This window comes from Candoia aspera, chromosome 11 (assembly GCF_035149785.1).
Source record: "Candoia aspera isolate rCanAsp1 chromosome 11, rCanAsp1.hap2, whole genome shotgun sequence".
Taxonomy (NCBI): domain Eukaryota; kingdom Metazoa; phylum Chordata; class Lepidosauria; order Squamata; family Boidae; genus Candoia; species Candoia aspera.
The window spans coordinates 2825254-3113611 of record NC_086163.1 but is presented as its reverse complement, the minus strand read 5'-3'; the positions used below and the strand labels follow the sequence as shown (position 1 = coordinate 3113611).

Below are 288358 nucleotides of genomic sequence, written 5' to 3'. Positions count from 1 at the left end.
GGATATGTAGATCCAGTGGGCTTCTGGGGGGGGAGGTTTAAAACATCCACTTTATGGGCCCAGCTATGCTGATGTACTGGCTGGGGAATTCTGGGAGTTGAAGTCCACCCATCTTAAAGGCGCCAAGGTTGAGAAACTGCACTAGATAAATAAGCAAATGTCATCCAGGAATTTTTACTGGGATCACAGCAGGAGGATCCCTTGATGCACCTTTCAGTGGAAAATCCTCAGCTGGTGTACAGTACCAGTTTCCTCTTACTGTTCCCTCCTTCCACCATTCCTGGCCTGTTGGTAGCTCGAGGCTCCCCAAGGTGTGTCGGCATGCATTCTCCCTCTCTCCGGATCTCTGTCTTAGCAGCGTCCTCCCTCTCTCCGGGATCAGATGCAGCCCAAGCAAATGAGAAGACGTTGCCCCGTTCCTTGGCGAGTGCAAACATCCTCTTGGTTTTCAGGCCGGCGAAGGGGAAACCGAGTTACCAAAGGCGCTTAAACCATGACTCAGGGATGATGGCTTCTCTCCAATGGTTGCAAATCTGTGGCTGTGTGTGCATGGGAGTTTGGGAGAGAGACAAGAGGGAGGGAAGAAGGGAGGGAGGAAGGGTCAGAGAAGGAAAAGGAGTGAGTTTCACTGAGCTGCTGGTGGGAAATTGGAAGCCAAGTGAATGAGATTCAAAGTCGGTAATTATGTATGATTAATTTACTCAGTAATGATTGCACCTGGTACAGAGGCTTTACGAATTTTCATGCCAGAGCATGTGATTCAAAACAAACCGGGTCAATGTTTCTTAACAAGCTGTTGTTTATTTTGGAGTCCCTGGTGCCAAAGGAGGCACTTGCGTCCCCTGTATTTCATCGTTGTTTCTCCATTGGGATATATTCCTTATATTCCATCTACATAGACTCTTACTGAAATTTTAATGGTGAGCAAAACCGAGGCAGGCAGTGTCCTAAAGAAGGGGTCCAGTATCCAAAGTGCAGAGCTTCAGTTCCGAATACTTTGAGTGGGCTGGGGGCAACATTGCCTGAAATTTCAAAACCTGGAGGTTTTGTGCTCTGAGCCCAACTTCATGTTACACACTGTGATTAACAAAGCCAGACTAAATTTGCAGAATTATTTCTGCCCACAAACTCAGAGGAACAAACTGTATAGTCTATACAGGTGGCACAATTCCCTGTTCCTGACTCAGAATTTGGGGCCCAACACAGAAGTCAGCTCAACATATTTAGCTTTGCTGCTCCTTTATAGCGTACTGTGGAACTTGCATCCATGCTGAATTGGTTCATTTCAGTTGGAGGTGGTCTTCCTCTTTCCCCCAGCTGCCCTTCAGTTGTGGGGTTGTCCTCGCTGCAGAAACATGAAGCAATTTCCACTACACGTAGTCCTCACTTAATGACCAATTGTTTAGCGATGGTTCAGACTTACCACGGCGCTGAAAAAAACAACTTACAACCAGTGCTCACACTTATGACCGTTGCAGTGTCCCTGTGGTCATGTGATCACAATTTGGGTGCTTGGCAACCGGTTTGCATTTATGACTGTCACAGCATCTTGTGATCACGTGATCGCCATTTTCGACATTCCCTGCTGGCTTCTGGCAAGCAAAATCAATGGTTTTGCATAACAACCACATGGTTCATTTAATGACCATGGTGATTCGCTTAATGACCACCTCAAAGAAGGTTGTAGAATCAGGTTAGACTCACTTAATGACCGTTCTGCTTAGCAACTGAAATTCTGGTCTCAGTTGTGGTCATTAAGCAAGGACTACCTGTATGCCACACAAATCCCCTTTGCCGAATGGTGATCTCAGGTTCTACCTCTCTTCCCTGAATATCTTGATGGGCACTCCTAATTCCTGGCGTTATTTGGCTGAAATACATGTCACTCCTTTGGGAATCTGTCCATCTTGGATTCTCCTATTGGACTTGTGCTCATCGTGGCCAAGCATCTTCTCAAAACTGTTGCCCTGCTGATGTGCTGCCACTTGCAACCTATAGGATGCAAGGGATTAATGAATATATCCATGCCTTTCTAGAAACATTCATTTCTTTACCACAAAGCTGCGGTGCCGTCAGCTACAGACAGGTAGCCATTGTGTCGGATGTAACACAATCTTTTCATATTTTCCTTTCTTTCTGAGGCCTTCCGCAAGTTATATAACTGAAGGCAGCTCATCCGCTGTAGCTTGGTGCGAGCAGCACCAGAATTTTGCTCTATTGTTTGCAGGGCTAAAAGAGGCGAAGAATGACTCCTCCTTTCGACAGACTCTCTGTGACGTGGAAATAGATATATACGTATGTATGTATACCATTTGTAGTGTTTCTACTAGGCTGCTGTATCTGGACTATGAAAACCTAGATGAACGTTGGAGGAGAGCAAAGATAAGACCCTAACTCTGTTAACTCTTGGCGGCTGCTGCTAATGATCATCCAGGTTTTTGCAGCTCAGACACGGTAGCCCTATTTTTGCTATAAAATAAATGTGCACCTAATATTTAAAATGCAAGATAAACTGAGGCAAGAGGTGTTTCTGCTGAGTTTTTGATAAGAGTGATTTCTGCTCAACAGTTCTTCTCACTTATGATTTGTTGCATAATCCATAATAAGATGGACAGGTTCAACCATAAATCAACATTCATAAATCATGATGGCTGTTTCATGCAAAAACAAACAGACTTTCCTATAGCTAGCAGGGCCAGGCCTGGAGAGCTGGGAAAGTGCCAGAGGACTGGGGAAGGGCAAATAGAATCCTCCCCTTCACGAAAGGGAAGAAAGAGGATCCTGGTAATTACTGGTAAAGGTAAAGGTTTCCCTTGACATTAAGTCCAGTCGTGTCCGGCTCTAGGGGGCAGTGCTCATCTCCATTTCAAAGCCGAAGAGCCGGCGTTTGTCTGTAGACACTTCCATGGTCATGTGGCCGGCATGACTGCACGGAACGCCGTTACTGACGTAATTACTGACAAAGAGCCTAACATCAATTGTTGGAAAGATATTAGAGCAGATAATAACGCACTTTGTATGGATAAATATAATGAAATATGGGACTTATTTATACAAAATACAATAGTTTAGGGAAAGCATGATGGTTATTTCATTGTATTAGAAATAAATATAGATATATAATTGCATAATATTTGCATTAGAGGTGCAAAGGTGCAGATAATAGAACTGTAATTGTTCATTGTTGTAATTATATATTATATTATATTTCATATTTTATTTTTTCTATTATACTCTTCTTACTTTTTAAAGCACCTGTTACGTTTTTTTGATAGTGCACGTATCTTCGTGTGTTGTTTTTTCTTTTTCTTTTATTATCTAAAAAAAGCAATTAAAAATTAATTTAAAAAGAGCAGATAATAAAGCAGGCCATTCGTAATTAGAATTTTGCCAAGACAATTCACTCTGCATAACAAACACTCTCTTCCAACAACCTAAGAGACGGCTTTATACATGGACTTCACCAGATGGACAACACCGAAATCAGATTGATTACATCCTTTGCAGCCAAAGGTGGCGGACATCTGTACAGTCGGTAAAAACAAGGCCTGGAGCTGACTGTAGTTCAGATCACGAACTTCTTCTTGCACAATTTAGGATCAGACTAAAGAGATTAGGGAAGACCCACAGATCAGCTAGATATGAGCTCACTAATATTCCTAACGAATATGCAGTGGAGGTGAGGAATCGATTTAAGGGACTGGACTTAGTAGATAGGGTCCCGGAAGAACTCTGGACAGAAGTTGGCAGCATTGTTCAGGAGGCGGCAACAAAATACATCCCAAAGAAAGAGAAAACCAAGAAGGCAAAATGGCTGTCTGCTGAGACACTAGAAGTAGCCCAAGAAAGAAGGAAAGCAAAAGGCAACAGTGATAGGGGGAGATATGCCCAATTAAATGCAAAATTCCAGAGGTTAGCCAGAAGAGATAAGGAATTATTTTTAAACAAGCAATGCACGGAAGTGGAAGAAGACAATAGAATAGGAAGGACAAGAGACCTCTTCCAGAAAATTAGAAACATTGGAGGTAAATTCCAGGCAAAAATGGGTATGATCAAAAACAAAGATGGCAAGGACCTAACAGAAGAAGAAGAGATCAAGAAAAGGTGGCAAGAATATACAGAAAACCTGTATAGGAAGGATAAGAATATCGGGGATAGCTTTGACGGTGTGGTCGGTGAGCTAGAGCCAGACATCCTGAAGTGTGAGGTTGAGTGGGCCTTAAGAAGCATTGCTAATAACAAGGCAACAGGAGACGACGGCATCCCAGCTGAACTGTTCAAAATCTTGCAAGATGATGCTGTCAAGCTAATGCATGCTATATGCCAACAAATTTGGAAAACACAAGAATGGCCATCAGACTGGAAAAAATCAACTTATATCCCCATACCAAAAAAGGGAAACACTAAAGAATGTTCAAACTATCGAACAGTGGCACTCATTTCACATGCCAGTAAGGTAATGCTCAAGATCCTGCAAGGTAGACTTCAGCAGTTCATGGAGCGAGAATTGCCAGATGTACAAGCTGGGTTTAGAAAAGGCAGAGGAACTAGAGACCAAATTGCCAATATCCGCTGGATAATGGAAAAAGCCAGGGAGTTTCAGAAAAACATCTATTTCTGTTTTATTGACTATTCTAAAGCCTTTGACTGTGTGGACCATAACAAATTGTGGCAAGTTCTTAGTGGTATGGGGATACCAAGTCATCTTGTATGCCTCCTGAAGAATCGACCAAGTAGCAACAGTAAGAACAGACCACGGAACAACAGACTGGTTTAAGATTGGGAAAGGAGTACGGCAGGGCTGTATACTCTCACCCTACCTATTCAACTTGTATGCAGAACACATCATGCGACAAGCTGGCCTTGAGGAATCCAAGGCTGGAGTTAAAATCTCTGGAAGAAACATTAACAATCTCAGATATGCAGATGATACCACTTTGATGGCTGAAAGTGAAGAGGAACTGAGGAGCCTTATGATGAAGGTGAAAGAAGAAAGTGCAAAAGCTGGTTTGCAGCTAAACCTCAAAAAAACCAAGATTATGGCAACCAGCTTGATTGATAACTGGCAAATAGAGGGAGAAAATGTAGAAGCAGTGAAAGACTTTGTATTCCTAGGTGCAAAGATTACTGCAGATGCTGACTGCAGTCAGGAAATCAGAAGACGCTTAATGCTTGGGAGAAGAGCAATGACCAATCTCAATAAAATAGTTAAGAGCAGAGACATCACACTGACAACAAAGGCCCGCATAGTTAAAGCAATGGTGTTCCCTGTAGTAACATATGGCTGTGAGAGCTGGACCATAAGGAAGGCTGAGAGAAGGAAGATACATGCTTTTGAACTGTGGTGTTGGAGGAAAATTCTGAGGGTGCCTTGGACTGCAAGAAGATCCAACCAGTCCATCCTCCAGGAAATAAAGCCAGACTGCTCACTTGAGGGAATGATATTAAAGGCAAAACTGAAATACTTTGGCCACATCATGAGAAGACAGGACACCCTGGAGAAGATGCTGATGCTAGGGAGAGTGGAAGGCAAAAGGAAGAGGGGCCGACCAAGGGCAAGATGGATGGATGATATTCTAGAGGTGACGGACTCGTCCCTGGGGGAGCTGGGGGTGCTGACGACCGACAGGAAGCTCTGGCGTGGGCTGGTCCATGAAGTCACAAAGAGTCGGAAGCGACTGAACGAATAAACAACAAAATTCGTAATTAACTTGAAGACAATGCCATGATTGCTAAGAGTTACAAATAGGTCATGTGAGACAAATCTCATCTTCTTTGATAAGAGAGCTACTTTAGTGGACTAAGAATATATCTATATCTATATCTATATATCCCTTTGGATCTGCTGTGGATGTAATCTACCTCAATTTCAGCAAAGCTTTTGATGTCAGTAAGTAAGTAAGAAAGCAAGCAACTTCCTTTATTTCAGTCAATGACCAGCATTAGATCTCTGGATATGACATTCTCATTGACAAACTGGTTAAGCGTGATTTGGATGCCTCACCACAAAATGGGTCTCCAGATAGCTGGCCAACTGCTCTTAAAGAGTCAGCATTAATGGCTGTACACTCAATTTAAGAGGAATAACCAGTGGGGACCAGCAGGAACATGTCTTGTGTTCAGTATGAGTCAACATTTTTATCTATGACCTGGATTATGAGATTGATGGCCTATTTATCAATTTTGTGGATGAGATAAAATTGGGAACTGAAGCTAACACCCAAGATGACAGAATGAGATTGCAGTTTAATCTGGGCAGGTTGGAAAACTGGGCTGAAAGGAACAAGCTATTCTTCAACAGGGAGAAACGGAAGGTCCCACATTTGGGGAAGAAAAATGCGTGGCATACATACAAGATGGGGAATTCATGGCATGCAAACACTATGTTGGAGAAGGGCTTAGGTGTGGTCTTTGAACATGAGCCAGCAGTGTGAGACAAGTGCTAGAAGATGTCAGGGCTGCATTAGAAGCAGCACTGAATCAAAGATGTGTGAAGTCCTTATTCCCTTTTACTCTGCAGTGGGTGAGCCCATCACTCAGAACCACATGGTTCTGGGTACCACATTTTCAGAAAGATATTGATAGGTTAGAAGAAGAGGAGGGTGGAAAAGATGATGCAAAGACCTGAGGACATGCCTTATGAGAACAGGCTGAAGGAACTTGGGATGGTCAGTGTGGAAAAAAGAAGATGGAGGGGTATATAAAAGGGTGCCATAAGAAAGGTGGTCAGGAACTTCTTTCCATAGCCACAAAAGCAAGGATCAGAAACAATGAATATAAGCTACAGCTACCTAAATCTCATTTAATATGAGGAAAAACGTTTTGGTGATAAGATCAAGAGAAGAACAGTCTACCTACAGACGTTGTGGATCTTTGGAGGCTTCTAAGAGGCTGGACAGCCACCTCTTGAGGATTGTTTAATTGATTTTCCTATATATTGCAGAGTGACTAGATAATCCTCATGGTCCTGTCCAACTCTATAATTCTATGGGTTTTTTCCTCCAATCTTTGATCATGGCATGCCATGCTAGTTAGGAGGGCAGTGCATAGCTTCAAAGGAGGACTTTGTTTCAAAGAAGGTTTAACTGGGCCACCCCTTTGAAGTGTCCAACAAAGAGAAGCTGTTCCCACACCCTACTTCTAAGCCAGGGAATCAAAATGCCTGCTGCACGCATGCATTACATGCTCGTAAGCCACATGTCAAGCATGTGGCTTATGTCTGCCTTAGCCTTTACTGAGTGAAGCGCTGCATCAAGACAGAGTTGCCTCTGCAGCAAAAGTGCCTTGTTGAGGCCTGATCTGAACACCCTTCCAAGGTTCTGGGGCCAATGTGGTAAAACAGCACCTTCCTGCCTGCATGTTTGTATACACTGATGCAGTGAAGTAGAATTCTCTTGCTCGGCTGCAGTGGAACTTGATGTTGCAGGGAACAACAGGCTTCACCTGAACCCTGGCAAGGCGGAGTGGCTGTGGGTTGGGGGCCCCTCAATATCCAGGAAATTACCATCTTTGGTGCTGGATGGGGTTGCACTGCCCCAGACAGACCCGGTGTGGAACCTGGGGGTCCTCGTGGACTCATGGCTCCTGCTCAAAGAGCGGGTGGCAGCCGTGGCCAGAAGGGCCTTTGCACAACTTCGTGTTGTGCACCAGCTACGCCCCTTCCTGGATCGGGAGTCCCTCCAGTCTGTCACTCATGCCCTGGTCATCTCCCATATAGACTATTGCAATGCGCTCTACATGGGACTACCTTAGAAGAGCATCCGGAAGCTACAGCTGGTTCAGAATGCAGCCACACGAGCCATTTTAGGAGCCCCAAAGATGGCGCATATAACACCTTTGCTGCGCGAGCTGAATTGGGTGCTAATTTGCTTCCAGGTTCAATTCAAGGTGTTGGTTATCACCTTTAAAGCCCTACATGGCATGGGTCCAGGTTACCTGAGGGACCGCCTCATCCCCATCACATCGACCCATCCCACCCGGTCAGGCAGAGAGGGCATGTTACAGACCCTGTCCATGAGAGATTGTCAATTGGCAGGGTCCAGGAGGAGGGCCTTCTCGCCATAGCTCCCACCCTTTGGAATAAGCTACCCCCAGAGATGAGGCAAGCCCCCCGCTCTCCCAGCCTTCCAAAAGGGCCTCAAGATGTGGCTGTGGCACCTCGCTTGGGGTGGAAGGGGGGATAGTTTGTTGTGGGGGTGGCTGGCACCTTGACGCAGCCCTGGGAAATTTTAACAAGACTGTGATTTCACCAGGTTGGGTTTTATATTTTATATTTTACATTTTAGAGTTTTTATTATATTTGTATATTTATATTTTTATAATGTATCTTTTTAATTGATATTTAATTCCTACTGTTTTAATTTCTTTGTAAACTGACCAGAGTCATTTTTGAGATCGGCAGTGTAAAAATACGATAAATCAATAAATAATAAGTGTCCATCTCAGGAGCTACAGGTCACAGTCAGTGCACAGTGGCCATGTCCCCAGTATACCAGTAAGCCAGGGAGGAGTGAAGAGGTCCATTTTGGTTTCTCTCCATTTCTCCTTTCTGCACATTTGTTAATGTTGTCACTGAACTTGAGAAGGGTTTTTGTTTCTTTTGTTTGTTACTTTGACTTAAAAATGGTATGCATTTTGATGCCCATTTCTCCAAAGACTGACAACTCTGTGTAATATATGGCGTTTTGCCAACCTTTCCCCTGTTATAATGCTTTTTGTACTTTGTTTTTGTGATGATGCACATTTGCACAGCTTTTCCTGATATCTATCTATCAACAGTATCCATCCATCCATCCATCCATCCATCCATCCATCCATCCATCCATCCATTATTCTACCTACCTACCTTTCTTCTATCTAGAAGAGTCGGTCTGGACTCAGGCAACATCTACTGTAAATCAAATCCCTCCCTCCCTCCCTCCCTCTCTCTCTCTCTCTATCATCTATCATTTACCTTTCTTCTATCCTCTATCAGTCTAAATACATATGTATTTTTCACAGACAAACTGTACCGCAATGTTTGAAAGCCAAGACCTGCAAATGAGCCTTATGTTTTGCTTTGTGTCCCCTTGAAAGGTAAACTTAGGAAGTTCATATTCAAATGCAAACAAATGAATCCCCCCATCTCTACTTAGGCAATGCCTCTAATTTTTATTCCTGTCCCAACTGAACAGCCAACTCTGCTGTTGCTGGAGAGGGTGCAAGGGAACCTGCGTTCGCCTACCCTGAAAATCCTGCTCTCAGCCTCTTTGCATCAAGGCACAGCCCTTTTTCAAAACTTTTCTTCTGTCTCCAAGACTGCAGGGGTGTGAAAATGATGCATTGTTGTCTCCCAAGAAAGTAGGGTAGGAATCCTCCCCCCACCCCATTTTAAACGGTTTGGGGTTTGGTAAGTCCTTTTTATTGTTCCTGTGGATAGCTGAGTGGCTTAGCCCTGAATTATAGCCACCTGATTTTGAAGTGTCCAAGGGGGCTGTAAAAAGGGAGGCAGGCACAGGTCCAAGGATACCATTTTCATGGGATTGCTGGTCCCACAGAGAACTCTCATCATGATGAATGAAGATGAAAGAGGCCCTGTTGAAATCCAGCCCTGTGAGTGGGAAAAAGGCAATGCAACAGCAGACACTGCAGCAGGACCTTGCAGTGAAGACGGAAGACAAGTGAAATGAATCAGTTATGCTAGTTTGTGTGTGCAGGGCTGGCTTTAGGCTAAGGCCAGGTAGGCACTGGCGTGGGACGTCAAAGTTTAGGGGGCACAAATGCCACCCCTCCTTCTGAATAATTCTAAAAATGTGAATTCTCGGCAGGAGGTGGCGCCATCAGTCAATGTGGACTAGGGGTACCCGTGTACTTTGCCCTTCAGCTGCCACTGTGTGTGTGTGTGTGTGTGTGTGTGTGTGTGTGTGAGAGAGAGAGAGAGAGAGAGAGAGAGAGAGAGAGAGAGAGAGTCTATTAGAAACTGTCCTTTCAAATAGAAAAATACCTGACAATGGGTCTGACTCAATACCATAGGATAGCTCTTACTAGAGCAAGATTTGGGCAACTAGATTCAATGGTCAAATACGGACGATTCCACCAAGTGCCTTACCTTGAGAGGACATGTGTTTGCGGAGCACCCAAAGTAGAAGACATTGCACATGCCCTATTTAACTGCCAACTACATGCCCCAGCAAGGGCTCAGTTCCTTCAGACATAACTGACAGAACCACATACTGGGACCGTAACAAACGACTACGTTACTTCCTCCAGGGCACAAATACGTATGTGGTCAGTAGAACTGTTAAGTTTATAGTTAGGGCTGTCCAACTGAGAACGCAGTTCATAGAACACACTGGGGTGGCGTGTAAAGGTGACGAATTCATTTAAACTCACATTGTTTCTGTATTTTATTACTCATTTTATTATATCTTGCATTTTTATCTTACAGTTTTATCTCTATTTTACCCTACTGTATTTTACCTCACCATTATATATTTTAGCTAATTTTACTGTATTTTAGCTGTTTTATGGTGTCATATTTTATATTTTGTATCTTATAGTGGCTGATGCCCAACTTTCTGATATGGTCATTTGACTAATCGATAAAGTTATTCAAGTGTGTGTGTGTGTTTGTGAGAGCGAGCGAGATGAGAGAGAGACAATAGATAGATAAAAACCATATCACAGGATATCATCATCATCCCAAGTCTGTATGGAGAAGGAGATAATAACGTGCCTGTACGTTGTTTGTGAAGGAATAGCACTGCCAGCAGAAATAGGGGGGGGGGGGCGTTTGATCCATAGAAGGTACCCAGGCCCCAGAACGTCTGCAGGGGAAACAACCCGTTGCTTCAAGTGGGAGGGGAATTCCTGGCCCCACAGCGGTAGCTGTCTCCCAGTCCCCGCCCCAGCCCCGAATTCTATCAGGAGCAGCAGTTTACCACCGCCCACTGTCTGTGCCCCCCAGGAGGTGCCCAGGATGGCATGCAGCAAAGCAGGGCCAGGGCGAAAGGGGGATCCTCATCTTGTACTCAGGTGGTCACAACTGTTTTTAATCTCTACAACTGCGTATGTTTTGCAGAAACCCATTCATTTCTGTAAGCAATTCTCTGTAACAAATGCTTTGGGGTGTGCAAATGGTGTGCATTTGGGGGTTCCTGTTTCGACTGGTGAACTGCACTTGTAGAAGAGAGCAATGGAAGAACAATTCCATCCACTTACCAGGCCAGACATGATCCTGTCCTACTCTGCCAGATCTTGACCTGTCCAAGTATGGGGGACAAAGCTCTGGAGCAGGAAGCAAAATCTGAGTCATGTTTGACAGACATGAGACTTTTCAGCACGGCAGTATTTTCTTTTGATTCTGATCTGGCCTTCAGAGTTTTCTTGAATGGATAAGCGCTGCTGTTCTTTGGAGTATTAGAAGATTACTGTCATGGCTCCCCTTAGCCTTCTCTTCTTTGGGATAAAAAAATCCCATTAACGACTCCTCATAGGATCAAACCTCCAAGCCCATCACCATCTTTGTTCCTCTCCTCTGCACTCTTTCCAGTTCCACCACATCCTTCTTGTGGCACCAGAACTGGACACAGTATTATAGCTTGGCCAGCTCTTTCTAAAGACACAAGATACAAACCCAAGGGACACCTGGTTGTTCCCACACCCAGTTCACCATTTCAGGAGGCTGGAAGGGGATGGATGATATTTCTGACTAGACTTACTGCTGGGGGCCATTACAACTTTGCAAAATTATGGAATGTACCTGCATCTTCCAACCAGAGTACACCTGCTCAGATTTATGTTTACCAACCATGTCTCCCTCTAGAATACTCCATTCCATCCTTTCCCCATCTTTCATTGCTCTTTCTGAAATTTTACAATGTTCCTTTGATACTGAGCATATACAGTCCTTAGCAAGGTGTTTTTTTAGGGGCGGGCAGGGAGGAAAGGTTGAGGAGTTGCTTTGCAAGCTGTATTTCTGCAAACTTAGAATTTTTCCAGAGCCTCTGGCTCTTTCTCAGTGGCTCCAGTTTAACTCCACTACAGTACCCATTCTCAGTCTGAATTTGAAACTTGAGGAGTGATAATAAATCAGCTGGGTCTTGGGCTTTTACAAGATTTTTAAAAAAGAGATTGAACGTGGCTATAACCTTGTACCCCAAAGTCCCTTGCTCCTTCTTCCTCTGAAATCATCTGATTGCTTATTTCATGCCCCTAATTTTTCCAAGTTGACAGAAAAGAGATAAAGCCAGGGGTCTTGCTGACTGGGGATGGGGTGGGGTGGTCCTCAAGAACTTGGAGTTGTTGCCAAGGCCATTTCATAACACTTGTTGCTAATCACAACCTCCCTCCTGGCAGACTTTTCTTCTGCCACAGGTTACTTTCCTGCCTGCAGCCATGAAAATATTATATAAATATATTGGTGTTGAGAGTTCAAAGTGGGTAAAGGCAGCCAGAGGGATAATGGTTTGCTGTATAATTGCAGAAAAAAAAATCCACACTCCAAACTAGCAAAGGTGTAAAGTAAACTTAGCAGGCTGAGCCAACAAGAGATCCTGAGAAAACAATGAATTTGTTCTGCCATTAATCATCACAACGAGCCATTCCAGACAGAGTCTATCATGGGAGTCAACAGCCCGTAATAATCGCTTAATTGCCTATGGCTGGAGATGAGTCAGAAGCTTTGGGAACAACAACAGAAATCTTCAGAAAAGACCTTTCCAGCCTTTAGCTGGAGATATGAAATTGGACTTTCTAGACAGATTCCAAGACAGAGGACCCCCTCCTACTGATTATCTTCATGGTTTGTGGCAAGTACAAACCTCCATGGTCATGTAGAAGTAAAAAGTGCAGGGGTATGGGAACAAATATGCCCTCTTCCACTTAAGCAGGAATGGTCAGTTGTGGAACACCGGCCCACCCTTTTCACTTCCTTCACCGTGATGAATTTTAGTCTCCCAAATGTGGCTGAGGGACAAATGTGCCCAAGGCAGCCACTCATGCTTCTAATTCCTCCTTGCTGCTCCACAACAAGTTTAACAAGGCCCAAGTCAGCACCTGCTTATCTCTACACCAACCCATAAAATCCACAGTTAAAGTGAAGCTTCCCTTAACAAGCTTCCCTGTAGATCACATCTCATAGTGGTGGAGAGCTGGAAGAAAGCAAATAGTCATCTGATTCCATCCTTTGCAACATGGATCCTGAAAGCCAGCATACCCCAGTTGGTGGTCTTAGATTTTCAAAGGAAATAAAAATCAATTTAAAATATGTAAAATGATAAAAATCTCAGGACCTTGCCGAATCTTAAGAAATGTCATCATTCTTGCAGGAAAATTCCAGAGATTGAAACCTTGTGGCAGAGATCTCTGGAAAATTGTGAGATTTTGCAATCTCAAAAGATTTAGAGTACTTTCTTAAATTACTGAGGTAGGGGAGACACCTCCATGTTTGGGTGAAATCACACAGTGGCACTTGCTGCTGAAAAGATGGCCAACCTCTGCTTTACACAAGGAGAAGGAGGGCCCAAAGTCTTGAGAGGACTGATCATCTATGACCAAAGAAACTAAGTGTCTATCACCAGACACTGGTGGACTGTACTGTAAAATGTCTCCTGCAGTTGAGAATATTCTTGTGTAAGTAGCAACCTGCCCTTTTACAGGGCGATGGCACCCTCCGATTGCAATGTCTGGTGGAAATTCCTTCACTTCTCTTTTAGAAACCTCTTCCTCTTTGCAATCCCCTAGTCTCAGGAAGGCCATCATGACAATAAAGAGACCAGTTTAGAGCAGTCGTGTGGACCTGCCTTACACAGTCTCTGCCAGATAAGCTCTTGGCTTTTATTGCCAGTTACCCTCAAAAGCTGAGCCGATGAGAGGCATGTGTTGGTCCCTGTTATTGGACAGGGAGGATAATGGGTTGTGGGTTTCTGTGTGTGTGCGAGTCTGCATGCACTTCTGTGCTACTATAATCTATTTAGCCGCTTGCACAATCATTCTACCTGAAGGTTGACTATCTGTCTTGAACCATGAATGTGGTATGCATCTGATTCTTAAATGTTTGGGGCCACTATTTGATCAGTCAGCTGAGCACATTTTCCAGTGAGCAGGTGCTGATTGGAATGAGGACACTGGGCATATTGTCAGAGGGTTCCCCCCTTCCCCGAATCAGCGGTCTCACTTGACATTTTGCAGAAGGCCAGAAGATGTGGCCCAGTTTGCAAGAGAACTCTGAACCTGAAACATTCTATGGTGTGCGGTGAGTGTTGCTCGTTCTTAATTAAACGTTTGCTTATTTATTGTTTAATTAATTTATATAGTTGTCATTTAAGGTTCTTCATTGCTTTTTGTTGTAAACTATCTGGCTTCCTTGAGTTGTGTTAAGAAGTTATTGCTGTACAAAAAGGCAGTTGAGAAGCCAAAGATCTTCCTCTTCGCACATTCACCAAGTTCTTTGCCTGACATATTGTGAACTCGGTCCTTGCAAGCACCCGGACTTCTCCCTGGTCCCTTAGACATCATTACATGGTTCATCTTGAGTTACAGGGAATGTGCAATTCTCCCAAGGTATGTCATAGTTTAGAAAATCCCTGCAAATCCCATGAAATTATTCCACAGGGCATGCATATCTTTAGATAGGATTTTCAGGTGTTCTGACTTTCTTACCCAAAAACAAAGGAAAATAAAATGACAGTAGAGTATTGTATATCCTTGGTCTTCTATTAGGATCCTGATTTTTCTTCCTTGTTTTTCTCTTCTGCATAGTCAGATCAAACGTGGCCCCCGAGGTCAGATTTCCCCAGTCTGCACCTTCTAGGTCGTTGCATTACATGTCCTATCACCTCCTCATAGAATAGCCACTAGGTAGGAGGAGGATGAGAGCTATAGTCCAATGGTCTGGAAGACAGAGAAGGCTGCCCTATCATATTTTATACAATAATAACACAATAATCCATCCAACAGTGCTGTATAGTTGCAAAGACATTCAGAGTGGTCTATTGAGGAGTGGTGTGAGTGTATACATGTGTATCAACTTGCAGCAGGACTGGTCTCCCAACCCCGGCTGACCTGGTGTGTAATGCTTTTACTTTTGAACATGGCGATGGTGGGGGAAATTCACTTTTAGCACATCCCTTTAGAACGGGCTGGCATTTTCTGAACTTTCTGGAGAAGTCTTTGGGGAAACAGAGCCACATTCACATGCATATTGTTGCCTGAGACTTGGCTATACCACCTTCTAATCCTAAAGCTTGATTTACCAGCTGTGGAGAAGAGCTGCCTGGGAAATTGTCCACTCCCTTTCCCACAGTAAACAAAGCAAGAGCAACCACATCACACCTGGGCAAAGCATAACCTCAGTAATTGGGGTGATCCAAGAACCTACCAAGCAAAAGATTGGCCAGCTAGACAACTTGCTCATGAAGCACAATAGCAATCAACCAGAATTTCATTGCAAGAAAAGGAGTTGACATACAGTAAGTTCTGTGGGTGCTCCTCCAGCTGATTTGGGTATAGCACACACCTGGGAAGACAACACCCGTTGCTCCCTTATGCTGGCCAAAGGACAAAGGGACCCTACAAGACGCGTCGCTCCTCGGAAAGGATATCAAAACAAGGGGGAATTTTCTTGCTTTACCGTTCTCTCCCAGAAAGGGCACCTGTAACACTTTTGTGGCCTAGGAACACTTTTGCTTTAAATACAGGCTGTAAATAAATAAAACAGTCCCATCTTTTCTCCAAGATGCTCAAGATGGAGCACATGGTTCTCCCATCTCCCATGTTACCTTCAGGGCGATTTTGCAGGGTGGGTTGTGATTTCTTCAAGATCACCTAGAGGGTGAGGGAGGATTTGAAATGGGTCTCCCCAGTGCTAGTCTGATCCTTTTATGAAACTGAAACTGAAACAGCTGGGCAGCATGGGGCAGATTTATATTCTGAATCTGGTAATTCCTTCTTTCATTTAAGGTCAGTGATTACCCTTGGGACCTGTGTACTTTGCAGCTGTTCACCCTGAAGTTGTATCTTTGAATTGAATGCAACCCTCCCTATTGAAGCAAGAGATTCCCTGCATATGCTCAGTGAGCCAATGTGATCCTTAGAAGAGGAGAGGAAGCTAAGCCCTAGGTCAGTCCACTGCCTTGCTGGGTTAACAGAAAGAATCACTTGCATTGGCTGGGGATTCTTCGAATTGAAGTCTGCCACATCTGAAGAGCACTGGGCTGGGGTGAAGGTGGAAGGTCCCTGTGCAAGCACCGAGTCATGCCTGACCCTCTGGGGGGACACCGCTTTCATGACATTTTCTTGGCAGACTATAGAGCAGGGTGGTTTGCCATTGGCTTCCCCAGTCGTCACCTTCCCCAGCAAGCTGGGTGCTCCTTTTAACAACCTCGGAAGGATGGAAGGCTGAGTCGGCCTGAGCCGGCTACCCGAGAGAGAATCCAGCTTCCGTCAGGATCAAACTTGGGTCGTGGGGAGAGTTTCGGTTGCAATACTGCCGCCTGCCACTCTGTGCCACACGAGGCTCTCAAAAGGTGGAAGGTCCCCTGTGCAAGCACCGAGTCATGTCTGACCCTCTGGGGGGACGCCACTTTCGCGATGTTTTCTTGGCAGACTATAGAGAGGGGTGGTTTGCCACTGCCTTCCCCAGTCGTCACCTCCCCCAGCAAGCCGGGTGCTCATTTTACTGACCTCGGAAGGATGGAAGGGTTGGGGTAGGTTGCTATAAACTATGGATTGCAAGATACTTAGGACTGGGTACATACTTTGCACTAGGCCCAAACCAAGTCAACCATAAACTGGTGAAGCATACAGTAATGTGTGAATCAAGCCACCTTGTTCTATGTTGTCCAGATTCTGGCTTACTGGAAACTTGAACTAGGATGGCATGACTAGGTTTTCCTTGCAAAGGATAGTCTGAAGGCATCCTCTATCCCAGTATTTCTTAAATAATATTCTGTCGAACACCAGCTTTCCCCAGATGACTTGGAGGTGTTGGACAAGCTCGTTCGGAAATCCAAGCCAATTAGCTTGTCCTTCAGCATCTCTTTGTGAAAAGTGAGTTTTCAGCACTAGCTACAGCCAAGAACAAATTCTGCAATAAGATTTTCTTGAACAAACCTCACTCCAGATGTTGATGAAATATGTCAACATATGCAAACACCTCCATCCCATTAAGTTTTGGAATTAGTGTCTTCATTGTAAAGGAAAAGGAAGAGCTTTTACACCTTTTTGTTTCACTACTCTTGTTTTTTTTTTCTTCAAAGAAATGGTTATAGGTATAGGTGTTTGTGGGGCAGGGAAGAGAGCAAGAGAGAGAGAGATTTTGTTATGTTTTGTGGTCTTAAAACCTTTAAGAAACATTGCACAATCCAGTCAAAGCCCAGAACCCGAAGTAGAAGGGAGAAGGCTTTTGACATGCCCTTTTGGCAGCCAGCCCTAGCATCCAACAGGCCTTCAGCTCATCTGTGTGAGGCTTCCTTGCTATGGGGAAAAACACCAAATTTCTATTTCACTGATAGTTACTGTTTCTGAATTTGGAGGAATACAGTACATGGAAGTGAGCTGCTACATTTTTCGCGCAATTCTGTGTCCTCTTTTGTCCTCTGCTGCAGATGTGGAGGTTTTGCCTGCTAAGGCGTGACTAAGAGGCTGCTTAATCCCTTCCGCAAGACAGGCATGCCAGGAACCGTCCCCCCCCCGCCCCCCATATTTTACGACCATGAATCCACAGGCTAATTATGTGCTTTGTGAATGACAGGTCCTTCTGATGGAGCAGCTTCTCTCACCTCTAAGTGACAGGCACCACGCAACTCAAATGGTGACCTCACTGTGTGTTAAGAAGGATCTGTCCATAATCCAGGTTCCCACTGATAATCTCATCACCACGCTAAGGAGGAGGTGAGAAAAGGCCTTTTCTCCTCAATTCAGAAAGCAAAGGGGTGTGTTACAGTTACAATGATCATCTTGTCCAAATCAATCCACATTGACTCTCCCAGAAGGAGAGATTAAAAAGAAAAAATTCCCAGCTAAATTAAAACCCATTTCCTGCCTAGAGTCAAGATTTGTTTCTTGCAATTCACTTTTTAATAGTCCTCTCTCCTTTCCCTAAATGGGGCTCTGGGATGGGATATAATCCACACATTTATTTTTAAAAAGTACTATAGTAATCAGCAAAAGTATAGATCCAATACAACAGCATTAAAGGATCAATATCACCTCAACACGGCAAAGTCTAGCAATTTTAAAAAAAGAGGGGGGTGGGGAAAGGAAAAGGAAAAGGAAAAATTATGGGAAATTATATTATAAATGGAACAACTGCCAAATCTTTAAACCATATTGCTCCCAAGTCTTCTTCCTTGCCCCTTTGTTGAAAAAAGACCAATTCAAATGACAAACACATCTCAACAGTCCACTCTTGCAAATCAGCTGCAGATTTTGCCTTTCTGAGACAAAACAGACATAAACTGTAGTTTCTCCTCAAAGAAATGATTTATCAATATAGCCTTGAAACCACAACAAAATAAGTATTGAACTAAAATTTAATTGCATCGCAAGAACATAAGAGCAACCTGAGGCACAAGGTTCCTGGTCTCTGCTCCCCCGCTTTCTACCCATTGCCTCATAAGGGTGCCCATGGGGGTGGGCAAAAAGGTCAAGATGGCGCCCAAAGGTAAAAAGGGGCAGGGCTTTGATTGCACATTTGTGACCACCATTTTGGGTTTTTTTGAGCCCCCTCCCCTTCAGACATCCTGTCATCTTGTCCTCCATTGCTTTTGTCCACTAAAGTCAACAGCCAAGTCCACTCCAGGGTGTGGGCAAACCCTAGATGCTGCGATAATGCACAGCATTTTGTTGTGACTGTCTTGCAGCATCCAAAGTAGCTCTCTACCTGATATTTAAAATTGTAGACTGTATTTTGGAGGGACCTCCCCAACATCCAGGAGCATCTGTGGCGTGGGGGAAGGAAACTATGTGCATTATGATATTATGCAAATTACCTAGATTAGGTAATTAGGGTCATATTGCATTTTTCACCTGATCTGCACAATGACAACACTATTGTGTATCAGTGTGGTTTGTACCAGTTGCTTATGCCTCAAACCTTAATTCATGTTAAACAAAGGCTGGATTTGCATAGTAAACTAGAAAAGTCTTTTTTTTTAAAAATCCTTTTTTTTTAGATTAAAGATAAAAAAACCCCCAGTAAGCTGGAACAGGCTCAGAGCAGGGTTGTCCATGAGGACTGGCGTGAGGGAGGGGTGTCAAAAAAGTCCAGATACTGACTAACACCATGTGATCTCAGCCTTGCCTCACTAGGGTTTCAGTCAAAGGGCTGTGGCCATCTTGACTTTTTTGACCCCCCAAGGTATCCAGGGAGGTAGAAACTCTTGCCCATGTCCTCATATGGTGTCCTTTTTATGATGCCCCAAGACGTGCTTTGATCTCCCCAATCATTTCTAAATTTGAGGATCATCCAGATAGATTCTATGTTTATTTCTTTTTAAGGGATGCTGACTCCACACTCACACACTGGGTAGCCAAATACTTTTATCAAGTTATACCATTGTGCAAAACTTTTAATTCAATATGTTGTTTTACTGCTTTATGGTTTTCTTTCTTTCCTGATAATGAATTGTGGGACTAAACTATTTTTCTTCTTCTGTCGTAAAGTCTGGGCAAAGAATCCTCTAATAGAGAGGATTTGATTTGATTTGATTTGATTTGATTTGATCCCCCCGCTCCCCGAGGACACCCTGACTCAAAGGGGTGACTAGTTTGTGGTCCAGCATTTGTAGAAACCAGCAGATTGGGTGAACCGGGACATTGCCGTAAACCATAGTACCGTTTACATGGCACAACAGAATGCCTTGCTTCTGCGCAAGTGCCCCTGGAAATAGGCTGAGCCCTCTCTGCCCTTCCCAACGCCCAGCTTCCCATTTGTACAGACGTGTCTCCTTTCTTCTCCCTTCCTTTCGTCCAATCTGTCCTTCCACAAGCTTTCCCAGAAAACTCCACAGTTTCCAGCTTTCAAAAGGGGGGCAGCTAAATCGAGAAGGGTTCGGTTGCTCAGTCAGCAGAGAGAGGGACTCTGGATTGTCAGCTCTGCTTCCAAGTTTCCAATTCGGAAAAGACAGAGGAGTTTTCATTTTGTTTTGTTAGATGGGGTCAGGGGACGGCGATCCCACCTGAGTGGTGGAACAGGGAGTTATCCCAACAGGCCCAGAGGTGTTCACAAAATAAGGGGTGAGTCTTCAGCCATGTGGTTGTGACTGCCATACTGACTTTTTTCACCAGCCCCCTGCCCCAGCAGATGCCCCTGACCATGCCTTATTTTAAAATACTCTTTTTAAAGCAGTCTCCCCCCACCCCACCCCCCGCTGGTCTCCCTCAGATATATTGGACCACAGCTTCCAAAACCCCCAGCCAGGTGGGCATTAGGACTTAATTCAACATATATGGAGGACTACAGGTTGGAGATGGATTTTCCAAACAGTACTTTAAAAAAACAACAACCTTAGTTTGGATGTGTTGATTGGACCCAGGGCTGTGTTGGATTCCAGGGCTGTGTGTGCATAACATGCTCAGTTGGAGGACTGAATTAACCTATTTTACTCTAAGCTTGCCAAATGGACACAACAAACTAAAACAGTAAAGTGACAAAGAATCCCAAGTCAATACCAGCCAAGAGTCTTTGGTTGTGTAACTGCAGCTACTAAATCTTTATGTGGCTCTGCAAAATGGGTTGTGTGAACATTGCCTGTAGATGCCATGAGTGCTGCCTGTACAATTCTTCCCTTCCACTTTCATGCAGGGGTGTCCAAGGGGGGAGAGGGGGTGACATAATGTGTGTCTCCACCCCATCATGAAATGGCACCAATTACAGAATTCACACCATTTGAACAGAGACACTACCAGACTCCTCTTGATTTTTTGCCACCAGAGATGAATGCAGCTCTCCTCCTGCAGTGTCCACCATGGATCTGATGACAGGGACTGTGATCTACAAAGTCTTGTGTATTAATGAACACATTTGTCTTTAGGATGCTGGGCTCCTCTCACGGCCCTTGATCTAATGAGGCAGGAGGCTATAAAACAAGAGGCAGAGGGAGTCAAAATAGACGCAACAGTAAAAGCAGCTTTTATTGGCTCTCTGGGGCAGTCGTTAAAGTAGGCATAGATAAAGATATCCTCATCAAACTTTAAAAAAAACTTTAACTTGTTTTTTCAGGAAAAAGCTAAAAAACTGGCATCCTGAAAGCCAAAGCTTCTAACACAGGAGTATCCGTGGGCGAGGGGACAAAATAATCAAGATGGCGTCCATAACAGGGCACATAAAGAAGAGGCGGCAGCTTTGACTGGATGGCTGTGGCCACCATCTTGACTTTTATGACCCCCTCTGTCTGCAGATGCCCCCTACACTAGGAATACATTTGTTTTCAAGAATGCCTCTTGCTGTGGATGTGAAAAGCATCTGGGGAGGCTCATTCACTTCCTGGTGAAGAGTTTGCTTGTTTGTTTTTATCATGCCGGTCATTTGGTGAAGAGGGAAGTCTTTCGGGGCAGCCCTTTTGTTAGTGTGCCCACCACATGCCCTCTGGTTCTGAATGGTTGCCCGCCATCAGGTTAAAGCTTCATTTCCCAGAAAAGCCATCCCCAGGAAAACCAAGGCAGAAAAGACCCTTATTATTGATGTTAAAACCTCAGGGAAGGTCACTGTTTATTTGTTTTATAGGAGTGGAATTTCCTGCTGCTTTAGATAAATTGATTTGGCTGGAATACTTACTGCAATTGTTTCTGTAATTACGGCTCTATAATTTAGAAATATTAGTAAGCAGTTGCTTATTGTTAAGCACTTGCCTTCTTTTTATACGCCAAGCTGCTTCAGGTACATTTCAGAGGCAAGACCCATTAAAAATAAAAAAATAAGGAAAAGCATAGCTCTCTCTCCAAATTCAGAGGCTCCTTTGGCTTCTGACAATGAAAGCAAAGCTCCCCGATAGCTGCTAAGCCAACAGTATTGTTGGGGCAAGTTCCTGTCACAGAAGGAGCTTCTTGAAGACAACCGTCTGCTGCAACCAATTTACAATCAAGCATTATTCTTATCCTTACTGCCATTATTGCCAGGAACGGGTTGATATGTTAGGATATGCATTTGTCAGAATGTGCTTCATTTCGGAAGAACACAAGGAGCCACGAGTCGAGTCTCTGTAGCTAGCACAATTGTAACAATGAAGGTTTTCAGCATTCGAGGGCTCAAACAACGTTACGGGCTTTCTCCTAACCACAGGTCTCACAGTAAGCCAGGCTTTCCGCCTCTCTGTTGTAGAGAAAGGAGCAGGGTGTCCACAGGGTATGGTTGCAGAAGTCAAGGATGGTGGCCAGGATGGTGCAATCAAAGTGCTGCCCATTTTTATATGTGTGTCGCATGCTTCAATCACATTGTTGTGGCCACCAGCTTGACTTTTTTGACCACATCCTGTGGCCACCCCTGAAAAGGGGCAAAGGAGCAGTGTAAAACAGCACAAGATACATAGTGAACAGGGGTCATTGCTGGTTCTCAGAAGTCCTTCACTAAAACACAGGATATATGTTTGCACAGTTAAATAAAGACAAACGATGCCAAGTAATGCCACTGAAGGTCTGGTCCACTCTCTGGAGGCTATCGGGGTCTGATGAGGAAGAACAGGCTTCAGCTCTACCCTGGCAAGACAGAGTGGCTGTGGGTTTTGAGATCTCCTCCTTCACAAATCCAGACACTTCCCATCTTTATCTCTGAAAGGGTAGCACTTCTCCAGTCAGTGCTGGTGAACAATTTGGGCATCCTCCCGGGCTCTATTCCTGCTCAAAGAACCAGGTGGCAACCTTGGCACAGCTTTATCTTGTGTGCCAATTGTGTCCATTTCTGGACCAGGAGGTCTTAGTCAATCTCTTGCCTTAGTCACCTCCTGCTTGGATTACTGCAATGCTGTCTACATGGGGCTACCCTTGAAGAGCAATTGAAAGCTGTAACTGGTCCAGAAAGCAATGGTGCAAGGAGTTTTGGGTGCTCCACGATATGCCCACATTGCACCCTTGCTCCAGGAGCTGCACTGCTCCCAGTGGGGTTCCAGATGCAAGTCGAGGTGATGGTTGTCACCTATACAGCCCAATATTGCAAAGGACTGGGCTATTTGCAGGACTGCCGGTCTCCGGTTGCCTCTGCTCGCCCCACCAGACCAGCAGAGTTGGCAAGCTTCAGGCCCCTTCCATTAGGAAGTGTCCTCTGGTGGGGCCCAGGAGTTGTGCCTTCTTTGTCACCGTGCCTACTTTTGGGGATCTGGATGGCTCCAACTCTGTTGACCATCTGTAAGCCATTAAAGACCTGGGTGTTCCTTCAGGCATTTAGCTAGGAGGTTAAGCCTGTTGGTGGATCTGTCCATTTTTATCTTTATTTACTGAAAATAGGATGATTTTTAGACCCTGAGCATATATTATTGTCATCATCATCATCATCATCATCTATTTAGGATTATTATTTTGGATGTTTTATTCTGTATATTATGTCATCGGGTTCTTTGGTTTTAATCCTCTATGTACCACCCAAAATCATTGTTGTGAGACAGCAGCTATCAAAATTGCTTAAATAAATTAAATAAACGGATGTGTGCTCCTGACACTCCCAGGCCTGAGTTCCTTGTGATTCTGGAGTTGGCGAGATTGTAGGAGGAGAGCCGTGTTAGTCACGGCTGGTATGGTAGGCAAAAATCAGAAGGTGATTGGGAGTATCTTCCCACCTAACAAATCATATTGTATATCATATCATATCATCTTTTCAGCATATGCCATATAATAACATTTGTTAGTTGGGAAAGGTGGTCCTGGACTCTTGATTTTTGGAGAGGGAGAGATAATTAATCAATAACAATGACAAAACAAAAAACACAGAACTATACCAGAATAAGAAGGGAAATGTTTCTTGTGGATAGCAGGAGACAATGCTATGAGCAAGTTTTACAGGCTCAAAATAAAATGTTTAATTTGAAAATCTCCCACAAAGATTTCTGTGAATCCATTATCAAGAAGTCTACTTTTGGATGGTGGCGTCAATGATCGCTCATTTAACTTAGTGGCTGAGATTTCCAACATCATTAATAAACAAACACCTGCAAATAATTTTCTTTGACAGGTGCCTAACAATTCAGATTCTTGTAAAATTCTTGTGATTGTGGCAGAAGGAAGCAACTGAAATCCAAAGTGCATGTCACTTTAGACACATCTATGATGTCTCTTGACTGTGAATTCACAAGGGAAATAGACTTCCAGCAAAAAAAAAGGCCAGAAGAATGATGGTGTAGAGGTCTGTAAAAAATCAAAACTTCAATCAGATGATAGATACTTTTGTTAGGATCAACACAGAAGCTTGGTTTCTTTAGGCTAAATATTGCCAAACATACCAAAGCAACAATTTTAAAAAAATAGATGTTTTGAAGTATAATTGCAAAGCCCCTGTTTGAGTGTAGTTTGAGAAACCGATTGATTGATTATATGCCTTCAAGTCAGTGTTGACTCCTAGCAACCCCACAGATAGATTTTCTCCATGATGATTTGTCCCTAACCTGGTCTTTCAGGTCTTTCAATGCTGCCCCCATCACCTCTGCAACCAAGTCCATCCACCTGGAAGCTGGTCATCCTCTTCTCCTCTTTCCTCCCACCTTTCCCAGCATTAAAGCTTTTTCCAGAGAGGTAGGTCTTTGCATAAAGCATCCGAAGTAGGATAATTTGTGCCCCAAAGGAGACCTCTGGGTTGATTTGTTCCGTGATCCATTTGTTTGTTTTCTTGGCTGTCCACAGTATTCTCTGGAGTCTTCCCCAACACCAGAGTTCAAGAGCATCAATACTGTTCCAATCCTGCTTCTTCAAAGTCCAGCTTTTGCTTCCATAGAGTGAGTCGATAACCTGAGAAATATGGAGAAGATAACTGAAGAGTTAAAATAGATTTTCTTTCCTAATTCATGAGATCGTGATACATCCATGGAAAAGAGGCAGGTTAAAAACATGCACCACCTCCCCGCCTCCAGCGATGCTTCAGCCCTGCTTTAAGACCATAATAATAATCAGAGTGAAAAATTAAGAACACTGATAACAAGTCACTCAGCTCCTGACAAGGAGGAGTTGTACTGTCTTCACCTGATCCACCTTGTGGGAAGGGTGTAGCTGCATACCCAGGCTCGGTGAGTGCTCTCAGCCTCGGTTGTACCGAACAGCGGTTAGGTCCAGGTGAGCTGGCTGAGAATGCAGAATGCAGCCTTCGGAGTGGGGGAATGCCGTGAGAAAGGAGCGACCTCCGTGCAAACAGGGAGCTTCCGAGCGGCTGACGTGGGCCGCGCTCCCGGTCTGCAGAGAAAGGAGCCGCCCCTCTGCACGTTGGAAAGGGGCAGGGGAGTGGCAGTCCAGCGCTCTAGCTGGATCTGCGGTTGCCCTGACACAGAGATAACAGGAGGCAGGCGGGGCCTTGAATGTCCCAACAGGAGGGTAGTGTTGCCAGTCCAGACAAAGCAACACCCTGGCTTAACAGAGGACAGATCTCGCAGGGAAAACAAGGCTTGGAAAAGTTGGCAAGGAAAGAGGTTAGGTGAGGTAACTGCCAGAGGCAGTTCGAAATAGCAGGTTGCTCTTGATCCTGGCGCAGGGCTTGGCACGGGCTCAGAAGGAACCCGCATCTGCACGAAAGTCCAACAGCATAAACACCGCACGGTCGGTCGATGAGCGCCGGGGCTGCCAGGGTTAGGGTAATCCCCTGCAGTTGAGCGGATGGGGCACATTTCCCGCCAGGCTGCAAAACAGCTTCTGGGAAGTGAGTGGAAACGCCCCTTTTGCACGTGGCTTTTCCTCCCGCTGGGGCTTCTTGCAAAAGGCTTCAGGAGTGGAGGAGCAGGGAGGGGCAAGGAGGTTGCCGGCTTGCTCTTGGTTTGCAAACCACCTCGCCTCCTCCTCCCCAGAGGCATGCTTCTCCGGACCCCCAGGAGGTAGAGCATCTCTCAGGTGGATCTCCCCCTGCTCCAGCGGGAATGAGCCAGGGGTTACGAGGCGGTCTCCCGAGCGAACGCTCGAAAACGAGGTCAGCAGCCTTTCTGGGCGGGGGCAGGACTTGCCCTTCCAAGGGGCGCGCAGGGGCTGCGGGGTCGCCTTGCGAAGACTGACCTGCGGCCAGGGCAAGGAGCCGGGTGGGCCGGGAGTCGAATTAAGTGGGATATAATTTCATGTAGATTTAAATTCAGTTACAGTTAGACTCAGTGGATTGTGCGATTAATTTAAGCACAATTATAACGGCGGGTACACATTTTCTCCATTTATCACCCTCACAATTATACAGCCCCTCTAGTTTTGGAGGGGCTCGGTAGAGGGGGCACACCCAAGGATGTGGGGCTGGAGTGTCTGCTGGGTATGGTCAGGAAAGTCAGGATGGCAGCTGGGGTGGGCTGATTGAAGCTCTGCCTGTGTTTTATGTGGGTTTGATCCTACCATCGTGGCCACCATCTTGACTTTTCTGACCACACCCCGCAGACCTCCTCAGAGGTCACACATGACCTGCAGCGATGAGATTCTTGGCACTGTTGCATCACAATACCTTGTTAGGAAATCTTGTGAAGGAAACTGGGGCAGGGGTTTATAATACTCTGCTGTTGAATACACTGAATGTTAAGCCCTAATATTAATCTGAGCGTGTCCACTGACAATTCCTTTTCTTTTAAAGACAGAGTAAACAATGTTATGATAGCATAACTTTGAAAGTTGCTTCGTTAAAAGTGAGCAGGTGCCGTTGCCATGCCCAGACCAATGGGGGGGGGGTGTTTCTGAAAAACAAGGAGCAGGATTTTCCCATTCTGCTTCCTGTAGCCGGCCTCTGGGCATTTCCAAGGGAGACCCTCCCTGCTTTTCCTCTAGGACCCACAAGGCAGGCAGGCATGGAAGTGAGAGCTGAAGAGGTCAGAAGTAACGCATAGTTAGAGAGGGAGTCCTTTGCTTTGGGCATGTGTGCTGGACGGCGTTGAATGAATGAGGACAACATCCAGGCTAGGCAGAAGCTATTTCCCAGTCAGGCCTTTTCTGATGTGCTAGGAGTACAACTGCCAGCATTCAAATTCTTGCAAGTACAATTCCAGCCCACCCGATGGATTCATACTGAGAAGGCCACTGTCAGCTCCAAGGCTCCATGAAAAGCCAAGTTGAACCTGTCATGCGTGAGGTCTGGGCTGCCCTTGAAGGACATAGTCTCCATTCTTTTACTATCCAGACAGACGATTTCCAAGGTCCTGGATGTGACAGCCCTTAACAGCCTGGGAGATGAGTTTAGAAAGCCTTCGCAGGTCCAGAAGAATCTGCCTAGGTTCTTCCCAAAGTCTGTGGCAACTGCAGATGAGTTACCAGAAACAAGGCCTTTTCCATGATAACTCCAATCCCATGCAATGCCCTCCCTCAGAAGGCCCTCCTAGCTCCAGAGTTGAAGACAAGAGTGGAATTTGAAAATGCAACCCTGCAGAAATGTCAGTTTTCGTAACATCTGTAAAGGTGAAGCTTTCCTTGAGCCAAACTTGACTGATTTCACCGACATATAGTTTTCTTGTCAACAAGACCAAATTGTATGTCATTGCCTTTCGCTGGGATGTAGTGTACAGTTGTAGCTTACTAATAATGTGTTTTAGTGGCTTGAGCTGTGAGCTGTAGGTGATAACAAGTGGTGTTCAGTTGTTCCATTTTTGTGCTCTGTCTTTTAATAGACCCTGCCTGGGAACTGATCTGGCTCAGCTGATCTGTGTATTGATCCACTGGGTACGAAGTCAGTCACCTGAGTGTCTGGTTTAATTCTGGTCATTGAGCATCTCTGTCTAGTGGATCGGAACAAACATGAATATAATGTAAAGCCTGGCTATAGACAATAGATTTGATAGTATGTTCTGGATGGAAGCTGGAAGAATGTAGGTATGCATGATAGTCTGTGGGTTTCCTCTATAAGGTGGTGTTTTGCATATTGAGAGCTCTTGCACTGAAGTCAAATTCCTTGTATGTCTAATCATGCTTGGCCAATAAAGTATTCTATTCTATTTATGCGTCCAGTGTCTAGTTTTACCATGATATCAAAGAACTTGACTTATTCTGCAGAGAGGTTAAGGCTGAGTCTGGTGGTGGGATGGAAGTTGTTGAGGTAATGATGGAATTTGATGAGAGATTCTTTTTCATGAGTCCAAATGATGAAAATGAATCTCAAGAAAAGCGCAGGGTGTGTGTGTGTCAATGGGTAAGAGTTGATAAAACATTGTCTAGGTCAGCCATGATGATGTTGGCATATTGTGGAGCCATGCAACCTTATTCGTATTTCTTACTGATTGGTTTAGAAAAATGCAAGGACAGATTCCTTTCTTCCCTTCAGGTCTGTCCATTATTATTCCTCAAATATTATTTGTTGCTTTGTTTTGGTTATATCAAGACAAGATGCCCCTTATTTCATTCCCATAACAAGAACCCAATGAGGGAAATCAGGCTGCAGGAAAGTGAAGGGCCCAAAATCACCCTGTGAGTTGTGTGGTTGAGTGGTCAGTTGGCCTGAGCCTCCCTGGTCAGCCCTTAAAGATCTAAGTTTACTTGTTAACCATGGAAGGCAGGCCAAATTCAGAGATGATGTGAGTGTGAAACCTCACTGAGGACTCCCAACGTCAATGCATCTGACCACGTCCAGGCCGAACTTGGGGTCAGATGAAATGTGACAGTGTTGTTTGTTTAATTGTCTGCCTCTGCCTTCATAGATAAGCTTTTTGTGCATGACTGGGGAGGGGGTGATTTAATTTCCATTTCAAAAGGGAGTGCAGCTGAAAGAGACAAACCCTTCCCCATCCTGCTTCACCTCCTCCTCACCCAAGCCCTTCTTCCCCCCCCCCCCCCCCCCCGCATAGCTCATTTCCTCTGTGAGAACTAGAAGTGATGGAATGGGCTCCCTTTTAATGTTAAAATCAGACCCATTGACCTATAGATGAATGGGGCAGATCACATGTTTAAATAAAGAAGGGTGCCCTCATTGGATTGAGAGGCTTTCAGTTAGGAGCTGATTTTGACCAATGTAACCAGATAGTTTGGATTGAAAGAGAACGTGCAGCAGAAGAAGAAATACTCAAGGATCATTCACAATTAAACTACTAGCTATTAGGAAAAAATATGACTTGTGTCTTCTTCTAGGCAGTTTTCATACCAGGCTACCGGGTCCCCAAATAAATCAAAATAACTGTTTGAACTGCCGAAACATTTCAGCATGAGCTACTCTGGAGACTGGGGAAGAAACAGAACATTTAAAAAGTATGGTTGGGCCTTCTAGTCTGATAAAGATGGTGATGGGCATGCAGAATGCATAAAAAGGCATTATTATATTGAGATTCCTGTTACTGATTAACACAAGAGCCACCAGGCTTCTACCTTGACCTTTATTTTCATTTGAGCAAACAGACCTTTCCTGACATTTGTAAATAGTGCAAGTTACCTACCCTTCACTTCGTGGAGGTATTTTTTTTCTTTGCTTCACATTAAAGGTGGTTGTGATACAATTTGTATTTGTTAAAGAAAGGGTCTGCTTCTATCACCAATTGTTCTTTGTCCATCTTATTTCATCCAAGCCCAGACCTGACTTTGGTCCATTGATAAAATAAAAAATACCCTCAGAAACTTTCTTCCACAAAACCTCTTGGAACAATAGAAAATGGAATAAGAAAGGCACATTTTTCATTCATAGTGCCTGGATTAAAATCTCCTACTTCACAAAATTAGAATGAAATAAACTTCTTGAACTCTAGAGATACAGTCAAATGCAGCGTGAAAGAAAGGCAGATCCAGAATTCATAGGTAGAGCTGAAATAGAAATGGATCCTGTCCAGGGGAGCTCTGAAATTACAAACAAGTTGTTGTTGTTTGCTTTTGGAAATAAATGTGAATCTGATAATCAATTGCTATTTTTATTCTGGTTCATTATCAGGACAACTCAAAACTCTTGTATCTGAAGAAGCCCTGCACTTCTCTTAGGAGGTGCAAAGCTAAATCTCAAGGACTATCTCAGAAGAAGGACCTCTTTGATCATTTTCAGCTTCTTGGGGTAGACAGGAGATTATTTATTCATCTGTGAAACAAAGTCAAGGACCCTGAAGGTGAAACTTCCGGAAACAGAGCATCTGGATCCACAACAAATGTGTCCGTAGCCTCTTGCCAACAGTTTGTCATGGAGAAGGAGAAAAGCTGAGGGTTTAATCCACAGGGTCCAACCAGGAAACATTCCCCGTGGATTAAGCCCTCCTCTTTTCTCCTTCTCCATGACATTTGGCCTTTTCAGATTTATCAGTTAATTTAATTAATTAATTAAATTAAAGTTAGTTTCTGAGATGTGAGAAAGTAGCCCTTTGGATGAGATGAGCAAACCCATCCTGTTGAGATTTGACCTAATGAAATCCCAGCAAAGAACTGGAAGAACTTCCACGGAATTGGTATATGCCTACTACATGCAAATGGCACAAGGAGAGGTACCAGATGGAACCTGAGCTGGTCCCAGCATTCCCTGTCTTCCAGGTGGGTTAGTTAGCTAAGTTGGTTGAAGTTTATGGGATTAAAAAAAATTGACACATCTGGAGGTCACCAAGTTGGAAAGGCTGATCTAAACAATCCTTTTTAGACTTTTCTGAAGGCATGCAGAAGAGGAATCAACTATAAGATAAGAAGATAAGTAATGATACTCTGGAGTAAGACCTCCTAAAATGCACCTTTCATAGTTTCTAAAATTTCACAGGCAAAAATATGTACTCAAACTGGTAAGAACCAAAGGTGACTGTGCAGTTTCCTCCTGACTCTGATACGCTTCTGAAGGGCCTACATTATTCATCAGTTGTATGTCTATAGCTAAATCCTCAACAATTTGTTGTTAACTTCCTTCAGTCCCAAGGAGGCTATCAAAGTGAGATCTCCTTGGACAACTGTTCACTCCTTTCTTCCTTAAGAGATTTATTTTTGAAACAAATAAAGAGAAAGAATGAAGAAAGAAAATGCAAATGATGGTGGGAAAACTTAGGAGGCAGCAGTGTCTGGATCCCTCACCATTCTGTGAAAGAGGTAAAACAATTATATAATAAAATTTGGTGGGTAAGCACTCTAAGAGCATGTTTGTTCCTTGGGATAAACATATATTACGAAAAGAGAAGTGTTTGATGATACGCTTTCCCAGTTTTTTTCTAATTGTTCATTTTCAGTTTCTGAATTAATATATGGGATCTTCTTAACGCTCATAGTAAGTATACACTAATATGCTATTCCAAAAAAGCTCCTTTGTTAGGGTCCATAGTTTTTGCATTGTGGCCTTTAAAAAGTAGCCTATCTAGAACAAAAGGCTTTAATTGCTATTATGTATGAACTTCCATTCATAATTAAATTAAGGACAATTGGCTTTCTCCTCTGATGGAATTGAAATGAGGGGACATTGCTCATTGCATCTTATACTGTGTACCTAGTGAAGAACCACCAGTAAACAAGGGTTTTTTGAAGGGACAAAGCAAAGTTGAAACTGTAGAGTTATTGTCCTCCCACAGGCTGCAAAGCTTATGATCCCATTAGGGAAATCTACAGAGCATTTACTGAAGGCACACTGTAGCAGAAATATGCCTTGTCATCTGTTCTTCCTTGTGACATTGTCTTGGTCTCATTTGCAGCCCACCGCAGAGGCAACTTAGTGGTTTTTAGGATAGTGTTAGTGTTAGTGGTTTTTAGGATAGTGTTTTTGAAGGATCTATTATGCTTTGTTGATTATGTGACTGATGATGCAGTCAGGGACTAGGACCTTCCCAGCTTCTGCTGGATGCTTTTGGCTACTGTGGACATGCCTCTTCTCTGCTAGATGGTGTCCTCTCTGGCCATTTTGGCTTGGCTTGCAGAAGAGACTGGGCACCTGGCTTCCAGAGAGACACCTGTCTGTAATGTCTGACCAGCACTTTGCAAAGCACTTTTGAGTGCAACATGGGCTCCTTATGTACATGGGAGCATTGTTATCCTAGAAGAGTGTTAGACCTCTTTTAAATCATATGTTTAGCAGCCTTTGGAAATAGTGCTAGATCTGTCATTAAAAAGGGGACTAGCAGACTCTGGAAAAAGCACCAATCCTGGCCTGCACAGAAGGTCAATTTAAAGCAGGAAAGGGAGCTGGCTAATTTCATGAGCGCATTGCTGCTCCGTCCCAGATAAGTGCAGTAACTCCCCACCCCCAACTCCAGGCTACCCAGGATGCCCCAGATATCTTGAACATTCCTGTTTGTCTTTTGGCCTATTCACTGCTTTGCTCAGCATTCTTGTTCACTGATTTGCCTCCAAGCTAAATAGAAACTTTGGTCATGGAGTTTCATATTTCACCAGCCTCACGACTGAATTACTGTGATGTGTTATATGGAGGGTTAAGTTGCTTCTGAAGGTTCCTCATTGGCTGCATTCATGTCCAGGTTAGCTGAACCATGGTTTATTTATTACCTAGATTATGGGATGGGGTGGGGTGGGTTATGTAACATGCTGAACCATGAATGAACTGCATCAACTGAGCTTGCATAAGACACTAGACTAAAACGTGGTTAGTCAGCATGTGATCGAATGCATCATGCAAACTGAGCCCAAAGCATCACCTAGTGCAAAAGAGAGAGGCAGGAATTCTGCCTGCTAATACCTGATATGCTGGTTTATCTTTAAAGCAAACAACTGGAGATACGTATCTCATTTTTAACATGTGGGAAACTTACTCCATCCAGTGTGATGGCCGGCAGCTTAGATAGTTTTAAAGAGACACAGGACTGGCATGAAGGATCAAGAGTCTTGATGGCTGTTCATTGCCTGCTGGATCATAGACCGCATCCCTCAAAATGCCGACCATTAAAGAGCAGCAGTAGAAGAGGTGACTGTCTTCCTGTCTAGCCTGTGAGATTCCTGGCTGGCCACAAGCTGGACCAGACCGGTCATCGGCTTGGATCTTTTAAAGTTCTTACCTGAAGGAGCATGTCTCTCCTTCTCTACCTGCCTGTTTCTTGATGTCAAGCTCTACCACATCCATCTTGTTGGGATCACAAATGCACTGTGCTTCTGAAGCCATGGCAAGGAGATCGAATTAACTTTTCTTTGGGAGGTTTCTGAGCACTTGGATTATATAACTGTACATTACCAGATCTCAGAAGTTGGCACTGAAGAAGTCGCAGATGGGGGGGGGGTGCGACCTGAGTTGCGCACACAGCATTCGGTGTGTGGTCAGTCACCAAGCGTCTTCTCTGAGACAAATATATGAAAGACAGACGGAAGGAAGGAAGGAAGGAGCATTTCTATTTTCTTAAACATTTCGAGTTGTGCAATGATTTTACCTGCTTTAGCTTTTTAGCGGCTCCTTCATATTATGATTCATAATATTGTTTTACTGTGCAGTGTAATATTTCCAGGTTATATTTCCCCTTCACCACTGTGGAATCCAACAGACAAAATGAAGGACACAATTGTTTTAAATACATAGGTGGCCTTTGAAAGATAGTTCATTCTCAGCCTCACCTTCCTGACCTTCCCTGCAATATGAGACAAGAAGCTAACCTACCTTAGGGTGAAGTTAAAGCCCCCTTCAAGACAAGGGCACTTTCTGGTCATTTCACGGATGTAGCCATGAAGCATTTTTGGCAACAATATGGGGGCGGTTTGGCACTGACCTCTTCCAGGGAAGTTTTTCAACTTCCGCATCTAGGCTGTGGCCCTGGAACTTCATGGTATCTTCTCTGTCTAATCAAACCTGGCCCTCTTTTGCTTCTCAAGACCAGCTAAAGCCGCCAGCCACAATTTCCTCCCCTCTTTTTTTATTTTCCCAATCCACTTGCATAATGAGGAGTCCTTGAACCTTCAGTTGGCCTAATAAACATATTGCCTCTATGGATATTGGATTTCTTTTCATGACCAACATAGAACTGTTGCTTTCTATCTTACCAGATTGTTACAAATATTGTATACATCAAGCAATTGATGGGCTCCAAAATGCTTTATGAGTACTCAGTGGAAACCCTTTTCAAGAAAAACGTGAGCAATCTCTGCGTGAAGCTTTTGATTCTTAATGGCTAAATAATAAGGCTTTGAAATCCTGACACTTGAACAGATTTCTTCCCCAACAATTCCGGCTCCTTCGTCTAAGTCTTTCATTGATCTCTGCCCAGGCAACTTATGCTTTAAACCCATGCTTTGTTTTCATAATGCTGTAAACTGGGCACTAAGATGTTGGTAACACCTGAAAAGCAGCATTTAAATGTTTGAGATTGATACCCAAATAAGGGCCATTGCTACACAGGCACAGATTCTAGGCAGACAGGTGTCCTCCTCTTGGATTTGTCCAGCTGGATGTTATATTGCCTCTACCTGTACTCTTCAACACCTCACGGTCTGGCAGGTGCTTGCAGTGGTGTCACCAAGTTTACCTTGCTCATGGTGTCTGTAGCTTTATTCATTCTCTTGCAAACGAATTATCAGCTGAAACTGTCCGTCTGAATCATGAACACCTCAGGTGCGCCATCAGCAAGGTAAAAATGTTGGCCTTTGCCAGTCAATGCTATGATTCTTGATCGTGAGTGGCAATTATTTGTATTAATTACAAACTCCTTGAGGGTATATTATGACACTGCATAAATGGTCTGAGAGCATTTGGGAGAGAGACTCTGGTTTTTCTTGTTTCTTTCTTTCCTTTGTTGAAAAGCTTTAGCGTTTGCAGACACAGTAAGTGTTGAGCCAAACAAACCCAACTCTCTTATTTATCCAGTCATTGTTCCATACAATTCTCTTAAGTATGTTGAAACCAAATGCAGACGCTTACGTCTAATTTATGGTAAAGCATTGTTTAATGCTAGCTCTGGTGGAAATCTATTAAAAAGGACTTTTGAGAGTCTCTGCAAGAGAAGACAGGCAGGCAGACAGACAGACAGATATATGTCAAGAGAAGGGAGAGTGGGAAAGGAGGGAGAGTAGGCTGAGGTTAGGAGTAGTCATGTGCAAAACAAAGAGGTGTGCCTCCAGAATGTCGTCTTAGATGTTCCATTTTTCCCTTGGAATAGGCCAGTCTAAGAGTTCTAGAAATGGTTTGTGCATTTCAGGAAATGTACAGATAGTCCTCATTTGTCGATGAAGATTCTCAGGTGGAATTGTCCGTAGGTTGAGTCATGGCAACTGGATTTCCTTCTTTTTGGTAGAAAGGTTTCACTGCTTGTCCAAGCAGCTTCTTCAGTCTGGGCAAAGGTTGGTGAGGGGACCCCATATATGTCTTCCAGGGTGGCTGCATTGTCCCTGCACCTGAATGGCTGCTAATTGTGCCACGGAGGTGTGGATTGTCCTTGGGATGTCTTACTCCTAAATCCCTCGCTCATCCTCAACTTCCACTTAATGATCCACTTGGGGATGAGCGAGGTTCACCAGGAAGGCCACACTTAACGATCCACTTGGGGATGAGCGAGGGTTAGTCTTGTGTAGAAACAGTTAAAAACAAGCAACAGGAATCTGATGAATACTTGTTGGGGGTTTTTTTTGGAAGGAAGGTTAAGATTGCACCCAAGAATTCCAGCAAGGACCCTACTCTCAAATGAGACCCCTTTACATAGGCAATCCTCGGGGACAAATCTCTTGTTCATTTTCCCATTCTTTTTCGATGCACAGGGGAGAAGACTTGCCTCTTTTGTGAAGGAGGGAAAGTTGTGTCCTTTCACTGTTTTCATGGGTCTGTGTGTGTGTGAAGATCTGCAGGACAGTGGGCATGGCATTCTGCATTATTTACCTTTCAAGGTCTTTGACTTCAAAGAGAGGAGGATCCTCTGTAAAATAGGTCAAATGGCCAAGTCTGGTATAAGAAAGACTCTTCACTTTCCCATCATGTGGAAAGCTACATCTGAAGTTCAGGAAGGAGCTCCGGTCCCAACGGTGGGGGGAGGGGTGGGAGAGAAGAGGAGAAGAGAAGAGAGGGCAAATTGGACCATCTTGTCTGGTGGGAGAATACATGAGTTTCAATTAGCAGTAATTGTACCTTGGATAAACCTCATTGATTACGATGCTGCCGCTGCACAAAGTGTGCCATCTTCTAGGACAGTATTTCTCAACCTTGGCAACTTTAAGATGGGTGGGCTTCAACTCCCAGAATTCCCCAGCCAGCATCTTAAAGTTGCCATGGTTGAGAAATACTGTCCTAGAAGATTTGAAACCCTTTATCACTTGTGCAGTAGCCAAACTCTGGGTCGCAGCAATGAAAATAAGGCATAACTGGTCACAGAAGAAACCACTTCTGTTTTATTCATCACTTCAGGTTTAATACATGTTAGCTATCTTGTGTTAGGTGATATTTTTACTTCATAGACTGCAATATTTTAGATCTACACTTGCACAGGTAATTAACACGCCATTACAGTAGTGTATGTTACATTTTTATTTGTTATTTTACTTTGTTCTACTATCTCACCGATTTGATTTTACTTTGGTGTTGTATTGTTTCAGATGTTGCTGCTAATTGGCCAGATAAACAGTATTTCAGTTTTCATGCATGAGGCCTTGTCTTGTCACTAAAGTAGTGTCACTACCATGTTCCACCCATGTAGGACTTTGCCTTTGAAAGAATTTCTGTAAGAACTTCTCTTTCATGAAATGGGTCGGGAACTGGTTTGGGGGGAAATGCAGGAGTGTTTCTTGCTGCAGCACTAAAATATACCCATTTTGGTGTGTGTGTGTGTCGGTCTGTCTGTGCACACGCACAGAGCGAAGGATCTCCAGGCATCCACACACCTGTTTTTGCTTTAATGGGCTTCTTGGAGCTGTGCTCGCCATCCATACAATGTTTAAATGCACTAATACCAATACAGAGAACCCAACTGCTGGAGCTCTCAGTCCACCTGCAAAGCACCTTCTTCGTTAGCAGCAGAAACGCCATTCACGGGTGCTGAGAGAGCACTTATTTCTGGGAGTCCCTGAACCTCCGGGTGATCCCTTAGTCATCAGCCTGCAGGGCCTCGGTCATCCCTGCACTTCACAGTGGAACTGATCAGTCCCACCTACGGGATTGTTCATCCAAGCAGACGACATGCTGGGTGCCGTCGCAGCACAGAATCTGCATGCCGCAGTTAGCAGCAGGACAAGCCAGCAATGGGTCTGCAGCCCCCGGCCCACCATTCAGGCAATCCTTGCTTTAAGGCCCGGGGGGGGGGCACTTTTTAAACAGTACAGAAAACCAAGTGATTCCTTTTTAGACGCACAGACACCTCTGGCCAGTTCAGGCTGGGTCTAAATGTTTTACCTAACACGAATGTAAGGTGGTAGGTGGTTGCACAGGCACAAGAGGGGTAGTATTTCTGGGAAATGTAGTGCATGTTAATGAACTTTTTTTTCTAGCTGAGAGAGGGAACTATTCTGTGTGGTCTCTCTTCCTCCTGATATCTAGCAGGAACATATCTCACAACTTACTAAACAGTGACAAGCATCAGAGCCTTTTCAGTAGTGGTACTTTGTCTGCAAGCAGTCCTCTTGTAGTGAATGGGGAGAAATCCCAACCACTAGAGCAGGGCTTCTCAACCAGGGTTCCATGGTACCCAAGGGTTCCCTGGGAGGTCACTAGGGGTTCCCTGGGAGATCACAATTTATTAAAAAAATTATTTCAAATACAGGCAACTTCACATTAAAGTGGTAAGTTTCATCCTTTATTTTTAGTTTATGGATACGGTGAATGCATATATACAAGCCTACCCATGAAATGAATAGAATAATTTTGCAATTTCTGGCCTATATTTGAGCCTGAATGTGTAGGGGTTCCCTGAGGCCTGAGAAATATTTCAAGGGTTCCTTCAGGGTCAAAAGGTTGAGAAAGGCTGGACCAGAGATTCAGACACTGAAAATGTAGGGGAAAAAGTGGTCTGCCATTACAAGTGAACAGGCAGAGATGCTAAACACCCAACCAGGAATGGGGAGAACCCCTCTCAGATGACTTTTCCCACGAGATGTCATGGGTGCAATGAAACCTCTCTCTGTGTGTGGCTGTAGATCCCCAACCCATGAAAATCAGGTTGGAAATCAGTTACTTACTGTATACTGCAAGACGTTGTTGTTGTTAGTTGCCATCAAGTCGTTTACAACTCATGGCGACCCCATTTATAACAGAACGAAATGCTGTTCGGTCTTGCGCCAAATGCCTGGCTGTTCCAATGTTTGCATCCCTTGTTGCGGTAATTGTGTCAATCCATTGCATTGAAGGTCTTCCTCTTTTCCGCTGGCCCTCGACTTTACCAAACACGATGTCCTTTCCAAGCAATCAGTCTTTCCTGATGAAGTGCCCAAAGTATGAGAATCTAAGCCTAGTTATCTTCGCTTCTAGGGAACATTCTGGTTGTATTTTCTTTTAAAACTGATTTGTTTGTTCTTCTGGCAGTCCATGGCATTTTCAATATGGGGAGAGGAAACTAGATGTGGACTAGGATTTTTTCTTTGTTTTACAGACTGTGGTCTAAACTCAGCCTTTGTTTTCTGTGGGTTTGTGAGTCCGAGGGAGAAAGGAAGCAGCAAACTGAAATCAACAAATTCAGGAGCCTGTGCATGTCCATTCTCCCACCCACCCAACTGTTCTCTTTATTACTTCAGTTCTTTACCACTAATAAACACAATAAAGACTTGAATTCTTACTGAATCAGTGACACTCATTCTAAAAGGAATCTAGCCTTTAGCATAGTCTTTTCCCTGCTTGGTTAAACTATTGTGGCAAGAGTTACCACTTTCCTCCTCCTGAGTAGACCAGGTAGAGAGGGATCTCTCTAGAGCAGCGTTTCTTAAACGTTTTGCTCCCAGGAACCCTTCCCGCTTTTAAAAATTATGGAGGGTCCCAAAAGAGCTTTTGTTTCTATGGGTTATATTTATTGTATTGTATTACTGTATTGAAAATTAAAATTGATGCATTTGTAGAATATTTATTTATTGAATCATGTAAAAATAACAATATTAAGCCCATTAAAAATTAACATAAAATATTTTCATGACAAACCCTATATTTTTAAACAATAAATAAACAACAAAAAATATTTTTATTAACTTAATTTTTTGCAAAAAAATCTTCAATATCTGGCAAATAATTTTGATTTTGCAGACCCCTGAGAGGGTCTTGGGGGACCCCCGGGGGTCCTCAGACCACACTTTAAGAAACGCTGCTCAGGAGAAAAGCAGGTGGTGACAGTGCTACCAAACAGGCTGTCCCGGAGTCATAGGTGAGTACAGTGAGTCAGAACACCCCAGCCATCACATCCCATGCATGCATACGTGGCCATTACAGCTCTTCGTGGAGACTCTGATGGCATTTATGTTACAGTCTTTCAGGGCACAAGCCACAATTCCTTGCCAGGCTTTTTTGCATAATCTTGATTGTCATAATACATGTTACATCGCTTACTAGAATATAAAATTGGGTGGTATAAAAGGTCAACTACTTAACACAGGAAATATTGTCGATAGCAAGGTAGAAGCAGAGGAGGAAGGAAAGCTCTCTGGGTCTGAAGGCCAATCTCTCAGAGGTCCCCCCTCCATCTCAGTATCAGCCATCAGTTAAAGGACTAGTGTGTGAGCATCTGCGAGAGCATTTAATCAGTCCTAGGGACACCAGGTCTAGGCTGCAGACATCTGAACAGCCACTAGATGGGAGTGAAGAAAGTGTTCTGTGTCTCTTTGCTGCCTTCTAGCAGTGTCCTAATCCGCATGCGTGCTCATCGGGAATCCATTTCCACCTACAGCGTCACCCCCCGCCCTCCATGCCACCCTTAGCAAATGCTTGAGTTCCCCTGCAGTAGAATCAGACCACAGTCAGATTCGGGGTGTTCTTAAGGTTGAAGGTCTGGCCAGGACCACCTGTGGCTGTGGGTACCTCTGCCCTGTTTTTATGCCAGTAGGCAAATAAAGTTCTATCGTGCTTGCCCCAAATGAGCACAGTCCTGTTTGGTACTCCCAAACGGCTCAGACGACGATTGCTGATAAGACATTGTGCTTCAGTTCTGAGTTTTCCTCCACAGAGGAAAGTGGAACAAGCAGCGCGAAAACCTGAGTGGATTATAACTGGAAAATAACAGTGTCTGGATTCTTTATACCGTTCTGTGAAGAAGAGATGATTGTATAACATGAGCCTTCTCTGGAAGCCCCTGGAACAGGAAGACTTTTGCTCCACAGTTCTTGGACAGAAGATCAACCATAAAGAAGAAGAAAATGAGACCGTCTCAGGGAAAAAAGGGATACTTGTGGTTGCCCCCAAACTGTTCTGATTGGGTGACTTTCTACAAAATGAACAGGACGGGTGGGAAACAGGAGAGGCAGCAGAACATCCAGCAGATTTCTCTTCATAAGAAGCTGAAAATAAGTTGGGATGAGGCGGGGAGAGGGGACAGTTACAGCTGGGAAACAATAAGATCCATTTTTTCCATATAACTGAATCCTCTGTCTGAAGTTGGTTTTTGGATTCTGCTCATGTTAACATTGAATTTTGCATTTGCAATTTTTGCCCCACAGTGACAGTCATGGCTGCTTTTAATTTGTGTCATTGTGATGATTTTAATATTATTAATAGTAATGCTATGCCATCCTCATGTTTTAGAAAAGGCAACTGTCTGCCTTAGTACTTCCAGTTCAAATTTAGACTTTTGCACCTGAGAAATGATGGGATGAGGCAAAGGTGACAGAACATATTCAAAAGCAGTTATTCATGCTTTCCTTTAATATGTGATCTGAAAAGAGGAAGGAAGGAAGGAAGGAAGGAAGGAAGGAAAAAGTCAAGATGGTGGCCACGATGGTGCAGTTGAAGCTTCACCTGTTTTTATGTGCAAAGGTAGAGCTTCAATTGCACCGTCTTGGCTGTCATCCCAACTTTTTTGATCACACCCTGCAAACACCACTGGAAGGAAATAATAATTCAGAAGTAAGTTTCATCTTAAGGGACAGCAAAGCCATTTAACCTGAAAAGAGTCCCCAGTTCTTACTTACAATGAAGTTTGAAAAGCTTAAGCTTTCGTTATATATCCCTGCATCACAAAATAAGATATGGCCTTCTATATTTCATTATTTTCACAATTGGGGGGATTGCTCCTTAAATGTTACCTAAGCTAGACTTCAAGGTAAAAGTAAACAATGCCTTCAGGTCAAGAAAACTTCTGGTGACTTCACAGATGGGTCTAGGCAAATTTTTTTAGCAGCAATACGGAAGTGGCTCACCATTGCCTTCATCTGGGACATTTTTCAATTTATCGGCCTAGCCTACAACCCTGGGATTCCACAGAAGTCCACATCCAGATGCTAATCAGATCCAACCTTGCTTAGTTTCTTAGTTTCCAGACTAGAAGAGGTTGGCCAGCACCTCCGCCTGCTAAGAGAAGCTGCACTTTGGCCACCTCAAATTTTCGACCTACTTCTAGGAGAATGTCTCCAATGGGACCACATATAATTGCACTTGGTCATAAGCATGTGCCCTAGTTCCATCATGGGCAATGTATGTCCGTGACAATCAGGATCAAATTGTGTGCATGAGGAATCAAATTTGGGTCAACATAATCATACATTTCCAGCTCCCAGTCACATCAGCCCAACTTTTGGGGCCCATATCACATTTGAAGAATTGGGCCACATAATAAATAGCTCTAGTGTTGATAAATTTTCAGTATTGCTTGTAATATTGAGTATGGGTATATGCTTTGGAGAGTCCGAAATCTTACTGTTATTGCTGTAAGATTTGGGACTCTCCAAAGCTTATGCCCATACTCTCCAACAAAGTATCTTATCCAAGGAGAGTTTGCATTGCCTCCAGCCCAATACATTGCCCTGGGGCATGTCTCTGTAACTAACACCAGACACTATCAGTGCAGATCAGTGCAGGTGAATGAGTAAGAACTAGAGATATGCCCCCAGAACTAACCATTGGGGTTCTACTGCTCAGATAATCAAAATATGAGAAGAACCTTTACAAAAACTCCAGCAACAATTCCAGTCCAAAACTTCACTCAATACAAGACATACCAAGTTTACAGGGCTGGGTCAAGATAAATATTCGTCAACGTATTTAGAGATATATCAGGAATTGTGTGCAACTTAGGCTCAACTTCAAACCATCAAGAACACTTACAGTATTCATCCACAGCATCATAAAAGAAATGCAAGGACAACAGAAAACTAATACACAAACTGCAAAAACAAGGAAATTAATGTAAAATTAAGAATAAAAAATAATTACTTTGATAGCTAAAGAGAGATGTCTTAATTGCTCTTCAGAGGCACAGCACAGGGGGAACACACGTGGGATTTGGGGACAGGAAGGGTACACCCCCTGAGCCAGCCAGATCAGCTGATCCAACTCTAGTGATTAGTGCATTGACAGATGTCCCTGGCAAATGAATTGATTCCAGAGCCTTTGAAACAACAGCCCATATTTTACTTGACTGCAACTTGATTTTGTTTATTAATTATGTGCTATCAGGTCAATGGATTCTTAGTGACCACATAGATAGACCTTCTGTATATGTCATGAGTAAGGATGGCGAGCAGGGGGCTCCCATCCAGACTGTCAAGCACATGCGTAGCACTGATGAATTGTTCAGCCATTCAAAGAGACACAGATCGGGACCGCCTTAACCCTTGGGGGTTATATGTCTGGGTTTTCCCCACGCTTCTTCAGTTTGTTAGGATTCCTGTTAAATACTAGCAATAAATATTAGAGACCAGTTCCTTGTCTCAGTGTGTTTCCTGGTTGTTAGGACAGTATAGGGATATTCACTTAGATTCACTTAGATTTCTCAACCAGGGTTCCGTGAGAGGTCACTAGGTGTTCCGTGGGAGATCACAATTTATTTAAAAAATAATTTCAAATTCGGGCAACTTCACATTAAAGAGGTAAGTTCCATTCTTTCTTTTTGGTTTAACAACACTGTTAATGTATACGTATATAGGCCTACACATGAAACGAATACAATAATTTTGTAACTTCTGGCCTACATTTGAGCCTGGATGTGCAAGGGATCCCCGAGGCCTGAAAAACATTTCAAGGATTCCTCCAGGGTCAGAAAGTTGAGAAAGGCTGACTTAGATTATATATCCTTTTCCCTAACAAATAGCCAGGTTGATCTGACACAGTTTATGTTACTTTTATCCACCCAACAGGATGCAATCACCTGGCAAGTTCCTCAGTGTTTTTTTAATGCATGTTGCAATCAGCAGATAGTGGTCCTGAAGGGTCACTAATAATATAATTAGAAGTTAGTTAATGTTGGTGATGTCTGTTTGACACATACCGTATATTTACTTTTGGGTTTAATGTAGTCAGTAACTGAAATAAGATTTGACCAACTCTACTTTAGGCGAAGAGAGTGGGACCAAGCTCAGTTCCGAAGCATGGGAGCAAGGCTGGAGATTGTTTGATAAGTGGGATGGCTGGGAGTATCTTTAAGAAGGCCACTCCTGCAGAGTTTAAGAATCTAGATTTAGATAAATGCACAGGCGCACTAGCCTCAGTTTAGCTCAGTGATTGGATCGCGGGTCTGGAGGGACCCAAAACATCTTGCAGGAGATCCTTACTGCTCCACCTTCATCTGGATGCCTGTTGGGAAGCCTCGCACGGAAGCACTTCCTTTTACAGAGTCTAATGGCAAAACAGCATTGAGTGGGATGTAAAATCAGAGCAAGTTAAGCAGAAGTCCTCACAGGACCCAATGTTCACATATGATTCTTAGACATTCATGCAATACATGTTTTGGCTGCTTTTGACCTGAAGGCAGTATAATCACAGGCCATTTCATAAATAACATTCTATAGGCAGTGTTTATGTTTATGCTCCTTACTGAGACATAAATGAGCCAAAACCAAGTGTTGTGTAGGGATGGTTGAAAAATTTGGGGCATAAATATACCTCTTACAGACCAGCCAAATGCACATGCAGACCAAAACGTGGTGACATGTTCAGAACTGCAAAAACAGAAAAAGGAGTATAGAAAAAAATAATGCAGATTTGAAAAAAGCATCCACAAAATACATTTTCTAGTGCAAGTATTGCTCACCAAATGCATGCATACTTGGAACCATGAATTCATCATGAGAAATGCATACCAGAGAATTTGTGCAAACATATTTTCTGTGGAATTTGAAAACCAGAAAGCTGAAAAAGATTTGATATCAGTTACATATTTGGCTATTTTTGACACTGACACTGCAAACAGAATTTTGCTTTCAAATTAAATACTTAGGTGCATATGATTGGATACATCTCCTTGAACGTTCAATAATTTTTATATGTTGCTTATAAAATTAGGGATGCCACCTTTTGTAGCTTAAGAGATTTTCTAAAAAAATTAGTACATGCAAATTGTTACTATTAAGTATTCACTATTTTTTAATTAACACATACAAATTTTGGCTGTTATTATTGCAGACAAAGAACTGATAATGCCTGACTCCTAAGCAAGACATTGGGCCTGACAGACTGCAGGAGGAGAGTGCCATATATAAGCTCTCTTGAAGGTTGCTTTGTAAACTTTGGGCATTTCAATTATTAAATTATTGTTGATCTCAGAAAAGATGCTCCCTATCTCCAAATCATGGAAATTCATACTAGGAGAGAGACCAAAGCTAATTTTGTAGTTTATAGTACTATAAACTTCACCTTTGTTACTTGCTTGAGCTCTGTTTAAATAGCCATACGAATAAAGTAACGGGAAACAGGAATCGTCTTCGCTTTGCGCTGTTCACCTGTGCAGTCAGCCAGGTGCTTCCTGGCCATTAAGAGGACTAAACCAAGCAGCCAACAACCACAGTGCCACATCCATGAAATACATAATACAACGTCTACTAAACTTGCTGCTGTACAAGGTGTACTCAGGAAGATGCATGGAAATACAGTTCTCCACTCTGCTTGTTTGTAGATTTGGCCTTTAGAGTTCTTGGTAATTCCTGTCCATTCAGATTGTACTGGCCTACTGCCTCGTACAGATTGAATGACATGCCTCTGCAATGTCAATCATCACTGGAAGACAAAGATAGCAGGGCAAGATAACTTCAAGAGATCTTGGTGAGTCACACAAATGTTTTGTGCCTTGTCCTCTGAAGAACCTCAACAATTGTAACAGGTTAGTTTGAACTTGGACAACACTGAAGCTATAGTTTTATTTTCTGACTTCCAAGTGTGAGGATCTTTAACTATCTCCAGCCTTGAATGGTAAAGTGTGTGTGCGTGCATCCCAGTCGTCTTGCCTCCAAGTGACTACATGAAGAAGTCCATGCAGTTTTCCTGGTAACATTTTTCAGAAATGGTTTGCCATTGCTTTCTTCTAAGGACCTAGATGGAGTAACTGGCCCAAAGTCACCCAGCTGTCTTCTGTGACTAAAGCAGGCCTGGAACTCATGGTCTCCAGGCCTCTAGTCTGGTGCCTTTAGTCACTACATAAACCTCTCTTGGATGGCTAACAACTTTACTAAAACTTCAAGAATTTTGAAGCAGACAGATTCAGCTACTTCAAGAGTTGCCAAGCTCAGATGAAATGGAATGGTGGACACTTCCATTTCCAGGCCAAGCTTTGTTGATCCCAAAGTCATTACAGAAGGTAAATGATAAGATTTATTTTATTCCAGGCCCTACTCTGGGTATGGGTGACTGTAGGCTTTGCCAAAGGCTGAAACAAGCTTTGTGATACTGCAATGTAAGCACCACCCCTTTTGTATGTGCACTGTGACATCACACTTGTACCACAACATCATGACACTCATTTTGTAATTTTGATGCAAGTGTCCGATTCTGTAGACACCTCTGGTCCCTAGAATGGGTGGTTTCACATTCTAAGCGTGGTCAGTATCTTAAATGATCACATATGTGAAGACTTTTCATTCACGATAGTCAGATTCAAATAGAAATCCCAATCATGTTAGGATTTTGAGTTTTCTTACACCTTTCCATATGGGCTATAGACTTCAGTGGACAAGCAACAATCATAACATGGACATAAGATGCCAGGAGAAGAAAGTAGACTGGGAGTGAAAATGCACCTTCTGCCCCCATACCTCTCATAGCTTTTAATAGACAGTGATTCCATTGGTATTATATATTTAATTCCACCTGTTCCAGGGCAGCAGCTGTCCAGGTGAGCAAAGCTGACATCCAATTTGTTGCTTTAATTTTATGTATTTTTTAAAATAAAGCTTTTTTTAAAATTGAAAATTCAAAACAAACTTTTCCTAGGTGGCCTACAGACATTTTAACATCACACTTTAAAAACTTAAAACTAAATACAGATACTAAAAACGCAGAAGCTCTAAGCTGTAATAAGCATGAAAACAGCAGAAATCAAAATAATTAAAATGTAGAAGATCTGTTGCAGCCCAGAGGTTAATGTTAAAATATTCAGATATAAATATGAAGGGAAGAAACAATCATAAAGCTGGGGCCTGGTGGGCCTCGCTGAGGAACAATTCCAGAGCTGTGAGGGCCACTGGCTGAGGCTTTCTCCCAGGGGGACTGAATCTTTTCATCCTCTGTGGGGCAGGCTATCAGTAATCCACCAGAGAAGCATCTTTCATAGGTCTGGTTCACTCATGCAGCTCTCATTTTTCCCCTCCTGGATGATCGATGCTGCTAAAGGTGAGAACTGGGAAATATTATCTGTGGTTTGATACTGAGTGATGTGGATATTTCAACTGTGAGGCCAGAGATTTCCCCAGGATCTTTTCCAAATGCAAACGATCACTTTGCAGATACCATCATTACAGGCGTATCAGCCGGTCCTAAGCAAAAACAAGGAGTATCCAGCACACCCGTATTACTTTGACATTGAAACATGGCTTTAAACCTTATGCTCCTTTGAGAACAGTTTCCAAAGGGAGACTAATTGAAGAATGATTATTCAGAGTTACTGAGCTTCTGCAGTTTCGACTTACGGAGGGATTCTGTTTGGGCACCTTTTGATGTCAGGTGCAATGCTACCATGGGAATAATAATGAGGTTTTGCAACCATTTGTAATCACTTTGCATTAATGAATAAGAAAAGCAGACTACCAGCTTTGATGACAGTTCTCATGGCATCGGCTTGAGTGAAATTACTGTCTCCCCTTGCTATGATTCATCCAGGTTGTTGACTCTGGAGAGAATATCTTGATTGACTTGGTTTCTCAATAGCTTCTGAGCATAATTCATGGAGGCAGGCTGCCAAATCTCTGCATAAGTGAAACTCCCCTCTGTTCAGTTGGGCAGGAGAAAAGGGCGAAGACTTTCAGGAAGTGTATATTGGCATAGATCGAGGACACACCCTGAGCATGTCAATCCTGATATCTGTGGATGTATCATTTAGATCAGGTGGGGGAAAGACCATAGTCGTTATCATGTCCTCTGGGAATTTTGCCACATGGAGGGGGGAAACCTTCTTGCAGGCCAGCCACACTTAAGTGGGGTGGGAGCAGGGTTGCTTACCTCTGTATTCCAAGCAGAGATAGCTCAAGGAGCTTCTGAGGAGGCCTAGATTGAGGCAGGAGGATGTCTGCTGCACCTGGCAAAGGGTAGTGAAATCTGGATCCCAATGAGACAACCTTCCCAGTCTGCCACTTGAACAGGCCGCCTTACACTACCTAATGATAGAACTGGCCTTGGTTATATCACCATCTTCATGGCAAATCCCAATGTTCTTATCGAGCTGGGCTGGGCTTCCTGGGAGTTGGCACAACGCATCTAGAAGGTGCCACCTGGAGACTGTAGATACAGATGAGACATTAGGAAGAACTTCTTGACAGTAAGAGCTGTCAGTCAGTGGAATAAGTTTATCACATGGAATGGCTTCTTCCCCTTCACTGGAAGTTTTCAAACAGGCTGGATCATCATCTTTTGGGGATGGTGTAATGGATCCTGAAGAGTGCCAGGGGTTGGACTTGATGACCTCTGAGGTCTCTTCCAACTCTATGATTCTATGACTGAGAAGGCTATGTTACCTAGGCATAGATTGGCAGGAGGCAGGGCACACCCCTTGAGTTAATGCCAGGTAAGCCTGCTTCCACTAACGCTCAGTTGTCCTCCGATCTTCCTAAGCCAATGCTTTCCCTTCATAGATTCCACCCATCGGCGGACTCTGCCAAGTCTTTCACATAGTTTATTAAGTGCTCAGTGCATGAGAGCAACAGGATGCCCTTGACATTTTCTAAAGCTTCAACCTATCGTTACAATTCACAGGAAAAATCTAGGGCAGAAAAGGATAGGATTGGATGGGAATAAAGTAAGTGGATGGGGAGATCTTAATCAAAATTGTCTTTGGTTATTTGTAAACTCAGATTCTCATGGGCTGCATCTCCCTGGCCTTCAAGCTCATCCCCTAAAATCAGGGTGCACAATTTTTCTGGGCTAAACCCAGATCATGGCTTTTGAGTGCCTAATTCGAGATAGGAATTTCAAAAACATTTTCCAGGTCTTATGAATGAGGATGTCTGATGATTCCTTGGTAAGTAGTTGCATGACAAAGAGGGAGTCCGTTGGTGGGAGGTGTTAATTTAATCCCAAATAAACCCAGGTTGATTTCGTGACAAATCTAAGCTCTCCTGGGTTGATTAAGGGGCCATTTTGAGTAGTTTATAAAGTTCAAGTGACAGGCTTACCCCATTCCCATGGCCCAGGTAACCTTACAGGAAGACTAAACTTGGCAGCTGAGTCCCCAGAGACCCTAACTCTGAGAGACTGGGGGGAGGCTGGAAAAGAAATGGGAAGAATTTTAGGCATCAGGAACCCAAAGATGAGAGAGGTGTTGATTGGTAGCTTATCATAAAGAAAAAGCCCAGGAAGAAAAGATTCAAAATGTTCCAAGAGACATCACCTTTTGAACTCACTAAGAAAAGAAGGCTGGACATTCCTATCGTGGTTTCAGTTATTCTGCATCTTAGCCCCAATTCTTGCATTAAAACTCCTTACCGGAGTCTGTGTGATTCTGGCTTCTTTGACCATGTTCTGTGTTACAGGCTTGACACTTAAAATAGTTACTGAACTAACCTATTCACAGACAAGACCGAATCAGAAATTAACTAAACATGTTTGATTCACACAACACACTAAGCCAGAAAAAACCAAAGCATGGTTAAAACTAATCACATTTACCAAGTTGTGTGAATGTGAGCACAGGGTCATCCTCTGACCTAGTTAAAGCATGTTGTGGGAGTTTTTTATTATTATTTTTGTTGTTTTTAACTCTGGTTGTTTCTTATTGTTTTTATTCTGTTGTAATTGTGAGTAATGTATATGAGGTGGGTGGCCTATACATTCACTAAATAAATAAACAGAGAGAAGAAAATTCCTTCATGCGGGGGGGTCTGGGTGACAAACATGCCTGCAAGGGCTATAAGGCCATCTAGGTGGCTGTACTGACAAAGAATAATGACTTGCCTGGTGAGGTCAGGATACGGGTCCTGTCCTTCCATACTCCTGATATCACAGGATTTGCATCATGATGTCACAACACGCATTACGTCATTTCTCCCTCCTTGGCCCTTGGCAAACACCCCTGTGTTTTCAAGGCTCTTTTGACATTTATTTTAGTTGAAGCTGTTCAGGTTGTCAACCCTGCCCAGCAAATGCAAGAAGCCCCATTGCTTTTTGCATGCCTTTCAGAAATAAATATTGCTATATCTATAATTCCTGTTATTCTTTTTACAGTATACAGTAATAAGTGTAAGGAGGTACAAGTATAAATCTATATAGTTATATATGCATATAGTTATATGTACCATAACTGTAAATTTTGATGTGATCTGAAATAACTGTTATAATTAGTCACATAAATGTTCTATTTGCAAGGGAAAGTAACTTGCTCTTTCCTACAGTGCTGTAAATAGCTTTCAAGGAAAAAGTACAAAGAAAAACTGTATCCTAGTTACTTAAAGGACTGTTTGTTTATATGGCTTTGGATGAGGCCTGGAGAGCAAGCAGATAAACCAAAAGAGCAGAGACTTTCAGATGCACAGCTGGTGGGTTGAAGCAGCAGGGGCCAATCACATTATTTCTCAGGACTCACTGATTTGCCAGCAGAAGCTATTAGGGAGTGATCCAGGTGAAGGTGAAAGGCCCCCTGTGCAAGCACTGAGTCATGTCTGACCCTTTGGGGGGACGCCGCTTTTGCGACATTTTCTTGGCAGACTGTAGTGGGGTGGTTTGCCACTGGAGAGTTTAAAAACTCCTAGGTGTGGTGATCCAGGGGGAGAGTTTAAGAAAATCCTTGCTATGAAAATCATTGAATCATTGAATCATTCTCCAACTTCAGAATACATGTCTGTTTTGATGCAAGATGCTAAATTCCACAGCCTTATTCATGTCTCCCAGGGCATTCAGATGGGCTCAAAGTGGGAAGAGGGCAGGGCTGGTAATGGTGACCTCCCCATCAACCACACTCTCCTCCTTCCCCATTTACCTAGCCCTCCAGGTTGAGTGGGAGGACCTTGAACGGGAGTTTTACTCTGATCAAAATCTTCTTCTGCCAGATTGCAGTTCCACTTAGCACAGCACACGTGGATTCCAAGTTTGATCGTGCATTCAAGATTTGTTTGCTATTGTCATTTTTCTGAATGTTAGAACTCATGTTGCTTCTTCTATTCTTCTTCTATTCTTCTTCTTCTTCTATACTCATGTTCCTTCTTCTATCAGAGGCATGCTTCAATCAACCAGTTTGTAGCCCACCATTCATTTTCAATAATCACTAATGACAAGCCATGGTTCTGGTCTGGTATGTGACTGCTGATATCTGCTGCAATGGATCAGCTGGTGGACCTTCATAGACTACAGCCCTAGAACTATTGCTGTAAATAAAGGGTGGGCAAACTTTGAGGACCAAGGAGCACATTTAACATGCAGGTGGAGTCATAAAGTAGGTGGAATTATGCCACATATGAAAGTTTGGGTTAATTCATGGTAGTATTTGATTTTTTAGACAGCAATATGCCTAATTTAGAATTAAGGCTGAAGACCTCAGAAAGCCTACCTCTTCTCCAAGCCAATTTTTGCTGCTAACATCTGGCAATAGTTGCCTGTTGGCACTTCCCCAGTAATGGCACCCTTCATGGAGCACAAAGACAGAGAACTAAAGGGTCAGATCTTGCCTTGACAGAGAGATGGGATTCTGAAACTGTCACATATTTATCTGAAAGAAGACTAGTTTTTCCCATATAATTTTCCTTACATGGAAAATGGAAAATAAAAGGGTCACCCCAGATTCACCAGGAACGGAGTAATGCAATGGTTCAAGTTCTTCCATGTAATCCTCCTTTTGCAGGGAAGGGGTCATCTTAACTTCAGGCCTATCTCCCTTTCAGTTCAATGCAGCTAAAGCGGCATCTTGTGTTTTTATAAAGGTGTCTAAGCTACAGTGACAGCCAGTTTAGTGTAGTGGCTAAGGCACCAGGCTACCAACTGGGAAACTGTGAGTTCTAGTCCTGCCTGAGGTACAAAGCCAGCTGGGAGACCTTGGGCCAGTTATTCGGCCCCAGGAAGCAGGCAATGGCAAACCACTTTGAAAACCTTGCCAAGAAAACTGCAGGGACTAGGCCAGGCAGTCGCCAGGAGTCAACACTGACTCGAAGGCGCACACACACAGACACACAAAGTTATAATGGTTTGCTTGGATTTCAGATCTCACCCAGCATCACCAACCAATAGGACTAAGGTTGTCCTTGCAACAATTTCTTTCCCCTCAATTGACTTGTTTCTGATATCTTTTCCCTTACAATTTTGGTTTCCTCGGCAATGCTTGCCTGGAGCACAAGATACATCTTCTCCTGGCCTCTCTTTTTGGCTCACTCTGCCTGGGTGAACCTTCCAATGAATATGGCACTTCGACCTCATTCAGCAGTGGCCACCCCGGAGAGGCAAGGCATATTTTTTTGTGGCCAGCGATTGCCCTCTTTTGTCCCCAGATGACACATTGATTATACCACGATGACACCAGATGTGACGATGTCCCCAGAACTTTTGCTTTTTCAAAAAACTTTAAAACTTTGTGGAAGTTTAGAATTCCTTAAAACAAACCAACAAACAAGTAGATAGCTTATCAGAGTCTTAACACACATAATTAAACAGAATTCATGTATAATGACTCCATAGCTAAATTCATTTAATATTCCAGACTAATCATCCCTGGTTAACATAGCACAATTGTTATACCCAACCAATAAGTTATACCCAGACAAATGAACCACCTGTTATTTCTGGAGTCCTAGCAGGACACTCTGCTTGGTCAGTAGCCCACTTTGCATGGGCTTGGAAGCTAAGCAAGGATGGATCTCAGGAGCTCTTGGATGAAAGATCACCAGGGAATTCTGAGGCTCTAAGCTAGACTGGATCCAAAAAAAAAAAAAAGTCAAATCAATTTGGTATTGTTCCCAGAAAACTACACAGATGTGCCCACAAAGTTGAGCTCAATTCTACTTTTATTGTCTACTTCTGTTTATCAATTCTACTTTTAACTCCATAGTGATCTTGGGACAATTAGAAAGTCTGGGGTAGCTTCATGCAGCTCCTGGACCACATGTTGCCCACTGTCTGAATTTGGGAACAATTATATTAGTGTTATATTAGTTTCCATGTCACGGCATCTCCCAAAGGATCCTAGGAGCGGTTGGGTGCTGGGACTTTTCTGATACTGCTCCCTGTGCCAAGATAATGACGATTTGAACTAGTTAAGGCTGCTTCCAGACAGGCCTTTTCGTATTCCTTGGCCACAATTCATTTCTGGTATGACAGCATTGTCATTCTTTGGATATTATTTCATATTTTATCTCCCTTCCATATTTTTCCCCTTTCCCTTTCTTAATCTTTTTATGGAGATAATGGGTTTAAACCCATATGAGAAGCACAATATTGGAAGGTGCTATTCTTCCCTAACGCTTTGCCCTCATAGCTTTTCTGAAGAGGGAGGCCAGAGTGGCGTCCATTGCACTCTACCCTTCCTCCTCCTTCCTTCATTCCTGGCCACCTGCCAGTTGTTATGCGCATGTGGATGAAGAATTTCATACCTCTGTTGGACAAGTGAGAAGTGGAAGGGAAGAGATTGAAATGGGCTGGCCATATCTCAGAAATCTGAGGACATCCCCTCATGTGTGGGTGGGAGATCCTTCAGCACCTAAAAGACTGTACATCTGCTCTGCTGCAGTTCTGCAAACAAGCATTGAAAAACAGTGCTATGATGCCAGAGACGGTTCCCGTCTGGCTCCAATTCACATCAGCAGTGGAAATATGACCTAGAACCTGACCTCTCCCTTCCTGCTTCTGGGAACATCAACTGGCTAGAACAGTGGACAACCACAGTCTGAAAGAAGAGGAAACTGAGTCAGGAACCATTTTATTATGTACAACATATTTCTGTATAGTTACTTTGGCAAAGTAGGGATTGCTTAAGAACTGTGGTTTGGTGGACACAAGTTTAGGAAAGAGCAACAGAGGAAAAAGCAGAACTTGGATTCTCTGCAAAATAATAAGTATGTTATATCTTCCTTGGAGTGAGAAAGGTAACATTTATATGTTAGAGAGATGCAGCTTTCAGCTCAGAGAAAATCACACTCCCTTGTCTCTTCAGAAATTCCATGATATTCAGCTTTGCAAGTGATACAGGATTCTGAACCGATCCTTGAGTTGACCTAACCTGCCAGACTCACCACAGGCCAGCAAGAATCGAGTACGTGCTGCAAAATTGTTTCCTGCAGCCTACCTTTGAGTTTGAGAAGTCTTGCCTTCTGGGTATGATTGCCTCGCTGGAAAAACACCAGTCAACTTTGGAGGGCTCCATAACAGTATTGGAAAACCCTGCATTGAAATGGCAGATCCCAAGCTGTATGAAATTGCCGCTCTTCAACTCCCAAGGTCTTCCATGTCAGCTGTTCCTGACCTGAAGTTCTTTGAAAGTATTTGCTGAGGAAGCCTGCCCCTGCCCAGCACTTTCCACGGACGAAAGGCCTGAGTGTAGAGATGTTCAGCCAGCCCCACCTTGGCACCCTCGCCACCTTGGACCGAGCAGAGAGCTCTTCCAAAAGGTGCTGCCATTCTAAAAGTGTAAAATGTTCATGCAACGGAACGGGCTGCCTTCACACAACATGCTAGGCTAGGCTAGGCTCACATGGGATTGGGTATTGGCTCAATATGTCATGGGAAACCCAGACACTGAGTTTGTGTGTGGTCTGATGCAGGGCAGTACATCAAACCCTGATCTGCAAAATGTCTTCCCCTATGATTTCAGCACAGAGTTGTGTTTTATTGACTGAGATTAGTGATTAGAGTCTTGTGTGTAACTAGTCACGGAGTTATTATATATTAACTGGACTTAGCTGAGTTAATATAATCCAAGTTTAAGCACAGCAAAGGTTTGTGCACCCCTGCTTGGCTCAGGTTTTGACTCAGCTTTCCTGCCATTCTGCCCAGCTACCCTGTGGCTCCTTTCAGAAGTGCTAAAGCAGACAGGACCTCTGGAGACCGGGCACTGCCCTCACGCGTGGGAATGATCAGGGCGCCCCTTTGCTCTTCGTCTGAACTACCCCGTTGAGCCACTTGGGAGGCCATCAGAGATTGTTAATGGGGAAAAATAGGCAGGGGAAGAGGCATGGAGAGAGAGAGAGACACACACACACACATGTATACACACACACACACAAACAGTATGTGTGTGTGTGTATGTGTGTGTGTGTGTGTGTGTGTGTGTGTGTATATATATATATATATATGTATGTATGTATGTATGTATGTATATATATAAAAAGCTGCCCCAGGAGACCCAGAAATGTTTCCACCCAAACGAAGCTGTGACCCCCTTGCCGGGCTAAAGGGAGGCATCACTTGAAATATGGACTGAACCCAAGCACACCCCAGTTGGCCTGGAGCAAAGCGGAGCAAGTGTCTGCTGGCTGGGACGCCTGGTGGGTAATTGCCAACCCCTGAATCAAAAGCAGCAATATGGAAAAACCTGGGATTGCCTGAAGGCAGAGCAGAAGCTTCTCCTCCTGGAGACACATTGTCTTTTTTTTTCCTGACACCAGCAGCTCCAGCTCACAAGGGACTCATGCAGAACCGCCTACATGTTTTGCTTCCTGAGTTTCACTCCCAGTTCAGTTTCACCAAAACCCTGCTCTGTGCGCTGAGCTTGGCTGAGCTGAGAACTCTGGTCGCAGGCCTGCTGTGGGGTCTGCTCGTTAACGGGATCGGACCAGAGCTGGCCCATTTGCAACTCTGCAGGACTGCCAGACTGGTGTGATGATGGTTAGGTTCCTTCCTTGGGTGGAAAAGAGCTGCATCAGTTCTCTCTGATTCCTAGAAACGGACGGTTGGAACGGGCCATTAAAACCTTTGAGCCCAACCTCATATTCAGAGCAAGAACCCGCCTTAAAGTGTCTTCCACTGATGCTCACAATATCTGCAGACTGAGGTGACATCTTACACAGCCGACATGACCCCGAGATTTTCTTTTTCTGGTTACTTACAGACAGGTCAGCATTTGTATCAAGTTAGAGATTTGGGTCATGGATGAGGCTATTTCTGAAAATCCAAGTATCCAAAATCAACAGGATCACTTCTATTCACATGTCTTTATACACATTCAAAAACTCTAGAAGGTTGAAAAAGTCTTTCCTTTTGCAGGATCCATGGGATTTTCGTTCAGCAAGGTTTATTCCTTGATGTGCCTGGTTATTTTTTCTTCCAATGGCTGTTTCTACCACCTTGCCTGTAACAGATATTGGGGCAACTGACCCATAATTTCCCAGGTCTCTCCTGGTTCCCTTTAAAAACAAACAAACCAGGGTCACCTTGACAGCTTTCCTATCCTTTAGCACTGAGCCTGATTTGAGAGACAAGTTACCTATTTTTGTACACTCTAGTGTTCCGTGAGAGACTTGATGGGGTTCCGTGGAAGACTAAGGGCTAAAAAAAATATCACTGAAATGCAGCCCGTTTTCTATCTCTAGAACTTTACTCCTTGATCAGGGGCTCCAGGAATTTTTTTTTTTTTTTAGCAAACAGATTCCATCACTTGAAAAAGTTTGAAACCCCTGCTTAGAATATCTTCCTTGTTTCCTCAATTTTGCTTTAGTTGTTTCTGATTGTCTCCCTGGGAAGATCAGTATGGGCTCATGTATCTGTCCTATAACTCCTGTAATCAACACAGATGCAAAGAATTCAGTCAGTTTCTTTGCACTCTCCATGTCCTTGAGCTTTAGTCCCCCTAATTACTTGATTCCACTGTTGATCTGATAATTACCCCTAACTTTTAGTTGGGTTCTGCCTTCTTTTAACTTAAATGCATTCTTCTGTGTCCTGCCTTGGTACATGAGGTCTTAATCCTCCACAGGACATTCGTTCAGGGACTCAAAGAGTGCTATCCCATCCCTCATCAGTCTTCTCTTCTCAAGGCTTTTTGTTGTTCAGTTGTTAAGTTGTGCCCGACTCTTTGTGACCCCATGGACCATATCATGCCAGGCCTTCCTGTCCTCCACTGTCTCCCGGAGTTTGCTCAGATTCCTGTTCATTGCATCGGTGATGCCATCTAACCATCTCATCCTCCGCCGTCCCCTTCTTCTCTTGCCTTCGGTCTTTCCCAGCATCAGGGTCTTCTCCAGTGAGTCCTCTCTTCGCAGTAGGTGGCCACAGTATTTGAGCTTCAGCTTCAGTGTCTGTCCTTCCAATGAACAGTCAGGGTTGATTTCCTGTAGGATTGACTGATTTGACCTCCTTGCAGTCCAAGGCACTCTCATGATTTCCCTCCAGCACCACAGTTCGAAAGCATCAATTCTTCGGCGCTCAGTCCTCCTTATGGTCCAGCTCTCACAGCCATACATCACTACTGGGAAAACCATAGCTTTGATTATGCAGACCTTTGTCGGCAAGGTAATGTCTCTGCTTTTTAATATGCTGTTTAATTTTGTTTAATAATTCTGAAGGCTAAAAGTGCCCAATTCCTCCATCTCTCCTCATACAACTCCGGGGAGCCTTAACTCAATTCCAATGCCTTGAGCCATTTCAGACTGCAGGTGGGAGTTCATCTGGTGGAATGAGCTCAATAACAGGGCCAGCAAGGGTCTAGGCTGGAAACCTCCTCCCCAGCATTTTCCTTTCTGGACATGCAACGTGGTTTTGTAGAGAGCAGCTTTCAGCCCTGGGAGAAACCCTCAGCTAGACCCTAAAATGGTATCATTCAAAGAGAGTTTACTTCCCCACCTGTTGAATTAAGCCTTCCCTGTTCAAACTTTGTGTTTGAGAGACAGGTGGAGAGAAGCACACTGATTTGCAGGTTCTGAGATTCATTTGAGAGGATGTGGACTTCATTATTAGACGTAATTCTCATTACTCTCTAAGTAACGGTCCCCCACCAGTGTTATATTCATAACAACCCTGTAAAGCCAAGTAGGCTGAAACTAGAATGCCTGTTTTAAGAGTACACAGTGAGCTGTAGGTCTCCTAATGCTCTGAGCCTGGGTCTCCATGCTTTTGCAGGCCTAGAGCTGTCCCCCCTCCCCCCTCCCCCCTACCCTTCAGCTTGAGCTGCCAAGATGGTGCAGATCTGGAGGAGATCATATGCCTGGGTAGAGGATTCTGCTGGGCTTGTTCATAACACTAAGTCAGGATGAGGTTCATGAGAATTTGGCTTTGCTTAATGGGTGAGTCCAGACACTCGTCTCGCAACCAACAAGCCTTAGTTAAAAACGCCATGACAGTGCAATCTGCAGATAATAATTTTCAAAACTGTGAATACAAACCACTTTCATGTCTATTGATGACAAAAATGATATTCAAGAATCTTGATTCCTGGACAATTTTAATAGGACAAACTTCTGGCTCTGGTGTACCAAGCTGTCCTTGTATGTGTTATGGACATGAGAGTAGTGGAACGCATTTGGAAAGGTGCGTGGCAAAGCGCATTGGCATGAGGAAATGACTCTTCCTTGAAGTGGTGAGGCAGTCACATCCTCTGGAAAGTTCAAACGGCCATTCGGAAGGGTTTCCTGGTTGCCTCGTGCTCAGGTGCTTTGCTTCACTGTGGTCTCAGCAGAAGCGCTATCCGTACGCACACATGCAGGCGGAGAAAAGAAAAGGGACGCAGGAGCACCCTTCAAAGCAGTGGCCCGGGGCCTCCTGGAAGAGGGGGTACCCCAGTACTCTTGCCAACACTCTTCACAAAGAAGCCCTTTCAAAGGCTTTGGGTAACCCTAGTGCCCAGCGTCATTCTGTGCGCGGCCAACTTTCCTTGGGCAGCCTCGTTAGCAGAAGCAATACAGAAAGCAAGGCAGATGAATTTGGCTGCCAACCACAGGACACCCCAGAAGCTGTCACAGCACCCCACAAAAGACCGATGCAAATTACATCATTTGCATTATGATGTCACAGTATGGGTAAAGTTGCCTACTCTTTCTGAGGATTATTATTATTAGAATTTTTATCCTGCCTTTTTTATATATAACTCAAGGCAGTGAACAAAGCTAATATTCCTGCCTCCTATTTTCCTCACAGCAACAGTTGGGCTGTTAGGTGGGCTGGGCTGAGAGAGAGGGACTGGTCCGGATTCACCCAGCCGGCTTTCATGCCTAAGGTGGGACTGGAACTCACCATGGCCTGCTTTTTAGCCCAGCACCTTCACCACGGCACCACCTGGATACCCATGCTGCCAACCATCCTATTCAAGAAGCAACCCATTTAAATCCAAAATCTGCAATCTGGGGCTGTCTAAGAAGAACATTTAATATTATAGTGCCACCTCTTTTAGAGACATAACATAAATATGGGATATGGGTGAGATTCACCCCAGCCTAAATACACTCCAACTGATTTCCACCAGCACCATCCAGTTTTTCCCATGCAGCAGCAGAATCCCATCAGCATCTGCATAATTTTTTTCCTCCTTGGGTAGCTTTTTGCTCTGCAAATCCCATTCTTCCAAACAGGTGTAACTCAAGGATGTCACCACACAATAATATATTCATTACAGCAGGAGCTTTTGCAGGTCCCAGTCCCTTTAGCTGTGTGCTTTGACAGGCAGAAACATCTCTCAGTAAACCAGCTTAGGATTTTGCTGATCAAACCATTCACATCGAAGACCTGATATCTTCTCCAGGGTGGGACTCTTGTCTGACAGTGGATTGGCACCTGTTGGATGTGGTGTCCCAATGCCGTGTGCCCATGGTAGCAGGAAGAAAGCCAAAGCTTTGCTACTTATGAAGACCCTACAGGTGAAATGGGAAGCACCCCGCTGAGCCTCCAGAATGGGTGACTGGACCCTCCTACCACCGGTGGGGGCTTCCCTTGGCTTTTCTATTCCCTTCTGGTTCTGGGCTGGGCCCATCTTGATTCCTCTGAGGAAGCCCGAGTAGTGCAGGACGACTGAACCAACCTGTCCCAGGCGGGTGCTTCCCAAATATGGTGGCCATCAACTCCCACAAGCCCCCAGCCAGCGTGGCCAAGGTGATTGTGGAGTTGAAGACCAATGTTTATGGGCCTCTGGGAGATGGTGGGTGACATGGAGAAAATGCACAGGTCTGGAACAGGTTCTGGACTTTGCAACAAGCTTGTACGGGAGTGCCCTTGATGGAAGACTAAATATGTAGCTACCAGCTATCCTGAGTTGTTTTTCTGATATTTATCAAGTTCCCAGTGTGTCAAAAAGAGTTTTTAACTTTTCCATCCCAGATGCAGAGTGCAGGGAAACTACCTTGTATGTTCTGATTAGCAAAAAGAAAATGAGGAGACCTGTTTCCAGTATAGCTGACAGCCTGAAGGGAGAAGTAAAACCTCATTTCCCCAGGTGTGATGCTTTCAAGAGAAACACTCCCCCACTAGTAAACTGTTAAACAAACAAACAAACAAACACCACTGATATCATTGACAGTGATAAGCTTAGTGTCATATATTCTTCCGAACCTACAGAGCTAGCAGTTAAGCAAACGCATGGTTGGTTCTTGGGCTCATGTGGAACATGAGCATGAACCACGTGGCCTTGGGAAAAGGCTGCTCTCCCACTCTTGTTGCTCACTCGCTTTCTGCCTCAGTGCCCTTTTTGTGTGTGAGTGAGTCAGACTGCTTCACCAAATGACTCAGGCTGCACTACGGCCTGGCAATTCTCCATGTGACCTCCAACCAAACAGTGTGCAAGAGAGTGGCAAAGGCCACACAGCATCCTGTGGTCTGTCACAATTTGTACTTCACTTCTACTCGCCAGTGGAAGCCTGCAGCTGTTAGAAATGGGACAGTGTTCCACCAAGGAAGATGAAGAAGGCAGAGCCAGAGTCCCAATAATGTGCAGAGCTGGTGGGGGACAGGGCTTGAGTCTGATCGGGAACACCATTTTGTATTTAGCTATTGCTAATCTCTGAGCTTCCTCCAAGAGGCTTCAGCTGGCACAGAGGATTCTTTTTCTCCCCATATCTTTTAATCTGCAACTATCCTGTGAAATAAGAAAGGTGTCAGGGCCAGCCTCGCTCCGAATAAGACACGGACTCACTTAATGGGGATTAAGGATTTCCGGTTTTCCTTTGGCTGGGTGGTAGGTCTACTATAAAGTCCATGGAAATTTCTTCCCAGGGGCGAGAGGGGCTGGCTACTGGCTGCAACAGCCCTTGCGGTTTCCCCCCCTTCCGTTTGGAGGTGGCACATGACATAGTCTTTAATGTCCTTTATAAGATTTGGCCACCAAAATTGCCGTCTCGTTAGATGTAGGGTTTTTACGAACCCAAAGTGCCCCGCCATTTTGTCGTTGTGCGAACGGTTTAGCACTTCCCCCTGCAGTGACTCTGGCATGTACAAAACTTTCTCTTTTCAGGCTAGGTTGTCTTTGAAAGATAAATGGTGTCGGTTGTTTTGCAACCATGTATCCGTTTGTAGTGCTTGAGCGAGTCTTTGTTGCCAGTCGAGTGAAATTGAACGGCGCCTCCGTTCATTTTCTGGCGTTCGTGCTGGCGTGCGGTGATTTCTCGTCTGGCTGCGCGTGACAGCTGGGCATCCCAGTTGTTTGCCGGTCCATACTGTCCCCACGATGTCCGAGGCTTGCGTGGCGTCCTGTGGCTGTTGGGAGAGGGCATCCGCCAGGAAGTTCTTCCTTCCCGGTATAAATTTCAACGTGAAATTGAACTGGCTGAAGAACTGTGCCCAGCGCACCTGCTTCGGGCTGAGGCGTTTAGGTGTGCTGAGAGCCTCCAGGTTCTTGTGGTCTGTCCAGACCTCGAAGGGGCAGGCGGCCCCTTCCAGTAGGTGCCTCCACGTTTCCAGAGCTGCTTTTACTGCAAACGCCTCCTTTTCCCATACGTGCCATCTCTGCTCCGTTTCGGAGAATTTGCGGGAAAGGTACGCGCAGGGTTTCAGCTGGTTGTCAGAGTGCCTTTGGAGCAGGAGAGCTCCGATGGAGAAGTCGGAGGTGTCTACCTGCACCACGAAAGGCTTGGTGGGGTCGGGGTGTTGTAATACTGGCTCTGCTGTAAATCAGTTTTTTAGTCTCTCGAATGCCGTTTGGCAGTCAGCTGTCCAGTTTAGTAGCGCCCCCGGGTTTCTCGATTTGCGAGTGTCCCCCAAGCCCTTGGTCCTTAGGAGGTTAGTTAGGGGCAATACAATCTCCGCCAGCCCCGGGATGAATCCCCTATAGAAATTTGTGAATCCGAGGAAACTTTGAAGTTGTCTCCTCGTGCGTGGGCGCTCCCACACCAGTATAACTTGGACCTTGCTTGGGTCCATTTCTATTCCTTTTGCCGAAATCCTATACCCCAGATAGTCAATTTGTTGTTTATGAAACTCGCACTTGGAGAGCTTGGCAAACAGCTCTGCCTTGCGAAGTTTCCTGAGCACTTCCTTTAACAACCTTTTGTGCTCACATTCCGTTTCTGTGTATATTAAGACATCATCGAGGTAAACCAACACCCCCTTAAAAAGGTGGTCGCGCAGGACCTCATTGATTAATTGCATAAATACACCCGGTGCCCCTGCCAGTCCAAAAGGTAGCACCTTGTATTGAAACGACCCCAATGGGCAGTTGAAGGCCATTTTCCACTCATCCCCCTCCCTTATCCTTATGCGGTAATAGGCTTCCCTTAGGTCTAGTTTAGAGAATACCTTACACTTTGCCAGGTGGGACAATATGTCCTTTATTAGGGGCACTGGGCTTTTATTGGATACAGATGCGGCGTTGAGGCCCCAGTAATCTGTACAGAGCCGCAGTGACCCGTCCTTTTTTTTGCGAAAGAGGACCGGCGCTCCTACTGGAGAGTTTGCAGGCTCGATAAAACCCCTCGCCAAGTTCTTATCTATGAATTCCCTTAATGCTGCCAGCTCCCTCTGGGTCATTGCATATATTTTGGGTTTGGGGAGGGGTACCCCAACCCCCCCAGTTCGATGCTGCAGTCTGTTTTCCTGTGGGGGGGGGAGTCTGTCCGCCTCCTTCTCGCAGAAGATGTCTGCGAAGTCCGCATAGTTGGCTGGCAGGCCGTCTGGCAACGCCGTCCCTCTGTGCTCCGAGGTCGTCGTCACCCTTCCCATTGCTGCCCGGGGGACCCTGTCCCCTGTGGGTGCTTGGTAGAGCCCGTCAGCAAACTTGATCTCTCTGGTTTTCCAGTTGATGACTGGGTTATGCTGCACGAGCCATGGGATCCCTAGTATAAGTAGGGGTTGCCCCACCGGTGCCACAATGAAAGCCAATTTTTCCTCGTGGCTGCCGAGCTGTAGCGCGATCTCGCTGGTGTATTGGGTGACTGGGCCCCCTCCCGCTGCTGATCCATCAAGCTGTGTAAACACCAAATGGTGCTGAAGTGGATAGCAGCGGAGGTTAAGTGCGGCTACCAGGTCTGGGTGCATTAAGCACTTGGAGCAGCCTGAGTCAATCAGCGCCCAGACTTTTTTTGACTTTTCCCCATGGGTGAGGGTAACACGGACATAGAGGGTGGGGCATTCTTCACTCACTCCTCCGTCGGTGCGCCTGCTGCCTTTTTCCACCTGTCCTCTGGCGCCCCTTAGGCCAGGTGGCTGGTGTTTCCCGTCGGCTCGTCGGAGTTGCTTTCCTCCTCCTCGGAGCTGTAGGGGAACTGTCTGGCTCTGTTCTCCCCTGTCGCCACTGGTCGTTTTCTTGACGCTGGGGTCAGCGTGGCTGGTGCCCTCCGCGTGCTCTCTCTGGGTTTAGTTTTGGGGCAAGCCGCCGCCTTGTGATCGTCCTTGCCGCACTTGAAGCACTCGCCCTTTGCGAATCGCCGGTCCCGTTCCTCCTTCCATGTGTGGGATCTTGCCTTCCTTGGCCCTGCAGCTGTGCGTGATGCTCTCATTGCCTCCGCCTGCTGCGATTCCCTCTTGGCTTGGAGGAAAGTGTCTTGGGCATCCTCTGCTTCCCCCGCCAGCCGGATCCACTTGGTTAGGGAGTTGGGGTTGTTGCGGCAGAGAGCCCACCTGAGCACGTTCAGGTTGAGTCCTTCTTTAAATTTCTCAATCAGAGTTGATTGAGACCAGACCTCCACTTTTCCGGCCAGGGCTTGAAACTCCATGGCATACTCTGCCACGGGGCGCTGTCCTTGCCGGAGCGTTTTCAAAGTCTGTTTTGCTGTTTCTTTCTCCAGGGGGTCCCTGAAGTGTAGTTCCATCGCCCAAAGGAACTCCGTACTGTCCTGCAGCTCCCGGGCACCTGATTGGCACAGTTGGACGTACCAATCAGCGGCCCGTCCTTTTAGTTTTATGGCCAGGGCATTTACCTTGCCCCTTTCAGTCCTGAAACAGGGGCCCCACTCTTCGAGGTAGTATCTGGCGTTTGTTAAGAAAAAGGAGAGTTTCGAGGGGTCCCCGTCAAACTTTACGCCCAAGTCCTTGGCTGCCATTCTGGTTTGGCTCCAGGTCACATCTGGGCCGTGCAGCGTGCTTCACGGGGGTTGGTGTGGGTTGATTCGTCTCCAGGCGTCTGGCGGTGTCGGTGTCCTCTCTTGCCGGGTCTCCTCATAAGCAGGTCGTCCCCTCGACAGGGTGGGGGGGGTGGGATGTCGTCTATCTGGTGTGCTCCTGGAACCGGGCTCTCCCGTAGTCGCCGCTGTCCTCTTGGTCATCTCTCCGTCTTTCCTCTGGGCGTGCCTCCGCTCGTCGGGTGGGCTCCTGGGGTCGGGCTCTGCCGTAGTCGCCGCCGTCCGCTGGGTCGTCCCTCCGTCTTTCCTCCGGGTGCGACTTCCATCGTCGAGCAGGCTCCTGGAACTGGCCGCCGTCTGCTGGGTCGTTTCTCCACCTCTCCTCTGGGGGCGACTCCGGCCATCGGGTGGGCTCCTGGTGCTGGACTCTGCGGCGGTCTGCGCCGTCCTCTCGGTCGCCCCTCCGTGTCTCCTCCGGGTGCGTCTCCACGATGCTGCTGCCGAGGGATCCCTGCGCCACCATCAGCTGCTGGAGCAACAGCTGTACCGCCTGCAGCCCCTCCTCCATTGCGCTTAGCCTTGCCGCCGTCCCCGAACTCCTCCGGGTGCGCTCGGCTCTCTGCTTGCTCTCGTCTTCGTTCGCCGTGGACGATGGTCCGTCCCTCGGTTCCTCGGGGTTGGGTGGTGAACCTAGAGAGGATCCCCCCGTCTCGTCCGCGGTGGCCCGCAGGCCCCAGGATGCCTGGGTGGTCACCCCCCTTTCCTCTTCCCCCGAGCTGGATCCCGCGCTTACCTGGGCGTCGCGCCACCCGGACCTCAGGCACATCCTGCCCGAGGGGAGGGAGCTTCGCCGCTGGTTGCCGGGTGGTCCTGTCGCCGCACTCCGTTGCTCTCCATAACCTAGCTGGGTCCCTCACAAACTGGTTGGATAGGTGCTAGGTAAAAAATTTTTGTCGATTCCCGTTTTTATGTCAGGGCCAGCCTCGCTCCGAATAAGACACGGACTCACTTAATGGGGATTAAGGATTTCCAGTTTATTGAAACGGTGCTGACAGAGATAAAAATGGGAATGGAGGCTGTTTATACCCTCTTGCCGGACCCCGTGCTCCTCCACCCTCCATTGTCCCCACTCCTCTGACCGGACAGGCGATTTAGGTGTTGATGTGATTTGTGATAGGTGTCTGGGCGTTTTCTCGGCTGCCGTCTTTGTCCTCTGGTTGCAGGTGCATCCTCCGGGGCACAAGGCTTGAGTTCTCCTGTGTCATTGATGCTTATCTGGATTACCTAGTGATATCCTTCTATTAAGCTGTAGATCAGTTCATGGGTGTGGATGCTTGGGTGATTATCTGAGCATTGATTTGATTGTGATCCTTCCTCTCTTTCCTGATGATCATGATCCACGTTGTGAGGCTCTTGTGTGCCTTGCAATGGGGTCATGACAAAAGGTGACTATGGGCTCTTCCTCTTGGCTGAGTTAAAGTGCTGTCCACCAGTCCTTGAGCCAATGTAAAAATGTGCCAGCAGAAAATTGGCTTTCCCACAGGCAATCTCCATTTTGCCACCCTCACCATTTTGGCAAGTTGTGCCGATTTACGGTGTAAAGGGCACATGGAGGACAGGGCCTGGTGGCTACGCCCAGATTTGTTTTCATTTCCTTTCCCCAAACATCACCCGCCGGTGGGAAAACATCCACCAATCACGTTCTTCAGAATGGGATGGGACTAGGGGGGAGGCAAGTTTTGACATAGGCTGAGTTGGTAAGCTGAGCCACCCCTCAAAACTCATTTGATTGTACAAGTGCTTTGGGTTGGGACATTTAGAGCAACATGGATTGGGTCTATTCCAGAAGAGCACAAAACTTTGGTTGGCTAACCTCATGCTCCAAGAGAGATCAGACAGCAGGTGAAATGTATACTGTAGACCAGTGCCAGAAAGAGTCCAGATCACGGAGAGTAATTGCTCCAGCCCACTAACTCTGCCAGATCCCATCTGGATACTGTCTCCAGTTCTGAACACCACCATTCAAAAAGACAGTGACAAATGGGAGGAAGTTCAGAAGAGGGCTGCTTGCCCTGTGAGGAATGGTTAAAGGATCTGAAATTAGTTTAGCCTACAGAAAAGATGACTGAGAGAGTCTGATATCTGAAAGACTGTTACACAGAAGAAGGATGGATTTATTCTCTGCTGTCCTGGAGGGCAGGACCAGAATCAAGCAGAAGGAAGGAGGTTCATGCCAGACATCAGGAGGATCTTCCTGACTGTGTCAACAGTCAGCCAGTGGAACAGACTAAAACATGGTGATTTCTCCAAAGAAAGCTGGATGTCATCTGTCAGAGAGGCTCTGGTGGATCCTGAACTAAGCAGGCTGTTGAACTAGATGACCTGTAAGGTCAACTCCCAACTGCTTGATTTGATGCCCACGCCAGGCCGAAGTAGTCCATAGATGCTGGGCTGATCACATTCCTGCCTACATCACCAACGGTTGGCAAAACATGTCTGATTGTGTCCACAGAAAACCTTTGTTCAGAGAAAGGAGAAGATGCTGCTGTGGCTAAAGAGACTTTAAGGGTGCCTCTGGTACAGGCGGGGGAGCAGATGAAGGAAACATCAGGAGGGCACTACACAAAAAGAGGTTTTTGGAGTCACACATATGCCAGAATTAGGTACAAGTGAGGAAAGTCCTGAGAGACAGCGCTGAGCTCAGTTTCTTTCAACGAGGTGTGCATGTCAGCCCACATCCAATACAGTGGCAGTAAACCATGCTTTCAAGCCAGCTGTGATTGAATCAAGCGTAGTCAAGCAAACCATGACTTAGTGTAATGCATGAACCAGGACAGAGGCTGAAATAAAACCTCCCAGTGAAGATGCAGCTGAGCAGAGACTTATGCTGAGACCCCTCAGTCTTTAATACTGCAACCACTATACCACATTTCTGACTCAGAAGTCCTCCCTTCTTTTCTTTTTGCTTTGCTTTGCTCGGCTCTGCTTTTTTCTTTTCTTTTCTTTTTGCAGAACTCTGTGTACAGCAGTTATTTAATGGTGAGGAGATGGACTCTCTACCTGTTGGGAGAGACATCTCTCTAAAGATTTTATGGGTTTCATAGACTGAGTACATCTGAGTTCCAAGTTGGAACCTATTTTCCTCCTTCAGATAAGATCACCTCCTAAAGAACTCTGCATCTGATCCAAATTGGGTACTTATGTATCTTGCCTCTGGCTGGTATCCATTCCCTTTTTCTGGAATTGGCTGCAAGTTATCACTTTTCTCCTCTTACTTCTAAAAGGTATATCTCACCCTCTGTGATCAATCCATGGTCCCAGGCTGCCTGTGTTCCCTTCTCCCCACCTTCTTTATACACCTTACAGAACAGTAAAAATAATCATGACATATTGGGTGTTTTGTAGGTAAAGGAATAGCTCCTTGATAAATAAAATGTTGAAACCCTTTAGGGGACACCACACAGCATAGCTATATCTCGATGATTGTCATGGAGCCAAGATACATTATCAACAACTACACACCAGAGACCTGGGACTAGATACAGCCGAGACTGAAATTAATCTTCTACTTACACTATCAGGGTGTCCCAACCCAGCCCACCAATCAGGACATGCTTTTTTCCTGAGCCCCAAATACACCCCTTTGCAAGCCCCTCTTTTATAAACTGACATCAAAGATTTATACTGAAGCTGCTTTGAATTACCCCCTTGGGTCCAAGTCCTCCATGCTCTGTGTACATGAGCAAGCCAGAACTGGACAGTGCTCCGCCACAAAGCAAAAACGGCTGAAACACCATTGACCCATTGGGGTAGGCCCAGATGAATGCTGGCTCCGATCTATTAGGCCAGATTTGGTTTGTGTCACACTGCTCTCTCTGCCACACATCTTATTTAAAAGAACACACACACAAATAGGACTGAAGCATGCAAGGCTGAGCTTTTTTTCTCAAGGCCTGACCTTGGTTTGAGCATCTGGGCCTTTAGCAAGGAATGCCAGTTTGAATGTCATAAAATCTTCAGCAGAATCCAACACACAAGGAATGAAATGAAACACAGCTGACGGTCTTAAGTCCTTCTGCCCATCCACCACAATTTTGAGACAATCTGCCCCAGATTCTGTGTGAGTCCTGAAGTATCAAAATCTTTTTCCCTTGGTTAAGGCAGTCCACCATATGGAAGAAAGCACAGTGCCTTCTTTTGCTGATGACACTAAACTGGGGGGAAATGGAAGCATTCTAGAGGAATGTCAGAGGAAGCAATTTCAAGCATGCCTGGCTCTGGAGGAGTGTGCCAGGCACTGCCTCCAAAATGTGGATTGAGACAGGATTAAAACTACTTCTGAATGTAATTTAAATGCAATTAAAAAGTGAATTAATTAAACACAGTGGATACAATTTTTTAAAAAATCCATTCAGTCATGTCCGATTCTCAGAGACTGCCTGGACAAGTTCCTGAAGTTTTCTTGGCAAGGCTTTTTCAGAAGTGGTTTGTCATTGCCTCCTTCCTAGGGTGGAGAGAAAGTGACTGGCCCAAGGTCACCCAGCCGGCTTTTGTGCCTAAGGCGGGACTAGAACTCACGGTCTTCCGGTTTCTAGCCTGATGCCTTCACCACGACACCAGACTGGCTCTCAATTGATACAATTATCATGCATGTATTTAATACTTTCCCTACTGTCATATCAAAAGTCACAGGGAGGGGGATGGCAGCAGCATTGAGTCCATGACTTTTTGATGATGTTGGGGACAGGCTGGGGTTTGGCTATCCTTTGGGGTGCTTCAGGCTGTTCCCTACACTCTGGTCACTGGCCAATGCCCACCATGGCCTTTCTGGCCTGGGCTGCAAAAGAGATTGGACAGCACACTCTACATACCTGAAAGGACATTACCCAGGCCCACACCTACATGGGTTTCCTTCCTTCCTCCCTTCCTCCCTTCCTTCCTCCCTCCCTTCCTTCCTCCCTCCCTCCCTCCCTCCCTCCCTTCCTTTTTGAAGAGTACTAGACATATTTTAAATATGGGCTTAACAATCTTTTGAAAGAGCATTAAAGAAAGAGCTGGCACTCTGGTCAATTTAAACCGGGAAAAAGAAGTGGGTTCTGCCAGTTGTTTGTTGCTAGTTCTGTCCAAAACCAGGGCATTTCAATTTCTGCAGCTTCTGCTGACAAGGAGTTTTGTGTGGATATCCATTCTACAAGTTTGGGGGCAGGCAGTGGTCTACTTCTGGGAGCTGCTGGCTGCAGCTGTCACTGCCAACACAGCCATTCTCTTGCAACACGTACCAGTTGCTTCCCCCGGCTTGATCCTCACATGTCACCTCACAGGTCACACGCACGGCGGCTTGATGCAGGCTGAAGCAGGTGAGGCTCATGGGAAAATACCCTCCCCCTTCAGCCTGGACCCCCCTGCCATAGGTGGCACCTGCCAGCTGGGCTATTCCTTGACATGTACAGACACCTACCCCACCAGAAGGGAAGAACCATGACTGGTGGTTCTTCCTCCAAGCAAGCAATGTTAAGTGGGAGGAGAAACACAATTGGGCCACTTCCCCAGTTGCTACCCTTAAATTGTTCTGGTTAGAAGTGGATGGACAGAGGCCACCAGCTGTGTCACTCAAAACAGATTAGAGCTTGACAGTGCAAACTATGCCGGCATGTTTCCTGCTGACTCCAGGTGTAGAAATCAGGAGGAGTCTGGTAGCATTTTCTGACTAACAACTTTTATTAGAAAGCATAAACTTTTGTGAGCTGCAGCTGATGCAATTCATTAACTGGCAAAAGTGCTACCAAACTCCTCCTGATCTGGGGCTACCATGGAGTAGCACAGCTCTCCTCCTGCAACATCTCCAGGACAAGAGGAACACACATGAGCAGGAACAGCCTGTTGGCCATCATGATTGGGGGAGCCTGAGAAGGAAGGAAAAGACGTCCCCTGGAATTATCCGGCCAAGGTGAGGAACTCTGCTCTCTCATCCTAAGTTCGTTGACGTCTGCAGTTTTGCCAGATTTGCGTCACCTCTGCAAAGACATCACTCGGTTCTTGTCCAGATCTTCCACTCCTGCACCAACAGCGCAATTTCTAGAGAGCTCTTCTCTTAGACTCTCTGGGGCCAGGAAAACCCGCTTGCTAACTAGTTATGAAAATCAAGGCAATTGTAAGAGCTGAGATGCCTATCATGGACAATTGTATATATATAACCAAAAGGAAAGGAAACACTCCCAAATAACCCAAGTCTAACGCAGATCCTTGACTCCAGGGCTTAATTAGACTCAAGGTTCATTGGCCTGAATCAGCGCATCAGCTGATATGAAAACCACAGCCTTCGAAAGAGACTGCTGGGGGGGGGGGCGGGGAGGAACGACACGGGGAAATCTGGGATCAAGATTATAACATGGCGGGGAGGGACCTTAACCCTTTCTTCCCCTGCTGTTATCTCAGGAAAACAGCTTCCCAAACCATCTTTTCCATGCTGCAACTTAACTAACAGGTACCCTAGACCAAGCTGCATCTTGGGTAGGAGGATATTAAGGGGAAAACAGGTTTTTCTTTTTAATCCTGCCCCTCATGATACAGTACTCATCATGCTCCCACCAAAAGGCACACAGTGGCCCATGGTTTGAGGGTTTTGTTTTTCTTCCCACCATGGCTAAGGTTACCAGACAACCGCCCGTGTCCTCATGTCCTCTGCTCGGCAGGCATAGCCTTAAAATCAAATATTGTCCAGCTTTTTGAGTGTCTTGGGGTTTTTTGGGGGGGGGGGAGGACTGTTTTCACAACAGTAGTCATTCAAACTTTATGTACTGTGACCTTGTAAATTGTCTGTTCTTTCTTTCTCTCGTATGTCAACAAATCCGATAGCCCAGATTTACATTATTTAATTTATTTTCTGATTCCAGCCATCAGTCTCAAACCAGCCCCTTCAACTCTGTGACCGCTGGAGTCTGTAGATCACATAACCCATCATACATTTCTATGGTGAAATTTGAAAAGTACACTGTTGTTGATTCGCTAGCATATGTTATTGAAAATAAAGATTTGTTAGGAAAAAATTGTGATTGAACAACTAGTCTTTCTGATTCTGTAAAAATTAATTTCGTTTATATATAGGCCTAAGCACATTTTTTTTTTGCAGTTTTTCACTGTAATTTTTGTCGTAGATGCCAAGAAAGTTAAACAGTTTGTGTGTCCTCCCTTCCCCCCATTTGTCCTCCTTTCCAACTGTCCGTGTCCTCCTTTGCCTGTTCAGATATCTGGTCACCCCAGCCATGGCCAATCTGGTGCAGAGATATCTCATTTGGCCTACTAACATACTGAGCTACACGTTCCAGGAAAGAGACATGCACGGGTCCAAAAGACTGGTCTGCCCTGGTGGTTGCTCAGGCAAAGTCCCACCTGGAGCCAGAAACATTTGCAGTCCTCCCATGTCGTGAGCCCTCGGCATGCCGCTGGGCTCACCGGGTTGGTCTGGAGCTTCAGAGTCCTGATGGGCTGGGGGGCTTGTGAACAGCAGCTGTGGAGAGATAGGTTGGGGGACAGCATATCATAACGTCCCAGGTTCAAGCTTGGCATGATTCCTTGGAGAGCTTCTGCATTGGCAATGTTGGGCAGAAGGACCAACATTTTTAAGACAGTCACCACTCCCTAAATTGCTATCTGATGTGTTGTATCAGTGGCGGATTGTATATTTTTCATGCAATGGGTATTTTCACATGAAAACCATTTTCCTGCACTTTTCTCCTACCAGCTCTTATGCAGTTTGATGAAAAAGAATTTGCTTTCCAGGTTTACTTTAAACAAAAACCGTGAATCCTCCTCATTTTGGAGGTGCTGTTCTTGCATTTGTTTAGTGGCAAGGAAGCCAAGGAGTGTGTGAAGGGCCTGCTATTCATGAAACATTCCTTTCTCGATCACTCTGGCTTCCCGGTCTTTCATTCAATCCAAAGGAGGCTTTCATATTTTTTTTTTTTAGGCATGATGCTATTGTCAGTATGAAGTCCTGTCTCCTGCCCTTGAGAAGTGGTTGAAGAATTTCTCCTCCTAGAGAAATTTGGGGAAATCTTCCCCTCAGCTTCCCTGCTTACAAAGTGGGTAGAGAATTTTGAGGTTGTCTGAGTCTGTTTCCAGGGCATAGTTTGTCCTGGGCACCTTGAGTAGGTCTGTCGAAGCCAATTTAGTGGCCTGCTAGAACCACTGAAATGGAGCAGAGCTTATAACACAGCTGAGAAGCTGGCACAGAAAAAGAAAATTATCTTAGATAGCTTCAGTGAGCATGCCAGAGAAATACAGGTTATGGATCTTACACACTCAGCCCTCCCAAGCATAAAGAATCACACACTTAGGCATTTTAGGTTGAGATAAGTAAAATAATTTCTTACTGACTGTATTGTTGCTTCTGTTACATCCATCTTGGTGGAAAAGATGAAGTTCCTTTGTTCTTCTTTTCTTTCTAAATACTTAGTTTGCCCTAAACTCTCAGCCCTACAGCTGCCAAGAGCTGCGTGGAAGAAAGGGGTAGAATCCTTCATAAAGGCCCAAGCACATGGCCCTGATGAATGGAGAGCAGAGCAGCATGCTTGCTTCTCCCTGGGTGGAAGAAGGAGAGAGAGAGAAAGAGGAAGTGGGAGTGGCAACAAATAGTTTCGTCAGAGTTGCATTGTGGGACAACTCAATTTACATGCTAATTCACATGCTAATGAGGCATGCTGGATTTGCCAGGACTTCCAACACAAGAAAGATCCCTATCTGACACTCTTCCTGCCTATATTAGATAAACCAAAGTTTTGTCTAGTTTGATACCACCGATCTTCCATGTGTTGAATGGTTTGTTGTAGGAGGGCAGGGGTTTTTTTTTTTTATTTATTTATTTTATTTATTTATTTTGTCTGTGTGTGTGTGTTGACTCCTATGGATTACACCAATGCATCCTTGCAGTTTTCTTGGCAACCTTTCCAGAAGCAGTCATTGTCCAGGCATCTTCTTGGGTTGAGAGAGAAGGACTGGACCAAGGTCACCCAGCTGGTTTTCATTCCTGAAGAAGGACTAGAACTCACAGTCTCTGTTTCTATCCAGGGCCACTATACCAAACTGGCTCTCTTATTTGAGTCAGTCTTAATTCCTAGTGATTACATGGACAGTTTTCTTTGCAACCTTTGCAGAAGTGGCTTTGCCATTGCCTCTTCCCTAGGGCTGAGGGAGAGTGACTGGCCCAAGGTCACCCAGCTGGCTTTGTGCCTAAGGCAGGACTAGAACTCACAGTCTCCCGGTTTCTAGCCTGGTGCCTTAACCAGGACACCAAACTGGCTCTCTCTCTAAGTGGCAGTAGTACAACCCAAATTTGGGGACTTGTGATCCTGTCTTGATGAGTGTTCTCCTGAATCTTGGTGCATTCAGCCTAGTAGCCCATTTCCAAAATTAGAAGTCTCCAAGAAGTCTTGCCCATTCTAGCCCAAAACACCTTGCATTTCAGAAGGTAAACAACAATCCCAAAGCCAGCAACTCAGGCATATTCTTTGAGAACAGGACATGTATATTTCAGCTTCAACTCTAGAAGCAAGTTTCAGGACAGAAACAGATCTTTTCTCCTTCCCTGGATTTGGATGAGAAAGAGTTTGCTTTAAATATAGCAAGGAATCTACTCTAGGCAGGAATAGCATGGACTGGTGTGCAGAACTGAACAATGTGCTCCCATTGTCTCAGCCAAATAGATGGACGCATCTTCAGGGTACGGTCAAAAAAGTCAAAATGGTAGCCATGACAGTGTGATCAAAGCTCTGCTGTGTTTTGTGTTGTGGACATGACCACACGCTGCAAAAGCCCGGCAAGCAGAGTTAATTTTATTAAAATATAGAACTCACCAAATTTCCCCAAACTATGTTCTTTTAGAAGCTATTAGTAAACTATACACAGTAAATAACAGAGTAAACCAGAATAAGTATTAAACTATAATACTTATAAACCATAACTCCCCCTATCTGGGGGAGATGGGCGGTGATAGAAATTTGAATAATAAAATAAATAATAATGAATGGTGATGAACATGAGGTTGTTTATAACATGATCTTAAATGAACAAGTATAGGCTTGCCAAACATGACTGAGGACTTTCTCCTCCTGCAGTTCTTTTGTACCTTGTCCGATAAACTGTAAGTCTCCTTTGCTTTCCCCATAAGAAGCAGGAGCAAAGGCCCTGCTTTTTCTTCTTACTGTCCACAGCAGTAGATGTGTGGACTTCAACTCCCAGAATTCCCCAGCCAGTCTTATTGGCTAGGGAATTCTGGGAGTTGAAGTCCACACAAGTTGCCAAGGTTGAGAAACACTGGTCTACAATGACAAAACACATGGTAAAAGCATGACTGTGTGGAGTTTCTCCCCCTCTGAAAGCAGGAAGAGTGAGGGAAGAGGAACAGCACAGAGTGTTATGCAACACAGGGAGCCAACCAGGGTGATGGAAGCTGCACAGGGCAGAGCAGAAGCATAGTATTTGGTTAGTAAACCGTCAAGCTCTGATCTCTTGCAGGATTGGACCGGCCAGTTGCAGGTCCTTTTGCAGTATAGTACGATGTGTGTGTGTGTCATGAGAAAGGGCAGAGCAGCCGTTACATACATGCGCCTCTTGAAGCTATGTGCAGCCTTTTCAGGCTGGATCTACAAGGAAACACAGCGAGAGGGAAAGAGCCTGAAGTTGCAGAACCACAGAAGATGAAAGCCATTCCAAGCTGCTGGCCCAGCTCCTTACTCTCTCCTTGCTAGTGACCACTTCCCCCGCTCCCCCACCCACACGCATTTGGAGAGATAAGATAACTCCTTCCTCTTCTTCTTCGGGTAATTTATCAGTCCTATCTCCTGTAGAGTTTGGACCTGGTGGAATGAAAAGCACGCTGGAGAGAGAAAAGCCTGGGAGGAAGGAGAGTGTGACTCCTCTCCAGCTCCCAGCAGAAGACAGGTTGCCAGAAGAAGCTTGACCTAAATGTGAGGCCCTGCTGGAATGGCAACTAATGAAGATCTCCCAGTTGTGACAGTGGGGGTGGCTGTTGTTGCTGCACACCATTTTTAGGCTACCCAGGGCAGATGAAGATCTCTATCTGGTAAACTTGACATCATCTTGGCATGAAGCCAAAGTGTCATCTTTGCACGTTTCTCCAAGACATCATGATTCATGCTGGGGGTGCTGTTCAAAGTTTCCTCTCCTGCCAGGTCTGGATTTCCCAAAGGCAGATTATTAATTTTGGGAAATGGAATAAAATGGCCAAAGATAAATGCAAGCACACATACTTTGTAAGTCTGGTGCAGATGCAACTTCTCCTTCATGCATGCCTTGGTGTTTGTCCATCCTGTTTCTCCTCCCTCTTTCCTAGACTGGGGATGGTCATCCCCAGGACAGACAGGGGCACCCTTTGACTAGGTGAACTTCACGCAGTGCAGCTCAAACAGTTGGTGCAGGGGCAGAAGAGAGAAAGTCTTCAATGTGCTCAAACAGCTCATAAAAACAAATATTGAGAACATTAAAAAAAAATTAAAGACATAAATATAATAACAGAAAAACCATAACTATACCATTTGCTTCTTAAGCTGATGAAATGCTATATGCATCCCAGTTAAGGAAAGTTTAGCCCCAAGCTGATAATATATGGGAGAAAACACTTAATTACCTATCTTCTGGATGCCTTTGTAAAGTAAGGTTGGGTCAACATCCATGCTCAAAGCACCATGATGTTTGCAGTTTCCCAAAACTCAGTTGTCACTCAGAAAATCCACATCAAACCGTACAAGTCAATATTCAACATGCTTGTAATGTGAGAATCAAACATTACAGGAAAGCTAGAATTGCTAGAAGAGGTGACGGACTCGTCCCTGGGGGAGCTGGGGATGTTGACGACCGACAGGAAGCTCTGGCGTGGGCTGGTCCATGAAGTCACGAAGAGTCGGAAGCGACTAAACGAATAAACAACAACAAAGAATTGCTAGAAGGTCCCTGTTATGTTTTTGGTGACCCATAGCTCTGCAACAGGCATGCGCAGGGCAGCTTGGATTTGACGTGGTCAAGGCTAAGAGGCAATGCAATGCACTTGGACCAAAGACTTCACATTGCTTTGCTCATCACCTCCTCCTGGCCTCTTACCTCCTCTGTCACTTGCAAAAAATGGAAGTACTCTGCACATTTGCAGTGCCTGCACAGAAGTTTCCTGTGGCTTTTGCAAATGCTAGAGAAGGCTGCAGAGGAGCTGCAAAGCAACAAGAGCCCCTGGCTGTCTTCAGACAACATAGTTAACCAGGTGAATTACAGACCGAATGGCTGCATTCCCACATATGCTAAGCTTGGTTAGATTTAACCTTCATGGCTCAAGTATTGTTCATATCTAGAGTTACTTCTGTACTTCAGCTATGCATGTGTCATGTTCACTGTTTCAATGTACAGTATACATCGTAACGTTTCACATGCCATGGCGCTGACGCGCGTTTCTGTTTGGGAGGGGGCTGCTGTGAAACCTCTGTATCTGTGTTCATTACAATGGAATGTGTTTGGGTTATGTTCTCTGCTCAAGGACTTTTCCTGCAGGCCATCAGAAGCCGTTAGGAGCACCTGGGATTGTGAGCTTGGGAAGACTCTACGGGGGGAGGGATTTCATTTGCACCGAGGGTTTTCAGTTTGCATTTGGCGCGCTTTCATCATTCTCAGCTTTCTCTGTGATCCTGCATACTATTCTTTAATAAATCAGATATCTTCGAATTCCTACTCATGAGTCTGGTGGTGTTTTAGAATAGGCAACTATTACAGCATGCTTGTGCAGACACAGCCAATCTGGACTGTAATGGAATTCTCAGAACCCTGCTTTGCAGTATTACTGTAGAAAGAACATTTAATCTTCGAAGTGCTCTTAGTTTGTGTTTCCTTAAGGGAAATCAGTTGAAATGGTTATGCTATACCCAGGTAAAATTCCGGGATTTGTGGGATTCTGTAGGACTTTTTATTGGAATCCAAGATGTGGACTTCACCTGCTAGCTGGGGAATTCTGGGAGTTGAAGTCCACAGCTCTTCAAGTTGTAGAGGTTGAGAAACACTGTTGTAGACCACAAAAGGGCTGTAGACCATGAATTGCATATCCCCAATCCTCATGTCAGCCTTCCCAAGTAGACCAGACAAGAAACGTGACCAAAACTACTTTATTGTAAGGCTGCACTAACAGAATCTTGCAAGTCTGAAAGTGCAAGTCTTATGGTTCCTTTCTGAGTTTCTTTCTCTTCCCATTGTGCAGCTGCAGGCTCCTCTCCCTCTTATCTGATCGTTCCAGAGGCAGCATCTCTCTCCCCATCTCCCAAGGTCATTCCCACACACCACTACATCGCACCTTGAACTGGCCTGCTTAGGCTTGTTGTGTGAACACAGTCAAGGCACGGCAGCGTCCGCTGTTCCTACACAGGTGGTCCTTGCCAGCTTCAGGAGCTCAGGGCTAAATCCCCTGAGAAGCTTCGTTTGGACCAACATGATTTCTCATCTGCCTTCAAAACAAGGAGTGTTGAATTTCAAGCATGCATTAGTGAAATTCCACATCACCCTGGAGCACTTCTGCAAAAAGCAATAATTTTACCCTCTTATCAAACTCCAGGAGGTGAAGGAGGCAGGCTCATTCTCCTCTTGGGGTAAGGGAAATATATATGGAATGTGTTTGTGCACCTGCATGCATCACTGACTCCACTAATCTGTGGTCCCAGGTGTTGGTTAAGCCATCTTTCCTGCTACCTCTCCAAAGATGCAAAAGGTGGTGCTTTGGAACTTTCACACAGCACCTCTCAGCAATTCTTTCCACAGGCATATCTTAAACTTGCTCCTTGGATCAGAGCTGTAGCATCACAACCTTCTTGTCCCAGATTAAACTGGCTCTGAGTCGCCGCTGCTTCTTCCTCTCACTCATTTCATGCATTTCAGGAGTTGGGCTTCATCCATGGCCCCAAATCCACCACCAGAGCTGTGTGTCTCTCACGCAGACATTAGAACTACTAGATCTGGGGTGCAAAACTCCAAGTGACCACTACATGCAGCAAAGAGACATGTGGAGGGGAAGTAACTCTCATTGATGCCCCCTAGTGGCTGCCTAGACTTTTACAGCTCATATTTGGGGGATCTAGAAGGCCTCATTTCCTCGCCTGCAAACCTATGTTCTCTGGTCTTGGGTGGGTGGGGGTCAGGAGGCTGGAGGGGTGGGCATTTGTCAACTTCCCAGATATTTCTCTGGAGTTCCTTCTGTTGCTGTTTCCACCACTTTTATTAGTGCCCTGCTTACTCAAACCAGGCATTGTGGGGCTGGAAGGCAGCTCCACTCCACAACTTTGTGCCCATTCAAAATTGGCTCTGGACTGTCAGGGCAGGTGACAGACCCTTATTTGGAGCACTGTCTTGGCCTTTTTCTGGCTTTGCACTGGTTTGTTTGAAAGGGAAACAGTTTTTGTTTTGTTGCAACCCTAGAGCTTGTGGGTGATCTATTTTCACCAGGGGAATTCTCTCCATCTCTCTCTGGCACCCACTTCCTGGGCTCAAGAGGGCCCTTCCATTTCAAGGATGGAATCAAAAGATTGGTCAAAACTCTAGTTGGTTGAAACTTCACATCCCACCGTCAACATATATTATGTTTATATTGTGTTTGATTTTGTGCACCGCTCCCAGCCTCTGGAGTGAGGTGGTCTATAAATCACATAAATAAATCCATCAGTGTCATTCCCCCTCACCTCTTGTGTTCTCCTGAAGGAACACTTGCAAGGATCTGCAAATAATGGAAACAGTCTGAATCCAACCCTGGCTGCATTTTAAAATGGAATTCTTGCAGCCTTTCTGCCTGGTGGAAGCTCTATCTATTATCTCTATCTATCTATCTATCTATCTATCTATCTATCTATCTATCTATCTATCTATCTATCTATCTATCTATCATCTATCGCATTTATATAGCTGTCCATCTCACAGAACATGACTCTGGGTGGTGCGCAATAAAAACACATCACAAAAACTAACCATTAAAAATAAACATTCTACAAAGAAGAGTAAAAGAAGATTTCTCCCCTATTCCACACTAGTCCTTACAGCAATCGGTGCAATGCAAATTGCACACTGCTCAGAGTTGGCTTCAGCTGGAACAGCTTGTAAAATGAATAAAATAAGGAAATGTAGCTGTGCTTAGATATCCTGGGAAGACACCTGGCTGCAGAGCCACCAATATGGTGTCAGTCCACCTTCAGATGCTTCTGTACACAAGGTGATGATGGTGGCAAGACCTGGATATTTACTTGTCCACAAGCCAGCATCTCTCGCACGGTCTCCCATGATAGCAGTGTGAGTGTCAGAGGAAATGGAGTAGCAATTAATTTTATTAATTTTATTTTTCTTTTTGTGCATGGCATTCAGCTGGAATATGCCTTCCTACAACTGAAGAGGATTATTTCTTGCCTAGGAGAGTGTTATCCTATCTCCATGAGTCCTCTCTTCTCAAGACTAAGCAGTCCTTGTTCTCTTACCTCTCTTCAAAAGGTTGTTTCCAGGCTCCTGGTCCTTCTAAGTACCTGTGCCAGAGTGTCCACACCTTTCTTAACAAGAGCTGCTCAGCACTGGCCATAATATTTGAGGATGGTCTGACTGACACAGAATGTCATGCAATTATTACTTCCTGCAGCTTGGAAGCTAAATGACTGTTGATGTAGCCTAAAAATCACATTAGCCTTTTTTGCAGCTATGGCACGTGGCTGGCTCATATTCCTTTGGTCCCATCCTGGTTTGCTGGTGGAGGACATGATCCAGTTACAGATATCAAAAGAAGTGCCCTGTGCAGACATGGAATTAAAGGGAAGGCTACAAAGGCATTGTCTTCTTTGATTCTGCTGAGGTGGCAAGATGTTTGTAGCCAACTGCTGTTAGAGATCTTGGCAGCACATGGGCATTCCTCTTAAACTGCCTTCACGGGGAAGACAAATTGGGCAGGAATCTAGTTAGCCTCCACACTGCCCCCACCCACTCAGGGCAAAAGGGCCTTTACCAACTATGTAGACCTTTTTACTAATTGCCCCCTGCCCCCGGATAAATGGTAAGGGCCTCTCTGGGAAGCCCCAGTTCTTCACGACATGATCTTCACCCTGGGTGGAAGAGGACTAGCACTTCAGGGGCGGATGGACAAGCACTCTCCCTTCAGTTCATTCTTTTTCTTCCGTTCTCCCTGAGGCAGGCCAGCTGACAGCCAGACCAGCCTAGGAAAATAGAAATGATGCTTGTTGAAAGCAGAAAGCAGGGATGAGCAGTTCTCCTAGGGGCCAACCCTGGTGAGGCAAAATAGTCCAGACTCCCTCCCTGAGAGCCATGGTCTGAGTTGCCCCACCCAGCATGCTCCCACTCTTCCAGCTGGCTGCTGTGATCCCAGATCTAGTCCCCCCACCCCACCCGGGAAGATGGCATCATGCAACCACCAAGGGAGCTAAGCCAGGAGCATCTTTAGCCATAAACCTGACTAAAGAAAAACTAGAAAGACTTGAATCTCCTGGATGAACAACGGCAGGAGGTGGGGGTCGGGTGGGGTGGGGGTGAGAGAAGAGGACTCAAAGCCAAGACAAGCAGGAGCTGGGATCCACGCTGTAGGGCAGGCGGCAGGAAGTCCAAGAGGCACATCATCTGTTAAGTGGGGACACTCTTGCTGCACCTCCAAATGTGCAAAGGTGGGCTGGGAGCCAGGCCTGCTTTCTCACTTACCTCTTCCCCCTTTCTGCATCTTGGGGAGGAGGTGCAAAGTCCACTGCCAGAACCTTTCCGTACTGAGTGAGTTGATGGAGACCTGCCTTTCATTCAGGAGCCCAAGGTAGCACCCATCGCCTTCAGGCCCCCTGGTTTTGCCCACTGCAAAAGGAGGTTAGGCTAAGAGGGAGGGGCGGCCCAAAGCCCCACAGGGAGCCTCCTTGCAGGGAGTCCAACCTGAATCTCCCCACGGCTAGTTCAGCACCTTCCCTCTTCTGCTTCCTTTCCATTTAAGGTTGGGCAGGAGGAGGAAAGAAAAGGGACCCTGGACGCATCCTCATCCTTTGGTCGCTGAAAGTCAAGTCTTGCCCCGAGCTGGATCTCCTTTCCAGAAGCGTCACACTTTGGGGGCTACTTGCTCCCCACCCCCACCCCCCTTTCCCTTTGCAGCACTTCCTAGTCAGTCTTCCTGGTGGTGGTGGTACTTCCTTCTCTCCTCAGGCATCTGGCTGTTTAACGCAATGACGGAAATTTCTTGTGCGCACAAACACACACACACACACACAAAGCAGTGAGCAAAGATCAGCAGACCAACTGCCACTGTTGCTCCCATTCCTGCCACCCGACTCCCTCTTCCAGGCCAGGTGACCCCTGCACACCGCAATCCAGTTTGCCAGGCTAGACTGTCTGAAACCATAGAAATCTAACTCAGAGTCACTTGGCAGACTTTCTGCAAATCTCCCTCTCTTTGGGAAAAGCTCAGTGACATAACAGAGCTGGACGGAACAGACCAGGTGTCATGCGCTGCCTACCTCTGAATAACGTTCAGACACTGGGTTGCAAAGCAGGCTCTGGTTTATTTCAGGATAGGTACAACGTTGTTAGAAAAAAGCTGAGAGTGACAGGAGCGCGCCGGTGCGGGGTTTAAATACCCCGCGCCGGTCAGCGCCCCCTCGCTCTCGGTGACGTCACCCCCCTTTGTCCCATGCGTTGCCCTGCCATTGGTTGAGGGTTTCCAGGATCGCCCATCCTCAGGTTTTCATTCTTCTGCTGATTGCTTTCAGCTGGGCGATCCCCGTGGTATTGCTGCTGATGGCTTGGGTGGCTCCGTGATCCGTTTATCTATTGTTTGTTAGCCGTTAGTCGTTGTGGGTTGATGGCTACTTAACTTGTACCCCTTCACCTATTTCCTTGTCATTGTCATGAGTGCCATTGCGCTGATTACTTTAGCTCAACGGCACTCATGACATACTGCCCCCTTTCCGAATAGTGTTCTCCCCCGGGTTTCTGGGTTTTCCCCATGGAGCTGTCAAAACGCCATTTTTTTATTTTTTTTTTTATTTTTTTTTTTCAAAGTTCCCGCCGGAGTAGTTGTCGCCCCTCCCTTTGCTCCTCCCTCTACCACGTGCCTTCCCAGGGTGTGTCCATGGTGCGCATGCTCGGGTTCTGACCTGGCGTGCGCATGCTCCAACCACACCCTGTTTGTTTGGCTCAGTTCGGCGAGGCGAGAGGCGTGGCTGGTCGGGTGCTGCTCAGCTCCAGGTAGGGCCCTTTTTTGCTTATTTGGAGTGCGTCGCCTTTGTTGTGTCTCCTGGGCGTTGCCCCCAGGTTGCCCTGTTGACTTGCTTGCCACTCCCCCGCGGCCAGGGGGCGGGGGGAGGGTGCTGGCGATCGTTTGTCACCACCCCGTGGGCCCGGGGCGGGGGGAGTGAGTCCCGGGGGGGGGGAGGTCCACCCAAGTCGCGGGCTTGGGGGGGGCCCCTTCCCTTGGGGCACGGGAGGCGGGGGGAGGCCTGCGGGGGGGGGGTTGGTTTTGCTGACCTTGATTGCGGTTTGTCGGGGTATGCCCGGTGGAATGCTCTGGTCAGGTCAGGCGCTTTAACGTTGTGCGCCGCCACCCATTCCGGGTGGGGGAAGTGTTTCCACCTGACCAGATAGTGTAGGGTTCCTCGTTGCTTGCGTGAGTCGAGGATGTCCCTTATCTCGAAGTGGTGTTGCCCGTCGATCATAAGCGGTGCGGGCTGAGGCGTGCTTGGGTGCCATCGGGAGGTGGTTGCCGGTTTTAGGAGGCTGGTGTGGAACACCGGGTGGAGCCTCCGGAGGTTGTGTGGCAGGTCCAGGCGTATTGCTACCGGGTTCACTATTTGCGTGACTCGGAACGGCCCGATGTACTTAGGCCCCAGTTTTTTCGAGGGTTGGGTTGACTTTAGGAACTTGGTGGAGAGATAGGCCATATCCCCCGCCTGGAACGTCGGTTGTTGGCGCCGGTGCTTGTCGGCCTGCTCTTTGTAAGCAGCCTGTGCCTCCTTCAGCGCCGCCGTGATTACTGGCCATGCTTCCGCGATCTTCCGTCCCCAGTCGCTGGCGTCCACCTGGGGTTCCGGGGGTTGAGGTAGCTCCGGTATGGGGACGAAGTCGCGCCCCGAGACTACTTCGAACGGGGTTTTTCCCGTGCTCGTGTGGACGGCGTTGTTGTATGCGACTTCGGCGAACGGGAGCAGTTCAGCCCAGTCGTCCTGGTGGTAGTTCGTATAGGATCGTATAAATTGCTCTAAGGTGGCATTAAGAACCTCAGTGGCTCCGTCCGTCTGCGGATGCCAAGCCGTAGACAGGGCCTGTTGGGTCCCCGTCAGCTTCAAGAAGGCCCGCCAGAATTTGGAGGTGAACTGTGTGCCCCTGTCGGTCACCACACGTGCGGGACATCCGTGTAGCCTGTACACGTGGATGAGGAAGAGTTTGGCTAGTTGTTGTGAGGATGGGACTGACGTGCAGGGGATGAAGTGGGCCTGCTTTGAGAAGTAGTCCTTCACCACCCAAATGGCCGTTTTCTTCTGGCTGGGTGGGAGGTCCACTATAAAATCCATAGAGATTTCCTCCCATGGGCGGGAGGGTTCTGCCACCCGTTGCAATAGCCCCGCGGGTTTGCCTGGTGCCCGTTTGGCCCTAGCGCACGTTGGGCAGGACGCCACGTAGGTTTTTACGTCTCGCCTGAGCGCGGGCCACCAGAATTGCCGCCGTGTTAGGTGTAGGGTCTTGAGGAACCCAAAGTGTCCCGCTTGCTTGGCGTCGTGTGACCTATGCAAGATCGCCTGGCGTTGCGAGTCCGGGACGTAGATTCTGCCTTCCCCCCATGCTAGGTCTTGCGCCATCGTTACCTTGTCGGGGTTTGCCAGGAACCAGGGGTCGGTTTTGAGGGCGGCGGCGAGGTCCGTGCGCATTCCCCCTGGTAGTTGCGGTTGCCTTCTTTCCGTCGCCGGTTGTCCCGCCGTCGGCTGCGCCGTAGCGTCGAGCTGCCTTCGTGCGCCGCTTCGGGTGGTCACGGCCATCCCCAGTTGCGAGGCGGATAGGACTGTCCCAATGGTGTCTGGGGCGGGCTCTTCGTCTTGGGGCAGTCGGGAGAGGGCGTCGGCCAGGAAGTTCTTCTTGCCCGGCATGAACTTCAACTGGAAATCAAAGCGGCTGAAGAATTGTGCCCATCGGACCTGTTTTGGGCTAAGGCGTCTAGGCGTTCGTAGGGCCTCGAGGTTCCGGTGGTCCGTCCAGACCTCGAATGGTTGGGTGGCTCCCTCGAGTAGGTGACGCCATGTTTCTAGTGCCGATTTCACCGCAAAGGCTTCTTTCTCCCAGACGTGCCATCGCCTCTCTGTCTCGGAGAACTTCCTTGACAGGTAGGCGCATGGTTTCAGGAGCCCCGTGGAGTCTTTTTGTAGGAGGATGGCTCCCAGGGAGAAGTCTGAGGCGTCGGCTTGGACCACGAACGGCCGTTCTGGGTCCGGGTGCGCGAGGATTGGCTCCGTCGTGAACAGCGCTTTCAGCTTGTCGAATGCGGTCTGGCACGCGGGAGTCCAATTCAGCACTGTGCCTGGGTTCTTGGCGCGTCTGGTGTCCCCCACCCCTTTGGTTTTGAGGAGGTCCGTTAAGGGGAGGGCTATCTCAGCGAACCCCCGGGCGAAGGACCTGTAGAAATTCGCGAATCCCAGGAAGCTCTGTAGTTGCCGTCTGTTGCGGGGCCGCTCCCAGTTTAGTACCGCTTCGACTTTTGCGGGGTCCATTTCGATGCCGTCCCCGGAGATTCGATACCCCAAATAGTCTAGGCGGTCTTTGTGAAACTCGCACTTTGCGGGCTTTGCATAGAGCTGCGCCCTTCTGAGCTTGTGGAGGACTTGCCTGACTAAGGTTACGTGTTCCTCGTATGTTTTTGTGTAAATAAGGACGTCGTCGATGTAGACCAGGACCCCTTTAAACAGATGTTCATGCAGTACCTCATTGATGAGCTGCATGAACACCCCAGGGGCCCCCGCGAGTCCGAAGGGCAGTACCTTGTACTGGAAAGCGCCTAGGGGGCAGTTGAACGCCGTCTTCCATTCGTCCCCCTCCCTGATTCGGATGCGATAGTACGCCTCGCGCAGGTCCAATTTGGAAAAGACTTTGCCCGTGGACAGGTGGGCGAGCATGTCCTTCACCAGGGGTAAGGGGTATTTGTTGGACAGGGAAGCCGCGTTTAGGCCCCGGTAGTCGGTACAGAGCCGTAGGGTCCCGTCTTTCTTCTCCCGGAATAGGACGGGGGCTCCGACCGGAGAGCATGCTGGCTCTATAAATCCCCTGTCTAGGTTTTTATCGATGAACTCCCGGAGGGTTGCCATCTCCTTCGGGGTCATCGAATAGATCTTTGGTCTAGGTAGGGGGACGTCGGGCAGTAGGTCGATTCGGCAATCCGTCTTGCGGTGGGGGGGTAGTTGGTCTGCCTCTGCTTCTCCGAAGACCTCGGAGAAGTCGGCGTATTGTTCCGGTAGGTCTGCAGTGGTAGCGGCGTTGTCTTGTGTGGTCGCCTCCGCTCGTCCTACCGTGGGGTTGCTTTTGCCAGCTGGTACTGGTGCTCGATACTCGCCGTCGCCGAATGTGAAGGTGCGGGTCGCCCAGTTGATCCGCGGGTTGTTTTTCGCGAGCCATGGCATCCCCAGGACTGCAATGGGCCGTCCGATGGGCGTGACTACGAACGATGTGCGCTCGGTGTGAGTGCCCATTTGCAGGGTGACCGGCTCGGTTTGTAGCGTGGCTGGTTTCCCCCCCGCTGTGGAGCCGTCCAGCTGGTGGAATGCCAGCGGCGTGGGGAGGGGGAAGCAGCGGAGTTCGAGTTTGGCGACTAGGTCGGGGTGGATAAGGTTTTTTGAGCACCCCGAGTCCACTAGTGCCGCGGCCGTGGTGGCTCCGTTGCCGGCAGAGAGTTGAATTGCTGCCAATATTACGGAGCTTTTGTCGTTTCGTTGAGGTGGTTCGCGTTGCTGTCCCGCCGCCTGCCTCGCCACGCGTTTCAGGGCAAGCGGGGAGCATTTCCCGCCGGCTGGTCGGGGTCGGTATTGTCCTCTTCTCCCCAGTAAGCGTCCCAGCCCTCTTCCGGTGTCGCTGTGGCCACGGTCATTCGGCGGTGAGGGGGCGGCCCCGGGTTGGGTGGTTTGGGGCTAATTTTCGGGGCGGGCTTGGGCGCGCTGGTCGGCGGTCGGTTGGCGAAGCAGTCCGCCGTCTTGTGCCCTAATTTGCCACACCTCCCGCAGGGCTCCCGGTTGAACTTCTTTTTTGGGTATATGGGGCCGGCCATCCCCCCGTGTGGTGCGGGTACCTTTTTCCCGACGTAGTTTGTGTCTTCCGTGGTTGTCATAAGGAAGGTGCGGTGCGCGTGTTCGGCTTTCCCCGCGAGGTGGATCCACCCGTGTAACGTTTCTGGGTCGTCGCGGTAGAGGGCCCATTGGAGAACGTCGCGGTTGAGCCCCTTTTTGAAGATTTCCAGCAGGGTGGTCTCAGACCAGTCGCAGACCTTTCCCGCGAGGGCTTTGAACTCCAGGGCGTAGTCAGGGACCGTGCGTGCGCCCTGTTTAAGTCTCTGGAGTGCGCTTTTCGCCCGTACTTTAGCTAGGGGGTCTTCGAAATAGTTTTTCATCTCGTTGATGAAAGCAGGGAAGGTGGCGAGGGCGGGGGAGCTGGACTCGTACAGTTGGACGTACCAGTCCGCCGCCCTGTCTTGGAGTTTGATCGCCACGGCGCCGATCTTGTCGGCCTCGGAGTCATAGGAGTGTCCGTGCCTCCCCATGAACTCCCTAGCGTTGGTGACGAAAAACGAGAGTTTTGAGGGGGTCCCATCGAAGAAGATGGGGAAGTCCTTTGGGGCCCGGGCGTTTTGCGCGGCCCCGCCTCTCGCTTCCCGGGATGTGGTGTCGGCCGCCTGTGCCGTCTGCTGGCTCTCCGCTGGCTCGTGTGGGTTCGGTGCTTCGCTCGGGGTGTAGGCTTGTGCGGGGACGTCATTGGGTGGCGCGGGGGGCATAAGCGCCTGGAGCATGGTCCGGAGTTCCGTCAGCTGAGCCCGCATGGCCGCGAGTTCAGCTCGTGCCTCCTCGTCCACAGCCCGCACCGCCGCTGGGGCCGGTTCCGTTGGCGCGTCCTCGGGGGGGGGGGGTTCATCGTCCCTCCGCCGCGGGTCCGCTTCCTCCTCCGTCTGATGGGTGTCTCCGTCGTCCTCCTCCGTGTCGAGCACCGTGGGGCTGTCGCTCCACACCCGTTGCTGGGGTGCGATGTGGGGCGCGGGGTCCTCCGCTGGTTTCGGAAGTCGTGCTGCTCCCTCCCGCGGTCGGGTTGCCTCCGTCGCCATCTCCCCTTGGGGTTGGAGCTGAGGCTCGGGTCGGGTGGGGTGGGCGTCCATGGCTCCGGGAGTCCGCGGTGCCTCTGGCCTCGGTCGGTCCTCCTCTGTCTCTTGCCGCGCGGCTCGCCCTCCTTGCCCGCGCCGTTCCGGCCTCATCTTGCTGGTCTTCTCGCCGTCTACTCCTCCCGCGGCTCGTTGTCGTCCGGTGGGGCTCGGCGAGGCTGAGTTTATGACTCTCAGCTTTATGTCATGCGCTGCCTACCTCTGAATAACGTTCAGACACTGGGTTGCAAAGCAGGCTCTGGTTTATTTCAGGATAGGTACAACGTTGTTAGAAAAAAGCTGAGAGTGACAGGAGCGCGCCGGTGCGGGGTTTAAATACCCCGCGCCGGTCAGCGCCCCCTCGCTCTCGGTGACGTCACCCCCCTTTGTCCCATGCGTTGCCCTGCCATTGGTTGAGGGTTTCCAGGATCGCCCATCCTCAGGTTTTCATTCTTCTGCTGATTGCTTTCAGCTGGGCGATCCCCGTGGTATTGCTGCTGATGGCTTGGGTGGCTCCGTGATCCGTTTATCTATTGTTTGTTAGCCGTTAGTCGTTGTGGGTTGATGGCTACTTAACTTGTACCCCTTCACCTATTTCCTTGTCATTGTCATGAGTGCCATTGCGCTGATTACTTTAGCTCAACGGCACTCATGACACCAGGGGAAACCAGCTTTCCCTTTTAGCAGCCTGTTTTGGATTGCAGAAATCCCAATGACCCTTAGAGGGCAGGAAAGAGTCAGTTTTCTGTATCACTTTGCTGCCACCTGGTGGCTGACTAGGTTTTTGCAGTTTGGATCCAGTAGACCAGTGTTTCTCAACCGTAGCAAACTTAAGATGTGTGGACTTCAACTCCCAGAATTCCCCAGCCCACATGCCAGCTGGGGAATTCTGGGAGTTGAAGTCCACATATTTTAAAGTTGCCACGGTTCAGAAACACTGTGGTAGACCTCCCTTAGGGTGGCCAACTTCTACAGAGACTGGCTGGTATTCTCAGTTCTGTACACCCCCTGGCAAAAACAGCACATGCTGAGAATTGCAAGGAGTTCCAGGAAGGAAAGTGACTGCAAGGAGTTGCCAAGGAACTTCTAGGGTTCCGCAGACTTCCAGTTTACTGTGTAACCATCTTCCTTTTGCCTTAACTGTGTTTGTCTCATAGTTCCTGCTCACTTCACTTCTTCCTGGCTGGGCCTGTGCAATATACTGAACCATTTGCTGAGAATAATTGCTTTAATCCTGTTGGGTTGGCTTACACAAGTCTCAGGACTGTAAGCTAGCCACTCTGGCTGGGTTCACACAACATATCTAACCAGGTGAGTTGATTGAGGTTTATTGTAACCTCCAGGGCGTTTGTGGTTTACTTTTCTAGGTGAATCCAGTCTGCTGAGGTAGTGCATGGTGTTACCTGTTGGATGAATCTGGACAGTCAGTTAATTTAGTGACCAGATTTAGCATGTTAAAAACAATCTGCCTGCTCCATTTTAGCGTGGACTGCTGTCAGGGTACCTGCAAGGCAGGTATGGTCAAAAAAGTCAAGATGGCAGCCATAATGGTGCGATCAAAGTGATGCACTTAAAAACCAGGTGGAGTTTTGATCGCACCAGCGTGGCTGACTTCTTGATGTTTTTGACCATGCCCTGTGGGTATCCCGGGGAAGCTGGCCTCTCCACTCCTACCAACTGCATACCCCCTTTGTTTTCTTATCATTGCCAACTTCTGGCAAGTTGGCTTCAGTGTGCTCAGCCTGCTGCTCTTTTCAGAGATCTGATGTGAAGTTTCACCCCGTTCCAAACAGGCAACTGCCCATTGAATGGAAACAGTGCCAGCTGTCTTCAGTTACCAGTTTTGATCCTTGAACATTGATCGGGGAAATTCCAGCACATTTCGCTGCCATAGTACAGTATAATGTGTGGGCTGAAATAGAACTTCCATGTCTAGGGGCAGCCTATGCCATATATTGGGCATAAGACAAACAATGGGGAACAGCCACTGGCTTCAGGCCTAGCCTGTCACGACATTTCACAATGGCACTGGAAGGAGCTGTTTGTCTGACCACGGGAGGGTCTGGTTCAGAGCAGCAATCAGTTCCGTTCAAAGGAGTTTTGCAAGGGAAGACTTGCTGCTGTTCCCTGTTCTTGATTCCTGAAAGATAGAATAGTGGAGGTTCTGCCTGTTGGGGCTCTGCTGCCGTTTTATTCTCGCCCCAGCTGGCTGTGGGCAGGCTGTGGTTGTACGGCAAGGGGGAAGACGCTCAGCACATGCTTGGAGGCACGTCTTCTCTCTTAGTCATCTACTGCCAGAACTGACTCTTGATAGTTGCGCTTATGCAGTTGAACCCCACCTCACCTACTGTTAAAACTGTAGTAACAAGAAAATTACAAATACATAAATACAATATTCAAGGTGAAGCCCCAAGTTTTCATCTCAGGTTAAACTACCTGTGCTTTATAACTCTGGTGACAATGACGGTGATGATGATAATGAAGACAGAGAAAGGGGAGACATAGTCAGAAGCAAGGAAAATGCTAAAGAATCAAATTTCAGGACAGAATGCAACCTGCCACATTTCTCTCTTTTGAAACTAGCTCCAGCATATGTTTAGCTTAATACAATTTTAACTGGTTTCTATGAGATTTCAGGTCTTCCTGTTTTGTTTCATTCGTTTGTCATTAGCTGCCTTGGGCCAAAGGATGCTGTAATAATCATACCGCCCCCCCTTGTTGTTCTTCAAAGAGGCCTGACACTTTGCTGGAGATGCAAGCAAAGCCGCCTTCGAACAGCCCCCCGACACAGAGGAGTTGGGAGCCCCTTTTCTAATCCAGCTGTGGTCTTGCTTTGCTTGGAGGCCATCATTTCTACACATGGGCAGCACAAGGGACATGCATCAATGAACCAAGGTGGTGCAACCTGCTTCCATGAGGTGAACCATCTGTTCGAGAAGGACCAGGCACAGTCACTGTAACAAATAACAAATAGCAGCTGCCTAATTCTGCTGCTTTAGGTTTTACATCTGAGGGAGGTAGGACTTCTTGAAAAGTAGATTTGTTTGTTTATTCATTCATTCATTCAAATTTTGTCACTGCCCATCTCCCCCCAGAAGATTGTGTGTTGCATGTTGGCACGGATGTCAGGTGCATCAAACAGCACACAGGTGATGCAAAATTGGTAATTTGCATGCTGCAAATTACTTGATTTGTGTCATTTGCACAATGATGTCACAATGCATGTGGCATCACTTGCCCCCTGCCTCCCGCACAAATGTCCATTGCATGTTGTCTAGACTGTGTCCATGAGTCTTCAGATCCTGCACTGTTCACCAAAAATGCAAGGAATGGTCACCTAGGACTTCTTTTCCTCCTGCAGCTCCAGGTTTCCTCCAGAAAGAACCTTTTTCAGATTGCCCAGCTGGGCATAGGGGAGCCTCTACCTCCCCACTTGGGACCTGCTCCCTCCAAAGAACAGCTGGAAGGACAGAGCATCAGGCCCCCATGCCCTTTTCTCTCTTGGCTTCTTAGAACCATCCAGCTGGTCCCTTGGAAGCTCCTCTGTCCAAAGGAGGTGCCTTTGCTTCCAGCAGCTCCAGATGTCTCAAAGAAGGCTGCTTGCCTGAACTGGAAATTTTCCATCCCTTAAACGTAAAATAACTGTTTTTCCAGAGGAGCAGCTCTTGTTATTTGACTGAAGCTGAAAGTGCATTGTGCGAATGGGCAACCTTTTGAAGGTGGGAGCACATGGAGGGTTGAGGGACCTTGCGGTGCACGCTGGGTAGGACTGCAGTGACTTCTGGGAAACTTGGCAGAGCCCAACCCTGCATGTCTCTCTTGAACACCCACAAATCAGCGACACGCTTCCCCAGCTTAAGGCCAAAGGGATGACATTTGCACTGTGCTAAGCTTGGCTAGGGAGATCTTTTGTGGCTGATGCGTTATGCAACTCCAGCCCATTGGCTTTGTTTATGGTTCAGTATATTGTGTGAACCCAGCAAATGGGTCAGTGCTTGAAGAAGTTAACTCTCTTGTGCCTGTTCATATGTAGTGTGGGATCATTTCCCATTTTGGATCATCATGATTTGAATAGAGCTGTCGAATTACTAGTGTGGTAGAGCAGGATTTCTCAGCTTCAGCAACTTTAAGGTGTGTGGACTTCAACTCCCAGAATTCCCCAGCCATACTTAAAGTTGCCAAGGTTGAGAAACACTACTGTAGAGTGTGTTAAAACTTCTCCCAGAGCATAATCTGGGCCACCGCCTTTCTGTTGTTCCACTTTCCTTCCCTTCTCCTTTTTGGCAGGACAGCCAAGGATGGGGCCATGTTTTGGGGAGAGGTCCAAGCTTCACTGAATCCCCAGACCAACAGCCATAGGGAGGACACAGAGACCTTGGGCCCTTTCTTGAAATGCATCTGCAGCTCTTCTAAGAGAGAAAGTGGACTGACCCTTTCTTTGGGGCCACTCAGTCTGGTCAGAATGAAATGACCAAGGCAGTTAAGCTGATGGTTGCATCTTATTTAGGCTGCAGACAAGTCCTGCTTGTCCATGGGAGATGTACCGTAATGGTACAGTATGTGGGAACAACCTAGGGAGACAGCAGGAAGAGCCGCAGCCTAAACAATGGTCTGATAAACGAAATTTCAATCCAGAGGAGGAGGGGTGGCAGAAGCGTCTCAGAAGGGACCCTCCCTAGTTTTCGGGAGAGTAAAAGTGAAGAAAGGGAGGGGTACTTTCAATCTTGCAAGATTCTGTTAATGTCACCTTACAATAAAGATAGAGCTAGTATTCCTGGGTGTGCTTCTTGTCTGGACTACCTTGCAAGGCTGACCAGAGCTGAGGAAAGTTCCAGGACAGAAGAGAACATTCTAAATTGCCCGTCTTTTCCCAGAGCCAGCAAAGCAGCTGAAAGAGAGCACTTCCCCCTTTCTCAAAGCAGGGATGGGTTTGGGACAGGCAAATGGCAGGAAGCCAAAGAATGATACCCTCTGGCCCATCTGCAGCTGTGGGGGAGAAAAAGGTGATGCTTCTCTCCAGAGATCAGACTCCATCTGTGTCCCCAAGCCAATAAAGGCTGCAAGTGCTTGGGTTTCTTAAGCATTTGCTCACACACACAGCACTATTAACTGGTCAAGGAGGTCTAACACAGCTTTGGCCCCATACCATGCCTTGCTTTTGCAGTTGAGTGGCCAAGCCCCTTTTTGCCTCTTCTAGCTGTCCTTGCCTGATCTCAAAAAGCTAAGCAGGGTCAGAAGAGGTTCATTCTTGGATGAGAATCTGTTGAGACATCCCAGGGCTGGAAGCTAGGAAGTGGAAGACATATCCCAAAAGGCAGTGCTGAGAAACCTCTTCTGCACCCTGCCAAGAGAGGTGGGTGGACATTTCCATGAGGTCACCAGCTTGGGAAGAAGGCTTCACCTTGGACTTGGGACCCAGTCTCGCTCCCACTTCTAGTGGGAGGTCAGCAGAATTAACCCTCCCAATCTTAACCTTTGCTATGGGGGAGGAAAAGAAGTGCAAGCAAACATCCGACGCTTCAGCTGAAAATCTGGAATACGATTTTTGGAGAACACCAGAAGGGGTGACCCAGGATAAGCAGAGCGGTGGGAGACAGGCCCAGGTCCAATTCCCAGCCTACTGAAAGCAAAGCAGGGGGCTTCAGCAGGGCAGATGGCAAAAATGAGCGGGGAGGGGCAGGTAACTGTAACATTAGATATAACGTGTGGTTTTTAAAAGGAGATTCATTTAAAAAGACAGAGGAGCTTCAAGGGCAACACTGTTCTCTAGAAATCCGCCTGCTGTAAGGTCTACTTCCCTCCCTTTTTGTGCCTCAAGCGCAGCAATTTGTTGACTTCATTAGATGCAAATTAAAAAGTTTTTCAAATCAGAATTGGGTCCTCTGCAATAATTCAGCTGCTCCTTCCTCTTCACAGGCACCTAACACCTCAAACTAGTTATTTGTACATGCATTTGTGTATGTACTCCTAAGCCAGCTTTCAAGGCAGAAAGCTAACTTAAACTTACAAACTTTAAACATCCACACTCAGCAAAACAGAGGCAACAACTCCTCTAGAAGAGTAAGCCAAGCCACGGGCAGTTAACCTGATTTAAAATAAATTAAACCCCTGCAAAAAACTGACTTTTGAACAGCGTAACTTAGCAAAAGGTACTCTGTTCCCACCATTTTATCCTCTCTTGGTGGGGCGGGGGGCAGACTGGCACCCCTCTGAAACCGTTAACTATGGGAAGGCCTATGAAACCCCGATCCCAAGATCCACTCCCGAATCCCTTCCAAAAGAGCATGCAGGACCACGCAGTTTGCGTAAGCCCACTCTGTGGAGATCAGCAAACGAGCTACCACATAAAACTCCTTTTCTCAGCAGCCAGGCCACCCAAGTGCACATAAAGCCGGAGAGCTCACTGGTCAAGGCCATGGGCAGCTACTCCCGAGCGTCCCCGCGGGAACGCCATGCGCCGAGGCGGCCAAGGGGAGCCCCGAATCTATCCAGGACAGGTAAGGATAAGCTTAAACTGACTTTACCTACCAGCTAAGCCCTACTCAACTCCTTGGGGCTTCATCTGGGCTTAGACCGCGACCAAAGGCATTTCTGACTGTGCGCTAGCAGCCATGCTCCTGCAACGCTCTTGGCTCACAGGGAAGCCTCAAACAACAGACAGGAAAAAAGAGGTTATGACAGAATATTTGCATTTTATTTATGGATTTTAAACCACAGTTTTTAAAATGGGCTTGTACCTTTGTTTAATCCAAAAAATACACCCTACAGACAGACAGTTCCCAGGTATTAATTCTTAGGAAGGGTGAAAAAAAGTAAAACACGTTGGCACCTGGTACTACGAATATTAAAAATTGGCACTTAGATGAAGAACTCCGTCTGTTTTCTTAACAGAAGAAGCTGAAGCAAGTTCAAAGTGCTGACGAACGTGGAGTCCAAAGGAGGCAGCCAGGAACTGTGACCACCAAAAGGCACCCAGCGGTCTCCCGAAACTGACCAGTGTGTGTGCATATGTGTTTGTGCACACCTGCCAATGCAAAGCGTGAAACCCTTCAAGGGCCCATCCTACACAGGTTCATACTCAGTTAAATTTCTGCACCGAGTCCAAGCAACGTCTCCAAAGCCAAGGAAACCGGCTGTACAAAAAAGAAAAAAAAAAAGTCTGCAGTTTTTCTTAGGCTAACAGAGTTCTGAGGACAGCACTGGTCCCAGCTGGTGAGATGGCAAGGGTCCGAGCAATAAAATACAAAATAACGACGACAAGAGTCAGCTTTCACAGTACAGGCCGGCCGGCCGGCGGGCGCCTCCGGCTGCTCTTCCCCGCCCAGGTTCAGGGCCGCAGCCCAGCCGCGCCGCTCCCTCGCAGCCCCAAGTTCTGTCCGCGGCTGCCGGGAGGAGGCACAGCTTGGCAAGGAAGCCGGACGGGGTTCCCTGAAGGGCAGCGGCAGCCGGCGCTCCCGACGGCTTCGCCCGCGCCGGGCCCGAGGCGCACCCCCCGGGTTCTCCGCCCCGCGGCCTCCGAGGGAGCGGGGCGGGGGACGGCAGCGCCAGGCACCCCAGATTCGGGGCTCCACCGGCCGCCTCGGCGCGCGGCGCTCCCGCGGGGCCGCTCAGGAGCAGCTGCCCATGGCCTTGACCAGCGAGCTCTCGGGCAGCTGCCGGAAGATGCCGCGGAGCGTCTCCAGCTCGCGGCTGAGCTGCTCGACCCGCTTGCGGAGCCGGTCGTTGTCGCTGCTCAGCTCCACCACCTTCTGCTGCGTCTCGGCGTTGCGCTGCTTGGCCTTGTCGCGGCTCTTGCGCACCGCGATGTTGTTGCGCTCGCGCCGCACGCGGTACTCGCTGCTGTTCTTGTCCAGCGACTTCTTGTTCTTGCCCGACGAGGAGGAGGAGGAGGAGGGGGGCGCGGCGCCGGGGTGCAGCCGGTGGGGCGGGTGGTGGCCGTGCGGGCTGGGCGCGGGCGTGGGCGGCGGGGTGGGCTGCCCGCCGGGCTGCAGGTGCACCGTGGTCTGGGCGCAGTGCGCCGCTTGGTACTGGAGGTGGCTGCAGGCGGGCCCCGCGGGCGGCGGCGGGTAGAGCGCGGCCAGGGCGGCCGCCTCCGCGTCCTCGTGGGGCTCCTGCTTGATGAGCAGCGGGCGCAGGCCCGGCAGCGGCGGGGGGCCCTGGCCCAGGCGCTCGTAGGCGGCGCTGCCCTCCAGCTTGTCAGCGGCGTAGCAGTAGAGCGCGCCCGCGCCCTGCGGGAACCCGGCGCCCGGCATCCCGGCCCCGGCGCACTCCAGGCCGGCCTTGGCGGCGCGCTCCTGCTGCTTGCTGTGCTGGAAGAGGTCGGCCAGGAACTCGTCGTTGAAGGCGCCCGGGTCTATGTAGGCGCTCAGGTCGATGGAGTTCTCGTGCTCGCAGATCTCCGGCAGCTCCGACGCGGCCAGGTAGCCGAAGGGGCCGGCCGGCGGGTGGAGGCCGTGCGCGGCGGAGGGCAGGTGCGCGGCGGCGGGCGGCGGGCGCTGCTGCTGCGGGTGGAGGGCGCTGGGCATCGGGGGGCGCGCGTCCGCCTCGTAGAAGTTGCCCGGCTCCATGGAGTAGCTAAAGCGGGCCGCCGCGCATGGTCGGGGTCCTCCTCCGGCGGCGGCGTGAAGGCGGACGGGCGGCTCGGCTGACTCTAAGCTGCCCGCAGCTTCGGCCCCGGCCGGCTATTTATACCTGCAGGACGCGCAGCGCCCTCTAGCGCCAGCTCCTAGCTGCCTAGGAACTTTGACCAGCCTCGCCTCCTCTCGCCAGTCCCGACGGTTCCTCCCCGTCCCACTCCCCAACGCCGCCTCCGGGCCGGCTGCCTGGACGGGCCCGTTGCCAGCGCCCCGCGGCTGCGCGGGAGGGGCGCGCACCTGCCTGGTTTGCAGCGGCCCGCAGAAACGGCGGCGCACCCCCAGGCCCCGTGCGGAGCGGGCGGGCGATTGTGCGTCTAAGCCCAAAGCCGCCCCCGCCTCGCCCCGGCACACGCCCGCTCCCTCGCGTGCAAGTCTACACCCCCCTCTCCCGACAAGATCTGCCCCCCCTCCCCGCACCGCTGGGGACGCCGCGCGCCAAACTTCCCCGCAGAGCGCCTTTGCACGCTCTTCGGAACGCCTGGCGCTGAAGCCCTCCTGGCGCCCGTATTGAAAAAAAGCGGCTCCCCGCAGCTTCCAAGCGGTTCTTGCCGTCATTCTGAAGGGGGGGGGGGTCGTTGAATTTTCCTCTCCTGACCCCCAGTCTGCCCCGCAACTATAATGCGCCTCCTTCCCCTCCCCTCTCAACCTCCGTTCATCCTTCCCAACTGCTCTTCGTGCCAATCCTGGGGGCAGGGGGGGGGAGCGTTGGCACAAACTTCCTTTCAGATTGCCAATATGCTCTGCAAACTGGAGATCAGCCAAAGCCCCTTTTTTCATTTCTAAATGACCTGGCAGATTAACGCTGTCCAAAAGGCTTCAACACCTGGAAGCAAAGATAAGGAGCTGGGAAGGCCTCCCGAAGTCCAAGGTACCTCTTAGCAGAGCGTTCCCAGAGAGGGCTGCCCGTTCCCAAGAGAGCTGGAGAGAGACCCGTAAGCGTGTAGCCGTTAAAATACTCCACGCTGGTTCATTGCAAACCATCTTTGTGGCCAATGCGGTCAACAAACAAGTAAAAGAGTTGAGTTAAAAGCCACAACAAAAATTAACAGGTGATTGGGAACCCGAAGATACAACATAATAACCCTAATATAATTCCCAGACCATACTTTCCAACTTTTAATTATGACTTGCCTAATCCTATAAAGGGTTTTCTCACAGATAGTGCTCAGTTAGGCTTACTTCCAAGTAAATCTGCAGGCAAACCCAACTGGATTTACTTTCGAAAGGTCTGGCCACCTGTAGGTTGTGGGACTTTGGACCACCCCCCTCACCAGTCCAGCGCATTTTCTACATGCAGAAGCATCTCCTGGTGGGCAGGAGGCCCTGCGCACCCTTGGAGTGGCAAGGTAGGCACTCAGGGAGCAGCAGGACCATTGCCTCTTCCATGCAGCCTTTGCACCCCAAGCCTGTTGGAAACAGAAAGGCTGCCCTCTATCAGCTGATGACAGAACCATCATCTAAGAGAACTTGGTAGCAGACACAGCGCTTTGGAGGCACTCGGTTCGTCAACAGCTGGAACAGAAAGTCTAATCATGAAATGGAAAATGTTGAGGTGGACACTTTGACGGCGAGGTTATAATTCTGTGCTGGACCTGGCCGTGCGCACTGAAAAGCTTCCACATTGAATTCCAGGAGCTTCTTATTAAAAAACTGACTGAAGGCAGCTTTTCCCCCACCAGCATTTCCAGCCTCCAGTCTCTCCCATCCGTTCTAACTCTGAAATGCTGTTGGGCCTTCACCCTGGCCAGGCTGGACCCCCTACCCCCCACAGTCCTGTTGATGGATTATGTGCCATCAAGTCGATGTTGACCCTTAGTGACCCCATAGATAGATTTTCTCCACGACGATCTGTTCCTAAACTGGCCCTTCAGGTCTTCCAATGATGCCCCATCGCCACTGTAGCTGAGTCCCTCCCCTTTAATGCTGGTTGTCCTCTTCTGCTCTTTCCTTCTACCTTTCCCAGCTTCAAGGACTTCTCCAGAGAGCTGCTAGGTCTTTGCACTATGTGTCCAAAGTAGGATAATTTGAGCCTGGTCATGGGTGCCTCGAGTGACAACTCTGGGTTGATTTGTTCAGTGTTCCATCGGTTTGTTTTCTTGGCTGTCCATGATATTCTCAGGAGTCTTCTCCAACATCAGAGTTCAAAGTGGCATCAATGCTCTTCCTCTCCTGCTTCTTCAGTGTCCAACTTTTGCTTCCAAAGTGTCATGTTCACAGAGAATACCATGGCTTGCACAATTCTGATCTTTCTGTATTCCTGTGGCACTTTATAAAAACGTCAGTGCATATTCCCATGTGGGGACACCTCCATGGAGTCCATGAGCCACATGTTCCTCTCTTGCTCCCTTTAGAGGGAATCTCAGATGATATTCATCTATCTTATTCTGAAGAAACGCCCTGGCAGACAGCACAACACTCATTTGTCACAACTTCTATGTAACCAGGACTTTGTTGTATCTACCCAGGTTGCCAAATTCTGTGCCTTTCTTTGTACTATTCATCCCATCTACAACTGAAGTTTATTGCCACTATTATTATTGTTGTTGTTTGTTGTTATGTTATTTTATTGTATTTGATTTTATGTATATGTATGTGATCTATGTGTTTCTCTATACAGGTCATCCTTATTTAGTGACTGCCTCATTTAGTGACCATTTGCAGTTAAAACAGTGATGAAAAAATAACTTAAAAATAACCAATCCTCACATTTACAAACTTCACAGGTCTATCAAGCAAAGGAAAGCTGATGTCAGATTGTAAGCACTGTCGCAGTTTCACTTAGCAACGCTTTAATTAACAACCGAGTTGTCCGTTCCAATTGTGGTCACTAAACAAGGACTACTGGTATGTGCATTCTATGCATATTTGATGTATATTGTGTTTTCTGGCTTAAAGGCCATAATAAAGGATTGATGACAATGAGATGGTGATGATGATGATTGACGATGATGATAGGAGGCGGCTTTCCTACTACCAGCATTTCCAGCTCCAATCTCTCAGAAAGCAGTTGCAAACTATGGCTCATTTAAAGATTAATCAGGTCTTTTGGGGCTTGATGGAGGCACATATTCCTAACTGCAGCATTGCTGCAAAGGCTTTCCATCTACTACCCCTGGCATCTTGACTTCCCCTTCTAGATCAACACCAGAGGCATAAATTATGGTACGTTGACTTGTCCCAAGGGGAACAATATATGCCAATTCTATCCTGCTGTAGCAAAAGTGTGATATTTTAGAAAGCCCAAATCTCACACTCCAAGTCAGGGTCGCTAAAATAATAGTCGCTATCCTGTGAACGAACTGGCCAATCTGTATGCAAAAGAAGCAGGCATTTGACACAAATCTGGCATCTGAAATACCTAAAGCATGGCCTGGAGGAGGCCGCACACCTCTGCTGCCTAAGATACTTTTGTCACTGATCTCGGAGTGGCCACTGGGAACAAGGGAATAACAAATGATTTCCAAGCCAAGTGGCTGAGCTACCATTCATCAGATTTAATGCCCCATTTCATGAATGAATGAATGAATGAATGAATGATTTTTATTAAGGCTTTTGGCCAATCAACAAAGTATAGTAAACCCCATCACTGGAGTATCGTGCTTAAAATAAATGAAATTAGCTTAATACAGTGAGTGCGGTTGCATCAGCAATGACTGAGCTCTGTTAATAAAAAAGAATTTTGCAACTCTTTTTGTTGTATCTGGGCTCACATCTACAAGACATAAAATAAATATTTTCTTCCCGGGAACCTCAAAAGTGGTGTCTTTTTAAGTTCTTTCCTTGTATCCTGATACAGTGGAGTGGAATGAGTCACGATTTAGAGAGCATCAGAGTCACAGGGACAGATACTAATAGACCACTGGTGCCTAGAAATTTTGCCCTCTAGGATCCTCCATCCTTTTCCTCTTCTCTTATGTGCTGATGTCTCAAAGTTTACTGGCCGGTGCTTTGCAAGGAATTAAAGAAACAGAAGTTCACTGAACTCTTGCAGTGTTATGCCTTGATCAGAAATATTTTTGTGCCATCCTTCAATTAAAACTCAAACATTATCAAGGGGACATTCAACAAGAACATATTGTTGGAATTATCAGGGGTCAACTCAGCATTGTCTCACAAGCATAATAAGAGGGCTTATCTAGAAGGCGTGTCTCTGTTGTGCGTGTGGGAAGTCACATGGGTCACCTGACTTCCTCTTCCTCCTCCTCCTTGAGCCTGGGAGATTCACAGTCTCCATCTTTACCTCATGGGCAGACAGGCAGGCAGGAGGGCTGCGTAATGCAGGCCTCGTCCTCTACCATCTTGCCTGCACACAGACTTTCTGCACCACATAGAAAGTGTCTACAAAGAATCAGTGATGATTAAGTGCTTTCTACTATGAATCTACCTGTATCCAGATCTGCAGAATAAAGATATCTCTATTTTTCCTCTAACTGCTGTGTGAGGACTGAACTCATTTTTGAACGCAATTGAGCTTGATGTACAAGTTCTCTTTTTTGGTCCACGCTTCTACTCTGCAAGATTGCTGTTAGCTGCTTGGAGTTCTTTTATTAACATTTAAAAACTCCATCACATATAACACCATGATCAGTTCAGAAATTCAGAAGGACACAAAAGGGCCCGTTTCTTCCTCACCAGGTCTGTGATTCCTTCAACTGCTCAGAGAGCAGAAATCTTCAATGCTGTGGGGTAGAAGAGGACTTTGCTGCTGTGGCTGTGCCTCCAAATCTTTCAAGCCATCCAGTGACCTGATCATGTTGCTACAAATGGTAGGATTGACGTTTTTCAGCTCATGTTTTCTCATTTGTGGGGAGGAAGTTAAGGATGGAAATGGAAGCGCAAATTTATGGAGCTGAAATGACCAGCTTTCAGTGGCACCATTTTGAGACAATTATTGGGATTTCTGGGAGGTTTTTTGGGAAGAAATTAAGGGTTGGGAATGTTCTTAATTTAGACAGAAGAAAAACTGCCATCCAGAGGTTGTGGGTTGCCCACTTCTTCTGCATGTCCTGCCAATCTAGAGTTTTACTCATGTGGTTTAATTCTCACGTGTCAGCTGTATTTAGTACCTTTATATTTATTACTTCTTTGTACTAACAGAATGAATGAATGAACGAATGAAAGAAAACGAACGAACGAAAGATGGGTTCTCCTATCTCCTTATTTAGACCACAAATTGTTTTTCCTGTATATAATTTGCTGCCAGGTTATATTAAGTTACGAAATCAGGAATAAACTTCACTGTGCGGGGTGGAGAAAGGCAAAATTGCTATGAATCCACTGTATGCCCTTAAAGCACTACTGCCTTTTTATTTCAAGCACAGGAAAATACGTGCCCAAATCTTATCCTCTTGGCATATCTTCTCACCGTCAGCAACAGAAGCACCATATATAATTCAATGTAAAATCCTCCAGCCGGTCCAAGTATTTAACCAGCAGAACAGACTGTAGGTTTGGGTTGACTTTGAGGGAGGCACAAAACTTGCCCCAGAAGTCAAAGCAAGGGGAATGCATTCGCACACCACACCTACCCAGGTCCGCTAAAGTCCTAGCTGCTGTTCTGGGAGGAAAGGCTACACTTGGGGCATACTGCGGTGTGTTGTGCAAGCTTGGCTTCTTTAGTTTATGATTTAATGGGTCGTGAATCCAGAGAATAGATTACTGCAGGAATCAGGCTATGAGTTTTATGTAAACGCAGCTGATGAGAAACATTCCGGTGGGAGAAGTGACATTTAAGAAATAACTATGTGATAGAGTGGTTATAGCTGCAACTATTACTACTACTACTACTTGTCATGAGCACTGATGGTGAGCAGGAAGGGGCCTCTATCCAGGGGGGAAAACGCATGTGTAGTAGCGAGGAGTTGAGCAGCCGTTCGAAGAGACACAGAACAGACCCGCCTTGACTTTGGGGTTTATCTGTCTGGGTTTTCCCACGCTTCTTCAGTTTGTTAGGATTTTCTGTCTACTGTAGCAGTAATAAAACACTAGAAACCTACTCCTCGTCTTGGCGTGGTTCCTGGCTGTTAGGACACTACTACTACTATGCTGGATCAGGAAATGACAGGACTTGGCCAATCTAGTCTGGGTTCAGAAACTAAGCAAGTTTGTACTTGGAAAGGAGAGCACCAGGAAATTCCAGGACTGTTGGAAAGTTGAAAAACTTCCTGGAAGAAGTCATACTTGTCCCAACAGCCAGGAACCACGCTGAGACAAGGAATCGGTCTCTAGTGTTTTATTACTGCTACATAACAGAGAATCCTAACAAAGTGAAGAAGCGTGGGAAAAACCCAGACATATAAACCCCAAAGACTAAGGCGGGCCCGATCTGTGTCTCTTTGAATGGATACCTAATTCCTCAGTACTACGCATGCGCTTTACAGCCTGGATGGGAGCCCCCTGCTCGCCATCCTCACTCATGACAATACTATTGTCAAGAAAGCTACATGAACATACATATATCTGAAGGGTGTGTCTATTAATACTATTATTCTCTAAAGGGGGAAGTCCTCAAATGTTTTCTGGATTTCATCCTTTACTGACTTTGATGGAGGACAAAGACCCATCAAAACTGAAGGAGGCATTGGGAGTAGACTTACAAATTTCCCATTTTCAGACCACCAACATTTTTCTGTAGGAGTAGGTCCAATCAAAAACTTTTCAACCCACTTATGTAGTGACATGTCAATACAGCCCCAAGGCTGCAAAGAGATTGAACTCACCCATGACAGTATACTTTAAGGAAGCTTACAAAGACCTTTTAACTGAAGTACAGTTTCAGCTTCTAGACATCAGGCCAATCGTCATTTTGATGGAATGTTGTGTCATTTTAAAGGAATTTCAATCACTTCCTAGGGATGGACATTCATACTGGGCCTAGTGTTGCTGGAGAGAATATTAAGCAGCATTACCAAAGTAGATGCTTCCCCAAGATTTTTTAATCACTCAGCAATAGGATAAGGAACCTAAGGCACTAATACAGAAATAGGTAACCTGGTACTTACTTGCCCATTTTGATTTTATTTTAAAAATATCCTTTTAATTCAAAGGAATTATAGGGGAGAAAGGGCATTCTGCTAAGCAGTACGACGATCTTTAGTATCATCTTTATTAGTTAAAAGTACTCTGGTTCCAGATGCTACATTGATTGATTGATAGATTGATTGATTATGTGCCAACAAGCACAAAGCTATAAGCTCTTAGTAACCACATAGTTAGACCTTCTCCAAGATTATCTGTCCCTAACCTGGTCCTTCAGGTCTTCCAACAATGTGCCCATCGCCGCTGTAACTGAATCCATCCACCTTGCTGCTGGCCGTCGTCGTCTTTGTTTCCACTTTTTACAGCATTAAACAGGGTTGAATGAAAACAATTGCCTCCAGTGTTGCCAGCAAGTGATAGTACTGATGAACTAGGAGCACTGATGTGTTCTTTAGCATCTGTTCTTTCATGGCAGCTGGTGGGAAACCACTGTGAGAAAAGTCAGTATTTGTCAATGCATTATAAACAACACTGTGTGATTGAAGTTCTGACTGCCACGAGAGTCCTTCCAATTGAAATTCACTGTCGAATACAGATTATTTATGGTGGTGATTGTTTTGATGTGAGTACTGTGTGTTGCTGGGCCAAAAAATGGAAAGGTGGTGAATCAGGAAGAGCTGAATTGTGTGATCAAGAACAAAGTGGACAACCTATAAGAGCAACTGAGTTTTACAAGAGAAAGGTAAATGGACTGATTAAGGGCAATTGGCAGATCACTCAAGGGGAAATTGCTATCAATTTTGGAATTGAATAAGAATGTATGGATCACATTATTGATGTTCTTTAATATCAGGTCTGTGTAAGATGGGTTTCTTGTGTATTGACAGCAGGAATGAAAATTCCAAGAGTTGATATTTGACAGCATTTGTCACATTTTGAGAATGAAGGTGACAAATTTTTTCACAGCATTGTGACAACCAATGAAATATGGGCTCATCATTATGATTCAGAAATAAAGCGTTGATCCATGGAACATCATCACAAAATTTCACTGCAATTTTTTTTTCAAAATCCAGGTTTTGGCAGGAAAACTCATGGTTACAGTTTTGGGGGATACAGATGGCATTATTCTTATGGATCCCCTTGGACCTGGCATCACTATCAACTCAGAGCACTACACTGTAACACTCAACATTTTGAAACAATGACTAAGCAGAGTTTGGGGAAACAAGAAGGAAATGTTGCTGCAACAAGATAATGCCAGGCCTCATACCTCATGAGCCACCCAAGAGGGAATTGTGATGTTGGATCTAACTATCTTACCCCATCCGGCATGGGGTCCAACTTAGCACCATGCAGCTTCCATCATTTCCCAAAATTGAAGGAATACCTTCATGGGCATCTGTTTGATTCAGATGAAGAGGCGGAAAGGACTATCGGGATCTGCTTGAAGAGATAAAATTTTGAATTATTTTGTGATGGCTTTAAGAAGCTTGTCCATCGTTGGCAGAGGTGTATAGAAAATGGTGTGATTATATGGAGTAGTGAATACAGGTGACAAAACAGATCATTTCAAAGATTATTTTCTTGCTTCAAGGATCAAAATACCCCTATTTAAACTAAGGTTATGGAGATGGAGGCATTACTTCTCATTCAACGCTCATAGACTTCTCCAGAGAGTTAAGTCTTTGTATATATCCAAAATATGATAATTTGAGCCTGATGATTTGTGCTTTGAATTAGTGTTCTGGGTTGATTTGTTCTATGATCCATTCGTTTGCTTTCTTGGCTGTCCACAGTATTCGTAGGAGTCTTTGACTCCAAAGTTCAAAAGTGTCAATTCTCTTCCTAACTTGCTTCCTCAAAATCCAATGTTCACTTCCATAGAGTGTCACAGGGAATACCGTAGCTTGCACGATTCAGAATTTTGTAGGTACTGTCATATCACAGCATCTGAATATCTTTTCCGGGGCCTTCACGGCTGCTCCACCAAGTGCTGGTCTGCGGCGTATTTCTTGACTGCCGATTCCTTTACTGTTGATGGTTGGCCCTAAAAGGCCGAAGCTCCCCACCACTTCAGTATCTTCATTGTCAAGGGTGCTATATAGACTTCAGTTGTTCTTAGAGAATCAGTGTGATGGGAGGTTGCAGCTACCTGTCCCCTGTAAATTGGGGTGGGAAGTGGCATCCTAAGGAAGAAGGCTAGAGGTGTGGAGAACAAATTTATGAGAGCAAACTTGTCAGAGTGCTTAGGACTTCCTCTTAAAATTGTAAGTTTGCCACTAGCTTAGAAACGTGGCCTATCCCTATACCTGTGCGGCTTCTAAAAAACTGAGAAGCTTGGAATGATAAAAGCACGAAGGTGTGGCCCCATTATGAAAAGAAGCTGCTTCGTGCAGTTGAAAGGTTAAACCTGCCTGCAGAATCTCAACCCTGGCATTTGGACTGCTTTCAAAGATCAGCTGTGAGAGCAGTTATGAGAAGCACCGGGTGCTCTTCTTGCCGTTCTTGTGGGATCTCTACTGATAACACAGCTCAGCATGGTTTTGTGCTGTGCACTGTGCTGGGATGTCAAAAGTAGAGATAACTGTGTAGGTCCAAAGTCACGACTGAGCAGTACTTTTATGGTGGCCAGGGAAATATCATAAAACCGGCTGTTAAGCCTTTCAGCGCTCTTTGTCAGGCTAGAAGCTGGTGACAGAAGAGATGGAAAAAGTACAAAAAAAATTGGCTGCATGTTGTGGCTCGGGGGTTGCACCCTGACCCCAAGGTGGAGGCTGCAGGCGCTTCAGGAAGGATTTCAGGCAAAGCAGCAGCATTCAACAGTGAAGAACTGTGGGACAGTAGATGTAGATGATTGCAAGAGTGGCCCCAGCAGGGAAGCACCTCCTATGAAGGCCACAGGTCTTGTCAGATGAGGGATGTGTACCTGCAGACGCAGGGAGATAAAGTGTTGATGCTGGGGATACCAGGACATTCGCTTTGGAGCCTGCGACAGTCATCTTGATTTGGTTCAGATTCGATGCCTTCATAAATTCTTTAATTCTCCTCTTGGCTACTTTCCCAGGAGAGGCAGTTTTTGCAGACTTAGGATTTTAAATTGCTTTTTATTCTTACTGATCGTCTCTGCAAGAAACTTGAATGATTTAGCAACAGGTGCTCACTGTTGCTTATTGGTTCATGCAAGTAATTTAGGGACTCTCTGACTCGTATGATCCAGCCATGTCCATCCATGGCTCTTGTGCGGCTTCAAGTTATTACATATGACAACGGGTTTTTTAAAATCATGTCTGATTCTTGGAGACTGCCTGGACAAGTCCCTGCAGCTTTCTAGGCAAGGTTATTCGGAAGTGGTTTGCCATTGCCACCTTCCTAGGACTGAGAGAAAGTAACTGGCCCAAGCTGGCTTCATAACTAAGGTGGGACCAGAACTCACGGTCTCCTGGTTTCTAGCCTGGTGCCGTAACCACTACGCCAAACTGGCTCTCTTGGCCCAGCACTAGGCTCAGTCTAACTCCAAGGCAGAGCGGCCTAAGGAGCAACATCTCTTTAAACTTGACTGATGGAGGATACTCAAGCAATTGCCCCAACTCACTGGGTCTCTGCAAAGGTCTCGCTTGCTTGCAACCAAGAACCAGTCATGGTGCTGCCAAAGGGACATTGTTTGATATTGTTTGCTTTCTCTGGAGTGGCAACTGAGCCAAAAGTCAATCAGCTAAGCTTGCAAGGAAAAGTCACATGGCATGTGGGCTCATAAAGGTGTGACACTAATTCAACATCCATGTTGCCCTTCTGTGTGAAAGAAACCTCAGTGAAATGCTTCAGTAAAGTTTCTGCCTTGAGTTTTCCCAAAGACTAATATTTTTTCAAAAGAGGTTGATGCATGTTGTGCTTTGTAGATATATAGTAGGTTTTTTTTTTTAATCTGTTCAATTGTGTCCAATTCTCAGAAACTGCCTGGACAAGTCTCCGCAGCTTTCTTGGCAAGGTTTTCGGAAGTGGCTTGCCATTGCCTGGTTCTCAGGGCTGAGAGAGAGTGACTCACCCAAGGTTGCCCAGCTGGCTTTGTGCCCAAGGAAGGACTAGAACTCAGTCTCCCAGTTTCTAGCCTGGTGCCTTTAACCACTACACCAAATTGGCTCTTTTATGACAATATTACTTTGGGGGAAAACACAGCAGTTAAAGATGTAAATTTGATGTTGAAGTATACCCCTAAATTATGAAAACTGACATTTTATGAAAAACTCTAGCTGTATTGAGCCTAGGGAGAATTGTTCCAGGGAGATAGAAATAAATCAACTCTTGTATATAATTATGGATTAGCTGTTCACTGTTCACTGGTTCTTCTTCCCCAGGCTTTCACATTTATAAAATGGGGGGGGGAGGTCAGAGAATGGCAGTCGGTAAGCAAGGTCCACCTGTATTAGCTCTCATCACATTAGGGCTTCATCTCTTGATGAAGGATATGCCCTGAAGGTTAAATTAATAAAAATCACATTGTTGGCCCTACCTCACTTCAGTTCTGCACACTGGAGATGTGGTGCCTGAGACCTTCCTCAGGGTGGGATTTGGCCCTTGAGCTGAAAATGGTTGTGGTCCCCTCAGTTGGAGTTCTATGGCCATTGTCCACACTCTGTTCCCATTAAGATGTTTGCAAAGATTTCTTTCGTCCTATCCCTACTTACTCATGTTTGTAATCTTGACAATATCTAGGTACCTCTGAGCCACACAAATATTTTTTATTATGGGCATTGACCATAAAACTGCAAACACCTGAGACACAGAGCAGTGAGATGACCCGGACTCTGGTAAGTATCCTGCTGTCGAGGGACACAAGCCCTTTTTATCCAGTTGGATTTTGTCATGAGTACTGATGGTGAGCAGGAGGGGGCCCCTATCCAGGGGGGAAAACGCATGCGTAGTAGCGAGGAGTTGAGCAGCCATTCAAAGAGACACAGAACAGACCCGCCTTGACTTTTGGGTTTATCTGTCTGAGTTTTCCCACGCTTCTTCAGTTTGTTAGGATTTTCTGTCTACTGTAGCAGTAATAAAACACTAGAGACCTATTCCTCGTCTCAGCGTGGTTCCTGGCTGTTAGGACAAATTTGCTGCAAATCAACTGTTTGAATCAAATTGTCTCAATTTGCTGAACCAAAGATTCAGATTGGATTTTGAGGGATTTCTAAGCCCGTAGTGCTTTGCATCAGACCAGAACCAGGGCGACTCAGATTAAGAACAGCAGTCATTCTTTTTGGGGACTTGGGGCCAGAGGAAGGGAGTTCAAAAGATGTCCCTGAGGAAGGCGTGTAGGCTCCACTGCCTAGGCAAAAGGGACTACGGCATTTTTGAAGTCCAGAGCATCCAGATGATGTCAGGAAGCAGCTCAGACAGACACTCCTGATTCACTGGCATGGAAGGAGGATGAGGCACAGCACAATCAACCTTGCAAGATTCTGTTGTTGCTGCAATAAAAACCATTTTAGTCTTCCTATGGAATTGATTTCCGGGTCTGGTCTACCTCATGGGGCTGACATCAGATGATACTCTCAACTGAATTATGATATAATGGGGGACAGACCACATGCAAATAATTTGGCCCTTTGCTGCATAGGGCAAAGTCCTTAAATTGCACCCAGAAGCCTGTTGGAAGCCAGTGCAGTTCATGAAGCAGAGATGTTGTATGGGTGTACCAGGGTGTGCCCCAAACTGCCTGTGCTGATGCATTCTGGATGAACTGCAACTTCAGAGTACTCTTCAAGGGCAGCCCCATGGAGACTGCATTGCAGTAGTCCAAGTGGGAAGTGACTACTGGAAGGCGTAAGCGATTGAGAGCAGAGCCTCCCATTCCAGGAAGGGGAGCAATTGGTGCCCAAGATGAAGTTGTGCAAGGGCCCTACTCGCCACAGCTGCCATCTGCTCATTGAGCAGGAGCTGTCAGTTGAGAACAAACTGCACACCAATTCTGTCTGGGAGAGTGCAACCCCCACCCAGAGTCAAAGATGAGTTAAGTTTAGAGTTACAGACCTTATTTTGTTGATTCACAATGGAAGGAAGGTGGGATTTGCACAGTGATATTCTTCTTTCCCACTCATCTTCTGTCAGGCCCACTAGGTAGACCAGACCAGAAAAATCAACCCTAGATTTTTCTAGGTCCACACTTTATTGAGATAGGCTATAACAACAGAATCTCGCCAGTCTGATTGCGCTTTCCCTCCTCCTCTTTCTCATATTCCAGTGAATCAGGGAGGCATCTGCCTGAGTCACTTCTGAATATTATCTTGTCAAGGTCATCTCCCTAACTATCTCCCTCTGTCTTGAACAGAATTCATTACCCTTAATGAATGTCTGCCATCGACTTCTGGTTGCTTGACAAGATTCTTCCATGGGGAATTCCTGGACTGCTAGAGAGTGAGAAATCAGCTTCAGGTACAAGTTTTGCACTTAGTGTACACATAAAACTAGCTACATTTCAGAAAGACAACTTTTGCATACGGCTGTCATGGCACATTATTTATTTATTTAATTTATTTTCTATCCCTTTATTATTTTTATAAATAACTCAAGGCAGCGAACATGTCTAGTACTCCTTCGTCCTCCTATTTTCCCCACAACAACCACCCTGTGAAGTGAGTTGGGCCGAGAGAGAGGGACTGGCCCAAGGTCACCCAGCCTTCATGCTTTCATGCCAAGGGCGGGACTAGAACTCCCAGTGTCCTGGTTTCTAGCCCAGCACCTTAATCACTAGACCAAACTGGCTCTTGTTTTACATAGCTTTACATTCAAACTAGGGATGCGGTGGCGCTGCGGGTTAAACCGCTGAGCTGCCGATCGGAAGGTCGGCGGTTCGAAACCGCGCGGCGGGGTGAGCTCCCGTTGTTAATCCCAGCTCCTGCTCACCTAGCAGTTCGAAAACATGCCAATGTGAGTAGATCAATAGGTACCGCTTCGGCGGGAAGGTAACGGCGTTCCGAGTCGTCATGCTGGCCACATGACCCGGAAAGTGTCTACGGACGCCGGCTCCAAGGCTTAGAAACGGAGATGAGCAGCGCCCCCTAGAGTCGGACACGACTGGACTTTACGTCAAGGGAAACCTTTACCTTTACCTTTACTACATTCAAACTGGCTCTGGTTTTACATAGCTTTTAGGGACCTTTAGGGGAAGTGGGATTGCCTGGGTGCACACACCTACAGGAACAGGAATGAGGATGAGAAATGCACATCAGCCGGCGCTTGGTCCCTTCCCTTCTCTTCCTCACAGCTGCCCATCCAGATAGTAATTGTTGCTCAATTTCTGACCGAGATGTAGTGATTCTAAACTGCATGCACCTAGATCCCCTGTGAGATTAAACACTCTGTTAAATATTCCTGAAAGTTGTTAAGGTTAAGTTAATTGTTATGGTCAGTTTAAGGTACAGCACACTAAAACCGCCCTTCAGATGGCTTGTTTCCGGCTTTTGAGGCCCAGAACTAGGTAGAAACATGCCAGGATGGTGCTGTGCAGGGTTAAAGGGTGGTGACTGGAGGCATAATGCGCATCAGAGGCAGGCTCTGGTGCAACGCTACAAGGAACCTGGGAAGCTTCAACTCCTGGTAGTCCAACATCTGCCTAAGGACACTTCACGGCCCAAGAGAGATCCAGGGGCAGCGGAACAAAGAGACACAACCACTGCACACACCCCAGATTTTGTATTTTAAAAAATCATGATTGTAATGGTGGATCTCTAGGCAGTTTCCATTGCCATGGCATCCCCTTCCCCACAGTGTTCCTCAGCTGGCCATGGACCCCTCTAATGGTGCCAAGGGTCTCCCCGCCCTTTGACCTTCTTGTTAGAAGAGGAAATGGGGAGCCTGAAGGTCGCCAAGGGGTCAACCCCCACATCTGAAGCCTGGCTGCCCACCTGCCTTCCTGCCAAAGGAAAAATAAAGAGGAGATGATGAGAAGAGAGAAGGCGAGGGCATCCTTGTGGATGTCTTTTCTGGCCAGAGGAGGCTGGGTTCAGACAAGACACTGGGCTAAAACCGGGCTGGCCAGTTGTGTTGCTCCGTGTCTCAGGCTCCAGCAGCACACCCTCCCCTGCCCCAACAGATTTGGATCCGTCTGGGTGCCTGCCTGTGCAGCGGAAGATCCATGACCAGTTGTGAAGGATGGTTATTAAGAATAATGCACTTCAGAAATGCATCATTATATGGTTGATCACACAGCCAGCCAGATGTTTAGACTGGATTTGGCGTTTTTGTCCACCTATCCAGTCCTTCCCGAGGTGGTGGTGGTGGTATTATTATTATTATTATTGTTATTATTATTATTGGAAAGAGGTTTGAAGAGCATCAGACCCGCAGTGCGGCACTTAGTCACTCACTCCAACAGGACCCCAGACTAGCACGTGGGAACCCAGTCTTTGCTTGTTGTATAAATTGGGCAATCACGTGAAGACTACTACAGTGTATTGGCATATGCATTACATGCATGGTGAAAACAGCATAGGGGCTTGCGGACTCGCGTTACACGGGTTGTGTGAGTGTAGCCAGGAGAGGCCATCCCGCTCGCTCTCAGGGAGCACAAAGGACGCCCCCTCCCCCGCTCAGTCATCCCGCCTAATTCTTGTAGCGAGGCGAAGCCCTCGATTGGCTACAGGGCCTGCTCCTTCCAGCCCCGTCGGCCTGCGATTGGCGGTAGGGAAGGCGCATTCTCGGGAAGCTGATCTGCGATTGGGCCAGGCGCCTGCCAGTTCCAATCGGACAGGGAGGTTGCGTCAGCCCTGAGGTAAGCTGCCCCGCGATTGGCTGGCGGGCGTTTCGCAATCTCCTGCTCCCGCCTTTCCCGGAGAAAGGACGGCGGCGAGAAGGCAGCGGCGGCGAGCCGAGTCGGGACTGGTCGGGCTCGCGCCTCCCTCCCGGAGCAGGTAGGCGTCCACCACGGCTCGCCTGACCCTCTCCGCCCGCAGCGGCTTCGGTGGGGGACTGGCGGCATCCGCCCGAGGGGCCTGGGGGCGATCCAGGGCCGGGGTGGGCCTACCGTCCCGTTCCCCGCGCGAGAGAAGCCGGCCTGGGGCTCCTGCCGCCGCCTCGGAGGCCAGTTCCCCTCAGGCCGGGACCGAGGCGCCTCTGGACTCCGGCTCCCATCTGGCGCCCGTCGCGGATCTCCTCGCGCGCCCCCTCCCCGTGGGCGGCGCGGGCTGTTGCCGCGGCCGCCCCCCTCCCCCTGGCCGGAGGGATCCCAGCGCGTGCCGGCAGGCAGGGAAAGGGGACCGCGCATGCGCATGCGCCTGGGAGGATGATGCAACCTCGGAGCAACCGCGGCCCCGTCCCTGCTGGGATGAAGTCATGGCTTGGCACGTGGGGAAGCGCCCGGCTTGCGGGAGGGGCTGGCGGGGGCCGGCTGGAGGAAGCGGGTAGGGCCGGCGTCGCCGCGCCAGGCGCCCCTCCGAGCTACAGGACAGCCATCCTTCCCCGGAGGCCTCTTGGGGCATCGTCCCTTCGGCAGGGGGTGGTTTTTCTCCGGCACGAAGACGGCCTTGGGTGGACCTCGAATCACCTCTTCGGTTTCTCCGGGCTAAGCTTGCGCTGGCTGTTGGCAGAGGGCTGGAGGTGCGGCGTTTATCACTTTCGGTTGCTTGGAGGAGAAGCAGTTCAGGAAACGGTAACTAGCATTGGCTGCTTCCAGCGGAATAAACCGGAAGAGCTTTCAGGATATACGGTTGTGCTCCTAAGTTTACACACCGCTTGCAGAGTTTGTATGATGTAGATCATTTTGTAAGTTAACATGGGTGATCAGACAACACATTTTTTTTGTAATGTGATTCAAATTAAATAATTGGGTGTCACAGAATAGCAGAACTATTAAACAAACCATAGCAATAAAGGAAATAATAAAATGGGCCTGTTGAAAAGTTTGCATACCTTAGAATGTTTGGCCTGATAATACTGTAAACACTCAAGTTGACACACAGGCTGAGATGGCAGTGAAGGGTAAGTATCCACACCTGTTCCTTGTTTGATTGTAATTAGTGTCTTTGTATAATTAGTCACTGAGTTTCTTAGCTCTTGATAAACCCTTGTGCATTTCATCCAGGGCTGCACTGACTTTGCTGGTTACTGAAGCATGGGGAGAGCAAAAGAACTGTCAAAGGACCTGCAAGCAAAAGTAGTTCAACTTTATAAATCAGGAAAAAGGATATAAAAATATGTCCAAAGATTTGAAAATGCCAGTACTGTTCGAACTCTGATCAAAAAGTGGAAAATCAGGGGTTCTGTTAATATTAAGCCATGGTCAGGTAGACCAAGAAAGATGTCAGACACAACTGCCGGGAAAATTTGGGATGCAAAGAAAAACAAGCAGCTTCTACTGAAATACACACTTCTCTGAAACAAAGTAGTGTGGCTGTTTCAGCATGCACAATAAAGAGATGCTTGAACAAAAATGGGCCATGTGGTAGAGTTGCCAGGAAAAACCCTGCTTACAATATGCCAAACAGCACCTAGAGAAGCCTCAAATCTTAAGGAACAAAATCATTTGGAGTGAAGACCAGAATTCAACTTTATGGTCACAACCATAAACACTATGTTTGGAAAGGTGCCCACAAGGCCCAAGAAGAGAAGCACACCATCCCTATTGTGAAGCATGGAGGTGGATCTCTGCTGTTTGGGGTGGGGGGAGCTACAGTAGCACAGGGAATTTAGTCAGCATTGATGGCAAGATGAATTCAGCATATTAGCAGAAAATATTGGAGGAAAATTTGCATTCATCAGCCTGGAAGCTGCGCATGAGGTACACTTGGACTTTCCTAGATGACAGTGATCAGAAAGTCAACCCTTCAGTGGCTGCAGCAGAACAAAGTGAAGGTTCTGGAGTGGCCGTCACAGTCTCCTGACCTCGGCATCATTGAGCTGCTTTAGGGAGATCTCAAACGTGCTGTTCACATTGGACAACCAAAGCGTGTACAGGACCTGGAGGCTCTTTGCTAAGAAGAATGGGCAGCTTTACCACATGTGAAAATAAAGGGCCTCGTTCACAACTATCACAAAAGACTGCATGCCATCATTGCTGCTAGAGGGGGCAAAACATGTTATTAAGAGCTAAGGGTATGCAAACCTTTGAACAGGACCATTTTATTCTTTTATTGCTGTGGTTTGTATAATGGTTGTGCTATTCTGTGATGCCTAAAAGTTTAATTTGAATCACATTAAAAATAAAAAATGTTTTGTCTGATTACTCAACTATACCTACAAAATGGTCCACATCTTACAAAGAGTCTCCTTTTTGGGAGAGAGGGGCATTGATAGAAATTTGAAATATAAATAAATAAATTCTGCAACGGGCATGTAAACTTAGGAGCACAACTGTATAGAATGCTGTACTGGTTGTAAAGAGCTTCAGCGCTATGGCTTGTGTCAGAAATACCATCAGCAATCAAAGTGTTCAAAGTAAGGGGACACTGACATTGGAATCTGAGCTGTTCCAGGTTTATTGTAATTCCTCAGTTTGACTGATCTTTGTTAGCTGAACAGATTGTCAGAGAGAGCGCCTCTCTCTGGGATGCTGTAGTCTGGATTCCTGCACTGAAAAGCAGGTTAGCCTTAATGGCCCCTTCCAACAGAAGCATTCTGTACTAGCACTTCTTGAAATAGCTCAGGATGGTTAAAATATTGCGGTTTGTAAAACAAAATTTATTGCATGCTCCAAAACTAAGCATGGTCATGCCTGCCCCAGGTTTGGATGGGGGGCCACAGGGCAATCCCCAGGTAGCAGAGTAGACTGAGAAGTCATAGAACATCCCAGAAGACAGTAATGGCAGACCACTTGTGTGCTGCTGCCAAGGAAGTTTATAGATGTGCCCATGAAGTCCCAGGAATTGAGTTCAATTTGGAAACTTCTTTTAAACAGAAATAAGTGTTCTAATAGATTCTGAAAAAAGTTCTGATTATCCTTTTAAGATCTCAAGATCTAACCAATACGTTCAGAAACTGCTGTGGAATACTGTGATGCATATCTCTCTAGGATGGTATTACCTGTTTTTCAGTGTGTATCATTTTAAAATTGGTAATTAAAAAAACCTAGGGGAAGGGTATTGAAATCATTGATTATAATGAGGGCTGCTACCTTGTATATTCTCAGGGGTCATAGTATTCTCCAGATAGTGGTCCTCAGCTGGAAATATGTGCAGACACAACAGTTATCTCTTTACCATAATAACTTTGGCATGTAAGGCAAAGATGGAATTGTAACCCCAATATTTTCTTGCAACTTCCTGAGGTTGTGCTGATGAAATTTAGTAGCAAATCATACAGATAACTTTTCCCACCTGTTTTCAGTGAGGAACAGAAAGATGAAGCTGTTTGGTAAGCTTCACAGGAGGTTAAAAACAACAACCCCAAAACACTTTTTAAAATCAACTCCACAAATAGATGACAGCATTGCATCATCCACTGTGGCTCTTACACATTTTTAATGTGTTTCTTAGCTTCAGGATAAGGCTTTTTGCGTATGCGATGTGCTTGGATGTTCAGGTGTCTTTGTGCTGGGCGTTGTTCCTTATGACTGGAGACATTACAGACAAAGCTTTTATCACTCCTTGGTTTGTATTTGGTAAGAGCAGGAAGGTAGCTTTGCACGTGGACTGCTATTTTGGTTTCTTGGGAAATCACCAAAGCTTTGCATAACTGGCAGCTTTGTGCATTATAAAAACCTTTATTTTCTATTGATAGTAATGCAAAAACAACATATCAATTTGGATAACCAAGGCTGCGAGCTGTCTACTAAAGTACATAGTTTTGGAAAAAATCTGAATAAAATATAGATAAAATGACCAGTATGTAACTAAGCATGTCTAGATATACTAACTTCTAAAAGTTGTATGAAGTATTTATAGACAACGTGGACTTTTTAAGCATGTTGTATTGAAAACTTTAGACAAAACTAAGAATAAAGAGATTAGTGAATGATAGATAGGATGTGGACTTCTGGTCTCTTTAAGACTTAGGATGGAAATTTATATATGATTACCTACTGTATTAAAAATACCTTACAAGCAGTTGCATAGGAAGTATCAGTGATGAAGGCAATTTGTGTATTAAGATAACAGAAGTGTACAGAATTGTTTTATCTTTTTATCAGACTAATGTTAAGCAAACTGGTGGAGTGAAAGGAAGCTGTGTCTGCATTCTGTCAAAAGTTTATGATGGAGTGTAGGATGGTACAGCACTTTATTTTAGGGTGATAACCATTCTGTTTATAATTTGGACAAGATTAAATTTAGCCCTTCTGAAATGGGATCTTAAAAATTGAGGAAGATGAATTTCTGTTCTCTGAACGTGGGCCTTTACGCTTGAGGAATAGGCTCTTTCCAGGCATTGGGTACTCCTATCCAGTTAGGTTTCACTTGGCTTATTTTAATTTAGTGACCCTCTGCCAGCTTTGCTAACTTAACAAGACTAATGCAATGTTTCTCAAACAGCTTTCAGCCAGAGTGCTAGGTCTAAAGCATCACAAACTGCTTCTGGCTTGGAGGATTTACATTTGGAAACTGCCAGATTGCCCCTAGAAAGGCATGTTTCAGTGAAGGAATGGAATGTTTCAGAATTGGTGAGTTTTACACAGTCCTACTAATTAGGTAGCTAGTAAAATGTAGTCTGGATGGCCTGATTATTTAGTGGATACGACAGCTGAGCGTGCTTTGATGATGATTCAGAATAAGCACTCCAGCTTGTGGAAGCGTAGCACCTCTGTTCTTTTCAATAAAGCGACTGGCTTTTTTTCAGAATTCTTTGTGAATATGAAAAAGACAAATTTGCCTTAGCTTTTCCACAAGCAGTGTACTTTTCAGGCCAGGACTATTTCAGTGGTACCCAGCAAACTTTCTCAAGTTAAACTTTCCATCAAAATGTAGCTGTTAATTATTTGCAGACCTTAAAATCATGTCCAGCCTTCCCAACCTGGTCCCCTCCAAATGTATTCTGACTGGAATTTGGGGAGTTACCTTACAGCATACCTGAAAGCAGAGGCATGTGTGATGAGAGAATATTTTTTTTCCCGCCTCTTCCTTCAAAATGCTGTCGCCTTTTTGGCTTTAAATCTGCATTTTTGGTCTTGTAGGACAGGTAATACTAGCAGTTTTCTTCATTACAAGGACTGAAAAGATGCTTTATCTTTCATGCCCCTCCCACTGGTTCTGTTGGTTATTTTCTGCCTTCTCCAGGAATGAATTCATGAGTGTGTGCGTGTGTGTGTATTCATAAACATATATAAATGTGTTAGCACTCTCTGATCGTTCCTTTCAAGAACTTTGCCTGTTACAACCTGCCTAAGCTATTTCGGTCAGAATGTAATGTGAAAATATAAATGTTACTGTTTAAGTGACAAGAGACATAAAAAACTATGTTCGTTTGACTAATGCTTTTGTGGCACAAAAATGGTCAGAATGTTCCCAGTGCAGCTTTAACTGTAGAAGTAATCCTCAAGTTACAATCACTTGTTCAGCAACTGTTCAGACTTATGATGGTGCGGAACGAGGGAGACTTAGGACGGGTCCTTGGAGTTCTGGCCATTACAGCGTCCCCACGTTCATGTGATCGTGATTTGGGTGCTCAGCACCCTGCTTGTGATTATGATATTGCAATGAGCCGCTCTCATGTTATTGTGATTTCTGATGTTCCCTGCTGTCTTCCCATAAGCAAAGTCAATGGGGAAGCTAGCAGGAGGCTGCAAGTTGCTCCTGCAGCTTTTTCACCCACCTGTGCTCCCTAGTACCTACTGGTGGTACCCACCCACCCCCTGCTTCACCCACGCTCCCTAGTGCCTGTCTGTGGTACCCGCGCGCCCCTCACAGCACCTACACACCTGCCAGTAGTTCTCACTCTCAGCTCTCACCTGCCAACCTGCTTGCCTGGGACTCCCACCTCTTCCTGCTTAACGACACACGTGGTCCCAGGGTTAAGATGGCAAAACCACATCGCTTAGTGACAGAAATTCCAGTCCCAATTGCTGTTGTGACCCGAGTACTGTCTGCAGTGAAAACACACTTCTTCCTATGACTTGAGCCCATGCAGCTTTCTTCTTCCTCTATAAGATTCTCAGATCCTTGGGGATAATACTATGGGGAAAACATTTTATTCAGTGCAAATACACTTTTTTCGACTGCCAGCTCCTTTTCCCTTTACAATTGCAAGAAAGGACCAAGATGCTCTGATCCCTGTTTAAAACCTTAGGCTTCTAGTCCCAAGTAATTGCTTTATTATTTCCTGAGGTGCCCTGAAACTGTCATCTTCAGCAAGGATTTTTTTTTCTTTTCACCTGAGTTGCTGAAAGAGAGATGCTTCTGTGGTTTGCCCAGTCTGACAAATTATGATAGGATTTGGCCACTTGGATATTGCTGTCAATTTTTCAAAAGGCCTGTGATGTTTTCATATTCATTATTTTTCCTCTGTCTAGTTTTGTGCTCTGTTTTCATCTATTATGAATGAGTTGTGGCTTATACTGAATTGCAAAGTACTTGGTAGATATTAAGCCATTCTGGCAACACCTGCAGAGCAATGGAACTCACGGGCCTTTGACTACTGTGCTGTCTTTGAAATGAGAGTATACAGTTGCAATCGAAATTATTCAACCCCCATTGCAAATCAGGTTGATTGCCAAAATGTACAGACTTTCAGCTGTTAGCAATGAACAAATCAAACAAAAGCAATTGAAATAGCTCAACACAACAAGTGCTTCAAGTGGTGTCCCCAAAGTCAACTGAAAATGCAACTTATCGTGACTTCTCCAATCTCAAAATTATTCAACCCCTGCTCTACTTAGTAGAGCACCTTTTTGCTGTTATGACCTGCTGCAAACGAGATGCATAGCCAGACACCAACTTCTGGCAGTGTTCCTGAGGAATCTTAGCCCATTGCTCATGAGTAATATTTAGTAATATTCTTGGGTTTGCATGGTGCAACCGCCTTCTTCAAATCCCACCAGAGATTTTCTGTGGGGTTCAAGTCAGGTGACTGATGGTCACTGTAGAATCTTCCAGGACTACTGCATCCAAGCCTTAGTGGAATTTGAGGTATGCTTGGGATCATTGTCCTGTTGGAAGGTCCAATGATGACCAAGCTTCAGCTTCCTTACAGACGGCATGACTTTTTCTCCTAGGATTTCCTGATACTTCAATGAATCCATCTTGCTGTCCACACGCTGCAGGTTTCCAGTGCCAGAGGATGCAAAGCAGCCCCAGAGCATCACCAAGCCACCACCATGCTTAACTGTAGGCAGCGTGTTCTTTTCAGCATACTAAACACAGAAGGTTTCCATGCTAGAACTCCAAGACATACACCACTACTGACCCAAAAGTACAAGAAAAGTCGGCTCCAATATGCTCAAAATCGTATCAGTAAGCCACAGAAGTTTTGGGATTCTGTTCTGTGGAGCGATGAAACAAAACTGGAACTTTTCAGCCCGATGGATCAGCAGTATGTCTGGAGGAAGAAGAATGAAGCATACGCTGAAAAAAACCTACTGAGAATTCCTTTTTTTACTTTTTAAAAATCTTTGTTTTTACATCCTTTCTGAGGCTCCCCCTTTAGTCTGTAGTCTTAGTATTAAGTTTTTTTATAGAGACATTTTAGTGTTTTAATTTTATAGTATTGTGTAAGCAATCCTGGCTTTTAGTTATCTTTTGTCTCTCACAATTTTCAGCAGTATTACTGAAATATGTATAATTTTTCTTGCTTGTATTTTATGCTGGTCTGTGACTGAAATAAGGATCATACTAAGCTACATACAAAGCGAATCTCATAGTTGTATCAGCCAAGTCACAGTGTTCTGGTGGGAATGGGATGGGAGTAGTGCATCTCAGCAGCCTTTGATCAACCATAGTATACTTCTGGATTGGCTCTGTGGGTTGGGAGTAGATGGCACTGTATTTTGTGCTGGTTCTCTTTCTTCCTGTGGGGATGATTCCAGTCAGCATTGATCGGGTGTGAGAGGTCCCGCCCTTGGTCCCTCCTATGTGGGGTTCTCCAGGGTTTGGAACTCTCCAAATTCTGTTTAACATCTGCATGAAGCCACTGAGATCATCCGTCTCCATGGGGTGAGGTATCATCAGTATGCTGATGATACCCAATTGTACATCTTCAAGCAAACTAAGTGATGCTGTTGATGTCCTGTCTCAATGCCTGGAGGCTGTGGGAGTCTGGATGGGGAACAGTGTGCTTCAGCAGAACCCTGGCAAGATTGAGTGGCTTTGGGTTTTGTGGGCTTCCATATTTGGAAGTTTACCATCTTTGGTGCTGGATGGGGTTGCACTGCCCCAAACAGACTTTTTGTGCAATCTGTGGGTCCTTCTGGACTCACGACTCCTGCTTGATGAATAGGTGGTGGTGTGGCTAGGAGGGCCTTTGCGCAACTTCATGTAGTGCACCAGTTGCATCTGGGAGGCTCTGCTCTCAGTAACTCATGTTCTGGTCACTTTCCAAAAGGACTACTGTAATGCTCTTTACATGGGGCTGTCCTTGAAGAGTATCTGGAAGCTTCCATTGGTGCAAAATGCAGTGGCATGGGAGGTTATATGTACTCCTAAAATTGTACATTAGACCTCTGCTCCGCAAGCTGCATTAGTTGCCAGTTTGCTTCTGGGTTCAATTCAAAGTACTGTTTTTGATCTTTAAAGCCCTACATGGCATGGGACCAAATCATTTGAGAGACCACTTCTCCCCAGTTACATTTACCCATCCCATCAGGTCAGCAGGAGGTACATGGTATAGGTCCCATCTATAAGGAGTTCCAGTTGACAGGATCCAAGAGGCAAGACTTCTCTACCATAGCACCCACCCTTTGGAACATCATCTCCCCCGGGGCGAGGTTGGCCCAGATCCTACTGACTTTCTAGAAATCCCTTAAAACTTAGTTCTGTCAGCGGGCTTGGAGATCCTGTGGAAATAAGGAGCCTGTGAAATGGCTTATATTATATGCAAGACATTGCATGCACTCTCCTGTGGTTTTGTTTATGTTTTTAATTGTTTTTTTTAATAGTTTTTAAGGCTTTAACTGTTTTGTTTAAATTGTGTGTGCCACCCAGAGTCGTGCAATGGATGACTATATAAATTTGTTAAATGAATATAACACTGGATTCCCACAACACCGGTACACTGTTCCATGCTAAAAAGGCCAGTATATAGAAATAGATAGAAAGTAGATAGAAAAAAAGAAAAGGGAAAAAAGAACAAAAAATATGCATAGGTAGCCTTGGCTTATGATCACAGTTGGGACTGGAACTTCGGTTGCTAGGTTGATGCAGATTAAGTGAGGCATCACATGACCATGCCCAATTTTACAACCTCTTTTGCCCATAGCTGTTAAGCAAATCACGTGGTTGTTAAGTGAATCGTGGTAGTCAAGCGAATCTGGTTTCCCCCATTGACTTTTCTTGTCAGAAGCTGGCTGGGAAGGTTGCAAATGGCAATCACATGACTCCGGGATGCTGCAACCATCATAAATACATGCTGGTTGCCAAGCACCCAAATTTTGATCATGTGGCTGTGGGGTGCTGTGATGGTCATAAGTGCAAGGAACGGTCATACAGTCAGGACCAGAAATATTGGAACAAGGATAACTGTTTTGGCATTTGGCCTCTGTACACCACCACGCTGAAGTTGAAAGGAAACACACCCAGATGGGAGCAGTCCATCACAGAGGGTCCAGTCTAGTGTGATAGACCCCCATTTCTGTGGATCGGGCGCTTAGGGCCTGTGCTTGTGCTGCCCTGATCAGTGCCTCAGTGCTGTCTTTAGTCCAGCCCTTCCCAGCCACTGGTGGAATTTCCCAAGGTCAGCCACCTCAGGCATCTGTCAAAGGTACGCCTGCCTGCCTGCCCTCCCCTCCCCGATCTTCTTGGCAGTTATACACACAATTCTAATCAAACCTCTCTAAGATTACATCATAATTCCCTTCTTTCTATAACCTTTCTAATCATCCAAACCATAGGTCAAAACATCATTTTTTTTAACACAAAAAGTCGTAAGGAGTTTCCTATCATTGATGAATGTCAATAATGACCTTTCTCTAATCAGAGAAGTCAGTTTGTCCATCTCAGCAAGTTCTGTCAATCTCACCAGCCATTCCTCCATGGTAGTAATGCCAAATCTTTCCATCTTTGTGCACATAGTAATCTTGCGACTCTAAAAAGGCCAATATATCTGAGCGTATGGAGGTGTTTGTGTGTGTGTTTTTTCTTCCCCCAGTCCTTGTAACATTGCAGTCATACTCTGTTTTAGAGGAAGTGACTCTTAGGGATGCTTGAGGTCCATATTAAAAAATATGCCAGTAAATATGGCAGCATCTCTTTCCTGTTAGTGACATAGTTGTTGTTTATTTGTTCAGTCGCTTCCGACTCTTCGTGACTTCATGGACCAGCCCATGCCAGAGCTTTCTGTCGGTCGTCACCACCCCCAGCTCCCCCAGGGACGAGTCCGTCACCTCTAGAATATCATCCGTCCATCTTGCCCTTGGTCGGCCCCTCTTCCTTTTGCCCTACACTCTCCCTAGCATCAGCATCTTCTCCAGGTGTCCTGTCTTCTCATCATGGGGCCAAAGTATTTCAGTTTTGCCTTTAATATCGTTCCCTCAAGTGAGCAGTCTGGCTTTATTTCCTGGAGGATGGACTGGTTGGATCTTCTTGCAGTCCAAGGCACCCTCAGAATTTTCCTCCAACACCACAGTTCAAAAGCATCGATCTTCCTTCTCAGCCTTCCTTATGGTCCAGCTCTCGCAGCCATATGTTACTACGGGGAACACCATTGCTTTAACTATGCGGGCCTTTGTTGTCAGTGTGATGTCTCTGCTCTTAACTATTTTATCGAGATTGGTCATTGCTCTTCTCCCAAGGATTAAACATCTTCTGATTTCCTGACTGCAGTCAGCATCTGCAGTAATCTTCGCACCTAGAAATACAAAGTCTTTCACTGCTTCTACATTTTCTCCCTCTATTTGCCAGTTATCAATCAGGCTGGTTGCCATAATCTTGGTTTTTTTGAGGTTTAGCTGCAAGCCAGCTTTTGCACTTTCTTCTTTCACCTTCATCATAAGGCTCCTCAGTTCCTCTTTGCTTTCAGCCATCAAAGTGGTATCATCTGCATATCTGAGATTTTTAATGTTTCTTCCAGTGATTTAACTCCAGCCTTGGATTCCTCAAGCCCAGCATGTCGCATGATGTGTTCTGCATACAAGTTGAATAGGTAGGGTGAGAGTATACAGCCCTGCCGTACTCCTTTCCCAATCTTAAACCAATCCGTTGTTCCGTGGTCTGTTCTTACTGTTGCTACTTGGTCGTTATACAGATTCTTCAGGAGGCAGACAAGATGACTTGGTATCCCCATACCGCTAAGAACTGGCCACAATTTGTTATGGTCCACACAGTCAAAGGCTTTAGAATAGTCAATAAAACAGAAATAGATGTTTTTCTGAAACTCCCTGGCTTTTTCCATTATCTAGCGGATATTGGTCATTTGGTCCCTAGTTCCTCTGCCTTTTCTAAACCCAGCTTGTACGTCTGGCAATTCTCGCTCCATGAATTGCTGAAGTCTACCTAGCAGGATCTTGAGCATTACCTTACTGGCATGTGAAATGAGTGCCTCTGTTTGATAGTTTGAACATTCTTTAGTGTTTCCCTTTTTTGGTATGGGGATATAAGTTGATTTTTTCCAATCTGATGGCCATTCTTGTGTTTTCCAAATTTGCTGGCATATAGCATGCATCTGGTGAGTAAAGGTAAAGGTTTCCCTTGACATAAAGTCCAGTCGAATCCGACTCTAGGGGGCGGTGCTCATCTCCGTTTCTAAGCCTTGGAGCCGGCGTTGTCATAGACACTTCCGGGTCATGTGGCCAGCATGACGACTCGGAACGCCGTTACCTTCCCGCCGAAGCGGTACCTATTGATCTACTCACATTTGCATGTTTTCGAACTGCTAGGTGAGCAGGAGCTGGGATTAACAACGGGAGCTCACCCCGCCGCGCGGTTTCGAACCGCTGACCTTCCAATCGACAGCTCAGCGGTTTAACCCGCAGCACCACCGCGTCCCTTCACCCATCTGGTGAAGTCCATGTATAAAGCCGTCTCTTAGGCTGTTGGAAGAGAGTGTTTGTTATGCAGAGTGAGTTGTCTTGGCAAAATTCTGTCAGCCTATGTCCTGCTTCATTTTGTCCTCCCAGGCCATGCTTACCTGTAATTCCAGGTGTCATTTGACTGCCCACCTTAGCATTCCAGTCTCCTGTAATGAAAATAACATCTCCTTTAGGCGTATTGTCCAGTAGGTGCTGCAGATCCTCATAGAATTGCTCTACTTCAGCTTCTTCAGCATCTGTGGTTGGGGCGTATATTTGGATCACTGTGATGTTAGGTGGCTTGCCCTGAATTCGAATTGAGATCATGCTATCGTTTTTTAGATTGTATCCAAGCACTGCTTTAGCCACTTGACTATTAATTATGAAGGCTACTCCATTTCTTCTGTGGTCCTCTTGTCCACAGTCGTAGATCTGGTGGTCATTTGATGTGAAGTGGCCCATTCCAGTCCATTTCAGTTCACTGACGCCCAAAATGTCTGTCTTTAATCTTGACATCTCACCAATAACCACATCCACTTTGCCCTGGCTCATAGATCTTACATTCCAGGTTCCAATGGTGTGTTGACCCTCAGAACATTGGATTCGCCGTTCACCACCAGCACCGTCGGCCGCTAGCCGTCCTTTCGGCTTTGAGCTAGCTGCGTCATCACGTCTGGGGCTAGTTGAGCTCATCCTCTGTTCCTCCCCAGTAGCATTTTGACCATCTTCCGACCTGGGGGTCTCATCTCTGGTTGTACTGATCCGTTGAGTTTTCACGGCAAGAATACTGGGGTGGGTTGCCATTGCCTTCCCCAGGGATCGCATTTAGTCTGACCTCTCTGTCATGACCTTCCTGTCTTGGGTGGCCCTTCATGGTTTACCTCATGGCATCATTGAGGTGCTCAAGCTCCAGCACCATGGCAAGGTAACGATCCTTTGCTGAAGAGTGACATAGTACTGGAACCATATTGGATACATGGCTGGACTGAGGCCATTTGGAAGGGAGGGAACTAAATTCTTTACATTCACAATTTAGAAGACACAAATAGCCTTGTTCTTGCGCCTGCCCCTCCCCCTTCTTAAGTCTTTGTATTACATTCCAGCTGGAAGGAATTTGGCAAAAATCTTTAAAATAGAGCAGAAGTTAGACAGTAAGCACAGTTGCCAAGACAAGGTTGTAAAATTGAAAACAGTTAAGACCTGGCTAGACATTCATCCACTGGGGATCCCTTTGTGATAGCTGAAAACATCTTGGCATGTTGCTGAGAGGTTGCTAAGAGGGAAGCAATAATGAGATCAAGCAGCTATAAGGACTGCTTGGAACTGGAGCATTTATGTTTGAGAGTTAATTTCCTGGATATAAAGTTGCAGTTTTCAATCTTTCAATAGGAAAATCATATTCAGTGTACAGTTCTGTAACTCTCAAACTATAATGCCATTGAAATAAAGTTAAGTAACCTAAAATATTACAATGCAGAAAAATGCTGTGCATGTCTAACAGAAGTAAGTTCTCCTGTGGAATGGAAGACATACCATTTATGATTTTTGGATGTGCATGTATCTGGATGCCAAAACATGTGCATCCATAGAAGAGTATCATACTCGTATTGATTTGTTCACTACAGAATGGTAAAGACTTACTCTGAGTAAAGATGGTCCTCTTAAGCTCTGTAGCTAATTACCAGCTTCAGTAGTTCAAGGCAGATAGTAGGTAGTTAACAGATCATAACCATTTTGGCTTGTCCATTTGGGGGGATACAGTCTTTCTCTGAGTAACAGTGTAATAACAGAATCCCCCTTTTTAGGGGGAGATGGTAATAGAAATTTGAGTAATAAATTAGGTCTTTAAACAGTACTGTCATACGGTAGATAGACGAGAAAGAAGAGTCGCATTCCTTGTCGCCTGCAGTATCCGTTTTAGTCTATCACCCATTCCACTTGCACCCCAATTTGTAAGAAGGAAGAACCTGATAGATTGAAAACTTGTGTAATTTTTTTTAATGCTGGGGCAAGTAGACATTGTAGGTAATCTAGAAGATCTGAGATACTCCGTCTCCACAAAGAGCATCTGAAGGCCTAATTCTGACTCCCATTATCGTTCTTATATCCAATATTTAATCATCCCCATCTTTTGAATACCAATTAAAAACTGAGGTTTTCTCTACTAAGTGGTTTTTGTGAAGATCAGAGAAAATTGGAATAGCACTAAACGAAAGAAAGCATTCAGGCTGAAAACGTCTTTGAATCTTGATGTTTTTACTAGCCATGAGAGGCAGCAGAGCGTAGATACATGAGAAATTTCCCCTGACATTTTATCTTGCTGTGCTGCCTTCTAACCCTCATGTAGCCACCTTTAACTTAAAGCCAGTGAGGCCCTAGCTTTGACTTATCCTGTGCCCACCCCCAGTTGTACCCATTTAAATCTACTTAAGCTGAGTGGTGGTTTTTACTTGTAATGTCTAAAAGTAATTTTGTGTCGGAATGGATACTGGTATTCATCTTATGGACTAAAACCCATGATTGGGTCACAGCATAAACTAATGTTGGTTTCATCAACAGCACATACACAACAACATAATGAATTAATCCCTGGGCCTCATTTGGGCAAAATGTTTACTTATATCTGGCACCATGTAATTTAAGGTATAATTGGTACAACTGTGAATGAATAACAATCCAAATATGGTAACTGGGAAATGTAAAAGAAGTAGCTTTAGCAAGCAACACATACGATATTTGCCTGTGCAGCCTTCTAGTGTAGATGTTGATCGAAAACCATATTGAGCAGATATGGCATTATACATTTTGAAAAAAAAACCCTGTATTTTTCTTTCTAGATTTAGTGTGTCGGTCTGTGTGAAGCTGCTCCAGACACATCTTGAAATTCCAGAACATATTTTTTCTTACAAATCACACTGCGGGTCTAAAGAAGAACTTGTCCAAATGAGCAAGACATCACAACAGAACACCACTGCAGAAACCAATGGAGTAAGTGTCATCTATACCCAAGCACACACAAGTGGGTTGCAACAAGTTCCTCAGCTGGTGCCTGTTAGTCCTGGAGGTGGGGGCAAAGCTGCACCTCCTAGTAAGCAGGGCAAAAAGAATTCGATTGTTGATAGAAACAGTGATGAGTACCGCCAGCGCAGAGAGCGCAATAACATGGCGGTGAAGAAGAGCCGCTTGAAAAGCAAGCAAAAAGCCCAGGATACCCTCCAGAGGGTAAACCAGCTAAAAGAAGAAAATGAACGCTTGGAGGCCAAAATCAAGCTCCTCACAAAGGAGCTGAGTGTACTGAAAGATTTGTTTCTTGAGCATGCTCACAATTTCACAGACAGTGTGCAGCCTCTGGGCACAGAAAACTCTGCAACACATTCAGATGGACCTGGACAGTAGATAAACCATGTGGACACATCTTCCCTTTGTGCGTCAGATAATAGAATGGAGAGGAATCTGCTTTGTACCATCTGTCATTTTTGACATTTTTTAGTAGGCTTAACACTCTGATGCAAGGAAATTGAAAATTTGTTAAGTATGTTTTAAATTAAGTGTTAATGTATTTTGTTTTTGATAAAATGATAAAAATGGAGAAACATCCTCAAATTACGGTCACTAAAATTAGGACTGCATCATTTATTAAATTATTTAGTTTCTGGGCATGATGATTGGACAGTACTTTTTCAAAATATAAATTGTTTTAGGGTAAGAATGTGCAGACATTCTTCTCAATCTCCAGTTTATCTTGCCCAGGAGGAGGTGCCTCTTTCAAAGTGGTTTCCTGCAAGGCAAGCGTGGATCAAAGAAAGTGTGAACAATCCTCAGATATTCATATGCAAATTTACAAACTATTTTTATGAAGTGGATGAAAGCCTTAAATTAGTTGTTTGGTTGACAGCTTTTTTTCAGCAGGGTAACAAGTAAATATCCATATGCTGATAATCAGCTGAATTGCTGATTAAATAAGCTTTAAGGTTTTCCTTTCCCACTTATTTTGTAGTGCAAGGCTTGCTGTGTAATTTAGGTTGAGATTTTCAAACATGCAGCACAAGTATTTGCTGTGTACAACTCCTGAGGTTGAGGCGGCTTGCTCAGTAGCGGTGCCTAAGAAATTGTTGTCGATGCGAAGACAGGAAGGCTGGCCAAGACCCAAGGAGTATGGTCTTCTGCGGGTCCTGCTTTATCTGTGGTCTGAAAATGGACCTGTTCTAGGTGTGAACAACTTCCACCTTCATTCCTGTGGCCATGGAATTGGGCAACTGTAGTGACCCTGCAGCTGGCCACCGTTCTAAACATCTGCAGTCTCTGCACAGGGATTGGGGCGGGGGAAGGTTTTTCCCAGCTGCTGCTACTTTTCCAGCAGCCTCTAAACGGATTGGCTTAGCGTGTAGATGTAAGAGCTAGTTGGTCTAGTGGGGAAGGCTCCAGGCTAGAAACAGGCAATGGTGACTAGAATGGCGAGTTCTAGTTCTAGTCCCTGGCCCAGGTTCAAATTTAATTCCACAGTGTACCAAAAATACATAATCATCTTTCCAACAGAGTCCATAAAATTAAATCTTTTGCTCTGTGGCATTCCTGTGGGGAAAACAGGGCTTTTTGACACTTCAAATGCTGGTAGTTTATTTTTTGGAGTAGAATAAAACAAACATATTTAACAGCAGGGAAGTTCATGTAACCTTAATTTATTTTCTTTCACAATCTCTCCATAATGTTTGCATATGATTGACTGAATAGTGAAAATGACTTTTATACCTCCCCTTCTTTTGAAGTTACCATGTTTGTACACGTATTTAGAAAAAACTCAGTTGATGGTGGTAGAAAGTATTAATAAAAAGCCTTACAACAATATGCTGACTTATATTTCTGTAAAACAGGTATTTTATATCTGAAGCCTAATCATTTTAGGCTATCAAGCTCAGTCCCACCGACACTGCATCTTGAGAGAACAGGGAGGGGGAATGGAGGCCATGGTTAGAAGATCACCCTTGAGAGAGATACAGATATACCAGAGTACATTATGCAAGAATCATTGCACACTAGAACTGTTTTAAAAAGCAGAGCAGAATCCCTGTCTCATCTGATAAACTACATGTTTTACATATAAAATTTCTTATATAAACCTCTCATGCATTTGTAGACCAAATGTAACATTAAAAAAATGTAAAATACAGATGAGAGATTATTTCTCAATCCATATCCATTTGGGACTAGCTTCTATAACTTTCTTAAAAGCCAGTCATACTAAATTTTCAAATACTTTTCAAGTTCCTTTTTTTAAAAAAGTGCCTGCACCACATTTGTTTCATTTTACCTGAAGCATTTTTTTTTGGGGGGGGGGGGAATCCACTTTCTTCTTTCATGCCAGGAAAAAAGTTCATCCAATTTGGGGGTCCTAACTTACCTTGTTTGCTCTACTTCTTCAATTTTGGCTTTCACTCAACTAAATATATTCTTTTATATACTCAATTATTCATATTAAACCATTCATACTGCATTCTTAACATTGCTTTTAAGATTTACTCCTGGTAAACATTTATCTACATACATCATAGAAGCTAAAAAGCTACCTACATCTTTCCTTCCTTTACAACTCTGCTGCAATGCTGTTGCTAAGCATTGTCACATTTTATTTGCTTCTTTTAATTAGTATTTTAATACTTTAGCATTATTTTCCTACTCAAGTGTTCCATAAATATCTTTGTAAGTCTGGTACATAGTTATGTTGCTTATGATTCATTCCTCTTGTATAATTTTCTAGTTCTACAGATTCCATGTATTACTTTCTTATTTCTCTCTCTGCTTTTTAAAGGACCACTTTTTAGATTTTTGTTTGCAGTTTTCTCATTTAGAACGTATACAAAAGGGAATTCTGTTGTGTATAAGGCAGCCAAATACTGTTTTGAAGTAAAGCATATACTATCCATGCAGATACACAAATTGCATACAGTATTAGGCAAAATGAACACACATTTCAAGTGGAGTTGTTTCTCCATTGCAAAAGACAATAGGGTAGAATGTGAAGCTGATGTTTCCATCCCTTATCTGGGGTCCTTCCTCAGGAAAATAGATGTTTGGAGTTACACACTTGAGAAGAGCCCAACATAGTCACTAAGCCACTCCAATGCGTGTGCTGAGACAATCCTTGGCTGGAAGGGGTGGAGTGGCAAGAAGCTGGTTGCTTCTCTCTCTCCTTTCTCTTCAGCTAAAGGTAGGAAGGAGAGAGCTGTGGCTGTGGGAAACTGGGGTCCAAAGCAGGCTGGAGGGCACCTCCTTTCCACCCCTCACACTTAAGGGGGACTGGGACAGAGTCAAATCTTTCAAAACCTCAACACTGAAAAGAATCTCAGAAAAGATATGGAAGACCAAAGAGATCTTCAAAGCAACATTTTATTCATTTGTTTCATCTGCAGAACTTGTGCTCTTTATTGGCTACTAAGAGGAGATTCTATTGCACTGATTCTTATATTTGTTTAACAGCAGCTATGCCCATCGTTCAGGGCAAAGCTTGTAAAGAGGCAAGATGGAGAATCAAATGCTAAAATCAGATTTGGCCATTTGTGCCATCACCTTTTTCCATATCTTTTGCCATAGGAAAAAAATGTACTTTGATTGTAAAGGTTTCTTTCCTTTATAAGCAAGCAGCTGCTCTTCTTGTAGACCTGGATGGGCTACAAGAAGCACCAAAGAGCAAGAGGAGGTGGCACCTAGCTAGAGGCTGAAGCAAAAGATTTGGGGCTGCCTTGAGCCTCAGACAGGAACGCTTCAATCTCCTCTGCTGTGCGCGGGACACAAGTCAGCAACTCCATTCCACTGGCTGTCACCACAATGTCATCCTCAATCCGCACCTGGGAAAAGAGATGTACCTGATCAGCATGCAGTAACAGAGCAGAGTGACATGGATCCATTTTAATCTGACTTAGCTAGGTCCTGGCAATCGTTGCTTCCTGAGATCAAGATAATTCTGTTGCTCATGTTTCCTTCCCACCTCACAGTAGGATGACATACCTCCACCAAGAAGCTGCAGGTGATTCTCTCTAGGATAAAAGAGAAAACCTGGGTTCTCCAATACTCTTCGCTTCAGGGGGAGCAGAGACAGTTTTTCACCACCGGTTACGACAGCAGTGATGAAAGCAGCTGCCTGCCCAGTTCTGCGACCTTCCCCAGGAATTCATGTACATGCTACTTCCTTCATGTCCTGCCTCCGATGAGAGGAACGCGTGGCACTCCTGCTCCCCTAGTACAATTGCAGGGACAGAATTCCTACCCAGCTTAATGTAAGCAGCGATATAGTGTTCTTTTAATCACTGGTCTTCTCTTAGATTGTATCATGTGCTTGTTGATCGCTGTTTTGTTATCCCCTGGAATAATAAACCTGATTACAGAGGTCTAGGGGTGTAATGCATAAATATAACCAACCGAAATCATGTGCTCAGCACTGAGAATATCATCCTGCCTGCATAAAATGTACCAGCTCCAGCTGGATCATCCACCTCAAGTGCAGATCCAGCATAAGTACAGCTTCGGGGGCCACAACATAAATACGTTTCTCTATCCCACTATCTGCTTGTTGAGCTCTATTCGCCCCTTCGCTTTTTAAAAAGGAGCCATGACATGGGATGCTTTGTGGCTGACACTGTTACTAAGATCTTTGAAACCTTTCCCATTCTCATTGGGTGTGAATAAAAAGGCCGCACCGTTCTGTGCTCAGTCCTAATCTCTGCTGGTTAAATATGCAGACTCAGTCATTATCCCTTATCTTATCAGAAATGTCCTAGTTAAGTCTGTAAGCTGCAATAAAAGTAATTTTAGCCAAGTGTCAAATCCGAAGGAACACAAACCCTGGTGATTCCCACTATGCAGTGCCTGTAATTGTTTCTGACCTCCTAACATTTTGATCCAAAAATAATGCTAGTTTAACATTTGTCCTCCTGCTTGCAAAATAATCCATTTATTCAAACAAAGCAAGTCACTGAGCCTTATTAAAGTGCTCAGTGAGCTGATTGTCAAATTATCTTCTTTATTTAAAATTAATTTAAGTGTTATTATGGACCTGGATTAAATAAACTTGGCAGAGCGTGTTCAGCAGGAGGCCGACAGCTGTTCAGTCTAAATCTACCAGGTCTCTCTCTCTACTACCCGGGAAACACAAGCGCCCTGCTTCCAATGACAAAAAGAGTCCTTCTACCTGGACAAATTTCCACTTCCTCCCCTTCCTAAAAATCAAAATGAGCTAACGGAAGTATTTCTAAGCTGCTCCCAGTGATGTACATGAAATGGCCGGGACTCTGGATCAGCTCCTTGAAAATCTGTACAGAGTCCTACACAAGATGTGACCACCCCAGCCAAGTCCTGTGAAGCATCTGTATGCCTTCTTGGGCAGTAGATGTACAAATGCAAACATTTTGAATTGAATGTAGCTTTTTCTTACTATGGGACTATACATCACAGCATTCCCAGCCAGCAAGGCCTTCAACAGATGTGCCGAACTCGGCATTTGGTGAAGACACCTGACCAATAAAGATTGGCCTTTTCCAGCAAATGAGGATCAGTAGCAAATTGCCCCTCTCAATCCCCCACTTGATTATTGAAGAAAACTCCAATTATTTTTGTTGGAATGGCTTGAGAAAAACCTTTAAATGAATGTTAATCATACTGAAGGCATCTTACTTGCAATTCATCATTCTAAATGCTATTTCGATGCCCATTTGTTTTCCACTAATTTAAATCAGGTGATCATGAATCATGTTACGATACGATAATGAAAGGATATGTAACTGAAGTTTCTGATTACAAATTTGTCAGCGTTCCTATTTTTCTCCTTAGAGAACAGCCACTAGACAAATCTGGTGGCCGCTGCTTCCTTGCATTCTGGGAGGGATCAATTATCCAGTCACTGCTTTGAAGAAGGAATCTGGAACAGATCTGTCCCAGACACAATGAGAGCTTCAGAAGGACCACTTGCAGAGGCTGCCCCAGGACAGCTGCCCACTTTTGTGCAGCCTTCAGGGAGTTCCTTGCGCTTTGCTATGAGGAGGACAAAGACATTCATGGCGAGTGCTGCTGTGTTTCTGGGCTGGCTGATGCAGCACAATTGACTGGGGCACCTAAGCAGCCCTCCAAACAGGGTGGCGGGTGACACACACTTTTCAGCCCCAGGATCCTGGTTGGCTCGAATGCACCGATAAAGAACTGGCACAAAGCAAAGATAACCTTTCCAACCTAGGGAGAGAACGCAGCAGCAGAAGGTAAAGTCCCACAAGGCTTGATAAGACTGTATACTCTGCACACACAGCTTTTGAGCCCTGGAGGTGAAGCCAAGACAGAATGACTCAGAGAATTGGCGTTGAGGGATCCCATCCTTGTGCAAAGCCTCTGACAAAAGACCCTGAATTCCACGCTCACTTTGACACAGTGACCCCGGGGGGAGATTTTTGACAAGACGAATAGCAGCAGCAGATTGGCTTGTCTTTTGCAAGCCATTTCCTCCCCTGATGTTCTGTTCCCAGATGGCCCTGAGACTGCATGCCTTCGACCCTGTCTGAATAGCCCATGGGATCCAACTGTAGGAATATTCCGCAGACTTCCCAAAGTCTGCCAGGAGATGGCCACCAGCTCTCTGCCAAGAGAGAGGTTTCAGAGCAGTGAGAGAAAGCCCAGCTTTGTACCCTGCCCTCGGGTGGCCCTCCACAGCCCCTCCACCTGGGTCTGGATGCTTCCAGCTCATCAGCAAGGCCACTGCCCTGATGCCTCCCTTGCTTTGCTTCCATCCTCCTTTCTCCTCCAACAGATGACTGAAGCACCCGGAGTTACCCAAATGATCCAAGGATGCCACTGCTGCTCTGGGAACACGGACCATAATCCCAGGGTTTCCAAAAGTGGATCAACCTCGTCCAGCTGCTGCAAACTACTTCTATACTGCACTGATGTTGTTTAGGTGACTGACTGATGAAAACAAAATACTCCCTAAAGGCCGAGCATTTAAAATCACCTTCAACAACTGCAAAGGGGCCAAGCTTTAAACTCACAAGTTCCAAATCAGGCACAAATCCACTGGGTGCTTTTAGGCCACTCCTTGTCTCTTTCCACCTAAATCTGTCTACTCCACACGACTGTTACACATTTACATGGCATTCCACGTGTAATATGTTTTGAAAATAGTTTCTCATCAATGCCAAATGCAGCTTTTTCCAGTCCACCTTAGCACCCTGACAAAGTTACTCACCCCACCAAAATTTCGGAAGCGTGCAAGGACTTCGTTGTTGATGAAACAGGCCTGAGCAGGATCAGCCAAGGCCTGGTCCAAGACGTGGTCAATGAAATAGATGCCAGGCTCCACGGTCAGCACCATGCCTTCGAGAAGGGTACGGGCAGTTCGCAAACTCCGGAGGCCCGGCAAGTCAATGCGTTCCACTCCCTGGGAAAGGAAAGAGTTCATAAATTCAGTGAGGAGCTTGTGGTGCGTTTCGGTCCTCCAGTCTACAGATGCCCACGCTGATGCCAGGTGGAGAACAACATGCTGCAGAAAGAAAGGCAGAGAATGCAATGTACGCACAACAAAGGCTGTGGCAATTTAAGACTAATGGATTGTGCCAGGATGTTCCATATTGCTCTTACTTCATGACAGTGTTATAAAGTAAGCCTTTATGAAAAGCTATGTGCCCAAAAGTTCCTGGAAGGAATTAAAATTGGGCTGATCACTGTGTGTCCCCCCAAATATGCCAGAGATTATGATGCCTGAAAGCCGGAGACCTGGTTCCTTCAGGTTTCAGGGTCCAGCTTGGTCTATAAAAATCCCTTTGCAGTTTCATGGTTTGCCTGCCACTCCCCAATGAGGCCATTGTTAGCAGACATAACCTAGGTATGCACAGGGGTTGCTCAACTAACCCTTATGAGTGTACAAAATGCTTCAATAACAGATCTGTACCTTCTGTGGGAATGACAATCCAGGCCAAATCTAGTCTAAACATCTGGCTGACTATGCAATCAACCTTAGTAACAACAACAATAATGTATCATCCACAACCGACAAGACACAATGAGTTTCTCTCACTCCAAAAGGATGAGAGGGGGGCGAGGCTGCTTTGCTGACCTACTTGGACGGCTTGATGTAGCAAAGACAGAGATGAGCTGGCACGAAGGATTTTACTGCTGCGTAGAAGCAGACACAGATTTTAGGTTTCTCCTTTGGTCGTAAGTATTAGCTCCAGTTTTATAACATTAGTGTTGATGATGTCATGTATTTTACATTCTACTTACTTTTACATTCTAGTCACTAGTTTTAGAGTTACAGTTCTAGTGTTACTATTATGTACTTTCAATTCTAAGTATTGTTTGAGAGTTATAGTTTTGCTGTTAATAATGTCATATTATACTCTATTTGCATTTAAGAACTCATACCGGTCTGGTGCTTTTTATTTTATATTTTATATTTGTTTGTTTGCCTGATTGTTCTTGTTTTATGCTGCTCATTGACGAAATAAAAATTGGATTGGATTGGATTGCTGGAGGGCAAATTAGGACTATATTTAAGCATACACAGGATGTGACACCCTGAAGAAAACACACTGGCTTATTCACACCCACCAATGCCCAGGCAAATAAAGCTGGTTCTGGCTTATGGTGAGGGACTTACTAATGCAACTTGATAGGACAGTGGCTGAATTCCGCAACCCATGAACCACAAAATTTCCCTCTTCCTTTTAATCCAGTGCAACAGGTTATTTGAACCCATCCATATCTATCCATCACTATGCTTGTGCCCCACCTCACCCCACATTAAATAAAAAACGGTATTTCAGTGAAATATTTCTTGTGAGGTCTGGCATGCAAATGCTGAAATCCTGTAAAATTTCAGCTTTCCTGAGATCTAATCACAGAAACCTTGCAAGTGTTAGCGATCTAGAGAAATTTTAGTCATGTTTTTGTTTTCCGCTTTGTTCATTTGGCTGTTATGTGAGAACATCAAGGCCTGGAAGAGAAAAGACCTGCTGATGTATGTTGCATATGTGGGTGTGTGTCTGTATACACGTACGAGAAATTTCATATTTATATGGAACTCCCCCTTAAAAATAAGTCATTTAAATGCTGTATGATTTTGATGCTTCTTCAGAAGCTGGTAAGGTTGGCGAAGTAATACGTATGTTTTCCTACTACATTCTAAAATAAGCATTCCGGATTCCATCTTGCTTGGATTTTATATTTATTAGATTGTAACTTAGGTTTAGATGTTTTTATTATCATTTTTATTGTAAAGCGCCCAGAGTCCGCTGTTGGGGGAGATGGGTGGTGATATAAATTTAAATAATAAATAAATAAAATCCCACTGTCTGAACATGGTAGTTGAGAAGTGGCGAGATGCTCGTAGACGAGACTAGCCCTAAGAGAAATGGGCACACGTCCTTGCTCCTTTCTGGATCTTTGATTCTCCTCTGCAATTGCAACAGAAATGCCGTGTGGGTTGGCTGCACAATTTGGAGTGTTCAGAACTAACCTCTGGGTAGCCGCCTACATCGTGAACGTCAATTCCAAGAAAGTGTCCCAGCCCGTGGGGCATAAATATTGCACCCAGATGGACCTTCAGCATCTCGTCAACACTGCCCTGGAGAATGCCAATTTTTTTAAGTTCTTCCAGATGGACTCGGTCTGCCAGACGGTGCATATCAGGCCAGGCCACCCCTTAGGGGATAAAAAAAAGTCCTATTAGATGTTCTTAAAAATAGACATTTTCTTACCATGCATGTCTATTTCCTGAGTCCCTCAGAGAGAATTCTCCACCTCAGAATGGAGCGTCCGTCTGGAGATAGCAGGCAGGGCCCCGTCTTGAATGTCCCATCCTGGGGAAGAAGTCATTCTACATCACAGATACTTGCCTTTCAAACTCATGTTACTGAAGACATGGAGGTTGGCTTTGCAAACATGCTCTCCTGGGCTAATTAAAGCCCTAGCATACACATTCACACAACATGCCACGGTTGGTTAATCTTAATCTTGGTTAAGGTTTCTTGTGGCTTAGCACGTTGTATGAACCAGCCCATTCAATTAGCTTATGTTTCAGAACGTTACAGAAAATGAGTTAAGTTTGGGAATCAGTTGTGTTCTTCAAGCCTAGTCTGAAAGAAACATGCAACCTTTACTCAACAGGAAAGAAGAAACGGGAAAATTCCAGCTCCCTCTTTCTGCACAGCCAGAAACCCTAGACAACAGAGTGCCTCTTCCAGGAAATAGGTGGGTCAAATGCCCTCTAGGTGACTTAGAGGGGAAAAAAAAGTCATAGGAAAAGAATCACGTTCTCTGGGGTCTCTTTGAGGGCACTCTTCATCTTAGAATATGACATGGTGAGTTCAGGTAGGGGAGGGTGCCAACACTGGCCGACTGTTGCCACTACTTCCTGGAAAAGACACCTGTCGAACCTGGCATGTATTTGTCTACCTTACAATGTTTGTGGATGTGCATGCTGATGTCCACATGGCAGCCTTACAAGGCTCTTGTCCTGGAGAATTTCCTTGCATCTCTAAACAAATGTCCTTCAGGGTAGGTTTCCCAAGTCTGCCTAAGCTGGGTTGGGCCAAAAGAAGCCTTGGCCATCTTTGTCTCCTTTTACGCTATCTTGAGGAGAAGATCAATCTTTAAATTCCTAAATTCTAAGGACCTGTCTAAATAAAAACTGAGTGCCTGACAATGCCACCCTTGGTGAGGAGGATGAAACCAAAATGAAGGCAAAGTAGTATCATGTGCTTTGTGGAAGAAAAGAAAAACAATATTTGGAATAAAAAAGAGTTGGATTAAAGCTCCACCTGGTCTTTGCTTGCAATAGATGGCCTGGGTTCACCATTCAGGTGCTCACTTTGTCAATGTTCTGGCTGCTAGGAGAACATCTGAAGGGTAAACACATGCCAGGCATCTACAGGATCACTGGAGGGCTGATGAGTATGATGAAGACTCTGTCTAGGTTCCAGGTTTGAGACCTAGAAATGGTAGGCAGGTGAAACAGCCGCCACCCCTTTAAAAATGCCTTGAGAGAAGGGAGAGTAGACAGAAAAGCTTTGCTTTTACAGGGCAGTACATTTCTCACTGGCAAAATCTGGCATTTAACAGGGTTAGCACTTAGTCCCCATGTAAAGCCTCTTGGAAAAAACTGCAGAACAAGAGATCATGACTTGCTCATATCTTTGCATCAATTTAAGACAATATTTCAGGTTGAGATTTTGTTAATAGAAGCTTTCCTTGAGTAAAGCAAACTCTGGAGGACTTTGAATACTGTACCTCAGCTTTCCATAACCTTAGCTTTTGGGAAGAATTCCAGTTGAGGAGGAATGCATGGGACCTGCAGCAGAATACTGCTACTCCTTGGAATCTTCCAATGTTAATGGTCCCATCAGTTCCATAAGGCCAGGAAACCAGCTTCAATGAGGCAAGAAAATGCCATTAAAATCACCTCTGCCTTTCAGCTTCTGGTTCATTCTATGTGCTGAGGAAGAACAGAAGGCAGCAGAAAAGGATGAAGAAATCCTTCTGGCCACTTGGATCCTGAAGTATTTCTCACTTTGCTTTGGATGTGGAACCTTACAGAACAACTATTGAATTTAAGTAATTATCCTAGTCAAAAGCAAATCTACAATTGGACAACCAACCAAAGGTGGAAAATCGATGGTGTGATGGACCATTCCTTGACAAGCTCCTGTGAGCCAATTTGCCACCATATTGGGGATTTATGCTAGAAGGCCCACCTTTCTTGCTTTCTTCCATCCACAGTGCTAATTTTTTTGCTTCCAGGCTGAGGAAGCTGGAGCAGTGTCAGAATGGGAGGTAAGACACCTCCTCTCACAGCAGAGATCATTCAAGGTGAGACTCTTCTCACCAGTTCTAAGACGAAGCCTCCAAGAGACTCAAGGGGTCATATCTCAGCCCCCTCCAATGTCAAATTAATATCAATGAGAGAAGTAGGCTCATTATTTCGCTGGATTTGCAAAACAGAAAGATCCATTTCTGGTCCATTTCTGGCCAGCAACTCCCATTCATTATTAGACAGAATCCCAAGAATTAAGACATCTAAACAGACATCCCCAGGAGTGCCGATAAACCATTATTTCAGATGTTTTGGTGACCTGAAGCATGCTGCTCTTTTCTTGTGGACACACTGCAGTTTCGCTTGCACATGGAGGGGCTTTGTCACATAGCAGAATGACCATGTATTCTTTTAGTGGGGATGAATCATCCCCAAGAGTCTGATGGCTGAACCAAGATAATCAGGGCCAAGTCAGCTGTTCCTTGCTCAGTCTGGCAGAATCATGCAATAGCCAGCAGTTTCTCAGCTGCAGAGTTCCTCCACATTTAAACTTGCTTTACACCCCCTCAATGAAAGAGGCAGCTTCTGGGAGATGGGGGAAAGTCCTACCCCCTTTTTAAAAAAGAATATACTGAAAGCTGAGGCAGTGAAGCATACTCCCATTGCTGAGCACCAATAAAAATCTACCCTTGCTATATGTCTCTGGGAGAAAACCCAGCAGCAAGAGAGGCAGGCCTTGCACATCAGTTCAACATGAGCATCTCACCCAACTATGAACAACTCAAGGTGATTTGCAAATCAACTGAAACCAGCTTGTGCCAATAACTCAGATGCCAAGGCCTGCTTGAGTAGAGTGACTGGGAACAACATGCTGAAGAGATGACATGCACACACTGCTCTTGTGGGGTCACTGCCAGAGCCAGCCCCAGCCCCATGCACTCAACTGTAACATGACAGAGCTGATGGGGTTCTGGAAGCTCCTGTTTGAGCAAATGAACTTGGTGATGCTCAGGTGGCCACCCTTGTGAAAAGAAAGAAAGAAAAGCTTTGCGTGAAGAGAGCTCCACATGCTACAGGGAGATGGAGCTCCCTATGCAGGAGCTATGCTCCCCATGCTCCCCGTGCTCCAGGGAGCTCCCTATGCAGGAGCCTGTACCTGCCTTGGAGGCCAATGATTGCCAGAGTTTCTGGACTGGAGCTAGAGGAGTAAAGTGCTAATGTTTTTATTTACATACTACATTTAGTGGGCTAAGGATAGGGCTGAGTCTACAAGCTGCTAGTCTGCAGGAACACAAGAAAAGTTGCAGAATTATGGCTGTGAGTTCTTAGTGGGCCAAGAACTGTGGTTGTTATGAGCCATCAAGTCAGCCCTGGCTCCTGGTGACTGCAGGAACAAGTCCCTAAGGATTTTTTGGCAACTTCTTCAGAAGGGGCTTTGCTAGTTCTAGAACTGGCCCAAAGCCACCCAGCTGGCTTCATGCCCAAGGCAGGACTAGAAGTCATGGTTTCCTGGCTTCTAATTCAGCACCTTAACTACTAGGTCCTGGATGGAGAGGCCCTGGGTCTGGGGTGGGAGGTGTTCCCTGTATTGTTCACAATTCATTCTCCACCATTCACATCACCAAATGAAATAAATACACTTGGCCTGTTTCCAAATCAACTCTGCAACACATAACAACTAGAGGTGTAAGTCAACCTTTTGGGCAACTCTAGGTGTCGAAGATCAAAATCACAAAGCATAATAAAACATGACAACATCAGCAGTAATAATAAAAACAATAAGGAAGTCTCATTAAATAGTGCCATATACATAATAGCACCCATAAACGTCTTATCTCTGAGAGACCAAGGTGAACAGATCAACTTTGAGGGCAAGAGCAGGCAACCAGAGTCGCTTGTTGAGATGGGCAGCTACAGAAATCAAACAAAACCTGAAGCCCTGGGGTCACAGGTGAGCCCCCAGACCTTTACTATATCTTCTAGACACCCCCCTTCCAAACCACAATTGCTGAAAATTGGCAGTGATGTTCTTGCCAGTTTGAGGTAGACATAGCAAAAAATGGTGTAAACCATAAAGAGAATCACCTCAAGATTCTTCCCAAACCTAGAAAAAATCCAGGCCCGGCCTGTGCACGGGACACCACCCAGCCCACTTTGCATTGCTGCCCCATCCTCAGCTGCTATGCTCTTTTAATGCATGGGAATTGTAGTCCAGGTCACCAGAAGCTGCTGCCCTTGCATGATGGCCTCTAGAAACTGGAGGAGGAGACTCCTAAGAAGGGCCCCCTCCAGGGTTATTTCTAAGAACAGGCTAGTTTTCTGGATGGAGGGAGGAAATCATACTTCAATGAATGACTCCTTAGAGATAAATAGGCTTTCTTAACGATCATGCAAGTGAATTTCACTTCCCCCTTCCCATCCACCACAGCTTTATAATAGCTGGTGTGGACAGAACTCTGTGGGATTAATTAGCAGAAAAAATACACACACACACTCTTGCAAATACCAAAGTCAATTATGATTCACTCAGAGCTTGCAGTTTTAGCAGAAATGTACACATATTCCACACTTCAACTTTTTGGAGTTTCTTTTCAGCAGCATTTTTGGAGAGAGAATCTTAGCTTTGACTTCTTGTTGTAATTATACCACTGTTGATTTTATGATTAGTCTGAAAAGGAGATCTTAAGAGCCGCTTCTGGACTAATTGCTTCAAGTAACCAAACTGCAATACTTGGGAAATCCTAGCTCTAAGCCTGGCCTACAATTAGGAATGTGTAAGAACCTCAACACTGTGCCAGCCTCTTCAGGCAACCGATTTTCCTGAAATTAGAGCAAGCTCCTCCTGAGTGAACATCCCAGATCAGACAAAAGGACCAGGATGAGGCACTGGCCAGCAGCTCAAAATAGGTGAAGGCAGAAAGGGGACTGTGGGGCTTGTTAAACTGAAGCGGAAGAAATTTCTGCTGTAGAAATCAGGTCGCCAGAAGTTGAGAAGCTAATCAAACCATCTGGTCTGGTGAATGTGAAAACAACACTGGTACCTCTTGCTGAAATTGGATTGGAGATGGCAAGAATTACCAGCATTCTTTGGAGAAGACTCACCTGAGCAACATTTTCAAGTTCCAAAGCCCTCCTTACATCATTATTCTCCTCACAGCAAGGCAGAAAATCCCAGTTAGAATACAATAAACACTAATAAATACTTTGCTAGGGACTCCAGAAGCGGTCAAAGACATAGGATGTTTTTGTTTCTCCAAAGGAAGAAAGGAAAGACTACAGGGAGAAAAATACACATGGAGAAAGTTATGAAAGCAACTAGAGATTCAATACAAGCATTTCAAGATTCTCTGACACACATTCATTAACGGGAGTGACAGAATATCAAGAAAAGCCAGTAATCACCTTAGCAGGCTGACAATTCCAGATGAACCATCAATGCCTCCCAAATCTCTCTCCTTTCCAAATCTTTCTGGTACTAAAATGTATGGTTACTTTTAAAGGGATATGTTTTCAGTATCCTACAATCCAACCTCCTCTCTGCAACCCGATGTGTTTGACAACAAAAGCCACCATGAGCTATTTGGGCTGGGGATGATGACAGCTGTAGTCCCAGAATTCCAGAAAGTGCCAGGATGAGGGAGATTGCCATATTCAGGCCTCATGACAAATGAAGGGGTCTGCCTAAGCTTATGCAGCAAAGAGTTTACTGTAAGATGCAATTCTTTATGGGGAATGTTTTTGTCAGAAAAGGATATGGAATGCAGCATCCTTCTCCTTAGTTGCTCTGCATATTTCAGACCTCCGGGTGACTGGTGAACTTCCTTAGGGGTGCAGCTTCTTCCTCCTCTTGTCCCCACATTTCTGCACTCCTGTTGTGAGCACCCAAAACATCAGTCATGGCTGTGGGCTACCTCAAAGCCGTCCTTGGGGCCAGAGCACTTGCGTCTCTCCCTGGTGGTCTCTACCCGTCCTGCTAGATCGGGCAGGAGAGGTGTGCTCTGGGTCCCACTCGTGAAAGGGTGCCATCTGGCAGGACCCAGGAAGACAGCCTTTTCTTCCAGTGCCCGCCTTCTGGAACATCAGGCCCTGGAGATCAGACTCACCCTGACCCTGCTGGCCTTTTGCAAGGCTCGAAGACCTGGTTTTGTCACCGAGTCTGTTCCTTGATTGTGTTAACTGTGGTGATTATTAGTGTAATTGTTGGTTGTCTTGGTTGCTATTTATGTTATTTATAATTTTGTTATACTGTTTTTATTCTGCTTTTCATTGTTAGCCACCCGGAGTCACGTACTTGAGATAGGCAGCCATCTACATGCAGTCAGTCAGCCGGTCAGACCTCTGGGGGCCTGGATACCCACAAGTCAGAGGGAACACCGAGGAGGGAGGGAGGAAAGGAGGCCCACTGCTTGGCTACCTATTCCCTTTGGCAGTAGAGGTTTCTGCAGATGCAACTTGCATGCTTTCTGGTCTGGTTTTGCAGATATCTGGACTAGAAACTTGCTTTTGGAACTGAAAGTAAAAAGTCAGGCTCTCTTCTAATTGCTCCACTCTATGGATTTTCCTCCCAGGGCATAAAAACTGATACTATCCGGGAAAATGGTCTGGTGGTGAAGGCACCGGGCAAGAAATCAGGAGTCTGTGAGTTCTAGTCCCACTTTAGGCGTGAAAGCCGGCTGGGTGACCTTGGGCTGGTCGGTCCCTCTCGGCCCAACTCACCTCACAGGGTGGTTGTTGTGGGGAAAACAGGAGGAGGAAGGAGCATTAGGTATGTTCGCCGCCTTGAGTTATTTATAAAAAATAACAAAGGCGGGATAGTAATTTTTTTTAAAAATGTGTAGCTGCAGATAGGAAAAAAGAGAGATCTGGGTATCTGCTAGTTTGGATTTAATATCTGCATGAAAAGGGAATCAACAGGCCACCTGGGAGGCTCGCTGCCCCAAGTCTGAGGACAGGGGAGCCAGACCCTCACCTCCCAGGGCAGCCTCTCAGGTGATGCCCGGAAGACCACAGCAAGGGCTGAGAGGGAGCAAAGGAAAGGAGCACGGAGAGGATGGCGACTTCTGCTTTGGGCTCGGCCCCCACAAACCTGGTCCCTGTTTACAGCTGATCGGCAGCCTCCAACCAAAATGCAACCCTTGTCTGGAAAATGGCTTCAGCTCTAACCATGGGGCTGTGTCCAGAGCAAGGCAGGTGGTAAAAGGAGAGAGTTGTGTTGGAGCTAACATGGTCAAAGTGGAGGCGAAGCACCTTCTCCTCTGCGCCGGCCCTTTGCTCACAGCCGCCTTGTCTCTCCCCGCCCTTCCAATCACACAAGACACGCCTCCCCGCGTTGCAGCAGGGCTACTAGTTGCCAGCCTGCACCTGGAATGGCCACAGCCACACAGTACTTATTGACAGGGTTATTTATAGGTCCATCTCCTCTTCCCCCGCCCTGCCAAGTCCTTGGGCAATTGACCTTGGCCCCCTCGGCTCTTGTTCACAGCTAGCCAACCGTCAGCTGGGGTTGCACAGCCTAACCGGACTACCTTTGGACTTTGCACCACCGTTGCTTGAGACATCTGTGCTCTGAAAAATCTGCTGATGGTGCGTCAGCGCCAAGGGAGATGCGATGCAGTGCAGGCCAGAGAACCGAGGAGTGATCTCTTTGCTGGGCCCAGAAAAAACAGGCTGAGTCATGCCTCATGGGAGAGCTTCAGTGGCTCGGCATCTACAGAGGCAGAAGCCCAGACCTGACCTGCGGCTGACGGTCTCTCTCTCTCTCTGTTGCTCCACAAGTGCAGAGTCTTGCAGGAATTGGAACAAGACTTGCTCCACTGCGTTAACTTTAGCTGTACCAACAACACACACAGATAAGACCAGCTGTGACCAAAACGTGTGAACAAATTAGCAAAGGGATCCCAGCACTGGAGGCTCTGTTGCAAACGCACCCACGTCCCCCAAATGTTAAGGACGGCGCCGGCATCACTGCAGGGTTCTTCCATCCAACAGTCCCCACTTTTCAAAATGCGTATTTTCAATCAGAAAGGAGCCAACAGTCATTTCGTGTTTCACTTTTTTCAATCTTTCAAAATTCCGAATTTTTCAGTTATCTTTTTTCTTTTATGCACTCTTATTTTTGGATGTTCACTGCTTCAGGGAAGAGAATGGAAGTACGTAGCACCACTGCAAATAAACAGCCCCCCCCACCCCCGTGAGCTACACTAGCGGGAAAGGAACTTTCTCCCATTGTGATCAGGGTCAGGGAGTCTGTGAGTGAACCACAGGAGAGGGAGGCAGCTGCCTGGCACGAAAATGCATAAAGCAAATCACACAGGTGGATTGCTCGGGGGCAGCACACGACACTCCCGTCCCAAGCTTAGAGGAAGCCGTTCAGCTCTTCCTGTGTGAGTTCCTGGTGGTGGCAGGAGCGCCTGCAGCAGTGCTGCCCGCCCCGGATTGTAAGGAAGAGAGGAGGAAGCCCCATCCCGGGGGACCTGAGCGTACCCATCTTGCGTCTTTCTCCCACCATCTATCAGCCAGAATATTGTCCAGATCCTTGGTAAGCTGCCTTCCCACCGTGCTGAGTTTTTGATGGGGAGGCACAGAAAAGCGAAAGCGTAATCATCTGCCGACCTGGGTCTCAAGAAACGCGGCCGCCAATGAAGACTTGGGGGGGGGGGGCGCGGAACTGGTGCGACCGCTTCGTCTCAACACATTTGGAAGAGCCTCCTATTTTCCGCACCAATGGAAGCGGCGCCCAGTGAGGCAGCAAGGGTCGTTTTTGCCATGCCAGGACTGCCACGTGAGGGGCGAAAGAGGAGGGGTGAGGGGGCGGGAGGGTTTCACTCCTTGGGAGGCGTTTGGCAGATGGAAAGCTTTACGATGGGGAGGTGGGATGACGGAAATCGTACTGGGAGAACAGCATCAAAACAACAGAGGCGGCGTAAAGTGAGAGGCGTCGTCACTATCCCCACCGTGCTACTTCCGGCAGTGGGGGACCGAGCGGTGTGGATGGCCCGGGGGCCACCTGCGTTTGGGCTCCCTTTGGGGCGGGTCTTCCCCACCTGAAGCTTCTGAGGGGGAAAGCCAGAGTGGGGGCATTTTTCTTTCAAAGGAAACAAACTGCTGGAGAAGACCCAGTTCTGAATGTGGCCATGAGGTGGAAGGGAGCCGTCTCCCAAGGGGTGGTGTGTTGTGTTGTGTGGGGAATAACGAAATAAGCCTCAAAAGGCAGGACCCGCCTTGGTCACTTTTGACAAACGCATCAGATCCCCTGCACACCTCTGGCTGCGCTGTTTTCCCCCTAATTTAAACCTATGCTTTTAACTGCCTAAGTTCCATTTTGGTTCTTTAAAATTTGGCTGGCTGCCTCGCATCCTTGCCAAAGGGCAAAGTGGAATAAATCAACTGCGTCCATTAATTAGCGCCACAACTCGGGGGCTGTGTTTGCAGGAGGGGCTCTGAGAGGCCGCAGAGGACTCGGGCCATAACTGGTGCTCCTGAGGCGGGATACCAGAGGGTCCCAACGGGCAGGAGGGTCTCCAGTAGCCCTCAGGAGGTGCAGGGCGGATGAGCAATAAAGCGTCTGCTGAACAACCAGCTGCCATTTGGCTTCTGTGCTGCCTCAGCTGCCATCCAGCAACCGCCACCTCGTCGCATCATAAAAGAAGAAAAAGGAAGCAGAAATACTCCCTGGGGCTCCACTGAGCTTCCCTTCCTTGAGTTGTTCCAGAACTACTTCAAAAATTGGTCTGTACTTCCATTGTTTTGCCTTTCCTCTCCTTTTTTTCATTTTGTCTTTATGCAATTTAGGATGGGAGTCTCAGGAGAGAGACCTGCTGTTGTGGGCCAAACTAAAGTATTCCAGATAAAAGAATACAGGTAGTCCTTGCTTAACGACCATTCGTTCAGTGACCATTCAAAGTTACAGCGGCGCTGATGAATGGTAATTACACTTGGTCCCTGAAATTACAGCTGTTGCAGTGTTCCTGTGATTAAAATTCTGGGGCTTGGCAGCCTGCCCACACTTACGATGGCAGGGCGCTTCAACTCCCCCAGCCCCCCCCATCCTGCCCTATTGGCTGCCCTGCCCTCTGCCGCCCCAGCCGACCTTCACCACCTTCTTGCTCCCACTGCTGACAAAGCATGCCCAGCCTGGCCCTCCACGAGGCAACTGCTGGCCATGCAAGGCCTTTCCTTGAGGCGCAGGTGGCGGTTTCCTCACGAGACCTGGGGAAGAGGGCCTCGCGTGGCCAGCAGCTGCCTCGCAAAGGCCAGAGCAGGTGCGCCTCATCAGCAGAGGGAGCAAGAAGATGGTGAAGGCCAGCTGGTGTGGCGGGGCACAGGCGGCAGGGGCCATGGAGTGCAGGGCAGCAAGGGCGGCTGCGGCTGGGACTTTGCACCATGCTGCTGGGTGGGTGGTTGCGGCTTCGCACTGCGCTGCCAGGCCGGGCTGCGGTGGCTGCCTCTTCATGCTGTGCTGCTGGTCTGGGGTGGCTGTGGCTTTGTGCTCGGCTGAGGCAGCCGCTTGCACACCCTCCCACCCTGGCAGTAGCCACCCCAGCCCAGCACCCCAACAGAGAACTATTTCCTTTAAAGCACTACAAATTGGCTCAATTTATTTCTTTCAGCCACAAGTATCTAAACTAGAACCTTGTTCCAGTTTCAGGAAAGCAAAGTCATTGTCTACTAGAGTTCTTCAGCAGTGGAGGAAAGGTATGAACAAAAGAGGGGAAAAGCCACAAAGAGATATGAGAAAGGGTGCATCTGAGGCAAGGGTGACTGTAGGATGTGGTCAAAAAAGTCAAGATGGCAACCACAGTGGGGCAACTGAAGCTCTTCCATCTTGATTTTTTTGATCACACCCTGTTGACACTCCTGATCTGAGAGAATGGTCAAGAACAGGCAGAGAGAAAGAAAGGGCAGTGCTAGCCTCAGTCTGGGTTCACTATGAAGTAGGCCTGGCACTGGAACACCCATGCCCACAACTCCTAAGAGGGATGAACAGAGTCCTCCTCTCTCCCCACATTTATGCTGGAAGGGACTGACTTTTTTTTACCTGGCTTGACGCTGCCCAGCACTGCCCGGGATGATTTGAACACAGCCTCGTAGATAGCCTTCTGGTCAGGAGTGAATTTTCTACTTGCTGGAAAGGTGCAGGTGATGTCTGAACCATAGCAGTAATACTCTCCTCCCATGTCAAAGAGGCTGCAAAGAAAGAAAAGAAAGTGCCCGTTTGGGTCTGAATTTGGACTGCAATGTCATCCCAAAGTTGTCTGCACAGCGTGGCTGGCTGGAGGTGTCATCAAAATAGGCTCCATGGCAAAGCCAGAAGAGAGGACAAGGATCATCCGGTCCAACCTTCTGCAATCTGCAGGTGTCTGCCCTTTGAGTTAGGCCAGCTCAAGGAATAACCATTGCAGGATTCCAGGGATTCCAGAAATACTACTTTATTGGTACAGGACATAACAGACTCCTGAGAGCCTGTCAAGTCTCTCTCTGCCTCCTTTATATCAAACAAAATGAAGGTCTAGCTATTTTGAGTTTCCTTCTTACGCTTTCCAGGCCTGAGTTACCATTTCTCCTTGATCAGGTCATTCGGTCCTTCCCCAAGGCTGTCTGTACATTCCTTTGCAGCTGGAAAACCAATTAAATCATCCCTGAGAGGTGGCTGTCCAGCTTCTTCTAAAAACATGCAGAGATGGAGAACCCCTAATGGTCTGTAGGTAGACTGTTCATTGGCTGTTTTTTCACCATGCACTTAACCTGGTTACTGAATCAACCCATTTTTCTGGATATGGATTACACCCAGAGCTATAAAGTATCCAAGCAGGCTGGTTCACACAATACACTCAGCTACAAAAAACAACTGAAGGTATAATGTTTTGTGAATGCAACTGCTGTCTTTAATCTAGTTTAAGAATGTTGTGGGAACTCACCTATTCCAATGCATTCCATTCCTCATCTCCACACTTTTAATATCATGATTAGGAGATAAAACGTTGCTTAGTAATAGAATTGCTGCAAAGTCTAACTTAGTCTTCCAAACGCAAGTTCTACCTACAGCCTGATTAAGGAAAGGAAAAGCTGACACTCAGATTTGGTCACCTTGAAGCCACTTCATTGTACCACCTACGTTTAGCTGCTTGCAAGCCAGGTTTAACATTCCTGTTTGTTCAAGAAAACATTGAAAAAAACATTCTTTTTTCTTGGCTGCACTCTTGACTGACAGAACGCCTTGCCCAGTCTTGGTCACAAAACGCCTGTGATCTGAGTCTCTTGAGAGAACTGCAGACTTTCTGTTTCATTTGCACAGCTAAGCCCCACAAGGCAGCTCAAGGTCGAACATCACCACTGCCCCTGCCCCCTCAGGAGGCTCCCTCGCACTCCGTCTCCCAATGGGAGATTCTGCCAGTGCCAAAGGAGGAGGAGAACAAATGAATTCCACAATCTGGATGGGACCAGACAGAAAGGGCTGTCAATCCCAGCTTGCAGTGAAATTCACTGGGTGACGTTGGGCCAGTCAGTGTCTCAGGTGACCCCATTTCATAGGATGGTTGGCTAAGGAAGGGGCAGGTGGCACTCTGGGCTTCTTGGAGGGGCAATGCAGAGGCAAAATCAGGTTTCAAACAGACTGACTTTGGAGCTTACTGTGTCGTGTAAACCCAATCTCCAGTATCTCTGATGGTCTGATTCAACTCAGCTTGAACCACTGCTCCACCTACTCAGAAAATCAGCGGTACCACTGAGGTGACTGTTTCCAATGGAATCCAGGTGGGATGCCCAACCTGTTATCTTCAAGGCCACACCACTGCAACCTCTAAATTCCAGCTGGAATGGCAACCCGCCTATGAATTCTGGCCATTTCAAGACCAGAAGGTGCTAAACTGGAAAGGCTGGTAGACACCTTGGGCTTTCACGCTGAATATTTCAGCAGCCAAGAGTGACCTGCATGCACCTGACCTCCACTGTTTAGTTATTTCCCACTGGTATTCATGTTCTATGCAAATGCATGTGTGGTGCAGAACTCCAGCTTATGAAATTCCTGCAGCTCTGAATCTGTCAGTCTTTGAGGTGTCATGAGGGTCTGCTGGTTTTGCTACAAGCAAGCAACATGGACATCCCGTGAGAATTCTTTGTGTAGCAGGTAGACAGTTACTTAAAAAATGAAATCTATGTTGAAATACTGCATGATCAGAAAATGCTAGGAAGCCAACTGGGGGCGTTGTATCGCTGACGTTAAATCATTCCAGGGACCCGCAGTAGCTGGGCTGGGAGTGGCAACCAGTTTGGCCAGTCTTTCCCCTGGACATCCGTGCTGGAGTCCTAGCGCCCGGCTAGAACATTTTGCTCCCAGTGCGCTGATCAAACAATTGGAGATTAAAGTAGCAGGGCAAAAGTCACTCTTTTGACGATTGCCTTTCACTGTAAATAGCGCCATGCCCACCCCGTGCATGTAAAAGGTCATCGCTTCCATTTCTGCCATGAGCAAGGGACGCAGCACACGAAGTGCTGAGTTCCATTCCTAGAACACCAAATGAGTCGTCTTTGGCGCTGGGTCAAGCTACTGACGTGCTGTGACTTAACGAGTCAACTTTCAAAGGCAAAGGTGCTTGCCAAGCTCCTGAAACCGAGGCGGCGGCGGCGCTCTAAACGAGCCTCTTTCCACCACCACTCAGAGCAGGAACCAGACATCTGGTCCCCAAGGGAGGCTGGTTTCACAAGCCAGCTTCTGGCCAGCTGGGAAAGCGAGTCTGCTTTTCAGAGACAATCTCAGACCACATCCAAGTTTTCCCTGCCCTCAACCCCAATGGCCTTTGCTCCTAAATTGGAAGTTCCTTGCAAAATCAAACGGCCTTTGGGCTCAGCCCTTTCCAAGGCATCCACTGTGGGATGCAACTACTAGCCCAGGAGCACCCCGGGGGTGGCGGCTGGCGCTGGGCCTTTTTATGAGCCCTTGTTCTGGACATCCCTCCTTTCAGCGAGGCTCACAGAGATGGACCACGGTGCGTTGCGTCTACCTTGGCTGGAAGCAACACATCACTTTTGTGTCCTCATCGTATCAATGGATTGCTGGGGAAACATGGGCAGTGGGGGGGGGGAGACTTTTAAGAGAAAGAACCTCTTACACGCCCCAAAAGGAGCATTTGGGGGTCTAAGAGGCAGTTCTGTAATTCATGAGGGCTAAAAGTCCAAGGGGCTGTGGGGGAAGCTTGAACTCCACAGCGCAAATCCAAACCCGGGGTTGTGTTTGCAGACAGACCATTACACTGGGCACTCTGAACTGGAAGAAAATGTTTCGTCATTTGACAAAAGGGTGCCATGAATGTGGTTTGTTGGGGGGGGGGGGAACAAGCCTAATGAGGATAACTGAGGAGAGAAGTGTTCCCCCAACCTAGGAAATGATCCTAGAGAGTGATGTATTTTATCCTTTTGAAGTATAGGTAGAGAGAGGGAATCAGGCAAGGTGGGCCAGCTTCTCCTAGCACGCTGGACCTGGAAACAGGGGCCTGCAAAGCTCCTGGAAAAAAAAAATCAGTTTTCTGCATTATGCAATAATTTATTCAATTCTAGGCATCCACACCTTTTAACATATCTTTATCAATCCTATATAAACCTCTAAAATACTTGTTCCAGCATTCCCTCATTTCAGTTAGATCCCAAATCATTTCATTACTTTTATTTTCCATTCACAGTGGGCCCTTGTTTAGCCCTCTTCCAAAACAATTCTTTATTTCTATCCAAATTTCTCTGCAGCCTGGTGGATTTGCAATTGAAGAACTGCTGCCCAAGGGTGCTTGTTAACAGCGCTGCATTTCCTTGGGGCAAAATACTGAGCAGGGTCCCCAGGGCTCAGGCCTTGATACAGTGCTATCTAACACCTTTTTAAATAAACTAGATGATGGAATGGAATGGGTCCTTATCAAATTTGCAGATGATATCAAACTAGGATTAGCTAATACCTTACAGAACAGCGGAGGACTAACCCTCCCTGACTTGCGGTGGGGGTGGGGCTGGATGGCCTGTAAGCGATGGATTCCTGCACTGAGCATGTTGTTGGACAAGATGACCTAGAAGATGGCATCCAAGCTATACCTCCTCTGATCCTCACAAGTTACTTTTAGCTCTCATGAATTACAGAACTGCTTCTTAGACCCCCAAATGCTCCTTTTGGGGAGTGTAAGAGGTTTTTTTCTCTTAAAAGTTCCCCCCTTTCCACGGCAGTCCGCTGATATGAGGAGGACATACAGTCACGACCAGAAATATTGGAACAAGGATAACTGTTTTGGCATTTGGCCTCTGTACACCACCACATTGAAGTTGAAAGGAAACACACCCAGATGGGAGCGAAGTCAGGACTTTCAGCTGTAATTCAAGGGGTCTGACAAAAGTGGGGCACTAACCATTCAGGAAGTACAGCCAGTGGCATACACACAACCCCCCCATCGTTGGTGGCTCGTAAATAATGGAACAAACCAACTTCGTTGCAAACGTAAGGATTGCCTTTAATACCTGGATGAAAATCCTGTGCAGCCAATGACTGCCTGAAGTCTGGAACCCATGGACATGACCAAATGCTGAGTTTCCTCCCTCGAAATGCTTTGCCCGGCCTTTACTGCAGCTGCCTTCAGCTGCTGCTTGATTGTGGGTCTTTCTGCCTTCAGTCTTGTCTTCAGTACGTGAAAAGCAGTACTTCAGTACGTGAAAAGATCAGGTGACTGACTTGGCCATTGAAGAACATCTTAGCCTTGAGAAACTCTTGAGTAGCTTTTGCTGTATGTTTTGGGTCATTATCCATCTGCAAGAAGAAGTGGCGTCCTATCAGTTTGGCAGCATTTGGCTGAATCTGAGCAGAAAGTATAGCCCTATACACGTCAGAATTCATCCTGCTGCTTTTATCAGCAGTCAGGTCATCAAGAAACACCAGTGATCCAGTTCCATTGGCAGCCATACATGCCCACTGCCTTCACCATGTTTGACAGATGATGTGGTATGCTTTGGATCATGAGCTGTTCCTTTCCTTCTCCATACTTTTCTCTTCCCATCATTCTGGTGCAAGTTAATCTTGGTTTCATCAGTCCAAAGAATCTTATTCCAGAACTGGGCAGGCTTTTTTAGGTGTTTGTCTAATCTGGCCTTTCTGTTCTTGAGCGTTACCAACGGTTTGCACCTTGTTGTGAAGCCGCTGTATTTACATTCATAAAGCCGTCTCTTGACTGTAGATGTTGACAGTGACATGGTCTTCCAGGCCTTTCGCTGTTGCTGAGCTTGCCAGTTAATCCCTTTTCTTTTTCATGTTCAAACTGTTGTATTGGCTACTCCCAATGTCTTTGCTCTCTCTCTGATGGGTTTGTTTTCTCAGCCTAATGATGGCCTCCTTCGCTTGCATGGACACCTCTTTGGACCTCATGTGGAGAGTTCCAGTGAACAGCTACCAACTGCAGATGTAACACTCGGAACCACCTCCAGGCCTTTTATCTGCTTGACTGGTCATGGGGTACCCAGGAACCAGGCCACACCTGGCCATGCAGCTGCTTGTCAGCCACTCATTCCATTACTTACGAGCCACCAACGATGGGGGGGGTTGTGTGTATGCCACTGGCTGTACTTCCTGAATGGTTAGTGCCCCACTTTTGTCAGACCCCTTGAATCCAGCTGAAAGTCCTGACTTCGCTCCCGTCTGGGTGTGTTTCCTTTCAACTTCAGTGGGGTGGTGTACAGAGGCCAAATGCCAAAACAGTTATCCTTGTTCCAATATTTCTGGTCCTGACTGTAAAAGTGGTGTCTTGCTTCCGGCCAACATTGATGCAACTCAACGTGGTCTGTCTCTGTGAGCCTAGCTGAAATGAGGAACTGTTTGTGCAAAGTGCCCTCAAATCCCTTTGTTCGGTCTGCTCAGCGTGGGGAATACAGCTATGGGCAGTTCTCCTAGTCAACTTGCACCTGGATTTGGATCCTTCTTGCCTCTGCTGCACTATTCCAGGATACCAGTGGTTAATTTTTAATGCTGGGTGGGGGGGGGGCTCCAGTTTTGGGGCAGTTTGATTGGCAGGAGGGGGCCTTCAGCTGACTTAGGCAGATTCAGATGCTCATCCCCTTTTGCCCTCAACCTCTCAACAAGCAAAGGCTCCTTCCTGACACCGGCCCCACATTGCAGTGCAGAGGTTACCGAACGGGTCTGGAAGCAGGCCAGGTGGTGCTCGGCCACAGTACAGTAGGCTTCCCCCATCTAAAGCAGAAAGTGGAAATGCACCGACGGAACTGCTGAGGCTGACCCTCTGAGCTATGCCCCGAGCTTGGCTATCCGGGCAGGCAGCGCCTCTCGACGGCTTCACCTCTTCCTCAGATTCAACAGTGGGGAACATCTGACTGCAGAGACGGGGCTTGAACCTGGGACAGTCTGCAGGACAGCAAGGGCTGTTCCATCCACCCGAAGATGCAGGGTTCACCTCGAGAAGGAGCCGCATCTCTGAGCACGGACCCCTTCTCGCTGCCTTGCTCAGCTCTCTGCCTTCAGGGATCAGTGGGACTAAGCAGGAGCCTGGATCCCCTGGGAGCGTCTTCCTCCCTGGAGGGGCTTTCCAGATCCCTCGACACCATCGCTCCGACTAGATAGAAGCGGTCTGCGGCTCCAGATTTTGTTTTTTTAAACAACGTCAGTGCTACGCCCAGGTAATCTTAGTCACGCTCTGCCTCCTTTTTTGTTTGGCCTGATCACTCTCAGTAAAAAGAACCCTAATCCTTACACAAAGCCACCAACTTCTCTCCAAGTCTCTCTTTGCTTTCTTCACGTCACCTGATACACCTGCGTATGTCATTTCCTCCGTCTTTCAAAGGAGCTCCCATGGCATTGGGTTGCCCTAGGAGAATTGTGCAGTCTATCCTGACTACACACATTTCAGACGATTCACACCAAGCACAGCCTTGGCTCGCTTCTGGTTACCCACAGCACTGTGTGAGACAGGCCATCGCATTAAGCCTTTATAAGGCTGATCTGAGCACATCATGTGAATGCCGCACCTGTATTTTGTTAGCTTTAAGCATGCTGTGTGAACCTAGGAACTATCTGATTTCTGAGATGTGCCATGTGCTCGAGGATTTTAAGAAATGTGAGTACCTTTGTCTGGAAACAAATGAAATTTATTGAAAAAGATGCAGCAGAGGAAAAACCGAGAAAGAGAATTAGATTGAGGAACAAGAACACGTAAAAGCAGCAGACAAAACATGTCAGCAAATCAGCTTTCCTTTGAAATGCATTAGACTACTCATAATCCCTGATCTTCACGAGGGATAAATACCAGATCTGTCCATCGGATGATTTTTCCTGACTCTAAACTTCCCAGGTGAGAGGAAGTTGCACTTTATTTTCTCCAAGATAAAACCCATTTTAATTTTTTTTTTCCAGAAGAGGAAAGAGAAGAATATACTTGAAAGATCTATTGTTAAGTAGCTGAAAGACAGAGTATGACTTTGGGCCTGTACATTTAGCAGAGCCCCACCATGACAGAATGTCATTGTAGGGAAAAAAATAGCTTTTAAAGGAACCCATGGCATCTTTTAAAAGGAAGTTATTTTATGCTCACCACAAGATGGCAGCATATGCTAGGAAAGTATCTTGAACCTTTCTTACCTACATCTAGAAATTATCAATTTTGTCCCCCCCAGATACGGAGAAGGCATGCTCTTGGGTACAAAATGCTAGGGAGCCTCACTTTAAGCTTTGTCTCTCCCCTTTTGTAATAAAGACAAGACGGTCAAATACTCAGGCATGGAGTGCTGTTTTCCTTTACAAAAAATCCGGAGTCTGGTTGTACCTTTTCCACCTCGCATGTTTTATTAAAAGGCAGAAGCTTTTATGAGATGCCCCCATCCCAATTTAACTCCCACATCGGTCAAACTCCTCCATGCATCTGATGAAGGGAGCAGGTTTGGAAGTGGGCATCTTGTTCGGCTTTCTCACAGAGCACACTAAATACCCATTCTTACATTAACTGAGTAAGTGGAAACGCTCCAGATTTTAATGTGTGAAATTGCAATCAATCCGGATTTAGATGGATTGGTTCCTCCATTTGAGTAAACGGGGAAGGAAAGTTTACGGCAGAAGCCGAGCCACACGCAAGCCAGCTTTTCGGTCCATCACAGAAAGCAGACATGGACTAAGCAACAGTCCAGGAAACCACAGTTCCTGGGAAGGCAAATACTGCAAAGCCAGCAATGTCATTTGCCGAGTTCACCTCCTCGACTTTACCCATGACAAGTGGGTGACTCTGGATGGGAAAACATATATTTTTTTCTGCAAAACCCGGGGGGGGGGGATCCTATCAGTATGAATCATAGAGTTGGAAGGTACCTTAGAGGTCATCTAGTCCAACCCCAACCTCAGTGCAAGGATCTGCTAGAACGTCTCTCACAGATGACCATCCAGCTACCAGCAAATGCTCAGCAAAAGGAAGGGCAAGAAGGTCCAGCATAATCAGTCAAAACAGGTAAGTTTAAACAACCCTAACGATAGCTGGTTTATGTTTCTTATCAATACCTTGCCCTGATGAGTCAGCGTATGGATGCAAGGGAAGCGACTGTGTTTCCCAAGGCAATGCTGCCCCCATCCGGGCAAATAAATCACAGCCCTGGACTCCAGACCCAGCTTGTGCTCCACGTGGGACTGAGGGGGTCTTGTTTCCAGAGACTTTCTCGGCCATCAGTGTGCTCCGGCTCCACCAAGTCAGAAAGACGGGACCACGTTATCCAGACTTGGAGCCTCTTTTGATAAAGGAAGAAAGCGGCATTGTTCTAATAAAAACATTTTAGAGTTTAATAACTAGCAACTAAATTTCCGTCACAGAGGTACATCCTATTTACTCCTTGGCAGCTACTTGCTGCCGAAGCCCCCTCAGCTGCAGATCCTCAACGCTACCCCAGCGAGGGAGAACACAGGAGAAGCAGAACTGGGTCCCTGTCTGCCTTCTGAGACTGCCCGTGCCAACCAGGAGGCGCAAGGAGGCTCTGCTTCCTCTCACTGTGGGCAGATGATCAGAGGGGCGGCTGCTGCGCAGGGGCCTGGAGTGGCGGGGCCGACCAAGGGGAACCGGAGAGGCTCAGCCCAGAAAGACGGAGGGAAGCCCTTGCCTTGGGTGCAAGGGGCAACCGCGCCCCTGGGTTGCAGGAACCCCAACGGGCCATCATCCAGCAAGACCTTTGGCCAGGTCCTTGGCACTTTCGGGGACAGGCAAGCCAGGAAGCCCTGAAGGACGCAGATCCACACAGACTGGCACAGTACAGCCTCGCTGCTAAATTAACACTCGAGTTCAGAGTTAATGAATAATTTACAATGGGTAACAGCAGCAGAGGAAGAAAACCCCTTCTGGAGACAACACCCTCTTCCTCTTCAAACCCCCAAAGCGGATGTGCGTGTGAGTGTGTGGTGCTCTACAGCCTTGTGGATTAAATGCCACTTCATAACTGGCCTCACAAAATCCATTCAAAAGATGTGCAGGCCCTGCTGAGAACCACACACATTTCACCTCATAATGCTATTAATGAATAATAGCGCTAATAAAAAGCTGCTGAGCCCCGAGACCCGAGGAGGCAACGAGCGGTTCTTTAAAAGCCAAGCCTAAATAAAATGTGAATGCGTTTTCCACCCAGCACCATACTCCAGCTACATTAATATTCTGCGACAAAAGAATACGCTTTTAAACAACAGCAACAACAAAAGACGATCAGCTTCAGGCCAGAAAACCTGCCAAATCTAGCTAACACAATGTTGAATTTTCTCCTGAATGCATTTATCAAAAGCAAACAAAGGACAGGACTGTACAAAAAGGCAGACTGAGCTCTAGAAAGAGTCCCCCGTGTCCACTTCTGAAGCGCGCTGCATTTCATCTCCCTCCGCACTTCCTGCAGCTCCATGAAGTAGCAACCTTTTTATCCTGGGGTTGGAGAAATCATTTGCACTCTCTCGAGCACAGAAGGAGCCCTGCTGATCCATTTCGGAAGATTCAAACAAAGCACCATCATCAGCCCCAACCAACCAGCACGAACGACACCTAACACACGAAATGCAGCAGACTCAATTACTGGCGGGATCTGCTGTGGAGCAGAAACAAACGTTAAACGCAGCCGTCCGTTGCGCATTCCCTGGGGCAAACCCCACAAAGTTCCAGCTGAGGATGCATCCACAAAACCCTCCAAATCTCTTCTGGGCTCCAGTGAGGGTGGGAATGCACGTTGGGGGCCGTTTTAGCTGGAGGGGCGGAAAAGCAGGGTCTCTTGGGAGAGGACACTTCACAGGTGCTGCGCAGCACCAAGTCCGTCTCACTCTCAGCCTACAGTCTGCTGTCCCTAAAGCTCTCACCGTAAAAGACCCAGCTGGGCACGTCCCTAAGGATGAAGCCAGTGACAGACGGGCCCCCGGTGGTCACTATCACGCCCAACCTGTCCAGATGCGTTGTAGCCCTGCTGCCATAATGGCTGAAGTCCAACACATCTGGAGGGCATACGGGCTGGGCTTCTCTGATGAGATGCTCGAGCCCACAATCCAATAGGCACAGCAGGAAAGGAAAGCAGAAGGGGAGGGAAGAGGAAAAACAGGAACACTTGATATTCCATCAGAGTCACAGGGATGAGATTCTAGTTACCCAGAAGTGCAAGGAGAAGTCCTGCGTAGGAAGAAATGGTTTTCACCTTTTCACACCATGACAGGTTATACATTCGGGGCAAATTTTTAGCAACAGTTTCTGCATCCAGTGGATTGAAGGCAGCAAAGGGCCATCACCCAGCTATCACCTGGGCAATTCAGCTTCTGATACCAAACATGTGGAAGGGGCATGTGAAAAATGTCAGACTAAGAGTGTGGGGTGCAGGGTCTGGAGAGGCAGACAGGACATTCCAGAGCAAGTGCTTAAAAAAACGAGGTGGCCATTTGGGGGGACCCTCAACGTTTCATAAAAGACCAGATGTGCTGTCATTCTGAGCACCTTCTGAACAAGGCCCAGAACCTCTGGAGACTCTGCAAGAGACGGAGCTTGGGGTCACTGCTGACCTGAAGCAGATCAGCTTCGACTTAACCTTCATTTCCATACCTTCTGCCAAATGATATTGGCTTGTAAACACATGACTGCTGAAGGGGATCCTACTGTGGGAGAAAAATTATGTTTCCTCACTGCCAAGTCTGGTGGCTTGGAAGGAAGTAGAAGAGTGAGTTCCAGAGGACCAAGTGGGACCCTCTTCCCTCCGCCTCCCTCCAGCCCCCACCCCCGAGTAGGTGCCAGCGGAGATCTTTCCTGCGAACAGCAGGGCTCCGTTGTCATTGCAGAAAGTCCCTCTAGAAGAATCCAGGGTTGGAAAGCCCTGGAATTGTGTGTAATGTGCTGGGAAACCCACCTTACTCCATCTTGGTTCCAACTATTCCCACTTAATCATTTCATTCCAGCTAAGGATATCGTCCAGTCAATTGTGGGTTCACCACACGCCGTGTGTGAGTGCAGAGCCTATTTAATTTCATTCCTGCCTATCCCCCCCGCCCGTCCCCCCATCTATATTGGCATCCATAGCCTGAATGCTGAGACCGAGGGAAAGAACTCAACTTTAGGGACCCCTCTGGCCAAATCAGTGCGAGAGATATCAGGTATTATCTGTCAGGAAAGGAAGGGGGGCAGGGGAACATGCCAGCCACAAGCCCCACAATTCGTATTTCAAAAGTGACAAGCTCTTGCTTCAGGGACTTTTGCAGCTGAAAAAATACATCTACGCAAGGCACCTGAGTGATGGAGTTTTTAAAGGTTAGTAAAAGAACTCCAAGCAGCTAACAGCAATCTTGCAGAGTAGAAGCATGGACCAAAAAAAAAGGAACTTGCACATTAAGCTTAATTGCATTCAGAAAAGAATTCAGTCTTCACACTGTAGTTAGATGAAGAAAAATAGAGATAGCTTACTTTTATTCAGTAGATCTGGATATAAGTATATTCATAGTAGAAAGCACTTAATCATCACTGGTTCTTTCTGTGTGGAATAGAAGGGTGAGGAGCTGCATTCTGCAGCCCCCCTGCTTGCATGTCTGCCCACGAGGTAATGGAGACTGTTAATCCCCAAGCCCAAGGAGGAGGAGGAGGAAGTGGAAATCAGGTGACCCAGGGGACATCCCACAAGCACAATAGAGATGCGATTTGCTAGAGCGACCTCCTTATGCTTATGAGTCAATGCTGAGTTGACCCCTGGTAACTCCAACACTGAGAAGGTCGATATCCAAAGAGGATCATAAAGAGAACAAAGGGAGCTGTTGCAAAAGGTCTGTGTCTAGCAGCAAGGCACAGTGTGACACTAGTCTTTGTTCCCTCTGTTCAACTTTTAGAACCACCTTCCCTAAACGGGAAACTCTGGCATCTGCTGGACTGCAGCGCCCAGTGGCTCCAGCCAGCAGGGCCAAAGACCTGGGAAGGCTGCTGTGGAACTTTGGGTGTGAGAGCAGGAAACACAGAATTGACCCTTTCCCTTTTTACAGGATCTCAGCCCCCAAACCCTTCACCGTCCTTGTGGCTCTTTTCTGCCGTCTTTTCAGTTCTTCAGCATCCTTTTTGTATTGGGGCGACCTGAACTAGACACGCTATTCTGGGTGTGGTCTGGCCAGTGTCATGTTCACTGATTCAATGTAGTTTATACATCGTAACGTTTCACATGCCATGGCGCTGATGCGCATTTCTGTTTGGGAGGGAGCTGCCGTGAGACCTTGTACTCCGTATGTGAAATCCGGACAATGGAATGTGTTTGGGTTATGTTCTCTGCTCAAGGCCTTTTCCCGCAGACCATCAGAAGCCATTAGGAGCACCTGGGATTGTGAGCCTGAGAAGATTCTACGGGGGGAGGGATCTCGTTTGCACCGAGGGTTTTCAGTTTGCATTTGGCGCGCTTTTCCCATTCTCAGCTTTCTTTGTGATCCTGCACACTATTCTTTAATAAATCAGATATCCTTAAAACTTCTGCCTGTGAGTCTGATAATGTTTTAGAACAGGCAACCATTACACCCAGGACAGCAGGATCACTTCCCCCAATTCCCTGGAATGATTCCGATGCATATGGATCAGCGGTGACTTCCCAACTTTTTAGGCGCTGCTCTTTTCTAACCTCACCTGGAGACATTGAAGATGTTGTACAAGACCCCATGCCTGAAGGCATGAACCCTTCCACAGACCTACCACCCTCTGCATCTATAAAACGAGGTTAGCTTCTCCTGGCAAGCGTATGAGAAAGTCAGCCCTGGGCACGATCTCAATGGCTCACGCTGAAAATGGCCATTTGAGGCCATGTGCCTGTAAAGTTTTAGGAGGCAGGAAATCTGCACATCTCCCCCAAGGCCTGTCAAAAGTTCCACCTCTTCTTTTACTACCACAGCAGCATTTATTTACGCAGGACTATCATGTGGCCTTGAGATTTACTAGCCAGGAATTTCCAAACCTCCTCAATGGCATTAACCAAATGTTTTATCTTTATCATATTTGCCCTGAGCATTCTTCTGGAGTGGAAGATGAGAAAAACATCAAGCAGCTTTTTCGTATTAACAACACGCATTTGTTGCAAGAGTTCAGAAGGGGAGAGCATGCATCTGATCCCAGTTCCACAAGAGCACAGGATCCAGATTCTTTTTTTGGTTAAACAAAAAACAAGCTCAAAAAACAAGATTTTAACCTTGAGGATCACAAAAGTATGCCTGATCATGGTCAGGCCTGATACCTGGTGAAGTATTAACAGTTGAACAAGATTTTCTGCAGAAAGATTTGGTGCACTGGCCCTGATCAGGGAAGGAAGATAGTTCATAAATTAGAATAAATTAGAGAATATAGCTATAAATTATGAACAGTTAAAATCCCTACTGCTTATGAAATAGCTTTCTTGTTGCTGATGATGATGCTAAATTTGCATTCCTTGTAAGTTTTTTCTTTTAACTATGGATTGAACACAAGCAGTGATTTCACTCACCAGAGATCTCCATCTTCAATGGTTTTATCGTTTGGAGCTCCAGCGTGGCCATAGTGCAAAACCGAGCTGTTATCTCCACTGAAATAACAATACATATTGTAAATAATCTGTGAATTACCAGTGTAGAATGTTTTTTTTATTTTAAATAATACCATTTTATGCCTTATTCCAGCACTTGGTGAAATTATTAATCCTGAATCCATAAGAACTATGGCTGGTGGGGACCAGGAGATGAGCCTTTTCTGCAGTGGTGCCTGCCCTCTGGAACATCCTCCCTCCTGAGATTAGGATGGCCCCGACCCTGCTGGCCTTTTGGAAGGCCTTGAAGACTGGCTGTGTGCCCAGGCCCCCAAGCATGTGAAGGGCCCCGTTCCCTGCTGTGCTTACACCAACAGATTACAATATCTCTTGGCTGCTATTTGTATTTAATTTCTTTTCGTACTGTGTTTATTTGTTTAATTGTTTTTATGATCATTCACCGCCCAGAGTCACTGGTTTGAGATGTGTGGCTATACAAACTGAATAAATAAAATAAATAAAATGAAAAAAAAAATTCTTGCTCAAAACAAGCCCTATGGACTCTTAATGGACAATCCTGGGCTAGGAGAGAAATCCCCCTAAAACTTCCTTCAGGACCGCCCAACCAGCCTATTTCCTGCCCAGCTGAGTATCTGCCCTTCCTTGCAATGGTTCCCAATTGTGTGGGGAATTATCTTTGTGGCATAAAATGCTGCCAGTGAAATCATCAGGTTTGATCTCTCTCTCTCTCTCTTTTACTTTCGGGCTAAATATTCAAAGGCAAACTTTGACGAAAGGAAACAAACATACACTTTTATCCCCAAAGCAGCTGCATCACCAAGAGGTCAAGGCAAGAAACAAGAGTGTTTGAGGCCCACTTCTGAAAATGCCTTTGATCTCTTTGGTGCCCTATTTCTAGCTATAGAATCCTTTTATTATTCCTTTCAGGTTCATCAAATGCCAAGTTAAAAGGATGGAAGAAAAAACCCAGGCCTTGTGCAGCTTTTCCATTACAGCAGTTTGGATGTAGCATGCTGGGGAAGCCTGCTCTGGAGATAACAGAATCACAGAAGGCACGAATTGGAAGGGACCTTGGAGAACATCCATGCTGACCCACTGCTTAGTTCATGAAGCCATCGCTGATAGGTGGCTGCCTATTCCCCTCTGACAACCGTCAGTGAGGGAGAGCCCACCGCCCTTCGTGCAGACTGCTCCACTGCTTAACAACATTAACTCTCAGGAAATCCGTCCCAACGGTCAGCTTAAACCTTCTTTCTTTTCATTTCACCCTACTGGTCCTCGTCCTGCTTTCCTTTTCAACTGAAAACGTGTCCGCCTTTTCTTGCAGGCTGCAGTCAGCCCTTCAGAATACAACAGGTCCGGAAAGAGACACCACAAGAAACGCTAGAACTCCGTTAATGTAGGCTATCGTAACATACTCTTGAAGACCTGACGGTGTTTTCCTCCCCTCTTAAACTAGAGAGCGCCAAGGTGGAGCAATACTGAGTTTCTTTCTCACACCTTCCTGTTTTCCCAAGCCAAGGTCATGTTCTCCCACGGCTGCTGCAGGTTTTCTTCAAGCCATCTCCATACTCCTCTACAGCAACTGCCTTTCAGACAATGGGAGGCCTACTATCATCCCACTGGTTAGTCTTCTCTTCCGCAAGCTAAATACACACCTCTTGAACCGTTCCTGATAGAGCTTGGCTTCCAGGCCCCTTATCAGCCTGGCAGTTCTTCTCTGAACCTGTTCTTTTTTGTATCCTTTTAAAAACATAGCGCCCCAAACTGGATGGACAGTTTGGGGCACAGTCTGCCCAATACACCATGCACGTATAATCTGGGTGCAATGCTTTTGCTAAAGGCATAGTTGTGTTGGTCTTGGTAGCTGCTGCATCAGCTTACTAGCTGATGTTCAGCTCACGGTCCACTAATACTCCTAGATCTTCATCACCATTTAACATCACTATACTGAATTTTGCCCAACGTTCAAGATCTATTGGCAACCCTAAATTAGGATTTTGTCCTCTTAGGGTTTTTCAAACGATGAGAGAGAAAGGGCAAAGAAAGGGAGGAAAAAATAACTCAAACACAGCTAATTTCTATCACTAGAGGTATGTCTGCTGGTTGGGGTTCTGGGAACTAAAAACAAAAGCTAATAGATTCTTCGGCCCGAAAATGTTTGGAAACCCCTTGCTCTTAGGTATTTGCCACTCATCCAAGCTTAATATCTTCTCCAAGGCATTCCATCCACTAGAACATTTAAAATGATTACCCTAACTCTGCATTGACTGGTCAATGCATAATAATTTCCCCACTCATTTTGGGAGCAGTTGTTTGATAAATTGGAAATCCACCAGACTGCAGTAATGTCCAGTCCATACTTATCCATCTTGTCCACAAGGATATTTTGAGATGCCTTATCAAACTTCTTTTCTGAAATGAAGATATATGTCAGGCTCACTAGGTAGACCAGACCATGAAATCAACTCCACAGGATGTCTACAGCTTCTTTTACAGGTAGTCTTCAGTTAACAACTGCCCTGTTTAGCCGTTTGAACTTACGATGGTGCTGAAAAACTGGTGAACAACCAGTCCTTGAATTTGCAATGGCTGCAGCATTCCCGCGGTCACGTGATCGTGATTTGGGTGCTTGGCAACTGGTGCACATTTATGACGGTTGCAGTGTCCCGCAGTCACATTGCCATTTGTGACCTTCACAGCTGGCTTCCAACAAGCAAAGTCAAAGCCTCTCTTTCAAGATGACCATCGGAGGTTCTGCTCAGGGCCACTTCCTAGACTGAGGACAGGTACAGACCTTCTCCCTTCTGGAATGCTGGGCCTTCCAAGGCACATCTGGCACTTACTCTACTTGTCGGGCACCAAAGGCTTTCTCCCAAACCTTAGAATAACTTACGATGACATTATTTAATTACCTCTGTTACGCTGCAACAGAGGTCTTCCTTTTTTGATTGCCTGCAGTTCCCTCTCCATCAACTGATTTGAAGAACTTGGCAAACTCAATGCACGGAAAGCTTGGACAAAATGATAGCAATTGTGCTCTGCCAGATGTACTTGCGTGAATAAACATTATTAGAGGAGAGAATTATGTACTGTGCTAGGGCTGATTACTTGCAACAGAATAAACAGGTTGGAAGTGAACGGTCACATATGTAAAGAGAATGTTGCAGCAGAACTTTGAGTCATGAAGATGAAACGTTTTCACATGGCTTGACTTTCTCCTACAGCTAGCTTTGTCCCAGCAGGAGACAGATGGCCGTTTCTAAGAGGGTGGGCTGATCACGACGATGCCTCGTTGCTTTTGTTGGTCTGATCAACAAGTTCTACCAGTTCTCCTACCAGTTTGGAAACCTGCCCACAGTTAGACTAAATCGGGAATGGACAACCTGTTACCCCCTCAGAAACACTGGCTGGCAGCATAATTCCCTGCTGTTTGAGGATGGGAAACATGCCAAATTGTGTGTTAGCCCCAAATAGGCTTATGTGAGTAGCTACACATTTAGGAGAATAGGGTGGTATAATCCAAAACTATAAAATGAACACTTCAGGGGGGAAACTATTTTTAAGTTATTCTGCACTTGTTTAAAAAATCTCTGGAAGTCAAATAGCTAGTGTTAACAGGAGGAAAGTTTATGCTCTGAATCTCCCCAGATATGCCAGTCTTCTATCTACAAGAAGTCACAGCTTTTGTTTCTTAAGAGTACAATTCCCTCCACTCCATCAGCACTGGTGCCCTACTCCATGATTCCGCATCCATGACAAGACCAGGCCCCTGGTCTACAAAGAGCTCGGTGACAGTTGCCTCTGAACTAGGAATATGAAGGTATTTGGAATCCAGTGGGAAAGATACTTTCAACCTGGCACAGGCCCACTCCCTGTGCTGGACAGACACGGCGAGCAAGCCCACACCACATCTGAAGCATCTTTTCAACTTGAATCTGAACATGGCACAGCTTTAACCTAACATCTTCCCTGTAGGACTCCTAACAGTCTCTCCCAAGGTTCACTGCCAGCCATTTTATCCCCAATTCAATCCAGAGAAAACTAGGAGCTACAGAGATTCTTGGCAGGAATGGGCACTTCTCTCCAAAGCATCACTGTCACTACCAAGACTTTCAGTCTTGCCTATATCCTTTGCAAAGAATTAAGTCTTGCTTGGGAAGTAAGGTAGTCAACATGTTGGCACAGCCAGGCAAAGTTCAAAAGGAATTTTTCCAACCCTTAAGGAGGCCAATGGAAAGAAGGAAATCAGTGCTACTGATTTCAAAAGGAAGCACCCACCTTGGCCAGTTACAGTAAAACACACACATTTACATCTCAATTAAGGACAATGTTTTGCAGATTGCTCTGATTCTGGACAATGGTGAGTTCCAAAACAAAGAGCTTACTGGAAAATGGTTAAGAAGGTTTTACACATTTTTCTTCATATTGACTTTAGTCTACAAATTAACTTTCCAAGAAAAGAGAAGTTGCGGGCTTGATACGAGAAACTCCAAAAGTTTAATTGCTCCCCAAGATCCACATTTCCTGAACAAACAAGCAAAACGTCTCTGCCATTGTTTTGCTCATGCATTTTTCATCCAGAATCCACTGAGAAATACTGTTTTGCTGTTCTGTCTAGGTTGGCCTAAAAAAAAAATCATGTAGATTACCCACCTAAAGCAGAATGTATGTGTGCCTGTGTGTCTAGGTAGCTGGGTTCAAGCACACTATAAATGTCAACACAATTTTGCAGACAGGGAGTGTTACAATAGTATGATAATGGGGAAAAAACCCATAAATTTCTTTTACAGAGGAAGTCGATTTTGGCGAGTCCAAACTACACATTCTGGCATAACATTAATTCATGTAATCGAGCTAAAAGGTTGTCCACCTCACAGACTCTCAAACTTTATTGGCGTATTAATGTATTGAATTATTTCCTAAATATTTTCAATCAAAGTTTGAGAGTCTGTGAGGCGGACAATTTGTAAGTTGGGTGCGGAATCTCACAGGGAATTTTTCTTTCCTATGGAGCATCTGCCATCCACACAAAGAACACAATTCTCTCATTAATATGCCTGATTTGATCTTCTGAATATTGTGCCCTTTGACGAAAAACACACCTCTACTTATCCACATTTTTAATTTTAAATGAGCCAACCCACTTACAATTCTGAGGTAGTAGGAGTTATTAAAGAATGAAAGATCACGCTCCCTTCTTGGTAGCAAGACCTCTTGCAAATTAAATAATGACGGGAGGGGGAATTCGGAGTGAAAAATCCTCCTTTGTGAAACACTGAGAAATGGGTGGCTTTGACATTACCTTGGAGATGCATGAAATTGAAAAAAGGGGAGTCTATGTTGTGAACAAAACCATATTTAGCCTGTCTCACAAGGTAGTAACAAGCAAGGTTACAGCGGAAAGAAAATGCACTCCACCATGTATCCTTGAAATAGGGAGAGAAAGCAATATACTTAAAAAAGAAAAAAACCCACATGTTGTCTCCAGAATTAATTCATGAGCAAGAGAGAATCCTGAGTGCCTAAGAATATTCACGTAATTAAACTTCTGGAGTCCTTCCTTGGAAGCAACCTCCTCCACCAGTCTCTTGACCTTCAGACATGTCGGGCTTCCTTACCCAGGTCTGCCAGCCTCAGTCTAATGCCAGGTTGGGGAAGGGAAACATAAGCAGAGAAGGATTCAAGATGGATTCCAAAGTCCATGCAAACCCACCCTCCGGCTCTCTCCAGACTCATCCATAAGGCAGCTATAGCTGAACATCGGCTCACTCTGTTACAAAGCCTTTGTCATAGTACAGGCTCAGCTCAGGAGAAGGGTATCCAATGGACTGCAATGTACTGTATTCACGTTGCTCTGGCTAGTGTTAAGACCATCATTAATTACAAATTAGACAATTAAAACTGTCAGTCTGGGTGGAAAATAGAATTCCGGTGGGATGATGGTGAAGAGGCGCATAAAGGACTGTAGCAGTTTTCCCCGGTCATCTAGCTGGAGACCCAACTGCTCTGAAATGAATTATGCCAGTGGTCTGCAGCTGCCTTTGGAGCACTGCAACCCATGCACTGATTTCTCTGTGCCAACATGCTAGCTCTTGAGCCACTCTATGGGAAGCTAAACATAACTTCAAAACCATACATGTAATAGTTTAGTAAAGGCCTGTAGACAGAGGCACATTTTCACAGAAGGCATGTAACTCAATCATTTATTGCACCATGAATTAACTGAGGAGGAGGAATGGATTCTCTGTTCTCTTTTTCTGCTTCTTTTATTTATTTCTACAGGAAGCAGCATCTTTATTTAAAGATCCTGCTGGGCAGATCTTGACTCTGTTTCGCCATGTAGCACTCCTGCTCAGGCCAGGACCTTGGTGGCCAGTTTTGTTACAATCACGCTTTTTCTCAGAGGTCCTCATTACTGTTATCTTGCCAGAGACCAAATCTGCCCAGCAGCTGGAGTCTGCAACAGCACCTTCATCCTCATCTGATGGACGTTACCAACCAACACAAAGTGAGAACACGACCAGCCTTTAGGCAGGGATCAGCACCATCCAAACTCCCACATCCGCTTCAACGCCAGTGTTTAAACGGCAGGTGAAATCAAAGTCTCTTCTTAATTCCATCAGTGGTGGACTTTTGCCTACAACCAATTCTGACAGCAATTTCTGTTCCATCAGACTGAACATGAACGCTGAAGCAACGGGGAAGAGAAGTTTGGGGCAGCTCTATCTACAAGCCTCTCCTCTTCCTTTTCACTGAGCTGGTCCTTCAGGTGGCAGGGCCAGTTCTCAGCAAACAATGGCTTTTTTCTGCCCAGTCTTTATGCTGTCGCAACAACCCACCCCAGAAGAGTTGGGGGCTACAAGCATGTTGGGGAAGGGGCAAGCAAGGGAAGCAAAGTGCAGAGGAGCCACAGGGAATCCCATCACTGCCAGCAAGCCCAGGGAGTGGCGCAGGTGGGCATAATGCTCTATTCCTTCTCTCTGCTTCTCCCTGGGAAGGTGAAGAGCGAGAGAAATGGCTTATCCTCCCTTCCCTTGTTAGCTGTGCCACCTGGAGCTTGGAAGCTCCTCATTTAGGACTGGCACTAAAATAAGCCAAACTGTTTCCCATCATTGGGGAGAAAATGCAGCTTCTGGTGTAGCCAATCCACTGCAGGCCAAGTGAACTCACCTACTCCTAATTTGCACTAACAGGATGTTTTATACAGAATGCAGCTAATCAATTAACCCCAGATTAAATATGCATGAAAGGATTTCAGCACTTGATGGCTACTCAGCCATCTCTGCACTTCCCTTAATTTTGCCAGGAAATTCAGCATGACTTCTTTTATTTTTAATGAAGACACTTTAAGTCCCATTTCCTTCTTGCTGGAAATATTGATCAGCAAGATGTTATTTTTATTGAGCGAGCTTAGCAGCTTTATGATGGCACAAGTTAGTTCCACTCGACTCTTTGCCAGGAACCACGGTAACGATTAAAAGGTGCCTCCCAGAAGCTTCTCTGCAGATTGATGGCCTTGGGTTGTGTGGTACCATTTTAGATTTCCAGCAGAACGTGTTACGTTTGAACCCTCCCATATTTTAGGAAAACAACCCTCCCTCCCCAAACAGCAGCCAACTGCACTTTCCAGATTTAACACACCCAAAGGAAGGGCTCCAGGCCAGTTCATCAAATGCACCGACGGCCAGTTTCATTTATTTATTTATTTATCTATCAAATTTTTATCGCCGCCCATCTCCCCCAGACAGGGGACCCTGGGCTGCTACCCAAAGCAACCCTGATGTACAAGAGTGAGGCTGGGCAAAATCCCACAGTCCAGAGTACAGACTTCCTTTTTTCAGAGAAAAATTCCTTGCGGGGGTGGGGGGAGCAGTCCAGTGAGACTCATGCCCAGTGACCTTTGAAAATACAGGAGACAGACCGCTACACAGATATGGCGGAGTGATCCGGACAGAATACCGAACCAGGATCCACTCAATGCTGCAGCAGGTAGTTGCAGCTCCCCTTTGGAACTCTTTCCTGCAGTTGACGGGTGGAATTCCACCAAGGGGGACCTCAGCAACAGGTCCCCTGGCCCGGCTGCTTCCAGTGCCTGCCCTGCCATTTTGTTTTTGCAAACTTACAATACGTAGAAAGAAGCCCACTTCGTTAGGCAACAAATAACATTTTCCTTCTGCAGAGGAATTTCAGTATCATTGAGAATAAAATACGCCCAGACCCTGGGGACCCAGGCAGAAGTCTTGGAACAAAAGGGCAGGAGATGAGAGAGAAGCAGAGTGCCTTTTCCCTCACCTGTGCAGGCTGTAATCTTACGTGCCTCTCTCCCTCCAGCGCCCTCCACCCTGCTCTTTCAGGTTTCGCTATTGCTGATTAAGGACCAGGGTGGAATGAGCCACAAAAGAGCGGTGAACTTAGAAGAAAAGTAGACCATGATGCTACAGTGCACTGGGGGTAACCTGAAGCCATAACCAACAGGCTTACCATAGGAAGAAAATCCTACAAGGAGCGATTAAGGCAGTGCTTCCCAAACCTTTTCCTTCATCACCCAAGACCATTTATCTATCCCAAACTCATAGCCCAAAGGGTCTATCCTTAGGACCATATTTTTACCTTCCCTAACAGCCTCAATACTTAAAAAAGAATGAAAATCGAAACAATGGTAAGAACTGCAGCACAGAACCACAAAAGAGAGCTTGCCAGTATCGATCAAAGACGTTTACTACCCACTCTGGGCACCAGACAGGAAGGGGAAGATATGTTCGCCTGGAGGCTTCACTCCCCCAGGAGGAAACTATTGCATGCTAGTTGTGGATGGAGGCAGAGCAAAGGGAGGCACATTTTTCTCTTCTTCTCCTCCCAAGATGGCTGGGAAGCAGCAGACTGCATTTACCAGAGGCCCAGCTTGAATAGTTACAAGGGTCTTCTGAAATTAAACTGTGGCTCAAGGGCTACAGGTCTCTAATCTCATATAAAGGGCACCTGCACCTATTGCAACTGTAATCAAGAGCTTCTTCTTCCTGAAGGGTGTGTTCCAAGTCGAAAAGGTCTCCAGTTGCAGATGCTGCAGCCATCAGAGGACTTTGTTAGGCTCTGGGTTGCGAGCCATAAAATGCCCATCACCACCAAGCTAATCCTCCAAAGAGAAGTTACATTTATCCATACACTGCTGGGCTGAGAGAGAGAGAGAACTGGCTAACTTGAAGCTCGGAACCCATCCCATCACCAGAATACCTCCTCATTGCCTTAGGATCCCCCTCCACTTGGATATCAGGAGCTGGAGCTGGAAATCATTCAGGACTCCTTGAGATTGCTTAGAATCAGGTTGGAATTAAGGGCATATTATGAAAGGGGTGAAGAATCTTGGATAGATCCTAGCTCACAAAACTGACTGCCAACAAACATCTCTGGTCATAATGACAGTTTCTCCCTGAGTTGGACAGCTGGTCATCTTCGGGTAAATTTTCTGCTACACTGAAGGTAGGCAAATAGAGACCTTTAGGCCACCTACAGCCCCCAAGCAATAAGTCCAAAATTGTTAGTTATGTTCCATTGTGAGGTGGGAAAGACACACAGACATTGTAAACCCCAAAATATGTTTTTAAAAATTGATTAAAAAAAAGAGCCTTGCCATCCTCCCCCCCACCCCCGCCATCCTGGCCAAAGCCCAAGAAAAAAGAATCACCAAATCCTCGCTCAGCTGATCCACATCACAGCCTTGCCCACTGGGGCCCCCGGCCAGCCAGAGCAGCCACACCATGGGGGAGCAGATGAAGACAACGCCTGGTTTCTGAATGAATCATCGGTAATTCTAAACTGGCAGGTGGGTGTTGCCCACTTGGACACACATCAATTTTATTTTGCAATAGCCACAGACCACAGAAGAGGGAAAAAGCCTGGGAGGTTTACAAAAATGGTCACAAGTGGTGAAATTTCTGGATTTTGGCCTAGGGATCACTCTTGTTGGAATCCCTTGGAGCCTCAAGTGTCAACAGCCCTTCAAGCGATCATCCTGGCGCTCTGCACGGCCGTGCATAATTCAGCCACTCCGAGGCCTTCGATTTTTATGGGCCTTACTCGGCAAACATTCCCTTTTCTCCTTTTTGGCTGAAGTATTTGCTAGCTAGATAACCTGCACTTAATTGAAAAGCTTCCCTATTTGCCGTGTAAAAGCTCCATATTAATCCCATTCTTTGGGAAATGAATGCCCCCCCCCGGTGCTTTACCTGCCACAGATGCAGGTGTAGGAAGTGTGCCGCATGCCTCCTTGCGCGTAGCAGTAATGCTGGAACAGGCTGAAAACCAAGAAAGCAGAGAATTAATCATTTGTCCAGAAGCCAGCCTAGAAGCTGCAAAGCAATATCTCAAGAAAACCAGCCCCAATTTACCTCCTGCTACTCAGGACGTCCTCCCCTTCTCCTCCATTCAGATTTTTAACTCATGAAAAGCTTATAAGAAATGTAACCCCCCCCAACACCACCAGGAAGAAAAAAGCCTGAGACACTTGGGTGTGTGGGTGGGTGGATCGAACCCTTCATTTTTAAGGCTTATGTGGCTTTGAGACAATATGAATTCAATCCATTTGAATTCCTGACATTTATAACAGCAGACGCAAAACATCAGCTAAGCATTAAAAGTAAAAATGCCAAGAACAGAGAAGGCCAAATACAGAAAGGGCTCTTGCACCACACCTAAGGCAGAAACAGGAGCATGGGTCACTGCTGGATCAGCATCTTCTCGGAAGCCAGCTACTGTCTTAGCAAGTTTTGCGAACTACAGGATTTGTTTTAGGGGTTTTGTTCAGACACTGCATGTAAGGTGAACAAGGCTGCTGTGTTTGGTCAACTCAGGATCAGAGTTAAGGCGGTTGCTTGAGCCCAGGTAGAAAAGAGTATTTCATCTTTGCAAATCTGAGCAGCAGAGTAATAAAGAAGAAATCTTCCTTTCCACCATGAAAGTCTGTGCATAAAATTAATTGCTACTACATACTGTGCTGGGAAAATAGCATAAATTGGTTTTAAAATGGAGATACACGTGCCAACAATAACTTTCACAAACATCAAACATTACCCATCAATATACTGGATTTATATTGGATTTTTCCAGTCCAAAATGTAAGCTCGGATCCTCACTTAACCATGGAGCTTCCTGTATGACTTGAGCTAGTCACCATCTCTCACCCAACCTACCTCCCAAGATGGATAAATTAGGAGAGACTGTCATGAATTGCACAACTGGAAGGGCTATTGAGGCCATGGAGTGCAACTACAGGGTTCTAAGTTAAAGCATTTTGAACAGATGACCGTCTACCTTCCACTTAAAGATGTCCAATGAAGGAGACTCCACCATCTCTCTGGGAAATATGCTTCACTGTCAAATTTAGGAAGATAGGTTTTTTTTTTTACAAAACAAAACAAAACAAAACAAAACAAAACAAAACAAAACAAAACAAAACAAAACAAAACAAAAGCTGTCTTCCTTAAGTTGAATTGTCATTTTTTGCTATGCGCTCTGGAATGATAGGGGGAGCAGATCTTGATCATATTCAGGGCAACATGTTTGACAAGTGCAATCCATTCCGAGTCTTCTCAATGTATTCTCAATGCACCCTCTTTCTTTCATTCCTTTTCACTGAGCTTTGTCCCTGGTCATCCTTGTTGCCCTCCCTGAACCTGTCCCAGTTGGCCTCAATTCTGAAAGTCTGGACCCAGAAGTGAACATGGTTTTGAGGTGGGGTCTGGCCAAAGCCAATAAAAGGGAATGAAATGTCAGCTCTTAGAGGAAAAAGTGGGATGTAAATGCACTAAATATATACCCAGCATCTATTGCATCCCAGAACATATCCTACAGAGAGCTATGAAGGAAGTCTTCCATCCAGGTCCTCAGAAGGCCATGGATGTACAACCTATAGGTCTTTAGACATTGTGGAACTTCAACTCCTAGCATCTCTTGCTGGCCATACATGGTGAGAGTTGAGTTCCAGCACATCTGGAGAACCAACAGGTCCTTGTAGCAGAACAAGTCCTGATCTGATTGGCTCAGGTTTAGGAAGGCTCCTACATTGTGTGCCTTCAGACTTGGCCTTGAGATATTTAGCTGAGTCACTAGCCATCTTCAATGCAGATGTTTGTAGGAAGGGAGCTGTGATAGGCTATGGTAGTGAGAAAAATCCAGAGGTATCTGGTAGCATCTTTTCTAACAAATGTTAATAAAAGGTGTATGTTTTTGTGAGCTGCAGCTCACTTGAATCTGATGATGCTCAGGAAAGCTTATGTTTTTTAATAACATTTGTTACTCAGAAAAGTGCTATAGGTTCCCTTCTGATTTTATGGCAGCCATCTTCAAATGTTTGCGCTACAGATTTAGAAGAAAGGGAACAACTAGGTGACTTCAAAAACCTCAATCAGAATTTCCAATCATGTAAGGAAGCACTGATGGGCAGGACTTGGTCTCCCCACATGCATTTCCTAGAATAAATATCTGAAAAGTGTCGAGAAATTATGACAAGTGCCCACTAGCAGGGAAGCTTTCATCCTGGAGAGTACAACTTTGAACAGAATATAAAAAACCAACAATTCCTTCCCAAACTTCTTTTATTTTTGCTTTCATTTAAAGCTGGACTCCTGATACACTGAGCTTCTATTTCACATCACTTGGGCTTGTAATTATGCTACTTTTTTTTGAAAAAAGAACCCCAATGCTTGAATGGTAGTGTCTTCCCAAAGCCCTTTAATATCAGGTCACACTGTCCCATTCCTAAGACCCCTCTTGCCAGTTGACAATGCAGAGGAACACTGGGACCTCAGCACAAATCAAAGTTTTAACCTCAAAAACCCTTGTGTCACTGGCAGGATCATCATCTCCCCACTGTTCATTCGGCTTTGGCTCCCTTCTGTCCAGACATGAAGGATGGATATCTGGAGGCAGAAGTCCTCAGTGCTGGGTCTGGCCCTTTTGAAGTACTGGCCCCAAAGGTCTGGTCAGCCTGATCTAGCACTGGCATTCTTTAGACTGGGAAACAGGCATTTCTTCCTTACCATACCCAACCAAAACCAGAGCATCATGGATGAATGTTCTGGATGTATACTGGGCTATTGATTAGCTTCACACACTGTGTTAGGCTCTGGTTTGCTTAACCATGGCTTGCTGAATAAGCCATAATAAAGCCCTGCATGGCTCAGGGCCCAGTTGTCTCTTAAAGGGTCCAGTAAAGTCTGGGAGAGAGGCCCTGATGAAGGTCCTGCCTTCAAGAGTTCCTTCTACAGGGCCTTCTCAGTGGTGGCCCCCTCCTGTGGAAGAGCTTGTCCCCACATGCAACTGCCTCTCCTGACTGAGCTTCTGAAAAGAGATGAAAACTTGACTCTGACAGAGCACATTATTCTACTCTATTAGATTTGGGCAATGCCGCTATAATGCATACTGTTTATTATTATCAGGTTGCTTTTAATCCTCCACTTTATATATTTATTACTCTAATTTATATGGCTGCCCATCTCACAGCTGTCACTCTGGGCAGAGGATTAAAAGTCAACAGAAATAACAAAACCAAGGGAACAAATAACAACAACAGAACAGTAAGATAATGGTGCCCAAGGACATCTAACCCAATCCATGCAAAGGCAGTCATACTATGAAAAATCACATCAATGAGTCAGTCACCCAATCTTCAGACCCCATGTCTGAGGAACATCTAGGTCTTCAAGCACTTAAGAAATGCTAGCAGGGTCGGGGCCAAGCAAATCTCAAGGGGAAGGCTGATGCAAAGAGTAGGCACTGCAACAGAGAAGGCATGCTTCCTTGGTCTCAACAGATGGCACTGTTTAATTGACAGATCCTGGAGCATGCCCACCCTGCTGGAACTAGTGAGATGGGCAGAAACAACAGGAGAAAGGCGCTTCAACAAATAACCTGAAGGGCTTTATAGAGGCCACAATCATCTTAAATTGCACCTGGAAGACTACTGCAAGCCAGTGCAGCTCATGGAGCAGTGTTATCACATGGGCGTATCAAGATGTGCTCATAACTGCCTGTGCTGACACATTCTGGACCAATTGCTGCTTTCTAGTGGTCTTCAGGGGCAGCCCCACGTAGAGCACATTGCAGTAATCCATTTGGGAGGTGACCAAGGCACGAATGACTGTGAATCAATCCAGGAAAGGGCACAATTGGCCACAAGATGAATTATGCAAAGGACCTCCTGGCCACCTGCTCCTCAAACAGGAACTGCTAGTCCAGGAGGATCCCCAAATAGTGAACTGGTTCTGCCTGGGGCAATGCAACCCCACTAAGTACTAAGGATGGAAAATCCCTGCATCAATGGGGCCCTAAAACCCGAAGTCAGTGTTGCTAGGGATGAGCTGAAGCCTCTTCCTCCCCATTTGGACTCCCTGGCCATTCTGTTTAGGCTGCTTTGCACCACTGGGAATTCAGCGGCACAGAAATGTTAGTATAAAATAAATCATTGGCAGGTTTACACAACACACTACCCCACACTCTTTAGATTGCAAAACACAGTGGCTTGTCCTGCATCCCAATAAGCCATGATCAGATTTATTAGCACACCCATCCAATTGCAAAGTCCAAATTCAGAAGCAAGAGGGGTGTTTACACCTGATTTGCCAAAACCAAACAAGCTGTATTATGGCTTAGTATGATTTGCAAACTCAGTTGCTCTTTGAATTTGGACTGTAGAGCTAATATGCATGGGAGCAGATGCTGACCACTTTTAATATACACACACACACACAGAGGACTCCATTCTTAACAAGTGAAAGGGGGAGATAATTCTACAAGCACTGAACTCTGCCTCCTGGGTCGAAAATGAAACAACACATTCCACAGTTAAGTAGTAACTCTGTCAGTTCAACTCAGTTAGTTTTTATTATTTAGCCATTACAAAACTTCCAGGGGAAAAATATGATGGAGAAATTCGAAAATCTAAAACTGAGACAGTAAAACTAACAGAAGATTTTAAATTAATTCAGCCTTTGTAATCAACCACAAACTGATTACTTAGCTAATATCATTACAAACACGGGAGCTTTATCGTGATCCTGAAGCCATGGTAATAAAGCAAACAAATACACGCTCCCCCTCCTGGAAATCATACCAATTAGTGCTTTCCTTTAATGCATCAGTAGATATTTTTCCTCTAGAGAACGGGGAGATAGTGAGGTATATCTCATGTTTCAACATTCTCCATCCAGAGGTACGGGAATACAATTTTTATGATGTCCTTCTGGCAAGGTCTACGCTGTGGTGTTTGGGGGATGAAGGAATCTGTAGTCCAACATACCCAGAGGACACCATGTTGGGGATGCTGTTCCATTTCCTAGGTTCCAACTTCATTCTGAATTATGCTCTGACAACTTATTACTGCAAGTTCTAACAGATCGTTCCTCTTGCTGAGGGTTTCAAATGGAAGGCCATTCAACGTCCCCATTCAGGTGCAACATTTTTTGCCCCATGACCATTCTCCTCGACATAAATGCTTTTCTTCCTAAATACTCACTGCCTTCTTAACTGGAGCTAGGCAGAAAAGACCATGGGAGACATGCCAGAAAGGGTTCAAATTCTCAAAACACAATTGTGTGCAGAGCTTTTGTCTTCCCTTAAGGTTTAAAAAAAAATAAAGATCAGAATGCCATGGAAGGCATCCCTATGCTTTGAAAAGTCAGCCAGAAACATACACTGTGGGGCTGGGGGTGAGGAAACGAAGGTGGTTTGAAAAGGGGCTTCACAACAGGTCAGCATCACATTCCCCTCCGTTTCTGGTAGGATCCCAAAACCTGGATGAAATCATTGAGCGGAACGGAAAGCACAGGGAAATATACTAGCGTTTCTTCTAGGAGCTTTCCTTCAGTCCAGCATCGCTCTCAGCTGGCATCAGAGACAACCTCCAGGAGGAGCTCTTCCGCCTTCAGAAACACTCCAGCATTCCTTGAGCGATGAACGCTCTGCCAGCCGACAAGGACGGATGTATCCCAGCTACAATTAATATAGGATTAACTGCTTTAAGAGTCAAGCACATATTAGAGCTCCTTTCCATCTTTGTGAAATATGCTCTAATAACAATCCAATTCCCTTTAATATGGAAGGGATTGTGGGGGGACCTCATCTGTTGTAATATTAAAATCATTTCATTAACACAGGAATGATAACGGGACCCATCCAGTTTTCAGAGACACTCACGACCTGTCCTTTGGCAGCAGCCGCTACCAGGGAACACACTTAAGATACCAAGTCAGCTGCACATAAAGCTAGATGTATCTCACCCCTCCAGCCGTGAAAGATTTGGGGTGGGGGTTAAGGCACTGGACTTGACCAGGCATGGAGAAAACCAGGTTCAAGTCCACCTTCAACCATGGAAACCCACTGGGAGATTTGGGGGCCAGAGCCGTTCTCCTACGGGGATCAAACGAAGAGAGACTGACACGTAAACCACTCTGTGCTCCTAGAGAAAAGGTGGGATTTTTAAAAAATATTCTGTAACAAATACCTAAGCTGTGTTGATTAGGGAGCATCAGGTTTTCATATAGGTTCTGTATCTGACCCTTAATCGTTTTCTTGGAAATGACGGAGGCAGGAAGGCGAAGTATATATTTCATGTGTGCTTCCGAGACGCATACGGTCCAACCTCAAAAGCCCTTGATTATAGTAAATGGCCTAAACTGGATAATGGGCCAGAAACGGGAAGGGCAAAGCAGTTAGGGATACCCCAGGGACCAATTTAGAGTAAGCATGTCAACAAGCTAAGCTCTTCGCAAGGATTGGAGCTGACAACACAGTGCTTCAAAACTAGGCGGTAACGTAAAGCTATAGCGCGTCATCATATTTACCTGAAAGGCTGGAACGTCCGGAGTTATTATTTATACTAAATCAAATGATTCCTAAAAGCACTTCCAGTGTTTATATGGTAAATAAAACTGCCTTCCAACATGGAAGCTCTCCTCGCCCTGAAGGGATGCCTGTTTTCCTCTAGCTACCCAGGTACCAACCATGCTGCCTTATTGCTTTCAGTGGCCATTCTCCCCTCCTTCCTATCAGGAGTACCAGCCTTTTGCACTGGGGCACCCTTGGGACATGTGTACAGTGTGTTCACAAAATGCCTTTTATGGGGGACTCGGCTTGTCACAGGATTCCCATTGACCAGCAGACTAACAAGCCTCCTCCTGCTGCTCTTGGGCATCACAGTGGGATCTCAGCAAGGAGCCGGAGGTGAGGGCTCTATTAGAGTGAGGTCTTGGTTCAGTGGCCTTCACCTCCAACAGACCAAACTTCTCTGACAAGTCACATCATACGCATAATGCCTTTCTCATGTAAATTATACACAGCAAATGTAGTGACTTGGGTGAAGATATCGTCATGCAAGCGAGGCAAGTCATACTGTTCAAGAACTGATGGCATAGGCAGATGTTGTAAATTGGTGCAAATGACATAAATCACCACAACGTGCACTTTTGCATTTTATGGGTATTTGTCAGCAACGGACTCCCAATTAGTCTGCTACAATGAATCTCCATTTCCAAGTAGAGCTTGCAAACTAGATCAAGACTTTGCCAATCCTATCTTAACCCAACAATGGTTAGCACTCTTGAAGCAAGCTGAGTATTGCTCTGAAAGGAGGAATTAAGGAAGGAAGGGGGTGCCTGACTGTGTTCCCTGCCTTAAAACACTTCTAGGAGATCAGTGGTATTATGCCTGCATGAAGTGATGTGAAGGAGGTCAAATGCTGGAGGAATCATCCCTGAACATATACATCCAGCCCATTACAAATTGAAACCCTTTCCTTTCCTTTCCCTACCCCTTCCTTTTCCCTTTCCTTTCCTGGCTCACACAGCTGCAATGATAGTTGCTAACAAAGCTTAATTGGGAAATCGGCAGATGCCCTCCAAAAAAAAAAACTGATAAAAAGCAGCTCATGGTTCATAAATTAAACGGAAAATAAAACACATCCAACAACATTCATCATTGGTGATTTACAGGGAACAAAAACAACGGATCGTTTCAGGTTAAAGAGCAGGGAGAGCTGGCTAAACCATAATTGGCATTTTAATTGTATACCAGAGAATTACAAATCTTTTGGCTGATCTGAGCTGCAAATAAAACCCCACCAGATAACAAAGAGTTGATCTGATGAAGCCTGCTTCTGGTACCCTCCAGATATGTTGCACTGCAGTTCCCATTATCCCCAGCCAATACGGAAAGACTGCATTTTCTGTGCATCAGCATAATGTTTCCTCTCCAAAGAGATAGTTTAGCAAAGCAAGTCTGTCATTTGCTTTTAAAAAAAGTGTTTATAAATAATTTTTCTGCAGAAACACATATAATCTTCTGTGCATATTTAATGTGCAATTAAAAGCAAAATAAGTAACTGGATAAAAACAGAACAAAATTTTTAAAAACCCTAACTTTTCTTAAAATAAGCCAAAATATTGACAGTCTTGATTGCTCCCCTAATTCAGGCAGGAAGAACCTACCTCTCCTGCTGTGGAGAGCATCCAACATCTAGGTGTGGGATGGAGAAGACGGAGAATAAGGGACCCCGAGCACTTAAGAGTAGATCAGTGTTTCTCTACCTTATCTGCTTTAAGATGTGTGGAATTCTGGGAGTTGAAGTCCACACGCCTTAAAGTTGCGGAGGTTGAGAAACACTGGTGTAGATTGATGTTGGGTATCTGACATTGCGAGAAAAAATGGTTGTGTGGGGGGGGGGGAGAATCCCTCAAATGTAAGTGAACAAGTATGCTGAGAGGCAAAATGAACAACCAAGAGGAGACTTACCAGAGGTGAACCCACAGCTTGTCTGACGTTGGGGGATAAACTGCAAAGAAGGCGGCCATTTTTTCTATAGACGAGGAGCCACTAACCTGGAGGGGGGTACCAGGTTGGGGAAGGCTGGCCTAAAGCAGCCCGTTTGGGACCAAAGGTCACACTTGGCCATTGCACCAGAGTTGCACTCCCCCCAAAAGGCAGGACTTGATTTAAAGTCACATTAAATTACACTTTGGTAGCAACATTTGGAAAGTTCCGGGGGCCAAAGCTAAGTCTTGCAGGGGCCCCACGCCTGGGCTTAAACGACTCCCAGAGGGGGCTGGAATTAATCAGGGAGGGTGCAAGCGGTAGAGGGAACTCTGGCAGCCTTCCTTGGATGTTCAACCAAGGGGCACTGCCTCCTTCCTCAAGGGCAAGTTTTACATCTCCCCTTCCCTGCTGAAACGTTCTCATGTGCTTCCTCTTGTATATATCGGCAATAACAAAAACTCCGAGGATTAGCACAGCACCACAATTTCGCACCCAAGTTAATACTGAATCAGAGAGAGCCAGCACCAAGTCTGAAGACCTATTATTCTCTTGATCATATTATAATTCTGGATCTCAAACAGCACTTTTTTTGTTTATGACTATTTATTAACATCTAATTAATGAGGGCTAAATCCTTTGGTGACACAATGATTAAGCAGTATTTTAAGTAATCCCTCTTTTAAATTATGATTCTGTCAGAAAGGAGCCCAGTTTTCAGTGCATAAATAGGAGACATTTATAAGCACCCAATCTTTAAATATACATTGATGTAAAACCAATAATTAAAAACAAGTCACAATTTTAATTATACTTTAATGGCTATTACACATTAAAAAGCTTCAACGCATATCTACCAATACACACTCTTTATGAATTGCTATTGATCTGTGGGGACAAAAGTCAAATAAAGGCAGAGCTAGACACCCACTCAAAAGTCAAGTCACCTCAAGAGAAGCTGAGGACTGCAGTGTTGTGGGCAACTGTGTATGGAAGCTTGCCATGGCCTTATGCTAGGATGCTTCTGAAACTTCCCAACCTTTCCTATAGCCTGGTCTTCCTGGGAGTAATCCCATACAAATGTTAATTTACTCAGCTAAGTTCAGCCAGGGTTGCCTAGGTGTCGATACCTAACACACACACACACACAGACACACTCTTTCTTCCTTTGGGGGGGAAAAAGTCATGTTCAGGTCTTCCTGCCTGCCGAGAAAGTTCAACAACTAATATCTGACATCAAGGAAGGAAATGAGGTCATGTCATGTCATTTGAATGAAATCTTTTGAGAGCTCCTGGAGCACGGGGGAATCGCCAGAGAACTGGAAAAGAGCTGAGGTGGGAAAAAGTCGATCCAGGAAGCTACAGACTGATCAGCTTGACATCAATACCTGGCAAAATCCTGGAAAAGGTAATCAAGCAGCAGGCTTGTGAGCACCTAGAAATGAACAAGGCAATTACTAGAAGCCAGCAGGGTTTGTTAAGAACAGGTCATGCCAAACAAATATCACTGCCTTCCTTGATAAAGTGACTAAATTAGTGGCCCAAGGAAATGGTGTGGATATAGCATACTTAGATTTCAGCCTACTTCTTGGTAAGATGGAACAATGTGGGGTAGGCAGTACCACTACCAGATGGATTCGCAGCTGGCTGACCAGCCACACTCAGCGTGTGGTCCTCAGTGGATCTACATCTATGTGGAGGGAAGTAAGCAGCAGGGTACCTCGAGGTTCTCTCTTGGGCCCAGGGCTCTTCAACATCTCCATAAATGACCTAGGTGAGGGGACTGAAGGGGCGCTCATCAAATTTGCGGATGACAGAAAGCTGTGGGGAACTGCTAACACTTTGGAAGATAGACTCGAGATTCAGAAGGATTTTGACAGACTTGAGCATTGGGCCCCATCCAACAAGATGAAGTTCAGTGGCGAGAAATGTGAGGTCCTGCACTTAGGCCGGAAAAACCAGGTGCACAGGTACAAGATAGGCAGTGCCCATGAGAGGATCTGGGTGTCCTGGCAGGCCACCTCCTAAGTATGAGCCCGCAGGGTGCCGCAGCTGCCAAAACAGCCGACGCAGTCTTGGGCTGCATCAACAGAAGGATCCTATCAAGATCACGGGAAGGGATGGTACCGCTCTATCCCGCACTGGTGAGGCCACACTTGGAATACTGCATCCAGTTCTGGTCACCACAAAGCAAGAAAGATGCTGAGGCCCTAGAAAGAGTGCAGAGAAGAGCAGCAAAGATGATGGGGGGCCTGGAGGCTACATCCTATGAAGAACGGCTAAAGGAACCGGGAATGTTTAGCCTAACGAAGAGAAGACGGAGGGGAGACATGAGAGCAGTCTTCCCATACTGGAAGGGCGGCCACAGGGAAGAGGGCGCCAGTTTATTCTCCACGGCACCCGAGGGCAGGACAAGAAGCCATGGGTGGAAGCTCATCAGAGGGAGGTCTGCTCTGGAAACAAGGAGGAATTTCCTGACAGTGAGAACTATTAAGTGGGGGAACAGCTGTCCTTCTGGAGTGGTGGGTGCTCCATCGCTGGAGGTTTTCAAGAAAAGATTGGACAACCATTTGTCCAAGATGGCATGAGGACTCCCGCCTTGGGCTTAACCAGAGGGTTGGACTAGAAGACCTCCAAGGTCCCTTCCAACCCTAGGATTCTATGATTCAGTGTCATGGGGAGATCCTGGGAAGCACTGAGTGTGGATCTTCAGTGATGCCCCCATTCCCCGGGAAAAATTAGACCTGCCTCCTAGACTTGCCAGAATGATTCCCTTTGTTTTTTTTTTCCTTTTATAGAAGGAAGAGCAGGGAATGGTACGTTTATTAAAATACAGTAATTTCATACTTAAATAGTTATTTGGGCTATACATTCTCCAATTTAGAAATAACTACAAGTAGTCCTCACTTAACAACCATTCGTATAGTGATGGATCAGACTTACGATGGTGCTGGAAAAAAACAACAACTTACGACTGGTCTTCACACGACCGTCACCATGTCCCCATGGTCATGTGATCACGATTTGGGCGCTTAGCAACCAGCTCATATTTATGACTGTCACAGCGTCCTGTGGTCACGTGATCACCATTTACGACCTTCCTGGCTGGCTTCTGGCAAGCAAAATCAATGGGGAACCATGTGATTCACTTAACGACCACAGGGTTCACTTAACGCTTGCGGTGATTCACTTAACCATTGCAAAAAGGTCATAAAATCAGGTTGGATTCACTTAATGACTGCTTCGCTTAGCAACCAACTTCCAGTCCCAATTGTGGTTGTTAAGCGTACCATGCTACTAGAAAAGAACCATAATTTTAGTATCCATCTGTAAATATATGTATACACCAGAAGGGGTGTGTTTGTGTGCGTGTGCGTTTACTTGGATGACGGACCCTCAGGAAATCGTTAAAGTTATAGGATAGACTGCAAAGTTAAACAAAATCTCATAGGAGAAGTTAACAGCAAAGCACTTCCATACTGTTGCCAAGAAAAATGTTCATGTACAAGTCACCAGGAAGTTTTTACCTTAAGCAGAGAGACAGTGTGAAAACCACATACACTCTTGCCCTGATTCAATACCTACTGGGCTTCTAAGAAGTATTTATACAGCTTTTTCAGATTAGAGATAGGAAGACCAATTCAAATGCATGCCTCATTGAAAAGGCAGGGATATCCATGCTTGGAAATACGTTAGAACTAGGTTTCATGATTCCTGATTCAACCACTGACACTTGAGATAGATCACCTTCTGAGCATTATGGCAAAGGATTGGGCCCACAACAAATATAAGTATGTATTTCAAAGTTAGTTTGCAAAATGCTGGGAATATAAAATTAATTCATCAGCAGACTTATCCTGGAGAAATTTTAGTGACCACATAGCTAGAATTTCTCCAGGATAAGCCTGCTGATGAACGCATTTCACATTTATAAGACACCATCTTGATGGCACACAATCAGATCAGAAGTGTCTGTCAGAAAGATGACCCTTGGGCTTTTGAAATGATGAAGGCAGAAAGTGTTACATGGTTAATGGGTTTCTTGGCCTGAGGGGATCACGCACCCAAGGCTGGCCCAAGAGGCATTTGTTTTAAGGCTCCCTCAGCCTATAGGAAACACGAAGATCTTCGACAAATACCTTGCAGAATATACTTATAACCAAAAAGTTATAAAAACTATTTCAGTAAGATGGCAGGACAATGCAGAAAGTTAAAAACACTATTGTTTTTGGAGTTGTTTTTAACACCACCTGTTCCCAACCTGGCAAGTCTTGTGATGTCAGGATTGCAAATCCCAGGATTCTCCGCTCCCCATCCCCCTTCAGGTAATCTGGCTGGGGACGTTATTCTGCAGACTGCAGGGTCATCACATCTGGAGGGCATCATGTTGGGGAAAAGCTATTTGACATGGTCTGATAGAATACAGCCATTCTTTAGACCATTCATCACTCTTGAATGGTGCTGATGTTAGAATGAGCGACAGACGCATTTGGTTTCCGAAACAGCAGCTTTTCCTAATTAAAGCAACGCCCAGAATGGATGACTTTGAGACTCTTTTCCTTCATCCCCTGAGTAATAACATTCATTTTAACCTTGATGGGAGACTTAACTAATTTATGAGGTAATTTAGGTAATAACTATACATTAATTTTATATCTCCTTTTCTGCTGGTTGGACCTATTGGAAAGTTATACAATAGGCTGCTAGGGATTTCCAGTGAGTAATGCACTGTGTTTAAAATATTTTGGTCAAATTAATAATAAGCAGAGCTATGCAGTGTGTAATTGCTTCTAATATATTCAGATTCAGAAGTCAGCATTAATAGACTGTATAGATGGTATTTTTCCTTCAGGAAATTATACTGGTTTAATTTCACATTCCAACTATAAATTTCCAGCTAGTAGGCCTCTCAGCCATCTGTGGGTCACCATCAGAAATCAACGTTTCATGAGCAAAGTCTTCATAATAATTTTATAATGTCATTCTTCACAGAAGGAAGACACTTGGGCTTTTGAAATTATGAGGACATTTGAAATTATGTGGTTAAGCAGGAACAGAAAAGGGTCTCTTGGACTGAAGGAATCACACAGTCAAGGTTAGTCCAAGGCACCTTGTGGCTTGGGCTGAAGGACAAGATGACATCTGCTTGGAGGATGGTGGAAAGTAACTGGCAGTAGGGACTTCTAGAAATGGGACAATGATCTCTGGACACCAACTTGCTCAGGAGTAACAGAGCTATCTTCCCATACTTGTCTATTTGTCCCCCATCTCCAGGATGACTTGGAGTTGCTTCACTTTGCTTCGCTTCAAAGCTGAATGCAGAACAGTGCTGGTTTGAGATGAGGAAACAAGGTTCAGATCCTGCCCCACAACTATCAATTGCCACAAATTTCCTGGGACTGCCATATATTTGATGTGCCAGGGAGTACAGTCTACAACTCATGTCTTCACTTATTCTGGAATTGTCTTTTAATTTTTTAACTCTAACCACTCTAACTCCAGCCCATCAAAAATAGGAGTCTTTTCCCAGAATTAGGTTATGCAAAGGTCTCTGCTATAGTGTAAACATAATAAAATAAGCATTTAAAAATTATCAAGGCACCTTGTTTTGCTGGATCTGTTTATGCATTATGCCTTGTGAGGCACATTGAAACAATCACATCTCTATTTCTGATTCGGAAATGTTGGCAGGGATGCCCTTCAGCCATAGAGGGCTGCTATATTTGGGGAAGGGCTATCCTGGAGTACTCAGTGTCAAGAAAGGAAATCGTTTTGCTATGAACAAGTGGAAACAGAAAAGCAAATTGCTTTGTGATAAACAGCGCTGCAGAGCCTCACACAACTGCCGAGGTTTTGTCTAATGGTGACTTCAAGCTGGACCACGATTTCCATTGGTACTGGTCACTGTGATGCAGTCTATCGCATCAGACAGGCATCAACCTGAGAAGGCTGAATTGGAGAATAGTCCTGGGAAGTTGACACCGGAAGTTGTTATTCATGTTATACCACATGGGAATACAAATATTCCAGAAGACTAGAATTCACAGTCTCCCGGTTTCTGGCCTATTGCCTTAACTACTATACCAAACTGGCTCTCATAAATAAAATCTGCCTGCTAAATAAAAGGCATTTGAACAAAATAAGCACAGAAAATAATTTATTAAATTTACAGGCTGCCTGATTCCATCATGACTCTGGGCATGATATAGCTGGAGACCTCTGACGGAGGCCTTGCTTTAGTCACACTCACACACAGAAAGACACACATTAGAAGGGCTGTACATCATTGCCAGGTGGGAGAGAAAGCTGCACATCTTTATAGAAAGCATGGTCTAAACGTGGTGAGGGGGCTTTCAATTTCAATGATTACATTTTCAAAAATCAATTATGTGGATGCTCAAAATTACATTTTCAGTGATAATTTCAGACTGCACTGGTGAGAAATGCCTGAAAAAATAGCAAATAAAATGAGCAACATCAAGTTTTAATCAGTATCTTTGGAGCTCATTCCCTAACATCCTTCCTTTCTTCAGGACTGAGAAGCTGATGCCAACATTAATACTTTCTAAAGAATCCTGATCAGGGCATTTGATACTGAAGTCCTAGTCCTTCCCACCTTCCTTTCTTCCTTTTCTCTGCAGGAACAAAACCTCCATGACATTATGATGAGACTCAATGGAGCAGTCTCAGATGCAACCACTCTTTCTTATATTCATCACCTAGGGCATGCTGCACCAACATTTATCAGAAGAAGGAAAAACAGACAGCACAAAACAAATTGACAATTGTCTCAGATTTCACAGACAGATTTACTTCCCTTCTTACACCAAAAGTCAGGGAGCTCCAGCATATTCAGGCAACATCAAACATATGGCAGATCACAACTTACATATCGTGAACAGATGGGAAGAGGGCAGTCCAATCAGAATGCATTCCAGTGGCACATATATAGGCTTCTTATGAAGCCATTCATCTGTGAGGACAATCACTAGAGAACCCTGAAACATCTACCCCAAATATCAAGAGGCTGGAATCAGAGTAATGCAAGAGTACAAACTTACTGCTTAACAGATGTAGGATTTACCCCATCCTACAGTAAACTCTTATTAAAATAAAGAACTCCAATGCTCCCCTCTTTATCATCTATAATCAAGGTCACTGCAAAAATGAGATGGGAAGAACTGTCCCATTTCACATTAGATTACATGTATTTGTGTACTGGATATTTTTGTACATAATCAAATATTTTGGAATGTCCTGATTAAAGAACTGCACAGGAAAACTCAAGGAAATATGATGGGTAATGAAGTAGAATCAAAATATTAGTCCAGAAGGGATGGGTACAGCCATTTGAGATCAGGATTCACAAACTAGCTTTGCTCAAGAACTGCAGAGCTGTAAACAGCCCCTGCAATACTGCATTCACAATAGCTATGTTGACACAGCAACGACTAACTTCTATTTATTCTCCTGCACCATCCACTCTACAGACTTACAATCTGTACATCAACTGATACCTAACTCAGTGTGACATGTTACCCATAATTACACTGAGCATGCAAATTCTGGACCATCTATCTACTCCAATGCCCTGAACGAGGAAACCAGTCCTGCACAGACCTGTTCCTCTGTAATTCATCTTTTTAAAAACAAATGCTACTATTATGGGCATTTTAGCTTCCTGAGACAGTTCGACACACTTGATAAATTGTAGTTATTAAATTTGTTGCCAAATGCTGCTCCAGCAGAGTTACTTCTCTGCACTGCATTTCCAGTGTCAAGACATTACTGCATTCAATGATTGCAGGCCTAACAAGATGGAACTGGAATTTGCATGTCTATGGCATAAAATCATTATGAGCCATCTTTCGCACTGCACTCAATAGAGATACTGGTTATGTTGCAATATGATCCTTCATTTGCTTCCATGCAATATGGGGAAAGAAATGAAAGGGACTGTTCTTTCAGTGTCAACAGAGAAGAGTTTTCCATTGAAGCTCTGTTGGGTGCATCTAGTTCAAATGCACTAGAAATCCTACTGTTAAATCTCCAGACACAAGAAGCATCTGCCCGTACTGAACTGGTGAGCACCTCAATCAAATGGGATTGTTAACTTTTTATTGATTGAATAGATTGATATCCTACTTTTTATTAAGGAGCTCGAGGTGCTGTAGATATCACTTCCTCCTCTTATTTTGCCCCAGAAGAACTACCCTGAGGTAGGATGGGCTGAGAGAGTGACAGGCTCTAGTCTCCCAGGGAGGTTGCATAGCTGAGCAGGGACTAGAACCGGGGTCTCCCCAGTGCTACTCCAACATCTAAATTACTGAACCCCACTGGCTCTTGGGCCGAGAGAGAGGGATAGGCCAAAGTCTTCTGGAGGGCTTCCATGGTTGAGGGGAGGATTGGAAGCCAAGTTTCCCTGCTTTTAGTCCAATTCCTTAACAACTACACCATACTGACACATTACTGAAGACCCAACAGCAAAGCTCCTAGGATGGCTTGGGCCAGTCCCTCATTCTCAGCCCAATCTACCTTGCCGGGTTGCTTTTGTGGGGAAAAACTGGGAAGAGGAGTGTTACACATGCTGCCTTGAGCTCCTGGAAGAAAGGCAGAAAAATCTAGCAAGTGAGCAAGATTTATTTTAGTATTACAATAGAATAAAATATAACATCTATATTTTTTGAGAGTTTATTCAAGTACCAATATATAACTCTTGAACTTGTCACATGATTGTGTACAGACACCATCTCTACAGGATAACTAAAAAACCCCATACCCCTCACCACTCCTTCTCTATCATCATCTTGAGTCCCACCATTTATTAAATCCATGACTGTGGATTCCTACTTGTATAAAAGTGTTAGGAACCCTTGGGAGAAGCAGGAGAGATGCTCCTATAGAAGAAATAAGTACCATCTGAGTAGAAGACCATAACTCACATCCTAATTCAAGAGAAGATTACCTATCCAGGATAACGGGGGGGAAAAAAGCTAATCTCTCATTTCAAATTCACTCATACAATATAAAAGTTTGGAATAAAACAAAAAATCCTTAACCAGTTGTGCCTTCCACCAAGTGTCATCTGTTAGGAAGACAGATATTTTCATCTGTCAATCCTTTCTAACTTAATGGTCTAACATTCTTAAACTAGCAGGCTCCTAACGTGGTTGCTGACCTCAGGCTCCAAATACCTTTTCTGTGAATGTACCTGCACCTTCTCAGTGTGTATAGGCTGAGAAAACTTCTTTAGCAGTTTTCTCCACCATCCAAAGCTCCCTGGGGTGGTGTTAGGGGGAAGAAAAGAGAGGTATGGGGATTGTTGTCACCCCCCCTTCCTTGCAAACTTCTGAGAAAGAAGGTGTGTACTACTGGATAAAAATCCAAAATTTTTGTCTTTGCCAAGGATAAAAAAGGGTTTTTCAGGTATAAAATGGGCCAGTGAGCTCCTGTTCCTCATTGTCTCCATCTTTGAGTTTTGAGAATCCTGGACTTAAGAACTGAGTGAACAGCTACCAAAAGGATTCAACCATTTCCCACAAAATATCTCTTCATGGAAGAATTTATTGTATAGTCTCCAAAATTTCAGAAACTTGGTGCTTCAATGAAGCAGACTTATTCTTTGCAGAGTCAGGCCCAAGACTGCAGAGTCAGAGGCTGGACCAGGGAACCCACAGCCATTAAGCAGAACAATGGAGGCTCACAGGCCATGGAGGGAAAAAAAACCCAGTCCCTGACAAACAGGCACAAGAAATGAAGACAGCACAAAATGACATCTAGAAGATCCTAACAAGTCCTCACCAGCGCAGCTTCTCAGTAAACAATTAGGCTGAACTCAAAGCCACTCAACGTAAAATGGAAGCAGACAAGTGTATTGTCAAGGAGCTTCACAATCCTCAGCTTTCAGACATAAGCCTTTGCAATCATGATTGGAGGAAAACTCCTAGAGAGAAAAAAAACTTTAAGCCAATCAAATTAATACTTCCGATAAAAAGTATCAGTACAGTACAGTACAAACTTCTGAATTGCCTTTTCTGAATTGCACAACAACTTTGAACGCATCTTTTTCCAAACTGGAAACATTTCTGATAGCATTTTCATGAAATTTACAACTGAACAGGCACAGCTGGAAAGCCAATTTCTACTTCTGGGACACAATTGATGAGAAGGATAAATCTTTAAGCAACATGGCTTTTAAAATATGTTTGTAATTCTCTGGTCTCTAACAAAAGGAACACTGAGTCACTAAAAGCTAACAAGAACTTGGTACTTATAGATCTATCACAATTCTGAAAATGCAAAGAAAAGGTTTGAGAAGATTTCCAACTATTTCAGTATGATGTGCTGCAGTTCCAATTGCTAAGTATACATTTCCACAGTTTCTGTCCTCTCTTAGAGTGAAGAACCACGCTGAGACGGAAGCTTGAGTCTCTCGTGTTTATTGTCCTACTCTACTAGCCAGAAAATCCTGCCAAACTGAAAGGCCGTGGGAAACCTTCACAGATAAACCCAAGAATCAAGGCGGGTCTGCTCTGAGTTTCTTCAAAGGAAAGTTCAAAGCCTCTAAACTACACATGTGTTTTTCCCGCTGGACAGGGGCCCCCTCCTGCTCACCATCCGTACTCACAACACTTTCTTATTGCTCAAGTGAGTGTAACACCTTTAACCTTTCCATGGAGACAAGCAGAATTCTTGTCCAGGGTTGGCTTCAGAGGAATTTAGTAAAACATAGTCCCACTGACGTAACCAACCAATTAGGGAATTGAAGTTCCATTAATCTTTAATTTCTTTTCGTAACTGATAAAGTAACAGAAAACTGTAGAGGTTTAAAGACAGCCAACAGAAACTGGGGAAAATGTTTTTTTAAGCAGATATCCTTGGTTACCCTTCCTTCTCCATGGACCTCATATAGCATCCCCTTCTGTGCATTAGATGGAGCTTGTTTGAATTCTAAATAATTAAAGGTAACAATGCTATTTCATCATCAGAGAAGTAAGTCAATATTAGGAAATGTGGTTGTTGGGTTTTTTGTTTGTTTATTATCTGCATTTAACCTCTTTTGATTTTTTTTGTATGCCACCCATAGACCCAACTTGTGAGCCTCATACATCTTTAAATAAATAAGAATGAACACCTATGTTTACATGTATATGTGCTATGCCCATATTTATGCCTGTCAACTTAGAAAATCTACCTACTTATACGAGGTCTTATGATTTGATCAGACCTGCATACTTGGTGTTCAGAAGGAAAAAACATAATTAATACTTCTTGTTTGAAATAAATTACAGAAACAGGTTTAAGAAATCAGAATTTTGGAACAGGAGAAAAATAGTAAGAATGAATTAGCTTACTTCCTAATCTACAATAATGGTTCTCAACTTTTTGTATCTTGAACTGCACCAATTACTCTATGAAGATCTTGATTTGCAGCATGACAGAAACAAAATGGTCACTTTTTCTGAGAAAAACATTTCCATGTTTGCATTTTATTATATTCATCACTTTCAGTAAACTTTAAAATCTTGGAATGATCTAAATGATCCTGTGTCCCACTGGTAGTATGCATCCCACTGCTGAGAACCACAGACCTAGAACAACCTTACTCATCTTCTCTAGAATCCTCCAGATATGCTGCACTACACCACCAATCATCTTCACCTAAGAATTATGGGAATTGTGTAGACCTCTTCAGGGTCCAAGTTGGGGAATGCTATTCTAGAGGTCCTTGGGAGAAGGGTTAGAAGGAACATTTATATAATGTTTAAACAAAGACACATTTGTATCACAGGATCATGTCCATACTGCACCAGAGATTCAACAGTGCTTCTTCCTTGCTCAATAGACCAGGCTTGGCCACAAATGTGTATAATCGTAGAGCCACGGAGTTGGAAAGGGGAACTTATCCCATTTAGTCTACTCCCCCAAATCCAAATTCAGGGATCTATTGCAGGAATGGCTGTCAGGGGTGCTCATTAACAAATCCTTCTTGAACTCTTGGTCCAGAAGTATCCACAGTACTTTCCATGGGATCTTCTGCGGAGTCCTTGGTGCTCTCTGAGCCTTGTTGTTTTCTTGCAGACGTTTCATTGCCAGACTAGGCAACACCTTCAGCTGCCTCCCACCACCTGTACATCTTGCATTGAAGATGTTGCCTAGTCTGGCAATGAACCGTCTGCAGGAAAACAAGAAGGCGCAGAGAGCACCAAGGACTCCACTGAATGAAGTCAGTTTAGAGCCAGGAAAACGCTTTCTACATAGGCTGCATGGAAAATGCAGCAATGGAAAATGGTTTTCTTGATTTGGACCAGCTTAAGAGAAGACTTGCAGAGATGCCTTCCTCAGGCATAAATCATGGCAAAATCCAGTTCTAAAGAAGACTCCCTTTTGCTTTCATAATTAGCTGGGTGAAGTCACAAGACTGCTATGACCTTTTTAAGTTATATGGACAAATATAGCTCCATCCAGGGAATTAGGCCAAAAAGGTCAATACTGCTGCTTACAAAACAGTCAATAGCAAGAGACACTGAAAAGGAATTATTAGGATATTCAGAAAATCTCTGGTAACAATAAGGGGACAGAGACAGATGTGTCCAGTTCAATTGGAGGGGACAGTTTGGGGAAAAAAACTGAGTCAAAGAAGGGAGATAAACTCTGTAAATCCTAACCTTGAGAAGCCTGCAGGATAAAATCTTAATAAAATAGCATAAAACAAAAGAATAAAAAGAAATAAAATAAGCATGCGTAGACATTCTATTACCCAACTTGCAAGATATTATCTGACCTCCATAGGACTCACCGTTAATCTTAAAATGCCTTCTTGATTAAAAAGAGAAAATGAAGTAGAGCGTCTCATCTGGCTAAGACTTCAATCTTGTTTCTACAAATCCAAAACCTCCACTTTCAACTACTCTACTGCATCTCGATGACATTCACAAAGACGGCAGGGAAAGAGGCCATCTGATCTCTAGTCTCTTGTCGATATTTGCTTAGGCAAATCTAATTAACAGCCTTGTGACTTTGACAAAACTACATGCTCCAGAGTACCCAAGACTACTGCTAGGCCCCAATTTAAATTATCTTCTCTCTCTCTGCAGGACAACTCAGGAAACACCTTGACGTGATTCTGCAGCACTTTCTCCTTGCTCACTTTTTAAGGATTGGGAGCTCCAGTGAGCTTTGGCCATTCCTGGAGGAAAGGTTCAACTGAGACTGTGACCTGGTTAAGGCACCAAGATGCCCCTGATGGCTCTGTGGGATGATTTTTGCCATGCGGCATCTCTCAACTCCCTGGGAGACTTCCAAAGGACTTGATATTCTGCTACAGGAGGGGTTGGGGATTTCTACAGGAACTTCTAGAACTTGTGCTTCAGGGTCCTTCAGGGGTCCCTATTATCCTCAGTCAATATTAAATTTTATTTATTTATTTATTTATTTATTTATTTATTCGATTTCTATAGCCGCCCATCTCAACAAGTGACTCCAAATTCCCAAAGTAGGTCATTCTGAGAGCCAGCTTGGTGTAATCGTTAAGGCATCAGGCTAGAAACTGGAGACCAGAAGTTCTAGTTCTGCCTTAGGCACAAAGACATCTGGGTGACCTTGGGCCAGTCACCCCCTCTTAGCCCTAGAAAAAAGAAGGCTAGCGCAAAACACTTCTGAAAGGGTTGCAAGAAAACTGGAGGGACTTATCCATGTAGTCATCGAGTCAAGACTAATTCAAATAAGAGAGCCAGTTTGGTGTAGGGATGAAGGTGTTGGACTAGAAACCAGGAGACTGTGAGTTCTAGTCCTGCCTGAGGCGCCCAGCCAGCTGGGTGACCTTGGGCCAGTCACTCTCTCTTAGCCCTAGGAAGGAGGCAATGGCAAAGCCACTTTTGAAAAACCTTGCCAAAAAAACTGCAGGGACTTGTCCCGGCAGTCTAAACTGACTCGAAGGCACACTCACACAAAGCAAGTTGTTCAGAGGTTTAGCGTATATGCCAGTATGTTGATGGTATACAGAGCTTTCTCCTCTACCAGATTTTATTTATCGACCATATTTTTATCCTGCTACAATAAAAAATGATTCTCAACTGCAGGGGGGCACATGGACGGGGTTCATCAGTGCCCCTTTCTCAAAACAGCCTGGTCTGGAGCCAAGAACCTGAACCTGGTCTGGAGCCAACAATAACAAGACAAGAACTATTTATCCTCTTTTGCTTCTTTACCATCACAGAGCATTTTTTTTTCTTTTTGGAAAAGGGGAATGGCATAAAGAACCCAAAACAAAGGAAGAAGGGAAGAAGGAAGATCTGTCCCCACATGGAAATAAAATAAATCTGTTACCATGATGAAACCAATGAGTCTGGAACCAGGGATTAGCAGACTCAGCTGATCACAATTACAACCTTCTTTTACAAACAACTGCAAACAGCAATCTAGTTATAACACACACATGCCCAAACCAGGGCAGAGTCCAACCAAATTTAAAATATTGTCTAATGTATAAAATAAAAGGCTTGGCTTCATCTTGGCATCTATATGCATGACTATACCAAGCTCAATTAAGAATCAAAACTAAAATTTAAAAAAAATAATGAGCTTAGCTATGTGAACTTACACATACTTACTCATTAATAAATCTTGTTTAATTTGTTGTGGGTTAAGCCCAAACTAGTATCTCAGTTTCCACTAAAACAAGGTTATCCCTGGGTAAGCTAAGATTCTTTAAAAAGATGGTTCCATATAAATATGGAACACACACACACTTTTCAAACATTTAAAAAGACAAAATGGGGCTAAGGGAGGTATTACAATTGAAGACTAGTAACTTGTTGATTTAGCTTGAAATCTATTCACTGCAGGCTGCTACTATGTAAATATATTTCAACAAGTAAAATTGTGCAAGGGACACTCAGCACTGGACAGGTGGGAAGAACAAGTTTCGTTGATGCTCATTTTCCTGGGGAGACACGTGTGCGGACACACACACACGGTCATTTGTTTCTCCCATGTAAATATCCTTTAAACTTTCTGAACATCATTATTTATACTTTAGAGATCTGTACTTGTTATGCACAAAATCAATATCCACACACTGGGCATTTCCAGACTTCGCATTTCCTGAATCAAACATCGCAAGAGTGAAATAACACAGGCAGTTCTCGGAAATGACATTTCCTTTGGGCACTGCTGGCCTGCAGAAAAATGAAAAGCAAGTTGGAGCAGGAAATGGGAAAAATGCAGCCACAAACGACAGGCAGCAGAAACTCCTGCAGAAGTGGACTTTTGCTCAAATAAAGATGCAGGATGAGAATCCTCTCTTCGGCATCCATGGAATTCAATGAGGTGCAAATAACCCATTCTGCTCTCTTTGTTACTAAGAACAAAAATCAGTTCTATCCAAAGCATAATTCATTATTGTAATGCGCAGCTGCTAAAAACATGCCGGAAAAAATGCTTCCGGCATTAGAAGCATTTCACACAGGCTAGAGCTAATTCAGGAAGCCAGGACCTCCACGCATGTACATGTACGCAAGGTCGCACATTCATTTTATTAAAACCTCCAAAGATGCTGGGCAGGGATTTGTGAAAGTGCAATCGTTCAGAGCAAGGCTCCTCAAAAGCACCAGGCAGGTGTCCTTCCTCCTGCACGTGTTCCTTTCTGACAGAGATGGGTCCCCATTTCCCCAGGCTCCACATTGCACGGTCCAACGAAACCAGTCCCAGCGCTGCTAAATGAGCCGCCTCTCTGGTCTTTTGCCTCTGCTCACTGAACTGTGGCTTGGGACCGTTTTCAAAGATGCACAGCAGAGCGCAGCTGTGGTCTAGGAGGAGGAAGGAAGCCTGGCAAGGAAACCCGGATTCAAAATTCACGAGCCATGAAGCTCACTGAGCAGCCGAGTCAGGTCACTACCTATGGCTTACTTCAAAACAAACTGTGATTACATAATTGTGGTTGGGGTGAGGGGTCCTCCATATAGCTTCCATAGGCACCAGTCATAGGTGTTCTGCAATTTAACACTCCAGGGAAAGCGTGCAGAGGATGGATCCTTGACTTCTTTGCAACCCCTTTAGGGCGTTGGCCATAGGAGGCCTCGGCGTTTTCTTCTGGGTAACCCAAGTAATGCCTTGCATCTGCGTGTGTATCTAGGAGGCATGTTTCTGTGTAAGCGTAAGCGTAAGTGCAAGTGGGAAGTGTGTGTGTGTGGGGTCTACCTGGGTCTTGTGACCAGGAGGGAGGAGGAGGGAACAGAATGGGGCCACTGGCCACTCCCCTATGGGTGCCCTGTGGGAATTTTCTCTGTAGCTCCAAGCTGGATCCAGCTCATTTTTAGATTGCTTCTCCCCTCACCCCAAACTTTATCGTGTTCAATTCCATTTTCATAAATTATCCTGCTAAAGGACACGCAGAGTCCCACATCCTTTTTCATAATTCCAGGATTCAAAAGAATTTTAAAAAGCTACAGCTTGCAGAGTGATGTGCTAATTTCCAGTATCAATTCCAAAGAGTGCTGCTGGTCCCTCTTTATAGAGGGACTGGGCTGTGGAAGCAAACACACCAACCTGCCTTCTGCCCACACTCAACATGGCAGTTATGTAGGGACAGTGGTCTGGCTTACAGTGATACCCAAATGATAAAACACAGCAATATCAAGCTTGGATTTACAGGTAAACAAAGCACATTTTGGTAAATTTTCCCAATGCGTACCTTCCAAACAGTGAAGATATGGGAATGGTAGTCACATTCATCTGTAGAACACTAGGCTAGGGATGACCAATTGGGCAGATATCATTATTTATTTATCCAGGTTTACTGCACTGTGAAGATTTACGTAAATTCATGAACCTAAGTCCTGAGGCAATCTAAAAGCAAAAGATGCATGCAGTTCATCATTTTGCTGTCTGCTTTTTTGAAACATCAGAACATGGATGAGCTTCTCAATGCAAACCATGATTTGTGCAACATCAAGATTAGAATGAGGGGAGATTCACAGATCTCTCGGGCCAGTCCTGGCCACAGCACCCTATACAGGAAGAAAGAAGTGGCAAGCATAAAAGGGGAGCAACTGCACAAGGGCCAGTCTCTTAAAACAACAGACAGATGGGACATAAACTATGGATACATGGTTGGGCCGTATACTCTTTAGATCATGTCCTGCATCGAAAAGCAACATTTTAAGTCACAGAATAAGATTAATAAGCAGAAAAAGTACTCAGTTCCCATTCATTGCACTTTTTTTCACTTCCTGCAGAGAAGAGAGCAATGCCCAGTTAGCCCCACCATGACACACACGCAGAACTGAAGCTTCTTGAATACGAGCTCCTGAAGCTCCACCAATGTCATTATACAAGCAACCTCACAGCAAAAGGCAGCAAGAACAGGGCAATATGTCTGACACTGGAGGGCAGAGCAGGCACATTTTCAGAATGGGCAGAAGCCATTCAAGACATCAAAAGCATTTTTTGCAACCACATCAAGATGAGGGAAGAGACCTCTGGGAAAGACAGAAGAAGAAAAACAGAGCTGTTTTCCCATTTCTTGGTGCCTTGGCTGAAAAGATAAGTTTCTCCTGGATTTCTATTTAAATTAGAAACTTGGGGTGGGGTGAGAGGGGTGGGGTAATACTGATTTTCCGAAGAAAAACACGAACATTTTCATGAGCAGCTCTGACTCATGCTTGGAAGTATTTTCTCTCGGTTTCCCGCATCCTGTACTTGGTCTCCTTCCATAGGTCTGCAGGGGGTGGGGAATATAAGAATCTAAAAGATCGTAGGTAGGGGGGCACTATCAAAGCCCTGACCCCTTTGCATGCACACACGACAGGGGCAGGGCTTCAAATGCAACTCTACGCCCCCTCATCTTGCAGATTTTGATCTCCCTTGCGGGCACCCATGCTTTGAAGTCATGGCTGGGGACCAGGACTGATCTTTGTGGGAAATGGGGATCTTGCAGATATTCCATAGGAAACATGGAACAGGTTGGTTTAGGAAATCCCTTCGAGATGCTGCCACTGCTCATATGCGCAGAGAGAGAGACCCACACTGAGGGAATGGATTGTGAAGATGATGGAATTTGCAAAAATGGCAAAATTGACCTGTATGATCAGGGATAAGCAGCAGGTACTTTTCTTAAAGACTGGAGACCTCTGATGGACTTTTTGCTGAAAATGAAAAAAAATGAATTGGAGATTTATGGATCTGCTGATTAGAAAGGGAAGAAGGGAAATATGATGTAATTTTATTGAGGCAGGAGAAAGAATAAGTTTGTTTATAACTACTATAGCCATGATCGGAAGTCGCTTCTTTATATATTCTTTTTCTCTTTGCATCTCTTTTCACATTTTTTGTACTTTTTGGGGTTCTTTTCTTAAATCTTACTCTATATTATTTTGCTTTTTTTACTTTTGTGAAAATCTTTAATAAAAATTATTTTAAAAAATACGTGGAGAGAGAGAGAAATGAGTAGGGAAGCATAGCTCGAGCCTTTCTGTTCCCAAAGGATGCCACAAGAGCCACAGTGCCACCTTCATATTTCAAAGCAGAGGGGTGCACTTTGTGGCAGATTAGTGACCCCGCTACTTTTGGGAAAATCACTATATTAGGTTTAGGGTTGGGAGAAAGAGTAGATCTAGTCCCAGAGACAGAAGTCTCCCTGCATTTCCCCCTGCAAGTTCTTAATGTGAAGACTGGAGGACTCAAGCTTTCACTCAATTAAGACTCATAAGCAATTGCCTAGAAATCTATTTAACAAAGTGAAGCGTCCAGGACAGGGTAAAAAGTTGCAAATGCCATTTCCCACGCATCTCTACATTTACAATGACAGAGACTTCAAATCCCACCACCCCCACTGCCCCCTTAGGTATGTGCCCCTCCTTCCTGTGCCAGCAGATGGCTGGAACGGTTTCTCTCCTGATGACCTTGGGGCAAGGAGCATCTAGCCCAAACAAAATGATTCACACTCCAGTCCAACTCCCCCTCCCTGCTGGCGACTCGCGGGTTGACACGGGTTGCTGGAAGATGGACATGAGTCCGATAAGGTGTTCTGGTAACATTTGATTGGAGAGCGTGACACTTAATCCAGTTTGAAACTGATGAAGAATTTGCTTTAAAGATCCTTTAAAGCAGTGTTTCTCAACCTTAGCAACTTTAAAATGTGTGAACTTCAACTCCCAGAATTCCCCAGCCAGCATGCTAGCTGGGGAATTCTGGGAGTTGAAGTCTACACATCTTAAAGTTGCCAAGGCTGAGAAACACTGCTTTAAAGAGATAAGATAATTTCAGACAAATTCTCCTGGATGAAATTCAGTGTTCTTGAATGTCTTGAGCTACATAGGGGCTACGAAGTATGTGAATGCCCTTCTTTTTGCATTAGAAGCATCTCTCTCATTGGCTTTTCATATCTTCCATCAAATGTAAGGACAAAATTCAGGAGGGAAGTCTTCCCATGGGGCTTTTTCAGTTCAAGTTTACTGTCACCATGAAGGGGCAATCCTGCCCTTGAGAAAGCAGTGGAGACTTTCTCCTTTCCCTTTTGGAAAATCATCTACTCAATTTCTCTATCCACAAATTCAGTGGAAAACTTCAAAAGACCATTTGTGACCAACTCTAGTTGAGTTATATGAGATGAGAATCTGGTGAGCAGGTTCTTCAGACCATCAGTCCTTTAAAGCAGTGGTGTTTTGAAAGACACACAGCCAAAAAAAGAAAAAAAAGAACCCCAAACTTCATCAGAATGGCATGAAGGCTTTAGTTGAATGCAGTCATGTGTTAACTCTTGTGTTATAAGCATTCTGTATGCCAAAATATTGAATTCTACCATCTCTAGAATTATGACAATTTTACCTAAAGATGCTGCTTTTGTGTGATTAATATGCTTTGGCTGCCAATCATAAAATGGGCCAGTTTTCACAGAGCTCAGGGTTCCCCAACTGCTAAGTCTACTTTGTCTTCTTTTTCACTTTGGAAATATAACCAGACAGGCACTGACAACATAAAGGGCTAGAGACTTGTTTTTAAGACATAAAGCAGAGATTCTCAAAGCAATTGAAAGCAAAACCAAATAGCACTAAACTTCGGATTTGAGAGGCCATTGTGTGGAGTTGCTGAATGCACAGGCTGTGTGCACGTAGGTGATAGCTTAAGTTGAATTCATCGCGAAGCAAGGAATAAATGCACAAAGAGCACCAATATGGGCAGATCTTGTGCGTTTCACACACATCACATCTAAATAGCTTTCGGCAAGTGTTTTATGCAAGCTAACATGTATCAGGCACAGTGCAAATGGAGACCTGGGCAAATTCACTGAGCAATAAGCAAAACCTTGAACAATCACAAAACCTCCCTGCGTTCCTCTAATGCAAATTCTCCACCACTGTTCTCCCCCTAGTTCTCATTACTGCTAAATTCAAGGAGTTGCAGCCAAAATCTCTTGAGCGTATGTAAGTAGGATGCACATCTTCTTTCAAAGCCCAGGCATTAAATCCAGAAGTGAGACCACCCGACTGCATGACAGATAGCTAATTGGGTTGCCCCACCCATTCCCCCAAGATAACTCCTTTCTGTTCAAAAGCTTCCGGATAACTGCAGAGCCATTGCTTGCAAATCAAAAAGGAGTCATCTCTTGTTATTGACTTAAACATTTCTCCGGTTCTCAACGGGGATGCTATTTCATTCTCCTTTGATCCCAAAAGCCATCAGCAAGGATTCTAGGTACATGATAGCAACACAACATCCCTGACTCATTTCATCTGATTTTCTTTTGTGACCCAACAGCCTGATGGAGTTCCATGTTCAACTTTTCTGAAACAGCAATAAAGAGGAGGAGGAGGAAGGGGGGGCAGCTACCAAGAGTCGATTTTAAGATTGATTTGGACTGAAAAGAGAAAAACAAATACATAAAACCAGCTTCCCATAACCCAGCATTATAAGAAACAATAGAAAAGCTGCTCCTGAATCTCTATCTGAAATATATTGTAATCCTCCCCAGCTTAGTGATGGGGCAGTACAAGCCATTTGAGGAAGAAGGTTTTGAGATAACCAATATCAGCCCCTATTAAGGGGTGGGTCTTGATTTATCAGGAGAAAGGAATTGGAACTTGCAGCCTAAAAAAGCTGCTGCCACAATTAAGGGTTCTGGGCAAAAAGATTCAAATCCACAGGCTTTAAGCTGAGCAGCTGTTTCTAATACTGCTGTGGGTGCTACTAATCAAAATACTTTACAGTCTACATTCAGCAGCAAAAGGCTTGGCAAGAGACAAACATTCAGGTTGTGCGACACAGCGGCTGTCCACTGAGTGCAGAGAGCAAGGTCGTACCAGCTCCTTTGCTGGGGAGGTGTTTGCAGGCTCCCCAGAGCAGGAGCCACCTGAATACCTCCGCCTCCTGGCTACAGAGCCTAACTAGCCTCCAACTTGGCAGAAATCTCTCAGATACTTTGAGTAGAAGCTAAGAGTCTTCACTGCAAACTAGACATAAGCCACATTAAACAGGGGGTTGCCCTTTGTAGTTTCCCCTTATATCCCCAGCAGTTGAAACCACCTCTCCACATTTCAGCAGACTCCCTGCTCCGTCCTCTGCACAGGGGAGCAATGGCTGCTGACATAATAGGCATCTCTGCCCTGAAAACTACTGGTCCTGGCCTATCACTCAGAGGTGGGGATTTGTTAGCCCTTCAAGATTGTCCAGATAAGAAGCACTACCAGGAGTATCAGCACTACCTTTATTGTAAGGTTACATCAAACAGAATCTTGCAAGACTGAATGTATTTCTCCCCTCCTCTCTTTTTTAGTTCTCAGAGAACTAGGGAGGGTCCCTTCTGAGATGCTTGCCATGCTTTTCCCTCAACTGCAGACTGTGCTGCTTCTTATCAGACCGTTGCCTAGGCTGCAGGCCTTCCTCCTGTCTCCCAAGGTCATTCCCATGTACCATCACAGGATTATTGTTAGAACCTTCTGGAAGCATTATTTCAGGGGACACCCAACATTTACCAGATTGTGGGAATACAGGTGGAAAGAAGCTTTGAAAAGACCATGCTTAGGATCCTTGTCGGAACAGGGAAGGTGAGAGGAAACGAAGAGGGAAAGGGAGCACCACCAGAGAATAAGCAAATGCCACAGCCCATATTACTTGTCCAAATGGCCAGTGCAATGCAACATTATGGCACTGGAACAAGACCGGGAAATGTCATGCCTCCAACAATTCTGACACTGAAGAGACCCGGAGAAATGTCAGTGCCAGGAATCAGCAAGCAGTTGAGCACCCAAGAGGCAGACCCTGCTGGCAATCACCTAGAGCAGCTGCACAGGCAGTCAGATGGTGAGGGTCCCGATCCCAAGCAATGACCCGGTCCCTGGATGGGTTGCACACTCCAGAGAACAGAACTGAGGTGGTGGCATACCTCTTTGCTGGATAAGACCAGCACTGGCCTTCAATGTCTCCCACCCTATCATGACCCTGTACTGGGGCACCACCAGCTGGCACCTCTCTGTTGAGAGCTGACTCAATCTGGACTCTGTACACTCAAACCTTGAAACCCATGTATCTAGAAGCTCTGTCACTCTGGCCCAGCCTGATCAATGACCTTCCCATTAATGCCTTGAACCTCAGACTGGGGCCTGACCACACTACCCCTCTACTTACTTGGACTCATTATAGCCAAACTTTCTCTTTCTAATCTCTGCTGAAGCATGTCTGTGACTGCACACACACTAGTGCCGCCAGTCAATGCTTCTAAACCCTTTTGCAATGCAAAATAAGCTTCTGAAATCTCATTTCTGTGCTTGTCCTGAAACTGGGCAGGAAGACCCAGGGTTGAATTCACCTTTATCCACGGAAACTTACTGGGTGATTTGGGGCTAGTCATTCTCTCTCATCCCAATCTACTCACACATGGAGATCGCAGGCAAGGTGCCTTGAACCTCAGGGAAAAAAAGGTGATATCTCAAACCATCTAACTTATTTATTAAATAAATAAATAGCCCAGGAAAGTCTGCCTGACTTGCAGGAGCATTCCAGATTTTCAGGCAAGCACTTGGTCCAGCCTGACTGAACATGCTGGTGAGGGACAGCCATTCCTTCTGTATCTCTGTTCTACTGCTAAGCCAGCCTTTGATCCCCTAGAGGGAAGAAGATTCTGATAAGGAACGGGAAGGGATTTCTGGAGATACCCAGTTGGCCGACTTACTGCAAACAAAAAGCAGCACTGGCACTGTAAACCAATCACAGGGGAATGGCAAAGCCAAAGTCCTTTTGGTGCAGCCTGTTTTTCAGCCTCTGACAAGCCACATTATCACTGTAAGAGTGAAAAGACTGCCAGATACATTCCCAAAAGGAGGGCAGGAGGTGATGGACGATGGAACACATGGCAAAATAGAGTTTATCAATTATTTGCAACTGCTGTGGTGTAAGAATTCTCAGTGTTTTTAATTTGGTCCCTTTTTCTCCCTCAGCTGCTGGTCAATGACTTTCTAATTGCAAAGACAGTAAATGGTTTGAGAAAGGCCTGAGTGAGAGAAAGAGGACACTGTTCTCTAAATGAGCATTCAAGTTCTCAAAAACACGTTGAGCTCTGCAAATGGGAAGATCAGTCTGATGGGGACAAACATTATTTTTCCTTATTGATTTATTCCCATTATTTATTTCCCATCCTGGTCACCAGACTCTAGGCAGCCAGAGACACTCAACAGTCTGCCCCAAACCGACACCCTTCAGAAGTGCTAGACTACAGTTTTTGGGTCACACTGTCCACTAACAGGGGCCACCCATGGCATGGCCTTTTTGTTCTTTCCTTTCACAATGCAGAGTTTCAAAAGTATTTTGATATCTTTTTTTCAGAAGTGTAAAAGCAGCAAATAATTAAGAGGGGTCATTTCGTAACCTGAGTTCCGAGAATTAAGTCTTCAAGCAACTCAGTGATGGAAGGACCCGAAGGCTCTGAAGAGATGAGGAGCTGCGGGGGGCTGGGGAGAAGTACACCATCAGGGATGGAGAAAGTAATTTAATTGTAGGGTAATTTTACCATGGAAGAACTTGATTTAAATGTCAATTGCTGTAAAGTATGATTAGGAATAAGAGGGACGCGGTGGCGCTGCGGGTTAAACCGCTGAGCTGTCGATCGGAAGGTCGGCGGTTCGAAACCGCGCGGCGGGGTGAGCTCCCGTTGCTAGTCCCAGCTCCTGCTCACCTAGCAGTTCGAAAACATGCAAATGTGAGTAGATTAATTGGTACCGCTTCGGCGGGAAGGTAACGGCGTTCGGGGTCGTCATGCTGGCCACATGACCCGGAAGTGTCCTATGGACAACGCCGGCTCCAAGGCTTTGAAACGGAGATGAGCACCGCCCCCTAGAGTCGGACACGACTGGACTTTACGTCAAGGGAAACCTTTACCTTTACCTATGATTAGGAATAGTAGAAGAGAGTTGATTCTACTTTGCCAAGCTGGTGGGAGATGCTCTGACTGCTTGGTTGATAATATACAGATCGGGACAATAAGAGTTTAGCTTACGAAGACAAGGAAACAATGACGTGAAGTTAGCATTAACTTCCAGTTCAGGTTGTGCATTCAAGGTGGCCCTGGAGACTGAACAGCGCTATGATCTACTTTAAGCCTACATCTAAAAACTGTAAAACAACGTTGGTGGAATATAGGTATTCAATTCACGTGACACTCTCTCAGAGAGGAAGCGGAAAGTTCTTTTTCTCTTGCTCTGTTCTTCCAAACTCCTCTCCCTCTCCCTTCTATGAAAGAAACTGGCTCAGTTCCAGGTCTAGCACTTAATCTTTCTGGTTGAAAAGACCTGAAAGATTTTTTCAAAAATTAAAATACTGACCATGGAAAAGAGTTCATTTGATAGTATTCAGTGAATTAGACAAAACCAACCATGACAAAATAGTTTCTCCTAAGAACCTGTCAAATGCAGAAGGGATTTCTTGATGTTCCCCCAGCTGAAAAGTCCATGCAAGGAGATTACTTTCTTCATCCTCTGCTGACAGTGAGGAGAAGGAAGAATCAAAAATCAACACGAACCCTTCAAAATACAGAAATAGAAGAATGGTTGGATGCATTTCTCCTTGGTGTTGCCAAAGAACCCTCAAGGGATTCAACCAATCTCTAAAACGGAAATGCATTATCATTACTGTCACCTCACGGAAACCAAAAACACAGCCACTAACGGAAAAGAAACCCACCTGAGATGTTTCAATCTGAAGTCACACTGGGCACAAAACAACTCACCTCTCACGCTTTCATCACCAACCACTGATATGTGTGTTTTGTAGCTTTAATGAATATAATTTCGTGTTTAATTCACCTTCACCCTATGACTCCACAGCTGTCTGCTTCCTGCCAGTCCTTTCTCTTCAGTTTTTCTTGCAAGCTCCATAGTGTATGCGCTATTTTCCTGATGCCAATCCAAAAGTGGTACTTGCAATTTTATGAACAGCTTTTCTTTTTTATTTATTTTACTTCAAAATTTCTGTTCTACTGATGGTTGGGTTTTACTCTTTTGTAAAGACTGGTAGGTCATATGCATAAATACTATGTGATGTCAACCATCCTTCCTCAAATTGTGAAGGAAAGACATTCATTATTTGAGGAGTGAAAGAGTTAACGAGTCAGTTAAGTCAAATACACAGGAATAGAGACAGAGAGAGACAGAGATACAGTTATATTATTATTTGGTGCCTTCGAGTCAGTCTTGACTCCTGGTGCCTGCCTTGACAAGTCCATCCTTTTCATCTTCTGAAAAGGTGGCAGGAAAACTTATTTTTGCCAGGACTAGAACTCACAACTTCCTGGCTTCTAGTTGTTCATCACTACACCAAACTGGCTCTCTTGTTCAAGTTAGTAAGGAGATACCCTTTGATCGCACCAATATGGCCGCCATCTTGACTTTTTCACCATACCCTGTGGACACGGCTGGTTGCAATACCTCTTGTGGTCATTCCTTCCAGGTTTAAAATCCAAAGTAATGTTTAAAAAGGCTTTTGGGCTAGTCAGCCAAAATAAACTGACTGGGGCCATCCAGATGCACAACTCTCAGAGCCATAAGTCAACAGCATGCCAGTCCAGCGAGCTGGGCATGGACACAACTTCTCCTATTCAAGCCCACAAGACAAGCTGGGCAGCAAGGCAATTGTTCCCGCTGCCTAAAATGGATTTTCCCCTGGGCCTGGAGGACATCTGGCTGGTCAGAGCAAGCACCACCCTGGGGTACTTGTGCATGATTCAGAAAAACATTAATTGTGCCAGCAGCTATAGAAATGCTCTTTTAAAGAGACTAGGATTAAAACTTGTTCCTGACATTTATACTATCTAGGGCTAAAAAAAAAAAGTTAGAATAATTCTGAAAAGAATAATTGTTCCCAGAGGGACCAATCCACAGTTCATGGGGTTAAGGGGATGGGAGTAGCGGGGATTGGGGGGTGGAACTCTTGAAGTGATTTTGAGGGAAAAAAACCTGGAACTTAGGGTTGTAGCATAATCAAGGTTTGCTCTAGTTCACAACGCTGAGGGGGGAAGAATAAACAAAACACACCTTATTTCAGGAGCTTGGAACAGATGTTCCCATAAGCTAGAGGGAAGTTTTACTATTCAGAATACATCATAATAAATAGAGCGAAAATAAATGGCTTTTTAATTTAACCATTTTTTAATAAGACAGGTTAATTTTCATTTTTCTCATGTTTCATTAGGAGACACCAAAGGGGAGAGTTTTGCCCTTAAGAAATAATTAATTACGAGAAATTTCATTAGTTATGCTTATTAGTACATGCAGAATTTTAAACTCATAATGCACACATACATTTAAACTACGTTATCAACCAAGGCAGTGCAATCACACAGCTAGGCAAAGTTCTTCAAGCTAAATTATACAAACTTAAACCAAGCTCTCCTCTAGACATTTTTCACAAGCTGTCCATGCAAATCCTATTTAAATCAGCAGCGAATGGCTCAGGAAAATGGTTCAAGAACTGCATGCACTTCTCCCTTCCACTCCTAACTGAATGTTTCATCTTTTGCCTTCCTTTGTTACAGAATTCAAGAGACAGTATGATGGAGATGCTAGACCAGAAGTAAGGGAAACCTTGGCTTGGGGGCAGAGGGGTGAAATCTGCAAGATGGAGCACTTGGCGTGACAACTGAATCCCTGACTCTTGGGTTGGGGCTTCAATCATAGCACCATGCCCACCATCTTGCAGACTTTGATACTCACACACTCACACACACATTCTCACCTTGTGTGTAGAGGAGTATGGGCATGGCTTGAAGAAAGTATGTAGCAGCTGTTACAGAAACGTCAGCTTAGCCCAGAAAAACAGGAAGGGGTGAGGAAGAAACTCAAGACTGCCCCACCGTGACCCTCTTTGGTCTAAGAGGGAGGGATGGTGAAATGCTGTCAGGCCTTCAAGATTCTGCTATTATAGCCTAGATCAGCGGTTCTTAAAGTGTGGTCTGGGGACCCCTGGGGGCCCCTGAGATCTGTTCAGGGGGTCCACAAAGTCAAATATTTTTAAATTTCTCAGTTTTAATTTCTAAGTATTGATAGCTATAAGCCACATAAACCAAAGTTCTTTGGGGTCCTCAATCATTTTTAAGAATGTAAAGGGGTCCCAAGGCCAAAATGTTTGAGAACCACTGGCCTAGGTTAACAGAGTTCTAGTATTTCTGGTGGTGTGTCAGTTTCCTGATTTGGCCAACCTTGAAGGGCTGATCCTCTAAGTGCCTTATCTTTACTAACGGACAGTGATGTACTTCTGTTCAGCCTCCGACAGCACACCATTTAATGAGGAACAAACCCAAGCCCACCCAAGAAAGGGGAAAGGAGCCCAACCTTCTGGTCCAACCCTCTTTGATGATGCAGTTATGTCCCTGCCATGTCCCCGTGGGTCTTGGAGGCAAAATAAAGCAGCTGGAATGTTTTGGCCCTCAAGTATAGAAAACTGTCCACTCCAGGGTTAGTGTGGATCACCAAGTCCACACTTGTGGTCAGCTATGAAGCTCTGCTGAAGAAGCTTCTTCCAGTCACTAAATCCATTTTTATGGGGAAAAGATATTAATTTCTTTCCTCCATGTCACCATCTCAGGATGGCCCTATTTTTGGATCCTATAGGCAAAATGTAACCTGAATGACTTCTACAGCACAAAACTAGTCCTGCTTCCCAGTCAACCCGATTATGGAATGGAAATCATGGTTAAGGGTCATCCTGACTTACTGTTTCTGGAGTGCATTGCTATCACTTTGTTCCCATGCCACCCAAACTGAGAATCCTGGCTTGTTGCACTCTTTTAAAAGCCACAAATATAAACCATGTCGGGGCCCAGTTGAAACACTCTGGCTAGCTTAGCTTCCTGCGAACAGAAGCAAATGGGTTTTCTTACAGTAACAACTCAGGTACTGTAGCCCACTCACTAAGTTGTTGCAAGGATAATATCTGTGGGGTGGGGGAACCATGTGTCTCATCTTGAGCTCCTTGAAAAAAAGCCAGATGTCATCTGCATAACAATTCAATAATAATATTAATAAAATTATTATTAATAATAATAATAGCAGCAATGACTGAGAAATAATTAAGTTGATTAATAAAGTGTGTCAGTAGGAGTTCCTAAGTTTTTCATTGCTAGCTGGGTCCCCTGCAGTTTCCCTCCCCTTCCTAAATCTTATAGTTCCTCCTAATAAAATTGCCAGTGGCTTTTAAAGTGGGGACAGTAAGAGGAAATATTTCAAAGGAACACTTTGAGAAGATTCCAAACATTCAAAGTTTAGCTGCTCTAACAGTGGAACAAAAATGATTCCCACCTGCCTACTACTTGGCTCAGAAGAGTCAAGTGTGTTGTATTTACACCGAGGGCCACGCAAACCGACGCCTCCTTCCGTTTCAGGTCTGAAGACTTATTTAAACTCAGATCAGGTGAATTATTAAAAACTGTACTTTCTTTTGTTTGCTCTGAACAAAAAACATTCAGTTTCACTGGGTCAATTTTTTCTCATTCCACACCTCCTAAACCCTCAAGCTGTCAAGCATGCGTGTGCGCGTGTGTGAATAAGTAAAATGTATTATTGGCAAAAAGAAGGAATATTTGTCACTCATCGGTTATTCAGTCACCCTCACATGTATGTTCAGGCCATACTGTGCAATTAATTTGTTTCCCTACAGAATGGTTTGCCGTGGCTGCACTTAACTTCCCAAGCTAGACCGAAGCCTGGAGATTTGCAAGTGTTTTCTAATCCAAGCATGAAACAGGTCTGATCTACTTAGAACTACTTTCAAGACCAGTAAGTTCTGCCATCCAGCTGCGCTCAGCCAGTTTTTCTCATTTTAGAGGAGGAATGAGTGGGAGACTAAACTTATAGGCATAAGGAAACCAAATGGTCCTTCAGTGGAACATTTGATGGGAGAATGTTTGTTCAAATGTAGAGGCCACTGCTTAATTGATGGAGAGCAGGTATCCTTCCAGCCTCGAATATTCATTTTTTTGCTACTGTCAGTGGAAATTTTCTTTGCCTGCCTGTTCACTTTCACATTGCCACAAGCCATCGAGCATTACAAGACGGAGTGATTCTACTTTCATCGCAAACGTCACTTCTCTTAACAAGACAACTGGTCAGGGCCTAGCCAAAACAAGAGTGCAATACCAGTTGCACTCACGCGAACCTAAGTTTTTCAGAAGCATAAGCAAAGTTTTTGAGGACAGCGAATCTGAAGAGGCTACCTCTTTCTCTACCTGTGACCCCCCACAAGAATCTCTTACAAACTTAAGACAGTTCACTGGTTACCCTGGAGGGTAGGGGAAGGTGCTGAAGGAATGAAGGAATGAAGCACAGTTGTCATGAGTAAGGATGGCGAGCAGGGGGCTCCCATCCAGACTGTCAAGCACATGCGTAGCACTGAGGAATTGGGCAGCCATTCAAAGAGGCACAGATCGGGACCGGCTTAACCTTTTGGGGTTTATATGTCTGGGTTTTTCCCACGCTTCTTCAGTTTGTTAGGATTCCTGTTATGTACAAGCAATAAAACATTAGAGACCAGTTCCTTGTCTCAGCGTGGTTCCTGGCTGTTAGGACATCAGTTCACGGCTGGTACCCTTCATCTACACCCTCTGCAAAATAGCTCAGGGGCAAGCCATCTGCATATTAGGATGGTTAAGCGCACACAGTGGGTGCGTTCACAAAATGGCTCCCCCGGATCACAAGTCACCCACGTACCAGAAGGCAAAGACTTCAGGATGTTTTCTACCATCTCAATAGGACCTTGGTTGGAACCAACTTAGTATGATGGCAAAGCAAATACTGGTGCTTTGCAAAAAACCAATTTCCCATGCAATTATTTAAATTAAAGAATCATCAAGAACACATGGGACAAGGGAGGGAAGGAGCATTCTGGCACCTGGAGCAGCACACTGCCAACCTGTGGCCACCAACAATTTTCAGCTATAGCTCACCTGGTAAAGAGCAGCTCAGGGTACCTGACACAACTTGAATTGATGAGTCTGCACGGTTCTAATGCCCCCACCCTACAGCAAGAAGCAGGGGAGAGCCAGCCAGCCACGGTTCCTTGTACTTCTTCCCAAGATAGATTTTAGCATAAGGTTCCTACACCTCGCAGTTTGGTGATAAGGGGCAAAACTAATAATCTATTCTGAAGCTGTCAACTTTTTTTGCCCACAAGCTTCAACTCTGCAGCATTCTGAAAACTGAAGTCCACACGGCTTAAAGTTGCTGAGGCTGAGAAACACTGATACAGATCACGCGCACACCACCTGCTTGGGGTTTGCCAATGAATGGGCAGAACATATTTTTCCAACAATGATTTTTTTCCCCATAATGCATGAACTGAGAGTTCCTCCAGGGCAGGGGTCAGCAGCCTTCTTCCACATAGGGGGTGGAAGCCGTGCTGCCACCATTTCCTCCTCCTCCTCCACCTCACTCTCACCAGTGTGGGGCAGGGACGTGTTGCTATGCTTGCATTGAGGCGGCTGGTGAACCCGTCGCCAAAAAGGCCGCCCAAGGAAGCAACGGACGGTCGCCCTCTCCCCCTCTCTCATGGGCCAGGTGGGTATTCTTTCTTTTTGGGACCGTGGGCCAAATGATTCCAGATGTTGGGCTAGATGTGGCCCATGGGCAATAGGTTGCTGACCTAGAGAATCCTCAAAGGGGATCCTCAGAGACTGGTTACAAAAGCATGCACGCCCCTCTCATTACAGGAACAGGACGCTTTCAGGATCTGCTGCTGCCTTTACACATTTTCAAGAGGAAGCCGCTTTTTACTGTTTGGGCCTGGCATTTTATTTTGGGTTGGTTTGTCCTCTACAGGAGAGCTCGTAATTTGCTCAAGAGAGGCAGAGATACTTTTAAAAGGCAACGACTAGGTTCTCAGCTGAAAGTCAGAGAGGCCTATACAGCCGAGAGAGGGCAAGGATGGAAACACTTGGCAAACCGTTTTCATCCAGAACTAACTTCAACTCCCAGAATTCCCCAGCCAGCACCGGGAGCTGAAGTCCACCTAACTTAAGGCTGCCATGGTTGAGAAACACTGCCCTGAACTATGATACCAAAAATTCTATTGATATAACAGAGTTAAAATCCTCACACAAGCAACGCAGCAGTTGGAGCCAAAGTGCTTCATTTAATCAGCCAGAGGTCTGTGATGAGACTCCTGCCCTTCCCCGCTGAGAGCAAACTCCTCCTATAATCTCAATCTGATCCACATCTTGTGCAAACCGGGTCCCCAAAGACCCACTTTCCGCAAAGGAGATGGATGCAGTTGCTTCCCAGTCTGGCTTCTGGGGGTGTCCTCTGCCCACCAAGCCCACCTTTTGCATTTCCAGGAAGGGGGCACATTTTCCAACCAAGTCCTGGCTGCATTCTCCCCCCGCCACCCCCATCCTCATTTTCCGAGGAGGCCTTCCAGGTCCAGAGGTGGCATTTGTCACAACGATTATGCTGGAGGAGGCCGGTTTCCCATTTCATTATCATCTAATTAAAACAACCTTTAAAGCCGAGCAGGCAAGCCTGGTGTGCTGCAGGGGCGATCTCCGCACCTGCTGGCACAGTTTCGCCCGCCCTGACTCCGAGCTGCAGGATGTTTGAAAACAGCCACGTGACTCTTCAGCACACTGCATGGTTTGCAAACTTTCTAGCTCTCTGCTAACTCAGGCAGGCTTGACAAAACATGTCAGCATCCTCAAGTAAACCCCACAAAGGTTCTTCATCTGCGGCCATCTAAATGTTGGATGGGGATCAGAAGACCTGAGTTCAAATCCTCCCTCTGCCACGCATCTCACTGGGTGGCCACAGCGGCTCTTAGCCTGACTCGCCACACAGAGGTGTTGGGACAATAGAGGGAGGCTAACCACACGTGCCCCCTTTTGCCCTGGAATCTGAAAAGAGGGGCACTGGGGGAACACGAAGAAGGCACTCAGCTTGAGGCCAGCAACGTTTTCTATCTTGCATTACCCCGAAAGGGGGATGGGAGTCCTTGCCCCTGGAAGATAGGAAAGAAGCCAGGTTAGGTAATACTGCACTGAGTTGGGGGCTACAAAGATTTCAGCGTTGCATTTCCGAAGGGGTGGTTTGCCATTGCCTTCCCCAGCCGTCACCTTCCCCAGCAAGCCGGGTGCTCCTTTCACCGACCTCGGAAGGACGGAAGGCTGAGTCGGCCTGGGCCGGCTGCCTGAGAATGCAGCTTCCGCTGGGATCAAACTCAGGTCGTGGGGACAGTTTCGGCTGCAATACTGCCGCCTGCCACTCTGTGCCACACGAGGCTGATCTTAATCTTAATACACCCAAAATCCTCCAAGTAGACATTTCCATACCTTATTAATCTTAATCCAAATCACTAAAGATAAATGAAATCAACCAAACCTTAAAAACAATCCAGATAAATATTCTTCAACCCTCATCCCACTTCAAAATAAACCAGAGCATTTACATATCCCTACAATGCGCACAGAGCTTTTTTCTAAAAAAGGTCAAACAGCCTAACTGCCCCCCCCCTCAAAAACTTCAACTTCTCTTCAGGAAACCTCCCATATATTAAAAAAGCCGGCTGGGTGCCCTTGGGCCAGCCCCTCTCTCTCAGCCCAACCCACCTCACAGGGTTGCTGTTGTGGAGAAAATAGGAGGAGGAAGGAGTATTAGGTATGTTTGCCGCCTTGAGTTATTTATAAAAATAATAAAGGTGGGATAAAAATTAAATAAATAAATAATAGCCCCTTCTTTTTCATAGCATTCCACCAGAAAATCAATTTCACTTGTGGTTTGCAACTCGCTCTCTCCTTTCAATTTCTCCAACTTGACTATCCAATCTCCATCCAGCATTTCAACCGAAGTCCCAATCTCACTCTTAGAAGAGACATTTCTGTCACGGTTAAATTCCTCTGTTTCGTCCACAACATCCCCAACCAGATGACACATTTTAGACCTCATATTTTCCACAATGTCCTGAATACCTTGCATAAAAACTTGGTAGAAGTCAGAAAGAATCTGTTTAAAATCTTGGTGGAAGCCAGAGAAAGTCTGTTTAAAATCCTCCATGTCTCAAGCAGTAGATTATGGCGCCCCCTAGGAGCTTAACCAGCGAAAGTCAAAGATATAAAGGATTCCGGAATGTGTTTACACAAGTGAAAGTGAGATATGCAGACAGTCCCCCAGGGAAAGTAGAAGCAGAAAACTGAAAGTTCAAAACAGCCAATTCAATGTGTAAGAAAATACTAATATCTTCAACTTTAGTACAAAAATATTAACAGGGAGACAATTATTTACTCTCAATCCTCCTTAATATTTGGAGTGAAAACAAGGTCCAAAACTTAAAAAGATTTTTTTTAAAAAAAAGTAATCCCCAAAATAACAATAAGTACCAAGACAGCCAGCTTCTCCTTGCTGCAGAAAGCCTCTCTTAGGGTACACATACTTAAAAGAAATATAACTTGGGTGATTTAGAAATGGGGTGGCCAGTCTTAATGTCCCTTTAAGGCTACAGTGCGGCTTGGAAAAGTAGACATCCCAGCCTCCCAGCTCTTACTAATCGAACGTGAATGCTGTTTGCGATCTTCTGGCTGCAAGCAGCTGTCCCGAGGACAGCAAACCTTTCCCTAACACCAAGTTAAAAAACCATAATAAAAAACCAAACAAGTAACACCCAGTTCAGCTTTCTGACATCCCCCCATTCTATTGATTTGGTATTATTTATGGCGACTTAACGGTGCAAGGTATTGTCAGCTTTTTCCCAATTGAGTTTTCAGAGTCTATAATAGAAAGAGCAATCATCTTAAAAGGGTCTTTGTGGATTTAGCTATGCCACAGCATCACAAATAGTTATGGTAAATTCCATAGGCTTGGTTTGGAATCATCCAGATGGCAGTCACTTACAAAAGGAAACAAAACAAAGGAAGAGAAATGAAGCAGACTTTCTCCTAAGCCACTCTGAAGGGCTTAGCAAATGCCTGCCAACATTTGCCAGTGAGCTCTCTCCCATCCTTCCCATTCTTTAATTTGTGCAGGCTTACCCCACAGGCAAGAGTGAGCCATTACAGTTTACGAGAAATCCAGGAAACTTCAAATAAGTAATTTTATTGAAGAAAGGAGGAAGCCATAATAAAAGTTTTTCAGCTATGAGTCAAACTCAGGCCCTATGTACAGAAAGACTGTTCAAACTTGGTGATCTGGGGCAGGAAAGAAAATGAAACACCAACTATTTGGCCCCCTCTTTTGAGAGGGCTGGTCTTACTCCATCTGTCCCTCATCTTCATAATGGTCAGATTTATTCTTACCTTGCTTTTCACCAACACTAAAAGGCATTCAAGGGCCCCCAACATTAAAAAAGTTTATTTGGGGGACAAAAGCTTATACGAGGGCCAAAGTATTCAAGATTCCTGCTCCTACCTGAGAACTTGCAGGTTGCCTGTTCTCAAAAGGAAGCACAACCATAGTCATATTGGTTGTCAGCTTGAGAATATTTTTATTAGGACCAATGAAAGTGGCACAGAACTCATCAGAAAAGAGGACATAAGTAGTGGGAATGGGGGAGAAGCAAGCAAATTCCCCAAATCTGATTTTTCAACTGAATTTGGGAACAAAATGCATTCATCAGCAGTAACCTGTCAAAAGGATTGCTCCATGAAAATACAAAGATGTGAGACAAGCATATTCAACCAATCTACTCTGGCTGATTATTAGAACCCAATGATCCTGCTTTGCAAACACCCCTGCTCCAAGGCAGGCGGTTCACAGCTAGCTGCACCCCCTGTTCTCACCAAAAGTGACCCAGCTGCACAGACCCAGGGATGGCCAAGAGCTCTTAGAGGGTGAGGAGGCTAACACAGAGCCAGTTTGGTATAGCGGTTAACGCACCAGGCTAGAAACTGGGAGACCGTGAGTTCTAGTCCCGCCTGAGGAACAGGTCACAGAGCCATCTGGGTGACTGTGGGCCAGTCCCTCTCTCAGCCTTAGGAAGGAGGCAAGGGCAAACCACTTCCAAGAAAAAAAATATTGCCAAGCAAACTGCAGAGGCCAGTCCACACAGTTGCCAGGAATCAACACGGAGTCAAAGGTGCATGCACACTCACACTCAGGCTAACACAAGAGGAGGCTGTCCCTCAGGTACCTTGGCCCTAAGGTAAAAAGGTCCCTTTGACTTATTCCTCACAGGACTGGTGCTTCTGTCAGCCCCACCATTTCTGCTGCTGCATTCAGGCCAACTGTAGCTTCCAGGGACTTCAAAGAACTGCCCGTTGCAACAGTCCAAAGAGATGTAATGTCATGCATAGGTCACTTAGTCAGGACAGTCATAAAGTGCCCTTGATCAAGTGCAAACTTTTTTACATCACATACCAAGTTCATCTAGGAAACAGAAAATGGGATGCTCTGGTGTTTCTCCACCTCAAATGCTAGAGCCAAACCTAATAAAAGCAAAACTTTTGATTTTCCCAAACCAGAAACCCTTCTCAACCACTATGTGAAAGTCTCTGTTGAAGGTGGACCACAAGAGAGTGGAAGGGGCAGGTGGGGGACGCCGCACAGAGACCGCAGGGCTCTCTGTGGATCTGGGGCTGGACTCTGCTCCTGGCTTTCACATCCTGCAGGAAAGCTTTTTCTTTCCATGCCAGCTCCAACAGAGATTGGTAGCTCAACGTTCAAGGCATCTAAGTTGCCCGCACAATCTTCTCAGACAGAAAAAGCTCAAAGCCAAAGAGATTACCTCAAAACCAGCAGGGAGTAAAATGGAAGAATCCATTTATTTTTATTTTTATTTATTTTATTAAATTTATAAGGCTGCCAAGCTCTGTATCAACTCTGGGCGATGTACAGTAAAATCAATCCTAAAATACAATTAAAAACTCAGACGTCAGGAAGAAGAAACCCAATTCAAAAGCAATCAGACACCCAGGACCCACCTCTCACTCTACCCCAAGGCCTGGGGAAGGGCCAGGTTTTCAGGGCTCTTTTAAATACGGCCAGGGAGGGGGCCACCTGTGTCTCGTGGGGGGAGGGCTTCCAGAGGGCAGGTACTGCGACAGAGAAGGCACACTTCTTACAGCCTTCGAGGAAAGAGCTAAAGGTGCAGCTTTGCAGTGTGGCTCCTTCACAAGAAACACATCAAGCAGGAATATCATGTCCTCCAAAACTGAAAAGTCTGGGATGCGTGGGTTTGTGTGCATCAATTCTCTTGTGTAATATCCTTCCAATGGAGATGCTCCTGGCAAGAAGATGCACCTGTCAGGCATTTCATCACCTGAGCAATCACACTCATGTCTGAGATACCAATGTACGTTTTCCTTTGTTGGCTCAAGCTGGGAAGAACCCGTTCTAGAAGATGCAGCACTTTTGTCTCTTAAGAGTTACCACAATGACTCCCACAACCAGATCCTTTTTTCCCCAGCTGCTTTGATTTTTGCTTCTCTCAGTTTCAGAAGTATTGTTTTCTAGTAGTTTCGTAACTTTTAGTCCATTAAATTGCAAAATTCAGTAGATCAAAAACATTTTGCTGGAATAAAAAGATGGGTCTGATTTGGGGACATCCTTTTAAGTCTTTTTTTTTTACATGAAAGATCTACCAAAACTGAGGATGGGTTATGCCTTTTTCCACATCTCTTCCTCTCTCTCCCCCATACACACACACACACACACATTTTTCCCCACTTCCTAACACAAGTGCTTTATTCATATACAAATATATACAGATGTTGTGGACAAATTAATGGATGGGTTAACATCTTACGCTAAGGCAGGAACATGGTCTGCTTATGGTTTAAAGTGTTGGCTATGCAAGCTCAGAGACTGTGTATATTTCATCTGCAGTACGTGAACAGTGTGTTCTGTGAACTCTACCACTATTAGTAAACTCTGTCCATAATGTCAATAAAGTCAGTTAAACATGATTAATGAATCTTTGAATTAGCACAGTGAATGAAAGAGGCCAATAAAAACACATTGTGTCAATAACCTAAGTTGCCTTTAACTGCATAAAACGTTCTACTCCTTTTTCATCCATTGCCATATGGCAGAGGGAAGAACGCAACAACGCTTTGGGTATCAAGGCTGCATCAGTGAGGCTGCACACGCTCCTGTCCTCTTAAGCAAAGCGAAGTGGTCCAAGGCAAGATAAGCTACCTTCAATTTCACTGGGAAAACTAACCCAGCAGATGGGAATAGAAATACATCAGCAGAACCAGCCACATTCGCTCCAGGTTTAAAAGAGACTGAAGCAGCAAGCTCCAGACCATTTTATGGTTCCCATAAATACCTGTGTAATGTACAGGCATAACCATGATATTCTCACCCATAAAAGATGGTTTATTGGACACCCTCAAACACTAATAACGGCTATTAGGGATTGTTTCTGTAAATTATCTAAAACTCTGCAAAGAGAATTATATAGCTTTTAAGACATACCTAAAAGCAATTGTCATCTAATAAAATGAAGGAAATTGATGGAATGCCTTTTCTGTATAACAAAGTAATACACCAAGCACAACCTTGAAATAGCTCCTATAATTGCCATTAAATCAATGTCGCTTGCCCTTATCTGCGGCAATTCCTGTTAACCTAGAAATGCTTTTCCATAGTTTTGCCATAAATGTCAAGAATGCACTTACCTCTCCAACTCATATTCTTTCATGCCAGGTTTTACGGCCTTCATTACCTGTAGTCACAAACATGAGATATACTGTAAGAAATTCAGCTATTCTTTAGAAGTAGGACAGCTCTGCAGTAGTGCCTCCGCCCTGGAATAATATTTGCTATAAAGCCTGGAGTAAACAGGACTATATGGTGAGCACCGCTGAAGATATTTATCAGCTGTAAAAGCAAACAAAGCCATATCCTCAGCAGGAAAAGAGCAGGAATATTGGTTTGCATCTCAAGAGCTGAGTGATTAAGTTCCAGAGATCCCAAAGCAGACCTGAACCAGAACGCGTTTTCAAGACAGTTCATTTTTTGTGTGTGCTTCTTGACATCCTGAATCAACGGTTTGTGCATCTTCAATGCCTAATTCAAGAACCGGACCAAAGTTGCTCTTATGGGTCAAACAAAGACTTCATATAGAGCTACATCTACCAGAGGCCATTCTGCATGGACAGTGTGTGAAAGAAGCTATTGCAAGAAGAGGCAAACTTGGAAAGCCCTTATGGGCCAATTGCAGGCAATGCTAGTGATGTTACTGCTTCCTCCATTGCACGAAGAGGACATATGCTGGCCCAGGAGATGAGGAGACAAGAGGGACCTGCACCGCATGGCATCATGCTAACCATGTGCCAGCCCCACCCCACAACATCTGCAATCTTCTAACTTGCAAATTGCGTTCACTTTGTGTTTCCCCGCTGAAATGAGCACAATTTCCAAAGTGATGGGAAGATGACCAGAATTGGGAGCAGAACTGGGGACAAAGAATTAAAATTCCCCAACTATCTATCCACATACTGGTGCTGGTCTCTGTCAAGTCCCCTGCAGTTAATTTGGAATAAGAAAAAACTGCAGACATCAGTGTGATCCTTAGAAAACCTTAAAAGCAGAATTTACCCTTCCGCAGCTGACTAGAGTTATAGATAGCGAACATGATTCAACCGACTGTAGAGAAAGTAGCTGCATCCAAGAAAATCTAGGAGTTAAAACCAAGAGATTCCTTCTGGCTTCTCTCCATTATATTAACAATGTAAGTGCAATTCTCCTTCCATCACTCTGCCTTGCAACATCAAGATAACTGCATGTCTGAATGTCTATGTATCATCTAGTTGACTCAGGAAAGCTCTATAGGTGATAAATGCACCCACTTAAAAATGGATCTGAGAGAACTGCAGCAGAAGAAACTGGGACAGCGGCGGTGGGGGAGATACGTTGGCATACCAGAGCAGCTTTTTGTGGTGTTGAATAAAGTAAACAAGGTCTCTCTCTCTTTCTCAAAATGGTCTGATCTCATAATTGTAGCCATTTTGTTCTCCACACATCAACAATGCAGGATGTATTACGTGGCAATGCAGGATGTATTACGTGGTTCTATTAGGACGAACATTATCTCCCTAGTTCTATCCTAGCTCTTCATTACTCTATTACTAAGCAATTCAAATAGCTGAGAACATTTTCTGAAAAAACTGCTGTTACACAAAGAGCAAAAAATTATTACTGTAAGAGATCCATTACCTCTTTATGAGCTTCACTGGAAATTTTATTGGTGTAGCGGAGGACTTCCAACTCCATGTCCGTCTTAATCACGCGGCTTCAAAAAGAAAGGGGAAGAGGAAAATCAGGTTAGTAATTTCCCCTACAGCTCACAAGTGATTAACTTGAAAGTACAAAGAACAGCCAGGTAACTGAACTTGCAAACGAACAAAACTATTATGAGATTTCAGCAAATAAAGGACATTAGGAAGCAGAACGTTGACCTGGCATTAATTTACCCAGTAAATGCACTGAGAAGTGTTTGCAGGTCTGTTACAATAGAGCGCATTGGGTCATCCTAATTCTAGTGCAGAATTGGATTTTGGTATTTTTTGGAATGGCATTTCTGAGGTTCCGAAGCAAGAACGCTCCCTTGGACTTTCTAGTCTCTTCCAGACACATTGGGTTATGATTCTCACAATTTCACTCTCAGCATGGGAACTGCAGCCCAACACGTCTTGGAAATACCGAGGCACAGACTTGCAAGCTCTGTGCTTAAACCCAGACTAGTGCCTTCACAAGTCCAAATAATTACCTGGGGCACATCTGATTGGACAAATGTGCTGTCACGAATTCTGTGGCTCAACAGCCTTAACATGGTTTTAGAGAAGGGAGGAGAAAAAGTCTTATACACACACAGCCTAAAGACTTCATGCAAGCAAGAGGGAAGGATGCATTTCATAGGCTCTGTACTCATTTATTTCAAGGCTGGGAGAAAAAACATACAGAGCCATGATTATGTTTAATTTCAAGTGCTCTTAAAATACATTCATACAAACGCACAGTGTAATTTCTAAATAGTTTACCAGAGCAGACAAATCCCTCCCTTTTTCTCTTGCATGGACCCCAATTAGAATAAGCAGGGGTTTCTGGCTTCCCTGCTCCCTCATTATGAGACTGATACACAATGCCCAATTACAGTTACAGAAACATCCTGGACGTCTCCTGATTTTCTATAGGAAATAATCACTTCTCTGCCAAGGAAGACTTAAAGACCCTGACTTAAATGATGCAGGAGACATTTACAAAGAAATCGCTCACATTTCCTGCAGAATCAAGGCAGCTAAAAAGAATGTCAGTTTATCACAGTCAAGGAAGGAGCCAACGCTGGGAGGAAGGAAGGCCCTAAAAACTCCTATGCCTTTCAAACCTGGGAGCGTGGAGTTCTCAGATTCAAGAAATCTCTCCCGACGTATTATTCCCAGTCAACCTACTCGATCGGATCGAAAGTACAATTTTTGCAGAAATATCTCTATGTCCTAATTAGACACCCACAATAAAAGACACTATTTTAATTGAAGTGTTCAATTGCAGCAGAGTGTTTTAAAGGTACAGTTCCTTTTTTGCTACTGCAAAAAGCAGGTCTCACTGATGCCAGAAACACCTATCTCTGAGTAAAGGCCCAGAGGAAAGGTTCCATTTAAAAATGTACAGATCTTGGTGATTTCTCATGAACTTTAGCAATCTTATCTACAGTCTTGGCAATAGTAGTGCTGACCTTTCTGGCAGACTTGTTGCAGGGACAGAAAGAGTTAGATAAATGTTTAGTAGCTTTAGCTTAAAAGTTAGTTGATCAATGAACATTCATCTTGCAGATAACCACAAAGGCCAGTGCTACCAAGTGGTTAACCATTAAAACTTTGTACAACAGAGTCCACACTGTTCTATGCAGCAAAGCTATACAATCCTGTGTTGAGATGAACAGAATTTGGCCACTATCCTGAAGATCGTCATGGACAAATCTGCTGAAAGGAACAGGGGTTCTTCTGAATACTCATGGCTAAGGGTGCAATTAAATCCTCGCTCCAGACTGAACAGAAAGAGCCGTGGAAGAAGATGTGGGCAACTGGCTCACCTTCCCCAGCTGGACAGGGACTGAGGGATGCCATTAACTCTCTAAATGATGATGAGAGTGGCTAATGTGAAGGCTCTCCTTTGCACAGGGCAAAGGAGGTTAGTGAAGGAGGAAGCTGCTGAGAAGGGACTTTTGAGTAAGCCTGAGCTATTCAATTCTGCGCTAAAACTTAGATTTTGGGGGGAAGATCTTGGTTTATGACCCACTGCTTCTGTTCTCGTGCAGCTTTCTTAAGGCAATTAAGTCAGATGTTGAGTAAAGTAGCCACAGGATTTTAAGTCTGAATGTATCCCAGTTGCCCATGAAGATATAAATTTATCCCACAGGGGCAAGGAGGCTGAAGGGTTCTTGAAACAGATTAATTTCAGCAGAGCTACATGCAAGCCTTTATTGAAATCAAGCCAGACTCCAGCCTTAATGAAGAGTGGGTTACACGTTGGGCCATTCTGAGTGACTCTGAAGAGGCCACACTGTGGTATTTGCAAACCTGTGCACTCAAGACTTTTGCTTAGGACAGTGTTCTTCAGCCTTGGTAACTTTGAAGATGTGTGGACTTCAACTCCCAGAATCCTGGGAGTTAAAGTCCTCACATCTTAAAGTTGCCAGGGTTGAGAAACACTGGCTTACAAGATCTTACCTGTTGCCAGAACATGCTTATTGCCACTGTGGTTGGCAAAATACAAGACAGCGTTGGTAAAACTCTGGGCCTGCATAGAGATGGTTCATTCATGTTCAGGCATTCATGTTGAGGCATTGAGAGAGAGAATGAGGTATTTGAATTATTCAGTTCAATTGATGCAAAGGCCATTAATTTTCCAGGACTGGTATCTACTCCTATTTTGGTTTTTTCATGCTTGATGGTGAGGTCATTCTCCCTGCAATAAGGAGCAATGCCCTTAGACCTATCTGAGATGTAGACGGCACCCTAAAAGAAGGGAATACTGAACTATCTTGGTACAGTTCCCAAGGAAACCACATGGGCATGAAATCAAGGTCAACCTGGGAGAGTCTTCACTTTCAAAGGAGCTCTGGCTGCTGTACCCAAAGTTTGGTGGGGTATAGCTATGGCCCTGGAGCTTCAAGTTGCCACAGCTGCACTCAATCTGCAAGCAACTTCAAACACCCCTAAAGTTTCAAAGCAACCCTTACTTTACAGTACCGCACTTCACTTCTTCTACGTTTCTCATGTCCCTCCCTGCCGCACTGAACCACCTTTCTTTTAGACAAATGCTGAGACTTCTACAGGCTTGCCATTTATCCTGATGCCATCTCCTTGTCATGGTTATGCTTCTACTGAGACAAAACAATTTCTATCAAAAGAGAGCCGTTACTAGATTCCCTCACAGGTACTCAAGAGTAACCACAATAAAACTAAAGGATAGCTAAGCCCTGCAGAAGCCCAAAACAAGTTAATCAAGCACTTTCTAGCAACTTTCATATTTTCAGAGGCGTAACAGTTGAGCCCTGTGTTGTATTTGGCAGCAGGATTTCCTCTTCACAGCCCAGAACAGCCTGCTTGAATCCCCTCCAGATGTGTGTACCAACTCCCAGCATGGGCTATGCTAACTGGGGAATTCTGAAAACATCTGGACTGTACCAGATTGGGGAAGCCTCAGAGAAGGAGCCACATCATGTAGGCTTCTGAAGGAGTTTAACTTTCTATATCCCACCTGGTTGGCCATGACTATAAAGGGCTGCTAAAGGAAAAGGCTTACTGCAAGATTCAAACAGTGGCAGATGGCACCATTTTAGAGAACAATGATCTTCCCTCTGATTAATCTGGAAATTACCAAAGTTCTACTCTTCTGTAAGTTACTCTGAACCAACCTAAGATCACAGGAGCCATTTCTCCAGGCTTTTAGGAATGTGCCTCTCTTAGCTCCTACTGGTTGGCTAAAGACGGGACAAAGGTAATTTCAGAGGGCAAGGTGGATCAGTTCAGTCTCTCCCAAGGAATATTAGGGAACCGTCCTCCCAATTAATTTTGCACCATCTCTCCCTAACCAAGAGGTGCTCAAGAGAGAATCTGCTTCTTTGCATTAACAAGGTTTTTCTTCTATGCAAGATTCATTCTTCCCCCAACCCCAAAGCAAATCATCTGCTTCATTCATTTGCCCCAAGCATTTTCCACAAGGGAGATCAAGGCAGAAAGATTCAGGCCAGCCTGTTTATGACAGCATGCAAAGGTGGTTCATGGTGGCTGGAAACAACTGTGGAGAGATTAAACCTGTCCCAGTTTAGACAGAGGAACAGGTATTCAGGACCTTATTCCCCACCCCAAATGAAGTTTGACAGAACCAAAGCTTGCACACAGGAGCAGCATTGGGGGAAAGAATTTGAACACAGCCCACCATGTTCACCTGGAGTTAGCTCCCACCATTGCACGTTCCAGCTAAAATCTTGCAGAATGTCCCTCTCCCCACAGGGGAAACTCTGCAGGGACCATTCTGGAAACATTTCTTCGATTTAGATTGAAATCTGAGTCAGAGGACACTTCTGTGGCCTTGGAACGTGCCTTTAGTTTGGAGCAGCAGCTTCGTTCCAAAAACAGCACTAAACTATACTGTGGTTTCCATTAGCAGGAGGCTGGAACCCGACCCAAGGGGTTAAGGAAGAGTACTTTACCCCCAGTCAACAACCATGGCTTGGTTTTGATTCTGTGACCTTAACAATGGTGAAGTAAGTAATCTGAACTAAAAGTCTGCTTGTGATTGAACAACTAGTAGTCTATCCCAGATGCAGTATTATCCTCAAAAAAACTTGACTGCTCTTATTTTGTTTTTGCCCTCATGAGGGTGCAAAGAGTAAATCTGGATGGGATGGGAAAGGGGTAGGAAAGTCTAACTTCTGCCTCCGTGTGCTGTGCCTCAAATCGCTGCATCCCAAATTGTGGTTGCTGTCTAAAGAAACAAAACAAAACAAAACTGGAACCAGGAAAAGGCTGGCAAGCCATACATACCTGGGAGACATAATGCTCATATATAATGCTAAGCTACATTTAATGCGTTGTGCAAACACACTCCATAAACATTATACTGCCTTACTTGGGACGTGGCCATGGGAATCCGTTTGGGCTAAAAAGCACTATTCACAGATAGATTAGGATGAATAATGAAAAACGGATGGCTTTGCCAGGCAGCGAGCATATGGATCTGGTACAGACAGCTGCCAACCAATAGGGATTCTACCATGCTCAGCTCCCAATTACGGCCAGGAGCAAATCACATTTGCCATTTGGGGAGGCGGACAGCCATATGGTCTTCTAGAGTGACAGCCTTTCAGCTATACCAGGCATCAAGGCTGGTAAACATCTGGAGTTTCCTGTTATGTGCAGATGTGAAGATTTCCCACAATCAGTCAGATCTCAATGATTTTCATGGACCAAAAGGAAGCCAATCAGAGCTTGAACTATGCTTCCTAGCACGATGCTACAAAGGCTGCATTTTTCATTGCCATTAAAACCAGAGGTACGATTCATGGCATCGTCTTCAAGCACGAGAAATTTATCTAGCAGTACCTGGAGCTGTCTTACTTGGTATGTATTCAAAGAACGCCCTAAGTCACTCTGCTTAGTTCATGCAAACGTAAACTCTACCGCCTTCCATGACTCACTGTCCACAGCCCAACTACATGCATTGGTGAAACACAAGGCAGAGCCAATTCCAAATTTCAAGACCCAGAATTTGAAATCAAAGCTCACTGTTGGTTTCAAATTCCAGTTCAAGCTAGTGGGGAGTGTCAGGTGCCTCAGGTCTGGATAACAGACTTAGCACCCTAGTTAAAGGATGGGTGGAATTTGGCAGGGCATTTGTTCTTTTATCCTAGCATACAATCAGAAAATGCTTGGGACAAGAATCAAGCATGATGCTAAGCAATAATGTGGTTCGGCGAAGCCAGTCCGAGTCAGACTCCGGGCCCATCAATCCATAGTGGCTACACACCTGGCAGACTCTGCAGGTTTCCAGACAACCCGAACAAGAGTTGAAGATTAGGAGCTTGTTCTTCAGAGGCAATCTAAATGACCAAGCACTTCCCTTAAGAAGTCCAAACACATTACGGCTGTTTACAATTGTTTCCCATAAAGGGCTGGGCTTCAGCTTGCTCTGTGTCCTATACTGTGAGCTATGAAGGGTGAGTTTCCATACTGATGTCCTTGTTCCTATTCTGAACCTGTGCCATAAATCCTTCCAAGTCTTGGTTCACTCTGCACAATACATGGGCTCAATCCATATGTCAAGGGTCACCAATCTTAATGGGAACCCTCAGAATTTTGAAAGGCACTTTCACAAAATGGTTACCAGGGAGAGCGTGGACACAAAGCTGGTGAGGTACTCTGCATGATCCCTTCCAGAGCATCCAGGTGCTTCCTTTCGCCTCAGCTCACCTCTCTTATTTTCCCCATCCATGGACTTTCCTGCAACACATCAGGTATATCCACCAACCACGTTCTACTTGTACGAAGGCATACTGGGAGAGGGGGAATTTCTCTGAGGGGAATCCCAAAAGCCTGTTTGGAAATGTGTATGGTACGAGAGGCTGGCATTTTGCTCCTCTCATCATACCTTCACATTTTATTGTTTTATTAAAAGAATCAAAATAATAAGACCAGGTGGGCATAGGGTTTGAAGAGCATCACACAAGGTGCTATCTTGTATGTTGGGGTCTGTGGTTGTTATATTAAGGACTTAAGCCATAAAATGCCGCTGAAGCCTAAAGATCCAGCTGTGCTGGTTGGCAGAAAAACTAGGTAGGGCTGACGTGGCTTATTCTTTGATGGAACCCCCCCCCCCCAAGTAATCTTAAGGCTGTAGGTTAGTCTGAGATGTCAAAAAGGTACCCAAAGAAGGCAAGTGCCACTTTTGTTCTGTAGCCGAGAAACTACATGGGTTAAGTCCAGCTCAAGTCAACAGCACTCTATCTTAGCAGCTCTAAAGTGCAGGACAATAACCCGTCTGCACCTAAGAGCCACATTCAGTGTCTTGGGAAGGCTGAGGGATTTATGTTCGGTGAGGTCATATCAGCAACAGCACTGATGTTGCTCAGTACAAGGCTGCAAAGTAATCCCAGCAAGAATGCTAAATGTAAATTTGATGTAAAAGATATTTAAGTTTTTGTCCTGACGCTTGCAACATTTTTGTGGCCCTTAGCTTGGAAAAAGTTACATATTCCTGCAAACCCAAGTATGTACGTGTGTGTGTGTGTATGTATGTGTGTGTGTGTCTGTGTGTGTGTCTGTGTGTATGTATGTATGTATGTGTGTGTGTGTGTGTGTGTGTGTGTATGTATGTATGTATGTGTGTATATATATATATATATATATATATATATATATATAAAATAAAAATAAAAATAAAAAACCCTGCTAACAAAATGCTTCCCTATCAATGCAACAACCCAACTGCCCTCAAGAAGAGCTGAACATTATTCATCTAAACAAAGATGTGCTGCAGTAACCCAGAACTCCAGAAAGAAGAAACCTATTCAACATCTTCCAAAATAATGAATACCCATGTATGCCCAACCCATCACAATAAACCTTCATTCAACCTGGGAACAAAGTGTCCGCAGGAAAACAACCAAGCTTAGAGAAGACCAAGAACCTGAGGATATCCATGGACAACTGCATCAAAACCAGACTGAAAAATGAAAGAAACAAGATCACCAAAAAGAAGAAAGACAAAGACACAAGAAAACCATAACTGAATAGTCCGGTTCAGTTCACAAGACTCCCTGGCCAGATAAGCAGCCAGTTTAACCAAGTCATTGATCTAGCCTGGAAAGTTAGTCCCACAACCTCAACCAGAAAGGGCTGGCAGAATACAAGTAGCAAGACCACAGAGATGGAACAGTGAATGGATACAGCCATAGCATGTCTTCCTTTTCCTCCCGTGAACACCCAGACATGGAATCACTCCATGCTGTTATTATGCTTCTCCCTCATCTGTTCTACATCATCAACCAGTGCACTGCAAGGGAGGGACTGGGGAACAGAGATTCAAACAATGATTATCCTGCATCAACTGATGTTACAGCAGACTTAGTTCTTCTTTTCTTTGTCACTTCCAGTACCCTCCTTTGAGCCACACAAAACTGACCAGTTTGAACAAAAGGGCCTTTATTTTCCAATAGCGGGAGTCTGCTTAATAAGGTGAGTCTTTTAACAAAGAATTAAAAATTAAGCAATATTACCACTGAGCCACACTTTAGGACTCTTGATTCTTATAGGTGGCATCTGCTAATGTCAGACGCCACTGACATTCAAGTGTAATTAAAGAGAACATCCATAAATTTGCCAACAGAATGCATCAGAATTAATGCTTTTAAAATGAATCCCCAAAGAAAGCTGACATTTATATAACATTACCAATTCTGCCAGACATTCAATTAATACTTCCTTGGGTAGTCAGTGCAGGAACGTTAATTATAATGAATGTATTTGTATTTGTACCTACACAACAGCTAACGCTAATGAATTTTACAGCAAATTAACAAGATTCGTTCCAGTGGTATTTCATTTTTCTTCCTTGTGTGCAATGACCGCTGTCACGAGCTGGGCAAAAGAAATGCCTTCTTGTAGGCAACAGAAGTACTCAGAACGACTGGCAGAGCATCTGCTGACAGGACACAGATCATGACCCAAGTTAACTCTTCAAAGGGTTAAGAAAGAGCTTTCCCCCCCTCCCATCCCAAAAGCTCAACAAACTGTAGGGACTTAGTCATGCTCACTACTGTCTTCTCAAAGACGAGACCTAACTCAGTAGAAACTGGCGTCCAAAATTCTTAGGGCTTTGATAATCTCGCCATCTTATTCTCTCCCTTCTTTCATTTAATGGTAATTGTAATTGGATACTGCCTTTCAGAACAGTGTTTCCCACTGCAACAGAATAAAATTAAAAAAAAAAAAATTAAAAACCGAAAGCAGCAATTAAATGTACAACGTGTAAGCAATTTTGGTTATTTATATATGGTCCCAGACCAAAACTATTTTTTAAAAAGACTACAGACATAGATTTGCTGAAAAACTCCACTGTTGCATGCAAATTTGAAATATTAACGTATTAATGTAGTAAGGCCTAGGATGTCAAAACATCTTTGTCTGGTGCCAGATGTTTCACAGGGAAGGACACTCAGAGGCAACAAGTCCTGCTCTGGCATGGTGGATATGAAGAGGAACCCAGTGGAAGAAGCCTTCCTTCAGATACTGCAAATCACAACCAGCAGAAGAGCATATGACATCTCTGGTGCAAGATGCCAGCAGAAGAAGCCCAGAGAGTATTTATATCTCCATTTTTCCTTCCACCTTACTGGCTTTGAGGATTAAAATGTATATACAATCTTAAATTTGTGGCAAACAAAAGAAGCAACAATTAACCACAGTTCTTGAAATCTGCCTCCTGTTCATTATAGTAACTTTCAATGTTTTAATTCCATTTTCCATTTCAGAAAAATTTGTGGCCCTAGGCCTGGCCCTAACCTTTTTCAAGCTTCCATTGTTCTCTATAGGAGCCAATTCAAAACATTATATTTTGTTCTGAATTCAACTCAAAAAGGTCAAGTCAAGACATTCCAAATTAGGCTGCTTCCTTCTGAACTCAGATCTCCCTTACCCACCCTCCATTTCAGGCAGGACCCAATGTCCACCCAATGGTCTAAAAGCAGCAGCTCTCTTCAGGACGGGACAGTCTTGTATAGCCTCAATAAAGGCAGGCAGGTGCCCCCCTCAGCTCCAAGGGCCCGACGTCCCAGACTCAAGGCTTCGGCTTGGCAAGGGAGGAGCTGATCAGCCAATGGGGACCCCAGGCTTATTCACCCAGCGCTTCTATCCTGCAGGAGGGTAACCCTGATAGCAGAAACAGTAATATCGGTGAAAGCAATTCACCCTGTAGTGTGGATGGATGGGTGTGCAGAAAAGGTGAGGGTGAGACCCCCTTGCACCCAAAAACTAAACTAAGCTTGTGGTACAACCCAGCCTGGAATCCACCAAGGCCAGAGTTAGCCACAACCCAATTTCTCCTCTTGTTCCTACTAAACCTGGCAGAAAAGCAATAAGGACTGGAACCGAGAGAAAGGCCTTCCATGATCTCTGGGCTGCGGAATGCCCGCTCCTCCCGTAACAGCCAACTTCTCCAACCTGGTGCCCCCCAAGCCTTGAACGGCACCTCCTGCCTCCCATCCAAAGGCCAATGAGGAGAGGGGCTGCAGCCCAACCCCTCTGGAGGAAGGGGAATGCCAGGAATTTGTGCTCTCTGCTCCAAAGAGCCTCCTCAGGGGTGCTGGGGGGAGGGACAGGGGGGGCAGGCTGACAATTACTATTTTAAAATATTTTTAAAGTGGACATTTCTGGGATATTTCAAACATAGACTAAAGAACTGGAATTTCTGATAAAGCCACAGCAGTGGCTTCAGGTCCTTAAAAATGTTTAAATGTTATCTACAGATTTGAGGTTAAGGATGATTCAAAAATTTGTATTTAGGGTGTACTGGACTTTCCAGAATATGTATCTGAAAGTGTGGACGACAGATTTTTTTATGCTGGAGGTGTAAGAAATTTGAGGGCTCATTGACCCACATATGGTCATGTGATCATTTAATATCTTTTTGAGACAGCATATTAAGGTATATTAGTAGATTTATGGGAAACACTTTAAGTGTTAAAGATGTTAATGTAATGTTGAATTATATACTAAAGCTTTGGAATTTGATTGTTTATCAGGAATTGTGGGTGGGGATGGGGCAAAAAGAATTATATTAAGGAATTGGAAAAGTGACCTTATTCCAGATGTCGAGGAATGGTTGTCAGAAATGTGTCATCTGTCTGCTTTGGAATATTTTCTACTAATCAAAGGATGCAGTAATATGGCAGAGATTCTGTGTTGTCTTACAATAGTATCTTGCATTGTTGCTATTGCAGTATTGAATTCATTGTTAAACCAGCAACTATAATGAGTATGAAATATAAGACAGATTTTGTTCTTTTCTTTCTTAGTCTGTATTTTTAGTTTGTACTTTTAATTTTTTTAAGTTTCTTTTTTAAGATTAAACATTGTTATGTTATAAAAAAAATTAAATAAAAAGGGGGGAGGCAGATGGATGCTCCATCCCTTTCCTATGTGCATCACAACATCCCATGCCCTCCTCCCCTTATGACATGTCTCCTTTGAAAATAAAGGCATGGTAGCTCTCTGCTCAAATGCAGAGAGGTCAAGGCAACATCTGGCACATGAATGCGAGAACTGACTTACCATTCTGTAATCTCAGGATGGAGAATTGTATTGTTTACCGTAAACCTACAGGGAAAAAAAAGAGGGGGGCAGAGAGAAATAAAAATTAACTCTATCAATGGCTCATCTGGAATGTATTTCTAATCAGGAATTCATACAAAACTTGATCTAAACTATAACACTAGTTTCAAAATTTGTACAGTAACTGCCAGGGACAGGATAGGCCCCCAAATAAATCCCCCCCTCCCAGAATTATTTACAGTGTTTGGGATACAACAAGGGAAGGGAAGAGAGAACCTGAAGGCCCTGCACAGGATTCCTTTAAAGGCTGCTGCACAGAGAGATCCATCATACCGCGCCCCCTCCCCCCGCCCAGCATCGTTCCTGCTACCACAGACAGCAAGACTCAAGCCAGGGAATTCTGGTAGCCAGCTTTTCTCTGATGGCTTCCAAAAGCGAAAACAACAAACGGTGGCCAAACACATAAGGAATTTTCAGAGCAAGCTGGGACTTTCACATCATGGCTACCCTGGTGGGTATGACAGGCTGCAACACAAAATAACCATTTACCAGAAGGCAAATGGGTGAGGTAGCTGCCCAGCATTCCCATCAGCTCTGGGAACACCTTTTATTGCTCTGTTGGGAACAGGTGGGCACTTTATGAAACAAAGGATGGGGCTGGGTCTTCCCCCATCGACTCTTCCTTCCCAAGGCTGCTGTGGGACCTGTGTGAGACTCAGGGGCACTGTCACCAAGATAAACAGTACCAGAGCCGATTTCTAAAGCCACTCTGAGTCACTTGCTGAGAAGGGCAGCTATAGAAATCAATCAATCAATCAATCAGAGGCAAGTCCGTTCTCTGTTTGGTGGCTTGCTAATTTTCCCATTTTTTTTTCAGGTGAAGAACCGAAGATGTATAGTGAAGAGAACAGGTGGCCTGGCACGGATGCTCAAGGAATCGTCCAGGGAAATCAGTTTCCTCTGCAAGATTTTGCAGCAGAACAGAGGGAGAATGTGGGACTTGGGTGGGATGTTCAAGCATTTAAGGACTCTATGTAGTATAAGCATTTAGGCAGGTCAGTGTAACACCTTCTGTTCAAACAGAATGCGGTCTCAATTCAACACAGTTAATATTATTGCCAGCTTTCAGAGACACTTCGAGAGATCAGGTTTTTTAGGGGCCTTCTGCTCTGCACTCCTGCCTGAAGTATGAATGAATCCATTTCGAAGCTCCTCATGAGAAACTTATATGGGATAAAAATTAAATAAATACATACATACATATATACATTCTCTCTCTCTCTCTCTCTCTCTCTCTCTCACACACACACACACACACACACACACACACAGATCAGGAAGCCACAGTCCAGACAGAACATGGCAAAACAGGCTGGCTCCAGGCTAGCAAAGGAGTTCGACAAGGCTGCATACTCTCCCCATATTCAGCCAACCTATATGTTGAATATATATTAACAGACTCTGGGTTGGGAGGGTGCGTGTGCTTTTAAAACTGGAGGAAGAAACATCAATAACCTGTGCTATGCAGATGACACTACGCTGGTAGCCTAAAATGCAAAGGATCTGCAAGCCCTAGCGTTAAAGGTCAAAGAGCATAGTAAAAAAAATGGGACTAAAAACATTTTAAAAAAACTAAAAAAACAAAAAACCTGGTTTTGTCAGCACGCCTGAAGCAGGAAGGGGAGTAGTCATTCGTGGGGATGGCTAGCACCCTAGAATGGCCCTTTATACTCACAGACTGAGATACAATCTTTAGCCATCTGGATTTTATCACATTTTGTATTTCTATTGTCTATTTATATTTAAACTTACAGTTTTTATAATGGTATTGAATTTTGAACTTGGTGCTTGCTGTAAACTGCCCAGAGTCCCTCCTTTGAGGGGGAGATAGGCAGTGATAAAATTCGATAAATAAACAAACAAACAAACAAATATAAAGACCAAACTAATGACAACAGGCAGAACAAGCCTTAGAATTGGCAATGAAGATATTGAAGTGGTGGAGAGCTTTTGTCTTTTAGGATTGACTATCAATACTAAAGGAACAAGCAGTCAAGAAATACGCTGCAGATGAGCACTTGGTAGAGCAGCCACAAAGACCTTCAAAAAGATATTCAAATGCCGTGAAGTGTCTATACAATTGTCTCAACTTACAGTGGCAATTGGGACTAGAACTTCCATTGCTCAGCGATGCGGTTGTAAAGTGCAACTGCATCATTTAGCGACAGCAATCCCTGCAGTCCCAGGTGCCATTGTTAATTGCCTGATCATTAGGCGAGGCAACTTCCTGCTGGCTTCCCACAATCAAGTCAGTGGGGAAGCCGGCAGGAAGCTGCAAGTCCCAGATGGCTCTCAAGCAGGCCGGCAGGCAGGCAGGTGGCTGCTGCTGGGTGGGGGAGGGCACAAGGGAAGTGCCACAATGGTGCAAGGGAGGCACGGCGAGGGTCGGAGAGGGTGCACGGCAAGGGTTGGGGAGGCTGTGCAAGGAAGGCTTGACGAGGCTCAGGGCCGGTGCTCAAGGATACGAGAAAGGTGCAGTGAGGATTGGAGAGGGTGCGAAAGGGTGCCTGAGGGTGAGCAAGGAGGTGAGGGAGGCATGGCAAGGATCAGGGAGGGAGCAAGGCACGCACAGCAAGGGTCAGGGAGGGTGTGTGGGGGTACACGAATGGCCAGCACAAGTGAAGAGGGGCTGGGGGAGAGTGCACGGGTGGGGGAGACTTACCCCAGTGACTTGCGACTTTCCCTGCTGGCTTCCCCATTGACTTTCTGGGGAAGCCAGCAGGGAAAGTTGCAAATGGCGATCACGTTATTGCAGGCTGCTGCAACTAGTTTAAGTGCAAGCCAGTCACTAAGTGCCCAGATCGTGGTCATGTGACCGTGGGGGTGCTGGGATGGCTGGAACTCTGAGGACCGATCATTACCACCATTCATTCAGTGCTGTCGTAACTTTGAATGGTCGTTGAACAAATGGTCAAGGACTACCTGTATCTACAAAGATCAGAATCAGGCAAGCCACGGTATTCCCTGTGACACTCTATGGAAGCAAAAGTTGGATTTTAAAAAAGCAGTGTAGGAAGAGTATTGATGCCTTTGAACCTTGGTGTTGGAGAAGACTCCTGAGAATACTGTGGACAGCCAAGAAAACAAACCAGTGGAACACTGAACAAATCAACCAGCGTTCTCAAGGCACAAATGATCAGGCTCAAATTATCCTACTTCAGACACATTATGTGAAGACATAGCAGCTCTCTGGAAAAGGTTCTAATGCTGGGAAAGGTGGAAGGGGAGAGAAAAACATTGGAACATTCGGCCCCATTCGCTCCCGGACTTCCGGAAGAACCTAAAAAGCTGGTTCTGCCGCCTCGCTTGGGGTGGGAGGGGCACCAGTTCATCTTGGGGGTGGCTATTATAGATCTTTCCCCAACAACCAAGATCTTCGCTGCTGGATTTTATATTTTCTACTGTATATTTATTTTATTGAGTATTTATATTGTAATTTATGTGTTTTAACTTTGATTGTAAACCACCCAGAGTCCCTTTTTGGGGGAGATGGGTGGTGATGGAAATTCGATATATATATACACACACACACACACCTACATACATATATATACATATATATATATAAGAGGATGACCAGCAGCCAGGTAGATAGACTTAGTTACAGAGGTGATGAGTGCACCATTGGGAGACTTGAAAGAACAGGTATGGGATAGATTGTCACAGAGAAAATATATCTGTGTGGTCACTAGAAATCAAAAATGACTTGATGGCACATAATCAAAAAATCAATCCAGGTTGAAGCTGGTACAGATATAAGGACTCATGTTCAGATGTGGGGAAGGAAGAGAATGAACACCTGATCTTTGATCTATTATCTAGGAAAGTGTTGTGCTTCTTCTTGAACACAGCAGGATGATGGGGCTTGAGAGATGCAAGGGAAGAGGAAGGCTGAACAGTAACAAACAGTAATCCATAGGTGATGTCCCTTTCTCACCAGAAATGAAAGGGAAATCTGTAATGCCAGAAAAGCTCAGGTGTGAATCATTATCTGCAAGAATGGCAGCTAAGAGATTAACTGTTTCTGGTGGCATTCAACATGTAAGGCTCTCTTCTACCAACCAGGCTGAAGAAATATATTTGACACTATGATCTCTGCTCCATGCCTAGATGACAATCATACAAGTTTTGCAGACATACTACCAGTGCTTAAGAGGCAGCATACAATTTCAAGATGAGAGCCAGATCAGCCCAGCCCTCCTCTCAACACGCCTCTGAAGGTGAATAAAATTGAGTAATTTTAACCAATAATCACTTCAGCTCCTCACAGCCATGAGATTCTGGCACTCCGCAGAAGTCAATCACCACAGGGTGACACAAAGAAGCAGATCTAATGAGATTTGCCTTCTTTGAACATCAAGGAAACCTTTTTTGCAAGGTTTCTATATCCCTGGCAAATACAAAGGTGCAGTTTAGCACAAGGGCAAAAAATGAAGATGCAAAAGAGAATTAAACATAAAGGCAACCAGCCACATAGCACATTGATGAGAAAAATGGTACATTGAACAATACTGAGCAAAAAGGTGGATCTTTGTTCTGACTCCAAGCACCCCACCATGTTCCTAACAAGCAGCAGAGGAAGGCATGCAACGAAGTCCAGCAAGTTGCATCAGGAAGAGCAGAAAATAATTGTAGAATTGAGATCAATATGGAGAACAGAACATCTGAAGAGTTTGTTGGGAGAACAGCCCGTCTGGGAGTGAGAATGATGGAAAACAGCCATGGCCCAGCAGGCTCATTTGTTGAAGGAAAAGCCAGGAAGTGTTCGGATGACTGTGCAGGTTGGAGAAAAACACAAGGCACGGAGCAAATGCCAGACTACCATCTTCGGCCGCAATCCTGGGGTTGTAGTAATGCTTCCATCATTCCTGCAAGGCTGAGAAAGGCTCCTTCTCTGCAAAGTGCTGACAAAAGCTAGAGTGCCAGAGCACGCTCCTGATGGAGGACAGGGGTTTTTCACCAGTGGGGTCTCATTTGTGACATGACTCATGCATGCAGTCTCCACACCACCCAAAAAAAGGTGCTGGAGTCTAGAAGGGGTGTTTCCCCCAACATCCCACCTCAAGACGCTGGCGATCTGGGCACGTTAGTGGGCATCAGAAAAGCAGGGCTCCACGCTGACAATCTTGTGGCTCCAACTGGTATCCCTCCTCACTCCTCTTCTGGCTGCAGGGGAGACCAGCACTCCAGCTTCCACAGCCAGTTTTTCTGTCTTTTTTAAGACGGTCAGTCGACTCATGTCCAGAGCATGAGAGGCCTTGAGACTGACTACCCCAACATTACAGGCTGAACACATGGAACCGAAAGTGTAACTGAAAGGATTCAGCTGTTACACCCCTGTAGCCTGCTGGACAGGGAATTTCCTTACCTAGTGACCACTGCCCCCAGGGTGGCCCTTACACCGCACTTGCCTCCCCACCTTATGTTCTTGGGGTAGTTTATAGCTCCCACACCAACCTCCAGTTAGACCCTCTTCTCAAACTCCAGGTCTTCAGCAGGACTTATCCGCTGGCTGCATTTTGGATGCAAACATCTGAACGACCACTGGATGGCAGCTAAGATGCACAAAAATCCCCAAACTTTTGTTGCCACCTAGTAACCAATTGGTCAAGCAGCTGACCCCCAGTTTCAAGGGACTGAGGGGAAAAAAAAGCTCTGTAATAGAACTGTGGGGGGAAATGTAGCACATGGGGTAACCAAAGCATTGCACATGCCAACTAGAGGCGGCTTTCCACAAGCTGGAGGGCATTAGGTGGGGCTGGAATTTCAGCCTGAGGGAAGCACAGTCCTTACAATGTTACAATGTGCAGGAAGACATTCACAACACACTGTGGGGCACACCCACTCCTGGTCTTCTGCAAAGCATGCCAGCCTCCTTCCAAAGGAATGAAAGATGGAAAGAATAACTGCCTGTTGAGGTTCTCCAAGGTCTCAACCATTTGCAGAAGTGACAGATTAAGTTACCCTGAATAATCCAGAAAGATGATCACCTGTGATTTCAAAAATGCAGACATTCTGGAGAAAAAGGAATCATGTTTCACAAAATGCGGTATTTAGAAAACATTACAAGAATGTACTGAATGACTGAGTGATTCATAATAACTAAGGATGGAAAAGTTGGCTTAGTTCGGTTTGGCCAGTATACTATTTTTCTAACCTCAATCCAATTTTGCCTTTTCCAGATAGATCTGTGAATTATCTGCATAGGCTGGCATGTATTTTGGCTAATCCCTGCTTTACTGGCTATATCTAATCTCTTTCTCTATATTCATTTCACTAACACATATATTCCTGGTGCATTTTCCCTTAATTCTTAGTTTTTTATACAAATCATACATGTCGTTTGAAAACCAAACTGCAACATTTAGAAATGTATAATTATTGAAGCTTAAGTGTGTCTTAGTTTGCACAGGAGTTTGGGAAATGCAAATTAGGTCATAACAAAATGCAAAAGAAAAGCCCCCAAAATTACCTATCTTCAGTGACCAGAATAGAGATAACATTGCCATCAAATTCTCCAAATACAGAAGGAGCAACAGTTTCCTTAAAAAAATGCACATCAGCCTTTGTTATTATTTTTTTAAGTACAAGTCTGTTTGCATGTAAATCAGCCACAAGATTCCTTGCAGATGCAGAAACTGAGGTTTTCCCTTGTAGCTCAATCAGGTGCAAGCACTCCATATCAGAGACCCCGCATGGAAAAACCAGGAGACTGGCCATCAGCCAAGAAGACAGCGCCAAGAGGTTGGAGGACGCCTAGCGAAAAAGGTTGAGGATGTGAATTCCAATGTGTGAGAAGCTGCAAGCTGTTCTGTACCACATCAAGGGGGCTCTTTTGCTGACAGGAAGCACAAATGATCCACAGCTGTCAAAAGGCAACAGGAAGATCATTTGATGCCCCGTGGTTAGAACGCAAGGAGGCCTCTGCAGATCCAGGGAGACAAAACTGCCCGAGCAGCTGGAAATCTCTTTGCAAGAAGCAAGGAAGGCAGAAGAGCCCCAGATAAAGCCACAGCTTTCCAAGCATATTGGGGAGGGCATGGCAGCTGTCACACAAAAATACAGGAAACAACGCAGCCCCCCCCCATCAGAGCCAAAGCAGCACAACACTCAGAAATGGAAAATCTGGGGAATAACTTCACCGTGGGCTCAGGGCGAATTAGTAAGTTATTCACCAGCATGTTGTTCTGTGCACTGCAATAATACTCACCTACCTTACAAAGTTGTTGCAAGGATCCTCTAGAAAAGTTAGATGTGCTTCAAGTACCCTCTAACCCATCACAAAATGCTAAAATGCTCCGCTCTTTTGGAATAAAGTGATTTGATTCACAAACTTTTGCTACGGGTTTACACATTTAATCAGGCTACCGTGATACAAATACAATCCGAGTCAGATCATCTGTACTGGGAATGGGATGCTTCTATTTTTGTTCACTAGGTATTTCAAATAATTAGTCCACCTGGGATTTATCTAAACATTTCAAGCCCGGAAGGCAACTTACTGGCTGATTTTGTCAAAAGACGCTTCCCTGGTCACGCTTCCGCTGTCGGTATTAATTCCTCGCTGGAAAAGAGAGCAAAATATGAGTTCTAGAGCAGCTGCGCAGTCTACAAGCAACCGAGACAAGCCCTTCTGCCAACCAGCTCCCCCCATCCCTGGAGCTGAACTTCCACTCTGATCATTCCCCCACTCTCTTCCTGGTACCAGGTTGGGAAAGATGGGTATAAAACCAATTGACCTAAAAGGAAGACAGCCATGCATTTTTAGACAACCCACTGCGTCCCCAGGAAACTTAAGCAGAAAAGTGTCTAATTAGAACGTGCCTCCGTTTATCATCTTTTTAATGAACCTACAATGACTCTGCTATTTTAAAGTGAATTATTTTGGGAGGAAAAAACTACTCTGCCGTTCAGGTAAAACAGCATTCTGTCCCATGGCTTTCTCTGGAGTCTCCAGATGCAGCAAGCACCTCTCCTAAAGAGGCCCAATAACAGGACCAAGGAGCCTCAGGTGTGTCACTTCCACCTGGACGGAAGGAGGCCTGGAAAGGGAAACAGTGATTCATGATGAAGCATACCCAGAGCAAGCTAAAGGCACCCCTGCACAAAATACACGCTATGCCTACATTGGTCTTCCCTCTTCTGCAGTTCAAAGAAATTGATCATGCATTTTTGGTTCAGTTCCACTTCTGGTTTAATCCTGTTTTCTCTTCTCCTCATTCCAGGGCAACTGATGAAGCCCAGGAATGGTGCCCTACCCAGCAGGAAGAGGGAAAATGATTGTTCCAGACAGCTGATTCTCTGGCACAACAGGGTGATTACATGGAATGGGGAGGCATTAGCAGGCAGAGCGCATGGTGGGGAATGGTCTTTCACCCTAAACAAAGGAGCAAGGAAACACCTCTTCTGTTCTGTAGCCCACGTCCATGAAGATGAGGATGATCATTGCTAAGGGGCAGATCCAGGGATCGCACCCGCTCTTCCATATGTCTACAAACAGTGACATTTATGCAGTTTTCAATACTTGACATCATTTTACTCTCACAGGCTACCATATGAAGATCCTTAGACCGAGACAACATGACTATTGCCTTGAATTTGCCCCCCAGCAATTTTGCCATGGCCCAGAAATCTGAAACCAACTCTCACTGCACAGGTCTCTTTTTTCCACCCTTGACCACTGGAGCTCCTCCCAAAATGAAGTGGGACACCCTGGACAATATTTTCCACCAATCATCCCAGTCCAACCAATTGGCATGCAATCTGAAGGCAGCTGCTAGTAGCCATTCCTCCTTGCTATAGGTGAAGAAGAGGCTAGGGTACATGGGGGATTCCCTCCCTCTCCTCCTAGAAGTTTCTCTCAGAGGTCAGCTTGACCAAAGCAAAACGTAAGTTGAAGACAATGTGTCCAAGATGCCTTATTTTTCCCTTGCTCTATCTTTTTCCTTACCATCCCTAGGGATGCTTCTGCATAACCACTCATAAATCATTGTGCTTGCAGGACAAGATAGAAGCAGAATTGCACTTGATTTTCCACACCGTAGACACTGAGAAGGTGTGAATGTGGGAGAGGACATCCCATTATATTCCATCCACACCACTGCCTTTAGTACTACAGGAGCTCTTTCTAAGGAGCACTCTTGTAATCGGGATAATCTCTTGTAATCTGACTAACGGGGCAGGTCAGCAAAAGTTCAACACATCCTTTGCATAAGGGTATGCCATTTTTCAAATCAATCTTTTATCTCCTGGTAGAGTTCATGCATATGCACATCTGCTTAGGGATGTACAGATATCTGTGTATTCCAAGCCCTTTCCAGTCAACACTAATTTTGGCCAGGATTGGAAAGGTATTCCTTTTATATAAGAAATCAAGTCTTAAATTAGCCAGGTATAACTATAGCAACCCACAGCAGCAAGTGAGAGAAAAATCCTTTAACGCTACTTAGGACAGAATTGACAAGAATGAAATACCTGATAGAAAAAGTTACCCGCTACAAATATTCTATCGAATCCCTGGGTTTACACAATTTGTTCAATAAACTAAAGTGAGGTTGGTGTTCTGTGGTTTGGCATGTGGTAGCAACCAAGTTACAATCTTAGCACGTTTTGTGAACCAGACCATTGTGTTAAGCCATCATTTGCTTTGTTGGACTGAGCACTGCATGTTGTACAGTCTTTTCCTGACCCAGGTTTAGGGTTCAGCACATCAAATGAACCAAGCTCTAGATCAGTGTTTCTCCACCTTGGGAACTTTAAAGATGTGTGGACTTCAACCCCCAGAATTCCCCAGCCAGCATATGGGTGTTGAAGTCCACATGTCTTAAAGTTGCCAAGGTTGAGACACTGCTCTAGATGATATGGGGCCATAGGCCATATGGCAACAGCTCATGGCCCATACCTCTCAGACCTACAGCTGTGGGGCACCCCTCTACCCCAACACAGGGAAATCCAACACTTGGAGAAGATTATGATGAATTACTTTGTCACGTGGATGTTTTGCAAAAAGTGAGCACACGAACCATGGCAATTTACAATGCATTTTTACCTGGCAGCCCATTTTAGGGGTGAGCCTGAGAGCAAGGGCCCCTTTTTTTATCAGCTCTGCACGCTATGTTGTAAATAACAGCAAGAAACAATAAAGAGGTCTATGTTCATCTAAAAAAGATCCACCCTTTTTATTGTAAAGGTTAGCGACCCTTTTTTCTGCCAAGGGCTGCACTTCAGGGCAGGGGTAAGGTGGAGCTAAGGGTAGGTGGGACCAGTGCCAGGAGCAACCACGTGCACACCCACCTGCATTCAGACAGCCACCTCTTTCTTTTTCTTTCTTTCTTTCTTTCCTTTTCTTTCTTTCTTCCCATGACACATTGCCAGGGAAGGAGCAGGCGGCTTTTCTCAGAGGTTAGAATGGATTGTTTGCAAAGGGTCTTGAAACCAGGCAGGAGACTGCGTTGGAGGCCAGGGGAGCACGTTATGCACCGCTAATTTATTGTAAAAATAACGTAAAAGACGGGACTACAGCATTTAGTAAAATGCATTGGAGAAGCATACCTCTAGGTCATATATCATCACCTGGGAATGCATCTTAGCACTTACCAGAGTAAGAAGAACTGAAGGGTTTTTCGAAGCCAAAACACTGGCGATCTGACAAAATAAATAAAAAGAAAATAAACTTCACTGCAATCCATCAGTTTGCAATAGCCTTGGGATCCAGGCCCAACTGATTCTAAACTGTTTCCCTGCTCACTCTCAAACACTATTTACATGTTCTGTTTGACATCAATAAGGATGACACTGTCACCATTTCCTTTTCACTGAGAGCCCAACTGATCTCTGGGCCCAATTTGTGTTCTGGTTTTTTTCCTAGGGATTATTATTATTATTCCAAGAAGCTGGAAGATTCAGAAACATTTCTTCACAGTGCCAAGTCAAGGCTGAATAACTTGGTTCATTGTTTTTAGTGTTTCTTTTCTGCCAAGCACAAATACATTTACACAAATCTAAAACATTGTTTTAAACCAACAAAAATTGCAGGGCAACACTGTTTTTGCATTGCAGTTGTCCCAAACTGTGAATGACACTCATGTTTTACAATAGCCTTTCCCAACTTGGAACAACCCCTGGACTTCAGTTCTTATCATTCCAGGTACCCACATCTGGTAGGACCATGAATGCTGCTAGGATGATGAGCATTATAGCCTAAGACATCTGGACGACACCAGATGTTACCCAATCTTGGGGAAGGTTATGCTACAATGATCCTGATACAACAATCTTCAGGAAGAGTTTCTTAGAGAGATAACCAAATGTTTCAAATCTATGTGAACTCAAAATGTTATTTCAAATTGAAAGTAAATATTATAAACTCAGAATGGGTTGACCTCAGAATAATATTCCCAACCTTCTGGAAGCAATCTGAACTCAAAATAACCTTGTTTCAAGATCAGAATAGCTTGTTTCAAACCCAACACATTTCAGATTCAAAATATTTTGCACACTTTTACTATCCTAAACTTCTATTTTTGTCTTCTCAAAACCTATTGCATACAGGGTTTTTTAAAAATTTCTAAATGATATGTATAAATCTGACCTGGCAAACAGTCCTGCCTTCTATGATGAAAAGGGAGAATACAAAAGGAGAAATAATTAGCAGGGACAACAGTTCATCGTGTAAGAAATGCCAATATTTATGAATTATTATTACTGTAACAATGTTGGCATGAACAATGGTGCTAATTTCATTTCACTTCATTTTATTTTGAGGGCCATTTTTTTTTCTTTTCCCAAGATTTTATTCCACAAAGGCCTTTGATGAAAAACAAGAGGCTGTGACCAAACACAGGGAGCATTTGTCTGGGACAGTCTTTCTTAACCTGGGGCTAAAATTAGATATGGAAGCCCCAGTTCTTATGCACAACAGGTGTCAAACGAACTGCCTATACTTCCTCTGGGGTCCCACCACCATCACTTCTGTTAACTTGACCTGACCCACAGGGGGGATATGAGGATGAATAAAACAGATTGAAAAGTACAACAGACCATCATCAAACCTACATTTTCTAAACCTTAATTAGATGCCTCTGAAATCTTCTGTCAAAAACCATACACTAGCTAACATTAGCTTTGAGTTTGCTGTAAGATATCTATTCGGATTCTTAACCATGACTTTGCAGTAAAGCAGCATGTTGGGCTACAATGCATATTTTTCTCTTCTTCTTAAGTGTCCCACCACCCACCAAAGATTATGACTGGTTCATATATCCACCCATGATGTAACTAAGGTTTGCTGAATAAGCCACAGTAGCCTCAGTTCATACCTAACCAAGTCATCAAACACAATTACAAACTACAGGGGAGGGGTGCACTAGTCAAAATCAAACCTCATTATAGTTTATAGATGTGTTGGGATTACAATTCAAAGCCAGGTATGATCAAAGCTTGGCCCAGAATTATGGGAGTTGCAGTTATAATACTTGGGGAATACCAGGCTGCGGAAGGTAGTTTCTTGCAATGCAGAAATCCAGTCCATGTATACTTAATAAATCTTAGGAATTCCTGAAACTTACCAACTCTTCATTCTTGCATGTGAATAATGTGCTTTTGACTACATATTATTTCTCTGTAATGAGTTCACTATCAGTATGATACATACACTGGCAAATTGCGAAGCTTTCTACACATAGGAAGGCACTGAAAAATTATTTTATGCTATACCTTTAATTATCTAATCAGTATAAAGCTTTGGGTTGAATAAACAAGTGCCCCAATTAAAAAATATTTCTCTGCCTGACTTATAAAACTATTATTAATAAAACTATTTGGTGCCATAAATGGATATCCACATTGCAAGGGCTGCCAAATGGAGGTATAAAATCTGAAAAGTATCTATTGATTCAGCACCATTTATATACGTCTTCAAGGTTAAAAAAAAATCAATCAGTGGAAATTCAGACAAAGTATTGACTAAAATTTCGTTAATCTGGCTGCAATCCTATTTATAACTTGTCTATCAATGTAAAATTTTCAAGCCGGGGGCAGGGGGTGGTGGAGGAAGAGGCAATTTAATATAGCAATCAATTCAGCAAAAGGAACAGTAAGCAGAAAAACAAACAGTCTCCAATTAAACAAGAAGAAATCAATTAGGCACATTAAACACAATGAGCTTGTCTGAACAGACAGCTCTTTAAAGCTGCTTTTAAGAAGGGGTGAAATATAGAGGATCCAAGAGATCTCTCTGGAGATCTGTCCTATTTCTGTGGAATGGAATTACGTTTATACTTAACAATGCCTGAACTCAGGACATGCGCATGGATGCATCCATTAGGTCTTCAAGGACTGTGAACAAGCAACGGGGGAAGTGATGAAATGGACACCTTCTCACCTAAGAATTATTTCTCCCTGCCTGTCCACGGCCCATGGCAATCCGGTGGCAGGATATGGCCACGAAGGGCACCCAGTTGGGGAAGGAAAGGTGGTCGATTTCCACATGTGAAAGGAAATCTGCCTGCCTTGCATTTCCCAAAGACGAAGCACCGTGCTTGTTGATGGCACTCCTGACCATTTGCCAATGGATGTGATACAAAGTGCCAACGCTCAAATTCCTGGTTGTCATCCACTGTTGCAGATTAAGAAATCCTTAACTAGCACTATGGTGTTTGACGCATGAAGCCAGATAACAAGAACCATGATTCCAATCCAGATAGGCTGCCAGCCGCCTTCAAAGACAGCACAGGAGAAGGATCAGATTAGAAAGAGACTATTTCATAGGCATATTTGTTTCAAGAATCAAACTGCATTTGGGATGTCAGCTGGAAAGTGGAATTTTTTGGACAGATAGTCAAAGCAGGGGCTCTGAGGGGGAAAAATAATTGTTTAAGCAATATTTCTGTTTATGAATGGTCTCTCTGCCCAGTGGCCAAACCAGGGAAACTTAAACCTGTTAAGGAAAAATTATATGCTATACAAAGAGATAGGGCTGGAAAAAATAAAAGCTGCTTTAACTGAAAAAGTGAAAAAAAATGAGAGAGGGGGCTTAAAAGCCTGGCAAAAAACACTCATCCATGGCCTTTTCTGTGAGTGGGGAAACTTATCCCACCCAAATTAGGACTGAGAATTTGAACTGACCTGACAAACCAGTGCTTTGTTTTTAAGGCAGAAAATACTGTTTTAAGTTAATTCAGCATGTGGGGTTCCACTACTTCCCTGTGGTTATTCAGCCACTGATTTCAAGCAACACAGAAAAAAAACAATATTGCCATTGGAGGGACAGTGTAAAAAGTGGAAAAGAATAAAACAAACCCTTTAAAATAAAACTGCTGCCAGAAACAGTGCTGCCAGAAACAGTGTGATATGTTTGAGACACATTAGATTATTTAAGGAGAGGCAATCCTATTGATACAGAATTATAATTCCTTACATCCCAAAGCCATACTAAACAGGGCAGAATTATCCAGAATACAAAATTCTCTGTCAGATCCCAAACTCTATAGCAGCGTTTTCCAACCTTGGTAACTTTAAGATGCATGGACTTCAGTTCCCAGAATTCCCCAGCCAGCATGTTGAAGTCCACACATCCTGGCTGAGGAATTCTGGGAGTTGAAATTGGAAAACGGTGCCCTATAGGAACCAGGTTCCTCTACTAATTCTGGGCAAAAGTCTGAGCAAGTCCTCAGGATGCCAACTTCCTGCCAGCCACCTTGGGAAGAATGAATCTCTCCTTTCTGTTGAGTTCCAATGCCCCTCCAGTCAGGGGCAACGGATCAGCTTGGTTTGAACTGTCAGAAAGTGAGAATTCTGGCCGTTTTCTGGGATATGGAGATTTGCCTGCTTTCCCTAGGATGATGAGCATTAATTCTGGGCCAGGGCTTCACTCCAATTCCACTTTCTCAAATCAACTTTTATTAGTGTCCGCTTTGTTCCTGAAGAAGAAATGTCTACCCCGAAAAGCATTTTGGGTGCTCCTGATGGAGACCAGCACAAACTGGGGCAGCCATCCCGATGGCCTTGCAACTCCATCCTGCACGTAGAGAGGAAGAGAAGGCAAGAGAGCAGCCAGAGCCGTGGATCAGAACCCTTTAACTTTGAGAACTGGCCCTGAGCTGGTCCATTGCTCTCTTCTCTCCTCATTGCATGAGCTTCCATGTCATGTCATTCCATGCTGTGTCATTCAGAGACCACCATTTAACCTGCAGGGTCAGCAATCAACCTGAAAATTACTTAGCTCCCACCCATCCCCAAATATTGTGTTACCTTGGCAAAAGGTGGAAAACTCACCTCATCTGTATAGTATACTTCATTAATAGCATATTTTTCCTTGAAGTATTCAGGAGGGTGGATCCTTTAAAAAAAAGCAAGCAAACATGCACTGGTTATTTTGCAATTAAGAGCACAGTTTTATGAGCTGTTCTCTTTTTTTTTTAATTCCCCTTTTATGCAGGAATAAACTTGGTTGTTTCTTACCAGCTGGCCCTGCAGCTGATCTGCCTGCTCACAGGTCATTTAAGGAGCCTAAGCATATTTCTAACATTCAGAGGGTGGGGTCTCCAGTGACTGGGCACCACTTCAGAAAGCATCTCCCCACCCTAATTTCACACAATGCCTCTTAAACCTCAGCTTATAGCCCTTTAAAAAATAAAATAAGGATGGTGTATGGATTGTAAAGAACAGCAAAGCCATTAAAGTCAACTCAGAGCTACTGCTGGCAGAGCCTCTGAAGCCCCACAAATCATCCATTTGAAATCATGGCTTGCATGTTGCTGCAAAAGTTCCAGACTCAGCATGAAGGAATTGTCCACTATTTTATTCCAAGCTTGGCTCCCCTCCCTGTTTCTGATAGCTCAGGTAAACCTGTAAATTTATTTCACAGTCTGAGTTCATTCTTATTTCCCTGCTCTACACACTGCTAAAGACTTTAGAGTAGGCAGAGTGAGGACATTCCTGCCTCTGCTCGGCCCCTCTCTTATTTTTCTGCTTGAGATTGCATTGTCTCTTTGTAGAAGACAAGGGCTGGGTAGCAACTCAGGGTGGAAACGTCTTCTGAGAAGCTCCACTGAAATTTGTGCCTTCAGAGTAATTCATTGTTTCTTCCCTCCCTCCCCGCACCGTCCCCAAGATAAGGGCCAGAATGACAACCTAGAAGGATTCAAGGCATGTGGAGAAACAACAAGGAATTCCTTTGTAGCTCCCAGGTCACACGCTTATCAGCTCGCTCACTTCTCAGAGCCTGTTTCCTTATGTTCTACACTTTAGGAATTCCGGCTTTATTCTGTCCGACAGAAGCCCTGAATACGAAATGTAAGGTTCATGCTTATTTTCACCAATGTCTTCTTGCCCGTAGAACTTGAGTGCCACTTAACACAAGGGGCTGGAGTCCCACATCCCATTAAACCATGGTATGCTTTGTTTGGGCTTTGCATGTTGTAAGTACACAGCTTTTGTGGTTTGTAGTCCAATCAACTGTGGTTAAAACATGGCTTAGTGTAATGCATGACTGTGGACAATCTCCAGCCCAACTGCTTAGCATCAACAGGGGTTAGCATCTGCATTTTCATATCCTGCTTAGGATTAAGTATGCATGCTGGGCTATAAATTTAGCCTCACCCAATGGGGGTCTAGAATAGGGGGAGATCCTTTCAGGTGTTTGGTGAGGTCTGTTTTGCAGACCTTCTCAACTCAGCCTAATTTTTTCTGCTAGCATTAATGAATTCTGCCTGGTAGTAATGTAAAGGAGGGGTTCAGAAATCTATTTCTACAAACCAAGGCCAAAGGCATCTTCTTTCCCAATTCACAAGCTTGGCAGAACCTAACAGCCGTCTTCTTTAGCTCCCTAGTATTTAATATGCAAATGCCTGCAACCATGACCAATATTTATAACTATTTATTAATCCATGAAGTAGCATCATAGCTACTTGTCAAGGAAGTTTACTGGGAGGTCTTTCTCTCCCAAGAATTGGCCTTCATTGGTCTTCCCTCTAGGAGTGTTCAATAATTTCAGCAAAGAAAGTATTGTCCAAGATTTTTAAAATCTCCTTTGAAGCATTTCCAAATCCCACAGCAGCTAATTTCACATTATGTGGAGCAGCAGATTTAAAGAACAAGCACCTGCCAAAAAGCTGGAAAAGGCATAACTACAAACTTCAAACATTATTTAGTGAGGGAAAAAAACTTCATATATCCTCATTCTACGCAAAGAATGTAATTTTAATAAAATTCTAAAATTTCATTTTATGACATTTATGAGCAAGGATTAAAAGAAAAAGAAACAGACTGAGTATAATAAAGCCAAAAAGCAGCTAGTTTCTTCTAATTTTTTACATTTCTTGTAAAAAATGTCGTTTAAATGTCATCTCATCAGCCAAACAAGAGACAGGAATGATCTATCAAAAAGGAAGCAATATAATACATGCACAACTGGGGAAATGTTGAATTGAAAGAAAACCTAGAACAGACATTAGCTTTTCTTGTTTCATTCTGCTACCAATATTCTGAATCGTATCTAGCCTTCATTGAAGGAAATGAGCCTCTGATTAATGTAGCCTCACCTTAGCCTGGTGCTCAGCTGCATTTGCTGGGGATGACAGGAGTCAGACCAACATCCCCAGAGGTTGGAGAGGCTGTCTTTAATTGAAAAGACCCAGGAACAAAGGGAAAACGGTGATCTGCAGGCCATGTGGGCACCCAGACAGTACCTGCCAACAGCTCCTTAAAGAAGCTGCATCTTTTCCTGACCTTACACAGAAGCTGTGTGCAGCCAAAGCACAATCCCAACAGAAGGTGAGCTGAGTTTTCCCCTTTCTTCCCCAAATCTTCGTATTTGCACAGTCCTACTGCTTGACAGCACGTTGGGATAAACAAATGAGAGCACATTATGGTGCAGTACAAACTTCAAAGCAGCCTAATGTACCATTTTGTGAGAGTGACCAGCACATCAGCAAATGTATTGTAGGTAAGAAGGAAATTTAAATAGGGCTCAAGCAGAAGAAAAAAGGCACAACAGCTTTTCACTGAGACGTCACCTAAGGAGCGCTTTAGAATAAGTAGCAACTAAATTAAAGCCCCATCAGGCAAGTTGAAACAGGAAGGTCTCCAGCTTGTCTGCTTCTCTGCATGTTCTTAGTAATGAACACACAACAAGGCCAACGTACAACTGTCTCTTACAATGTCCGTCTGCCAAAGGATCTGCGGGGCTAAACAAGTGCCACTGCCATGTTTGTGGCACCTTTAAATACAAAGCTTGAAACGTCACTTTAGATGTCAGCAGCAATTCTAGGATGATAGTAGAATGTCAGAGAGAGAGTGGAAGTGTTCCAGATGATTCAAAGTGGAACTATTTTAAACTACTATTTAATAAGAATGGAGCAATGCAGGGTGTCCTCAGGGTGTGGTCAGAGAAGTCCACATGGCGGCCATGACAGTCCAATCAACGCTTCGCCCGTTTCTTATGCGTGTCGCATACGCAACACACTTAAAGAGGTTTAGTAAGTGGTGGCACCTTAATTATGGTTCGTTCCAGACTGAGTTGATGTAGCATAAGATGCACCATAGAGATTGCAGGAAAAGGCCATTCTGCACATAGAACACTGCCTGGGTTGTGCAAGCTCAGTTGTGGCTGTCCTAAGATCTCTACTGCAAAAGCCAAGCAATTGGACCATGTATCCTTTTGTAAATGAGTCCAGAAAATAATGGTTAGACTCACACCTAACTTCTCTGTGCATGCACAGGCTCAGAATAAGGATGGACGAACTGCTCTCCTTGCCGGTCTGTCACACAACCGTGAAACTCAAATCAGGCATTTCTCAAACTGCAATACCCAACCACAGGGCCACCCTGACTCCAAGGAAAGACCTATGGTGGTGGGAAACACTTTACCAACACTTTTAGATTACCCATAATCCTACAGTACTGTAACCTACAAATTGATCTGAGTTTTGTGTAAGTCCTATTAACAGATAAAGAGATTTTGAGTAAATAAAGAACAACAAAATACCGTGCCATGTCATCTTTTTATTAAGGGGACTAACCCACCTTTCACCATTTTTCACTGAGGAAAGTAGGTAAAGCTTTATATTTAGTAATTCCTGGACCTCTTTTAGCAGCAGAGATTTCAACCAAACATTTCTCTATCTGTTGATCAATCCCACATACTGGCTTGGAGAAACTATGGCCCATTCCTCATTACAGAGCTGCTTCGATTCACTGGTATCTTGGGAGTGTCTTGCATGAAGGAGACTTAACTAAGTGCACAAACTATCATAGAATATCCTCAATTTCACATGCTAGCAAATAGTGCCTAGGATCATCCAATGCAGATTAGAGCCCTAGATGGAAAAAGAGATGCCAGATGTTCAAAAGGGCCAAAGAACACAAGACATTATAGCTGATGCATGCTGGAAAGTCAAAGAATACCAAAAAGAAGTCACTATGGGTAGTCCTTGCTTAATGACCATTTGTTCAGCGACTCTTCAAAGTTACAGCAGCACCAAATGAATGGTACTTCTATCTGGTCCCTGAAGTTATGGCTGTTGCAGCACCACCGTGGTCACATGACTAAAATTTGGGTGCTTGGCAGGCTGCCTGCACGTACGACTGCAGGGGCACTTCAGCTCTCCCCACTCACCTATCTCCCCCACATTTCTGCCCTTCTGGCCGCCTTGCACAGCGGCACTCCTTGGCGGCAGCAGTCCTGGGGCTGAAGTAGAGGCCCAAGGCCTTCAGCAGTCTCAGCCGGCCGCCCCAACCCCCAGGCCTCTATTGGAGCCCCAGTGCTGCTGCCAAGGAGTGCCACCGCAAGCCCCGTGCCATGGCCAGCCACCCCAGCACCACAGTGCAAAGCCCCAGCCCCCGCACTCCCAGCTGACCTTTGCTATCGTCCTCCTGCTGCTGACAAGGTGCACCCAGCCTGGCCCTATACAAGGCAGCTGCCAGACATGCCAGACCTTCTTCCTGAGCCCATACCCACCTTTCTCCAAATCGCATGTGCCGTTCTCACGATGCTTCAGAAGGCCTCAGAAGCTTCCCAAAGGCTTTTCAAAGCATTGCAAGAACTGCACGTGCGATTTGGAGAACAGTGCAAGCAGCCTCAGGAAGAACAACTGGCGTGGCCGGCAGCTGCCTCGCATAGGGCCAGGCGGGGCGCGCCTCGTCAGCAGCGGGAGGCAAACGGCAAAGGTCAGCTGGGCACAGCCAGGTGCAGCAGAGCCTGTGGAGAGCAGGGGCGGCTGGGGCTTTGCACTGTGGCGCTGTGGCGGCTGGCCACAGCACGGGGCTAGAGGCAGCACTCCTTGGCAGCGGCTCTGGGGCTTAAATAGAGGCACAGGGGGGCCGGCTGATACTGCTGAAGGCCTCAGGCCTCTACTTCAGCCCCAGCACTGCTGCCACCAAGGAGTGCCGTTGTGCAGGACAGCGAAAAGGGCAGAGATGGGGGGAGACAGGTGAGTGGGGAGAGCTGAAGAGCAGGCAGTCCTTTACCTTATGAAAGCCTGGGGCTGGGAGGGTCCAAGCTGGGAATGGCCTGGATCAGGGTGGGTCCTTGCCTAACAACCAGCAGGATTCAGCAGGGCAACAGGGGCTGCCGGCATCGCTGTTCTTAAGAGATGCAGTCACGTGACGCTTTATGACTGCATCATTTAGCCACAGAAATTCCAGTCCCAATTACTGTTGTAACTCAAGGACTACCTGTATGTGCTTCATTGATTATAGAAAAGTCTTTCGTTGTACTGATCATGCCAAGCTGTGGAATGTGCTTTAAAAAATGGGAATCCCAGAACATCTCACTGTCCTCATGTGAAAACTATACAGGAAGCCACAATACAGACAGAACATGATGAAACAGACTGGCTCCAGGATGGCAAAGGAGTGCAACAAAGCCATATACTCCTCCCTTATTCATTCTATTTATATGCTAAATATATATTAAGGGAAGCTAGATTGGAAGAAGATGAGCATGGTTTTAAAACTGGAGGAAGAAACATCAATAGTCTGCACTATGCTGAAAACACTACTCAGCTGAAAATGCAAAGGATCTGCAAGCTTTAGTACTAAAATTCAAAGAGCACAGTGAAAAAATGGGATTAAAATTAAATATAAAGAAGACCAAACTAATGACAACAGGCAGAACAACCAGCCTTAGAATTGGCAATGAAGATATTGAACTGACAGACAGCTTCTGCCTTTTAGGGTCACCATCAACCATAAAGGAACAAGCAGTCAAGAAATACACCACAGGCTAGCATTTGGTAGAGCAGCCATGAAGGCCCTGGAAAAGATATTCAGATGCCTTGATGCGTCTATACCTACAAAGATCAGAATTGTGCAAGTCATGGTTTTCTCTGTGACACTATGGAAGCAAAAGTTGGCCTCTGAAGAAGTAGGATAGGAAGAGCATTGATGCTTTTGAACTTTGATGTTGGAGAAGACTCCTAAGAATACTGTGGACAGCCAAGAAAACAAATAGATCAAACAGATCAAACCTTCTCATTACAGGCACAAAGAACCAGGATCAAATCATCCTACTTTGGACACATTCTGTAAAGACCCAGCTCTCTGGAGGTTTTAATCCTGGGAATGACGGGGAAAAAAGAGAAAAAGCGGACAACCAGCAGCACGTGGTGCTAATTACAGTGGCAACTGGTGTACCATTAGAAGACCTGAAGGACCAAGTTAGGGACAGATTGTCATGGAGGAAATCTATCTTTGTGGTCATTAAGAGTCAACACCGACTTGTTGAGACAATCAAATCTTGCATGAACAATCAAATCTTGCATGAGCTTCAGGTCATGCCACACATTTCAGCTGGATTAAGGTCAAATCTTTGATCTGGCATGAAACATGATTTTTTTTCACACTCCAGCCATTTTCTTGTAGAATTACTTGTATATTTAGAAACCTTTTCAAGCTTCATGACCCACTTTCATTTTATCTTTAGCACATGGATGGATATTCTGACATTCTTCTGTAGAATATGCTTTTGCAATTAAGAACCCATTGTTCCTCAAAGACTACAAGTTGTCCAGGTCCTGAGGCTGCAAACCAGCTCCAACCCATGATAGTTTGGATAAGAATTTTTAATTGAATGGGGTTGCTGGAATGCAATTTCCAAGTATAACATTTCTCATTAATGCCAGAACATTCACCTTTCATCTCATCTGTTCACAGAACACTGTTCCGACAGCCTGCTGGATTATCTAAATGATCTTTGGAAAACTTGAGAAAGGTGGCAATGTCCGTTCCGGAGAACAGTGTTTTTCCCGTTGGTATCCTCTCATGTGTACTGTAAGTAGATTTGCATTTAGTGTCTTCCTAGTGGTGGCTTCACATGAATGCTGACATTTGACAATATTAGAGTTGCCTGCAAATCCTTTGCTATGACCCCAAGGTTCTTTGCAGCCTCCCACAGTATTCAACTCCTTGCTCTTCTGGTGTTTTTTTTTTAAATGACCACTCCTGGATAGAACAATGGCAATGCATTATTTCCATTTGTGCTTGACTGAGAATTGATGGAATCCAAAGTCCATCCCAAATTCAAAGGCAATGGTTTTGTAGCTCTTTCCCACCTAATCAGCACTAGCAACCCCTTTCTGAGGTCGAGATCCCTTTTTGATCAGGGCATGATTCACTTCCTTAAACATCTTTACCCTTTCAGTGATGAGCAGTCTCCATTGGCGGCAACCTACATGTGAAGTGTTGTTCTATTTGTTTGTTTGTTTTTAAAGGGGAGGGCCCCTGATATTCACCTGATAGTTATCTCATTAGCTGGAACATTTAACTCAACTGATTATCCCAGGGCTTCACTTATTTTTTTCAACCGAGACAGCAAATAAATAAGTAAGACCCATAACACGCCACCCGGCAGAGAGGACATGTTATGGACCCCATCCATGAAAGACTGTAGATTGGCGAGCCCCAGGAAGAGAGCCTTCTCTGCTGTGGCCCCCACCCTATGGAACACTTTTCCCCCAGAGGTGAGGCAGGCCCCCACTCTCCCAGCCTTCCGGAAAGGGGCGAAGACCTGGCTCTGCCATCTTGTGTGGGGCATGAGGAGGGGTAATCAATCCTGGGGGTGGTTAGCCCCTTGAAGAGGCCCACATGAATTAAATGAACTTAACTGAAGAACTTTTTAACATCTCTATCTTGGATTTTATATTTATATTTTTATTTAAGAATATTGTTTTTATTGCATTTTAATCTTTATTCCAGTTTTATTGTAAACCATCCAGAGTTGCTCTTTGAGATGGACGGTGACAAAATTTGAAATATAAATAAATAAAAAAAATATAAAATATAAAGTGTTGGCTCAGTGTGTTCAATTAGCGCAAAACACATTACATGCTTTGATGTATTGTTTGTCTAACCAGACTCTCCTTACCTTTTCATAAGATTTAGATTAGACTCTGATCTCACTGTAGGCTGCAATACTCATGATTATGGATACTGCTAAAGGGTTCTAATGATCTGCATCCTGAACAAAGACACAGGCCTTGACATGCTGAAACCTCCCTAACTTAAAACAGCTTCTCATCAACAGCAACAATACATCATAAAGCAGTGAGACAGCAGCAACCAAACCTTGTAGCAGGTGCCAACTCCTCTCATATCTACTCCAGCAAAACTATCATAATTCCTTATGACCCCACAGCATCAAGGGAACAGCAACTGGCTTATTCTCGAATGCGTTATGCATCTTTCTCTGCTGGCAGTGTACCATCAAACTTTGCAGACCAAGCTAACACCAGGAAAGGTACTATCTAAAAACTGGGGAGCAGGAGACTTTCCACTTTGAGAAGAAATATTAATACAGAGCTCCAAGGAGAAGAATGGAGCTAGAATTTGTTATAGATGTATCACCACTTCTCAGGAACTGAACAAAGATCAAGGTTTCTTAACAGTAAGTAGCTACTCAATGAAAGGAGGTCTGCATCACACCCAATCTCTGCCTTGTTTATGAGCATTAGTGCAAGTAATTCTCCCTGCCTCCCACTTCCCCCTCCTCGAATTGCTCCACCCATCCCTCCCCCAAGCAATACAGATAATTCTCCATCACAAGCCTGTCTTCCATCTGATAAAGTGAACTGTGATCCATGAATCCAATAACACCTTAATCTTTAAAGTGTCACAAGATTCGTTGTTGAATCTGTCTCAGTCATGCTCTCTCACATGTCTACTCAAATCTTTTCGGTCCCCCCTCAACATTGTTGTTGAGGATCAATCACCTCCACACAAGGTACAGAGACCTTTTGGGATGGTGTCTGTATTTCAAAGAACTTCACATCGCCCAGGCATTTCCTTAGGGGGTGAGGGGTATAGTGGTATATACTGGAGTCTCCCTTCATCATCTCTGCACAACAACCTTTGAAGTGAGATTGGACTGAGGGTTGCACAAAGTCATCCAATGTGTTTCCAGAACTAAAGATCTCCCATGGTTCATGGCCAGCACATCCCCAATTCACTATACTGGCTTTCTTCTGGAGAGTTGGCAAAGACTTGCTTTATAAAACTTTGGCATCACTCATCTACAAAGACATACAAGATGTCAGGTCACTGCAAATCAGATTTTATCAGTTTGGATTAAATATTTAGATAGTGTACAAGAATCAGTGCATTACCCAACACAGACATGCACACAGGAAGAAACCCTTAAGATGGCACATGCCACTTGCCATTTTTAAAATAATACATATACAGACATTAAAATGCATTTGTTAAGAAAAATATGCCACTCAGCTTTTGTTTGTTACTTTTTTCTTTAGATAAAATATTCATAAACTGATTAGCATAACTCAGCCTTCCACCATATGGTGCCCTTCCAATATTTGGAGAATGAAACACCAAGAATTCCCAGTCAGTTTGGCTGGTAATTGCGGCTAATAGGAATTGTAGTCCAACACATCTGGACCGCATTCAAATATAACTGACATCTAGGTAGTATGGATAATACCCTTGTCTGACTGAAAAGACAAAGAACAGTGTTCTCAGACTGCAAATATAACACACGTATTTGGGGGGCGGGAGCAGCATCTGTAAGACACACAAATCCTGAAGCATCAGCAATGGCTTCCAGATGCCTTAATTTTTCTGAGTGAAAAGCTACAAAAACTAAGCTTTGATGAAAGGGTAAGAAAACAAGATGGGAAGCCCCAAACAAAGCATGAAAAATTGGAACAAGGCAGAAAGGGACATCTAGGGGCTATCATTCACTTGCCAACACGCTCGCTCCTTGTTACACTAACATCAGATGCACAGATGGCAAAGTGTTAACTAAACAAGAGGGTGTCAAGACCAGCTAGGAGAACACCATGAGAGATTTTAGGAGGCACTAACAGATATTTCTGACAGTGCCAACATTGTAGGTATTTTTAAAAATAAACTCTTCTACGTGCAGCCAAGGCAACTCTTCAAATTTGCCAAGAATATTGCAGAAGAAAAAAGGATCCCTAGGCCAAGTTCCATCTAGGAATACTCAATAACCACAATCAATCAATCAATCAATCAATCAATTCTCTCTCTCTCTCAGCTAAGCAGCCCGGTGAATGTGATTTCACCATATTCATAGTCAACACTGACCGTCACAGAAAGACTGAGGATCCCTGGAGGGGTTCACAATGACAAAATGTGTCATTTCTGGTAGCAAACTTTTCATCTTTAAAAATAAGAAGCAAAACCATGCACAGATGGTATGCATGGGCTCAAGCACTTTCCAAAGAGGAATGCAAGACCCAGTGACACAGTTGAAATCTGATTATGAGCTTTATTATATTGGATCATGGAGCACCATGAAAGCAGCAGCCAAGAATTGCTAAAGATGGCATTCTTGGCATCCCAAATTCCCTTATTCCAAATTCTGCAGCTGGTACTTCTCTGCTCCCCAGGTGTGTTTAAATCAATCGAGTGTATTTAAAAGCCAATGCATTTAGAAAGGAAACAAATGCCAGGAAACAACATTGAGGTCTCCACTTCTGCCCGAATTTGGTCTGTGCCTACACAATCTAGATTCTTTCATCCACACAGTCTGTCTATCTACAAAGGGCAAGTTTCTCTTGTAGGGCTTTTGCAAGGTCAGATATGCAACACTCTTGATTTATGCATACTCATATAGTATATAGCAGCATAACTTAAGTTCAAAATGGGTCACTGGACAAGGAGGTGTCCTGGAGGTCCTGGTCTCTGCAACATGGTCACCATAAGAGGTCTGAAGAGCTGAGAGTAGAATCTGACCTGACGCTTGAGATGTTTAGCTTCCTTCTCAGAGTCTGAGAGCAACAGAGGAGCAAAATCGGAATGTGCTGGTGAAGTGTCGTGCTTCCACAAGTAACAGGTCTTGCTCGTCACTCCGTCTTCTTTGCCCCACCTGGCAAACCTACGTTCTGCCAACTGGATTCAGACAGCATCCGCAATAGACCTCAACTCCTGCTTTTCAAGGTCTCAGACTAGGAATCATACATTTTAATAATCAGACAGTGCAGAATTTTTACTGGGATGCAACGCAGGCATATAACACAATCCGCAGACATTGGGCAGCTTCTCCAGTAAAAGGAAAGACTCAAGCTTCTCACTGCTCTTACGTCGAATCAAATATTCTGAGCAGTAAGCAGTATGGATAGCTCATGCTCACATGGGGGGGGGGGCTGCGTTAGAATAGAGAGAGACAAGAAGCATTTCTTGCTGTGTTCATGATAGAAAATTCCGCACTTGCCACATTTTCAACTTCCTACTTCAATGTTCAGCAAGAGAGTAACTTGACTGCACTCCAGAAGCATCTTTTGAAAAGCAAGTTCTGGAAAAACTAGAGAGAAAACAATGGCCAGAGAGCCTCTCCCCAAAAAAAGAAAAATGAAAATTTGGATGCAGATATTCACCAGCTCCAGGACATTCCAGGCCAAAGATAATTCCCTGCAAGCAATTAAATTATTTTGCCATATGTGGTACACAGAGCAGCTGTTGTACATTATGTTTTGATTCAGAAAATAACTTTAATCAATACACTGACTCATTCTGTCAGTTATAATTAAATTGAGGTAAATGGCAGGTGCAGCGTTAATTAGCAAAGTGGAAGCCTACCAGCATAATATGCAGGTATGTGGTCTTAAGCCCTAAATTGTGCAATTACATTTACTGTCCACCTAATCCCAAAAGACTGGCACCAGGGAGAGAAGGAAAGAGAACAGATGCCACAGCCTGGTGATCTGCTTCAGGGGTAGACACAGCTTCCCCACGGATTCCCAACAGAGAACAACCTTGTCATTTGGACCCAATGTTCAGTTGTATTACACTGTTTCTTGAATAAACCTTGGATACATACCCAGCCCACCAGGTGTGACAGCAAGCAGATTAAGTTTGTGTTTCCATTTTTAACAGACCACAATTCATCATTTTTTTCAAAACCTGAACTGATTAGCCTTAACTGTATCTAGACCCCGAATGAGCAAACTTCAAGGGTCATTCTTTTTTCATTCTCTCTTTCCAAGGTCCCACCGACCAAGAGATAGAGCAGTAAGGGTGGTGGGGTAACCCCTATTTTCTGCCCTCCTTGGGGAGGTTGGGGGGAGTAGATGAAAATTGCACCCATGTTGTTTGTCCTTCAGGAAGAGAATTTGAAACAGACCACCAAAAAACCCCACAAAGGAGATGAACCATGAGTTATCATGGTTTAGGAAAGCACAGCAAATTCAAATCTTGGCTTATAATCTTGGCTTCTTCCGATGAACAAAGTTAAGTTTAAATACAATTTGGAATTTGGGCATCATGACAGACCAGCCTTTGTTTACCAGGCCAAGCTGGAAGTGAGAAACAGAGAAAGATGGAAATTCAACTCTAGTTGAAGAGTACCACAAATACTGCAACGGACCATAAGCTGAAAACAGAAGCTTGAGAGCCCAAATGTCCAGACATTTAAACACTAAGCTGTAGTTTAAGTTCTATGTCTGCATCAGATTAACACACCATTTTTTTCCTTCACATACACAGTCTAACTTGCTCCAAAGACACTAGCATAAACCCTCATTTGACACTAAGTTCCGGATTGTGGCACTAGAAGCTATTAATTAAAATACTCCCTAAGAACAGATGATGCATATAGGGGTATCCACACTGCACATAAAAAACAGGTGCAGCATCGACTGCACCATGGTGGCCGCCATCTTGATATTTTGATCCCACCTTGCAGATACTCCTGGATATACAAGAACATTTTCCAATGAATTCTGAACGGAAAAAGGTAAGGAAGCTAATGGGGAAGAGTTTGCTGGTATTGTGTGGTCGTTTTCGTCTTGGAAACATTTCTTTTTGCTAGCTGTTATTACATGTTACTATCTGGGTTAGAATTCATGTGTCATGCTGTGCTCTGTTCTCCTCAGTGGGCCATTCCAAATCTTCAGTGACAAAAATTCTTTAGAAGATTTTAGGTATTTTTTCTTCTCTGGATCTTTGCTCCAAAAATTATTTGCTTCCAAAAAAAAAAAACCCTGGAGAAATTGCATACTGGATGTGATAAGCTCTGAAAATTTAATCTCTCACAAAAATTACGTGTTTTCTAACCAAGATGAAGCAATTCTGGTAGACGTTTTCCAACTGTTCTGCTAACGTACTTTCCATTCAGTATCTGTTTTTTGCACACTTTTGCCATTTTGTCTAGATGGGCCCTTAAAAACTATCACCTGGATTATCTGTATATGCAGCAAGGGCTGAACGTTCCATCAGATCCTATATCCCATTTTCAATTGCCAGCACTTGTAACATGCATCCTTTTCACAGGTACTATTAACAATGTTATTTCAATTGTTATTTTTATGGCATTCATCTTCCAAAAACTAACTCAACTGGAGACAAAACGTTGCCCCAAATGAAATGTATTACAGCTGGTGAGAGAAAGATAATTGCAATACTCATAATAAAATCTGTGATCTAACACTGCACCCATCTGTAGCCAAGTTCTATTTCAATACAGGTAACTGCTTTTCAGAAGCAGCAGGATGCAGTGGAGGGAACCGAAACCCTACGCCAGTTGCTGGCCATGAAGCAACGATGGAATAAACAGCCCCCTTTGCATACAATTCCACAGTAAGATGTGACCTTTTATTGCTTCTGATAAAGAACTGCCCCATACGTTCAATTGTGAAGAGAATGTTAAACAACTACAAAGAACACTTTAAATTGTCTGAGAATGAACTGGATCTATGTAAGCAAATGTCAACACTCAGGCCTAATGGGGAGCAGCTTAAAGTTTACTTTTTTGCCAAGATGTTAATTCTGGCGAGTTCTGCACAAAAACAAGTTCAGCTGTGCCCAAGCTTTTCTTTTCTATAAACCATCATAGCTGTATTGAAATGTTTGCAGAGCACCCCATAAGCCAGGGATTGCTCACACGGCATCTGCAGGCAATGCCTCTATGGAATGTTCTTCACAAGCACGAATCCTCCAAATCTAAGCTTTATTACAATGAAAGTAAGAACGTGATGCAAATTCCAGCAAGTGAACCACAGTATTTTCTCTTCAGGATCACAATATATCTATGCCGCTTAGGACAAGACTTTCTGATTCTTCTCATGGCCAGACAGCTTAGGAGTGAAGGTGCTGGTCTTTTCTCAGAAACTGTGTGCGCGCGCGCGTGCGTGTGTCTGCAACTGGGCTATTTAGGTAAAGTTCTTTGGGTAAAAGTCACCTGACTCCTTATGAGTCTACGAACAACCAGCCTGCACAGTTCGCAGAATACCTTCCCAGATCGTTATCTGTGTGGTAATCCCCATAGTATCTGCTCATCCAATATATTCTAGCAGAATGGGTCCCCCTCCTGGTCCCTCCATTCAGGGAAGGCCATCTCCAGAGACTTTGGAAGGAGGCCTTCTCACTTGCTGCCCACCTTCTGTAGAACAACATTCTCCCAATATCCAGTGGGCCCCTTCCCTCCTGGTTCTTAGGAACGCCATTAAAATATGATTATTCCATCAGGCCTTGGGGTGGAATGCCGTAATCTTGTACTCTCTGGGAGTGGAGAGTCTTTGGGTATTTGTGAATATAGATGAAAGTTCCCGCTGCTCTATGAAGGTTGTACAACATCACTGAACTGTTTCCTTTTAATTATATGGCTTTTAACCCAATTTACAGAGTTGGGAAGTATGCCACTCAGAGTCATTTGCACTTGGAGCAGCCTATATACCCAGTAGGAAAAAAAATAAAAGTTCCTCTCTCTATGAGCGAAGGCAGCCAATGATGTGAATCCACAGCCAGCCCAAACTGCAAAGGCAGACAGAAGAAGAAAGAGGGAGGATCTCTTTTGTAACTGCACATAACAAAGGCACACATCTGATGGGTCTGCACAATTCTGCAGCATCCTGAATTGGCAGAAGAGGCAGTGCCCTCCAGCACTCTTGGGCCAGGCTAGTTTTGAAAGCTGTAACATGCTTTTCTTAAATGGTCTTTTAAGAAATCAGCCAGGCCCAACTTGGATTGAAACATTTACAACAGTCATTATGGGCTTGGCTTAAGGTGCTGCATGTACCCAGTGTCTGTTATTTAAAATATGATTATGGTTTCACGTGTGAATTCTGCCACTTGTGGTTTTTTCAACAAATTTTGATTGAAGCAGCTATGGCCCAGCATGATATGCAAGCTAGATCTATATCAGCTTTCAAGCAAGGACTCCGAATAAATAAAGATTAGAGAACTATATGTGTTAACAAAGAGCACCAGCTTGCTACCAAACCTGGTAGTCCGTAATGCCAGGTAACATCTGTAATGTCAAACATGGTAACGCATAGCAAATTGTCCCATTATCATGCACTTGTTTGCCTGCTTTGCATATTAGTGACCTGATGAGAAACTTAGGAGCAATATCAGCAAATTGGCTGGTTTGGGGCCATGTCAAAAAGCAGAAGGTCTACACCATGGCTATCATTTTCAGCACGAGGCACCACCTGGAAAAGGCCAAGATATAAGACAGAACGTTTTACTTTTTTCCCCCCTGCAAGTTTAAAGCAAGGCACGGTTTTGCTCATACAGGTACATCTACCTTCTCCAGAACTACAGTAAGACAATCATCTTTCCAGGGGCATCCATGGGGGGAGAGGGGATACCAAAGTCAAGATGGAGGCCATGATCAAAGACCTATGCTTTTCGCTCTTGATTTTAACCCCCCAACCCTGCAAACGCTCCTGCATCCTTCCCACGCACAGTGAGGGAAATACATTTTTTCTGCCATAGGGTTTCTCCAAAGCTCTGTGCCACGTGGGAATGACTGCAACTATAGCATTGGTCTGGAATTAGCATTTCAAGAAGTGTAATCACTTAAATTAGAAGCCACACAATCCAAAACAGACACAAATTAGAAACCATTCCAGGTTCTAAGCACAGTGCTGAGGCCAAAAATTTACAACTTGTTAGACACAGCGTAAATGCAATTACGATTTGGAAAGATGGAATGACTAGCAACGTGGCTCCACACTCCCCAAGACCTAGAGATATCAGCTACAATAGCAAATAAAAACACAAAATCCGAAGAGCAGGGAGATGAACAAGCATATCAATCAGCCAGAGACAAAAGGAAGTGAAGTGGTCAGGAGCTGCTTATAGAGTGCACCTGGAGACACACGAAAAACCTGGAGGGTCATTGCTGCAAATACCACAATTATTTTTAAAAACCACTTCTCCACATTTTTCAATCATTCTAGCAAAGACAGAAGTCACTGACTTTTGCAATATCTTCAGTCAATCTTCTCCAACATGGGAAAGCAACAGTGTTGTTCTACGTCTTTCATGATTCTCACTGGCCACCAGCATTGTTCCAACATACTTGGGAAGTGCCAGTTTGGAGAAAAGACGACTGCCTGAAAACGACACCATCTCATGCACTCACAGTACACAGAGGTACAGGAAGGGGTCGAAGAAGTCAAGATGGCAGCCGTGGCTGCGTGATCAAAGCCCTGCCCTTTCATACATACACTGACATTGCGCACACATACAAACGGGCAGGATTTGAACTGCACAGTTGCAACCGCCACCTTGACTTCTTTGCAGATGCCCCTGGATGCAGGCAACCTTTTTGGGCTGATGGACCTAGCATGTTGGGGGGGCTTTCACAGCAGGACAGGATGGGCAGCTGCCAGCCACCAGAATCAGAAAACTCCTGATCAGAATACAAATTACTTCCCCAGAGACCCTCGGCTATCACTCTTGCTCCACCCAGGCTCACCTCCAAGCCTGCAGCCGTCAAGTATTTTTATCACAAAGGGGGGCAGAGGTATTCTTACTTATTCTTTATTTAGATTTGGAAGGCCGCCTGACTCCCAAATGGCTCCATTTGTATTGTTAGAAGGAGGGGGAAAAATTAAAGGATGTGTATGTGAGGACAAAATCACCCATCACTTTATAAACTGGGATCATACAAGTCCTGGGAGCAAAGCTGAGTGTTCAAAGACTTATGGAACCCTTGTAGGGTGGGAGCCATGCCATCCTACAGGGGGATGCTGAAAAAGGTGCTAGAACTTTACAAAACAGGTGGGTAGAAAACTTGGCAGGTATCATTCAGAGTGCCATTGTCCCTGTACTGGGAGACACAGCTGCTACTAAAAAAAAGGGAGCTTCAAAATGGCAGAGAGCAGCATCTGCTGGAAAACCCCAACCCTTCTTTGGGCTGGAAACATGAAAGAGTCCCCTTTTCAATAGGCTTCACTGTCAGTCAGACTGATGACATATACAGCAAACACGCGCTGTTACAATGTACCTCAAATGTCAGTATTTTGTGCAAAACCTTCATCCACCTTTTCTAGGGTAAAAATATAGCAAGCATCTGCTGATCCTTAAGAAAAAGGAACTTCTGCTCCTTGGATTTGGTTTCCTTTCCTTTTTTTAAATGCTATCCTCCTCCTTCCATTTGTGCAAAACTGCCAAGCTCAAGCAAAGTAGATCCTCCTCCTGCAGAATCACGAGGAAAGCAGCCACCAGGTACACGTGCTGCAGATGAGCACTTTAAAGAAATCCACCTTTTAAAGAAATCTGTGGTGTCCAGGCTTCCTTTGATCTCACTGGTGAGGTGGAGAGAAGGCTCCTCCTCAGGTTATCACGAAAGGGAATCGTCTTATCTTGTTTCATCTCATTTTGCAAAGAAAGTTGCCTTCAGTCCAGCTGAAGGAGGGAGCAAAATAGATGCTAGACACAAAACACAGTCCTAAGTCCAGAGCCTAAGCATTAGGGGGGCTATAGGGGGGCTACGGCAAGAACAATGAGTTTGTGAAGGAATGTTAGGATGGTATCTTGCATCTCTTTTCTGCAAGCACTTCACTGCTCCTGTGACCTCTCCTTCTTTGGCATGACCACAGGTCACACATCCTCTGGCCAACACCTCCGTCTGAGCGGCACAGCTGAAGACCTGGCACTAGCCTGTGCTGGGACCAGCATCTGCTGTGTGCAAAAGAAGAGGGCCAGTATGCTCAAGGAGCACAGTTTCATCAGCATATTTCTCCCCACAACCAGATGTTCATCCTGCTCCATTAAGGAAGGTCGAACTCCCTATCGCTCTGGCACACGAACCCAGAAAAGATGGTGGGGCCCCAGGTAACTGACCCCCTTCCACCTTGGGCTCAAGGCAACGAATTGTTCTGCTGTCTTTGGAACTTCGTCTGCAAATGGCACAAAGGGGATACGGGAGGCTCAAAGGAGGATGCCACAAGCATGTTGAGCAAACAGGGTGCAGAAGAAAGCACTGAGCACCTGAAGGCTCTCCCCAAAGAGCTTTGTTCTTGGAGGCATCAGAAAAACATTTTCAAAAGCTGGATGACTTTCTCCTTGTTAAATTAAGCTCAGCAAAGCCAGCAAAGCCAGTCTTAATTTCATTCCTCCTCTGAAGACATTAGTCAGGCTTTCCTGTTTGATTTCATCCCCATGTTTGATAAGGATTCCCTCCTCCCTCTTTGACAAGACGGAATAGATGCTCTGCTCTGAAATCCACCAGTGGACAACCTGACCACATCCCTGGGCACCCTGTTCAGTTCTGTCACCAATTCTCAGCAGCTCTAAAGGCCTGCTTGTTTTTCATCCATAACCCCCTCCTTCCTTTCCCCTCCACTGCTTTTTTCCTACTGACCTAAAACATTACAGAGAATTTTTAGTTACCACTTAATTTCTGCACATTTCTATTTATTACCCTTCCCAATTCTAATCTGTTTAAAAAACATGCAAGCTTCCATAACGTTGTGTTGTAGTAGCTCAACTTCCAGTGGACTGGTTTTGCCAAATTACTTTATTCCTTTCTAGCTGAATTCTTGAAATGCTCAGATTTGATAGAGAAGGTGATTGATACCAGTCTTCTCAGGCAACATCCTCCAAGAGACCAAAGTGCATTACAGCTATGCCCAAAGGATGCCCAATTCACCACCCCTCATATATGAAGCCAGCAGAAGCAAAACAGGAGTGTAGTCGAGATTCCTGCTAGTGAACTTGGAAATATTAAAAAAACAAAACAACCAAGCTAAGCACTTTTGTTCCAAAAAGGAAATACTGGTGATTTCCCAAGATTACAGAACATTTGTTTTCTAAACTATTCACCCCACTACACAAACAGTTTCAAAAAGCATCCATTCTGGAGGAAAGACCCAAGCATCTTACTTTCCCATCCAAACAGCATAGCTCTCTGGAAGCCTCGGGATGAAGAGGATGGTGTTTCCACTGTCAACCTCAATGGCTCCATAGCAGTCGGCCTCTGTTACCCCAAACGTCCAGTGGAAATAGGATTCCTAGAACCACAGAAGTAAAGAACCACGTCACTGATCCAACTCACAACTTTCTGACATGCTGGCACAGTGATTCATTAGTTCTAAAGAAACTAATATAAATGAAATATAGAAACTAATATAAATGAAATATCTTCAAGGTTATCATAGCATGGCTTTAAACATGCAATTTAAATATACAGATGTGTTGCCAAATGGTAAAAAGTATCAAGAGATTATTATAATGTCCAAAACTCAGATACTGAAAGTTAATCACGCCACCCAACATAATTACACCACCATGATGCAAACTATTCTCTTCTCCCAGCCCGTATTCTCCATTATTAGGAAACAAATAAATAGCATTTTTACATTTTCATTTAGTGCTGATACCAGAGACATTGGACAATACATCAGCAAAGATGACACTGTCAGGTAGCACATGAACGCAAGAGGGAAATGCTGGGACTTTTTGGAAGTGGCATATGAATATCTGCACGTCAAACTGCAAGACATCACTTACCTTATACCATCATGCACCAACTTGATGCCATTGTTCTGCTAGCCAGGCAGGACTGGCGTTGTCTGACACTGCTGGAGGACAACAGGTTGGGGAAAGACTGGTCTAACATACAAGACTTTAGATCAGTGGAAGTTGTGTGAAAGAAATCTGGAAATGTAATTGGTCTGGAATTGTTGTCAAGCTGTTCTCAGGCTAATTTCTGATAGTATATGTTTTACTATCTATGAGGCCAAAAGGCTCTGAAACTTGGAAATCTCACATGTGCATTTTTGGTATAGTAGAATGAAAATAAAACCTTCAGGCCTCTGTTGAAATGCTGAAGATGAAGAAGAGTTTCACCTTTCAGCACGACAACGACCCAAAGCATACCTCCAAATCAACAAAAGAATGGCTTCACCAGAAGAAAATCAAAGTTTTGGAATGGCCCAGCCAGAGCCCAGACCTGAATCCAATTGAAAATCTGTGGGGTGACCTGAAGAGGGCTGTGCACAGGAGATCCCCTCGCAAGCTGACACATTTGGAGCACTTCTGCAGGGAGGAGTGGGCGAAGATTCCCAAGGCAAGACGGGCCGTGCTGAGAGACTCCTACCCCAAAAGACTGAATGCTGTCATAAAATCAAAAGGTGCTTCAACAAAGTATTAGTTTAAGGGTATGCGTTATTCTAGTTTTTTATTTTTATTTTTTTGCCCTAAAAGATTTCAGTTTGGCTTTCAATTGAATTGTACAGCTTGTATATTATATTAAAGGTAGAAAAATTCTGAAGTGATTTATCTTGGTCTGATTTTTTTACATCTCAAACACCTGGCATTTTAACAGGGGTGTGTGGACTTTTTATATCCACTGTATATATGTACAAAAAATACAATGCATATATAAATAAATCACACAATGTGATTTACACAATTTATACAAATATAACACAATTTATACATCGCACAATTTATACATCTATAAACAAATCACACACAGTGTGTTTGTGTGTGCATCTGAAAGGTAATTCTTCTTTCTCCAACACAATACCGTGACTTATCAAGCTAAAGTCACCCTTTGGTGAGTCACACAACCCACTTTGTCTCTGCTCTCCAAATGCAGTTAGCCTATTCTTTTTGGAGAATCATTCACCTACAGCAAGCTGTTCAGTCCATTCCTGTCTTCTCTCCCCACTCCAAGATCTGTTCTGGGGTGGGGGGGGGGAGCTTAAACATTTTGTGCAGCAAAATTAAGAGCTCAAAATTAAGCACTCAAGAACATTTCACGAAGTAGAAAGCATAAAGGAAGATCCGGGCTATATCAGCAGGAATTACACTGAGTAAGTCTGAGTAAACCAATGACAAGAAGGATAGTGGACTTCAAGAAATCACTGCTAAATCCTCCATGCTGAGACTTCCTACCAAAGTGATGGAAGGTCCATACATACCGGCAAGCCCTGATGGTTGCATAAGACTAGAGTAAATGTTTTATATTAGCCTTATTGTTCTTTTCTCTTTGCTTAGTCACCTCCCAGTCTTAACTGATTAGGCAATCTACAAGTACCATAAAATAAATAAACTACCACTCCAGCTGAACAGGGGAGACAGGGGAGGTTCTTTCCCAATAACTCAACACTGTTACTGTTAGTCTGGATGGGGAAAACAGACTTAGGCTTCATCCAGGAAGATGGAATGCCTGTGCATTTGATAACTGACCAGTTCTGGAGAGACTCCACCTTTAGCTCTTTAATCCAGCAGTTATGCTCCCCTGGACAGAACTGGCCTGCAATCTGAGACTCACAAATCCTGCTAGAATTGCAGTTGGAGATTGTGGCCAAAAGGGTTTTTGCCAACTGCAGCCATTCCTGGAATGGGAGATTTTGTTGACAGCCACTCATGCCCTTATCACCTCATGTCTAGACTGCTGCAATGTCTTCTGTGTGGGGCTGCCCTTGAACACCATTCAGAAGTTGCAGGTGGTTTGGTGTGTGGCAGCTCTGGGAGTTATGGGTATGCCAAGACTTATCCAAGTGACACCTCAACAGCAGGAACTCGACTGGCTGCCGGTTAGCTTCCAGGTGTGCTTCAAGGTGGCAGATGTCATACTGAAAGCGTTACATGGCTTATGGTCTGGGTATTTTAGAGACCTCCTGGTCCAAGTGGAATCTGGTGAGATCAGTTATGTTAAAGGTCCTGCCACCAAAGGAATGTCATCTTCAGGGACCTTGATGTCAAGTCTTATCAGCAACAGAACAGCCTCAAGACATTAGAACTGGCACTTTCAATTAAACACACACAGAGTCCTAAAGATCTGGCACTTTTGGAGGCCTTTGGAGATGGGGTGGAAGGTTGAATCACCACAAGGGGTGGGCATACAGGTTGTTTGGTTTTTGGCACTGCTTTTATTCTTTGATCATATACAAGGCTGTAAGCTGCTCAGCATCTTCTGACTGAAGCAGCACAGAAGCCCAAGTTAAAAAAATTTTAAAAAACAGTGCTACAGAAATGACTACTCCATGTGCTGTATTTCAGTTTTCCCGCAAATTTCCCTTTTCCCGCTAAAAATGAAACAAAACTTTCCCCACGTGTCTTCAAAAAGCCATCTCTACACTCACTGCCCAACCCACACACTGCACCAAACCCTAGTTCACCTAACCATGGCCTGACCTAGCCACCAGTGGCTGGGTTTACATGATCTGTAAAGACATCCTGCTAAACCAAAATCAAATTGATTTTTTTTTTAGAATTTTTATCCTGCTTTTTCTTTTTACAAATAACTCAAGGTGGCGAACATACCTAATGCTCCTTCGTCCTCCTATTTTCCGCACAACAACCACCCTGTGAGGTGGGCTGGGCTGAGAGAGAGTGACTGGCCCAAGGCCTCCCAGCCAGCTTTCATGCCTAAGGCAGGACTAGAACTCACAGACTCCTGGTTTCTAGCCTGGTGTCTTCAGCGCTAGACCAAACTTCTCCACACGTTGGGCCAAGACCTCATATTCTAAAAGGGGAGTGGGTACTGAAATGGCTGGAAGAACGTGCAAAGCCTCTCCTTTCCAGCAAGGCCTTCACGTTAGGCCAAGGTGGGCTGCTTTTAAGGGAAATGAGAGGGAGAGGAGATAGCAGAACGTCCGTCCCCAAGGAGAGTAGGAGCGCCAGTCCAAGAATCCCCCAAAGTGTCCAGATAGCTGGGTTGTGACTTTCCCAAGGGAAAGGAGGAACCCCTTCCCATGGCCAACAACAAGATGGAAAGGGTCAGAGGTCCTGCAGCCCTGAACTTTGAATGCTATTAATTGGTGCCATGCAAGGACAGGTACATGAAATTACAGGAGAGCAGGAGATCTTGGATGATAAAGCCTCAGCAGATCAACTGAAAAGAACAAAGAGCAAAGATAGAAAGGAGATGAAAGTCCATGAGCTCATTAACATTGCAGGAAGCAGCCTCTATCACGCCCTGCCTGGCTTCACTGATCAACCTCAGCCCATGGCTCTTTCTTAGTCTTGCCAGGAGGTACCAGGAGCTGAATCTGGCATACAACCACTATGCCAGGCCTGAGTTATTGCTACAGCCATGGGCTACTGTGGGCACCCAGGGCTCCCATATAAATCAGTCTCTCTCTTGCCAAAACATGTCAGGGCAAAAGCTGTATCAAAGAGCTTCCAGCCCTTAGTGTTCCCCTGACATTCCTCACAGTTACCAGTCCTACAGCCCACCATACTCCTCCTTTCAGTTTACTGTGGCAAGGTAAGAGCTAGCATGGCAACTCCTTATCCTGGAACCTGCACTGGGTCCCACCTCCTCTAACTTCACAAGGGTACCTAGAACATGCACATGTGGGTGGTTCTCAGCATTTTGGCTAAGATTAAGTGTAGTGTGTGTGTGGATGGTTTTAGCAGGAGATATATCCCCACCACACAATTTATTTTTAGTGTAAGCAACATTATGCTAAACGCAAGGGTTAAAAATAATAAGTACTGAGCAAAAGGAATTAAAGGAGAGCAGTTATATGTTTAAATGTGGTTTTACTTAGAGATGCATAAAAGACTTTGAAGTCAAAACTTTCCAACTGGAGGATGGATGGAAAGTGCAGATATTTGGGGTGGGAGGTGGGCAGAACTGCATTTACACACAGGTTGTATTCCTTATCCCAGCCCAAATGCATATTCAGAGCAACAGTCTGCAATGTGCAAACTTGTGGGCCCAAATGGCTAGTTATTACAGAAGACTTATATTAACAGATGTACATTGCTGGCTGATCTCAAGACAAGCTGCTACAGTTCAGTCAATGGGTTCATAAAACACACTTACTCTGGTTTCTACATTAGCCCATTTTTAGGCTTTGCACAATACACTCCACCACAAAACTAGCTCCACTGGCTTCATTCACATAACACACCAAGCTACAAAAACTAACCAAGGTAAAATAAGGTAAAATAAGCTTTACATGGTATGGAAATTCTCCTGTTTCACCTTTAATGGACCTTGTTACAAGTACTACACAAACCCAGCTAAAATGTATTAGAAGTGTGCCCAGGACAGAGGCTCTGTGCATATCACAGGCACACTCAGTCAAACAGGGAAGACCAGGAAGCATGCTCATTTCTGTCCCTACGTGCTGAATGCTGACTGGTAAACTGCAACTCTCTCCATATTGTTGGGTATCCGAAGACTCTGTCCTCTTGCTTCGGCCAAGCAGCTACCCAGGGAAAGACAAGGAAGACCAGTACAAAGGCTTTTCACTCTGCACCTCTGAAGTCTGACAAAATGCTGCAGTGTTAGGATGTTTGGTAACAGGAGACCAAACCCTGAGCAAGATCAAAATCACTCAAGGTTTTTCTTTGAACATCTTCGGTTACATGTGCAATACAAGCCAGCATGTGCAAGCAGACTTGGAAAAACGGTAGAGCCATAGAGTTATATGTTTGTATTGTATGTTCCAAGTTTTTATATTATAGCACCGTTTAAAACTTTGTCACCCAGAGCGGTAAGAGGGGCAGCTATATAAACTGAAATAAATACTAATAAGCAAAGTTAAAAATATTTCCTTAAGCATCATGAATAATTGTATCAGTACTCTCATTACTCTTGAGAAATGTTCAGAACTTCTGTGTTAAGGGCAAAAAACTAAACATTTTATTAATTTGCATACAGGCAAAACTAACTTATTCACATATACTTTAGCGAAAGCAGAAAGATTCTTATCAAAGGCAGATCCTTACCAAATGCAAGAAGGAAGGATAGTGAATATACCCTGTATGAAGCTAAACTATATCAAGTAATAATGAACATCTATGAGCCCCAGCAAAAATAGAGTTAGTTACTGTGTGACCATCTCTATGCTGTGACACTGAAGTTTGGAACTGCAGAAAAAACGAGTTCTTGACTACAGAGTGAGGAAAAATCCAATTCATTTGGCTTGAAAAGTCAAAGTATTATTAAACTTGTATGCTGCAGAATAGCTCCTAAATAATTATCAAAAACTCATAACAATATGAGAGCCTACTAAAGTTACACTCTTTAAAATGTTATATAAGGCCTGTTTCCCTTTTTAGAGTAAGGTTTAGAAATTAGAGAAATGCACGCACATACCTGCAAAATACAAGAAAATGAACTAAGAATCAGGAAATGTCATTTGAATTTCAGTTCTGTCCAGCTACTTATTCCCTTTCAACATAATGTATGCAAGGTACTATGTATACCCTCAATAGTAAAGGAATCAGCAGTCAAGAAATACACTGCAGTCTAGCACTTGGTAGAGCATCCATGAAGGCCCTGGAAAAGATATTCAGGTGCTGTGATGTTTTTATACCTACAAAGATCAGAATAGTGCAAGCCACGGTATTCCCTGTGATGCTCTATGGAAGCAAAAATTGGCCTTGGAAGGTGGGAAGAGTATTGACCGTTCTGAACCTTGGTGTTGAAGACTCCTGAGAATACCATGGACAGCCAAGAGAACAAACCAATGGATCATTGAACAAATCAACCCAGAGTTCTCACTCAAGGCACAAATGACCAGGCTCAAATTACCACACTTTATGCGAAGGCCGGGCTTTCTAGAGAAGGCTCTGATGTGGGAAAGGTGGAAGGAAAGAGAAGAGGACAACCCACAGCAAGGGGGACAGACTCACAGTGGCAATGGGTACATCACTAGAAGACCTGAAGAGTCAGTTTGGAGACAGATCGTCTTGGGTCAGAGTCGGCTCCAATTTGATGGCACATAATCAATCACTATGTACACCCAAAGATCTTTGCAAACACAAAATTATCATTCATACAGACAGTATGTGAGAAAAAAGACTGATTTTTGGCATTAGGATTTTGTCAAGCTAAATACATATAGCAACTCTTCAATATAGGTGTGCACACACACACTGCCCCCAGGCTGTTATCATACAAATATACATAAAAACAAACGTCATTACAGTCCTAAAAGCACCTTAACAATGGTTTTAAAAATAAAGGAAGAATCAAAACTCTTTTCCTCAGCATTTAAGTGACAATCAAGTAAGGATCCAGCTTTGGAAGTTCCCAGGGGGCCATGGCTAAACACCCCCCACCCGCAAATAACACCTTCCTCATCTCCAATGGGGGGATCTGAATGAAAGAATCACATTGGTGCCTCCTGTTTGGGCCAGACTGCAGACTCCATAATCCCCAGCCAGCCAGCGTTTACAAAGCTATCAGTTTACTTTGTGGTCCATTAAACACAGTGATTGTGGCTCTGCAAGTTTTGGGGTTGTTTGCCATAAAATGCTTACTCTACACAGCTTCACCAGCTGATGTTCCTGGCAAACCCATCTTTGCCATTTGCAAAAAGGCTATGCGATCATCTGGTCTCTTCTACTCCCAGACTTCTGAAAACTGTTGTCTATCCACAGTCAGCAGCAGGCAAAGTTAGTACCAATCAAAGCAAATATTGGTAGCTCAGGGTTGAACTGTGTCCTTGGTGCTCTCCGAGCCTTGTTGTTTTCTTGCCGACGTTTCATGGCCTGACTAGGCAACTTCTTCAGTGCGAGGAGGGAGTGGGCCTTGCTCTCTGTTTATATACTGTCCAGCTTGTGTTGGTGGCGGTGTTGTTTTCTCTTTGGGAGTTCCTTGATTGGCTGTTGTTTGCTGCTTGGTTGGTTGAGCTAATAGTTCCTTGATTAGGAACTGAAGATGTTGCACTGAAGATGTCACCTAGTCTGGCAACGAAACGTCTGCAAGAAAACAACAAGGCCCGGAGAGCACCAAGGACTCCACAGTTAGTACTGCCCTACATTCAGGCCACTCTTTCAACCATTTTGCAAACCAGAGAGAGAAGCTGGCAAGCAAAATTGCTTGGTGCTACTGACAGGACTCCAGAAATGGCTTGTCCACCGTGCAACCATTTTATATTTAAGCCAGACACATAAGTTTGGGTATCGCAAGGCTGATGGATCTGTGGATATAAACCAGAAGTGTTTGGTATCTTCTTTAATGCTCAGTGTTTATAATTCATTCTACTTGTTCTGCATGCATTTCTATTTTTTGTCTTTAAATTTGGTCTCTGACCACAAATAAAATAAATGTCTGAAACCATTTGCCTATTCTTTGTGTTAAAGAGAATTCCCATCCGTATACTAAATATAACATTTAGTTTAAACTGCTATACCCAAAAGGAATAACAACTCACACAAAGCAACGATTCTGCTAGTACATGGACTGATTTTATGAGCTGACAATGCTACAAGAGTGAATATTAATGGCACGAAAAACTGGTTTGATGCATTTTATGCGCATCTTTTAGGCCACAAGTTCTATGTTGAAAATAGGTCCTTTCAAGCTCAAAGAAGGACTGGAAAATCACCAGCAACTAAGAAAGAAGGTGAAATCTGCCCAGGGAATTTCAACAGAATGACGTTAAGAAATCCAGAGAGAAGAGCTGCAAGAATAGGAACAAAAGATTTGCTTGAAGTTTGTTACTACAAAAGCTCACCTGGCGAAAAATAATGCCTGTATCGGTAGAGTAGCGGTTGGTCTGCTCTCCCCCCTGCAAGACGACAATTGCGTTCTTTGGAACATCCTTGTTTTCTCTCAGCCGACCACACAAGCGGGTTCTATTCAAGGCAAAAAGTGCTGCTGAGACTCGCAAGGTTTCGTTCCCCAGCCAAAATGTTGCCCTGGAAAGCAGAAGCAAAATTAACACCTGTGTGCAAGACAACATGCATAGACTAAACAGGGGCAGAGAAACAACTCCTTCAATCAGGACCAAAGAGCGTTCATTAACGAGGATTTAAGTCTCACTGTTTGTTGCATCTGGAAAACAACCCTGGATATCACCTAGTGTAGAACTCAAGCAGGGCCCCCAAGAAAAATGATTCACTGAATAGTTTGCAGCCTTCTGAGCATATTCGGAAGGCTGCAAACCAGAAAAGACTACCGTATTATAAATCAATGCTCCCAAGTCCTGAACAGGTCACCTGTCCCAAACAAGGTTAAACTCACTGCTATCAAAGGTCTTTGAGAAGTCCAGAACGACCAAGAAGGATCCATTTTCCCAGGCCAGCCCCTTCCTCAAGCCACTCCACAAATGCCCAATTTAAAATTTCAGTTTTAAAACTGAACCTGAAATCTTATTAGAAGGGATCCACGTAATGGAAGGTTCATATAATAGACTAGGCCAGTGTTTCTTAAACTTCCTCTCAGGACCCCTTCTCATTTTAAAAACTTATGGAGGACCCCAAAAGAATTTTTGTTTATATGGGTTATATTTATCAATATTTACCATATTAAAAACTAACACTGATGCATTCACTGCCACTACTTCTCACAACTGTTCAATGGGATTTTAATATTGTATTATTTTTCAATGTAGGGTGGTAAATAATTTTGATTTCACAGGCCCCTGAGAGTATCCATACTTTGAGAAACACTGGACTAGGCTAAAAGGGAGTGGGGAATTAGTGGTTCAGCATATTATAGGAACCAAACAATATCTTAGTCCACTGTGTGAACCAGGCTACCACATTAAACCATCATACTGGGCATGTCACATGAGTACAGTCATTATGCATGTTAACTTAGATTTAGAATTAAGCCTCTTGAATGAATCTAGGCTTTTCATTTCATCCGAAAAGGAGAGCCACTGATCTATCTCCAGTTAACACTTTAGAAGAAAAGTGATAAGTGATTAATAATAATGAGTCAGAGGTCCATCAAGGGATGCTGGTCAAGAAGGGTCCCCAACCACCCCTCTTCCGTGCAATGTTTTTACTGCTTGTTCATGACCCACAAAGGCAGATCCCACCTTTCAGAAATGTGGATTTTTTTTTTTAATCCATTCAATTGTGCCCAATTCTCGGAGACCACCTGGACAAGTCCCTGCAGGTTTCTTGGGAAAGGTTTTTCGGAAGTGGTTTGCCATTGCCTCCTTCCCAGGGCTGAGAGAGAGAGACTGGCCCAAGGTCACCCAGCTGGCTTTGTGCCCAAGGCAAGACTAGAACTCAAAGTCTCCCAGTTTCTAGCCTGACGCCTTAACCACTACACCAAACTGGCTCTCTGGAACAGCATTACCAAAAAATAAAAGGCAAATTTGCCAATTATTATGTATTTATTTACCAAATGTGTATCCCACCAAATCTTCAGGACTCCTGGCAACTTACAATAACATTGTTTTTCGTTAAGTCGTGTCCGACCCTTCATGACCCCACAGACCACAGCACGCCAGGCCCTCCTGTCCTCCAGTCTCCCGGTGTTTGCTCAAATTCATGTTCATTGCATCGGTGATGCTATCTAACCGTCTCATCCTCAGCCGTCCCCTTCTCCTTTTGCCCTCCTTTCCAGCTATATATATATATATATACACATATACATACATACATACACATACACATATATATACACACACAAACACACATACACACACACAATATACATACATAGTCTGTACGATAGCATACTAAAACACAATAAACTAACAAAATAGGATATATAACAGGTCAAGCATTTCTTTCTTTGTTATCACATGATCCACGCTGAAGTCAGAGGGAAGGCAGAGAAAGGAAAGGGAGCAGGATTTCCAAATTCTAGCCCACTTCCCAGATTTCAGTATCAACGAACTTCAGAGCTAAATATCCCACATTTGCAGGTTCACCTACTACTGGCTGGTTTCCTGAAGTGCATTTTATCAACTAAAGCACACTATGTACAAAACCACCTTTCTGGAGAAAGAACAGTTGCACTTTTAAGTTTTCCATTGTTACTATGCTGAGCTGTTACAAAAACAGAGAAAATCAGGACTAAACCCCATTAACCTGAGCATGCAACACTCCCTGATGTATTAATTATTATATAGCTTTCTTGGAATATTGCAGACCTTTGTTTTATAGCAGCAATGAGGAAGCTTCAGCTTCTGAAGTCCAAAATGGACATTTTAAGCATCAGACAACACATTAAAAAGAAGCTGTTAATCTGTAAGCATTGCTCCATGAAGGCCAAGGGCCAAACTTCTTTGAGATGCAAACATAAATTCTGAAAATAAGTTGGCAACTTAATTCCAACTGGCAAAGGCTGATAGGCAAATCAGAGGCAGGAGCTCCATTCACTGAACCCAAGGCAAAGACTTCACTTGCCCTTCCAGAAACACAGAGAGCCTGTTTTTTAGGCAGAACCACTTTACACATTCCTATCTGGGATGCCATATCCTGATGGTTTTGCAGAGAGCGGCAAGACAAAGGTTGGGTATTAAACAAATCTGGCCAGCTCTATCTGCACTGTTGCATGAACTATACAACTGAAATTAAATCAATAAACTAGGGGGAAGCCATGGCTTACTGTGTTGTGTAAATGCAGCTTCGCACAATGTGCTAAATGATATTATGGTCTGTTTGGCTTCAGCTTATCATGCTGTGTTACCTTATTCATAGTGGTTTGGTAAACTAATGTTTATGGTTTAGCATACTACTTATTAAAGAAACCACAGTTAAAATAAATCATGGCTTAGCATGGCACAGGTCCCCAACCTTTACAGAGGAGTGAACATCCCAGTTCTAGCACAGCAGGGGAAATTTAGCAATATCTCTGAAGGATGCCTGGCCTCGGTAAAAGTGAGCATGATGTGGAACACCCCAGAGAAGACTTAGTGTAAGGGCTGGGCAGCCAATAGGACAGGGCATACCAGGGATCTGGCACCACCATGCTCTCTCTCTCCAAATAAATTTCAGCAAATTCTTGGTTCTGCTGCCTGTGTAATTTAGAGATTTGCAACCCTAACACTTCTCTGGAGGATGGCATCTTGAGAAAAACTAATTGTATGAACCTACTCATTCTGGTTATAAACCAGTTTATGGCTTCAAGCGTTGGGTGAATCCAGCCAATTATGGTTTATGCAGTAAATTTATTTATTTATTTTTATTTATTGATCAAATTTAGCCACCGCCCATCTCCCCCAAAAGAGGGACTCTGGGCGGTTTACAGTAAAATCAAGCGCAAAATATAAACATTAAAATCTCATAAAACAGTTATAATAAAATACAGTAAATAAATAGGATCCAAGAAAGGTATAAAATCCAGGCTGGTGGGAGGGACTCTAGGGTGCGAGCCACCCCCAACAAAGGTTATTCACTTTCCCGCCCCAGGAGAGACGGCAGAACCAGGTCTTCAGAGAAGGCCCGTTTCCTGGACCCCACCAGATGAAATTCTCTTATGGACGGGGTCTGCAACATGCCCTCTCTGGATGATCAGGTGGGGCGGGCCGATGTAATGGGGATGAGACGGTCCCTCAGGTAACCTGGCTCCATGCCATGTAGGGCTTTAAAGGTGATAACCAACACCTTGAATTGGACCCGGAAGCAAACTGGCACCCAGTGCAGCTCGCGCAGCAACGGTGTTATATGTGCCGACCTAGGGGCACCAAAAATCACCCGCATGGCTGCGTTCTGGACCAGCTGAAGCTTCCGGATACTCTTCAAGGGTAGCCCCATGTAGAGCGCATTGCAGCAGTCTATATGGGAGATAACCAGGGCGTGAGTGACTGTTTGGAGGGCTTCTTGATCCAGGAAAGGGCGTAACTGGCACACAACCCGAAGTTGCACAATGGCCCTCCTGGCCACAACTGCCACCTGCTCTTCAAGCAGGAGTCGTGAGTCCAGGAGAACCCCCAGATTACGCACTGAGTCTGTCTGGAGCAGTGCAACCCCATCCAGAACTAAGGATGACAATTTCCCAGAAGATGAAGCACCATCAATCCACAGCCACTCTGTCTTACCAGGGTTCAGCTGAAGCCTGTTGTTCCCCATCCAGACCCCCACAGCCCCCAGGCACCGAGAAAGGGCAGTCACTGCATCACTTACCTCACCCGGGATAGAGATGTATAATTGGGTATCATCAGCATACTGATGATACCTCAACCCGTGGTGACGGATGATCTCACCCAGCGGTTTCATGTAGTTGTTAAACAAGAGAGGAGAGAGAAACGAACCTGGCGGCACCCCACAGTGGAGGGGTCGAGGGTTGGATCTCTCCTCTCCTATCACCACCGACTGGGACCAGCCCTGGAGGAAGGAGGTGAACCAACGCAGAACTACACCGCCCAGCCCCAACTCCCTGAGCCATCCCAAAAGGATACCACAGTCCATGGTATTGAAAGCCGCTGAGAGGTCAAGAAGAGCCAGGATGGATGCACTGCCCCCATCCCGCTCCCGCCAGAGATCATCCATAAGTGCGACCAATGCAGTTTCTGTCCCATATCCTGGCCTGAAACCTGACTGAAAGGGGTCCAGATAATCCGTTTCATCCAGGACCCTCTGGAGTTGCAACGCCACCACCTTCTGAACCACCTTCCCTAAAAAGGGAAGGTGGGAGACTGGACGAAAATTGTCCAGCACAGTTGGGTCCAGCGATGGCTTCTTGAGGAGGGGGCGCACCAGTGCCTCCTTAAAGGCAACCGGGAACACCTCCTCACTCAAGGATGTATTTACCATTGCTTGGACCCAACCACACGTCACGTCCCAAGCTGCCTTCACCAGCCAGGAGGGGCATGGATCTAAATGACAGGTGGTGGCATTCACAATCTGGAGGATCCTGTCCACTTCCTCGGGTCCAACAGGATCAAACTGCTCCCAGATAACAAGGCTAAAACGTTCCCTCGGTATCTCCACAGACCCTGCTTCACGCATGGAGTCCAACTTAGACCGGATCCGAGTGATTTTATCCTGCAGATGCTCAGAAAACTCTTCTGCACGGCCCTGTATGTGGGTCACTGGGCCCACCTTCCCCAAAAGGGTACATGTGATCTTAAACAGGGCCATCGGACGGCATTCTGCAGATGCAGTAAGAGCGGAGAAATACTGCCGTTTCACCGCTCTTACCGCCACAAGGTAGGCCTTAATAGCGGCTCTAGCTTGTGTTTGGCAGATTTGGTCTTCGTCTTCCTCCAGCGACGCCCTAGGCGTCTCTTAAGCCTCTTCAAAACCCTCAGCTCCTCTGTGAACCATGGGGAGTGTCGGGTTGGATGAGGCAAGAGAGGCCACACAGGCACGATCCTGTCCAAGGCCCCGGCCACCTCCCTATTCCAGGCAGCAGCCAGGGCCTCCGCTGGACCGTGCAGCAGATCCTCGGGTATAACACCCAGCTCCCTCTGAAACCTCACTGGGTCCATCAGTCGCTGGGGGCGGACCAACCAAATGGGTCCTGCCTCCCTGAGGAGGGGGGAGGTATAGGAGAATCTCAGGGCCACCAGGGCATGATCTGACCATGACAACGGGGATAGATGCGGCTCTCCCCTCAGATTACGTTGCCACTGCTCCGACAAGAAGACCAAGTCCGGAGTGAGACCACTGTCTCGAGTCGGGTCCCGGATAATCTGGGACAGGCCCATGGCTGCCATGGTAGCCATTAACTCCCAAGCTGCCTCCGAGGCACACCCCAGGGAAGGCAGATTGAAGTCCCCCAGAACCATAAACTTAGGGAACTCCACCGCCAGCCCCAAGACAGCCTCCAGCAGCTCAGGCAGGGAGGTTGCTACGCAGCAGGGGGGCTGGTGCAGTGGCAATACTCCCAACTGTTCTTGGGAACCCAACTTAAAGAACAGGGTCTCACACCCGGCCACTTGTGGGGCAAGGCCCCTGAAGGCCACCAGAGACTCCCGGATGACAACTGCCACCCCTCCTCCCCTGCCCTGGTATCTCGGCTGGTGCCACACCCGAAACCCAGCTGGGCACATTTCCGAGAGGGCTACCCACCCTTCTGAGCCCAGCCAGGTCTCGGTGATACATGCCAGGTCTGCCCCTCCTCTGCGATCAAATCGCATATGAGGGGGGCTTTGATGTTAACTGACCTGGCGTTAAGCAGCAGCAGCCGGAGACCAGGGCCCTCAAGGATCTGCTGTCCAGGGCCTGGGTCTGAACTCGGAGGGCCGGAACACGCCACCAGTAACAGACACCGGGGGCGCCTTCCCCGAAGATGGCCCGCCCTCCGGTTCCCGTCATAACATCCCCGACCCGTCACCACCTCGATGGTACACCCCGCCCTATAGCCCCCAGAATTTCCAGGCCCGGTTGCCTCCACTCCCAGACCTCCAGAAACCCTGGGTGGAAATAAGGGTCTCCTCCTCCACTCACACATCCTCCACAATCAATCAACAACCAGGTAATTAATAAATAAATCATGGGTAATCCAACCGTGGCTTAGAATAATGTGTGAGGGCAATCTTTGTATGACTAACTCCCAGCAAGAACCACGAATGGAAGAATCTGGAGTTCCTCTCGAGTGGCAAAACGCAAGCAGACAAGAGCTACTCCCCACCTTCCTTTCCAAACTCTGTGGGGCCTATGGGATCCCTACGCCTAGATCCACAAAATAGTAGTAGTCCAATTTCTTCAGAACTGGAGCCTCTGCGGGGAAGCAACTCACTTCCAGAAGCTTTGAAAAGGGCCTTTGAAATGTTCAATCTGCAGATGTGGCTTCCTCACTGCAGAATCGCTCAAAACACGGTCAACAATCTCCATTGGTAAGTTCTGGCAACAAGGAAGCACCCCAGCCTTTACAGCCAAGGTTATAGGTCAACTTCCTCCCCCCTGCATAACTCTCTAGGTCAGGGAAAGAGGGCTGAACCCCGAAGCACTTCCATATAAAAGATTCACCAACATTTTATAAAAGACACACTCCAAATTTCCCATGGAGGCAGAGCTAAGGGGTCTCTAAAACCTTGAAGTGGGTTTGAAGTAAGAAAAATAAGGCCTTCATTACATATAACAAGAAACCCTGTCTGAACCCTTAGAACAGTGTTTCCTAAAGTGTGGTCAGAGGACCTTGGGAGTCCTCCAAGCCCCTCTCAGGGGCCTGCAAAGTCAAAATTATTTGCCAGATATTAAAGATGTTTGCAAAAATTTAAAATAATGCCACACTTCTTTTATTCGTTAAAAATAGTTTTTTTCCATGATAAATATTTTATTTACATTAATAGCTAATGGGTTTAATATTGTGATTTTTATCCAATTCAATAAATAAATAGTCCATGAATACATCAATTTTAATTTTTAGTACTATAAATATCAATCAATATACACCATACAAATAAAAGCTCTTTGGGGGTTCTCCCTAATTTTTAAAAGTGGGAAGAGGTCGTGAGAACAAAAAGTTTTAAGAAACGCTACCTTAGAAAAATGGTTTATCTGGCATTATACTGTTGGTCTGCACAACGCAACCATTCTCTTACATTTCAGTTAAACTTGCGTTTCAGAATTGCCTTGAAACAACAAGGCACGCACCTGGAAAGAGTTCGAGAAGTATACAAATGTTCTACCTCCTATGTAGCATTCACGCTCCTCCCTCACTCACAGGTTCCTTCCCGTGTTTTACCGAACGAACCGCAACCGGCTGGTTTCACGCAAACAGACAAGATGTCTTTGCACAACCAGCTACTCGTTGGGGGAGCTGAACGACGCACTGACTCGCAAACTCACCCCACAGGCCGGACTGGATTTGGACAGGCTAAAGCAGGCAGGCACCGTTCGGAGGCTGCCAGCAAGACACAAACCAGCAGATTTCACCACATCTCAGGGGCCGGGCAAACCTGCAGAAAGGCCGCTTCCTTCAGGCTAGGCCAGCTTTCTCCCCTTGTGACCCCGCCCGCCTCGGAAGCCTCAGCGGGGTCAGGCTGCGGAGAGGAGACCACCAGGACACCGCAGAGCACGGGGGCCGGAGAAAACGGGAGCCGCGCTGCGGCTGCGGAACTCCTCGAAGGGGCCCGCCAGGCCAGCCGAGCCAAGCTCCGGGGCGGGGGGCTCCCTGTTTCCGGCGCTGACCCACAAGCCCTGCTCGCCCAGAGCCCGGCCCCGCTGCGAGGGGGAGCTGCCTTTCCGCGGGCGGAAGGGGCCTCCGGGGGATCGCGGGGCAGCGTCGGGCCACGAGGAGCCGCCGCCACAGCAGCAGCGGCCGCCCAGCGTCCCCGAGGCGCCCGGCTCCGCCCCATCATCCCCAGCCGCCGGTCGCGGAGCGCGGGTCGCCGCAGCCGCCCTGGCGCCCCCGCCCCGCCTTACCTCGGGGACGCAGCCATGGTGCCCGGAGCAGGCTCGCAGTCGGCTGGCGCCGCGCCGCCCCTCCGCGCGCAGAAAAGGGGGCGCCCCGCCCGGGGGCGCGGCCGGCCTGCGCGCGCACTGGGGCGCCGCTCTCCGCTCTTGCCGGGCCCGTCCCAGGTGAGCGCGGGGCGGCGGGCGCCGCCTCAGGGAGGGGAGCAGGACGGAAGGAGGAAGCGTCCCCGGGCTGTGGCGCGCGGGGTCTCTTGAGGCGGGGGCGCTTCCTCCGTCGCAGCCCGGGCCTCAGCCGTGGGGACTTCAACTCCCAGCATGCCTCGGCCGGCCAGCCTGCTGGCCGGGGCATGCTGGGAGTTGAAGTCCAGACATCTGAGGCTGAGTGTGGGGAACGCTGGTCTCCAGCTCTGTGCCCTCGGGATCGCCTTGGGGCCCCCGGCCGGCTGCCTGGGCCGCTTGCCGAAGCCCCGGCGCCGGGGCATTGTCGGACCCTCGGCCGGGCGACGCCGCTTCCGCCCTTCCCTTGGAGCGAATTGTTTATGTATGTATTCAAACTTCTTATAGCCCCGCAAGTCCAACGGACTCTGTTCCGCTTTAAAGGTGTTCATTTACGCTACGGCTTTGGTATTCTGCCCTGACAAAATAGGCTGTGTTCTATTTATGTATTTTATATACTGCCTTTGTGCCCATCTCATACTTAAAGGAATAGATGCAGAGACACACAAATACTATATATATGTATACTTGTGTGTGTGTGTGTGTATACACGCGCGCGCTCAAGTTTTAAGAAAGATAGAAACTCAGCTAAATGGGGCGACGTAACCCATAAACTTGCCACTTGTGGAATGTTCTCTGTAATCAATGTTTTCTATTGTTCAGTTCTCACATGTAATCAACGTCTTTTCTTGTTTGATTACTTGTTTTCTGACGTATCCCATATACCGAATGTATGTATCATTTATTTCTATACCCTATAAAAAGACTTGACCCCTTTAATAAACGCTTTTCACTTTGCCTGAAGTACCGGTGATTCGTGCTGTTGGTAGGGGTGAAAAAAGGGTGAAAAAACACTTTGCAAAGTTAGTCTCTCCCCCCAAATTTAGAGAATAAGGTTTTTTTTTTCAGCTCCACGCTAAACCATGCCTGAGTTTCTAGGTAACAGAGAGACGGGCAGCCCCCATTTAAAATCCCATAAGAAGGGCTGAAATCCAATTAAGCAATGGAGGACTGTAAGACTGCCTGCTATGAACATGGAGGAAGTTACTTCTTTCCGGTTTCTTTAAAAGTAACTTGAAACAGAATCTTTAATCTCACACTCAAAAGTGACTGGTTAGGGAAGGAAGGAAAACTAGTTGTGAGGGAGGCAGAGTCCAAAGCTGGCTAATGATTTTCCCAGGACCAACCAAACTGGCATGACAGAGTTAGGACTATGGATTGGGGATTTTTTTTCCATGAAGCAGCAGGGCATGAAATTTCCTAGCTGCCCTCAGCTGGTCTCAAAAGCTAAGCAGGATCAGACATAATTAGCATTTGGGTGGGAGACCAACCAGGAAATCCCACAGTTGTAGGCTCAACTGGGAAGTTGAAAAGCATCCCTGAAGAGGGGTGGCAACCCCATGATGCATGTGAGGGTTGGATTGCTGCTTGTGGCTGCCATTTTGACTTTTTTGGCCCCCTGCAGGTACCCACATCTGTGTTGTCAGGAAAACAAAATGACACATTCAGAAAATGGAAGAATATAAACAGGTTTCCCTGGAATTGGAGGCAGGAAAAGAGGGACCTCCATGGAGGGGAGTGGTCAAAAAGTCAAGATGGCAGCTGTGAGCCTGCCCCTTCTTAATGTGAATCTCTGCAGGAAAGCAAAAGCCCAGGATGAACTGAGGTTAGCAAAGATGCTAAGAACCCCAAAAAGAGCTTTTTTAGGCATGTTCAGAATCAAAGGAAATGAAAAGAATGCATATACCAGCTGCCCAGTTAACAAGGCTAAACGCCAATATGTAATTTTAAAAAGGCACACTACTCAAATCCTGTTTTGGTCCAATCTTCTCCAGCAGAAAAAGCCATGCCCGCTCCATCAGGAAATTGTGCAGAACGGCATAAAAAGGAAGGCTTGAAGCTTGAGACAGACAGAAACACGGTCCTTTGAGCTCCAGGACCAGATGAACTGCATCCTAAGATACTGGAGAAACCGGGGGGGTGTGCAGCAGTGGTCATTTGAAACGGTGGGTGCAACTGGGCAATTGAAGCCCTGTCTTGTTGCAATGCACATTGAAAGGGGGCGGGGTTTTGATCTCCTGGTCATGCCTGCCATTTTGAAGTCAGCGGTGGTTGCCCCTGAGTCTGTCTGAACCTTCCTGTCTTGTCTTTGAGAAGTCCTGGGAAGTTGGGAAATGGCAGATGACTGGAGGAAGACAAATGTTGTCTCTATCTTCAAACAGAAGGGAAGGGAAGATCCAGAAAATTACAGACCAATCAATCTGTCTTCAATGGCTGGGAAGATTACAGAACCATCATAAAAAGATCAGGCTGTAAGAATCTTGAAAATGCAGTAATTACCAGAAGTCTGCATGCACTGGCCAAGAACAGGTCTGCCAAACTAATATTGTCTTGGTTTTTTGACCAGGCAACTTTCTGAATAGATTGAGGGAAATCTGTGGACACAGTTTATCTTGACTTCAGCAAAGTATTTGCCAAACTGCCCCATGACATAGTAATTAGCAACCTTGTATGGACAGGATGGAATGGCAAGAGAATACACAGCTGGCTCAAAAATCATACTCAGGTTAAAACTAGTTTGGTGTTGAGCAAATATGTCTCCAGGTGTTTAACCAACCTAGTGAAGCATGTTGTATGAACACAACCACCTAGCGTGGGATTTGCTTCTGAATAAACGGAAATAGTACCAGACCCATGATTATCAAAAAGCGAGCCTGGATTTTCCTGGCACAGTTTCACCTGTTTTGTTTTAGGTTTTTTTAGCCATCACCTACACTCATCACACGCCCAAAGTATATGAGCTTCTGCTCACCAACCATCATCTCAAGAGAGCCATTGGCTTTTATTTGATCCACCTAACTGGTGCTTCTTGCAGGGTCTAAGGTATTCTTAGAAGCTATTTCCAGATCCATGATTAGAAGGTGTCATTGGAAAATGTATATACTGGCCTATTTCTGGATCACACCCTGCAAAAGGATGCTGGCAAGATGGAACCCTGAAGAAAGAGGTGGACCTGAGCAGTGGGGACATCTCTTTATTCCAGATGGGTGCAGCCAGAATGTTGTTCTAAAGGCCACCTCCCAGTTCTGACTCCATATTCTTGACTAACAGTTGGATTACAATTTGATGTAAGCCTCTTCGTAGGAAAACTCCAAAATTGTTCCCGGCGGCCCCAAGAAGGAACTCTCTACCCAGGACTGGAGAAAGATGCCACAGTGGCAGTGCAGAAATGGTACAGAAACACAATGTGTACAGGTGTACAGGTGTGTTGTTTTGGTTTGTTTTTGGGGGCCCTGGCAATTGCAAGCATTTTCCTTGTGGCTGGTACCACTGAATCTGAAAATAGATGCGGGTCTGCTGAACCAGCAAGATCTTAAAGGGGGAAGCAGTTCTGTATGTGTGCACTGATGAAGCCACTTCCTTGTACAAGCTGAGTGACCACAGCTTTCTGTTCCCCGCCTTGAGTTATTTATAAAAATAATAAAGGCAGGATAAAAAAATATTTTAAAAAGTTGATTTCTCTCTCTCTCTTCCCTGTTTTAAGTTTACACCATATTTTAAAGTATTCTTTGTTTGTTGCTGCTGCTACGTAAGAACATCTGCGGGGGGCGGGTCAAAAAAGTAAAATGGTGGGCATTGCTGTGCAGTTGTGGCCATTATTTTGACTTTTTTGAACTCCCCCTATGGACCCCCCTGCAATGCTGAACATGTATTTGGATATGGGTATTTCATAGTGCCGACTTCTCAAGAGCCTGAGCATGCCTCCTCCTGAGATAACCACTTTCTCCCTGTTGTTTCTGCTGGCCCATTAAGATGAGATATGAGGAGGTCTCTTCAGGTCCGCTCACTCAGGGAATGCCATTATCAGGGCCTTCTCAATCACTGCCTACCTTTTCTGGAACAGTAACCCCCCTGAGATCCATATGGTGCAACCCTGCTGGGTCTTAGGAAACCCATAAAAACGTGGCTCTTTCAGCAGGACTTGGGGACGGGAAGGGCCATGCTATTATTTTTTTTCCTTCTTGTAGTGTCGGATTTTGTTTTAACTGAGGTTTTTTCATTGTTCCTTGGTGCAGAATTGTGATTTAGATAGCTGGGTTGCTGGACATCAATAAACTAAGTCAATAAGTGTAGAGTTTTTAATTTTATTTACAGAAATAGGTTGTGTAAAGCAACAGAATTGGTGACAATTGGAGAGGCATATAATTTCCATCCATACATCAATATAATTTCCATCCATCCATCAATCACGTATCTTGGCTTGCAGCCATGCCCTTGCCATGTTTTTGTCAGCTCAGAAGTCCTCATGAAGCAGAAGTGATAGATTTTCCAGAGCCAAAACAGAGGATCATCATCCTGAGTCCTCCCTCAATATTCCAGGAATCAGGGTTCCAGGCTGCACTCAGTTCCTCCTCCCAATGCAATGTAATACACTAACCGGCTCTGTCTCTGTATAACAATTAGGTCCTCCCTTAATGCTCTTTCAACTACTAGGATGATAAAGTTCTCACAGTCAACAACTCATATGTATGAATGAAGACCAGATTTGATTAAAACGGATTGCTGGAAACATGGCTAGATATTTTTTCCTAAAAGAGGTCAAAAGTTACCATCAGAAGTGTGGTTCTACATGTAACTTTCTCATATCAGAGTTAAAACTTGAATTTGGGATGGCATGAATACTTATCTTCACAGAAATATGAACACAGAAATGCTAATGATTTTAGTGGTGCTTCAACATGTAGAGTTACTATTTGAAACCACAAAAGCGTTCCTTCCTTCCATGGAAAAATGTCCTGGATAAAGTAATTCCAGGCATGCCTGGATTCAATAAATAATTATAATATTTTTGTGTCAAGGCCCAGGAACAAGTTGGCAAGTCCCTTTCTTGGCAAGAATCTCCAGTAACTGACAAAAAATAAGTCTTTGATCAAGACAGATGCTTCCCCTGAATAATCCATGGGTAACAAGAGGCATGGTGGCACTGCGGGTTAAACCGCTGAGCTTGCCAATCGGAAGGTTGGCGGTTTGAATCCGTGTGACAGGGTGAGCTCCCGTTGCTAGTCCCAGCTCCTGCCAACCTAGCAGTTCGAAAACATGCCAATGTGAGTAGATGAATAGGTACCGCTTCGGCAGGCAGGTAACGGCGTTCCGTTTAGTCATGCCGGCCACATGACCACGGAAGTGTCTACGGACAAAAGCCGGCTCTTCGGCT

At 45.2% G+C, this 288358-nt stretch overlaps 3 protein-coding genes across 4 annotated transcripts; 1 reads left to right on the top strand and 2 right to left on the bottom strand.

Moving 5' to 3' along the window:
* Nucleotides 1–93877: 93877 nt before the first annotated feature.
* Nucleotides 93878–95868, bottom strand: CEBPA (CCAAT enhancer binding protein alpha). Its single transcript, XM_063312959.1, has one exon. The coding sequence runs from the start codon at nucleotides 95770–95772 to the stop codon at nucleotides 94813–94815; it is 960 nt and encodes a 319-aa protein (XP_063169029.1). The 5' UTR covers nucleotides 95773–95868; the 3' UTR covers nucleotides 93878–94812.
* A 13253-nt stretch (nucleotides 95869–109121) lies between these two features.
* Nucleotides 109122–128735, top strand: CEBPG (CCAAT enhancer binding protein gamma). 2 transcript variants are annotated; one of them, XM_063312863.1, is made up of 2 exons: nucleotides 109122–109245; nucleotides 126730–128735. In XM_063312863.1, exon 2 carries the CDS (start codon nucleotides 126836–126838, stop codon nucleotides 127286–127288), a length of 453 nt encoding a protein of 150 aa, XP_063168933.1. In that variant the 5' UTR covers nucleotides 109122–109245; nucleotides 126730–126835; the 3' UTR covers nucleotides 127289–128735. The 2 variants fall into 2 exon arrangements, with proteins under 2 accessions (XP_063168933.1, XP_063168932.1); XM_063312862.1 differs by lacking the exon at nucleotides 109122–109245 and adding an exon at nucleotides 111575–111722.
* A 1525-nt stretch (nucleotides 128736–130260) lies between these two features.
* On the bottom strand, nucleotides 130261–283042 carry PEPD (peptidase D). Its single transcript, XM_063312857.1, has 15 exons — nucleotides 282937–283042; nucleotides 274395–274578; nucleotides 265843–265970; nucleotides 246529–246592; nucleotides 241852–241899; nucleotides 238758–238819; nucleotides 231196–231240; nucleotides 220082–220157; nucleotides 218542–218588; nucleotides 171890–171958; nucleotides 161625–161702; nucleotides 147712–147860; nucleotides 136380–136564; nucleotides 134112–134303; nucleotides 130261–130734 (listed from the first exon to the last, which is right to left on the bottom strand). Exons 1-15 carry the CDS (start codon nucleotides 282951–282953, stop codon nucleotides 130594–130596), a joined length of 1485 nt encoding a protein of 494 aa, XP_063168927.1. The 5' UTR covers nucleotides 282954–283042; the 3' UTR covers nucleotides 130261–130593.
* Nucleotides 283043–288358: the final 5316 nt, after the last annotated feature.

Excerpts from the sequence above, each read along its gene's own strand:
- CEBPA (XM_063312959.1), bottom strand. The coding sequence starts at position 95,772 with ATGGAGCCGGGCAACTTCTACGAGGCGGACGCGCGCCCCCCGATGCCC.
- CEBPG (XM_063312863.1), top strand. The coding sequence starts at position 126,836 with ATGAGCAAGACATCACAACAGAACACCACTGCAGAAACCAATGGAGTA.
- PEPD (XM_063312857.1), bottom strand. Across the intron at positions 265,971-274,394 it reads CAGGCATTATTTTTCGCCAG|GAATCCTATTTCCACTGGAC; the intron begins GTGAGCTTTTGT and ends CTGTGGTTCTAG. Across the intron at positions 218,589-220,081 it reads CCAGTGAAGCTCATAAAGAG|GTAATGAAGGCCGTAAAACC; the intron begins GTAATGGATCTC and ends TTGTGACTACAG.